The sequence below is a fragment of the Cryptomeria japonica genome, chromosome 9, assembly GCF_030272615.1.
Source record: "Cryptomeria japonica chromosome 9, Sugi_1.0, whole genome shotgun sequence".
Classification (NCBI taxonomy): Eukaryota; Viridiplantae; Streptophyta; class Pinopsida; order Cupressales; family Cupressaceae; genus Cryptomeria; species Cryptomeria japonica.
Window position 1 is genome coordinate 273,721,393 of NC_081413.1, and position 288,358 is coordinate 274,009,750.

A 288,358-nucleotide genomic window follows, 5' to 3' on the forward strand; every position below is an offset into this window, starting at 1 on the left:
TGGTGTTTTGGTTTTTACACTCTGCCCTTTCTATTTTCTCGAAAGTTACTAAAGTCTTTTCAACAAATTCATGTTGTGCATATCCTGCATTCATGGCAGCCATGGGACCACATTCATTCGAGACATTGTTTTCATTCACATGCCATGCCTATGCTTCCATGTTCTGCAAGCATATCTACCAGAGCAGCAACAATTATACTTCAATAAAAATCCATCTTTCATCTTGCCTTGATGGATGTCACTCTATTATTTTAGTGCAGACCTATTTTCCAAATTTATTTCATTTAGCGCATATCCTCTAGGCACCTCCATCGCTATTTCGCACACAAATTAGGGTTCAAGCCTTTGTTCTCTGCAAAATGGCAATATATCTAGCTCAACTAAGCCTTCTCAATATTTTTTGTTTTTCATCCTTGCAGATTGTGAAAAAAAAAAATAAATTCATAAAGTTTTAAAGACCATAAACTTTATGACATATTTCTTATTAATTTCATTTGCCTTAAAATAATTCCTTTAGAAATATTTAAAATATTTTTTAATAACCCCACAAACTATAGAGAAATAGGAAAATTTTAATTTCTCCTACCATTGTTTTGGAGTAATTCGACTATGGACAAACAGGGCGTCCTAGAGCCATGAAAATTGGCTATTAGTTATGATATTTAAAATAAAACATGGGTTTTATATTAGAATTTGAGCAACTCACAAGTTTTGAGTAGGAGCGAGCAACGAGAAAATGTAAATTTTAAAATAATACATCAAATGAGCTCAAATTTTGATGAAATCAAAACTAAAGACTCTTGTAACCATCCCAAGACCTATGATAATATTCAATTTTTGAGGTGAGAGATATTAATTACGAAATTAGTTTTCTTGATGTTTTCCAAAAATGCAGTGAGCAAACCTTGTCAAACTACTTGCAATCTCACACAGGGGTAAATGGACATATAGTGAATTGCTAGGATCAATCGGCTTGACTTAAAAGTCATTTGATTGTGAAAAAATAATTTTCAAAGTAGGTCTTCTGATTGATTTTAACACTATGCAAATAACAAATTTGCGTAAAATTGCATTTAGTTTAGGCTTGGAAAAAATATAAAATGGATTGCTGGGGCTTTGAGAATTTGCATAGGAGTTCATTGTAGAATAGACAATTGCAAGGATCAATTAGTTTGGTCTCAAGGTTATATGGGTGTGCAATATTAATTTTGATAAGAGGCCACTTTCATAAACTTTGCGATGTGTAGGCAACAATTTGAACAAATTGTAAATGGAATTGAATTGGAAAAAATAGTAAATGGTGTCCTAGGGTTCTGCAAATGGACATAGAGGTTCACTATTGTTAGGACAATTGCAGGGAATAGTTGGTTGGAGAGGAAACACATTAGGTACTAAGTTGTGAACCTTCATATTGAGCCACTTATGCATATCAACTAATTTCCAAAGTAATGATTCTCTTTAGGGCACACAAACTGACTGCATTAAAAACTGATTTTAGGAGTCTGCAACTTGACACATATGCTTATTTATGATACATAAAGGTTCCTGTCAAGCCACTTGTCATGAAGATCACCTGATTTTGCAATATAGTCCTCCAAAATTGGTCACTTGTCATGGATATTTTGCATGTTATAATCACTCTTCTCCATAAATGGTACTTCAAATTTTTCAAAAATTTGAAGTCCCAACAGGTCTGACCTATTATAGAACTAGAGGCCACCCTAATCCTTCATTTGCTTCTTTGATTTGATACTGGCTATCGGGGAGTAAGAGGCATTCTTTGACAATCCATAGATCAACTTTGCCTAGGCATCTAACTTCCTAAGCCCATCTGCACTATTCTCCATAGCAAATCGACTGACCACCATCACATTCAATCAGATGTTAATATTTAGATTTGATGATTGATTATTGATGATATTAATGCTTATGGATTTTATGTGTAGAATAGATGTTTATTGTATTGTTTGCTTGGGGATTAGGGTGAAAGGAATGATTTCGTATTACTCATTCATGAGCTCCAGACGACACCACAATTTCCTTTCCATTAGATGTGAGTATATATATGTGTGTGTGTGTGTGTGTGTTTGCATGCAAAACATTTTGTGCAGGTTGCATGTACTATCGACTCCACCTGGTCCCATAGGTTTGAGTATGCCTCTGAAACCCCAATGGATGGTAAGCACTACCACCTGACCATGTAGAACCCCGAGCTCGACCTTCCATGTTGGAGATAGACACAAGGCCCAAAACAACAAGCAAGAATTCTAGGGATAAAATAATTGAACATACACCACAACCAAGATACACAAGACACCACTACATAAGATAAGAAAGTAAAAATAACAAGAAAATGATTTCCAGTGGCTTCCACATAAAAGTTGGCACAATAAGATCCTAGGATAGATGAAGAAGAGTGCCATTGAATAGTCTCAAAATGGGTTATCCTAGCAGTCTCTCTAGACCCCAGCCCCAATTTGATGACTCATGTAGAACCATACAATCCTTTCATGAAGACAAGGTATTGCATGACCATGCCAGTTCCAAATATCTCTCCTGATAGACAAGCCTTCCCAATCTCATCCTCTATTTATACGAGATCACGAGGTTATGAGTGGGGTACAAAACATTATTTTATTAATGTGTAAACCCAACCCAATTTTTTATTAATTTTATCACTTATTAATCTACTCTCCTATGGGTTATCTTGTAATGCCCTGCCAAGAAACCCTAAAGGATTCAAGTACAAACACTCGAAAAAGTAAAATATATTTTTTAAACAATACTGAATGTATAGACACATTAATATAAACATTTCCTTAGAAATTGCATGAGCGAAAGAGTTAACCTTTAACCACCTAAAGGGTTTCCAATGAAGATTACTCAATTAAACTAATAAACAATAAGGTTGATTAAACCAACTCATTATAGAATGATTACGACATGAACATGGCAATTAAGTTTCATTAAGAGATTACAATAAGCAAGATTGAATTCATACAACTGTGTTCAGTTATATTACATTTCTAAAGCTACATACATCATAATCCATATCATTGCATTTAATTAATAATTCCTTTCATCTAAATAAAAGATCTACCATCTAAGTCACATCATAATAACATTGCATTTAGGTCACAAAGTCTCAAAGAATACATAATGAATACATCAAATTACAATTTTCCATGAAGGCATACATAAACAAATGATACATCCGACCACATAAGGTCCAAGAGATACAAAAAAGATCCAAGAAGAACAAAGAGGATCCAACTGGTACATGGAATGGAGTAAATCCAAGAGAGAACCTGAAGCACCTGCGAAGCTAATCCCTTGCAAGAAGGAACAAACAAAACACTCGATGGAGAGTGACACTACCACCCAACCATGTGGCCCAAGAAGGGACCACCCCTCCATGCTAGGAGATAGTAATAAGGCCCTCACGCAAACCACAATAAATCATCACATAATCTAACATGTACATCGGGTACTCACATAAGGCGTAAACATACAAATATGACTCCCACAAGAATTCTCCAAGTAAAACCAACACAAGACTACACACTAGTGAACATAAGGGAAGAGTGTCATTGCATAGCCGATATGGGTTATCCTGCCAGGCCTCCATAGGCCCCGACCCCCATCCTGGGTTATCCTGACAGCCTCCCCCGAACCCTCGACCCCCATCCATGACTCATGTGGACCCAACAAACCTTTTGTGAGGACAAGGTGGTTGGTTTTGCCATTCACGTGAAAATATGCTCTCCCCCACAACGTGGGAAGAGGGGCTCCCATGGCCGTGGGAAGCTCCCCCCCCACAATTGTGGGTAGGGGAAGCCTACAATGTGGGATGCCTCCCCCATGGCTATGGGAAGAGACTCCCCCACTGTTGTGCATCGAGCCTCCCCATAGTCGTGGGGTTGGCTTCCCCACGACCCCCCATTAAAAAAAAAATTAAATAAAAAAAATTAAACAACAAATTAAAAACCTCTGCCTAAATACATATAACAATAGCATGATAAAAACCCTTTCTCAGAATAGGGTAAATAATTTTGGTAAACAAATTGAATGTTAATACATTTAATATTCTAAAACAAAGATCTAGATTTAAGAAATTTTAAAGAAATCTTCAATTCATCTATTTTCAAAACCAATTTATTTGCCCTCAAAATTGGAAAATATGGAAACCCTCTTAACCCAATTTCTCAACTAGGAAAGGAATGAGCTGATCATAATTTCATTAAATTTAAATTGATACCCTCGAATACCCAGCAAATTAAAAAAAATCTCAAACAAATATTTATTTCAAACAGAAAGGGAATTGAAAGAAGAAACAATAACGGTCACATATGCTCAGAAAATAAAAAATGAACAAAACAAAGGTTTAAAAATCCAACCTTCAAATGCTTTCCTGGAAGAAAATTGAAAAATATTACACCAATCCTTCCAAATGCAGGAACTTCCCTCAACCGGAGAGAGAAAATTTTCAAAATGCTAACCCCCATATTTTGGAAAAGTCCCCCAATATAAAAGATTTTACCTAAAATATTGTTTTAGAGCAAAAAAAATTTTCTTGGAAAATATTACTTTTCCTAAAATAAAAATTGAAATACTTTCCTCGAAATTCAATACATTTATATTTAAATTTAAATTTCCTCACACACAAAAAGTCAACAAGAAATTTTTTTTTAAAAGTCTAAATAACTTTTTTACAAAAAAAACCATGACACGATATAAAATCCACTATATGATATATTAAACAAATAATTTAATTAGATTCCTTGGTAAAGATTGATTTATTTATTTTTATAATATAAGGGTCCTATTATAATAAAAAATGTAATTTTTTTTTCAAAAGTGTATAGAATCTAGTGTAGACCAAGATAATGTAATTTATTTTGAATTTGGTCAAGTACATCAAAATTTATTAAAAAAATGGTACACATATGTTTGTGAGGACTGTCAAGGCACTGGTAAAGAAAAAAAAAGTTTACTATACTAATGTTGTCCAAAAATAGAAAAATTTATATGGTCAAAAAACTGAGAAGATGTGTGAGATTATGGTGGTAATTTTAGAGATACCCACCTTGATCATTTGTAAACCTAACGACGTCTAAGTTGAGAAATCATGTTGGACGATGAAAAAACGTGTAAAGGGACAAAAATGGTGGAGAAATGGGCTTGCAAGCGTTAGGGTCATTTTCCAACCCTCTTACCAAGCCAAAACCCGCACGGGTTTTGAAAAACAAAAAGTACTATTCATAGTTCTAAATAACCCGTACGGGTTATGTAGAACTAAAACCATTATTTTGTGTTTCACAAAACCCGTACAGGTTATGAAGACACAATAATGTATGCTTGTAAACTTAGCATTTACTACACATATGTATAGACATACATATATAATATGTGTTTATGTATGTATATATGCATATCTATAGTTATATATACATATATTAATATAGATATATGTATATATGTTTGTATACATGCATGTCTCTCTTCTTTTCCTCTCTCTTGTCTTCCTTCCCCATCATTGTCTTTGTCTATTATGAGCCCTAATTATCCTCCTTGAGTTCTATCTCATCTCTCTCCCCCTCACACTTCTCTCTCTGTCGATTCTATCACCCTTTTCTCCTTCTCGTTCTCTATCTACCTCATGTCTCTCACCCTCACCTCCTTCTCCTAGTCTCTCTCCCTATCCCACTCTCTCTCTCTCTCTCTCTCTCTCTCTCACACACACACACACACACACACACACACACACACACACACACACACACACACATCCTATTCTCACCATCTCCCCCTTCTCTCTCTTTCTCTCCCCCTCTCGTTATCTTATCTTATTCTCTCTCTCCCCTTCCCCCTCTCTTGACCCTACTCTCTCTCTCTCTCTCTCTCTCTCTCTCTCTCTCTCTCTCTCTCCTTTTCCCAATCTCCTTCCCTCCCCCTCTCCTTATCCTATTATCTCTCTCGCCCCCCTCCCTCCTATTCTCTCTCTCTCCCCCCTCCCTCTCTTTATCATATTCTCCCCATCTCCACCCTCCCTCCCCCCTATACTTATCCTATTCTCTCTCTCTCTCTCTCTCTCTCTCTCTCTCTCTCTCTCTCTCTCTCTCTCTCTCTCTCTCTCTATAATATTCTCCCCATCTTTGCCCTCCCTCTCCCTCTCCCAATATCCTCTCCCTCTCACCCTCTCTCTCCCTCCCCCTCTCCTTATCCCATTCTCTCCCTCTCTTCCTATCTCCTATTCTCTCTCTTACCCCCTCTCCCCCTACTCTCTCTCTCTCTCTTCCTCTCTTTATCCTATTCTCCCCATCTTCGCCCTCCATCTCCCTCTCCCTCTCTCTCTCTCTCTCTCTCTCTCTCTCTCTCTCTCTCTCTCTCTCTCTCTCTCTCCCTCCCTCTCCTTTTTCCAATCTCCCTCTCTCTCCCTCTCCCCCTCTCCTTTTCCCAATCTCCCTCCCTAACCCTCTCCTTATCCCCTTCTCTCTCTATCTCTAACTCTCTCCATCCCACTCCTTATCCTATTATATTCCTCTCTCTCTCTCTCTCTCTCTCTCTCTCTCTCTCTCTCTCTCTCTCTCTCTCTCTCTCTCTCTCTCTCTCTCTCTCTCCTTTTCCCAATCTCCCTCTCCCTCCCTCTCCCTCTCTCCTTTTCCTAATCTCCCTCTCCATCCATCCATCTCTCTCTCTCTCTCTCTCTCTCTCTCTCTCTCTCTCTCTCTCTCTCTCTCTCTCTCTCTCTCTCTCTCTCTCTCTCTCTCCCCACTTCCTATTTGGTTCCTAGTTCTACATAACCCATACGGGTTATGTAGAACTAAGGCCAAAACTTCTAGTTCTACATAGCCCGTATGGGTTATGAGAAATTGTGAATGTTCACATTATGTTTCCATAACCCGTATGGGTTATGGGAAAATCTTAATATATTTTAGTCCCAACGGCCTTAAAAACTAGTAATGCAAGTTGTTTGAAGGCCCCACTACTTTTGCACATGATTTTCTGGGACAGTAACAATTAGGTTTTCATATTTTTTTGTCACTTTTGCTTTGAAATGATTGATTTATCTCGTATGTTGGATTTTTTTAAAAGTTATTTTATCATTGTAACTTTAGATTATAACAAAATGATGATCAATTGTTGTTTTTTTGCTTTGATCATGATTGATTTGTCTTGTATTTTGGCTTTTTTAAAAGTTTTTTTATTATTGTTACTTTAGATTGTAACAAAATGATGATCATTTTTTGTTTTTTTTTTCTATTTGATTGTGGATTGTCATCATGATGTTATGTGTAGGACAATGGGAAAGAACAAGAGAGGAACAAATGAACAAAGAGAGGCAGCAAAGGAAAGACAAAGGGCGCGTATGAGGAGATTACGTGAAGGTACATCATCTAATGTACCTAATGAAAGTGATTAACATTCAACAATTGAAATTGATATGATGAATGCACCAAATCAAAATGATCAACATACACCAATTCAAATACATATTATGAATGTACCTAATGAATGCAATGAACATACACCATTTGAAAATGATTCGGTGAATGCACATGTTAATGAAATTGAAGAAGATATACCATTTGAATTTGATGTGATCAATGCACATAATGCACCTAATGAAAACAAAGAGAATGCACAAATCTTAACACCTATTAGAATAATTCGTAGAAAACCAAAGTTCCTAATAGATATTGATGAAAATATTGTGAAGCCAATGAATGATAAAATTTCCGAAAGAACTTGTAGAAGAACGGTTAGAAGAATTTGGAATAACTATTTTGAAAACTTAAATCAAAGTGGAAGATGCCAATTAGTTGTTGAAATGATTAAAAATCTGAAATTTAGAGAGACAATGAAAATTTTGGGGTTAAGAACATCCGAAAATAATATTGAAAGAACCATTGTGAGAAATATTTTTGATGCATACCAAGCCATAGGTTTGAAATCATGCACTAAAGAGTCTAATGTTACTCATCGTGTCCTCACATCAACCATAATAGGAAAGGAAATGAAAAAATATCATTTAATAAGCAAAACACTAAAGAGTCTAATGTTACACTATACCTTAGAGAGGTGAGAGAAAATCGAGGATCCTAGCAATAATTCTCTTTGGGCATTCTCGGGTAGACTCCCATGCAAGGACAAGGTTGTTGTTGATGCACTAAGAATTTTAATTGAGAAATATTGGCATGACAACACAAGGGTTTTACCCAACTAAAGAGATGTTGTTAGAAGGCGAATTGGAATTAGTAATCGTGAGCCACATCCAAAACACTATTTAGATACAACTAAAACACAATTTTATGAAAGGTTTCTTCAAAGCTTTCCTCAGATTAAAATTAGTCAAAGATTTTTTGAGATGACAAAACTATTTTATGTTAAGATTAATCATGCACGTACTACATGTTGTTGTAGGGTCCATGTTGAATTTTCCATGCATTATGATATTTATCCCTATATATGTTGTACTTTGCACACTAACGATGTTTTGCAGGAATGTGGTCTACAAGCACCTCCTAAGTCACTGAGAGAATTTATTTCAAGTTTACTATGTAGACGAGATGACGGGTGCATTTACTATAAGATGATGTGTTTGAGAGGTTTTTGTCCTACATGTGGCGGTTTGCAAAATTTGCATAGATGCCCACATCTGGATAGCACACATGAAATTGGCAAGGAACTAGTTTCTATTGGAAAATACAAGTCAGTCACATATGGTGTTAAAGATGGAAAATAATTAAAGAGGTGTGAGTTAGTGAAAAGGGATATATGCGTAGCTAAGTTTATGAAGATGTTTCAAGAGAAACTAGTGTATGAGTACATAGGTCACACACATAGAGCTAGGTGGTTAGATGAACAATTCAAGTTGTGTAAGCACACTTTCCCCCTTGGCACTATTGTCTCTGTCATTGATTTTGCTGAGAATTATACACTAAAGCCGCAAAATGAAGTACAATCTATGTATTACCACTCTACACAACTTACATTCTTTGTACACATAGCATTTATGCATGCACATGATAACACCGAGGAGGATAGAAAGGTTATAAGAGAATATCACTTCTATATCAGCGATGATCATACTCATTCCTCAGAGTTTGTGCAAGGATTCTTTATAGTCTTCTATGATAGTTTAAGGGAAAGAGATATAAGATACAACCAACACTTAATATGGTCAGACAATTACACCACACAATTCAAGAATGCAAGGATGTTCTATTAGTTGACTAGGATGCATGTGACAAGTGGTGTGCAATATTTTTGGAATTTCATTGAGGTAGGGCATGGAAAGAGAGAGCATGATGGTGCAGGAGCATGTGTGAAAAGAGATCTTAACATAGAGGAATTGAAGTACGAAGGTGGTGCAATGTTAATAGATGCAAAAAAAATTGTGCAATGGTGTAACTCTATGATGGGACCAGAGTGCAAGTAAGTCTATGGTTTCTAGATATTTTTGGTTAATACATGAATCTAACATTGAAAACTATCTAGATTGTTGTACACTTATAGGATCAAGTGACATGCATTCATTTAGAAGTTCAAACGCATCATCACTAGTTATTTATACTAGACATATTGTATGCTTTTGCTCTTTGTGTATGCATTTTTTGTGGGATGAATGTGAATCAAAAGAGTGGGTTGACCAATGGTCTTGTAGACCTTTGCAAACCCTAGATACATATCAACTTCCTAGAGAACTACAAATGAACCAGATTGAAGCATCAGTGGATTTTGACCATGTATCAGACATAGTTGAACTAGGTAAAGGGTTGCAATTTGTTACTTGGGTAAAATCAATTTTAAGCTCAATTTATTAGTATTAACTTATGCAGATTTTGGTATTAACTTATATCCTTCTATTAAATGCAGGTCATGTGTATGCAGTTATTGTGGATGAGAACAACGAAGAAGGAACAAATTAATTTTATGTCATTGTATTGAGGCCAAAAAGAAATTGACTTCTACAATGGTTGATGGAGAGGGTATTGAGTACCCAATAGGATCCGTTGTTGTGATAGGGACATGGTTTAGAAGATATTGTTGTTGTGTCGAGTTGTATTGAGACCTCTTAAGCTCATTTCTTTATTAATCATTGTATTGATTTTTGCATTAACTTATCCTTCTATTAAATGCACGTACCCTATAAAAAATTCTAATGCCTGGTTGTTTGAGGACTTTGAGACACATAGACATGTTCTTCATTACTCAAACCTTCTTGTTGCAACAAATATTCATTTGATTAAATATCATGGTAGACCTCTTAACAAGGATTTGTGGAAATTTTGTGAATCTGACCATGAGGAGATACTTGAGACACTAAGGGTTAGAGATGATCCAGAAGGTTCACTTGATTGATTTTGAGTCATCTAGAAGAATAATTCTACAATATGGTAGAATAATTTTGACAATTTTGTATATATCTTTTGCGAAACGTTGTAACTTCGCTTTTTTGGATGTGCTCTACATGTATATGAGCTATAATGTGCATATGTAGATGCCAAATTTGATATATAAAAACATCAATGAGTTGTAATGTGCATATCTAGATGCTAAATCTTGTATAAAAAAACAACAATGAGTTGTAATGTGCATATCTAGATGCTAAATTTTGTATTAAAAAACGAGTTGTAATTTGCATATTTAGATGCAAAATTTTCTATATATAAATAGTAATGAGCTTGATCATTTATATTAGATGTCAAATTTCATATATAAAAGTGCCCATGGGGCTGATTTGCAAATTTTGAGAGCCCAAATTTGTACCATTTGATTATAAATACATTTGTAATAAATTTATACAATTTGATTATAAATTTATACTATTTGATTATAAATAAATGTCTCTGATTCTGACATATGTTAAATAAATTGCAAATGGGTATTTGAATATGCAATTTTTTTTCCAAGTGTTTTGAGAAAGTTTTGAGTTATTGTTGAATTACCCGATTTGAAGGGCTATTAGGAATAGGCCTCCTAAGTGCAGTTTTGTGTATTGGGAAGTGAACCAGTCAACTTGGGCATGTGGAACCTTGTTTTAGGGTATCATAGGTGTGTTAAACCCTTGAGTTATGTTTGGTTAAGTCGTTGAAGTTGAAAACCCCATTTGAGTGGTTGGGTAATGCCTTGAGAGTGCATTGAGACAAGGTGTGAAAGGGTGAGAAACCTAGTATTGGATGATCAGAGTTTGATTCTTTTCAGGTCAATTGAGTGTGATTAGAAGAAGGCATAAGGCTCTGCATCAATAAGTGCCATGGTCTCCAAATTACGTGATGTCAAAGTTTGACCATTTTTCTACTTTGAGCGCTCAAGGGAAAGCGTCGCTACGAGGTGGCTCAAAATGATCAGACATCTTGGGGAGTGAGAAAAGGGCACACCTAGTGTAAACCCAACCATCTAAACGTGCTCACGTAAATGGTTCGTTCCCATGATGAGTAGAACAAAAGATGCACTATTTTGCCACCTTTCACTGACGGTTTTTGATGCGACAAAAAAAATCTCACCACAAGAAAACTGAATCGAGTTGTCCGAAACCGAGAAATAATTTTTTAGGCAATGACAACATGACCCCGTAGGTTCAAATGGATCGTCCATAAGTGCCATGGTTTTCAAGTTACGCGACGTCAAAGTTTGACCATTTTTTCCACTTTGAGCACTCAAGGGAAATCGACGCTACAAGGTGGCTCGGAATGATAGGACATCTTGGGGAGAGAGACAAGGGCACATCTAGCGTAAACCCCCAAAAAATTTCACCATAATAAAATGGAATCAAGTTGTCCAAAATTGAGAGAGGATTTTTTAGGCAGTGACAACACGACCCCGTAGGTTTGAACATCTCGTCCATAAGTGCCACGGTCTCTGAGTTACACGACGTCAAAGTTTGACCATTTTTTCCACTTTGAACGCTCAAGGGAAAGCGTCGCTATGAGGTGGCTCAGAACAATCAGACATCTTGGGGAGAGATACAAGGGAATACCTAGCATAAACCCAACCACCCAGATGCGCTCATGCAGACGGTTCGTTCCCATGACAAGCAGAACAAAATATGTACTATTTTGCTACCTCTCACTGACAGTTTTTTATGCGACATAAAAAATATCACCACAAGAAAATAGAATCGAGTTTTTCAAAACTGAGAGAGGGTTTTTTAGGGAGAGACAACACAATCCCATAGGTTCAAAGGACTTGTCCACAAGTGTCATGGTCTCCGATTTATGCGACATCAAAGTTTGACCATTTTTTCCACTTTTAGCGCTCAAGGGAAAGCATCACTACAAGGTGGCTCAGAATGATTAGATGTCTTTAGAAGCAAGAGAAGGGCACACCTAGTGTAAAAATGGCTACTCAGACGTGCTCGTGCTAACAATTTGTTCCCACGATGAGCAGAACGAAAGATGCACTATTTTGCCACCTCTCACTAACAGTTTTTGATGGTTTTTGATGCGACAGAAAAATATCACCACAAGAAAATGGAATCGATATGTCTGAAACCGAGAGAGGATTTTTTAGGTAGAGACAACATGACCCCATAGGTTCAAATGGATCATACATAAGTGCCACGGTCTCTGAGTTACGCGACGTCAAAGTTTGACCATTTTTTCCACTTTGAGCACTCAAGGGAAAGCATCGCTACGAGGTGGCTCAGAACGATCAAATGTCTTGGGGAGCGAGACAAGGACACACCTAGCGTAAACCCAACCACCCAGACATGCTCACTAATGGTTCATTCCCATGACAAACAAAACAAAAGATGCACTATTTTGCCACCTCTCACTGATAGTTTTTGACGGTTTTTTACAAAAGAAGAGATAATTGGTTTGATTTGATGTTAAAATGATTGATTCAACTCTTCTTTTATAGGCGATTTGGATGAATAGGTGTGTCTCTTACCCTAAGGCCAACTTGTTATAAACTAAAATTTAAATGAAAACCTTGCCTAAGCCGAATCATGCTTAGATAAATTTTAAATCTACTTTGGGCGCTCAAATCTTGTCTTAATTGATTCTTGAAATGATGAACTTTGCTCCATAATATCAACTCCCGAAGTTACCTTGTTTACTCTCAACTCATGAAGTAATAAAAGTTCTCTCTCCTTGTTCAATACATGAAAACTTGACTCCAATCTCTTCATGCACGAAGTTCTCTCCTTATCTCAAACACATGAAGTAACAATTTCGCTCCTCTTAGGTTAAACATGAAGTAAATAATTTCATTTGAAGCTTGCAGCTCTTAAAGTTATCAACTTCACTCATAAACACCGATTCATGAAGCAAGAAACTGCGCTCAACTCTTTTGATACTTGAAATATGCATTTCGCTCCTAGTTGCTTGAAGCCGAAGTTCACTCCTAAACTCTCACACTTGAAGTTCGCTCCAAAGGTGAAGTCATGAGGTAAAACTTTGAAATCCAAGACATACTAAGAGGTGAGTTAAATTATGAAAGAGCTAAAGAATACTTCATTGCACATTCAAATGTTCAAACTCATGCAACTTACTTTCATCAATCCTCAAAAGGACTCAAAGAAAATTCACTCAATCAAAATACACAATATCAACATTACCCATGTCGGTACGTGGGTATACACAATATGAGCAACCTAGTTTAAAAGTATATGCCATATGAATTACATGTAATGAACAAATTGGATCACATTTCAGGACATATATCACAATGAACAAGTTTGATCACATTTCAATAGAAAATAACTAAGTTTCAAGAATATCAAGTTTCATATATATCAATGAACAAATTGGATCGAATATCAAGTTTCATATATATCAAAAATGAACAATAATCGTGTACATATCAAAAAATGGCATAGATGCCAAATCAATAATAGTTACAAAAATGTGGCATGTGCCATGTCTATCAAAGTCGATATATACATATACAAATGTCGAATATATAAAAAAATTGGTCCTTCAATGACCACAACTACGACTATATGTCTCTATCGATATCTATGACTGTGGTGGATCATCAAAATCGAGCCTCTTTGAAGCAGTATGTGGCTCTACAGGTGGCCGCACAAGGACAATTCAAATGTCGAATCAGATATATTTTCTCAATATAACATCAAAATAACTAAATACTGAGCTCTAAATTGTTTGAAGTTGAAATGTTGATTACCTCATCTCTGTCTTCTGCAATTAGGTGAGGCTGAGGATCCGTGGGATGTCCTGAAGGGGGTTGTAACTGGTAAAACAACATTAATACAAGTTAATAACATATATGTCAAATAACACATAATAACTAAAAATAAATAGACTAAAAAACTAAAGCATACTGGAGCCTCAAATGGATGTGTTGTGGTCGTAGGAGGCAAAGTCACTGATGAATCAGTTACGATCATTTCCTATATCCATGGTAAGTGATTCAAAAGGAGTTAACAAGAGGGTTTCAACTCTGTTGTGCACTTAGTGAAAAGGAGTTGATCTAAGATAGACATACCTTTTCCCTTTGTCGCGTTGGATCCCATATTATATGTGTAGGGCTTCTAGTGAAATGGAATGGTAGAACATCAGTAGGAAGTTTGGAAGGGGGCTGTAATAGGTTAAAGACAATTATACAAGTTAATGACCCAAAGTTGTTGAAAAACTAGATAGAACAAATATTTTTAACATATGTAGAACAAATGCACACCAAAGCCTCATATAGTTCTCTTATAACTTAGGAGGCCTAGTTGAATCTGATGTAGCTATTACTATTTCCTGTATGAAAAATGATAACATATGATATAGACATAAAAGGATTTGGTTATTTCAAACAAGCAAGAATACAATCCAAAGTGAATATGAAGATATCACCTCTTCCCTCTGTTGAACCTCATCGACATCAGGTGCATTCATTAATTCTGTAACCCCATATGTTTCTATCTAAAGAACAAATAAATTAAGTGCATTTATCAATATCTACATATACATGTTTAATGATAATACATTTCAACAAATGAATTTAAATTGTACTGGATTACTTTCTGTCATTTGGGTGTCTGGGAGGATATCTTTTTCTGCCTCAAAGTGCTAGAGGATGGCTTTCTCACATGAGATGTCCTCGAGGTAGGTGGGGTAAACTTACAGAAAAAAATTAACATAAGGGAAAAGAGCATGTATTTAATATATCACTTAAGTCAAAAATATATAAATCTAAATGGTACCGCATAGCTATCTTGGCCAAAGTCAATGGCCGAAAGAGTGATATCATCAAGTTGGGACATCTCAGCCCCTGATAAGCCCTATTAAACACCAAGTAATGATACATATAATTAACAAAAGATATTTTGAAACCAATGTATTATTATATTTTTAACAAATTTAAAAATCTTTACCTCTTGTGGCGAAACTACTCGTGACTATGGAGTTGACTGAAAAGTATGCGGTGTACTCCCACCACCTACTGCACCCTGCAATGCATTTTATTTATATGTCACTTTAAATTGTTCTAAAAATAAAAATACATTTCTTTTTATAAGATTTAGTCACTTAATTGATAACATGTCATAAAAAGAATTAAACGCACCTGTGTCTGATAGCGAGGGAGCAACATACTGATCAGGTCATCAATGAGGGCCACATCCTCTGCAGTGGAAGCATGACATCTAATCCCGCAACATGTACACAAATGAGATGTCAAACCACCCTCATCCACGTCAGTGTCTATACCAGAACATACACCCTCGTAGGTGGCACACATATGCTGAATGGGCTCGCCCGTACCAAATGATGCATGAGGTGACGTTGATGAAGGAGGTGTCACAGGTGCTGGTACATCCTCTTCTCCAACCAACTATGTGCCATGTTGAACAATGACATCAGTCAATGATGCACCTTCCTAAAGAGTATGTAATTCCATAGACTCCTTCAAGGATATAGGGACAATGACATGAATCATGGGTTTAGGAGTTGTACGCCTCCTATGCTGTGGTTATACCACCCTATGGGCCCCAAGTCTATCCTAAGAAGAGCCTCTCCCTCTACCCTGAAATTACCGGATGTCAAAGTAATTCGACTTCTCGCCGAGGATAAAATCACAATACAACTTTCTCAAAAAATATAGAGGCACCTTCCAATTATTACAAGGTGGTTGGTCAAAGAACATATACCACCTATCCCAAAAAGCTTCTTTTAGCCTAGCATGAACACACCAATGTATAGGAAATTGAGTTGTATTTAATTCTATGTTGTTACTAGTAACAGGATCAGTGAAAAGAGCACATATGTTAGCTTTAAGTATGCCTTTCTTTTTCACTTGATCATATGACAACCCATCTGCATAAAATGTTCGACATCTTTTTGCTCCATAAATCCCATTTCGTAACCTCCCTAGATACCTCATTTGTACTATTGGCCATTGTTTCTAGCGTTGTGGTGAGGGTTGAGCGATGCTCAAGCCTAGAGGACCTCAACCTATTCACCAATATAGAAATTTGGGCACTATTTTGTGTAAGGCGATTGATGAGATCCTCTTGTGTGGCATCTACACGATCTAATGGAGTACGTGGAGGGTTTCGGGGTGGTAGTGGTTGTTGAGGAGTAGCATTTTGAGGATTTTGTGGTTGTGGAGCAACGCCTTGAGGGTTTTCTTGTTGCTGATGTGCAATGTTTATAGGGTTTGCTTGTGTTGCTTGTGTAGGAGGAGGTCTTTGTTGTCTATTTCATTTTTGGGGATTGCTTGAAGAATCTGACATCAAATTAATAAAAAACAAAACTTAAATCAATTAAAAAACCCTACTTCAATTAAAATTCAAAAAAATAATCAAACCAATCCAATCTTACCTATTCGACGGGGTGCCATTGTTGAAAATTGCTCTTAATGCTGGAAAAGTCCAAAATGATTACAAACTCGTGCGGGTTCTGTGGTTTTTTTTCTTCCTTTTGCTACTTTTCCATGGGTTTTGGCATTGAAAATGGCCAAAACTCGTGGGCTACCAAAAAAATAATGTTCCTCAAAACCCGTACAGGTTTTGAGGAACATTAGGAACTTTTGATTTTTTATTAAAAAACATAATGTTCCTCGAAACCCGTACGGGTTTTGAGGAACTTTTTGTTTTTTAAATTATTTTTGGCTAGGCTTGGTGTGTTACCAAGCCTAGCACATTTTTGAATTTTCAGAACCCGCACGGGTTATGAAAAATTTGGTTTTTTTTGGCATGTGGCCACTTTTTTGTTCACCATCTTAGTGCACTTACCCACCTCGTACTTGCAATTCTTGCATCACCGAACCACACATACACATATATATACATTCAAACATGGTAGACACACTGATGAAGGAGAATTGTGACATTTTGTGTCTCTCCGAAGTGAGTGACGAAAAATCATCTCCTCGCACCCCATACAGACTCCACGCATACAAGAAGACAGATACATAGTGCAACTCATACATAAAGTAAATGTGTTAGTCCATGGTCAGTAACACATAAATGAAATTAACATTTCATCATCTATAAAATACAATGCATAAGAAAAATTAACATCTAATCATTCATAAGAAATAGTGCATAATCAACATCTACTCCTCAATAAGCAATAATGCATAATCACATCGACTAAATCACACTCCAAAGCATAGTACCTGAATAAAAATCACAACATAATGTATCAACCATCCATGTAAGCCACTAAAAAGTCAACCATGGTCAACTAGGTCAAATAGGTCTGATTAGGGAAGGGGTATTACATATCTTGACAACCACTTTGGGCCCTAGCCGCCATAGAGAGCCACTCCCCCTTAATGCACCTAGATAACTTATTTTTTATGGCTCATAATTGTAATGTCCCCTTTCTAGCACATATTATATGAGGTTTGTCGTTAGCCTATTTTCTCATGGTCTCGTAGGCTAACTAGGACATAGAAGGGATCTTAGAGGATTTTTGCCTATGCATTTTTAGTCGCAGGTCATTCCAAGATGTTTTGATGTAGTTTTGGTGCACTTACTATTTATAGTAAGTCACTTTGGGATGATTCTAATCTTCAACAACATCACTGACTTCATGATTGATGTTTAGATGAATGTCAATAATTCATAGGCATTTAACATTTATTTATTCAAGCGAGATATAAAGTTAAATTTAAAATATTTAACTTTGTTTAATAAATGACTATAGTGGGACTATAAAGTAATATGTTATAAATATTAAATGTCCCCTTTCAATTAAAAGTACACGGTACACTTAAAAGAGGGATTAAATATTAAAGTGTTTAATTATCCCACTGTGACAAGACAAGTGAGTAAGCTCTTATGAAGAAGTTATAAAATGGATTGGAGAGCTCACTTTCAACATGTTTGGATAACATGAAAATTATACTATTGAATTTCTCATAAATCTGATTATTGGGCTTGGAGGATGAAATCCCTCTTTGTCAACATTCTTCTCACTGTTGCAAGATATAGTGAGGAGAATTAATGGTGTTTTCATTAAGGAAACACATTGGGATTATTAGATTTTCTAATAGGGAAGGGCAAATTTAAAGAAGATGTTCAGAGCATATTTGAGGGTGATTGTGGCATAAAAAATAAGGGAAAGGAAGATTCACAATTTGCTACAATGTCGTGAATAATAGTGCCATGAACAGTACCATGAACAATATCATGAACAATGTTGCTACAGTGTTGCGCTATTGTATTTGGCAGCCATTTGGGGGTTACATTTGCATTCATATCAAGCCAAGGGCTCATTGTTCCATTCCTACCCTAGGTGGCTATACCTAGTGGAGATTTGGCACTTGTTTTTGGACTCATTATTGTTGTTACCACTTCAGTTGTACTCAAATTTGTATTAAGGGTGTTAACAGTCCATTTATAGCTCTATTATCTTTCATTGTATGCCATTCCATGTCTTTGGTAACAAGCAAGGTTAATGTGTATGTAAATAATTGATTTTAATCTTGTTCATTGGTATGAAGTTTTAGTCTGAGACAAGGTTGTAACAATCATAAATAAATTGTTTATCAGTTATGCTTTATGCTCTTATAGTTGTTATTCCTTGGATCTCTATTGTCAAAGGTTATATGCATATTGTTAGCCTTTCAATTCCTTGCAATATTATGTGATTTGGCATCAATTATAATCCCTTAATCTCACAATAACAAAGAAGAACTTTGAAATCAGTCTATGCATACAAAGTGTTTGACGAATTGTCAAGCATACACAACTGAAAAAAATAAAAGGCAGATTAGTAGAGGTTATTAAAATAATAAGCATCATGAAGCATATGATATACAAATAGGAACATCAAGAATCCATATACATGAATAGATTGCACAATCTACAAATAGGACTTTCAATGAAGACTAATCAGAAGGTTGAGTCCTGAAACTGAATCATAACCTCAAAATCAATGTTCCTTGTGAAAAGCCAATTCAATAAATGGAATATGAAGACAAATCCAACCAAATTAAGTCCAATTGAACATGGAAATCTAAAATTGACAGGGTATATAGTCACTTATGGCCTCTGGAATTGACCGAGAGTCCAAATTGAGCCAAATTTGCAAACTAGAACAAACCCAAAAGACTTGCACAATTGCTCTATTAACCTACATAGTTGGGCTCAAAATTTGTGCAATTGAATCCCAGAGCTACACAATCAAGCTTTGTAGTTGTGCAGTTGAGCTTTGCAGCTGCACAGTTGCTCAGAAATGTAGAAGAATAAAGAAAAAACATAAAATAAAGACTCCAAACTGAATTTTGATAAAAACCCATTTGAAAAAGGCTCGATTACATCCCAAAAACTTTTTAAAAATAAACATAGGGATTCATACGGGGGTTTCAATCAAACATAAAGAAAAACTAATCAACTGAAACAATCAGTTCCCACATCCAATTTAAAAATAATGCAATCTTTTCAAAACACAAAATAAGAACTGATTTTAGACAATAGATATAATCAAAACAACATTCCCAAACCCTCCTTATAATAAATTCTAAACAAAACTACAAATAAAATTGAAATCAAAACTGGGAGATAGAAACCTATCTGGAAACCTATGAAGAAAGATAAGAGCAAAAGAGAGAAAATTTGCAAACAAAATCTCTGAATGCAAATCCTCTTCATGTCAGCAAAAAAATCCCAACAAACAAGCCCAAAGAAATCCAATCCAAGCTCCAAGAAAACTTAGAAAACAATCATTCCATCAATATAAAAAAACCGCAAACCCTTCTCTAAAATTCACAATCCAGAATTCTTCTTAAAAATTCTCCACAATTTGCAATAATATTTCTTCTCAAAACTTCATAAAAACAATCGTGAAAATAAAAATCTTATAGATAATTATAAATAAAACTCAATTAAACCCTAAATAAAGCTTCACAAAATTATGCACAAAAGAAAAGGCAAAACTCTAACTAGAAAATCATAAAAATATCACTATAAAACATTAAATCAATAATATTAAATTAATTTCTACATAAAAATACTTATAAAATAATTAAACAATAATATTTAAATATTAAAACACCAATTAAAAATTCCCCTAAAAATAATTCTCACTCAAAAAGCATGCAAATAATAAATAATTATTTCCAACTAAAAATATAATTATCCAGCAAAATAAAATTAAAATAGAACAATTAGTTCCACAATAAAATATAATTTCCACTATAAAACAATTTCCACAATAAAAATATTAACATGCACAATAACAAATCACTTAATAAATAATATCCACTAATAGGAACATATTCATTAAATCAAAAACACAATTAAAGCAACAATAAATAATTATTAATTATTAATTATTAATTTAATTTATAACACTTGGACTATAATTAATATTAATAATTAAGATAACTTAAAATCCCACACACTCAAATAAATCATAAAATAATACCAATATTAAAACAAGACTTACTATTGATAACAAGGAGATCAAATTGTCGATGGAGAAAATTGAATTTGAGATCATATGGCACAAGATCCAGATGACTCAATGTCGGACAATGAAGTACCTGCAGGAAAACAATACGTGCACAATAAAACAAACAATATGCACGCACATGCATTTAACATGAATTTTCTTCCATTGCACTCCTATCTATCAAGATATTGTATTTAAAATGGGTGCTCTCAGAAGCACTACACAAGAGGCTATGAAGAATGGAGATTATGAGATGAATGCAAGTATGAACTAACTATGCTTGAAAATGAGAAAGGTTGAAAGATGCGAGATGCGATATGCAAGATGTGCAAGAGATCAAAAGATGCAAATGATGGATTAACTTGTCAGGCTTAGATATGAGGAGGAGCAAGGTATTTATAGATGTTCTTGGGGTGGAATCTAAGTTTCAAGACAAATGCGGGATAATAGATTAAGGCATAAATGAAGAGTGTTTATCCCACATTTATTAGATGAGTGTAATTGATAGGAGTGGAAGATGATAAATAGGAGATGAAATAGATATGAAAAAGATTTACGAGATGGATGGAAAAATGGATTTAATGAAGAATAATATTATTAAATGGATTTATTTAATATATGATATAATAGGACTATTATAATATAGTGAGGGATAATGGAATAATGAAAAATGAATATTATAAGATAATGGAGAATAATAATATTATATTATATGGATCCACTTGATAATGATTGGAAAATTGAAATTAAATAAGAGGATATTTTAATGAAAAAATTTACGTGTCTACATTTTGCCCCTCTTCGAACAATGCAACCTGTCATGTTGTTTCAAATAAAAATTGATCAGTTGATATATGCCTCAGAGATATCTTGGAAAGGATGATGATTGATATGATATGCCCCCTCTAGAGATTGATCGAATAGATTGTGATATGATTGATCTCTCAATAGATTACGAGAAAACGATTGGATGATTGATGTTGTGTGAGTGATTAAGTTGAGATGCACATTTGATGAAAATGCACAAATGAGAGGTGTAACTAAACAATTAATCAATGGAAATGATTAGTATAGCTAGGTTGATAAGATGATTAAGTTGATATGGATTGATGCTAGCGCAAGATAGGTAAAGTGATTGATTGATCTCCCTGAGATAAGAAATGAAAAACATGATGATGGAAGAAAGTGATGAAAATGATGAAAGCGATGAGAAAAGTGGATGATGAGAAAGAGGATATGAAGGCAATGAGAATTTTTGTTCTTTTTTAAGTGCTTGATTCATCATTGAGCTTATTATGGCAAAAGGATAAACTCATCTGGATATGGATTAGACCCAAATGAATTGACATACCAATTGCATGTAGGAAAACACATCAAACAGTTAAGGAATGCCCCAGTTCACATGAGACCCATACGTCCTTGATGATTTAAAAAAATCACATCTTAAGACAAGTCATTATATTAATAAAGAACAATCCACAAGCAAAAAACCAGTGAACATGCCCTATCCTCGCCTTTCTAGTCAAAGACATCCTAGAGACAAAATCTCTAGTCAGAGACATCCCAAAAAATTTAAAAGACACGTCACCAACAATAAAATCAGAAACAATCAAAAGACATAATCAAACAAATAAATATTATGCTTCATGCCAAAATGATTCTTGTCACAATTGGATTTGAAAAGATTAATAGAATAGTGTTATGTTTGCGTGATTGTAATCTAATCATGTCATAAATTTGTTGAAACCTAGAAACTGCACTATGTATCTATCTGAAATTATACTCCCCTCTGTAAACTAAATGCTTTATTATAGAAAAAAGATGGACTGATTTCATAGTTCCTCTAACCATGAGATGTCAAGTATCCCAATCCACTGCGAAATGAAGGATATGACCCAACAACATAGCTTAGTGTGCAATGAAAAGCATGTGTTTGTGGGAAATGAAAAACAACTCACAAGCCATAATGAGGATGGAAAGGTTATTATGAAATAGTGGGATAGGAAGGGTCTAAAGAGGAATGATTAAGTAAAGTTCTAAAGGAAGAAGGAGCAGAATCCCTATGCATGGTGTCAATTGCTTGGTTTTCACCATGGTACTTGCCAAAGGCACCACCGAAGTGGTTTTCACACATGGAAGAAAGATTTATTGCTTTTTTTTTTTTTTTTCATTTATTTGATTTTTTGTTTCATTTTTTAGGACCTTTTTTTTTTTTCTTTTCTTCTTTCATTTTAAAAAAAAATTTCAGGACTTTTTTCATTTTTTAAAAAACTTTCAAGACTTTTTTAAGAAAATCTCTGAAATGTTCAAGTATAAAATCTGTGAAGTTGAATTCTATTAATTGGATATTCAAGCAATTCATGCTTTGGATTTTCCAACTGATAAGCTCTTGATCCATACACAACAATAATAATGTATGGACCTAACCACTTAGGTTCAAACTTGCCATTTTTATCTTTGTCGTGCTACTTCTTTGGATTCTCTTTAAGGACAAGATCACCAATCTCAAAAGTACATGACCTAACTCTGTGGTTGTAATTTCTACACATACGCTACTGGTATGCTTTGAGGTGATTGTATGCAATTTGTCTTCTTTCATCCAATAGTTCTAGCTCATGCAAGTGGGAGACTTTGTAGTCTTAATCACTGATCAGGTTGTGCAAAGAAACTCTCAAGGAAGGTATATTGACCTCGATAGGCAATATTTCTTTAGCACCATAGACAAGGGAGTATGGAGTGGCCCCTGTGGGAGTGTAGACACTTGTGCAGTATGCCCACAAGGCGGGGTTCAACTGGATATGTTAATCTCTTTATCAATTGCTTTATCAAATCAATCAACTTACTTCTTGAAATCTCATCGCCCCTGGATCAATCAATCAATAAATAATTGGACCACCTTATCTTGTGCTAGCATTAATCTCAATTAGCTTATCAACCCGGCTATACTGATTATTTCCATCAATTGTTCAATTACACCTATCAGTTGTGCATTTTCATCAAATGTACATCTCAACTTAATCACTTGTGCAATATCAATCATCCAATATTCTTTCCCGTAATCTATCGAGAGATCAATCTACCAATCTATTCGATCAATCTCTCGAGGTGGTATATCATATCAATCTATTCATCCTTACCAGGATATCCCTAGGGCATATATTAGTTGATCATTATTTTTCTTTGAAACAACGCGATAGGCTGCATTGTCTCAAAGAGGGGCAAAATGTAGGCACATAAATATTTTCAATCAAAATGTCCTCATGATAATAATATTTTCTTTATTAATTAAATAGATTTTATTATCTATTTGATTAATTCATCACTATTTTATTTATTTAAATCATTTCATTTACCTAGCACATTAAACTCTGTACACAAATCATCTTCTAAATAAAACTCTAATCTCCACCATATCCTACTCATTCAATTTATCTCCTTCTCCCCCCATCAAGCACAACCATTTAGCGAATGTGGGATAAATTCTTATCTCCAACTCCCTTCTTTATCCCACATTTCTCCCACAATGAGTTTTCCTCATGAGGACACCTATTAAACCTATGCTCCTCTCACATTGAGCTCTCTCTCTCACTTCTAAAATTCTATCGTCGTAATTTTGTTTTGAGTTTTTTTTACATACTTGGTATTTTTGTTTTTATTATTTTTAATCATCCATTCCATTCTTCCTTAGCCTCTTGTCTGTTGTGCAAAAATATGAGAGAACTAAGATTCTAAATGCAAGATCTATAAAGATAGGAACACAATGGAGTCAATCATTTGTTCAAAGTATAGTTTAAACTATTTTTTTAATTTGTTGTTTTGCATTTGATAGGGAAGAGATCCATTGATTGATGTTGGATTTGAGTTCTTGAGTCTTTGGCTCCTAGTTGGGCTCTTGAGACCAAAGAATAATCTTGTGTATCCTTCATCGATAGAGATATTGTCTATATGACAAATCTGATGGGATAAAAATAAAGACTAGATATTTGTCCCTAGGTTAGGACAATGGCTAGAGCTAGATACATTTTGGGCCTTGTACTATCTCTTGTACCACCATTGGGATTTAAAGGCACACTCAGACTTGTGGGACTAGGTGGAGTTGATGCTTGGTACTTGCAACCTACACAAAACTTCCCATCTAGTGAAAAGGAAATTGTAGCATCATATGGAGCTCACGAATGAGTAATACGAAATCATTTGTTTCATCTTAAGCCCCCCAAAAAACAATACAATAAAGATCTATTCTACATATAAAATCCATAAGCATCAATATCATCAATAATCAATCATCAAATCTAAATAATAACATCTGATCATAGAGTAACATCTCATAAAGCATCATAATAAATCACCAATATATAATCCAAGTCACAAGTATACCATCACTAACATCAATATGTCCATCTCAAATAAAGTATATCAGTAATCATGTCCTAGAACATATAAGCATCATAAAATAGTCCAATAACTTGGATCATATCAATATATCCACCCACACACCAACGAAATAAACCACACATAATGAGTCAAACATAGTCTAACAAGTCAAAGTAATAAGTATCTAAATAAAAGCATGAAGGAGTACTACATAGAGTTTTGATATCTCTTATTTCAAGTTTTTCAACTTGTGATAATATCAAAGTGGCATAGAAAATGCCAACTACATCACAAGACAAATTGAGAGTTTATAATTGCAAGTTCCTTGAGATTGTTCTGGGATCTTGGTATGTGTACATTGATTCAATCAAGAGGAATTGATGGGTTTAATTGGCATTTTTTGAGGACAAACAATCCTTAGTAGGAGTGGATTATCATATCCCCTTTTTGAACTAAGAAAGTGATTTAATAATGTCGCTAGGATAAGGGTACAAATTAAAATATTAAATAAAAAACAAAAATAATTTCTTGAAACATTTTTAAGGGCTAAAAATTAAGAAACAAGTGAGTATAAAATAAGCTAGGATTGAATAAAAAAATTTATTGTTTCTTGTCAAAATCCCCTTTCTTGAAATTTGAATATTTGATTTTCATCTATTACCTAGACAACAAAAAATCTCCTAGTATCAAAATTTAAGGAATAAAAACTTTGTGAATTTTAGATTAGATTTGAAGATGAAATCCCTTATATCCATTAGAGGCAATTACATTCAAAAAATTTTACACATGTGAAAAGATCAATTCACAAGCATATTGAAAATCTCATTTTTTAGGTTGAAAATGAAAGGATTCATAAATTCAACCAATTTTTGATTTCTTTGTATTAGTCAATTAGAGAATACATATTAATTTGGTATCTACAACTATATTTATTTGTATTGCAATTAATGTGTCTCAACTTAGCAAATCCTAACATTGATTATTGCAATATTTGATATTTTTATTTATTATTTTATTTAATTGATTGCCAATAAATGTCTAGTCATCTAGTGGGACTGACAGGTTTGGTGGTATCCCACTCGACGGTGATTGTATGACACATATATTGCACATGTGGAGGTAGGTGTCCCACTTTGAGGATATTGCTATTGTAGGTGACAAGTGTCATGCTATGATAGATTTATGGCAATTATTATGACACTTAAATGTGACAGAACATGACAAATTTTATGACATAATGGACAAGTGACATCTTTGCATGGAGGTAGGTTCCCAAGTTGGGTAATGATAGGTTATAAGAAGATTTGTAATAAATAGTAATTTATTATTGATTCTCTTATAGTTGTGAGTATTGTCAGTCATTTTTATTTTTATGAAAATTGTAAGAGGTATAAGAGCATTTGTCGTACTTTAATATGAAAAATTTGGTCACACAACTTAGGAGTTTTGAATTAGGATTCATTTGGTGATGTATATGTGTCATTTGCATGCTTATGGGTTTCTGGAAAAGTGTGCCAAGTGTTTTTCATGACACCCTCTTTTGTCTTCATCTAGAAGCTTCCCCCTTTGTTGTATTTCTCTATATAAGGTGTTTTCAAGAGCATTATGTATGTTATGTTTTGCAGGTGAAGTGTTATGGTACCTAAATTAAACCAAATTTGTGATTATTTGTTGTTAAAGACTTCTATTGAAAAAGAAATGCACTACTATTGTATTGTAACTATTGTTTCAATAATACAAAGTACACATGCTTTTGGAGTGTGGAGTTTTCTCCCAAAAGGGTTTTCCCCACGTATATCTTATGTTTATTGTGTTTATCTATTTTCATGTTGTTTATCTCCTTCTATAACAATATAGGTTTTGTAAGAAAATTTACACTATCTCCCCCACTAGATTGGTGTTAGGAAACATTTTCCACACCTTTACTTCCTTTCATTTTGTATCAGAGCTTGGTCAATTTTAGTTATGTTATTGAATAGGAAGTTTTTTATACCGATTTCAATTTGAGTGGGAGCTTTTACAGAGTATTTTCAAAGTCTTGTTGTAGGAAGAAGATGACAAGCACATTTGACAAAATTGAGATGGAGAAGTTTAACAACACTCACTGTAAACAGTGGAAGTTAATAATGGAGGATATGGTCATAGATTGAGATCTGCAGGTTGGAATATCTAAAACAAAACCAGCCTCCAGGACCCTAGATGTTACTAATCAAAAAGCTAAGGGCCTTATAAGGCTATATTTGGTAGATTTTGTGTTATTAAATTTTCATGTAGAGAATATTGCCAGAGATCTTTAAAAGAAGCTTGGAGATGTGTATTAGGATAAATCCTTGGTAAATAAGATTTTCTCAGAAAGAAGATATATTTTCCAAACATGGAAGATGGAGGATAATTTGTCGATCACCTCAATTCATCCAACATGATAATTTCTCAACTGGTTTCTATTGGTGACAATCAAGGATGAGGATTGTTACATGTTTATGTTATGTTCTTCATCAAGCTCCTAGGACTAATTTGTCATGGCTATAAGGAGTACAACCACCAAATTCAACATGGATGAGGTGGTAGAATTGTTACTTTATAAAGAGATGTAAAGGAAGGCTTCTTAGTCAACTAAGGAGGTTCTTGTTGTGTGTACTAGATTGAAAGGAAAAGGTAAGAAGGACAAGAAAGATGAAAGAGGTAGATCCAAATCTTGTGGGATATCTAAGTCTTCTGGAAAGTCCAAGGCTGAGTGTTGGAAATATGGCAAAACCAGTCACTTATGAAAAGAATGTAAGGAGGAGAAAATGAAGAAGAAAAATTATGATTCGGATTAAAATAAACCGTCTTGGGATGACAGTGACACCTTTATCACATCCTTGGCTATACATGCATTAGAAGATGTGTGGTTGATAGATTCGAGTGCATCTTTTCACATGACCTCACATGGGGGTTGGTTTACAAAGTATGAAGAATATGACAATGATAAGGTGTATCTTTGCGATGACTCTCATTTGAAGGTTGTTGGTCGTGGAAGAGTCAAGATTAGATTCCTTGATGGTAGAATGGAGGGGATCGATTGTGTTATGCATATCCTAGGTTTGGAATGAAATATACTCTATGCAAGTAAATTGAGCGATGTAGGTGTGCAAGTTGTTTTATCACAAGGATAACGCAAGATGAATGGAGGTTATATGGTGCTTGCTAAGGATGTTTGGATCGGTACTTTGTATAAGTTGGATGCATGCACAATACAATGCAATAGTACTTATGTTGATTCCAAGATGAGGGCTCTAGATTCTTCATCATCCTTGTTAGATCGAGAAGTGAAGAGGACTATTTCTTCTACATTTGATGGTTATGTTGTCTGTGTACCTAAGGGTGCCAATGATTTGGAGTTTAAACTTCCAATGGAGAAGACAATATTATGACACCAAAGACTTGGTCACATTGGTGAGAAGTGTCTCAAAATCCTGAAAAATAAATGCCTCGTAGAGGGGCTTGATGATTGTAATCTTGAGTTCAATTTATGGTAAACAAAACCATGTTCAATTTTACTTTAGCTCTCAAAAATCATTTGGGTTGTTGACTCGACACATTTTTATATTTTTGGTACTCTTAATGTTCTCTTGATTTTAAAATCTATTTACTTCACATCATTCATCGATGACTATAATAGAAGGACATTTATTTATTTTCTCAAAACAAAATATAAAGTCTTTGGTTGGTTTAAGGAGATTAAGGCTTGTGTTGAGAATCAAACTAGTAGAAAGATTAAATATTTGAGCATTGACAATGGTAGTGAGTTTTGCTTGACAAATTTTGACAAGTTCTTATAAGGACTATGGGATTGAGAGGCATAAGACAACTCCATACACTCCTTAGTAGAATGTAGTTGTAGAGAGGGTGAACTGGAGATTGATGGTGAGGGCTAGGAGTATTCTTAGTGGTGTTGGCCTTGAACAAAATTTTTGGTTTGAAGTTGTAGCCATTGCCTAATATTTGGTAAATAGATCTCCTATATCAACACTTGTTGATAAGACACCTATGAAGGTGTGTTCAGGAAAAAGTATTCAATGAGGCATCTTATATTATTTGGTTGCAAAGCTTATGCTCATGTTTCAAATGAAAAAATATCTAAGTTGGGGAACAAGACAATGAAGTGTATCTTTATCATCTATGGTGTTGGTGTAAACAAGTACAAGATTTGGGATCCAATTGTACAAAAGGCTATCTATAGTAAAAGTGTTATCTTTAGAGAGATGAAACCTTCCATAGTTGAGTTGCAGTTAGAGAAACAAGAGTAACATAACAAGGAGGTAGTTCAGATTCCTTATACCCCTAAGCACGAAGAACTACAAGCTCCTAATGGATCTAATGATGAAGAGAGATATAGTAGCTCTAAAAGTTCAAAAGAAAATAGAGAACCTCAACCTTAGAATTTGAGGAGGTTTATGAGAATCAAGCGACAACCAAATAGCTTTGGTTATTCTTTGTTAAATTCCAATTGTATTTTTTCTTTGGTTTCTAATACTAATGAAGCTAGGATTGTTAGAGAGGCTATGGGTATGAGTGATGTATATTCCTAGATTGTAGTCATGGATGAAGAAATGACATCATTGAAGAAGAACAAATTTTGAAATTTGGTACATTTGCATGAAGGACATAAGCTCGTGGCATAAAAATGGATTCTGAAGTTTAAGTCTCGATGGCAATGTTGAGAATCATAAAGCATAGTTGGTTGTGAAGGGGTATTCTCAAGTTGAGGGAATAGATTTTGGTGAGATATTCTCTCTTGTTGCAAATCCTACATCCATCCAATTCTTGTTATTACTTGCTCCAACTCATGACTATGAAATTGACCAAATGGGTGTGAAGAAGACATTCCTTAATGGTGATTTGGAGGAAGAAATCTATCTATTAAGCCAGAGCATTTAAAGGTGAAAGGTATTGAAAATTTGGTTTACAAGTTGAAAAATTCTTTGTATGGCCTAAAACAATCTCCTAGGATGTGGTACCCAAAGTTTGATACCTATGTGTTGAGTTTGGGATTTCAAAGGTCAAAATCCAATAATTGTGTTTACTTCAAAACTAATAATGGTTGCATTATCATTATTGCATTATATGTGAATGATATTTGACTATTTGAGAATGGATATTTGATTTTTGGCTTGAAGTCCTAGTTGATAGCACAATTCAAGATGAAAGATTTAGGTGCAGTTAGGTACCTTTTGGGGATGGAGATCAAAAGAGACAAAAATAACATAAATATTTGGTTAATCCAAAGCAAGTATGTAAATTTTGTATTGGAGAGATTCAACATGTCCTCTTGTAGATCTATGATAGTTCTTGTTACACTAGGAACAAAGTTATCTATTGAGGATTGTCTAAAATATCCTATTGAGGTAGAGGACATGGCTGGTGTACCATATGTGAGTGTTTTTTGGTAGTCTTATGTATGCTTTGGTCTGCCCTAGATCAAACATTGTCCAAGTTGTGGGAGTCCTGAGTTAACCTATGAAAAATCTTGGATGGATGCATTGGGATGCAATTAAGAGAGTGTTTAGATATTTGAAGGGTAAATTTGAGTATCCCTTGTGTTTTCATGGTTATCCTACTAGAAATCAACATTATGTGAGTATTCATGGACATGTGAATTTAGATTGGGAAGGTGACAACAAAAGATCCAGTAATGGTTATTTTTTTACTATATACGGTGGTGCTATTAGTTGGATGAGTAAGCGACAATTTGTATCACTTTATCCATGATAGAAACATAGTTATGGAAGTTTCTCATTCATGTAAGGAAGTCATTTGGATTAGAAAGTTGTATTCAGATATTGGGTTTGATATAGGATTAATTATCTATTGTGACAATTAGAGTGCTATTTTCTTAGTGAAAATTTTGATTTTTCATGCCAAAACAAAGCACATTGATGTTCAATTTCATTTTGTTCGAGATACAATAGAGGATGGGAAGGTAAAATCGAAGAAAGTTGACACTTTGATGAATGTTGCAAATGCATTAACAAAACTTATGAGGATAGAGAAGTCTAGATGGTTTTCTAGTTCTATGGGCCTCATGGTCCCTTGCAATTGATATATGGGCTATTTGAAAGGTCTTCACCTAGTGGAAGAATGTTGGGATTAAGGTGTCTCAACATTTTGAAAATCCTAACATTGATTATTGCAATATTTGATATATATATTTATTAGTTTATTTAATTATTTGCCTAAAAATGTATAGTTATCTAGTGGGACCCATAGGCTTGGTGGCACCCGCTTGGTAGTGATTATATGACACACATGTCGCACATGTAGAGGTAGGCATTCCACTTTGAGGATCTTGCATTGAGTATATGTAGATGACAAGTGTCATGTTATGACATATTTATGATAATTATTATGATAGACTTGCATATGACAACCTATGATAAATTTTATGACAAAATGGACAAGTGGTAGGAGACATCTTGCATGGAGGTGGGCTCGCAGGTTGGGTAATGACAGGCTGTAAGAGGATCCATAATTAATAGTCATTTATTATTGATTCTTTTACATGTGTAAGTGTTCTTAGTCATTAATATTTTTATTACAGTTGTAAGAGGTGTAAGAGCTTTTGTCACACCTTATTATGACAAATTTTGGGCACCAATCTTAGGAGGTCTAAATGATGAGTTATTTGGTGATGTACATGTGTCATTTCATGCTTACAAGTTGACAAAAAAATGTGTGAAGTATTCTGCGTGAGCCTCTCTTTTGTCTTCATCTAAAAGCCCCCTCCTTTATATTTCTCTACATAAGGTGGTCTTGGAAACAAGGATGTCTCTTTGTCTCTCTTTTCACTTTTGCATTCTCTTTTCATGCACTCACAAACAATTTTCCTTTCTGATAAAAATGGATCAATAAATGGTTCCTAGTAACACCCTACAACTATTTTGATTGAAAAAGTAAAATGACAATCTACTTGAAAAAGTTAGGAATGTATAGGGTAATAATAGGGCTAGAAACTGAATCAACAATTGATGTAGAAAAGCCTAAATAGTTTAATAACTGTGATGAAGCTAATGTAACCTTATGTATGTCTCTAATTAGGAGCTTGATAGTTTCTCAACTGGTTTCTATTGGTGGCAATCAAGGAGGAGGATTGTTGCATGTTTATGTTATGTTCTTCATCAAGCTCATGGGACTAATTTGTCATGGCTATTAGGAGTACAACCACCAAATTCAACATGGATGAGGTGGTAGAATTGTTACTTTATAAAGAGATGTAAAGGAAGGCTTCTTACTCAACTAAGGAGATTCTTGTTGTGTGTGCTACATTGAAAGGAAAAGGTAAAAAGGACAAGAAAGATGAAAGAGGTAGATCCAAATCTTTTGGGATATCTAAGTCTTTTGGAAAGTCCAAGGCCGAGTGTTGGAAATATGGAAAAACCAGTCACTTATGAAAAGAATGTAAGGAGGAGAAAATGAAGAAGAAAAACTATGATTCAGATTCAAATAAATCGTCTTGGGATGATGGTGACACCTTTATCGCACCCTTGGCTATACATGGATTAGAAGATGTGTGGTTGATAGATTCGGGTGCATCTTTTTACATGACCTCACATGGGGGTTGGTTTACAAAGTATGAAGAATATGACAATGATAAGGTGTGTCTTTGTGATGACTCTCATTTGAAGGTTGTTGGTCGTGGAAGAGTCAAGATTAGATTCCTTTATGGTAGAATGGAGGGGATCGATTGTGTTATGCATATCCTAGGTTTGGAATGAAATCTACTCTATGCAAGTAAATTGAGTGATGTAGGTGTGCAAGTTGTTTTATCACAAGGAGAATGCAAGATGAATAGAGGTTATATGGTGCTTGTTAAGGATGTTTGGATTGGTACTTTGTATAAGTTTGATGCATGCACAGTACAATGCAATAGTACTTATGTTGATTCCAAGATGAGGGCTCTAGATTCTTCATCATCCTTGTTAGATCGAGAAGTGAAGAGGACTATTTCTTCTACATTTGATGGTCATGTTGTCTGTGTACCTAAGGGTTTCAATGATTTGGAGTTTAAAGTTCCAACGGAGAAGACAATATTATGACACCAAAGACTTGGTCACATTGGTGAGAAGTGTCTCAAAATCCTGAAAAATAAATGTCTCGTAGAGGGGCTTGATGATTGTAATCTTGAGTTCAATTTACGGTAAACAAAACCATGTTGAATTTTACTTTAGCTCTCACAAATCTTTTGGGTTGTTGCACTCGACACATTTTGATATTTTTGGTCCTGTTAATGTTCTTTTGATTTTAAAATCTATTTACTTCACATTATTCATCGATGACTATAATATAAGGACATTTATTTATTTTCTCAAAACTAAATATAAAGTCTTTAGTTGGTTTAAGGAGATTAAGGCTTGTGTTGAGAATCAAACTAGTAGAAAGATTAAATATTTGAGCATTGACAATGGTAGTGAGTTTTGCTTGACAAATTTTGACAAGTTCTTATAAGGACTATGGGATTGAGAGGCATAAGACAACTGTGAGATTTTGCCAAGATCAAGAGGCAATGGAAAGCACAAATAAGAGAGACAAAATAGATGATAGAAATAAACTGTATTCTATCAAGATGAAAAATATGATCAACTGGATCATCAATTGTTCAATTACATACAATGAATATGAGCCTGCTTATATAGGCAAGGCTATATGGATATATGAGCACACAAACATGACATGTGGCTCAATAAGAAACAAGGGTAGGTAGGAAATAGGTGTGGGTAGGTAGGAGAAACAATATAATAGTCCACATGAGGTGGATCACCCACTGAATGTGGAGTGTAACAATAAGATAAATCCACAAAAGGTGGAAATTATCCTACACACACTATCCCAATGTGGCACAAACACCCAAGTGTCTCATACCCAAACTACTATGAAATGCATTTCCTAAGTAAACTTAAGTAAGGTGTAATAATATCCATGATGAATAATTATTTACACCAACAACAACTCCATACACTCCTTAGCAGAACGTAGTTGTAGAGAGGGTGAACAGGAGATTGATGGTGAGGGTTAGGAGTATTCTTAGTGGTGTTGGCCTTGAACAAAAATTTTTGTTTGCATTTGTAGCCATTGCCTACTATTTGGTAAATAGATCTCCTATATCAACACTTGTTGATAAGACACCTATGAAGGTGTGTTCAGGAAAAAGTATTCAATGAGATATCTTATAGTATTTGGCTGCAAAGCTTATGCTAATGTTTCAAATGAAAAAATATCTAAGTTGGGGAACAAGATAGTGAAGTGTATCTTTATCATCTATGGTGTTGGTGTAAACAAGTACAAGCTTTGGGATCCAATTGTACAAAAGGTTATCTATAGTAAAAGTGTTATCTTTAGAGAGATGAGACCTTCCATAGTTGACTTGCAGTTAGAGAAACAAGAGAAACATAACAAGGAGGTAGTTCAAATTCCTTATACCCCTGAGCACGAAGAACTACAAGCTCCTAATGGATCTAGTGATGAAGAGAGATATAGTAGCTCTAAAAGTTCAAAAGAAAATAAAGAAGCTCAACCTTAGAATTTGAGGAGGTTTATGAGAATCAAGCGACAACCAAATAGCTTTGGTTATTCTTTGTTAAATTCCAATTGTATTTTTTCTTTGGTTTCTAATACTAATGAAGCTAGGATTGTTAGAGAGGCTATGGGTATGAGTGATGTAGATTCCTAGATTGTAGTCATGGATGAAGAAATGACGTCATTGAAGAAGAACAAATTTTAAAATTTGGTACATTTGCATGAAGGACATAAGCTCATGGCATAAAAATGGATTTTGAAGTTTAAGTCTCGATGGCAATGTTGAGAATCATAAAGCATAGTTGGTTGTGAAGGGGTATTCTCAAGTTGAGGGAATATATTAGGTGAGATTTTCTCTCTTGTTGCAAATTCTACATCCATCCAATTCTTGTTATCACTTGCTATAACTCATGACTATGAAATTGACCAAATGGGTGTGAAGAAGACATTCCTTCATGGTGATTTGGAGGAAGAAATCTATCTATTAAGCCAGAGCATGTCAAGGTGAAAGGTAAAGAAAATTTGGTTTGCAAGTTGAAATTTTTACCCAAAGTTTGATACCTATGTGTTGAGTTTGGGATTTCAAAGGTCAAAATCCAATAATTGTGTTTACTTCAAAACTAATAATGGTTGCATTATCATTATTGCATTATATGCAGATGATATGTGACTATTTGAGAATGGATATTTGATTTTTGGCCTGAAGTCCTAGTTGTCAACACAATTCAAGATGAAAGATTTAGGTGCAGTTAGGTACATTTCGGGGATGGAGATAAAAAGAGACAAAGATAACATAAATATTTGGTTAATCCAGAGCAAGTATGTAAATTTTGTATTGGAGAGATTCAACATGTCCTCTTGTAGATCTATGATAGTTCTTGTTACACTAGGAACAAAGTTATCTATCGAGGATTGTCTAAAATAACTTATTGAGGTAGAGGACATGGCTGGTGTACCATATGCGAGTGTTTTTTGGTAGTCTTATTTATGCTTTGGTCTGCCCTAGATCAAACATTGTCCAAGTTGTGGGAGTCCTGAGTTAACATATGAAAAATCTTGGATGGATGCATTGGGATGCAATTAAGAGAGTGTTTAGATATTTGAAGGGTAAATTTGAGTATCCCTTGTGTTTTCATGGTTATCCTACTAGAAATCAACATTATGTGAGTATTCGTGGACATGTGAATTTAGATTGGGAAGGTGACAACAAAAGATCCAGTAATGGTTACTTTTTTACTATATACGGTGGTGCTATTAGTTGGATGAGTAAGCGACAATTTGTAGTCACTTTATCCATGATAGAAACATAGTTATGGAAGTTACTCATTCTTGTAAGGAAGTCATTTGGATTAGAAAGTTGTATTCAGATATTGGGTTTGTTATAGGATTAATTATCTATTGTGACAGTTAGAGTGCTATTTGCTTAGTGAAAATTTTGATTTTTCATGCCAAAATAAAGCACATTGATGTTCAATTTCATCTTGTTCGAGATACAATAGAGGATGGGAAGGTAAAATCGGAGAGAGTTGACACTTTGATGAGTGTTGCAAATGCATTAACAAAACTTGTGAGGATAGAGAAGTCTAGATGGTTTTCCAGTTCTATGGGCCTCATCGTCCCCTGCAATTGATCTATGGGCTATTTGAAAGGTCTTCACCTAGTGGAAGAATGTTGGGATTAAGGTGTCTCAACCTTTTGAAAATCCTAACATTGATTATTGCAATATTTGATATATATATTTATTAGTTTATTTAATTATTTGCCTAAAAATGTATAGTTATCTAGTGGGACCCATAGGCTTGGTGGCACCCGCTTGGTAGTGATTATATGACACACATGTCGCACATGTGGAGGTAGGAATTCCACTTTGAGGATCTTGCATTAAGTATATGTAGATGACAAATGTCATGTTATGACATATATATGATGATTATTATGACACACTTGCATTTGACAACCTATGATAAATTTTATGACAAAATGGACAAGTGGTAGGAGACATCTTGCATGGAGGTGAGCTCTGAAGTTGGTTAATGATAGGCTATAAGAAGATCCATAATTAATAGTCATTTATTATTGATTCTTTTACATGTGTAAGTGTTCTTAGTCATTAATATTTTTATTACAGTTGTAATAGGTGTAAGAGCTTTTGTCACACCTTATTATGACAAATTTTGGGCACTTAACTTAGGAGGTCTAAATGATGAGTTATTTGGTGATGTACATGTGTCATTTCATGCTTACAGGTTGACAAAAAAATGTGTGAAGTATTCTGCGTGAGCCTCTCTTTTGTCTTCATCTAAAAGCCCCCTCCTTTATATTTCTCTACATAAGGTGGTCTTGGAAACAAGAATGTCTCTTTGTCTCTCTTTTCACTTTTGCATTTTTTTTTCATGCACTCACAAATTTTTTTCCTTTCTGATAAAAATGGATCAATAAATGGTTCCTAGTAACACCCTACAACTATTTTGATTGAAAAAGTAAAATGACAATCTACTTGAAAAAGTTAGGAATGTATAGGGTAATAATAGGGCTAGAAACTGAATCAACAATTGATGTAGAAAAGCCTAAATAGTTTAATAACTGTGATGAAGCTAATGTAACCTTATGTATGTCTCTAATTAGGAGCTTGATAGTTTCTCAACTGGTTTCTATTGGTGACAATCAAGGAGGAGGATTGTTGCATGTTTATGTTATGTTCTTCATCAAGCTCATGGGACTAATTTGTCATGGCTATTAGGAGTACAACCACCAAATTCAACATGGATGAGGTGGTAGAATTGTTACTTTATAAAGAGATGTAAAGGAAGGCTTCTTACTCAACTAAGGAGATTCTTGTTGTGTGTGCTACATTGAAAGGAAAAGGTAAAAAGGACAAGAAAGATGAAAGAGGTAGACACAAATCTTGTGGGATATCTAAGTCTTCTGGAAAGTCCAAGGCCGAGTGTTGGAAATATGAAAAAACCAGTCACTTAAGAAAAGAATGTAAGGAGGAGAAAATGAAGAAGAAAAACTATGATTCGGATTCAAATAAATTGTCTTGGGATGATAGTGACACCTTTATCGCACCCTTGGCTATACATGGATTAGAAGATGTGTGGTTGATAGATTCGGGTGCATCTTTTTACATGACCTCACATGGGGGTTGGTTTACAAAGTATGAAGAATATGACAATGATAAGGTGTATCTTTGTGATGACTCTCATTTGAAGGTTGTTGGTCATGGAAGAGTCAAGATTAGATTCCTTGATGGTAGAATGGATGGCATCGATTATGTTATGCATATCCTAGGTTTGGAATGAAATCTACTCTATGCAAGTAAATTGAGCGATGTAGGTGTGCAAGTTGTTTTATCACAAGGATAACGCAAGATGAATGGAGGTTATATGGTGCTTGCTAAGGATGTTTGGATTGGTACTTTGTATAAGTTGGATGCATGCACGGTACAATGCAATAGTACTTATGTTGATTCCAAGATGAGGGCTCTAGATTCTTCATCATCCTTGTTAGATCGAGAAGTGAAGAGGACTATTTCTTCTACATTTGATTTCCATGTTTTTTGTGTACCTAAGGGTGCCAATGATTTGGAGTTTAAACTTCCAACGGAGAAGACAATATTATGACACCAAAGACTTGGTCACATTGGTGAGAAGTGTCTCAAAATCCTGAAAAATAAATGCCTCGTAGAGGGGCTTGATGATTGTAATCTTGAGTTCAATTTATGGTAAACAAAACCATGTTCAATTTTACTTTAGCTCTCACAAATCTTTTGGGTTGTTGCACTTGACACATTTTTATATTTTTGGTCCTCTTAATGTTCTTTTCATTTTAAAATCTATTTACTTCACATCATTCATCGATGACTATAATAGAAGGACATTTATTTATTTTCTCAAAACTAAATATAAAGTCTTTAGTTGGTTTAAGGAGATTAAGGCTTGTGTTGAGAATCAAACTAGTAGAAAGATTAAATATTTGAGCATTGACAATGGTAGTGAGTTTTGCTTGACAAATTTTGACAAGTTCTTATAAGGACTATGGGATTGAGAGGCATAAGATAACTCCATACACTCCTTAGCAGAATGTAGTTGTAGAAAGTGTGAACAGGGGATTGATGGTGAGGGTTAGGAGTATTCTTAGTGGTGTTGGCCTTGAACAAAATTTTTGGTTTGAATTTGTAGCCATTGCCTACTATTTGGTAAATAGATCTCCTATATCAACACTTGTTGATAAGACACCTATGAAGGTGTGTTCAGGAAAAAGTATTCAATGAGACATCTTATAGTATTTGGTTGCAAATCTTATGCTCATGTTTCAAATGAAAAAATATCTAAGTTGGGGAACAAGATAGTGAAGTGTATCTTTATCATATATGGTGTTGGTGTAAACAAGTACAAGCTTTGGGATCCAATTGTACAAAAGGTTATCTATAGTTAAAGTGTTATCTTTAGAGAGATGAAACCTTCCATAGTTGAGTTGCAGTTAGAGAAACACGAGAAACATAACAAGGAGGTAGTTCAAATTCCTTATACCCCTGAGCACGAAGAACTACAAGCTCCTAATGGATCTAATGATGAAGAGAGATATAGCAGCTCTAAAAGTTCAAAAGAAAATAAAGAACCTCAACCTTAGAATTTGAGGAGGTTTATGAGAATCAAGCGACAACCAAATAGCTTTGGTTATTCTTTGTTAAATTCCAATTGTATTTTTTCTTTGGTTTCTAATACTAATGAAGCTAGGATTGTTATAGAGGCTATGGGTATGAGTGATGCAGATTCCTAGATTGTAGTCACGGATGAAGAAATGACATCATTGAAGAAGAATTTTTTTTGAAATTTGGTACATTTGCATGAAGTACATAAGCTCGTGGCATAAAAATGGATTCTGAAGTTTAAGTCTCGATGGCAATGTTGAGAATCATAAAGCATAGTTGGTTGTGAAGGGTTATTCTCAAGTTGAGGGAATAGATTATGGTGAGATTTTCTCTCTTGTTGCAAATTCTACATCCATCCAATTCTTGTTATCGTTTGCTACAAATCATGACTATGAAATTGACCAAATGGGTGTGAAGAAGACATTCCTTCATGGTGATTTGGAGGAAGAAATCTATCTATTAAGCCAGAGCATTTCAAGGTGAAAGGTAAATAAAATTTGGTTTGCAAGTTGAAAAATTCTTTGTATGGTCTAAAACAATATCCTAGGATGTGGTACCCAAAGTTTGATACCTATGTGTTGAGTTTGCGATTTCAAAGGTCTAAATCCAATAATTGTGTTTACTTCAAAACTAATAATGGTTGCATTATCATTATTGCATTATATGTGGATGATATGTGACTATTTGAGAATGGATATTTGATTTTTGGCTCGAAGTCCTAGTTGTCAACACAATTCAAGATGAAAGATTTAGGTGCAGTTAGGTACATTTTGGGGATGGAGATCAAAATATGACACACATGTCGCACATGTGGAGGTAGGCATTTCACTTTGAGGATCTTGCATTAAGTATATGTAGATGACAAGTGTCATGTTATGACATATTTATGATGATTATTATGACACACTTGCATATGACAACCTATGATAGTTTTTATGACAAAATGGACAAGTGGTAGGAGACATCTTGCATGGAGGTGGGCTCCCAAGTTGGGTAATGACAGGCTATAAGAGGATCCATAATTAATAGTCATTTATTATTGATTGTTTTACATGTGTAAGTGTTGTTAGTCATTAATATTTTTATTACAATTGTAAGAGGTGTAAGAGCTTTTGTCACACCTTATTATGACAAATATTGGGCACCTAACTTAGGAGGTCTAAATGATGAGTTATTTGGTGATGTACATGTGTCATTTCATGCTTACAGGTTGCCAAAAAAATGTGTGAAGTATTCTGCGTGAGCCTCTCTTTTGTCTTCATCTAAAAGCCCCCTCCTTTATATTTCTCTACATAAGGTGGTCTTGGAAACAGGAATGTCTCTTTGTCTCTCTTTTCACTTTTGCATTCTCTTTTCATGCACTCACAAACAATTTTCCTTTCTGGTTAAAATGGATCAATAAATGGTTCCTAGTAACACCCTACAACTGTTTTGATTGAAAAATTAAAATGACAATCTACTTGAAAAAGTTAGGAATGTATAGGGTAATAATGGGGCTAGAAATTGAATCAACAATTGATGTAGAAAAGCCTAAATAGTTTAATAAGTGTGATGAAGCCAATGTAACCTTATGTATGTCTCTATCATCTAATTTGTTCTTTCATGTTGAATTTACATCTACACCAAATGAAGTTTGGACAAATTTGGAAAATCTCTTTGTTAAGAAAGATGAATGAAGAGGTCATCAATTGGAAAATGAGCTAATAGGTTTAAGTCCTTCAAATTTTTTAATACTATAAATGACTTCTTCACCAAGCTTAAGGCCGTAAGATTGCAATTAAAACAATATGGAATTAAGAAGGATAATAAGCATTTGGTCTTAAGTATTCTTTTAAAGCTTGGTCCAAACTATTCAATGTTTGTTACTACATTATATGCTACTAAAAGTTCCTTGGGAGCTTATTCTAAAATCCTACTTTTTATGTGTTTGCAAATGAGCTTGTAAAAGAGCAAGATAAGTTGGTTCAAATGGGCACAAGTAAGCAAGTCTCATGCCTTAGCTTCAAATCAAGGGCACAAAGATAAGAATGGCAATGGAATACATAAGAAGTAAAGGAATCAAGGAGAGAAGAAACAAAATCATAATCAAACTATCTCAAATATTGATACATCTTCAAAGAAGTATAAGAAGGACAAGGTAAGTGTGCCTTTTGCCAAAAAACAAGTATTTGGAAAAGCAAGTAGCTCACCTCACACATCTTGAAGGAACAACATTAAAGTGCTAGATTTAGCAAAGAAAGATTTAGGTGAATCTCCAAAGACCATTAATACAATAAGGATACATGAAAAGGAAAGGGTCTTGTTGCAGTAGTTTCACAACTAGATTCATGGATGATTGGCTCAATTGCTTCTCACCATGGCCAACGCAAGGGAAAGTTTCACATCCTTAGAGCAATGTGTAATTTCAGATATTCTCATGGATAATAATTCACCAGAAGAATATCTTGGGAGAGGGTTTGTTAATGTTGGTGCTAGGACATTTCATGATGTTCTATGTGTGCCTACTTTGTCAACTAATCTTGTATCAATGTACCAGATGACCCATACATGATTAGGAAAGTGAGTTGAATTCACTCTAGATAAATTGGTAATTAATGAGCTACATGAGCATCTACAATTTCTATGGGGCAAGCAAATAATTAGTCTGGGCTCTATCACTTTTCTCACTCTGTTCCTGATTCTCCTTCAACATCTTTGCTTACTCATTCAAATCAAGAGAGAAACTTGTGGCATCGATGGTTTGGTCACTTGAACTATCACTACTTGAAGCAGCTCAATTAGCATGACATGGTTCTTGGATTGACTATAGTTATTTTTTTTAATTGTATTTGTCATGGTTGCATTCTTGGCAAAAATCTAGTAGATACATTTGACAAAAGTAAAGCTTATAGTACCTCACAACTCTTGGAGAGGGCGCATAGTAATTTGGTTGGTCCATTTCCACATCAATCCTTTAGTAGAGCATGTCATGCCTTGATTTCATTGATGATATTTCTATCTACACATTTGTGTATTCTCTCAAACAAAATTTTGAAGTCTTTGATCAATTCTTGGACTTCAAAGCATTTGCAGATAAACAAACTGAAAAGTCTATTAGACTTATGCATACAAATAATGGGGGGAATATGTTAATAACAAGTTTGAGAAGTATTGTGCTTTAGATGTTATTGACTTGTAGCATATAGTTTCCTACAATCCACAATAGAATAAAGTTGCATAATGAGAGAATTAGTCCTTGAAAGATATGACTAATTGCAAGATACACTCTAAATCCTTGGCACCACCATATTGGGCAGAAGCATCCAATTGCACATGTTATATTTAGAATTGGGTTCCCCACAAATATTTGAAGGGGGTCACTCCTTTCCAAGCTTGGACTAGTCAAAAACTCCTAGTACATCACTTTTGAGTGTTTGGCTCCCCTGCATGGGCCCACATTCCAACATGAAAATGTAAGGCTACAGATCAACAAAGAAAGCCTTGTATATTCGTTGGGTATGTAGATAGTGTCAACAGATACCTGCTTCTTCATCCTACCAAACATGAGATGTTCATTAGGAGGAGTGTTTGTTTTGAGGAGAGTCTTGAAAATTCTTCTTTTTCCTCTTCTCCACTAGTCATCACTTTTGATTCAATGTGACATAGTGATAGTTATTTTGAGGATTTTGATCATCATGATCTTGTTGAGGGGCCTTATTTAGAGAGTGACGATGATGAGGATGTGCATTCTTCACTTACTCATCATTTAGGTTCTCCACATTCTCTATCCAGAGAGCCTCTTTAGGCTTGACATACATTGGAGTCTACAAGGATTGGGTTGGAGATCCTTCAGCCACTAGAAGAACAAGATCACAACTTTAGGAGGCTCCACATGTCTTCATTGCTTTAGGTTTTGATCCATTATCTTTTCAAGAAGTTTTAGGTATCCCCAAGTGGGATTGAACTATGTAGGAGGAGTTTAGTTCCTTGGAGAGGAAATACACATGGGATCTTGTCCCCCTTCCTAATGGAAACAAAATTGTTCGATGCAAGTGGGTCTATTGAACGAAATATGGTGTAGATGGGTCAATTGATAAGTATACAACTCTCTTGGTTGTAAAAGGATTCTCCAAGATTCATGGGATTGACTACTATGAGAATTTTGCACATTGAATTCCATCCTACTTGTCCTCGCTATTGATGCATCTCATAAATGGGAAGTGCATCAAATGGATGTGAAGAGTGAATTTCTTCATGCTGACCTTTACGAGGAGATATATATTTAGGATCCTTCACTTGTTCGTTGTTTAAGGAAGTCTCTCTATGGCCTCAAAGAGACCCCTTGAGCTTAGTATGCCGAGATGAATAACTCCCTTCTAAAAGTTGGATTCACTAGATGTCATTTTGATCATACTGTCTATATCTTGCAGCAAGATAATAGTTACACTATCTTGGTTTTCTATGTTGATGACTGAGATTCATTCATCCATAATTTGAGTTGTGAAAATTGTCCTTCATGATAGGTTCTTGGTGTCTGACTTAGGCCTCTTGTATTACTTCTTGGGGATTGAAATCATTGAATCTTCCTCGGGTATATTTTTGGCACAACCCAAGTATGCACTTGACATGCTCTCCATATTTTTCATGGTTGGTTGTAAGTTGCACCAACTCCATTTTTGTTAGAATTCTAAACTTGAGACAAAGTGTTCTTCACCTTTGGTTGATGACACTTTGTATCAACAACTTGTTGGTAATCTCTTATACTTGACTCAAATGAGACCTGACATTTCATATGCAGTAGGCATGGTCTCTTGATTGATGCAACAACGACATGAGCTACATTGGAAAACAACTAAGTGGATTCTTCACTACATTGAGAGTACTCACAATTATGGGATTCACTTTGCAGTGGGTGTGGATGTTGATTTGGTGGAATATACAGATTCAGATTGGGCAAGTGATTCTCAAGTTCACAAGTTTTCTTCAGGATTTTGCTTCTCACTTGGTTCCAATCTTATTGGTCAAGCAAGAAACAGTCCACTATTGCTCTTTTATTGAAATAGGACATGTATAGAGGATTAGTTAATGTTGCTATTGTGGCTATTTGGCTTTAAAATATTCTCATTGAGTTTGGCATTCCCTTTCGAAAGCCTATAGTCATTCATTGTGATAATCAAAGTGCAATTTAGATCTCATGTAATCTAGTCCATCATCGAAGGACCAAGCACATTGAGATCCATATTCACTACATTAGGGAGTTGACTCATGAGCACATCACTGATCTTCAGTACTATTAAACAACCCTTCACTAAGAGAAAGTTCCTTCATTTGCGAGATTTACTTGGGGTGCAATTGATATCCTCTTTGTGGGCTGGGGGCTGGTGGGGCTACTTAGCCCTTCCACTTCCCTCTTTATTTCTTTGGGTGGGATTTGTCTATGTACATGGGTACCTAACATGGCCTCATTTGTTGGGACCCATTTTTATTTTCACCCGTCTAAGCTACACTTAAGGGGTGATGTTAATGTACGTTCTTATTTTCCTAGTGGGTTATTTATTTTCCCCTTAGTCCTAGAGTTTTCCTATACTTTCATTAATCTTGCTTGGGTTCATAAAATGAGTTTGACTAGGATATAATGTTGAGTTGTCCCCTTCCATAAAAGGTAGTGTCCCTTCCTTAATGGGTGGAACACTACTTAAAGGGTAGAACTTTGGCTTTTTTTAGACTACTTGGTGGTCACACTCTATTGGCTGGATTCATCACGTCCATCATATCCTTAGCTCTATACAAACTCTCTACCTAGCTTGTATTTTCATTCTTTTGCATACATTGTGATGCTCCTGCATAGGTTTTCGTTCATGCAATCATTCTTCTGTAGCATCTATTTGGGCTCCTAGTACAACATTGTCACCTTGATATTCACACATCTCTTGGAATTATTGGTCTATAATTGATTTGTTTCAATTACAATTTTATAGCTTATCTCTCTCTTCGAAAGATATTGGTTATACATCTGTTTCAGATTTATAACAATTGCAAGATATATTATTGATACCATTTACTAACATTTATTTGACAACTATTATTTGTTGAATTCATTTGCTACTACTGGGACACAAAGTAGCTATGTTTTGTGTAGAAAACCCAACACATGCTCTTACGTAAATTGGTCATAAATAAAATTAAAAGCAATTTTGTGTCAGATAAAACACACCATATATGATGTTGAGAAATAATAGGGTGAAACTCCATGAAGAAGTGTTGTAGCTTCATATTTTTTTTGTTAATGTGTCACCATGTATAATGCAAATACAAAGTATGACTCTCAAATTAAGAAGAGTGCGATATGAAAAATAAAAGAATACTTTCATTAAGCTTAGAATCAAAATTAAAATTATCCTAAAGAGTTGGACCCTCTCTAAAATGCCTCTACAGTTCTACTACACTATAGACTGTCATGTGAACCAATAGAGAAAATGTGTACCACCACCATTCATAATACTTTAAATTCGGACGCATGCCCCCTAATACTAACACAAGCCATCTATATAATACATTAGATGATCAAGCATTTGGAACAACTAGATTCATACTTTGCATTCTTGAGATAGCAAACCAAACTATTTCTGACTCTAAATCTCGACACTTCAAAAAATACTTAAATTTCTTTGAAAATTTTAAGTTTTATGTAAAATAAAATTCCAAACTGTATTAAATGAGTATAATGGGAGTTTGGGCCTAGTGCCCCTTGTAGGGATATAGAGAGAATGCCCTCAACAGGGTATGGGGAAAGCAATTTAAAATAAATCATCTTCAAAGGAAAACAAACAAATGAATATTTTTCAAGCCACCACTAGTCCTTGAAGTTACACTATAGGGGTGTACAAAGTTCTAGAAGAAATTCCATAGGAACCAATTATTTAACAAAAACCAAAAAACCCTTAAATTTGTTATTCAAACAAAATGAATTTTTGGAAATATACCAGTTGGTCCAGTCAAGAGCATTGAATTCCCAAATATCTTGAAAATGTCTTATCCCTTTCTTGAAAAAATAATAGGCCTATTCAGCAAAGATGGTAGCCAATGGTTGCCCTTGATATTGAATCAGCCAATTCCACCAAATAGAGGAGTTAGCAAAACTCAAACCATGCTACAATGAATCTTTCCTCCAATCTAAAAACTAACAAACTTTTTTCCAAGCTTTCCAAATGGATTGCAATGGAAAGGAACCTTTAACATGAAAAAAGGGGGCTAATAAAATTTTGTTCAACCATCCCACATTTTACCACCTATTATTAATATCAACAAGTTCTATTTGATGCCACACCAAAAAATTTCATTGTTCATCGCTAGACACGGCTCTTATTATCCACTTTGCAACTAAACAAATTCCTTGTGTCCTAGTGTCCAAGAGAAACCTCTATTTTTTGGTTTTATGCAATGTGTCCAAGATGAGGATTTGAAATCCATTTTCCCCTCCCAATTAGTCCATAGGAACTGATGAATGAGATTGCTAAGGTCTTCATAAGCCCATTTAGAGGGCATCCACCAAGAGGAATAGTAGACATGAGAGGCTAAAAAAATATGATTTATCACTTGAATCTTGCCAGGTAATGAAAGATATTTGTTGCCCCAATTGAAGATTTTGTTTTTCAATTTTGTGATAAACTAGTTTCACATATCATGGAAAGATACCCCTAGCCTAAATGGGATACCTAAGTACCGAGTAATCTGCTCATGCTTAATTTTCTTCCATTCTAGAACCAGATTCAGCTATATCATTAAAAAATCAGTTTTATGATGAACTAGTTTCGAATAAGAAATAGAGCAATACAAGTTCAAGACCTCTATAATATGCATAATTTCTACTTCCGAATTTTGAATAAAAAGAAGACTATCATTAGCGAAATGCGAATTCAAGACAACTCCATTGTTAGGAATAGTAATGCCTTTAATTAGGTTCATATGATTGTACTATTGTTGAGGTTACCCAAGAGCATCAGCTGCTAACACATAAGAGGAATGGGGATAAAGGGAAGCCTTGCCTAATTGAGCATTGTTTTGGAAATGATTCATACAATGAATTATTGATCCTCAGCTGGGCATTTGCATCATTAAATAGCATTTGGACGTGCCTACAAATTTAGGGACCAAAACCCAAACACTGTAGCATCTTGATGATGAAACTCCATCTCCTCCTAACATACGATTTATCAAAATCCAACTTGACTAGCATAGCATTCTGCCTCAATTGTTGAGCCCACTCATTAGTTTCTTAGGCCAATATTAAATTATCAAGAATAAACTTGCCACTAAGGAGTCCAGTTTGTTCCGGTCTAACTATCATTTAAGTCACTAGTTTGATCCTATTAGCCAAAGATTTAGCAATAATTTTATAGGAAAAGTTGAGTAATGTAATAGGCCTCCATCTAGAAATCTGATCTGAATATTTCCCTTTAGGTTGAAACTTAATTAAGCCTCTATTAGTATCTGGACCTAGTGACCCTTGCTTCACAACTTCCAAATAGACAAGATAGAAGTATTCCTTAATGTGTGGCTACATTGTTTGATAAAATTCGATAGTAAGCCCATCAACTCCAGGACTCTTATTTGCAGCCATAGAGAAAACTGCATGTTCCATATCTTCCATGGAAAGATCCCAAACAATAAAGCGACTATATTCCTGATCCACCTTCTTAGGAATTATTTATTTTGTCATGTCTTCTAGGATCAATTGAACATCTTTCCAACGTGGGTATTAATTAAACAGGTCATCATAAAAGATTTGAAACATGTTTTTTCTTTCTACTGAATTTGAGTGAACTTTTCCATCCTCATCATAAATAGGCCAATGAATTCCTTTTTATGCTTATAGTTTAAGTAATTGAAGAAGAATGTGGACCTTTTGTTACTTTCTTTAAACCAATGTAATCTGGCATGCATCTTTGCTTCTTGCCTCCTATAGTTATCAAATTGAGTTTCAATGGAAGCAATGGATGATTAACTAGAAATATTTCTTGGATTAGAGGTAAACATTTTTCTATTAATTTCCAACTTTCCCTGTAAATATTTTTCTTTATGTGCACACTATCAAGCTTATCTCTTATCAAAAGAGTGTAGAAAGTCAACAAATTGGAAAATGACAACCTGCCACCATTCCCTATATAATTCTCCTCCTTCTGGCTTTGGTATAGAATTCCAAATGCCAACTAAAGCATCAACACATGAAGGGATCTTCAAATGAGAAGTATTAAGCTTAAAGGGAAGCTAATAGTTAATGTCCTTTGAGTTTATCTCTTGCAATGATACAAAAGATATGGAAATGATCCAAAATAGTAGTAGAGTAGCCCACTTTAACATAATTCCCCATGGCATCTTGAATTACTTGCACATTGGGAGAAATATACAACTTGTCTAGTCTACTAAGTTTTCTATCAACTCCCAACCTACAATTAGTCCAAGAATACCAATTATGTTTATGATTAAAACTTCTTTTAATCAAAGGATCTATAACCCCAATGGAGTTATGGCAAAACAACCATTTATCAAACTCCTCATTGCCTAACTTTAAATGGTTAGATCAGCTACGATCAGTTGAGTGTTTCACCATATTGAAGTCACCTCCAGTGATCCAATCTACACGAGGAAGATGATTGGGCATTCATTCCCATAAGTCATATCTTTCTTTGGCAATGTTGGGGGCGTAAACAGAACAAAAATCAATAGGTTGACCATTGACAACAGTAAGGACCCACACATAGCTATGTGAAGGGTCATCCCCCTTGTCAACAATGAACCTATTGATCTATGATGCCACCCCAATAACAATCCCTCCCCTTCCTTCCCTATGCAACATATGAAAAAAATGTTGCATCTTTCCAAACATTTCATAGAGAAGAAACAAAACGGGCACCATTGAGCTTAACTTCTTGCAGGAAAACTACATTTGGTTTCCATTTAACTATAGATTTCTTGACTTCAAACTTGTGATGCAAGAGTGTCAACCCTGTAACATTCCATGAGAGAGTTTTGTGTTTCATGATTAACTAGAGCTAGGGAGATCTTCCTCTTGAGGCAAAGCATCAAAGTGATTGGCCAACAAAATCTCTTGATCAGAATGATTATTCTCCTTAGCAATGACATTAGGTGATCTAGATCTTTGTCTTGCAAGTGGAGTTGCAATCGTATGATCAAATTGATTATTTTCCTTAACAATAGCATTAGGTGATCTAGATTTGTATCTTGTAATTATAGTTGAAGAGTCTTGTCTCACCAAAGGTGACCAAAGGTGACGAAGATCTAATGTTTTTCAGAAAAGGTAAGAGGGGCAATTTCCCTGTTCCTTATATTGCTCCTTGTAGCAGATGGAATATGGTTTTGAGAAGATTCTTTGTTTTGAGAATCAACAAATTTAGGTGGATCCTTCATTTTCCTAATTGTCTTCTATCCATTTGTCATGATAGCATCTTTATAGGAAGGAGAAGCCACATTATTTTCCTTAGGGGTAACAATGGCTTGTTGAATTGATTGAGAAACCACATTAGGCATAACAAAAGGCTGAAGGGACTATTGCAGCTTGTAGTACCCCTACTCGTTTGAACTCATTAGACTCATACTTTATTATTGTTTGTTTTCAGTGGATACATTACCATGATGTGTTATTCAGATTTTTATGACATTATTTCATGCTTTATCTGGATATGAGATGCATAATTTATTTGCAGTATTTTAGTACTTGTGATTTATGGCATTTTATGGATTATTGCTATGTACTGACATTTTACTTTATCTATGCAATGTGTAATTATATGTTGTGTGTTTGAGAGTGTATTGGATGCAAGGGGACAATTTTCCTTCACTCATTTCGGTGAGACAGGGAACGTCGCGATTCTCCTTTATCAGTGTGTATGTCGTGTTTTCTATATTGTATATATATGCATGTGTGGTTCGGTGATGCAGGATATTGTAGGTACAAGTACCAGGTAGGTACGGGGTATCGTCTCCATCTGGCTTCACAGGTCTGAGCATGCATTATATTTTCCGATGGAAGTGGAGGAGATAGTAGTTGACCCTATTTTACTCAGTTACACTCTTGTGAGTGTTATCAGTTTGTCGTCTTGTCAGTTTGTTCGGCCTTCGTATTTTGTCGTTTGATCTTTTTATGAGTATTTGCTTGAGGTTTGTTCAGTTGTGTGTGTTTAGTAGATTTAATTAATTAATTAAATTTATGGATTTATCTCATAGTTGGTATTCTTGTGAATTATGTATTTTATGCATTGAGATTATAAATTTAGTTAATTAAAAAGAAATTATTAAATTAAGTTGCAAGCTGCATGATGTTAGAAATATATTTTATTTAAATTTTAGTGGAAAAATGAATTAGATTAATTGCATTTATTGTTTCCTAGAATTTTAAATAAATAAAAGAATAAATAGAATAAAAGAATAAATAAATGAATGAATAAAATAATTAATTAGAATTAAAGTAGTGCTTTAATTTCTTTATTTAGAAAATTAATTAATTTGCATGAGAAAAGAAAAGAAAGAATAATGATTTTTAATTATTGGATGTTAGTTTATCTTTTGTTATAAAATTAGAAAATAAAATAAAATTACTTTTATTCTAAATTTAGGTTTTTGGGAAAAAGATATTCAACCTAGAATTTTAGTTTAAAAAGAGGAATAGGTCATTATTTTAGGACACAGGAAACAGGTCAGGGATTTAGGTGAAGATAAATTTATTTGGAAGCTTGTTGAAAGATTGGTTCTCTTCTACAAATTTTCTTCCAGGAAAGTTATACCAGGTTGGGTGGCTTCTTTTGATTGTTTGTTTTAAAGAAAATATTTTATTTCTTTTATCTTTCTGAATGATGTGTGTGTTAAGATGTTTGACAAATTTAAAATCCCGTCTGATTATTTCTTGTTCTTGGCTAAAGTCCATTCTTGGAGTTAATTTCTAGTTTATGGAAAGAAGTTATTTCCTAGGCGTTTGTAGATTAAATTTTAAGAAAATTGGAAAAAGTTATTATGGCAAATTTTGCCAAGATTTTTATTGTGCATGGAAATTGCAAGATTTGGGAGGAATGAGATTTACTAGAGAAACCATTCCCTCTTGATTGATTTTTGTTTCGATATTTGGCTATGGCAGTCCTTTTTAATATTTGTGTATCTCTATGATATAATTAGTAATTATATAAATAAATGTAATCATTAATTAAATTTATTGTATTATTAGAAGTTGAGGGAAATTATTTTATTATATTATTTTGGAAAATTTTTGTAATAAATAATTTCCTTGGAAATAAATTGGTTTGGAAATTAATTATGTTTAAAAATAATAATTTAAATTTACTGTTTTTAAAGTTGTGAATTTTAAAAAATAAAATTAATTAAAAAAATAAAAAAAAATTAATAAAAAAATTAAATTAAAAAAAATTAAATTAAAAATAATTAATTAAAAAAAAATAAAAATAATTAATTAATAAAAAAATAATTAATTAAAAAATGTGTGTGTGTGTGTGTGTGTGTGGTATTTTATGTGGTTTTAATTATGTTATTCTGGAAATGAAAGATATTTCAAATTAAATCATCTTTTTATTATATAATTTAATGTGATATAATTATATAATATTATATTCATAGAATATATATATCTATGTAATTATATTATATTATTATATATAATTTTTTAATTTGGAATTTAATTTAGATTATTGATTCAATCTAATCGGGTTTATTTGTAAAGTAATCATGAACATATAATTAGGGGGTTAATTTTTATGTGATTGATTTATCCTTATTGGACAAATGACAAAATTGATTTCTTTGTATTAATATAGTTGTATTTTCTTATTGTCTGGAAAATCTTTAATTGCAAGTTATTTATGCTTTTGACTATTTTAAGAAAAGATTGCCTGTATTAGGATCTTGTGTAAATGGTGTTTTCAGTCAAGCTTAATTTCATTGCAATTCTGGTTGAGTTGTCATTGTGTCCTATGTTGTTATATCTCCTTGGTCAGGTGTTGTTGTATAACCTTATTGATGTGAGCGATTGTGTGTTTTGTCCAAATGGTCAATCTTGGGTTAGTGATTGTGTATCCTTCACCTGTGGTTTGTCAGAATTAGTTATGGCTGTCTGTTTCGCCATAGAGTTCTTGTAGAGAGACCTTTCCTGTTAGTGTCCTATGAGAGAAAGTGGCTTTCGAGCGGGGGCCGTGCCCGAAGTGAATGACAAGATAACCCGTCGAAAGTCAGTTAAAAAGTGATAACCTAATAATTGATTAAGGGGTGGATAGAATAAATATTAATTAAGATAATGTACCTCGTGCATAGGTGTAGTTCTTGTACAGAGCTCATAATGTTACGAGAAGGCTTGGAATGGCAAACTTACCACCTTGTCTTCACGAAAGGATTGGTAGGGTCTGCATGAGACTTAGTTGGAACCGGAGGCTCGGGAGAGGTTACCAGGAGAAACCCAGGATGGGGGTCGAGACCTATGGAGGCTATACCATGGTAACTATCAAGCTATGCGATGACACTCTCTCCTTAGAGTCACTTGTGTTTTGTGAGTTGAGTTACATGGATGTTTGCAGAGTCTTGTGGTCCTTTTGTACTTGTCTTACTTTGCTTGCTTGAGGGTTTTCTACTATCCCCTAGCACGGTGGGGTGGTTCCATTTCGGGATCACATGGTCGGGTGGTAGTCCCGCTTCCCATTGGATGTTCTGGATTGTATCTTCAGGCAAGGAAAGGCTTCGCTGGTGTTCTTGGTTCATGGTTCATGTACCAGCTCTTGTTCGAGATCATTGTTCAGTTGAGACCTTGTGGTCATTGTATCAGACTTTTATGTAACCTTGATATTGTAACTTTGTAATCTGTGGTATTATTGGAAGCCATGTAGTTATGGATATTGTAATATTATGTCAGTGGAATGTATGTTGATTCAGTTGCTTTGATCTTATGTATAAATGAAATATGGATAAATAAATGCATTGGAATACTTTGATTTCTTTCATTATGAAGATTTAGATGTATGTGTAGTTTTGAACTTAAGCATTTAATTTATCCAAGTAAATGGACAATTGGATTAACTGTGGTGTTAATGTAATCTACGAATTAATCTTCGTTGGTAACCCTTAGGAAATCATATGTTAGACTTCCAATGTGTTATTAAACGTGCAATGGCTATAGTTAGTGCACTTAGTCTTTAAAAAAAAAATTATTTCACCCTTTAGTTGCTTAGTTGCATTGCTTTCCTTTAGGGTTCCTGGCGGGGCATTACACAGCTATTGACTATTAGAAGATGTCACAAAAGTTTGACTATATCTATTTTTCCTAGTTGGGCAATCTCTTATTAAATGTCCATCTTGCCAACAAAAGAAGCATCCATTGGGCTTATTTAGATAAACATCAGGTTGAAGGAACTCAAACCCCAAACCAATTAATTTGATATTTTTCAAGTAATTGGTTGTTCAAACCTATTTCAACACAAGCCCTTGGATGCACCCTCACACTAGAAAATTTATCTGTATTATTTTTGCATGACAACACTCTCCCAAGTTGAGCCACAATATTATTTAAAAATGGTCTAAATGCTAGGTTTAAAGATGATAGTTCAATCTACATAGGATATCTGGATCTTGATGGACCTTCAGGATGAAAATCCAATGTCTGGGCCTGCAAATAACAAATTTGGCCACATATCACCCAGTATCTATATTGGAGGATCGCTTGAGCATGATCAGTAGATTTGAATTTGCAAGACACATAACCCTTGCCCAACCCTCTCAATGACTCAATTTCCCATCCCTTATTTTTCCAGTTCATTTTAGCCCATTTATAAAAATCTGATTCAAATGGGATTCCCTTCAAAAAGAACAGAATTATTGATCTATGCTAACATTCCTCTATGCATTCAATCACATCATCAGGGAGAAAATATTCTAAAGTCTTACCTTCATCTGCTTATTCTTCCAAATCTCCTCTTTAGCTGGTTCTTCTCTTTCCTTATCTTTTCTATTTTCAGCTTCATCTATGTTGGCTTCAACGGTATTATCCTCCATTTTACCCTCCAAGCTATTACCCATCAATGTGAGTGCAACTTTTTTCCCCATTGTTGGGAGGAGTTCTAAAACCTTGGGGATTTCTGAGCCCGTCAATTTGCTTGCCCCCTATTCTTCTAGCCTTCGCCTTCAGCCTCATGAAAAAAGAAACCCAGAGGCCCACTGTTGATGTCGTAAACCCCCCTTGCAAAATCTTGAGCCGCAACACAAAGACGCCCAAGACTTTGGCAGCTAGCATTTCAAAAAGTCATTTCTCCAGAACGTTCACCTCTTCGTAGCATTTCGTTTTCCCTCCTATATCCGCTAGATTTTCCAAACACATGGAAGCAATAAGTTGCTTGTTTTCTCAAAAAAAGCTTGGTAGAAAAAAATCTAGCGACAAGTCATAATACTATGATTTGACCAATAACATGCATAACTATAGCCTCAGTTGCTACCAAAATTTGCAACAGTCCCCTCTACGATAAAATTATGGTACCATACACAATAGAATTCCATTACATGGCATGGACATGGTAGAAAAAGTGTAAATGGAACTTAAAACTGAAATGCTTATAAAAATGGAGGGAAAACACTAATTTTGCTATTTCAGGTCAAATATAGTGCTTCTAGAAATAAAATTAGACATAGAAAATGTTAATCATTAGAAAATCATGTAGGATCAAATCAACTATTTTATTCACCTAAGAGGGCTCACATAAATATAAAAAAAAGTTCCTAAAGATAGGACATTCTGTCATGGAGTATGGCTTACCAATTAAGGGGGCAGCCTATGCTTTTTAAAATTTTAAAAAAACCCTCATTATGGTTTAAAACTTGACTAGTACATAAAATATGTTCAGAGTAGAACTTAAAGAAAATTTTAACAAATGCTTAAAACTGAATTGTTCAGTCTACCTATGCTATGTATTTTTAGGCTTCTTTGTAAAATTCCCTAACTAGGATTTGATACCAATCAGTTTTATAACCAGGACATTGCAGAAGATTGTTTGTGCAATATAACCAATGGTGGAAATAACCTCTTATACAACATCTCTTAGTTAGGTGTCTTCCTTATTTGTATTGATTCTAGTTCTATTTAAGTAATCACCAATAAATATACAACTAGAGCAGTCACTGTAAACATGGAATCAATTTATTCTTTCAAAGAACAGAGGTAAGTTTTGTGTCATAATGCACCTGGCTGGCTTTCTGTTGATTAAACTTCACATCGATTCATTAGAATATACAATGCCTATATAATAACTGGTCTGGTACTCTACATTCTGTTTGCACACCACGATGCCCCTCTCGCAATGACTAATTCCTCCCGCGTTACATCCCGATTTCGGATTGCTACAATACTGTTGTGACGTCTTGTGCAATGGTCAAGTCTTTGGTTTCTGAGGTGCGATTGGTAGGAAATGTGATGCTTTGTTTGTGATTCCTACTGATCAACACACACGTCGTGGCAACTTGGAGTCACCACCGTCTGCAATAGGATATAGTCGGGTTTCACTTCCCCCGCGTTTCCGCTGTAACACACACGTCGTGCAATTTTGGAATTCCCGTCGACTGCGATAAGATGTGTGACGTCGGGTTATACTTCTGGTAACTCTGTTATGCAATATACACACTCGTGGCAACCTGGAACCCCTGATGAAGTTCACTTCATTCTAGCAAATTGATTCTCTTCTAGAATTGTGAAACCAATAGGTCAGTTGGAGACTGACGAAAGGCAAGATGGGTATGAGTGTTACACACGCAGATTCAAATATTTCTTCCACACTTCTGATTTTATAAATCCCGATGCTCTTCCTATCGTGAGCCCATCCTTTATTGACAAGAGTTGGTTGAATTCCCTAATAGTTAAGACTAATTGCGGCTAAACAAAAATACATATAATTGCAACATATGTCTTATAAATATTAATATAATTGCAACATATGTCTTATAAATATTAATTATTTATATAAGTGAATGGGGACTTTATATAAGATATTTAATATTCTATACATTCGTGATCATTTATTAGGGGATATGACTGTCTCCCCTGCCTCATGTTGCTTGCCCTCAAGCAACTCCAAAACTCTTTCATTTTCCCAAGTGGCATCATCTTGGGGCAGATTTTTCCACTTGATGAGATATTCCCTGATAGTCTTGTTTCGTAGTTTCATGTCCCGTGTTTCCGAAATTACTTCTGGTATCATTTCCCTTCGTCAATCAAGGGATGTAAGTCTTCAGATACTGACACCTACTACCCCAGAGCTTTCTTGAGACAAGATATATGAAATACATTATGTATTTTGCTATCTACTGGTAAATCAAGTTCATACGCAACTGTACCAACCTTCCGTACTACTGGATAGGGACCATAAAACCGAGGCTTAAGTTTTTCGGATCCACTATGTTTGAGAGAAGATTGCCAATAAGGTTGCAACCTGAGAAAAACCAAATCTTCCACTTCGAAATGGCATTCAACTCGCTTTTTGTCTGCATAGATTTTTTGTTGATTCTGAGCACATTGCAAATTCTCCTTAAGAGCTGACAAAATGTCTCGACTTTCTTGAAGCCAATCACGAGTTCTAGGTACATTGCTCTGTTCAAAAGCAAGGTCAAGAAAGGAAAGTACATCATAGCCATATAATGCTTTGAAAGGAGACATACCAATTGACATATGAAAGGTAGTATTATAACAATATTCACCCAAATATAACCAACGAACCCAAGCCTTCTGATGACCGGCTACATAGTTACGAAAATAACCTTCAATCCACTTGTTCACTATTTCCGTTTGCCCATCGGTTTGCGGATGATAATTGGTGCTATGATTCAACTCTGTACCTGTCAATCTGAAAAGATCCCCCCAAAATATGCTCAAAAATCTGCTATCTCTATCACAGATTATAGTCTTTGGTAAACCATGTAATCGGAAAACCTCTTTGAAGAATAACTCTGCAATCTGAACTGCTGTAAATTCTGTAGTGATAGAAAATAAGTGTGCAAATTTAGTTAATCTATCAACCACAACACATATACAATCTTTACCTTGGGATTTCGGTAAACCTGTGATGAAATCCATGGATATACTTTCCCATTTCTAATCTGGTATAGGTAGTGGTTGTAGTAACTTGGTAGGATACTTTTGTTTTGCTTTATTTTCCTGGCAGGTGGTGCATTCCTTGACATAGCGTTGGACATCGTTTTTTAAGCCTTTCCAAGTGAACCTTTCTCTTACCTGACGATACGTTTTGAAATATCCAAGATGCCCTGCTAGAGGAATATAATGCATAGATTGGAGAATTTTTTTCTTTTAACTTCAATCTTGGAGTTAAATAAATCCTGTCCTTGTAATAAATAACATCATTAATAATTTATATTTATCATCCTGTATATTACCATCTAACAAAACACATGCAAAAGAATCCTTTGAATACTCGATTAGCAATAAAGATTTCCACTCAACTGTTACGACAGATAACGCATTGATTTCAGGCCTTCTAGATAAAGCATCAGCAACAACATTATTTTTAGCTTTTACATATTCAATCTCAAAGTCATAAGCTTGAATTTTACTAATCCACCTCTGTTGCCTATCATTTAAATCTTTTTGTCCCAAGAAATATCTCAAATTGTTATGGTCAGTTTTCACCACAAATCTGCTACCAACCAAATACTGTCTAAATTTTGTCAATGCATGCATGATTGCCAACATTTCTTTATCATAGATAGAATATAATTTCTCAAGTCTATTAAGTTTCCTGCTTTCATAAACTATAGGATGTTTGTTTTGCATTAAAACTGCCCCTATTCTATCACCAGAAGCATCACATTCCAACATAAAAGGCTGATTAAAATCTGGAAGAGCAAGTACTGGACAAGAACTCATTACCTCTTTAAGTTTCTCAAATACCTGTTGAGCTTCCTCAGTCCATTTGAATGCCCCCTTTTTGGTAAGATCTGTCAAGGGTGCCCCAAGATGTGAAAAACCTTTGACAAACCTCTTGTAATAACTGCATAAACCAAAGAATCCCCTTAATTCTGTAAGGTTCTGTAGTGGTGGCCAATCCAAAATGGCTCTTATCTTTTCTTGATGAACCTGTACCCCTGTTGCACTGATCATATGTCCTAAATACAAAATTTTAGTCATTCTGAAATCACATTTAGACGCCTTCGCATACAGTGATTGTTATTCCATAATACCAAGGACTATATCAATATGTTTCAAATGCTCTTCCCAAGTTTTGCTATAAATCAATATATCATCAAACAATACTAGCAAAAATTTCCTTAATTGTTTGTTAAAAATATGATTCATACAAGACTGAAATGTTGTCGGAGCAATTCGTCTAACAATTCATCAATTCGAGGAATTGGATACATGTTTTTTATTGTTTTCTTGTTAAGAGCTCTGTAATCAATACACATTCGAAGAGTTCCATCCTTCTTTTTGACCAACACTACAGATGATGCAAAAGGACTAGAACTAAATCTGATGTGTCCCATATCCAATAATTCTTTAATTGCTTTTTCTATTTCATCCCTGAATGTTTTAGGGTGTCTATAAGGAGTAGTGATAACTGGTTTAGCACCCTCTTCTAATTCAATAGTATGTTCAAATCCTCTATCAGGTGGGACTCCTGGAGGAATATCACTGAAAACCAAATGATGTGAATCTAATACTGTTAACAAATCATTCTGATAAGATTTGGATTCAAAGCCCGATACCTTGTTGGAGATTAAACATTGTGCTAACCACGCCACATCTCCATGTTTGAAAATAGCCTCCATTCTTTTAGCACTGATGATCCTGGGACCACTGTTAGACATACCACGAAGGACTACCTTCTTATCATCAATTTTAAAAGAGAATTCCATTCTCTTAAAACTTTGTGTATATTCATCTAATGTTTCCATCCACTGTATGCCCAAAACAACATTAGTGTCAGCCAAATCAATCACATAAAAATCATCAGTAACAGTGTAATTGTCAAGAGTAATATTCAATTTAGGAACTTTATGAGTGCTAGATAAATTAGTTCCTCTTGCTACTCTAACATCCAATCCCTCATGTTTTTCAGTTTGCAAGTCAAGCCTTTCCACAAGTGTTGCATCTATAAAATTATGTGTAGAACCACTATCAAGCATAACAATTACACGTTGTCCATTCAAAACTCCTCTAACTCTGAAAATATTATAATGTGGGGTTCCTGTCATGGATGCTATTACTCCTCCTTGTTTGGTACATGTTTCAGACTCAGTATTATGAGGTGTTCGTTCTATGTTAGGACCAACATTCTCTTCATCCTCACTGTCAGACATAACCTCAATATATTGAATTTTCCCCTTCCCTAAACATCTGTGTCCAAGCTGCCACGCTTCTCTACAACTGAAACATAGTTTTTTCCTTCTGAGCTCTTCTCTTTCCTCTTTATCTAGCCTGTTTTTAGGGAAATTATCTTTGTTGAAAGGTTGTTTGTCTTTTTCTGGTTTAAGAGGTGGTCCTTTGTCAAAAAAAATTCCTTTTGAAGATGGTTCTAATTCTCTTGCTCTTTTGACAGTTGTTTGTAAAGTAAGGGGGTTTAAGGATTTAACCCACCCTTTGAGGGAATCAGACAATCCATATATAAATATCACAATCTTGTGTCTTTCTGAAATTTCCGTAACTAAGACAGCCATTTTTTCAAATTCAGAAATATATTGTTCAACAGTTTCAGTTTGCTTAAGCTGAGTCAAATCCTTAAGATGTAATTTAGGATCTTTAGAATCAAACCTATCAATAAGTTTCTCAGTGAACTCAACATAAATGTCTATCAAATTATAACCCAAGGTTATTTGTCCATGATGCCACCATTCATGTGCTTCACCATCAAGATGTAACGCAACATATTTAATTACCTCTTCTTCCAACACAGGATTTAATTGGAAGTATGTGTCTAGTTTTTGCACCCAAGCCCGAGCAGTTGTTTTACCTGTTCCATCAAAATAAGGAATGGACATTTTTCCAATTTTCCTTTGCAATTCACTATTATTTCCTCGCTGTCCTCTTGGCCTATGTTTCATTCTGACATTTAAATATTCTCTAAATGTCATTGCTGATCTGAATTCTTCACCGGACCCTAACCAATCCTGATGCATTTCTCCTTGTATTTCCCTTATTGTTGGTTCATTTTCAGGTGGCTGGTTTCTAGTAGTAAATGTAGGCATAAATGGTCTAGATGTTCCTGTTCTTTCTGGCTGATTATTAACTGACTGTTCATTTCTACCCCCATTGTTTCCCCCATTATTTTGATGTTGATTATTTTGTCTACCATTATTTTGGTGTTGATTCATATTATTGGCCATAAATTGAGTCATCAAATGGGTCATTCTATTAACATTATCTTGCATATCTTGCTGACTTTTGATTAATGCAACCAATAAGTCCGTATTGTTATCCGGGTCTCTTATGTTGGTTTCAAAAATAATTTCCTCGTCAGTTTCGGTGTGACTTTCTTCAATTTCAAAAGGAATTGACGAACTACTCTGTGCTAAAGGAGAGTTTGGAAATCTAATTTGACGGGCCTTAGTACTTCGGAAATTATAGTTTCCTTGGTGCATACTCAACTGTGCATTAAGTTTCATGAAGTTTCAACACCCTACAGGCTGGCAGAATTCAAAAGCTCTGATACCATTGTAAAATTCCCTAACTAGGAATTGATACCAATTAGTTTTATAACCAGGACATTGCAAAAGATTGTTTGTGCAATATAACCAACGGTGGAAATAACCTCTTATACAACATCTCTTAGTTAGGTGTCTTCCTTATTTGTATTGATTATAGTTCTATTTAAGTAATCACCAATAAATATAGAACTAGAGCAGTCATTGTAAACATGGAATCAATTTATTCTTTCAAAGAACAGAGGTAAGTTTTGTGTCATAATGCACTTGGTTGGGCTTTCTGTTGATTAAACTTTGCATCGATTCATCAGAATATACAATGCCTATATAATAACGGGTCTGGTACTCTACATTCCATTTGCACACCACGATGCCCCTCCCGCAATGACTAATTCCTCCCACGTTACATCCCGATTTCGGATTGCTACGATACTGCTGTGACGTCTTGCGTAGTGGTCAAGTCTTCGGTTTCTGAGGTGCGATTGGTAGGAAATGTGATGCTTTGTTTGTGATTCCTACTGTTCAACACACACGTCGTGGCAACTTGGAGTCACCGCCGTCTGCAATAGGATATAGTCGGGTTTCACTTCCCCCGCGATTCCACTGTAACACACGCCGTGCAATTTTGGAATTCCCGTCGACTGCGATAAGATGTGTGACGTCGGGTTATACTTCCGGTGACTCTGCTATGCAATATACACATCCGTGGCAACCTGGAACCCCTGATGAAGTTCACTTCATTCTAGCAAATCGATTCTCTTCCAGAATCGTAAAACCAATAGGTCAGTTGGAAACTGACGAAAAGCAAGATGGATCTGAGTGTTACACACGCAGATTCAAATATTTCTTCCACACTTCTGATTTTATAAAATCCGATGCTCTTCCTATCGTGAGCCCATCCTTTATTGACAAGAGTTGGTTGAATTCCCGTAATAGTTAAGACTAATTACGGCTAAACAAAAATACATTGCAACATATGTCTTATAAATATTAATTATTTATAAAAGTGAATGGGGACTTTATATAAGATAATTAATATTCTATACATTCGTGATCACTTATTAGGGGACATGACATTCTTACCAAAAAAAGATAGGTACGTATAAAAGAAAATCAGAACCACTTTTTGAAAAACTAAGGAAACAAAACAGGAAATGCGGCAGGTTGTGATTGCTCAAAGTTAATTGGGATTGTTTTAGTGTTATCCTAAAATGATACTGCCGTCTATCACTAAAGTTATAACAACTCAGTTAATCATGAATGACTAAAACTCTTACAACTACATCCTGAATTTCAACAGCAATAAAAATATGTCAAACATTGAATTTGAAAGTTAAAATTTCATTAATCTGGCATTTAACAAGATCCTTGAGATGCATGGCTATGGTCCAAGTCACCACCTTAGCAAGATTTTGGCACCATGGGCCAACCATAACAAACTCATGGTTCCATGTTGCCAAACCCATGACAGCAACAAACTCAATCGATAATGAAGCCAAGTTGCCAAATCAGAGTTTGGAACAAGTATAGGTATGTGGGTGTTGTACACTGAGGGGTGGGGGGGTGGCCGGGGAGTGGATGCAGTGGGTATGTTAATGCAAAAAACATATTAAAATCATAAATATATACATATTTGCAGCCTAAAATAAGAATTCAGTTCAAAATACCACCTACCATGCATATGCTAAGCAAAACTACCATAAATATTATAAATTTAAAATACAATATACTAATTTGATATCAATTTGTTAAACTTGAATGCCATGATAGATATTCATTGCTTAATATTAGAATCGTATAATCAATAATCAATGTCATACGGGCCTTCACCAAGGTCAACATTATCATTGTCACTGACATTATGATTAGATGATTAGGTGGATTAGAAGAACCACAAGAAGCCCTACCACCATTCACAATAAAAGTATGTTGGCTAACTAACTCAAAAAGTGAAAATGAATATAAAATTAGATGAAATTCATGTTGTTTCTTTTTGTGGCACTGATTGCTCTAGTGACTGTGAAGCTTATTGTGGCACTGCTTGTTAAACAAAACGTAATGTTTTTCTTTCTCTATTAGTCATTGAACAAAAAGCAAGTAGAAATGAGCATCTATTTAGCGTTTAGGGCACAATTTTGATGGTCAAAAGTCAAACAAAATGCATTGAAATTGTTACCCACCGTTGGAATAACCCTAAAATTGCCTTGACATAGCTAGAAGCACCCAAGTAAACTCATGAATGATTCCAAATGAATTCATGTGAAACACGTGCCCGAAACAAATACACAAGAAAATTGAACCCAATTCTAATTCCAAAATGAATCACACGCAAATACACCTAGGTATTTGGCCAATTTGATAACATAGTAATGCAACCTAGAATTGCAGCTAATAGATCTCAAATCACAATAACGATAAAAATAAATACCTAAAATTAAATTGTACAGTTCTCTAATTTGAAAATTTATCAATTAAAAGCAGGGTGATTTCCCTCCTTGTCACATTATATAGAGAAACAAATGTATTATACAGGTGAGTATTCGGACTCAAACTATTAACGAATAGTAGTATAAAAACAATAGCATACAAAAGAACCAAAAAATAAAGATATTATATAAGAGCACGTGGCTCTAATTCAAATAATGGACAAGTTGATGGAACTACAAACATTTCACAGCAATAAAATATCATTTTTCACCTTCTTGTTTGCAGTATATATAAAGATTGTTTAGCTCTCCAATAAATCTACACCCTTATTTGCCCATGAAGAAATCAAATGATGAGCAATGGCAAAGGGACCCGGAACAAACATAGGAGCAAGCTCTCTAGTTTCAACGTTTAAGTCTTCAAAAAGGCTTTGACCTTTTTCTGCACCATCACAGATCTGGTGTACTCTAAAAGCCGATTTTCTTTGTGATTTATCGTACTCTGCAAATGTCAGGGCCTTCTGCACATCTTCTCTAGAATGCCATTTTGCCTCTACAATCATTTCAAATTTAAGTCAAAATCCTTTGAAGTGATATCAACAAGAAAACCTTCTCAAACACCAAACTTGTTAAAGACAAATGCACACCCTTATATATTTCAGATACTTGCATGATAAAAATATAAAAAGATAACAACAATAATCAAATCGAATCAACCCTAAATTCCTTGTTTCATTGTACTTATATACAAAACCAATGTACTTCATTGGAAGCCTCACTCCTCCCAAACTAGTCAAATGATGATGGGTTAATGGGATAAGGTGGCTTTTTAGTGTCCTTAATTATGCACGAATATAGAAGTGCTTTAGTGAGGTGATACCATGTTATTATACAAATAGACAGTTACAATACATGGAGGACTGTGTCATGTCCCTTCCTTGATCGTTATATATATCCTAAGGAAGTAATTATTATTATTAATTAATATAATAATAATAACGAATTTCTATTTGAAATTTATTTATTTATTAAATGTATTATTTAAGTAATATCTATTACTAATCTTGAAATATTCAAATAAAAATAAACAATAAAACTATAATAATATAAATAAATAAATAAGTTAATGTATTTAATATATAAAATAATAAAGAAAAAAATATTATTAAATGAACGATTAAAATGTTAATATATTTAATATATAAAATAATAAAGAAAAATATTATTAAATGAATGATTAAAAGGTTAAGGTATTTAATGTATTAAATAATAAAAGAAAAAAGTATTATTAAATTAAAATATTAATACACTATAGTTCGTGCGGAAGGGACCCGTGGAGGGATGTAACCCTTCACGGGGTATAAGGTAGAGGTCACCACGGGAGAATAAGAGGAGGAATACGGGGGGAAGACTATGGGGTCTGGAGACATACTGTCCGGGAAAACATTATGGTATGTATATACAGGCTGTTAACAATATCATACGATGGTATTGTTAATACAATCTAATTTGGTTATTACATTTAATATTAATAATACAATTTAATATGATCAATACAATATGACACGGTTAGTATAACACAATGTTGTTAATATATTATGGTGCTGCTAATATAATATAATAACTGTTAACACTGTTAATGTAATACAATACATTAATTCAGTCACATATTAACATAGTGATATTGTTAATGTAATATAATATAAAGATGGCAAAATAACATAATGATGTTAATAAAATCTAAAGCTCATACGGTTAATCAAATCTGATATAATATTGCTAATATGGTAAGATATTATCAATGTAATAGAATACTGGAATGTAATAAAATGCAAGTAACATAAAATAATGTTAATAACACAACACAATATAATGTTATTAGTGACATTGTTAATATCAATATGATAAATGGGTTCAGCCATAACCAACTAGTGTCATGATATGTACATTGATTCTTTATCACTTATACTATATAATAAATATATATATACAATGGAGAGGGTAGGGAGCAACATAAAATAATGTTAATAACACAACACAGAGTTCCCAAACTCGCCCCGAGTCAGGCGAGTTTGCCGAGTTGGCGAGTTGAGCCAAGCTCGGCGAGTCGAGCCAAGCTCGGCGAGTTTTGCTGACTCGGGACTCGGACTCGGCGAGTTTTGACCAAAACTTGCCTAACTCGCGAGTCAGGCGAGTTATGGCAAAACTCGCCGAGTCCAAGCTCCAAGACTCGGCCAGTCTCTCTGCCAGGATTCATATATGGAATATAACATTTAAGTATAAGAGTGGTTTCGGACCTCCATGAGTTATAATGCAAAATCTAGTTTTTGGAGGATCTTTCAAATTTCCAGACTTAGTCAAACTTCAGGCCATTTCAGGATCAGGATGACATTCCAGACTTTTAAGGCAAGTTCACTCTGACCTTGATGTAAGGGACGCGACCTAGGAGGACACTATACATTCAACCAAGGTTTGATTTAGCAACATGAAGCGTGACCAAATAGTACACAAAAACCCTAGGAATGATCTAAAAAACCCCTAATCACTCAATTGACCTAACCTCCTTCACTCCACCTTGAGGAGATCCACCCGATTTGATGACCTTTGAGAAACTCAATCCCTTCAATGCAAAGGCTAAGACACTAAAACAACCAACAACAAAACTAAAAGAGCTAACCCTAGAAAGCAAAAACTGGGGGTCTTCATTTGCAATGGGGCGATGTGTGAGTACCTCACAACAAGGATGTTTCTTAAAATTTTGAAAAAAGGGGGTGAGTTGGGGACATTTCCTACCTGTCTCCACATCCCAAAAATTCCCCCCATGGGGCACAAGGTTATTTTTGGCAAGGGACATGTCTCTGAGGAGCATATTTTCAAACCCTTCTGGCCTCACAATTCCTCCTTCCATCCAACATATATATAGCCTAAAAACTAAGAGGTGCAAGAAAGAGCAAGGTCAACTATAGTCCCAAGGTAAAACCTAAGTTCAACAAGCACACTATTTAATGCTACCATACACATGCAATCCTTACAATTTCCAAGTGAAGATGTTCTTGATGTCTCATGTTGGTGCTCCCAAAATTTCAATTTGGCCAAAGAAAATACTAAAGAGAAGCCCCAAACAAGTAGATACTCTACCAACATGCCTTTCATGGCATTACAAGCTAGCACACATTATAATTGAGCTTTATTCAATAATGGGTGCATGAAACAAGTTTTAAATTGTTAAAAATCTCTTCATTTCAAGGTTTTTTTTATTTTGCCGAGTCATTGCCGAGTCGTTGCCGAGTCATAGCCGAGTCACGAGTCGAGTCGGCCTTGCCAAGTCCGAGCCGAGTCCGAGTCTGGGAACTTTGACACAACACAATATAATGTTATTAGTGACATTCTTAATATCAATATGATAAATGGGTTCAGCCATAACCAACTAGTGTCATGATATGTACATTGATTCTTTATCACTTATACTATATAATAAATATATATATACAATGGAGAGGGTAGGGAGCGGACTGCAGGAAAAAGGAAGAAGGTAATCAGACTTCAAGGTAAGAATTCCTCTATTAAATACTGGGTATAGTATATGATAGGTTCTTATTACTAATATTAATAGGTGGTATTAAGGGTAAAGGCTCATTAATATTAGTTATTATTAGTTCATGAGCAATGGGTAATGGGTAAAGTCCATTGATAGGTAATGTTAATGGTGGTCTAGTGAATATTTATACACATCTTAATGTATAGTATTCACTAGTCATAAAAATAGGGATAAGATATAATCTTGTAAATGTTGTATACATAAGTTTGCATATTAAAGGATTATGAATACAAGGTATTTTAAGAAATACATTGCATATGTAAAGGATGGAAAATCATATTGATATATATATATATATATATATATATATTAAAGAATACATTAAGAATTCATGTTAACACAAAGGATAGTTTATGAACTGAAAATGTTATGCAAATATATGGCTTGGTTGATTAAAACTCAACCAAGAAGAGAAGGATTGGGTCAATCTCCTTTGAGGACTTGGATGATGGAGGCATCACCCAAGACAAGGAAAGGAAAGGGTCTTCCTTGGCTAGCTTGGGTGTAAGAGGTTATACCCAAGACAGGACTCAAAGGTCAAGCCGATCCCCTCTGAGGACTTGGATGATGAAGGCATCACCCAAGGCAAGGAATAGACAAGGGTCTTCCTTGAAGGGCTTGGGTGTAAGAGGTTACACCCAAGACAGGATTCGAACTCATCTTCGATTTCCTGAAGGGCTTGGAACCAAGGGGTTCCAAGAAGGCGAGCTTCACGGCCGCCTAAGGACATACTTTCGTATGGCATTCCTATCCTTTTTATTAGATGAAAATTATGATCATGTTAATTAAGTATTAAAGATAGATTGCAAATTAGAAAATGGCTTATATATATATATGTGTGTGTGTGTGTGTTGTATTCTAACAATTTGTTTTGCAGGACAGTAATCTCTAACTAGTAGGGACATTACAGACTAGTTGTATGACTATCGAATAGGAAATTAGTTTTAAACCTTTCTGCTTTCATAAATATGCAACCATGAACCTAAAAAAATATTTGTAGGGGAAAAAACAAAAAAGATAAAATCACAATCTATAAAGGACCGGTTGTATAATATCAAATAGGAAAATAGATATACAACTTGCACTTTGATAAACATGTAACCATGAAGTTAAATATGTCCTAGCTCGGGAAAAATGACCAAGTAAATATTCCTACGTTACCCCAAGTTTCCGGGACGGGGGGACAGGGGGACAAGTTTCCGGGACGACAATTTTTTTTGCCAAATTTGGGGACGGGGGGGACGGCAAAAGGGGACGGCTATATAAAATATAGGGAAAATTTAAAATATATAGGAAAATTCTAAATGTTCATATGAAAACATGGATAAAGAATGCATCTATACATTATATTCATATGAAAACGTGGATATAGCATGTGTATGATACTATGAAAACATTTTAGAATGCAAACATCGAACATACAACAGTATCAATAGACTCAATACTCAATATGCACTCATAATTCAGAATTTCAATTCATTCACATTGTCAATATGCATATCATAATAGATATTAAAGAAATAACATACAAAATGCCCAAAGGCTACACTGCTGCCATATTGTTTCATTGTCAATTGCAATATGGAAATCAAAATAGTACTAAGTAAATACTAAAAAACAAAGTATAATATTTATTATTTAATATTTTATTATTTAATTTATTTTCTATTTATAAATTTTAAAATTTATAATATGAATTAATTTAAAATTATAAATATTTGATATGAATTAATAAATTTAATGTTGCCTTTTAATTTTTGATAGAATTCAATAATAAAAAAATTAATAGTCGTTTTTTAAATTTTTTCAATATAGATGGCCCATGTTAGAAAAATATAGATAGTCGTATTTTCAATAATTTTTGATAACTATTTTGAAAAATTTGAATTGATAGAGGGCCCATGTTAGAAAAAAAATTTAAAAATTGAAAATATGACTTTTTTTTATTTTTTAAATATTTTTCCCTAGCCCTAGATGTGGGGGACGTCTAGCCATCCCCGGGACGTCCCCAATCCGTCCCCAGCCGTCCCTGGGATGTACGAACGTCCCCCACAGCTAGGGAAGCCGTCCCCCCATTTCAGGGACGTGCCCTCAAAATTCTGACAATTTGGGGACCGGGGGGGCGTCCCCTGGCCGTCCCCAAGTCCCCGAAACGTCCCCGAGACTGGGACGAGGGTTTTCAGGCAGGTAGGGGACGCGTCCCCGGGTTTCGTAGAAATATTCCACAAAAAAGTCCTTTGATAAGAATTATAAACTTACCAAGTTTAAACTATATTTACAATAATAGTGTTTGAAACAAAGAGCCATATCCCACTAGCTGAGGATTTTGTTCCATTGTAACGTCTATCTACACATGCAGAGTGAAGATTTTAACAAAAGATTCAAAGAGAGTCCTTAACTAAGAATTATTCAATCACAAAGTTTACATCATGCTTTGACGCACATGAAGACTATGTGTTTGATAAAATTTCCATTAAAGTGGGGGCTCAAACATGATACAACAAAGGCAACTCGAATCATTAATGGATGTTGAAACAATAATATGATGAGATCATGAGCAAAAAGCAAAACTTGTCAATGCTGCAATAAGAAACATACTTCAAAATGGCCAATCACCAGAAGTGGTGCCAAGTGGCAACATAATAACTAATGCTCCTTTCAACGCCTTTAGGGGTTTTAAACTTTTATGTCTATCTAAATAACAAACTCCAGCTTCTTTCAGAAGAACCTAGCTGGGGAATTGGAAAATGTGTCTACCATCTACAATTGTTTATATAAACATAATTATGAGGTTGCAGCACATAATTCACCTCTATAGAATAATAGAATATGATAGGCAAAAGAACATGTAATTCTTTACAACTCATAGGGCAAAAGATTAATAAGATCAAGTCCTTGATGTCATAATGAAACACAACCGTATTGTGTGTGCTGTTTGTTTTGACAAAACAATTGAGTTTTGTACTAAATGTAATATTTTACAATGAAAAGATTAATCTTCTGGTTCTGGGGGATGAAAGGAAAATCTGCATTTTGTGTTGAGTAGAGCTATTCAGAGGCATAAAATTCTATGGCTTGGAGGCTATGCCACTAATGGGATAAACTCAACAAACAATAGAGCTGGCCAGCAGCATACTCAATTGGTCAGCCATATTCTCAATTCACTATTTACTTGACAGCTTCTAGGTTTAACTAGCCCCTAGGTAACATGAATGGAGAGACTTACTTCATTTCCACTAAAATGATTGCAGCTTAAATTTCTCTATAAATAAGGAGTGCTTCATTTTCAATTTTGTTTAGGGTGGACTTTCCCCTTTAGAAAAACAAAATTGGAAATAGGAAGAGAGCAGTGCATTGTAATTATGTAGAAAATAAATAAAATGCTATTCAGGTGCAAGTATGGAAGTACAATTATAGGAATACAAGAACTGACCTTCCAATTCTTTCTTGTCCACACAAATGTTGAAGGTCTTGGCAAATGCAAAAAATCCCACCATCAATTGGCATGGCATACTGCTTGGTCCAACTGCAAGCTTTTCCATGTTAGCAACTACATATGAAATATCTACAGAAAACAACTAGTCTCCAACATCAAATAACAAGAACTGACCAAAGTATTAAAAGGAAAGCAAATTGATTTGCACTCGGTTTTACATAAATGCAACAGATGGCCTTTTGTCTATTGTCTCAGACAAATAACAAACTCCACCTATTGTAAGTGCAAGGTTAGTTCTGTAAATGTTCTAAAGTATTACAACTCAAGACTTTCTTATCATTTGATGATTATCCTGATAATTTTAGTTATGGAACGAAAGTCACATCAACTATTTGATCATTGTGATATTGATGAAATAGTATAAATTAATCTTAGGCTAAAAGAAAAAAGTAACAATTTCTTTATCAGACATACATTTTATTACTTTTACACATCAAAACCTGACCCACTCTATTTTGACGAATTTATACTCTATAATAAAAGCACAAAATATCATGATTTTATTAAAATGTAGTGTACAAAAAATAACATCAGTCTATCCTCAAAAACAAATGGACAGAACGGGATCATGTCCTAAAGCCACACACAAGAAAGTCAAGAGTCAATGCATTCCTAAACAGGAAACCATTGCATGAGACGACCTTGTCCCTAAAAAGGAAACAGTCAATCACAACCTCATAATGTCATCAAAACATGAGAAAAATACTCAGTAGCAAGAGCTATGAAGCCTGTAGCTGGAGAAGGGTTCTGATCATTATGGTTACCCCACCAGCTATTTGGCAAGTCCTTTCCATCACTATTTGCCATGGAGTCTTAAAATAAGGTGATGGGGGACCAAGGACCTTGATTTGGGGACAATGGCTGGTGGGATTCTAGGGGAGAAACCCACAAAGGGATTGAGGGGCAAAGTCCTTCACGAGGTCCAACAGCCACACCCCTCATTAGTTCTCATTTAAGGCCTCAAACACCCCACCAACCTTCATGGTTCACGCTGTTTTCATAATTTTATCACTGTGTTTTCTCCAACACCATGTCCTCATTATTTCAATATATCTAGCCAAATCTTCATTCTTAAGAAAACTAGTAGTGAAGTTGAAGAATTTGAGCAGCCTGAATGGTGAGGGATATGCACATTTTCTAGCTTTTTTGGAGTGTTTAGGGTATGGATGGGGTTCATTAGACTATTTGGATTAGGATTAGTGGCACAATGTTAAAAAAAATGACTTTTTTGACTATTTTTTTAAATGCCAAATGTGTAGTACAATTGCAAGTTTTTGAGACATTAAAGGGAAATGGTTGAGTTTCCTAATAGCCCTAGGGGTGTCCTAGCATCTCTTCGACATACCCATCAAGGGGATGCCCCAAAAATATCCTATTTGAGGGAGACATTCCTATTAGACTATTAGGATTAGGGTTTGTGGCACAAATCTCAAAAAAAATCTCTATTTTTTAATAGTATTTTTAAATGCCAAATGTGCATAGCAATTGCAAGTTTTTGAGACGTTCAAGAAGGTGGTTGAGTTTCTTGACGGTCTTGGGGATGTCCCAACGTTCCCTCAACATCCCCGTCAAAGGGGATACCCAAAAACATCCCCTCTTTGAGGGAGACATCCTAAGGACAACTCTTAGCTGGGAGTGGCAATGATGGCATTGCAAAGGGACATTTCCCTGTCATCTTGATGTCTCAGAAATGTCCCCATATTTGGAGACAATAATTTTTGGGGGCAATGCATCCTCATGTAACACTATTGCATCATTTATCAGCTCCAAACCAATAAGCAAATTTTTTATGGTAAGCAAGAATTCCAACATCTTGATTACTGTCATTCTAAATATTCTAAGGCGAAGGCTAGATAACCAAATCCAATCGGGGAAATTCGTCTTGTCCCAAAAGCGAAGCCCAACCACATCACCAAGAGGATGCCAAGGAGGGCTAACCAACATGGGGAGGAGACCAGCCTATGTTTCTCCAGCTAGTAGAAAGAGGGCCACATTCAGTCCCAAGCAACCATGCCTTTGACCCTATCAAGGTGACCAATTGCATTAACACATTCAAGATCACTAAAGACTTGGTGTGGGTAGTGGAGACCAGAGTTCCCAAACTCGCCGCGAGTCAGGCGAGTTTGCCGAGTTGGCGAGTCGAGCCAAGCTCGGCGAGTTTTGCTGACTCGGGACTCGGACTCGGCGAGTTTTGACCAAAACTCGCCTGACTCGCGAGTCAGGCGAGTTATGGCAAAACTCGCCAAGTCCAAGCTCCAAGACTCGGCCAGTCTCTCTGCCAGGATTCATATATGGAATATAACATTTAAGTATAAGAAAGTTATATTCCATATATATTGTCAGGATGTTTGAGAGTGGTTTCGGACCTCCATGAGTTATAATGCAAAATCTAGTTTTTGGAGGATCCTTCAAATTTCCAGACTTAGTCAAATTTCAGGCCATTTCAGGATCAGGATGACATTCCAGACTTTTAAGGCAAGTTCACTCTGACCTTGATGTAAGGGACGCGACCTAGGAGGACACTATACATTCAACCAAGGTTTGATTTAGCAACATGAAGCGTGACCAAATAGTACACAAAAACCCTAGGAATGATCTAAAAAACCCCTAATCACTCAATTGACCTAACCTCCTTCACTCCACCTTGAGGAGATCCACCCGATTTGATGACCTTTGAGAAACTCAATCCCTTCAATGCAAAGGCTAAGACATTAAAACAACCAACAACAAAACTAAAAGAGCTAACCCTAGAAAGCAAAAACTGGGGGTCTTCATTTGCAATGGGGCGATGTGTGAGTACCTCACAACAAGGATGTTTCTTAAAATTTTGAAAAAAGGGGGTGAGTTGGGGACATTTCCTACCTGTCTCCACATCCCAAAAAATCCCCCCATGGGGCACAAGGTTATTTTTGGCAAGGGACATGTCTCTGAGGAGCATATTTTCAAACCCTTTTGGCCTCACAATTCCTCCTTCCATCCAACATATATATAGCCTAAAAACTAAGAGGTCCAAGAAAGACCAAGGTCAACTATAGTCCCAAGGTAAAACCTAAGTTCAACAAGCACACTATTTAATGCTACCATACACATGCAATCCTTACAATTTCCAAGTGAAGATGTTCTTGATGTCTCATGTTGGTGCTCCCAAAATTTCAATTTGGCCAAAGAAAATACTAAAGAGAAGCCCCAAACAAGTAGATACTCTACCAACATGCCTTTCATGGCATTACAAGCTAGCACACATTATAATTGAGCTTTATTCAATAATGGGTGCATGAAACAAGTTTTAAATTGTTAAAAATCTCTTCATTTCAAGGTTTTTTTTATTTTGCCGAGTCATTGCCGAGTCGTTGCCGAGTCATTGCCGAGTCGTTGCCGAGTCATAGCCGAGTCACGAGTCGAGTCGGCCTTGCCGAGTCCGAGCCGAGTCCGAGTCTGGGAACTTTGGTGTAGACACTAAAAAATGGTCAACACCTATGTCTCCTATTTTTAACATATCATGTGCATAGTGCCTCTTAGGTTTAATTAATTAATTAAAGCTCCTTTTTACTAACAATTCTTTTAAGTCTTATAAAAAAAAAATTAATAATTTATTTATTTGTCCCTTTTGTCCATTAATTAAATAAATTCATTTTATTTGATTAACTAATTCATAAATATGAAGCAATAAATTAATAAATCATTTTTATTAATTTTCATATTTATCTTCCTCCAAAATAAAGATAATTAAAAAAAAAATTATTTATTAGTTCATCTTTATTTCTTGCTTTTCTTAATTTTTTATTCTTCCGTTTTATCCTCTATGTGGAGATATTTAATAATTTTTAATTATTAAATCTTCTTATAAATCCTCCTAATTTTCAAATTTGGAAACTAATATCTTTCCTTGATTTTCAAAAATCAATCTTTTTGACAATATATCGTTAATCTTAATTTTTAAATTCAAAGATGAGGTATGCATCTTCAAAAATCTGCTTTTTGTGAGGGGATAATTTATTTATTTTTAATTTTTCTATTTATCTTTTCAAATAAAGATATTTAATAATTTTTAATTATTAAAATCTTCCTGATATTTTCAACTTGCTAATTTGGTATTTATGAGAAGATAATTAAAGATTTTATTATTTATTCTCATAATATCTTCCCATTTGCTTTCTTCTATCATTATCCTTCCCTGAACGGCAACTTTGTTGCACACTCAATCAAGTCCGTCCATCTAACCAAAAATATTTTCAATCTTAGCCATCCAATCAATCCCCAATTTTTCTATAAATTGGACTCTTTTCCCATTCAATTTTAATCACGCTTCTAGTATCCTTATGCAGTCAATTTCAATTCATCTTGCTAGCAACACAATTGCTTTGTAGGTGAGATCCACATACAACAATTTGAAGGAGAAAGAAGAACAATGGAGGAGCAATGAAGGAGATATCTGCATCGTTGGTTTGCATTTTATTTTGATATTTCGTCTTCATTCCTTTATTGAATGTGTTAGGAGTATTTTCATAGCATATTAGTTTTTGGGGTTGACTAATTTAATTGCTTTGATGCTTGTGCTCAAATTCCTAGCTACAGGTAGAAAAGTTGATATCAAAAGAATTTTGTAATTAAATTCCATAGTTCCACAAAGTTTCCTAATAGGGGGATGTGGGGACATGGGTATGGGTTTCAAGACGAGGGGACCAAGGGCCTATGTTGGGGGATGGCAGGGGGACAACGACAAGGCAGCGGTGGGGGCCGACATTGAAATACATGTAGTACTTTAAAAAACAGTTATAAAAGGATGTACAAGTATAAGAATTACAAATGAAACTTTGGCAAATTAGTAAAACTTAAAAACTACTAAACTTTGAAGCAGACATTAACAATTAAACATTGAACAATGAAAATGACAAATTAAAAATTTATATTATATTCAAGATTTCATAATGATGATTACAAATGTTTAAAGTAAAAAAAATGGAGTGAAGTGAGGCCTCTAATCATCCCCAAATTCCCCATCACTAGAATTGTTGGACTCCGCATGATCACTCTTCTTACTCCTCAACCCTCTTGCATTTCACTCTCCTTTCACCTTGCACTAGCAACTCTTACTCTCACACTCACACTACAACTTAATTTTTTTTGTTGAAAAGAGGATTTCAGGGTCTTTTATAGGGCTTATGAGGTTTACGTGGGGTTCATAGGCCATTAGAGTTTGGCCTTAGACATAGGAATCGAAAAATTGAGTATTTTTTTTATAATTTCCTTTTTGCTCATTCTACTGCAGGAAGCTCTTGGGTGTCCCCGAGACTTTTAGGAGATTCTCAAGAGTTCCCTAGACATCTCGAAGTCCTCGAAGTCTCAAAAACGTCTTTGAGGTAGCAAAGGTGATGGTGATGCGGTGGGGGGACATTTCTCCCAAGTTCCTACATCTCGAAAATGTAGGGTTTTTTGGGGGACGTGTCTCTGTGGAACACTACTGAATTCCTATGAATCCAAATGAAAAATATTATCTCCAATATAAAAGTATGCCAAAGCTGACCAAATTTAGCAAGAAAACAAGCCCCATTCCTAGCAAAATACTATGCCAAGTGAAATGCTTTGGCGCAAAGGGTTTGAAAAAATCATGAATCAAAGACCGAGTAGTTTGTGCATGGGAGCAGAACCAAAACAAATTCTTGATCACTTTCAAAGTGACCACAAAAAGAGCATCTACAATTTAAAACATCTAAGTGTATCAAACATTTTCTTCTATGCAAGCCCTAGCATAGCCAACACTGGCGAAGTGAGCCAACATGGATTCCACAACCACTTTCCAAATAATTTATACTTAATCCCAATGTAGAAGGGAGTTTGAGGATTCCATCTCATGTTCAGATTTTGAAACACAAATAAAAAAGCCTTATGATACTATTATTGAGGTTGTACCTATTTAACATCATCATTATATATGTATGACATTGACTAAACCAAGGAAAGATTAGAAGTGATATTTTGAGAGCCCTTTCAATGGATATTCTCCATGAAAAGGATATAGTTGGCTCTCCTCACATCTAGTGTACAATATTAGACTATAGAATAGTAGATCTAGTTGAACATAAGCCTATAATAATTTGCCACTTAACATAATTTAAAACAATATTCACACATATGAGGAAACATCAAGATTGGAAAGGCTTAAAATCAGCTCTATTTATTAAATTTGATGAAAAAAAGGGATTATAGATAGTTGAAACATTGTGGTGCAATGACCAGAGTTACATGACTCGTAGAGTCTGGCCCAGACTTGGCAAGTCTTGAGGTGGGTCACCTCTGTCGAGGCCAGAGGACCCTGGACTTGGACTCGGCCAAGTCTAGCTAGGTTTGCACAGACTCGCAAGTCTATCAAACTCGACAAACTCGCCAAGTCCTGAGCCCTAAACTCTGCCGCCCAGCAAGTAAAAAAGAGGCAAAAAAAAATTAAAAAGTCAGTGTAGTCTCCATTAGAGACAAATTTCAAGGACATGAGGAGTGATAAAGCCAACAGAAACCTTGGAATTTGATGGATATTCTACAAATATTATTTTCTAAGCATTAGATATCAGCCAATAGAAAAAATAACTCCTGACACCTTTATAAAATAATAAAAGTTGTTTCAGCGCCCCCGAAAACCCCCGTACTGCCCCTGGACCCCGCAAGGGGCGCTACCCCTTGACCCCATCTTGGGGGCATTGCCCCCAAACCCCCATTGAATAATTTGGGGGGAAATTGCACCGATAAAAGTGGGGAAAATTTAACCTTCGAGTCTGCTTAGGCTTCGTATAACAACATTGGTCAATATTTATATCAAACTCAGATTTATGAAATTCACTATTAAAGTTATTTCTAAAAATCTGTCTAGTAATAGCTGTTCATTTATTAGGATTTAGTTGGTATTTAGTGTGCAAATATCTTTGTTTAGTTGAATAAGATTGAATGCAAATATGTTAGAAGACACAACTGATAAGGTGCACCATGTTGTAATACTCTGAGTTCTTATAGAATGTCAAGCTGGTTACAAACCAAATCTTCTTTGCAAATATCATTTTCTAAGCATTGGACATTTTGCAAATGTTTGTTATAATTGTTTGAAATATATTACAAGGACTTGGGGTGAAATCAATAAGGGTATCTCACAGTGGTATACGAGATTTGACCCTGCTAGCCTGTCGGGTTAAGAGTTGCAGTTGTCAGACAAAGATGAAGTCCAATCAAAATCACATTGAGGAATTCAATACAAAGTTTATAAAGTGTTTGTAGTTGTTTCACAAATATCGGGAGATTTTATGAATCAGATTCATCAAATTTCCACAGTCCATGTTGTTGATTTGCATTTATACTTATGTGATCAATGTAAACTTGTGTATGTGCTTCTATTTGATGAGATTAGTGTGTTTTTAATGTTTATTTATTAAAGGATGCATGAAATAGGTTTTAAACCCTCAAAAAACATTGAATTTCTTAGGTTTTTCAATTTGCCGAGTCTTGGCCGAGTCTTTGCTGAGTTTGGGCGCCGAATTCAAGTCCGAGTCAAAAATCAGCTTGTCGAGTCCGAGTCCTGTAACTATGGCAATGACTAATGGATCATTTCAATAATAAAAAAGGAGACAACTTGCAATATTTGAGATGCTGAATTACCGTAGCCTCCAAATCATAAGAACATATCAATCTAGAAACATTTCTAAAACAACTCAAAAAAACACATTGCATATATCCAAAAAAAATTGTTGTTTTCAAGCTAGGAAGTCATGGTTGGAGATTAAAAAAGGTATAACTACCTTTGCAAATTCCTCTATTAATCAATGAAATATTGCACATGGACTAACATGTATGGCCTCGGATGGTCATGCTGCCAAGAGCTTTGCTTTCTATGCATTTGCATTGTAAATTGGACAATTGTACCACGAGTAGTTGATTTTAATTATGGTTGATACTTACCCCACTGAATAAGTGGTTTTGTAATTGGAGCTTGTTATTTACTTTCAATTTAAATAAGCTTTCCCATGAAAGTGGATGCGCCTTGTAATTACCACTAAATAAGATGTTTAATCTAGGTTACCGGGTTCGCCTCTGGGCCCCCCTGGTACGGGTCCAGGTTCGACCGGGTCCGTGGTACAGGTCCGGTTCGACTTGGGTTCGACCAGGGTTCGAAAAACCCAAAGTGGGTTCGACCCTGGTCGAACCCAGTCGAACCCGGGCGGACCCAGTCGAATCTAGGCGGCTAGGCGGCCCGTAAAGTCAAAAAACAATGCAAATTTAATTTTTTTTTCAATTCCGCCTTGTAAAAAGTGAAAGTTATAACCTAAAATTGACTTCTAAAACATTTTATTGACTCATTTGATGATTAAACTTTAAGTTTATATTGAAAGTTGAAACAATGATACTTGAATATTTTGTCATTTTGATATTAAACTTGATGTATATGATGCTATTATGGTATGATCATGATGCTATGATTACAAGTTTATGTTTTTTTTGTTGTTTATATGATGCTATGTGACATGCAAATTTTAATTCATGCTTATAGGCTTCACAAATATCAAAATATATATATATATATAAAAAATTTACATGTTTTTGTACTAACGAACCCAAACGAACCCAAACCCCTTTTCAAAATTTTGCCGTACCGGCGTACCGGGTTCTTCGAACCCGAACCCGTGCCCGAACCCGAACCGGTAACTTAGTGTTTAATTTTCTATATTGTATGCATCCCACTAAGTGGTCTGGCCAGCTTGCCGCCTAATGTCTTTCCTTCAACAATTTTCTATCAAAAATTTGTGATTTGGAACACTATATGCTCTCATCTTGCCATTTCCGGGATCTAGGTGATCAAAAAGTGGGGAGGAAGTTGATATGCATTTCATTTCTATTGAAAGTTAACCCATATTTTCGAAAAAGAAATTGAGGGTAGTTATTATAGTCTTGGGCTCCAATTGTAGTTATTATAGTGTAAGTCTACAACAGAGTCGTTGAGGTCAAGAGGGGGTTTGAGATAGTGATTCCTAACTTGCCATTTGTATCGAATCAAGTAAGAAGGGAAGAGTGCGTGGATTCCCTAGCATAATGGCATGAACTTTTGCTGAACTTGGGCATTTCATTTCTTGAATCGATTAGACTAGCTTATAGTTTGGCATGAGAACTATATTTCTCCAAAGTTGGACGTGTAAAGTTGGGCTGCCTGATTTAGGGGACAAAGATGGGTATGGAGTCGTGAGACACCGAACAAGGTGTAGACATTGCTGGGTGTGGGAAATAAAAGTGGACAGCACTGTATTCCTTAGCTGGGCACAATTTGGGATTCCAGTTGACAATGCATCCATCCTAGATAAAAGCATGGGAATAAACTGCTATATACCTGTGCACATTGCCATTGAATACAAGCTTATATTTGCTTATGGTAAGCTACAAACTTGCTTCAGCAGGCTAGGAAGGATAAGGACAGATCCATGTGTATTATTGATGATCCATATTTCTGCGAGTGTAAGAGGTCCACACTGAATATACTCTATGAAGTTCTTTGAATATTTGCATGCACAGTGATTTATATCTGCATTTTACTCTAGTGAGTTTAAACATATCTGCCTACATTTTTGCAACATACATCAGAAAATAGTCAAACATCTATCAAAGCATTTCCCCCATGATACCAAAACAATGAATGGGCATTAAAGTAAGAAAATATGCAATCTATTTGGCCAAAGGGGTGAAGTTAAAATGGCAAAAAATTGATAATTACCAATAAAAGATTTTACAAAGTCATGAGAGTTTTAGCACCTAGAGCTCCTTACAATGATAACAAAATGAAAGAGACACTTCAGCTGTTGGTGGATAGTTTCCAGTATTTGGATGATATCACAAGTTCTCATTTTTCTAGAAAGGTTACCATACTTCAAACATTTGCACAAGTCAGATTTGGTCACATTAGGTTAGATTTGGAATTGGATGATTTGATTCACCAAATGTTTCACCATTTCTTTGCTACATTCAGAAAATATCATGCTGATAATGTTATTGCAGCCATGCAAACCATTATGTCTTTGGTTATTAATGAAAGTGAATTTGTGCCACAATCACTTTTCTCTATCCTATCAACTAACTCGAGGCAGGGTGATCAATGAATCTTATCACTTGAACAAGTTTTAGCTGAAATGGTGATTGCTTAGTGTGAGAAGAAACTGAAACCTTTCTTGGCCAATGAGGAGCATGAGAAAAAAGAGGAATTCAAATCAAAAAATTTGGTGAAGCAAATGCCTTACCCTATGAGATATGTATGATAGAGTCCCGAGATGATTCCATTAAAGTGCATGCATCTACACATATTGAGAATGTGTTTAATAAAGATGACAAAATAGAAGCCTTGGGTATAAATTTAGATCTATCCAATGAAATTTCTGTGACTATTGGTTTCTTTGAAGACACTATTGGATTAAATGCAAATGATGAAATTGTTGGTATCACTAATGCATTTTCAGAATAAGTGCATGTTGAAGGTGAGTATGTTGAAGTTTCCAAATCAGCTTGCATGATGATATCTTATCTCATTCCTGTAATGATAGTTCAGATGGGTATTGGTTTGATTTCCAAACAGAGCCTAAAGGGAGGAGTGTTCATGATAGTTTCAGTCTTTTCAATTTGGAGAGTGAATTGTTTGGGGAAACAACCACTCATGAGGAACAGTATGAACATATTTTTTCTGATCAAAGCTACCAGCTCTTATAATTCCACGTAATCCAGGTGTTTTGGCACCAAAATATGATGAAGGACCAGTTTGGGATGAATTTCCTTTTGACCAAAGTAGTGGCCTATCCTTGGAGCATAAATTAAGCAAGGATGATGCCATAGATGTAGCTGTTTTCAAGAGGCTTGATCTTGAAGACAAATCAGAATTATAATTGCATGGAGCTGATTTTGATCAAAGGACTAGTGATGAAGACTGGACAAAATTTAAAGGAGAGGCAGCCATGGAGACATTGCTGAAAGGTATGAAGAAAAATCTGATTTTTGCATGTCTAATAGCATCATTTTATTAACTGTAAATGATTTGACATTCATGAGGATGGTTGGAAGAAACAATTATTGATGACAGCTGAAAATGAAGTGCAAATTTTCTCCCAATTGGATGACATGAAGCATCTTGTTGAAAATTTCATCCAAAAGACACAAAGAGATCAGCATGAACAAAACATTACCCTTGCTAATTTGCAATTAATATAGAGCACAATGGAGAAAGTGAAATTAGCATACTTGCACATGATCAGTGATAGAGATGTGGCTATCAAATTTGCAGATGAGGCCTTATCTTATCCGAGAAAACTAAGGCAAAGGTTGATGAGCTCACCTTTGAACTTAAATCAACTAAAAACTCATTGAACAACACCCAAAGTCCATAACTTGAAGTAGAAGATCAACTTTATGTGGCCAAACAATTTAGGGAACAAGAGAATGAAGAAAGGACCAAGGAGATTAGACAAGTGATTGAAGAGCTTGATAGCATACAACATGTTTTTGATCTAGTTCATTGTCCCAAGAAATCAGAAAATGGAAGTTTGAATCAGCAAGAGGATTGGGTCGAGCATGAGGATAATCATAGTATTCAGTTTGTTGATAATCCATTGTTTGAGATGGATATTGAGTCTTCTTTCAATAATCCACTTTTTGAAATGGATGAAGGAGCATTTCTTGATTTCAATGTGATGGTTGGTTGATAATAACAAGATTTTGGATCCAGATGAAATTTTTAGTTGAGGTAATGACTCAAGATCGGGGTTGTGGACAAGATTACAACATTGGAGTTGCCCACCTTCCAATCAACCTACATAAGACTTTGGTTCCTTGCATGCAGATGGTTTGGCAAGCATTTCTAGACCAAAAGTGGAGTATTTTTCAGTTGGAGTTGGTTGGTAGAGGTGATTTGGCCATTGGAGAAGTCCTTCCAGCCATTACCACACTCATATCTCCTATGTATTCAAGAGTAATTCATTATGACAGTTGTTGCCCTTATATTACCATGCTGATTTTGGCAACATTAGTAAATGAGCAAATTGATTTTGAGTACTTGCAGGCCTTCTGGCAACAGGTTGTGGAAGATTTTCCAGACATGGTTTAGTTATTTACACATTGGTGAGTGTTGATTAACGCAGTCATTTCATGTTGTTAGACTACATATCTATAGATGTTCCATTGATGATTGCAGTTGGTTGTGCAAGTTGGTGTGCTTGGGACCGCCTTTTGACACTTGGGGATTAAGTGCTAATGAGGTGCTACTAATTTATGACAACGGAAGCTTTCCAAGGATAGCTATTTTTAGATTTGGCATTGTTGTCATCTTCTTCGTCAACATCTTTTCAGGGACTAACTTGCATCACTTTTGGGATATCATCATGAGATATGCTAAGAATCATGCTTTCTTGTTGAGCAGATTATTTTTCTTGTTGCCTAGGACCATGTTGGACAATGGGATTGCAAATGTAGACCATACTAAGATGCTTTGGCAAGATACCTTTCATGGAATAGAATTCAGCCCTTACAAGAATTTCAGTTTGGTTTTTGAGGATGATTACATTCTTGGGCTATAGGAGATGAGAGTGCAGACTTGGGACAATGGATTTTCAGTTTTAACTAGAGTGGTGCAGTGACAACATGGTGCGATTTTCAAGAGATTGACTTGGGACCCTAGGATCACATTTGGTTTCATTTTGGATTAGCCAGATGATTTTGAGTTTGAGTTTGCATTGCTTGAGAACAAGCAATATTTGGGGAGGGAGGACCGTAATGTCCCCTTTTTTGGTCTTGCTAGCATTGTAATTAGCTCTAGCTTTCTTGTTGTACACCATTCTTGTCAAGGGATTGCTTGATGTTGGCAATGAGCTTAGCTGGTCTTGAGGACTCCTAAGACACTTTCTGAAAGGAAATCTGGGTTCTAGTGTGTTCTCCAAGATTCTTGGAGAGAGTGTCTATTTATAGTAATTCACCTGTTTGACTCCAATTTTCATTATCCATCATCGGTATCATTCCAGTATGGTCAGTTTTCTATTCTAATGCTTTCTGGCAGTTTCTGCAACTTGAGTGTAATATTGGCTTTAATTTAATTAATTTACTAAGGTTAATTTTATTAAAATAATTTAATAAGCACCTTAGTATTATAGCTTGTTAGAAAAAAGAATTTAAATTTTTAAACCATAGATGCATAAAATGGGGATCTTTTGTACCAAATATTATCATTATTTTTATAGTAGTGTCTTTTGCAGTGTGAAATTTAAAAATTGAATCTTCTGGATTTATATTTCTAAAATGTCGTTATCATGTTTCGTATGTATTGGAAAAGAATAAAATCAGTTGCTTGCATTTTTATTCATTTGTCATTTCATCCATAGCAGCAAAAATTGTTTGGGGAAAAAATCGTCAAACCAATAGTATAAGATTTTTTTTTTAATATATTATATTATTATAAAATATATAATAGTAATAATATATTATAAATATATATTAATAGTAATATATCGTTATCTACACTATATTAATATAGAACATATAATATCCATATCGAATAGATAAGCGAGTGGGCCCCCTCTATCTATTGGGGCTGAATTCACTTGTGCATTAATTCTTTATTGGCAGCGTATGTTAAGAAGCATAGGCACCTGTGGCAGCCCTTTCATTCTCTGTATCTTCCAAGCCAGCCTACATATGTGAAAAAGACACGATTCCATCATACCTAAAGGGGGTGACCCAGCGTCTATTAACGGTTTGTGTTGTTATGGGCTTAATGTTTGCCCTCTCGGGTGAATAACTTAAGACACAAAGAACACAACGCAGAATAATGCCGTAAATATCAGACAAAGTATATCAGATGTTCTATTCATAATCAGTGTATGTTACAAGTTACATTCCGAAGTATAAAAGGGTACCGAGGGGGTGCGAGCGCCAACCATCGCACCGCAACTTCCACCCCTCGGTTGCCAACTAACCAAAACAATTACACATAATTAACTAATGTTATTCCCGTGTACAATAATGCCGCCAACATCATCCCCCCCAAAAAGAAAAGTCGTCTCCAGGCGACTTACAAAAATGGAGATAATGCAACCTATACAATATATCTAAAAGACTAGGGAGGGGGCTGAGAAAGCGTCCCTGAAGCAGAAGTGTGAGATGTCGGTGTTTGGGTCGCCAAGCGGGCATGGAGCTCATACACCTGCTGAGTACGTGCAGCCACATCCCGTTCCGCCACCAGTACCTTCTCTAAAGCTGTCTTCACCATGTGTGCAGCTTCCAGCAACTCCTCTTTTGTATCCACTGCCTTCGTCGCACAGACCAACCGTGTCTGCTCGGCTGCCAGACGAGTCTCTACCTCCGCCTTCGCTGCCCGGGTCTCAGCCGTCTCTGTGCGGGCCATCTCTAGCTGTGCCAACAACTGCGCCCTCTTGGCTGCCCATGAGGCCTGCTGACTGGCCACCTCTCTCTCCAACGCTACTCGGGCAGCCTCCCTGACTGCAGACTCCTGCTGTGTACTCCTCAATGTATAATAGGCATCCCGGTAGACCTGCTCGATCTCGCGGACAACTGTCGTCACCCGACTCTCCACAACGGGCTGACGCAGCCTCCAAGCCTGGAGCATCTCCTCTGTCTCCGTAGTCGGCCACCCCTGAGACTCAAAACAGGTAGCAAAGGCTGTCGGGCAGCCCACCCGCATAAACTGTAGGACCTGCTCTAGCTCCACCACCACCTCCTGCAATGCTTGCATCTGGGCGGCGGCCACCACCCGCCTACCCCTCGTTACCATATCAGCCATGTCAGCGAGATAGGTCTCCACATCCTCCCCCGTCTGTGCCGAAGACTAGGAAATCCCTGGTGGAACGGTCACTGCTGTATCCTGCTGTGAAGGTACCGCCTCCGCCACCGAAGGTGCACCATCTCCTGGTGCCTGCCCAGCAGAGGCGACCTCCCCTGCCTCGTTCCCAACTGTGAGTCCATGTGCCTCTCCTGACGAGTCATCCAAGTCGACTACCTCCGCTCGAGTCTCTCGACACGGTGAGAATACAATAGCTCCCTCCGGCTGTGCCAGTGTCATCTGAAACCGCTGTGTGAGCCAACTCTGCATAGCCTCGAGGTCAGCCCGCATCTCCGTGACCGGGGGATGGTTCGCTATCGTCGGCTCCTCCAACAACGAAGCAGAAACAGTCACCACAGCGTCACTACCCACGACGTCCAACCGCACGTGAGGCTCGGTATCCTCCACCTCCGTCGGCCCCTGCTCCTCAACGCCCACTACCCGATGTGGTGACTCCTCCGTCCCTGACTCTGCCATGTCCTCGGTAAGTGCCGCTGTGGTTGGGCCCAATGGTGCTCCCTGGTGCTCGTGCTGGAGGGGACCAAGTGTAACAGGCGTATGGCTCTGCCCGAAGGCCGGAATACAGGTGCCGCCTACTCCTGATGCTAGCACAGTCGTGCCCATCGGTAACAGAGGTGGAGCAAACCGGACTCGTATAGGCTCCTCCGTTGCCTGACTGCTATCGTCCTCCTCATCTTCCTCCTCCGACTCCTTCGTGCTGCTGGACTCCCTCCCGCTGTCAGGCTCCCTTGAGGCCGAGGCCCTATCCACCGCCCGTTTCCGCTTCGCGGAAGAGTGCCTCCAATACATTATTGGAGGCTCTCCCGCTGTCAACGGTCCCTGTGGCCGTACCTCCAACTCGTCCTCCGGCACTACTTCCCGCGTGGCCTCCAAGAATAACCCTATAGCGTAATGAGGCATATAGAATGTGCGATGCTGGAGCGTCAAAAACTCATACATATGCTCTGCCAGTAACGCTGCCCAGTCATATACGATGCCATTCATCAGCCCATTCATCAGCATAATCTGAGGGAGGGCAATGTCCGACGCCCTACCCGACCCTATCAATCTACTCTTGATGACATCCATAATGCATCTCCAGTGGCCCTCCGCAACAAAAGTCTTACGGATTCCGCGACTCTTCGTGGCTCTAGCCACGCTGTCCAACTCCGCTGCGATTAAATTCTGGGAGACTAATTTAATCCATCGCTCCTTCTCCTCCTGTGTCATCTTTTTGGCCTTCAAGTCTATTTTCTTGCCCTGGCTGCCCGGAATGTCGAATACCCTCGTGAAATCCCCTGCTTTGAAGGATATAGTGACATCCCTCCGGAGGTATTCAAACGTGCTGGTGCATGTATGCCTGTCGAAGGTGTCCACCATGAAGCGTAGGGCACCCTCGTACTCCCGGATAGGGAACACGGGCATCCAAATAGCCCACTCTACTTGTGCCTTCCGGAGGTTTTGCTTTACCAAGTCATTATCGGGGGTGTCCTGCCACCATTTTCGGCATTCGAATCCATTCAGGCCCTCGAAAGTAATATTCTGTGGCGTCACTGTGTTTTTTGCACTTGCGGCAGCCTGTGGTGCTTTCTGTTTTTGTTTTTGCCAGGCGCTGGCATCAATGGTGCCGCCTGCAACACGCACTCCTGAAGCTAAAACCCTGATATTGCTACCCCTATCCCTCTGGCTGGTACTGGAAGAAGCGTGCAGCTGTTTCTTCCAACTCCTCTTCCCTGCTGAATCCATCGATCTCCCTGTAACTGATTTGTTTAGAAAAAATCTACCCTTCCTAACGGCCCTCTTTTTTTGGCTGCCGCCGTGCGGCTGCTTCTTCTTTTTCTCCCCTGTGCGTGGCCTGTGTGGTGTCTTTCGGCGTGGCTGCGAGCGGATTGTGCTGCTTGGTCTCCCCCTATTTTCCTATTGCGACTACTGCGCGTGTTGATTGGTCCGTGCGGTGCATGGTGCCTCTCCCTTTACCCTTCGCGTCGCGTGGTGTGCCTTCAGCGGTGTTCGGTGTCTTCTTCCTCCGCAGGGTTTTATTGCCAAGGTCGGGCTGTGCGGTGTGCGGCGTGGTGGCTTCTTCCTTTCCTCGGCGGTGTGCGGTGTTGTCTTGTTCTTCGGTGGTGTTGTGCGGCGTTTTATATTCTTGCGCGGCCTTCGGTGGCTCCCACCGCACGGTGTGACCACCGCACGATGGTGTCACCGTTGGTGATTCCACCATCGGTGGTCCCACCGCACGATGGTTCCACCGTCGGTGGTCCCACCGCACGATGGTTCCACCGCACAGTGGTTCCATCGTACGGTGATACCACCTTCGGTGGTCCCACCGTACGGTGGCCCCCTTTTTTTTTAACTTTTCTTTTATATATATATATTTTTTTTTCAAATTTTCTCTTTTTTTTTTTTTTCTTTTTTTTTTTCTTTTTCAATTTCTAGCGAGCTGACTGACTGGGGGTCCCGGTTCCCTCCGTTCGTGATAGATCTTTAATTTCGACCTGTTGACTGCGTCTGGTATCTCCTTCTCGTCCAGCGTCCACAACTTTATCGCCCCGTTCGTATTGACCTCACGTATCCGGAAGGGCCCTAACCAGCAGACTTTGAATTTCCCCGGTTTAATTTCGTTCTTCCCGTTGAATTTTAACACCAGCTGTCCGAGAGTAAAATTCATTCGCCGGAGATGCTTGTCGTGCCACGTCTTCCATCTTTGCTGGGCTGTTTCTGTCGCCCACTAAGCCATCATCCTACGTTCGTCCAATTTGTTCAACGCGTACAGCCTCTCCCTCAGGCTTTCCATGTCGCCAAGGCGATTATCGATGGCAATCCGTAGACTCGGCACCATGAATTCAACTGGCACTACGGCTTCTTGTCCATACATTAGCTGGAAGGGAGTTTGTCCAGTAGTTACCTTGTAAGTTGTTCGGTATGCCCAAAGTACTGACGGTAGGCGCTCCTCCCAATCATCCCTCTCCACTCCGCAAGACTTATATATCACCGAAATTATTATTTTATTTGTGGCCTCCGCCTGGCCATTGGCACGTGGGTAGTACGGACTTGAGAATGAGTGAAAAATCTTGAAGTCTGATGTCAACCGGCGTATGACACGGTTCACGAAGTGGCCTCCCCGGTCACTGGTCAACTGAATAGGTATACCATATCGCGTAATGATTTGTTCATAAATAAATTTCGCTGTGCTTACTGCCGAATTGTCCTGGAGAGCCCTTGCCTCCACCCACTTGGTCAAGTATTCTATCGCAACTATAATGTACCGGCACCGTCGTGTGCGGCTGGCCTTAAGAGGACCCACAAAGTCGAGTCCCCATCGCTCAAAGAGTTCTTGTGCATGCGACGGGTTGAGGGGCATGAAGTCCCGCTTCAGAGGTTTGCCCGCCCGTTGGCAAGTGTCGCATCTCACGACCCACTCCCTAGCGTCGTGATATACCGTTGGCCACCATAGTCCTGCAAGAAGCACCTTTCGAGCTGTGGTGTCTGGACCCATGTGTCCACCTGCAGGCCCTTCGTGTGCCTCCCTTAGTACACTCGAGACTTCTTCTTCCATGACACAACGCCTTAATATCTGGTCCAGCCCCATTTTGTAGAGTAACCCGTTAATGAGCGAAAAAGTCCTGCTCCTTAACGCGAGCTTTCTTCGTTCCCCTGGAGGCATACCCTCCGGGAATCAGGACGTCGATAGGTATTCCCCAATCTTTCTGTACCATGACGGGAGTACGGCTATTTGGAACAAGTGTGCATCTGGAAAATCGTCATTTACTCCCTCTGGAGGTTCCCCCGACTTGATCCGCAACAGTTGGTCGGCGATGACATGGCTTCGCCCTGGTCTTACCACAATTAAAAATGTGAACTCCTGTAGTAGCAATAGCCAATGACTTATCCTCCCCTGGATAATGGGCTTGTTTACTAAATACATGAGTGCCTGGTGGTCTACGTAAAATGTGAATGGTGTGGCCAGGAGGTAATGACGGAATTTCTGTACAGCATAGACCATACCAAGTGCTTCACGTTCTGTGGTACTGTAGTTCTTTTCCGCCTTCGAGAGCAACCTGCTGGCAAAATAAACGGGGTGGTCCAGCCCGTGTCCTCCTACTTGGGCTAATGTAGCCCCGATGGCATAGTTTGAGGCATCCACATGAACGTGGAATTCCTTATCCCAGTTCGGGTATGCCAGTATGGGCGCTCCCATCAACCTTGTCTTCAGCTCTTCGAAGGCCTTGCTCTGTGGCTCTGCCCAAATGTATGGTTCCCCTTTCCTTGTCAACTTATCCAACGGGTGGGACACCTCAGCGAAGTTCTTGATGAACCTCCTGTAGTACCCCACATGACCAAGGAAGGACTTTACCCCCGTGACGTCCGTAGGAGGTTCCATTTCTACTATTACCCGAATCTTGTCCGGGTCTGTTTTCAATCCTTCTTTACACACAATGTGTCCCAGCAATCTTCCCTGTGGTACCATGAATCTACATTTCTTCGGGTTGAGGGCCAATCGTGCCCTCCGACACCTCTCCAGGCACTCTCCGAGAGTTTTTAAGTGGATGTCCTGTTCGCTGTAAATAGACCAATCATCCAGGAATGCTTTGAAGTTCCCCACCGACATCTTGTCGAAGATGTGCAAGATGATGCGCTGAAAGGTGGCAGGCGCATTGCATAGACCGAAGGGCATTCGGTTGTATGCGTACACACTGTCCTCCACCACGAAGGTTGTTTTCAGCTTATCTTCCTCCGCGATGGATATCTGGTTGTAACCAGAGAACCCATCCATGAAGGAATAGATTTCATGTCCAGCTACTTCCTCCAAGATGCTGTCTGTGAAGGGTATGGGAAACGGGTCTTTAACAGTGACAGCGTTTAGGCACCGGAAGTCTACATAGATCCGGATCTGATTGGCCTCTTTCTTGAGGGAAATCACAATGGGGGACACCCATTCGCTTGTCTGCACTCTGAAGATTATGCCCGCTTCCAACATCCGCTCAATTTCGTCGTTCACTCGTACAACATAATTTTTGTTCATTCGGTACAGCCGCTTCCTCACTGGCTGGGCTCCCGGTACCAATGTTATTCGGTGCACACATAGCTCTGGGGGCACGCCCTTCAAGTCCTTGTATGTCCATGCAAAGACATCCTTGTATTCAAGGAAAATTTTGAAGGCTGCGGCCTTCAACACTGGATTCCAGTAATCTCCGACAAGGATGATCTTGGGGTCACTTGTCTCCCTGAGATTCATTTCCTTTAACTTGGCTTCCTGATACTTAATAGGCTCCCCCTTCGGAAATTGGTGTGCCGGCGTCTCATTCACTGCTGCCTCCCCTTCCTTGTACTCGCCATATTCTGGGGGAAATATATCTGGTTCTTCTTCGATGCTTAATACATTGCACGAGGGTGTAAATAGTTCATAATCTCCCATTTGCCAATGGAAGAGGCCATTCAAGGAGTCCCCATCGTCCCCTGAGCATGCCTCCAGTTCTAACACCCCTTCATCACTGGGCTCCATGTGGCATCTATTTCCACCCTCCGCTAACTGGTGTCCCTCAAACTCCGAGTCGGAGGAAGAGGCTAACTCCTCGCTCACCATCTGCGTACAGAGATCGATTACGTACTTCCTCCCAACGTTTTCCAAAGAAAGGGTATTCCGCTTCCAGTTATGGTTCGCTTTTGCTGCAATGAGCCACCCCCGCCCCAGGATGGCGTCATATCCTTTTTGCTTTAAGGGGATTACCACAAAATCCAGCACGAATGGCTGCGTGCCGACCATCACCTACTGGCCCATGAGCGTCCCAAGGGGTTTAATCCCATGTTGGTCTGCCCCTAGCAGGTTGAACGTAGGGGGCCACAACGTAGGCTTTCCCAATTTTTTCCATGTCACTTCTGGGAGTACATTTACTCCTGACCCACCGTCCACAATAGTGTCTGTTAAGGTGGTCCCTAGTATACCCATTTCTACCACCACCGGGTGGCGGCCGCTGTTGACTACCAACAACATGGGGTCGACCGCGGGGCTCACGACCTCCCTAAACACGGGGTTGGTTGTGGGGCTCACGACCTCCCTCGTTTTTACTTGTGGGGGTACAGAGTTTAAAATAGCCGTTTTTAGCTGTGGCATAGTCTCCAGGAGGTCTTGAATTCTCACGGGTACCTCTACCTGCAATATTTGCCGTAAGATTTCCTCTTCTCCCTTCGTCCGTGGTGGACTTGCTGTCTGGTGACTGTGCTGTCCTTGTGCGGCCATTTCCTTTGTGATGTCGTCTCTAGCCTCCCGCACTCTCTCGGTCTCCGTGTGGGGATTTGGGTAGGCAATCTTTTTAGCCTGTGCCCTTGTGATTGCCAATACTTCTGCCTTTGTAGGTTCTATGTTTAGAAGGTGTACACCAGGCTTCGGGCAATTTGCGTCCTCGTGGTCGCCTGGCCTGCACCATCGGCAGAGGTGCTGAGGGTTGGCTTCCTTCGTGCAATCGCAGGCGAAGTGTCCCCACTGATTGCAGGCTCTACATTGAATCATCGGCCGACCCTTGGCATCGTACTGGATCCGGTTTTTGTTGTTGCTATTGTTATTATTTCTTCCGCCGCCGCCGCGTCTATTATCCCGGTATCCTCCAGATGATGCCGTTGTGTTAGTCTGCTGGCCCGTACCCGCTGGTGCGGATGTTGTGGCCTGCTCCGTGAACAACACCTAGTTCGTGCTTCGGGTTTTCATATTGTATGGGCACTCCTTGGTGGAGTGTCCCATCATTTGGCAAATCTCACAGAATGCCTTCTTCGGGCAAGTACCCTTTGTGTGTCCGTCACTCCTGCAGTCTGTACACCACACTTCAGTTTCTTCCGTCTTACTTGTACTCCCTTTCATGGCCTTGAATTCTCTCAGCATTCGTTCCATGTCCTTCTGGAGTGCGTGTACCTTTTTACCCGATTCGCTACTGCTACTGCTCTCTCCGTCAGAATCTTCATCATCGTCAGATGAATATCTATTACTTTTCTTCTTCCTTGATGTTTTGTATTCGCTTTCTAGATCCATTGCCCTGTTATAGGCGTCGTCATATGACGTCGGGGGTACAATCTTCATTTTTTTCCGTAGGGAGGATTTCAATCCTTCCACAAACCATCGTTTTTTTAAGCCCTCAGCAGGCTGGCTCTCCATTTTACCCGAGTTCTTTCAGCCTCCGACTGTATGCCCGTACTGTCTCCTTAGTACCTTGCTTGGTACTGTATATCTCTGTTACAATTTCGTTGTCATCATGGAGCAACCGAAACTCCTCCGTGAATTCCTTCTGTAGGGTAGCCCATGTGGCCACTTTTTGCTTATCTACATCGGAGTACCAATCTATGGCGACTCCACGTAACGTGGCTGGAAACTGCTGTACCCAGTCATCCTGGTCTGTTACTTCGTTGGCAGACCAAATGGTTTCACATGTACGGCAGTGCCGTAAGGGGTCTTCCTTGCCGTCCCCTGTGAACTTTGGTAATTTTTGTTTGCTCGCCATCCCTGGTCGTCTTCCTGGAGGTGGTTGTGTCTGTGTCTGCGGCCCTGCGCTGCTACCTCCGGTAGTGTTGGTGGTGTGTCCTGGAGGTACGATGTTTTGCCTATCGCGTGTGGCACCTACACCCATACTGTTGCCCTCCCCTTCGTTCTGACACGCTCCTACTCCTGCTTCCCGTTGGTGATCTTCACTCCGTGGCGTAAGGGATAAGTTCCTAAACTGATCCCGAGTCTCCTCGACTAGATTTCACCGTAACCTTGTTTCTTCTAGAAATTCTTCGTGGCTCCGCGTCCTACGATGATCTGGCGACGCGTAGAAATTTCCGTCGACCTCTGCACCTTCCGTGACACCTCCTTGGTTCCCCTCGGGCCCCCCTTCGGCAGGTCGTCCTTCGGCAAGTTGCCTCAGCCTCCGTCTATGTTCTACTTGCTGCTCCAGAATCAAAGCCCTCTGCGCGGCCTCCCACTCGTTCGTTTCCGGTTTTCTATTCCTATCTTTATTCAATAGGTTTGGCATTAATTGTCGCACATTTCCATAACTCTCAATTCTTAAATCAAAACATGTCTTTATTAATTCATCTGCTCAAGTACAACTCATGTCAATGACACTTTTATTTGAAAATAAGTTCACAGTTCAATTCCCTCCTGGCCTGGCGCCATCTCTTTCCATGTCCCGTCGGCTGTTCTCTTCGTAGCGTTGCAGGATTTGTTGTCGTCGCTCTTCCTGGGCAATCTCCTCCAGGTGGGCCTGCTGTGCCAACGATGCCTGTGCAAGCAGCCGGGGGAGGTGGTTCATTAACCGGTTTACTGCTGGGCTAACCTCCAGCGCTGTCCACACGGTACTTGGTGGGATTTCTGCCTCCGCCGCTTCTCGTCGAACGTATGTCTGAATGGCTATCTGGAGCAAAATCGAAAATTCTCGCGTTGCCGTGTCTTCTCCTATGTAAAGTTTTGTCCGTGTGTCGTCGGCTTCCGGGTTTACTTCACCAACGGGTAGGCCCATTGTGTCTGTGTGCCATCCGTGTCTTCCGTTCCCGAGTTCGTCTAGGCAGCGGCGCCAGATGTTTGCCCTCTCGGGTGAATAACTTAAGACACAAAGAACATAACGCAGAATAATGCCGTAAATATCAGACAAAGTATATCAGATGTTCTATTCATAATCAGTGTATGTTACAAGTTACATTCTGAAGTATAAAAGGGTACCGAGGGGGTGCGAGCGCCAACTGTCGCACCGCAACTTCCACCCCTCGGTTGCCAACTAACCAAAACAATTACACATAACTAACTAATGTTATTCCCGTGTACAATAATGCCGCCAACACTTATCAAGCCACTCCATCCAGGGGTGGTGCTTCTCTCGTAATGTATAATATAATTTTAATATATTAATATATAATATATAATATAATTATGATCAAGGTTGTAGGGAGACCCGTACCTAGCCCCATGGGATGTATCCTAGAGACTACGACGCAACTCCTACACCCGGGACGTGGTCGAGAACGTCCATGCTCATAGGAGACACCCCAACGGTATCTTTGGGCATCTCCAAGCATTTCCATTTTCAACCAAAAAAAACCCTAAGTCAACACACTAAAAGTCAAAAAAGAGGGCATAAAAACCAAAAAAACACAACAAAAATGGAAAAAATGTGATGGAAATAGAAAATCGTTGTCATGTCCCCATTCAAGACCTAGAAACGATAAGAGTCGATATACAATTGAATAAGTTTTAATTAAAGATTTAAACTTATTAACGGCTAGTCATATATAATAGTCATGCTGACAGCAATCAATGATTATCTTGTGGCAGTCCTTGGAGATAATTAAAGAAGGTTATTAGAGAGGGATTTATCAGCAGAAGTATCCATCTATTATTATCACTGTTAGAAAGATTAATTAATTAGCTTGATCAGCGACATATCATTGTCATCACAATGCCAAAAGATAGCAACAGGAGAAATAGGCTATATAGCACCCGTTATATATATGTCAAAGAAGACGATACAAATCGCATGGACCAGTGTGGAGTCTCCAAAATACTCACATGATAGGGAAATAATCTAGAAAAATTATCCTCTACCTTATCGCTGTTCATGAAGAAGAAGCAAGATTTGCATTAGTTAATTAAATAATGACAAACTATATCCTAATGAAGAGACATGAATCAGTTAAGTATTGCAAGGATGTCGAAGGAAACACAACTTCTCAAATCATATCCCATCCTGGAGTATTTAATGGTAATCATAAGTCCTTCAAAAGGCATGAAAAAATTAGTTTTATACACTCCTATATATCTGCAGTGCCCATTCGAGCCTACTGTCAACCTAGTATAGGAAGGGTGATAGTCCATTCCATTGCAGGGTTAAAGGTGCATGCATAAAGAAGGTTATAACAGGAACAACGTCAAGGGTGCATGATTACAAGATTATATCAGGAAAGGCAACATAAACTCCAAGTCAGATCAGACTCAAGACCAAGCAATTTGCTTGATTATTAGGCTAAAGCAGGGACAGCAATCTTATTTGCTCAAGATCCAAAGCTATACTTTGTAAATCACAGAGAATTTAGATTCATTACAAGGTAAAAGATGTATGGAAAAGAGGGGATTAGATAGAGACAATATCAATGAGATTGCATGATTTATGAAGAATAGCGTACAGAGTCGGGCTTCAATTTTTTCATACCTAATCACTAAATAGTAAATCGCATGGTTGTAAATCATCATTCAGAGGCAACAATCAATAAGGGATCAGATCGTATATTCTTATGCCAGTTATATACCAAGTGAATCATAAGACTCCATAGCGCATCTTGCAAATACAATCTCCTAATCTGTAAACATAGACCTTCTGAGGGACTGGAATTTACAATAGGATCTAGATCTAGAAGTTAGAACAATACATAGAAATTGGTATCAGAAATTACTACATAAGGAATTAGATATTACAATCTGATAGAACACTTCAGGCTCACTAATTAGGCACATATTGGAGTATTCTTGATATTAGTCTTACATAGCAATATTTCCATGATATATTTCCAATCAAGACCATAAGAACCAGAAGCATAAAAGACTCAATTAACTGCGAATCAAAGGAGATCTTAGAAGGGGCATTACAGTGGTATCAGGGCATGATCCTGCCATCCTGTACGGTAAAAAGATAAATCAGGAGCAGCACTTTCAGATTTACAGACATCATTGAGTTTATTAGACATAGCAACAGTGGCAATGAGTTCATTGCATAATTCATCATCACACTTGGAAGAGCAATTGGAGCCAGTCGCAGATTGGAAGATTATCATCAACATATTTACCAAAAACTACATCAGAGACAACTATGTTTAAGAATTTATAGATTGTTAATTGAAGAGTTAGTAATACATATAGATATGAGTAACAGCTAGAATGATCGGGATGAATGACTCATGAAAAGGTCCATCCAAGAACACTTAGAACCTTAAGGGCCTTACCTTAAGGAGTTAAGGAGTGTTGGTTACAACAACAAAGAAAGAGGGAAGTAAGAATGTGGACAGCAAACATGAGCCGCCAAGTGGAGTAAGAGGGTTGTAGAGAACAACCACTCTTAGGCTTGGTGTAGAAATGGCTCAAAATAGGCTTCCCATATTTTTCCAAAGAAGGGAATGAGAATGGCATAAAGGCTAACCTGAGCAAGCAAGCAAAGCAAGTCTCTTAGGCTTGGTGTAGAAATGGCTCAAGGGAAGTCCCCATTCCTTTCAAGCATAAAGAAATGTAGGGGGATTATGGCCCAAAGAAGGCAGTTCCTCTCAAGATTGGGTAAAATGGCTCAAGGAAGCCAGTCTCCCTCAAGTGGATGGAATGGCTCAAGGAAGCCAATCCCTTTCAAGTTGGGCAATGGCCAAAGAAGCCAGTCCCTCCCAAGTTGGACAGAGATGGCTCAAAGAAGCCAATCTCTCTCAAATTGGACAATGGCTCAAAGAAGATAATCCCTCCCAAGTTGGACGGAGATGGCTCAAGGAAGCCAGTCTCTCTCAAGTTGGGCAAACTGGCTCAAGGAAGCCAGTCCCTCGAAGTAGCAATATATGCAACAGAAATTGAGTAGTAATTTTTCTAACATTTATCATTGCTTTGATTTATATGATTACATGCCGGTACTACTAATCTATGTGCAAGTTCATCCAAGAAAGAAGACGAGGAATTGCTTGAGGACAAGAAAATTCAAGAGGGGGAGACTGTCATGTCCCCATTCAAGACCTAAAGACGATAAGAGTCGATATACGATTGAATAAGTTTTAATTAAAGATTTAAACTTATTAACAGTGTTACATCCCACTTGTGCCCTAGTGATTTTGTGCAATATTTTCGTCCTGATACATGTTACCCCTATTGCATTTTGATATACTCGTATGATGTATGATGTGCCTAGTTTTATGCTTTAAATGATGGATTTGTTAAGATGATTATACATATGTGAATAATGATAATTATGTTTTCTATGCAAAATTGATGTACTTTGATTTAGTAAATTGAGGAATTTCAGTTAGCAATATGATATCATGTTTCACTTTTATCACGGTTTATTAATTGTCAGAACTAGACAAGATTTGATCTAACCGATTTTCGTGGGCCAAGTGTATGTAGGAGACCGTCGTCCTCTACAAAAGGAGGGAAAGTATCATCAGGTCGGGAGGTGAAAGAATGGAAGAACCCAATGTCGTTTGAGAACCCTAGCCTAAGCCAGGTAAACCTATGTGGATCTTGTCGGACCTTGATTAGCCAATGTGTTAGTTAACCTGGTAAGTCGGTGCATAGAATCTGAGGTTTGTCGCTTCCTGAAATAATTATTAATTATTAATATTAATAAATTATTTCGTTATTTATTAATTAAGTTGATTGGACTAATATTACTTTTTAATATATATGTTTATGTATATGTATATATACATAACTGATATATCCTATACGAGTACATGGGTACGGTAGCACGTATACCTGATCGTATATGTACTATCACAGTCAGATATTCGTAGGGAGTATAGGTCGCGTATATATAAATATAAATAAATATGTATTATTAAATTTAATTATAATTGCCTGGCAAGTTTTATTTTAATTAAATAAATTATTTTATTGGCCAACTTTAATTGGCAACTCAATAATTAGGTAGATGTAATTATTTTCTTCATAGTGTTGAAGGAAATAAGACTTAAATAAAACTTTTTAAATCTTATTAATGTTAACCATTACATAATTCCTATTTAATGAGCAAGCCTTAATATTTTATCGGGCTAGTTGGAAAGTTAATAAGAGCAAAAAGAATAATGTAAGGTAAACCTTGTATATCGCCATCCTTCATTATGGAGTTATCGGGCATTGAAGGAAACGAAGGAAATAGGTTAAAGACTTTACGCATCATTATATATCAATGTGGAAAGATATTTTTGCATTTTTTTGGGAAGGGCTTTCGATGAAAGCGAAATGCAGTCACAGGAAATGCAAGCATGCCCTGCGTGACTCCTTGGGGGTTTTGGATAATCCGCCTGGTATTAGGGCGTGGGTTTGGGACTGCGTGGTATATAAAAACCAAAAGGATAAGAGAGGAATACATATTTTATGGCTGGCTTCTGGAAAAACGGCAGGAATAGGGGTTTGTTTGGTGCTTGCTTTCATTCACAGCGCTTCTATTTGATATTCTAGAGGGAGTTCTCAAACAAATACTTCACATCTCAGGTCATGTTATCTTCAGACCTGCGTTTTCCTCTTCTTCTTACTGTTATTTTCTCTAATGAAAAATGAAAAGAAGAAATTGCATAAATGCTTTTGTGGCTATTAAATGCTGAAAGTCTAAAAAAAAATTCTCATGGCAATCACATGGGTTTGAAAACCCTTCTGCACTTTTATGTTTTATTTTAGCTGTAATTTCAGTTTAATCATGTGATACCAGCATGTCTGTAATTGAAAGTGCATACATGTTTTTCTCCTGTTAATACTCTGTTAATATTTCAGTAATAAATATGTTTCTGGAAATTAAGGAGAAGGTTAACCCCATGCAATTAAATAAGACACATAATGAATCTCCAGTTTTAGTGAGGAAACATAATGGGTACTGTTTACATCTATTAGGAAGTAATTATCCTTCCATGCTGCTTTTTATTTTCATATATAGAGTAAGGGGACTTACGTAGCTGTGACTGCATCTGTTTATTTTGTTCCCATTATGGTGAGGAGTGGTAATAGTTTCTTATGCAAATATATTTGTCTATACAGAAAGAATATATATAAATATGTGTGTATAAGAACCTATTATATGGTTTCTTAAGTCTGATGTAAAATGTGAAGGTTTAAAAGAATCTAAACTACCGATGTTAGACAAGGGTTTGAACAGTTGGCAGACTTTAAGGAAATATAGTCATTATCTTCTGCTGGAACTATGTTATAGCTTCTTGAACAGCAAAACCCTGCTTTCCCCATAACATATTTTGGCAAACTATAAATATCGGGGTTGCTTATACGGAACTATTGGATCTTCTTTTTATATTAATTCTGAGTTAATGTATCAGTCTCTTGTAGGAACAGTCCATTATATTTCCATTATGGAAAGAAAGGGATTTATTCATTGGTACTTTTGCTCTTTTCCCATCTAACGAATAAGGTGTATGTAGTGTATATAATTACTTGCATACATATATAACCTGTATAAGTACTTACATATACTAGGTTGTGTGTGTACAAAAGCATGAAGGTGTAAGACTACGTACCAATATATGTATGATATATAGACTAAATTCTTAAACTACAAAATTAATTGAAAGAAATTATAACCACAAAGCCCCTCAGTATAGAGTCGGAAACTTGCATAATCTCATGTACTAGAAAACTGTTGAAACCTTAATCGAGCTTACTCGGTTTTGCTTAAACCCGAACCACTGATCAGCAATGTTAATTACACTATTCAATTGAGATCATCGGGCCTTAGTTTCCCTTTTTGAGTTCAGTTGAACTCCCTAAACCTAGACTTATTGCCGAGAAGGGTGAGATCATTGACAGCACGAAGACTCATGCTTACAGTGTAAAACTTTGGCCAAGGTGGTGCTGCGTAATGCATGCACTAGTCTGATCTTTAGCACCAGATACAACCTTAGTCAGAGCGTCATACTAGTAGGGAGTTACCCTTAGTGTATGACGGACTAAGTGTGTAGGTCCTAACACCAAGTCTCAGATGGCATTGAGTTCTCGTATTCCTTTACCTTCCTGCAAAGGGTTGGGCCAGTCTAGCAAGACATGGCACGGGGGACTAGATAGTCCGTGGTTGGGCGGAAAAGAGCCCTAATGATACTTTCCCTCCCCACCAGTATCATGACAGAGTTTGAAGTTCAGAATTTATCATCAGTTGAAAAGTACTCTCTAAACCCTATCTCTCTTTCATTTCATGCAAGTTAATTAGTTCTTAAATATTACATGCATGCTTAATTTTTAGTTTTAATGCACTTAATCTTTCAGTTATCGTTATTCATTTTCCTGTTTGAATTAAAAAAAATATATATATCCATCTTGCTATGCTCATGTTAACGGCTATTTTTACAACGGTTAGATTATTTGCATGGTTATCTCTTTTAAAATTTCCAGCATGTTACAAACGGCTAGTCATATACAATAGTCATGCTGACAGCAATCAATGATTATCTTGTGGCAGTCCTTGGAGATAATAAAAGAAGGTTATTAGATAGGGATTTATCAACAGCAGCATCCATCTATTATCACTATTAGAAAGATTAATTAATTAGCTTGAACAGTGACATATCATTGTCATCACAATGCCAAAAGATAGAAACAGGACAAGCGGGCTATATAGCGCCCATTATATCCATATCAAAGAAGACGACACAGATCGCATGGACCAGTGTGGAGTCTCCAACATACTCATATGATAGGGAAATACTCTAGATAGATTATCCTCTACCTTATCGCTGTTCATGAAGAAGAAGCCTGATTTGCATTAGTTAATTAAATAATGACAAACTAGATCCTAATGAAGAGACATGAATTAGTTAAGTATTGCAAGGATGTGGAAGGAGACACAACTTCTCACATCATGTCCCAACGTGGAGTATTTAATGGTAATCATAAGTCCTTCAAAAGACACAAAAAAAATAGTTTTATACACTCCTGTATATCTGCAGTGCCCATTCGAGCCTATTGTCAACCTAGTATAGGAAGGGTGATAGTCCATTCCATTGCAAGGTTAAAGGTGCATGCATAAAGAAGGTTATAACAGGAACAACGTCAAGGGTGCATGATTACAAGATTATATCAGGAAAGGCAACATAAACAACAAGTCAGATCAGACTCAAGACCATGCAATTTGCATCATTATTAAGCTAAAGCAGGGACAGCGATCTTATTTGCTCAAGATCCAAAACTATACTTTGTAAATCACAGAGAATTTAGATTCATTACAAGGTAAAAGGCATACGGAAAAGAGGGGATTAGATAGAAACAATATCAATGAGATTGCATGATTTATCAAGAATGGCGTACAGCGTCAGGCTTCAATTCTTTCATACCTAATCACTAAATAGTAAATCGCATGGTTGTAAATCATCATTCAGAGGCAGCAATCAATAAGGGACCAGATCGTATATTCTTATGCCGGATATATACAAGTGAATCATAAGACTCCATAGCGCATCTTGCAGATACATTCTCCTAATCTGTAATTACAGACCTTCTGGTGGACTGGAATTTACAATAGGATCTAGATCTAACTTCTCTTAGAACAATACATAGAAATTGGTATCAGAAATTGCTACATAAGGAATTAGCTATTACAATCTGATAGAACACTTCAGGCTCACTAATTAGGTACTTGTTGGAGTATTCTTGATATTAGTCTTACATAGCAATATTTCCATCATATATTTCCAATCAAGACCATAAGAATCAGAAGCATAAAAGACTCAATTAACTGCAAATCAAAGGAGATCTTAGAAGGGACATTACAATCGTGCACGATAAGGGACAAAATTGTGACGGAAAACTTCAACTTGCACCATTTCAAATTGATTTGTAGGGATTTTCAAGCATCTGGGAGTGTAGGATTCAAATCCATTTGCACTTTCCAGGGATTATAGCAGGTATCTGGAGTGCAGGTTGGTCTACTGTTTGAAATGACCTTTTTTTTCTCCTTTATGATTAGTTTTTCAGATTTGTCATTTGAGATTTCAAACTAAGCTATTTAATAATTTATTTTTCTTTATTTTTGCTTTCTAAGAATCTAGACTATTTTCCAGATTCTTGAGACTGCTACTATCAAGCACAAGATGTATGATTTTTACTTCCAGCCTATAGCTATTTGTTTATTTTCTTTATTTTTTCTTGCATATTTTCTTTGTGCTCAATTTATCAACGATTTTGTGATTTGTTTTAATCAAATATCTACATTATTAATTCATTTGCATAGCACTGCAAGTTTGCAACCTTTTTACAAGAACAAAATATTTTAATTTAATTGACAGTAACAGATTCGGTGAAAATGCAAATCCAAGTGTATATGAATCTATGACAGTCAACATAGTATTGTGTCGACTGTCATAGAGACATAGACTGATATATATTTTAAATTTTATATTTTATATTTTTATTTGCAATGTGCATTACAAATTGTCCAACTATTGGTAGAAATCAGAAATTTTATTTGCATTACAAACCTGAAACCTGCAATCCAATTGTTTTGAAAAAAATGGCATAATTTCACCTCAAATCTAATAATGTTTTATTTTTCCATGTAGAATGTGAGGTGGAGGAAAGCAAGGTTTGTACCCACTATGGAAGTATGTCGACCGTGTTTCGGGGCCAAAAGGTTCAGGTGGAATAGCCACAATCAAATGCAAACATTGTCCAATGGCATGGCAAGGTACCTACACGAGAGTGAAAACTCATTTCCTTCACCAACTTGGAAAAGGTGTTGATCCTTGTCTAAATGAGTCAAAATGATATGATGTTGTGATGGATCAAGAAAGGGCTGATGGGAAAGTTGCTAATCAAAGCTCTCATGCTTCAACGACGAGGACAACTATTACAACTCAAATTCATCATACAAAACCAGAGGTGGATATGACTTCTAGAGATGTAACAATTGAACATGTTTGCAAAAGACCACACATTAGCATCTAAAACCCCATTGGAAGATCATTTGATGTGCAAGGTCAAGAAGTAGTTGATGCAGCAATTGCACAATTCTTTTATGCAAATAGAATACCATTTAATGTCGCTCGCTCACCTTTCTATGGAGAAATGGTCCAAGCTATCAATAATGCACCAACAGGCTATAAAACACCTAGGTATGAAAAGCTTCGCACTAATCTAATCGATAAATAAAAAACTTAATTAGAGGAACAAACTGCACCATTGAAAAGAGTGTGGGCTACAGAAGGATGTAGTAATGTGATGGATGGGTGTACATATGCTAGGAATCACCCACTACTTAATATCATGGTAACATGCAGCAAAGGGCCTTATTTTTTGAAGGCAATAGACTATTCAAGGCAAGAAAAAATGCATAATTTCTTCATAACCAGCAATGTGATGACATTGAAGAGGTGGGGGCATCACATTGTAGTCCAAGTTGTTACTATTGTTGCCCTTGTTTGTAAAATAGCAGGCATGCTGGTGCAAAAAAGGTACAAGCATATATTTTGGACACTATCTTGTGTGCATTAAATGAATAATGAACTCAAAGATATTGGCAAGCTCTAATGGAATTTAGATCTCATGGAGGGGGGCAGAAAAATACAAATGTTCATATGTAACCATCATCACACACATGCCATGTATTATAAATTTGCCAAGGTGGAACTTCTCAAACCTATTGATACACGTTTTTCTTCTTAATTAAATTCTTCTCAACCGCCTTTTTGAAGTCAAAGGAGCTTTGTGTTCCATGGTTGTTAGTGATGCATGTGTAGCTTGGAAACAATTTACATCAGATATTGCAGTTGAGGTGAAAAGTATGGTCCTTGATGACCATTTTTGGGTTGATGTTAAGTTTGTTGTGGACTTTATTAAGCCCATATGTGAGGTGCTCAGATTTGTAGATCCAGAGAAGGCATGTTTGGGAGAGGTTTAGGAAGGAATAGATTCCATGTGTGAAAAGTCAAGAAGATAACAAATACAAAAGGTATTTCTCTATATCCTTTGATAGAAGAAAAGTTACATGGAAGATGAACAAACTTAACACACCTCTTCATTGTGCTACCTATGCCCTTAATCCTAAATAGTATGATATAGAAGTGACCAATAAGAGGGCTCCCCATCAAATGTAATATCCCCTATGGTGATACAAGGAATATTTACGCACACTTGTCTAATCAACCTGCTGTTACCAAGTTTAGGTCTCGCTGATATGTAGTTTCAGAATTTCAGTTTGATAGGAAATCCTTCCAACACATGTTTTGACTGATTTTGACTTCTAACAAGGACTAGAATTGATTGAATAGTTACCAAGAATGCATAAACAGCTTCCTAGTGATGCGTCATGTGAAAATAAACTCTCAATCATGAACAATCAACTAACTGAGATTATGTCAAACAGTTGACCAACATCCTCAGAAAAGATTATGTTTTAAATGCAACCAATACTCCTTCAACCTTTATTCATTTGATAACACAATGTGACATTATAATGACAATGATAAAATCAGACACACTGACTGATATTAGTTGACTATTTTCAGACTTCTCAAGACAAATGGCAGTCCTATTTTCATGCACATAAACTGATAATTTCAATGAAGCTTAATTAGTAGTTGAACCGGGGTTAAGGCGTCTTGAAGGAGTAAACAAAATGATGAGTGTTGAGGGCTCCAATCTTCCAAATCAGCTTGTACTCAGAAATCGCCCCTGCTGCAATGGTGAAGGACTGATAATAAATAATGTGACTGCTGGTAGCCCACAATTGTCACCAAAAACTGATCGCCTAATTCCCTTGAGTGTAGCGCTGTCCTTGCTGATGTATTTGAAAGCCAATTTTGAAGAGTTATTATCAAAATCGAAGGTATACAGCTGACTGGTGCAAATCTGATTTAAGACTGATGGAAGTCTGATCCCTTCACATTAGCTCCTTGAAATGTTATAAAATGAATCGCCTAGGTCCTCCAACAATATCGCTAGATTCAGATTGGATATTTGATGCTTCAAAAATTAATAATTAAAAAAATCGTGTGAGTTCGATTTTGTTGCAGACCAGGTATAGGAACAGCGAACCCACTAATAATTTCCAACTGCTTCTCCAAGAGATCGATTGGTCCTTCCCTTCCAAAATCGATATGCAAAGAACACTAATTTTTGCCAAACTGAAGATTCAATAGTTTATCCACCACAAACCTGAAGTCTTCCACAAAAATCGTACTTCATGAAAATCTGATATCAACTCAATATGCTCAATATGAAGGACTGAGTGTCCCTCACTCTCAAGGCAACCCTTCGGAGGATCTCTCATCCCCTCAGTTATGCAGATCGAAGGGAGGTTTCGTTGCCTAAGACCAAATCTGCGGAGAGCCCTTGGCTCCACAACCACAATACAAGAGAAGATAACCAACAACTGATGCCCCAACCATAAATTACCCTCTTCTATTTATTCTTTTCATAACCCATCATAAGATTCCTTCTAGAAGGTTTGGGTAGGTACACTTTATTATTTAAGTGACTTTTAATTATTTTTATTTTATACTTAAGTCACTTTATTAATTTAATAAAATATATAGTCATCTCACACATGTTTTTTAAATGAATATAATGAGACAACTTATATAATATTAAATTAAATAATTTCCCCTTATTTCTCTAAAAATCTAACACAAACAATTTCAGGCCAAAATCAGGGACATTACATCAGGATAGAGAGATAATTGAAAGATCCCAAATGGATCCTTTTGCTGTTGCTGCTGTAAATTCTTAATTAAACATACTATATTTTTGTAATTTTCCGGTGATCTTATAGAATAGACAGAAGTTGCAGAAAGGGATTGTTTCTTTTTGGGTTTTGATGTTAAAAGTAAAATAATCGATAAATAGCAACAACTATGAAATAAAACAGTAAACAATGTTCATATGTAAGAACACTTAAGCAATCTGAAAATACTACAAATCATACCAGGCAAATAACCTAGTTTTATATTCAGCAAGAATCCATACATTTATTTGGAGTTGTTCTCAATCTGGATTGATGCCAGATGGAGGAATGTTACTGGCAACGAACAAGGAAGAACAAATAAGCTGAATACAACCCTTCAAGCCAACATACAAACAAGGCGTGGTTGCAAAGGAGGCGTGGAAGCTGCTGCAAATCACGTGCTAGCTGAAATAGACCAGCCGCCCTGTTGAAACCCCCAATATGCACGCTGAATCTTCAAGCCAAGAAGATGTGTCTTCTACCTCTGACAATCTTTGTGCAATCCTGGATAAATCCACTGTCAACTCCTGCTAAGGGCTACGTCCCAACAAGTTCAGACTTGGGGTTTACGTCCCAGACCAAAATCACTCTTCCAGAGCAATTCCCAAATTCGCAAGTTTCAAAATGATCAAAGATGCTATCAATTAGGTTTTCATCTCCTTATAACTCCTTTCCCTTTGCAAGTCGAACCCTAAAGAATAATAAAGCTTGCGCTTTATAATTAAAGTGACACTTTCCCAATTATGGCGTCAAATTATAGAAAAATATCACTTTATTGCGAATAAATAGCTTCAAGCATCCAAAAAGACTCCGGGAGGTGAGAATCATGTAGCAAAGTTCAAGACCTTTCCAACGAGCTATAACACATAGTCAAATCAAACCAAATGAAGCCAAAAACCCCTTATTACTCCGAAATGGCTATATACATAGCCTTATTTTAATTTATTTAATCGCTAACTTAGGAAATATTTAAATATATTAAAATATTTCCATAGATCCAATAATAGCCCAAAATAACCAACCAAACATGAATCTGACTTCGTCACCTGTCTGTGACTGATGCCGGACAAGATGGGCCAACTGGCAGTCCCATCCCTAAAATCTAGGGATACTCCTAGAAACTAGGAAACACACCCAATCTTCCTAAAACTGAAACCATGGTATGGTCCCGTGGAACCTCAAATATGGAAACTGCCACAACCTCCTAAAAAGTAGGGAATCACCCTAAAAAGTAGGAACCTCTCTCCAAACACCTGTAACTGCTCAAAAGGATCCTGCTCTACTCCTTGGTCCCCCAAGTGGTCATTCAGTCAACTGCCAGTTCTCCCTAAAAAATAGGAACTGTCATCTGAAGGTCCAAAATGGCTCACAGAGCCCCTGCAAAGCTCCATGACCTTCAGAATGAGTCCCCTAACCGTGTCATTGACCTACGGGAACTCGAATGGTAGGTCAACCCCTGCTCATCTCATGTCACCTAGAAAAGGGGACATTACAATAATGAAGGGAATTTGGGCTACAATTAAAAAGATTTATGGCCGAGGTGAGGATGCTTCAATTTTGAGGAGTCAAGGGAATAAGTTTTCACGTGGGCAAAGTGATTTTGCTTCCATGGAAGCTTTATATGATATGAACTTAAAGAAAGACCCTATAGAGTGGTGTTGTAATCATGGAGGCGGAAACCCTGAATTGCAATCATTTGCAATACAATTGCTCTCACAAGTAGCCAGCTCTTCATCTTGTGGGGTCATTCATTCACTAAAGAAGAACCAATTAGTATCAAAGAAAGCAAAGAACTTGGTGTACATTCATAGCTCACTTCGTCTTCTCTTTCGTGTAGATCTTGGATACAATGAGGGTCCTTCAACAAAATGGAATCAAATTTCACCCAATGGAGAATTTGCAGCTATTGTGGATGAAGTGGTTGAAGCATATGGACTAAATGTTTTACCCATTGTTATTCTACTATCAGAGGAACCTAAGTTTCAAGGTGAAGACTATTTGGAGAGCATAATAGCTGAGGACTAGACCTTGATATAGATGATCATGGTGTAGAAGTGTAGATGATAGATATAAGATTTCTAATTTTTGTTTTTAGTTTCTTGTTTGTGTATCAGCGTGCTACTTATCAAGCTAATTTAAATATGTAATCAGTTTGAAACTTTGACACAATGATTGTATGACATTTTGATTTGACTCATTTCACATTTGTGTACTTAAACCAAACAAATGGGAATCAAACTCGACTCGGACTCGGGACTCGGAGTCAGACTCGGCTGGACTCGAGAAAGTGAAAAACTCAAGAAATTTAGAGATTTTTAAAGATTTAAAACTTGTTTCATGCACCCTTTATTGAATACACCTTAAAGACACAATAACATCATCAAACTCGGCTCATTTGATTACATACAAGTATACATCAATCACCTCCTCTATCTGCTCACATAGGTAGGTGGCATTCTTGCAATGGGCGGAGGCATCAATGGACTTGATGAAAATGGTGCCCCTTGAAATATAAAAATAAAGCAAGATCAATGATCATTCAATAAATCATTAAATGAAAAATAAAAAAATAATGACTAAATGAAACTAAAATTAATCAATCACCTACGGAAGAAACAAGAAAATTAAGGAGAGTTCTATTTCTCCTATCTGTCCAACCATCAGTCATGATGATGCAACCTTTAGTGCTCTATATCTGGTGTTGTTCACCTAATTCCTTCTTCACATCATTCAACAATTGAGTCAAAGTGGGTCCCCTCAAATCAGACTCAGAAGGGGCTTTGAACCCCGCCCCGCATATGGTAAGGGCATCAACCATTTCTTGCCAATAAGGAGACCTGTCACAAATAAATTAAATGAGATAAGTTAAGTATGTACTATGTAGTATGTAAGGGAAAAAATAAAACGAAGAATCAAAGTATAAAAATTAAAACAATCAAACATAAAACATTCACCTGGCTGTAAAGAATGGAACACTGTCGTAGACCCAAAACCTTCCAACTGCCATATTAGCGACATCATGGACATCCTTGTTCCAACCCATGCTCTCAAGCGACTGTTGGGACCCAGAAAGTATGCGAGGCGCAAAGAAGGTATCCAACCTAGATTTATGAATTCTAGGTCCAATGCTAACACTCCCACTACCACTGGCAGTGCTAGGAACATGAGTAGTGGCACCTGCAGAAGTAGAAGCACTAGCACCAGCACTAGCATGGTGAGTGGGACGATATGGAGGCATGGAAGAAGGCCCTCCAACACAACCTAAAGTTGTCCCACTTCCAATGGCTGCGAGATCATCATTTTGCTTCTTTTTGTTTTCAATTGCTTCAACCATTACATCGCACTCGCGTATTTCCTTAGTCGTTCCTTCAATGCATCGGTCGACATCATGCCCATGCACACCAACAATATGGTATTTCAATCTATATATGCCTCCATGGAATATTGTTTTTGCAAAAAAAAACACTTTGTTTGCCCCTTTTTTTGCCCTGGAAAATCCTCATGAAATTTCCAAGTAGGGTCCTTTCTAATGGGGGGTCTAGAAGAACTAGAAGACAATGTATGATAGTTTTGTGAAACTTGAGGCAAATAAGAAAGTGAAGGTTGCTGCAATAAAACATTACAAATACAAAAATACATTCATTCTTTGTTGTGCATTCATTCTCATTGAACATTTTTATCAAAAAAACTAAGGTAGGGTTTGTAATTTTTTATTTTTTTTAAATTGTAGGGTTTGTCAAACCCTACTTTTAAAAAAAAAAAAATTACAAACCCTACATAGTAACATACAAAAAATTTTGGAAGAAAATGTAAAACTTTCAAAATAAATGAATAGAAAATGGAATTTTTGCATACAAGAAACAAAAAAACCACAAAAAAAACAATCTTACCTCTTACAACAAGCTTGAAATGAGCTACAAACTCTTCCTATCGAACTCTTGATGCACCAAATCCAAACACAATGCAGCCCCAATGTGATAAATGGAAGAAATTTTGAGCTTCCTCCTTGCTAGTTTTTCTTCAATGCACCCTTGTTTTTCTTTACAACTCACTTTACTCCTATTTTTGCAAGTGAATGAAATGAAGTTCACTTTTAGGGGCTAAGGATAAATAACAAAAAAAAAAAGAAATTAAAACTTTTTAAAATGTTTTTTTTTTGTCATTTTGTTTAACCCAGCCGGTGGCCAAGTTTCAGGCACAAGACTCGCCAAGTTTGGCGATTTTAGGCCAAACTCGCCAACTCGGCGAGTCTGGCGAGTTTGCCTTCTGGACTCGACCGAGTCCGAGTTCGAGCTTTGCAGACTCAGGAGGCATGGCTCGGACCCGGACTCGCCGAGTTTGGGCGAGTCTGGGCGATTCTCGTTTCTCTGACTTAAACTTCAAAGTTAATGTTAATCCTTGTTTTGAAAGTTCAATGTCATTATATTTTCAGATTTTCTATAAATTATTAGATTATATTTTACAAAAATTGGCATCTCAAAGTACCCCCATCTCAGTGCAACCTTTTTTGTTTTGGTCGGTAAATAAGTTTTTGAATTTATTAAAATTTCAAAACAGAAAAGTACATCATACTGTAGATCACCATCCCAAAAATCTACCAAAATATCCCTTCCAAAACATGCACAGAAAAAACCCCCAAATCGCCTATTCACTATTGTATACTATATCCATGCATCACAAAGACAGTTTCATGGGCAATCTGCCAGTCCGACAAAGATCAAAATTTACATACAATTTTAAAAAAAAATGAAAATGAAAGACTATAAACAGTGGCTAATGCAAACTAAGTTCATTAACTAGCATTGCCATGTTTTTCATTGAACCTAGCAAGAATTCACACAGCCTCCTCCGTGCGTGCCCTCAGTCACAATTCTCATCCCACTTCCACCCTGGCAATTTCATGCACCGTGCAAAGGGCTTCTTCCACCTGCATTATCCCTGCAAAAGTTTTAAAAGCTTCCCAACCTCTCCACGTTGAAGCTCTACATCTTGCCTTCCAATCATCCTCTGGCCTACGGACGAACGGAATGGGGTTCAAATGTTCAATCGATCCTTCCGATATGTCTATGCCCACTCCTGGGACAATCCACTCAAAAATGGAGTCCAAATCCCCCAAGTAATCATCTGCAATTAAATCATTCAACATGTTTTTCACTGTGGCCACCGTATCTTCAAATTCTAGTCCCTAGGCAGCAATAACTGAGTAAATGTCCATATTAGTCCTATATCTATGACTAATATGGACAATATCTTCACCCAACATAAGCTTCACCACCTCTGTTCGTATTTCATCCTTGTGAAGGAAGAGGCCTTGAATACGCCTGTTCATCACCTTCCCCACAAATGGCACAAGTTTCTTTCCTATTTTGAAAGTGAAGCACGCCTCCATAATTATCAGCTACAGGGCCGTCACCTTAAGACCTCAATCCCCGCTCTTTGCAAATTCATACAGTGGTTTCAAGGAGTAAAAAAGAGGAAATAAGGCACATCACTCAATGTTGCTATTAATGCATAAGGCACTTCTCCCAAGCTCCACATCCAACACCGCCGCCAATGCCAGACTCATAAATGCACATCCATCACAACTTTGTTCGAGTATAATTCCTATTGTGTCTGCACGATTCGGCAATAATTTCTCCTCTGAATCGTGCCAACTACCTTGTCCCTCATCCAATGCATCCTCCATCCGCCATTTTCGAAATTGCCATTTCCATAATGTCTCTGCCCACGTCATCCTCCAACAGAATGCTAAGATCTTCTAATTGGAAATCATGTACTACGTCAAACGTGCAAGCCCATTTTGATAATGTATTTGCTTCTCTTTTTCCCTCCCTCTGCACATGAGTGACTTTAAAGTCATTAAAATAATTCTAATCATTTTTTATCTTCTGAATATACTTATTTAGCATCCAAGCCGGAGTATCTCCTTTGATTATAGCATTGATAATGATCAATGAGTCACCCTCCAAATGTAGTTTTTTAAAGCCATATTTTAAACCCCACTCAACCGCCAAGAGTGTTCCTTGCACCTCAGCTGTATTGTTAGTTCCTCTCTCCAATCGTTTAGCACCCCAAGCTACAACATTGCCTTGCCAGTCTCGGAACACCACCCTTGCACCAGAGTTTCCTGGATTTCCTTTTGATGCCCCATCAAAATTAGCCTTTATCCACCCTTCTTCTGGTGGAATCCACTTACAATTTAAATGAGCATTTGGTTGCCCAATTGACAAATCATCCCGCCTAGGCCCATGAACGGGCCTGAACTTGATTCTTGGCCAGCAACCTTGAATACGTGAATCTTCTTTAGATAGTACAGCATCTTTCACATATACCCTTAACGCTGCTACCCCAACAACCTCTTCAATAGAGGTATCAATTCTGGCCATAATCCTATCAAGCAACTCACTCTTGTCTTGAAATATCCTTCTATTTCTCTCCTTCCATATTTCCCACACAATCGCTGTAGGGCTGATTTTCCACACACAAGAAAAATTGGATTTTTTACACCTATACGGCCAGCACAAAAATGCATCCTTTAATGTCCCGGGGAGAGGGCCTTGCCAACCTAGCTTTCCTTGCACCATCCTCCAGTAGGCTGACGCAAATTCACAATTCAATAGCAGATGATCAGCATTTTCTTCATCCTTATCGCACATTATGCATTTTGTTGGCCCAACCATCCCTAGGCGCTTCCTCCTTTCCCCCATTAGAATTTTGCCTCTCACCGCAAGCCATGCAAAAGCACCAACTTTTGGGAGACAATCTTTTCCCCAACACAAACTCATTGGCCACTCCTCCCTTACTTCCCTAGAGTCCAACAATTGATAACCAATCTTGATCGAGTAGTTGTCGTGTTTCGCACCACACCGCCTAACAACATCCTTACCACCAAGAACAAAGACTCTTCTGCTGTTAAAAATATCCTCCATTATTCTAATGTGATATGGATTATTTAGAACACCTCTAACAGATTTCCACCCCCATTCAATCCTTCCATCAATTCTCCGAGGTTCCAAATAATCCTTGACTTTAACTCCCCAGGCTTCCTCCAACAATCTTCTGACCTCCCTAACCTCCTCAACGCTTCCTATGACCGCCTTGCCATCCCATGAGTCTACAAAAAAATTGGCACTCCTACTATCACCAATCTGCCATGTTAAATGGTTTATAATAACTTTTCTGCAGGAAACAAAGAAGTTCCAAATTGCTGATCCGCGTGGAGGGTTTGCAATGGTGAAGATCCTCCAATCATTCGAATGATCCAAGTACTTTGCACGCAAGATTTGAACCCAAAGTTGATGTGGATTTTTATAGATAGCCCAAACTAACTTTGCCCCCATCGCTTCATTCATTCGCTGCCAATTTCTTAAACCTACCCCTCCCTGCTGCTTGGGCTTGCAAATTTTATCCCATGCAAGCAGCGGGATCCTATCTTCCTCTTGAGCACCGTTCCAAAAGAACTTTCTCATTTTTTGTTCGATTACCTTAAACACCTTTTGGGGAATTTGTAGTTACATTATTGAGAAAAGTGGTATAGCAGAGATGATCGACTTTAACATCAAGATGCGCCCCGCCGAAGTAAGCCATTTGCTTTTCCAACCATCCATCCTTTGAATACAACAATCTACAATATTTTTCCACAGAGTAGATCGGCTTGCCCCTCCAAATAAGGGAATACCTAAGTATTTTCCTAGAAGACTCCCAACTTGCATTCCCAAAATATGCAAAATCTCTTTCTATCGACCTAGATGGGTGTTAAAAAAGAAAATTTCAGATTTTCTCCAATTAATCTTTTGACCAAACCAAAGAGTATAATTATCCAAAGTACTTTTCAGAACCCGAGCTTCTCGCAAAGTTGCCTCCCCAAATAAAAGAGTATCATCAACAAATTGAAGGTGAGATACAACCCTTACATCCTGCACGATTTTAACTCCCTTCCAAACACCAACTTCCCTTTTCCTAGCAATCAATTGACCTAGCACCTCTGCCATAATAATAAAGAGGAAGCGTGAGAGAGGATCACCCTGTCTTAATCCTCTAGATGCTTCAAAAAAACCTTGAGGGCTGCCATTTACCAGAACAGAAAAACGTGGAGTGCACACACAACTTTTCACCCAAGCAATCCATTCCCCACAAAATCCAAACTGTTGTAAAGTAGCAAATAGGAAATTCCACTATACCTTATCATAAGCCTTTTGTATGTCTAGCTTTACTAACATCTTAGCCATTCGTGCAACCCGAATCGAATGGATTGCCTCATGCGCAACAATGATACCTTCAACTATGGACCTGTTTGGAGCAAACCCACTCTGCTCCTCCGAAATGATGAACTTCAGCATTTTTTTCAGCCTATTTGCAATCACCTTGGAGATTATTTTATAAATGGTGTTACATAAGGAGATAGGTCGCATATCATCAAAAGATTCTACCGTCTTCTTTTTTGGAATAAGGGTGATGAAAGTATTATTGAAGTCCTTCAAAATGAAACCTCTAGCTCTTGATTCTTCCACAACTTGCCATATATCCATGGCAAACAAATCCCTGAATTTTTGAAAAAAGGTTGTAGGGAAACCATCTGACCCTAGGGCCTTGTCACCTCCTAACTCAAACAGGGTTGTTTTCAATTTCTCCATGGAAACTTTATCTGTCAAACACTATTCCGGGAATCCGTGATGCACTTAGGGATAACATCTAGAAAATTCCCATCAACCATTCATTGTGGATCCTCCTCCATTAACAATTGTTGGAAGTGGCTCACTGCCACCTCCTCAATCTCCTTTTGGTTGGATATCACATCACCTTCATTATTCTTTATAATGAAAATTTTATTATTCGACCTTCTGACTTATACTGAACTGTGGAAAAACTTGGTATTTTTGTCCCCCACTTTGAGCCAAGTTTCCCAAGACTTCTGCCTCCAAAAAATCTCTTCCCTCGCAAGCACCTCCATACTCCTAGTTGAGAATTTTTTCTTCCATAAGTTCCGATTCTATCATGCCATTTTGAATAACTCTATTATGTAGGCTTTCTAGATTTTTTTTAATGGCAAGCTTCTCAGCAAACACATTTTTTAACTTTTCTCTATTCCATTTCTTCAGAGACTCCTTTAAGAATTGTAATTTCTTGTAAAAGATAAAAGCATGATTTCCTTCCTAAACTGGAGCATTTCACCATAGGTCCCCAATCAGGTCTCTAAACCCTTCAGCCCTGAACCACATCATTTCAAATTTAAACGAACATCTTCCTAGGGCAAAATCATCCTGAATGAGAAGACTTATCAAATAGTGGTTTGAACCATGGATAGTCAGTATGGCAGCTTCAGTGATCCATGCTTTGGATACCCAATCACCTGCAAGAAAAAACAATCCAACTTTTCTACAATATTTGAAAATCCAGCTCTTCTGTTAGTCCATGTAAAATCCCCTATCTTGAATTTTAATTCCACCAGACCACTATTAATGGTAAAGTCCTGTTGCAGTTGGCTATATCTCAAATTCCTACCTACCTTTTCCAAAGGAGACAAAGGAGCATTAAAGTCACCCCCCATCACACAAATATGATCATCCAAATTCGCTAAAATATTTCCCAATTGTTCTCACGTCCTCCTTTTGTCCAAAGTGTTGATTGGATCATACACATTAAACAAATCAAAATTGCATTGTAAAACTTTTGAATACACTCGCAATCATTGCTAGTGCTTCTCCATTCTTACTAGATCAATATTTAAAGTGTCATCGTTCCACAAAATCCCCAATCCTCCTGAAGCTCTTGTTGCCTCAGAAAAAACACCTCTCCATCTTTAAAATCACAGTTGAAAAGCTTGAATATCTTCACCTTTTAGCTTAGTTTCTTGTAACATCACAATATCTAGCCATACCTGATCAAGACATCTCTTGATCAGTCGCCTCTTGTCAAGGGCATTGCAGCCCTTGACATTCCACGAAAGGCACCTCATTGCCTCCGGGAAGAGTCATACAATCTTCCCGATCTAAGTTTGGTTTGTCCTTTAGCTAGGCCTGTCATGTCAAGCCTTTGCCTATTGGACCTTGCCCCTATGGACCTCTTCTCACCTATTTTTGGTTTGTTGATTTTTGAATTAGTCGGATTCAAATATCTTTTTTCCAAAAAGCACTCCTCCTCCTGTAGACCCAGATTGTCAATATAAATAGCTTCATCCTTCGATTCTTGCATATCCATACCATCCTTCTCTGGAGATTCCAAGTCTCGATTATCCTCATCCATGAAATTTAGAGTTCTAATAGGTGAGATCAAGATATCTTTAAAGATTTTCCTCGTCAGATTCCTCCACTACCTTATCGACCTGCCCATCTCCTCCAAGATGGACTTGAGATTCTGAACAATCACCTCATCAAATGAAGGTTCATTAGGGTTTAAGCCTCTATTATGTTGGATTTTGTTAGAGATTGCACTTTTAGGAAACACTCCAATGTTGTCCTCAAAATTAATATCTCCAATATGTGGTGACAAATGCCTATCCTACTCTGTATGTGTTTCAACATTCTCCTTTGTCTTTTCCCCTGGCTCTTTAGATATATCCTTTGCACCTTCTAAATCTGTCCTAGACTCAACATTCTCAGAGTTACTTTTAACTATATCATTTTGACCCTTGTTTTCTTTGTTTATAGAGTCATTTGGATTTTTGGAGGTCTCCTCATCTGTAAGGGGTTCATTTCCTTCCATATTCAGACCTATAGCCGTTATATTAGCATCATGTGCTATAACAGCTTCTAAAATATCCCCCTTAATTTTTTCCAAATTTTTTCCCACAATTACATTCAACACAACACTTGTTATGGTTAGGAAATGAAAACCAAATGCTGCTGAAAGTAACCCTCCACTTTCTGATCACCGAGCCCAATCTAGGAGGGTGGGAGCATACAGTGTTGAGGGGATCGTTAGGTGCTTGAAAACTGAAATTGATTACAAATTTAGGCGGCAAGCCAGCCCCTTCCACTTTTTAGCGGAATAGAAAACCAGAAGACTTGGCAGTAAACCAACCAAGGAGAAACACCAACACACAAACAAATCAACTCTACCGCAGTATTTCAGCGAGAGGACTTATTACAAACAAAATCAACTCGACCGCAGTATTTCAGCGGGAAGACTTATTACAACAAATCAACTCTACCACAATATTTCAGCGGGAGGACTGAACTCACTTCCAAATTACAAACATAGAAGGCGGCCAAGCCATCCTCTTCCACTTGTGCAGTGGAAATCACAAATAAGATGCAAACAGTGATAGCTAATGGTACTACCATTTAGCTTTACAATGAATCATTCTGAAAATGGTAGCTAATATGAAATATAAGCTATTACAAACATAGAACTGAAGGAAAAGCACGAGAACAAGGAAAAGCTTTGCAAGAGAGTAAAACCACAATACCGAACTGTTGTTACAAAGAACAGCCTGCTGCAACTCCACCAATCTGCCACCACAAACCACAACAAACTATGGAAAGCCACACCAATGAAGCACAAACAACATTGGAGATTTGCACACACCCAAAAACCATAATTGTTGAACACAGAATCACCGTAATCTCCCACACAAAGCACACCAAACACATCCAGCAACAAACACCAAAAGGTACGGCCATCAAAGGAAGGTACGGCCTGCAAGGAAAGTATGGCCAGCAATGAAAGCCACGCTCTTCACCAAAAATCGCGCCCTCCAGAGAAAGAAGACGCCACACACTTAGCTCTCCAACAAATGCTACCCACAGGAATCAAACCAAGCAATCCAAAATCGAACCACAACTAGGAGTGATGTCTCACACTCGAAATTGCAAAAAACCCTAGGAGGTTTTCACCCTCGAAGAAGTCTGGAGTCAATCCGACAACATAGCAGTATAATTTTTCAAAAGATATCCAAATGAGAGCCCAAGCTCTTATTTATAACATTTGCTCACCGAAATTCAAATTCAACACCTCCAAATTCGCCCACATTACATGACATTTCATTTCACCCAAATGAGCATTGCATTTCATTTCATTACACCAACATATGGCCGCCCAAGATGTATTTTTTCCTCTCCTAGACAAGTTCGAACTTGTCCAAGGTCCACAAGTAATATTTCAATATACTTTTCCCTTTTTCGACCCCTGACTTAGGAGAAATAATAAAATCTTATGAATAGAATATTTTTCCCTCTTTCCTAAGTCATCCAATTTAATAATTGAATATTAAACTTGGGACAAAGTATTAATATTTAATAAACCATTTTGCATACCAAATGTCATAAAATATTAACTTAAGTCATTTTAATGATAAATGACCAAGTCCATTAAACTGCATTCTGAACTCAACTATGCCTGCCAGAAATAGAACTGAGTCACTGAGCCATCACATATGTGCCAAAAAAAGTCGGTGCTGCCAGACTAGACTGAAACCCTAAAAATTTCTACACTTACTAAAAATAGTGACTCCCAACTCCGTTAGGGCACAAGCCGGGATCAACTGTTACTTACTAAAAATAGTAATTCCACTGAAGAGTAGTCAAATGAAGTTGCATGTCATATTGTCGGAAAACTCTTGAAAAACCCAGAAAAATGTGCTACTCAGACCCTACTTACTAAAAATAGTAAGTATGCAAACTTCAACTAAACGCAATGCATGTACCATCACTATGAAGCTCTCTGAAAACCCAGAAAAACTCCACAATCAAAAATCCCAGACTGCAACTACTTCCCACTCAAAATCCTCCCGGAAGATGGAAACCCTAATTCTGCCAAAAATAGCCTACGAGCCTCCTGAATAGGCTATTCTCCACCAAGAGTGATCACTAGCTAGAAGGGGACATTACAGCTTCCAAACCACTAACTTCCTTGTTTTGATTGTTTATGCCTTCTGGCGAGACACTCTTTCTATCATTTACTATTATGACATTAGCTTCTGTCAATTTGACTAACGGATCTTGAAGTCTATTCTGACATTGATTCTTCCCCTTTTCCGTGCTCTGACATTCTGCATCTGAGTGTCCTTTTTTCTTGCAAATGGCACAGACGTCAATCAAATCTTCAACTTCAATAGGCTATCTCCATACTCCCTCACCCAACTTTAGTTCGATATATTGCGGGAGTGGATGAATTGCTTGCCATTGAATACAAACCCTAGCATACATACTATACTCTTTTACCTCCAAAGCTTCATCAGCCTTTAAAAACCCTCCAAGCTTATCACCAATCAACTTTAGGGTTTCAGTATCCCAATACTCGTGAGGGAGATTATAGAGTCGTATCCACAACAGGATTATATCAATCTCCTTCTTCTTAGGGTCAAAATTCGGCCTCCGGTCCTTAATAAAAAACCCTTTTCCCCCCCCATGAGGAATGGACCACTAATTAGTATCCATTCCTTGTCTTTCTCACTCGGACTGATGACAAGATAAAAACCATTTGGAAGGGTTTTCAGCACGCAAGCCTCTCCCCACTTAGCGTCAACCCACAACCTAACTCTTCAAAACGCAGGCCAATCTCCATTCCATTTCATGTAAAAAGCTCTACTCTTTAAAGTTTGAACTGAAATCTTCCATTCATAGTTATCTACAAGTATGGAAACTACAGTCGCGTGCTCTGGACTTTTGCATACCTTTTTAGTCTGCGGCTCCGGGTTAGCCTTCTTTGGTCTCCAGAATTTCTATTCGATTGTTCTAAAATCCACCCGAGGTCCAGAATGAATGGATGCAAAACCCCATTTATTTTTGTCCCATTCTCTTTCTTTGCGAATGAATCTTTTCCAATTCTTCACAGCATGAAAGCTCCAGTTTTCCTGTCCCAACCATGCCCGAAACGGCGGCTGCCACTCCCTATTTTGATAGCCTTCAACTCTGTGTCCTCTGTAGTTCCAAACTTGCCTCTGGCGTTCGTCTCTGCGAAACCCTAGCTCCGCCATTAGTAGTGATTTTCCATCATTATCTCGATGCAACCTTGATTATGATTAATATTATATAGTTATATACTATTTTATATTATATATATTAATACATAGAATATAATTATAATATATTGACATAATATAATTATTATACTATAAAGTTTACCTCATTAAAACGACAAATACATAGCTAGGTGTGGATATCATGACGTGAGTGCAAGTTCCTCCATCCATGGCAATTGTGATTGATGGCAATCCATTCAATTCAATTCAATGTTGTATCAATTCCCCACCATTCCTATCTTGATGACTGATAGCATGTTAGGATGAAACACCTAAAATTAAATAAATAAAACCCTAACTAACATTTTTTTAAAAACCCTAACAAAAATTGCTTAAAATCCCCACCACAAATCATAGAAAATTCTACTAAAAATTATGTAAAAAATTCTACAAGAAATATCAAGTAGAAACCCTCATAGATCGCAATTAAATTAGAAAAAAAGGATGAAAATTGGAGGGTACCAGTCAAAATTGATACATAGCAAAATTATAGGGAAAAAATCAGCAATTTCAGCGATTTGCAATTGTCCCAATTTATGCTTCTATGATTTCATCAAATATTTGCAAAAGTTCAAAAAAAAAAATAGTGTGGGGATATTTCACCAATACAACTCAAAGAAATAAAAGATCTAAAAGTCATATCCATCAAAGCTCTTCCTTAGCATTTTCATACTAGATCTATCAATACATCTTCACAATTAAAGTTCCACATTTAAGGAATTTTATATTTTAATTACATTGCTCAAACACACGTTAACTCGTTTGGAAATTCTTACAAGTTCTCACCTATACCACATCCTCCTCTACTATCACTACTAAAATATACAAGTATTTTAATTGACAAAACAACTATTTATGTAGCTCAAAGGTCATAGTTGCTATACAAAAAAATAATATTAACCTTGAATATTTTTTCAAGGACTAACTCTGTTATGTGTGTCATTCTATAGTTCCTTCTTTAAACTAGACTCCAATGTGTTTGCATTTACTTGTATATCATTGTATGGGTGAAACCTAAACATTGTGGAATCTAGATAAATGAAAAACAAAGTGTTCACGTGTGGAGATCTCAAGGATTTATCATTATATACTGAAAATGGAATTGTTACTTGGAATTATCTAAAAATCTTTGAAATAGGATTCAACTTTTTCTTAGTTGTTAATTTGGAGCTCAAATTATAATTTTGCAATGAATCATCTCAAATTAGAAAGGAAACATTCGTGCATTGACATCAACAATCAAACTATAGTTGACCTAGTGGAATGTCATAGGTCACCTATAATTTCAGTATATTTCAGTGTTTCTCTGAGTTTCTAGGATAGAGGATGCAAGGTGAAAGATCCCAAATGGATCCTTTTGCTGTTGCTGCTGTAAATTCTTAATTAAACATACTATATTTTTGTAATTTTCCGGTGATCTTATAGAATAGACAGAAGTTGCAGAAAGGGATTGTTTCTTTTTGGGTTTTGATGTTATAAGTAAAGTAATTGATAAATAGCAACAACTGTGAAATAAAACAGTAAACAATGTTCATATGTAAGAACACTTAAGCAATCAGAAAATACTGCAAATCATACCATGCAAATAACCTAGTTTTGTATTCAGCAAGAATCCATACATTTATTTGGAGCTGTTCTCAATCTGGACTGATGCTAGATGGAGGAATATTACTGGCAACGAACAAGGAAGACCAAATAACCTGAATACAACTGTTCAAGACAACATACAAACAAGGCGTGGTTGCAAAGGAGGCGTGGAAGCTGCTGCAAATCACGTACCAGCTGAAATAGACCAGCCGCCCTGTTGAAACCCCCAATATGCATGCTGCATCTTCAGGCCAAGAAGATGTGTCTTCTACCTCTGACAATCTCTGTGCAATCCTGGATAAATCCACTGTCAACTCTTGCTGAGGGCTACGTCCCAGCAAGTTCAGACCTGGGGTTTACGTCCCAGACCAAAATCACTCTTCCAGAGCAATTCCCAAATTCGCAAGTTTCAAAATGATCAAAGATGCTATCAATTAGGTTTTCATCTCCTTATAACTCCTTTCCCTTTGCAAGTCGAACCCTAAAGAATAATAAAGCTTGCGCTTAATAATTAAAGTGACACTTTCCCAATTATGGCGTCAAACTATAGAAAAATATCACTTTATTGTGAATAAATAGCTTCAAGCATCCAAAAAGACTCTGGGAGGTGAGAATCATGTAGCAAAGTTCAAGACCTTTCCAACGAGCTATAACACATAGGCATATCAAACCAAATGAAGCCAAAAACCCCTTATTACTCCGAAATGGCTATATACATAGCCTTATTTTAATTTATTTAATCGCTAACTTAGGAAATATTTAAATATATTAAAATATTTCCATAGATCCAATAATAGCCCAAAATAACCAACCAAACATGAATCTGACTTCGTCACCTGTCTGTGACTGATGCCGGACAAGATGGGCCAACTGGCAGTCCCATCCCTAAAATCTAGGGATACTCCTAGAAACTAGGAAACACACCCAATCTTCTTGAAACTGAAACCATGGTATGGTCCCGTAAAACCTCAACTATGGAAACTGCCACAACCTCCTAAAAAGTAGGGAATCGCCCTAAAAAGTAGGAACCTCTTTCCAAACACCTGTAACTACTCAAAAGGATCCTGCTCTACTCCTTGGTCCCCTAGGTGGTCATTCAGTCAACTGCCAGTTCTCCCTAAAAAATAGGAAGTGTCGTCTGAAGGTCCAAAATGGCTCACAGAGCCCCTGCAAAGCTCCATGACCTCAGAATGAGTCCCCTAACCATGTCATTGACCTACGGGAACTTGAATGGTAGGTCAACCCCTGCTCATCTCATGTCACCTAGAAAAGGGGACATTACACAAGGACAGTGTGAGGACTTTCTGTCCCCGTTCCCCCATCCCCAAAATCTTTGAAATAATTGAAACAGCAGAAAAACCCCACAGACACATCCCTGGAGAACACTGGTATATTTCATATTGTATAATCATGTTCATAAACAAAAACTTACTCAAGAAATTGCAAGACATAAAATTATAGTTCACTTACTGGATTTTTAAATTTTTTTCATATACCTATGTAAATCGATATATGTAGTAATCTATGTTTGTTCTCTAACCTTCCTATACAATGTAACTTATATTGGCTTTACAATAGATAAAAGGGAACATCTATTCCATAATCTTAATCCAGCACAGTTTTAATAAAATACTATTCTTTATTCATTTGGAAACCTCTATTCTTTTTTAGGTAGATATTTTATCAATCAAGAAAGTGTAATCAAAGATGAAAACAAATTTGAGAAGGCAATACAAACACATCACTACCTGGCCATGGCTGAGAACTATGATATACGATTTCCCCCACTTCAATACCAACCTCCTCCCAGGTTTCTCTCCTCACTGCTTCTTCCAAGCTTTCCCCTGGCTGGAAGGAGATCAATGTTTTACTGTTAATTTCAACTGCAACAATCATCCGGATAAAATGCTCTAAAGTACAAAATGGAGCAGGGAAATTACTCTCAATGATATTGAATATGAATAGCCATCTAAATGCAGATAAAATGAAACATGACTCGCATCTTACCTGCAACATGAACAAAATCAAATGATACTGAAAATTTTGAGGGAATAGGTAAAGTAATTAACAACTAATGGTGAATATTCAGATTAGATTTCATCAAAAATGTCATGAAATCTTAGAACTCTTCTCAAAATGAAATTTGATAAATAATTTGGAATTTTAAAATGTCTTTTATTCTTGAATCCTAGTATCTGAATATCCAGGAGTTAGATAAAATTGTGCATTCATAGAATGTCATTCTAAATTTAACGGTCCCAGAAATCATATGAACAAATGACTTGAGTGTTTCAATATTCTAATCTATGAATTCAGAATACCATGTGACATGTTATGCACATATAGTGTGCTTTGAAAAACCCCATATATCCAAAAACTTGCATAAAAGAAGAATAATAATAACAAAATTCAATAGAATTTATTGCCTAGAGATCAGAATTAGAATGGATGTTCAAGAATTTTTGAAAATGGATTAATGTTTTTTGAAACACCAGAAACTTGTGTAAAGCCTTGGAAAACAAACAATGACTGTATTAAGAAGAATTCATAAATATAATTTAATTTGAGTATTGGGGACCCCAGCTTACATCAAATGTCTTCATATATCTTAGTAACTCAAAAATTCAAAAGTTCAAAGAAACAAAAGGAAGGAAAATTCAAAGATATGGAATTTTCTACCCAAAGATATGGGAAATAATGAGGCAATGTGACACCAAGCATGTGCCACATTTCACCTCAAAAACCTAGTTCAATAGAAAACACCAAGTGGTGGTGTCCATTGTGACAATATCAAAAGTTCCAAATAAGAAAGAATTAAAATAGAAACCATGGAATGTCACAGTCCCGTAACAGAACCCAAATAACTTTTGTAATACCACTAAAGCCTTGGCCAGCCACACTAAAAAACTAAAAATTTATAAAATTAATTCTCACACCAATCCTCCTACAATCCATAGGGAATAAGTTATAGTAAACTAATGATCTGTATTGAATTTTCAGATGAGATTTCATCAAAAAATTATCATGAAAACCTTAAAGAACTTTCATAACATGAAATCTAATATAATAATTCATAATTTTCAAATGTCATTAACTTATTTATTTTTAAATATTGGTATCCAAGCATCCAGAAGTTTGGGAAGATACTGTGCATATATAGAATGCTGTATCTTAAGCAATCCAAGAAATCAGATATAAACAAATGAATAAGCATTTCATCCTTTTAATTCAGGAATTTTGAATCTCACATGCAGATATGAAGCACATAAAGTATGCTCGAAGTAACCCCATAAATCCATGAACTTACATAAAAGAATAATAGCATGACTCAATGGGTAATGAATATATGATTTATTTGAGGCACTTGATCACTAGAGATTGGGCTCACAAACCAGGGAATAAAGCTCAACTCTTAGGGACAACTTTGAAGGCATGGGTGGTAGGCACCTTAGGGTTTTTTGTTGCATTTTCTGGCTGCTACCTGTGATTTTTGTTATGCATAGGTGCATTTTCGTTTCCCATTCAGATATTGTAATGTCCCCATTTTTACGCCACCCTAATCTACAAGCGTGGCCATTTTTTAGGATTTTCCACTAGTTTCCAGATGCATTGGAAGAGTTCCGATGTTCTTGGGGAGTTTAGTGGGTTTTGCCAGCATTTTCTATTTATAGTAAAGTGCTTGCCTGGCACGGAACTTTCTGGATTTTATTGGGTTTGTTCTCCTCAGTCCTCGGAGACTACTGCTATAAACAATAAATGCTTGCATGACACCGATCTTTTTGGATTTTTCTAAGTTTGTTCTCTATAGTCCTCAAAGAACACTACTATTTATAGTAAGTGCTTGCATGGCACCGATCTTTCCAAGTTTTTCTGCATTTGTTCAATTTAGTTCTCAAAAAACACTGGTATTTATAGTATGTGCTCTTGTCAGCATCAATTATCATCTTTCAGCTTCAATTATGTTCTAGCATGATCGAATTTCTATCTCCAGTGTCTTGGCGAGTTTCGTAAGGTGATAGATGTTATTTCAATATTTGCACTAAAGTTATAAGGTGACTTTAAATTATTCACTTTAGTGGTAAATAATAAAGTGCTTAGTGTTGACCCCAAAGTTGGACACCTACGTTGTGGGGAATATAAAATTTAAGTTGTTTTTAAAGCTTATTGAGAGCTTGTTTGAGGGAGATCAAATATTTGAATTTTTGAAAGTGCCCTAATTCCCTCCAAACTCTATAAATTGAAGTTTAGGCTCTCATTTCTATATATAGAGTTTGCACACATAACAAAATGTTGTTGGAATGAACAGAGGAACTTTTTCTAGGTGTTGTTGAGCATGAAAACCTCTTCAATCTGCTGGCTTTGGTGGTGAAAGATCCACCCTAGCTAGATTTGGTGTTTTCATTTGGGAAATACATCGAGTTTCATAGAATTTTGGTGATTCGGGTTTTCAAAAAGATGCAATCTTCTTTTTTTGGCTGTTCGGACCCATATTTATGGTAAATTTTATTTTCTACAATTTTTATGGCATTGTTTTTTGGTGTGTTTGATTTTAAGTTTGCAGGGTTATGTTGCTGGTCAACCCCTTGTTTTCAAGCTGGTCGTACACCTGCAATCTTGATGTCCTCGTTGGTGGGTTGATCTCATGTTTATGGGTATTGCTTCAAACGATTCTGCTATGTTGGGCAATCACTTTTCATGAGATTTTGTGAGGGTTTCAGTTAAGTTTGGATTTCTAGATAAAAACGCCCCTCAAGGGAGTCTGCCCAAGGTATGGGTGCTCTCTTTGGAGTATAGACTCTGTTTTTGGTTGTATTTGGGGTCTTTGGATGCAATTTCAGTTATCAATGGAGAACGTTAAGGTGCTGGTTACAGTTGTCGAAGATTTGACTGACTTTTGGAAGGATTCTATGCTTATCGCCCCTATACTTTAGCACTCAGTTTGTTGTTGCAGGGATACTTGAATATTTTCAGTCATGTGGAGGGCATTTAAATGTATTTGGGAAAGTTTAAAACTGATCTGGGTACTTATAGGGTAATGGGTATGATGTCAGGAAGCATACATGTCCAAGACACAGCCTTAAACCTTGCCAAAAGTGATTCAAAGGTTGAGTTCAGAGTTAATGCTGACTGTTCCCTTCAACAATCTGCTACTACAGGCTGATAAGGCAACGAGATTGCTCCATATCTGAGGTATTTTAGTCCTATGGATTGCTGGTTTAATTGTATTTAAGTTTCATAAACTTATAGTTGCTTGCAGATATAAAAAATCATTGACATTGAGAAGTGTGCGTTAAATTATTCACAGAATTAACTCCGAGTTTTCCAATGGGCAAACCTTCTATTCTCAGTTGTTATGCAATCATTTTATTTGGCCAAAAATTCAAAAAAAAATTAGGGGTGTATGTTACAAAGATGTTGTTCAAGCCGATGTGCCCTCATCCTTTGGACATGAAAATTCTTCTATTTTCAATTGTATGCAATAAATGAGTTCAAATCAGAACAAAAATTGGAAAAATCTCCCAAGATCTAATGGTTGCTTGCAGAAAAGCATGTAACAGCCCATTTTGGTCATCAATACCAACCTGATTGCAAATGAAGTGTGCTACCTTTTTAAACATGCTCTAGTCTGCAAGTTTATGGGAATTAAAGTCCTGCTACCTTTCTTTCAGTGTTGGACTCATTAAAGTTGGCAACTCAAGGTAGATATGGAGATTATCCTTGCTGCAAATGGATATTTTTTTGAAGTTTTATCATGAATGGCTGATAGAAATATGGCCTTGGAATGAGGCCCTTGTTGGTTGAAAATTTTGTACACCTGGGAAGATGTGCAAAATTGTGATTTCAGCCACAATGTGTGAGTTTAAAACTCTCCTGATTTAAGGGAAAGCTCCCCCTTTTCTACTAATACTAACTATATACTTAATCTAATTTGGGTGGAACAACAACCTTTTCTCTTTTTTCAGAAAAGATTATATTCTTTTCTCTTCCTAGAAAAGAAACAACAATTTTTAAAAGATAAATACAGCAACTTAAAACAATGACAAGAGAGGAAATGAAGTTTCCTAAAAGCACAAAGACTTCCGTCACTTCCTCCGAGACGGGAAAACAAAAACTAAGCACAAAGTATTGAGTTCCCACTATCCTATCTACCTTTTTTTACAATGATAAAACAAGAACGATGGACAGCATATAATAGCACAAAGTCTACAAGTATGATGCACCTTCGAATGGGAACAACCACAAGCACAAACTTGCAACTCTTCTCAGATTTTAACTAATAACTAAACAAATTCAACCCTCACTATTTGCAGCACAAAGTCTACAAGAAATCAGATTGAAGCTCCTCTCAACAACTTTATTATAATAATCTCAAGTAAATATAAAGCACCTAAGTCACCACATTCGAGTTCGAATTCGAATTCACCAGCAATAAATTTGGATGAAATTCGATAGGAGAAAAAAATTCAAAAAAAAATCGTTATTAAATTCACTTTATATAAATTTGATTTTATTAGAAAATATAAATGATATGTCTACAAAATTATTAAAATAAATAATATTAGATTTATCTAATTTAATTTAATTTAAATGTTAAATTTTATATATTAATAATAAAAATCTAAATTTAATATTTAAAAAATTAAATTTTTAATATATATTAAATATTAATATTAAAAAAGTAAAGCAAAATATTTGTTAATATAATACATTAAACAATTAATACAAGGTATATATTAAGGATAATGTATTTTTGGGAAAGCAGCAGTAAAATTAATATGATTGATGATTGTATATTTTTTAGAAAATCTTCGTAAGAATTAATAGGAGGGCAGTGCAGTTAAAAATTAAAACAAAGTGGCATCGGCCTTCCTTGACATGGCCATCAAAAACCCTGTCGACGGCATTGCGTCAGCCTGTAGCTCAAAAAAGACTTCGTCGACAACCCTCATACCCACAGATTGAAATAATCGACTAGTCAACTATTGGCAGGAAAAACCTTTGCAAATTTAACGTGAATTTCAACAAATTTCATACGGTTTTTATAAATTTGCCGATTTTCAAATCTGAAGCCAAAAATTCGGCAAATACGGTGACTTAGTAAAGCACTATGCCACTATGACACAAGAACACAATGGACACAAAGTATGGTTTCAACACAAAGTCTGAAACTTATAGCCTTCTAGATATTACTTGAGAAAAACAATTTTACAAGTAGAAAGCTCAAAGTCTCTATGATTGCATTTCTGCAGAGTTTTCTTGCTTGCTAAAAAGAAAAAAATTACATAGAGCACCCTCCTATATATATAGGTGAGGGGCTAAGAGCAAAAAGTGGGAGAAGTCTAACTAACTAAGACTTTTTCCACAACTAACTAACTAACCATGACTTATTCAAATTACAGTTCTATTGCTAACCAACTTGTAATTTGTTTACATGTAATTACAATTTACAAGATTACAAGTGAGAATCCACTTGTAATCATGAGCCCTGACACTGCATGTAGTTTGTCAAAAACAAAATGCAAGTGTCAGGAGACACTTCTTATTCTTTTCTATCTCTAGCTATGAAGGACTTGAATATGTCGATAGATTTAAGCAATTCATGAAGATCAGGAACTAATGTATTCCTGGCAACAACAACAGTCTTGATGATAACGTCAAAATACCTTACAAATGCCTCCGTGTGCTCCTCAAGAACAGTTTGCATTTTATCAAGGAAAACTTGGTATCTCACAAACTTGTGGATTGAAGCCACAGTAAACTGTTCTGATTCTAGTTCCTGACTAAGTCTTGACACTAATTCAATAAGTATCAAATCTTCAATGAGCAACTCTCCATCATGACTTAAAATCTTGCAAGACATCTTGTCAAAATTAGAGAGGACATCTTGCTCCACCTCATCACTCATTTCAAGAGTAGCCTGTACATCTTTGATGATGTCTTTGATAACCAATGATTTGTTGGTCATAAGTTCATCAAATTCTATATACCTTTCTCTGCCTGGTATCACCATATTGTCGCACAGGATTTTCAACTTGATCTGATCCATCTCATGCCAGATCTTCAAATCCTTCTCTGTGGATTCTAGACTTTGGAAAAAGACCTCCAAAGTCTGGTTGACCTTTATTTTTGCTGCTTTCACATTATTCTATACATGCAATGCCTTTTTCACCACTTGAGTGGTCTGATCAACTAACTGATATACCCAGGAATCAACTGCCTTGGCTTTCTGAGCAGCTTTCTCCAATTTCTTGATGGATTCTTAAAAAGTGGAGGAGTTCAAAGGATCAACATGTTCTGAAGAGTTAGTGATCTTCTGGATCATTGTGATGAGCTGTGAATTCTTTTCTTTGAGCTCATTTTTCTTTGCCAGGAGCTCATCGTAACTCTGGACCAGTGAAGCCACCGAATCCCGAGTGTCATGTATAATACCTGCATGCGTCTGCTTACCAAGTTCCACCCTTGTGAACCTGTAATGTAACAATTGCATTTCTTCTGGTGGTTTCTCAACTAAAGGCTCCACCACTTCTGCATACTTTATTTTATTGCTATCAACTACCACCCGTGAGACTGTCTTTTCCTTCTTAGCAGCCCTTGGTTTAGGTTTCCTGAGATGCTGGAAATCAAATATATCAAGAGAGATTTCCTGCTTCTTCCTTTTAGGAGTGATTGAACTCAACCATGGAGGCAGTTCTAAAGAGTGCACATCTGAGATAGCAACTGTGGTTTGTGAAGAGACAGGCTATGTCTGTACCACAGTTGTCACTCTAGGAGAAGTTTATGTCTGGAACAACAACAAGTGTTTGCTCAGATGGTATATCATGGCAAGCCTCTGTCATGAATTTGTCAAAACTTATGGCAGAAGTATCAACCTTAGGAAGAGATATGTTGGACAAGATGGCATAGGAGGGATTCACATCAAAGACATTCTCCAAACTACCATGAGAAGTCTCAACAGGTACTTCTAGATTAGTACAAACAGATGTACTTAGTTCAAAAGGATCTACATGGACTGTGGAGAAAGAGTCCACATCCGTGTCAATTGGAGACATGGGTACATCCAATGACAATTGGGGAACCGAGTGAGGAGAACCTAAGTCCATAGTAGGAAGGGATCCTGCTATATTTTCTTCATGCTCTTCACCCTTCGGGTCAATAACATGGATCTACACCTGTGGTTTCTCTTTCCCTTTCAATGTCACTTCTTGTGGACGAATAACCAAGGCCCTACTCACCCTTAACTTGATTTTGGTGCCTGAAGAAGAAGCACCTTCTTTGGACTTGACTCTAACCTCAGATCTACGCCCAACTAGTCTAGCCGAATCACTTTTTGCTCCACCTTTAATCTTGATGATTTTGACATTATTATTATTCAGCCAAGCATTGGTATTAGCAAAAATGGGCTGAAACCTGTCGAAAATAGAAGTACACTCCTTTTGTGACCAATGAGGAGATGGAAGAGGACCTTCAGCAACTCTTTGGTCTGTATACTCTGGATCAAGAATTTTTTCGTCATCCATCATTCCCTCTAAAATCTTGGTTAGATCCAAATCCACAATTTGCTCCAATGTGAGCCTGTTGTAATCCATTCTCCTGATATCTTCTTCTGTGCGAAGATCAACCCATATATCCTCGAGGTGATGAACATGAGTGAAGGCTCTCTTGATTTTGTCCTTCATCCCCCGATAATCAAAATCTTTCCTCTCTTTGAACTTCCTCAACTTAATTTCTTGAAGTTTAGTTTCCATCGCCTTTGCTCTTGCTGAGATGGTCAAAGAATACCAACCAATCTACAATGGATTGTGAGAGGAAATATTGATAGCTTGTTTATTTTGCTAATTGGACTGCATGAACAGCCATCAGTTGTCTAGCTAACTCCATCAGAATGATCTTATCGGTGGGATATCTGGGTAGTATGTATGGCTGACCTTCAAAACATCCAACTCTCATGTAGGTGAAAGTTGGGAATTGTAAGAACAACCATCCGTACTCATTCACCTTCCTCCATGCTACCTTAGACACTCTCCTGTTCTTGAGTGTTTTGTCAAATAAGCACATGAAATGACCAAAGAAAACATCCTGCACCCTTCTGTAATGAATTCTACTAGGCCTCAAAGTGAGTTGCTCATAATACCTCCATATCGGTACCAGCGATCTATCACCTTTGTTAGAAAGACTAGGAAACTGTCTAAGTGACATTGCTATGTACACCAAGTACGAATTCATGTAGAAGGTGAGAGTGGTTGGGACATGTCATAGCTGCTCGCACAAGTTGTCATTGATTATTTCTCCCCACAAAATATGAGATTGCCCTTTCCTCGTGACTACGATATACTTGTACATCCAGATCTCAAACACATTAGAGTGTCTTAAACCCATTATCTTGCTGAGAAGCATGATCATATCGCTAACTTCTTCAATAAAGTTAGAACGATATAACTTGGTCCATCTTAAGAAACCGGGCCTGGGAGTCTTGAGCCATTTTGAGTTGATGTGTCTAATGCAGTCTGACCTTCTCTGGTTGTAATAATCTAGAGCACTCTTCATAGAGATGTCTGCATACACAAGGGTAGCGGGAACTTTGAAGATCTTGTCAATAGTCTCTGCATCTAACCTGACTATCACATTGCCATCATCATCTTTGATCGTTCTAGATTCACTGTCAAAATGAGAAGCACATGCAAGCACAAACTCAGGCTCCAAGGTAACCATTGGGAAAGTGGAAACCACATGGATGTGACTATTCAGAAGCAACTGCATGCCATGTGTCGGTGACCCCTCTACCCTTTCCAAAAACTCAGGCATGTTAACATGTCCGATCTCTATGTCCCTGATCTCATCAATAAGGGAAACCACTTGAGTAGGAGCGATTTCATTCTGATATTTATCATATTTGTATTTCATCTTCTTATTTGGAGATGTTGGCTCTTCTTTCATTGAACTAGAATCTGCAACACTATGATGAAAACTCAAAAGAGTGAGAACATCTTCAGCAGCTATTGGGAATTCCATGATGCCAAAAACTTGGAAAACCAATGCTCACACCTAGACTTGCTTGAATATTTAGCATGAAAAATGAATGGGTCAACTCAAAAGATGCTTTGGGGATAAGACATGGACAGCGACAAGGGTGGAATAAGGATCTTAGAGGATCGACTGCAAGTGTATATTCCTTGGAAAAGAATTGTAAAGAAGACATGAAGACTTGCAATCAGGTCTACAAGTGTCATGTCCCCAATTTTTGCCCTTCCTTAGTAACAGGCTAACAGCATTTCTAGCAAAGTTGGTCTATTATCTGGTTCCTGTAGGCCAGCAGAGTGTGGAGGGAACCAACTTAGGGGCTTAGAGAGTCATGCATGAGCCTTTCAGGCAGTTTGGAGCAATTGACAACAGTTTTCTAAAATTTAGGAGGGATCCCTATTTTTTAGGGATTGACTGGGAGTGGTCTAGGGGACATCTGGAGACCTCTAGGAACGTTTTGGAGACTTTGAGTGCATCTCCTATTTTTTAGGAGGCACTCTTATTTTTTGGGAGGAACTCCCAGTTCACTGACAGACCTTCCAAAGGTGCACACAATAGAGGAGGACCATTGGGGTTCAGTTTCAGGTTGACAGGGTTAGTCTCCTACTTTTAAGGAGCATCCCTAGATTTTAGGGGAGAACTACCAGTTGGCCTATAAGGTTCAAGCATCCTTCACAGTTAGGTGGCTACAAGCAGTTTTCAGTTTTGAGCTCATTTGAGCATTTTATGAATAAATTAGGTCAATATTAATAAATAATAATAAAGTGAGATTGGAGCATACAGCAGATCTGGTCACATTTTGTGTTATTTCAGACGGTACTGAGGGCAGATTTCACTTATCATATCACTGGACAGTGGCCTACAGATGTGCAGTTACATCCAAGGAGCATAAATCAGACATTTTGTGCAGAAAGAAGCCATTTCTTTGACTGTTTGGAGGGATCAGCAGTGTTCAGAAAACCACATTCAAACTATATATATCCCTTTTCTACAAATTAAATTTTTCAAAATTATTTGTAGTTTTTTTAATTGTAAAAAGTTGTTTAAAAATAAATAATGTGCTTGTGCAAGGTATAGAAGGTACCCTGCATCAGAGTGTAAATAAGGCAGCAACCCTTATATATATACCAAAAAAAGAATTATTCCTTTTACTAAGGGTGTGCAGTGTGGCCCCACATGCCCCTAGAATGTCCCCTCTCTAAGCATAGTCAATTTGGTGACCAATAACCTATTCCTTGGGTTCCCATAAGCTAATGTGAGTGGTTAGGGAACTCCACTATTCTTGGAGCCATTGCAGTATTGTTCTTTCAGCATTTCTATTTATGGCGTTGAGCTCTATTGTCAATGAGATTGATGGTGATGCATTCGGAATCATTTTCAACCATTCCATTTGTGATCCACACTTCTGGGAGCCCATGGCTATTTTTAGTAAGTCACTATTTTGCACTATCATAATCCCTTGGCACCAATGTCACTTTGGCACTCTCATTTTTTGCATTTGGTGTCTTGAATATAATGAGGGGGTTCTCGACCTACAACATTGTTCCAAGGATGAAACAAGTTTCTTAAATGGACTCTTTCACTGGCAACTAGAAGGCTACCAAATATTCCAACTTGATTGTAATATGCTACAGATTGGGAAAATTGAAGTAGAGATGATCAAGTGACAAACAAGTCGAAAATTCCCTTTGAAATATGAAGAGTACAAAGAGGGAGTAGCCAAAGTAGACGATACACTAGCCCATAGCTTTGAATGGGATAAAATGATCAAGTAGAGGAACCAAGAATGAAGAAAGTGAATCTGAGAACAGAAGGTAATTTACAAACAATAATGGCAGGAGACAACTAGTGCCCAATATTGAAAGTATTGGCATTCAAAAAATTTGTGGAATACAAGGACACCTTTGCATGGACGTAAAAGGACTTGGAAGGGATACCTCCAAAGATATGTGTACATAGAGTTCCTCTGATACTGAGAGCACAACTCGAACAAAAGAAGCCCTACAATATGAACAAGAACTATGTTGCAAAAGTCCAGAAAGAGATAGAAAAGATGTCGGAGGCTGGTATAATTTTCAAAGCCGAGACTAGTAATTGGGTCTCCCCGGTAGTTATATCTCTAAAAAAGGAATCCGAACAAATTCGAATATGTGTGGAGTTTAAAAGTATTGATGCAATTACAATTAAAGATCTATTTTCAATAGCCTTCACTAACTTGATCCTTGAAGAGGTCGTAGGTCACGAGATCTATTCATTTATGGACAGGTTCTCCAAATACAATCAAATAAGCATAACAGAGGAGGATAAGCTAAAGACTACATTTATGGTCGAAAACAAGGTGTATGTATACAATCAGATGTCTTTTGAACTATGTAATGCTCTGACCACCTTTCAAAGAATCATCCTTCACATTTTTTACCAAATGTTGGTCAAGAATTTTAAAGCACTCCTAGATGATTGGTTGATTTACAATGACCAAGAAACACACCTAAAGGATCTCAAGGAATGCATGGAACAATGTAGATCAACACAATTGGCTCTAAATCTAAAGAAATGTCGATTCATGGTACCGCAAGGTAAACTACTTAGGTGTATAGTTTGTAAAGCTGGACTAAAAACCGACTCGGACAAGATAAGGGTGATTGTACAAATGGAAGCACCATAAGATGTCACAGAAGTAAAATCAGTCCTAGGTCATGTCTACTACAACAAAAGGTTTATAAAGAATTTTACTCAAATATCCTACCCGTTCGACATACTTACGAGGAAGGGCCAAGCATTCACATGGATCGAGGATTAGGAGAACGCCTTCAATCAACTAAAGGTATGCTTAATTAGTTGATGCATAGCCAGACTAGACTAAAGAGTTCCACATACACGATGCATCCAACTTTGCAATCAGAGCACCATTAGCACAAGTGGGACCCCAAGGATTGGATCATACAGTTTTATTTGCTAGTCGACTATTGTTAAGGGCAGAAAGGAACTATAGCATGATGCAAAGGGAAGCATTGGGAATGGTCTATTCTGTACAGAAGTTCAAGCATTACCACCTAGCAACACCCTTTACCTTCTACATTTGTCACCAAGCCCTCATGTATTTGGTTAATAAACCAATCATTCAAGGTCAAGTAAGGTGGCTATTATTATTATAAGAGTTTACATTTACCATCATTGTCAAACCAAGAAAAAGTCACATTAGAGTCGATCAACTATCAAGAATTGAATCCGGTGAACCACCTAAGGGTGTAAATGAGGATTTTCCAAATTCTCATTTGTTCCAAATTACAACATTACCTCCCTAGTAGGAGAATATTGAAGAATATCTATCTACTTCAACCTTTCCGAAGGAAATGCCACCAAGAGATAGAATGAAATTAGCTCTCAAGAGCAAAACCTTTTAGCTCATCAATATTGTATAAAACGGGATCTGACCATGTTCTAAGGCAATGTGTTATGCAGGAAGAAATACCACGCATACTCTAAAAAGAAAATGAAGTGCTCATAGGAGGACACATGGGATCAGATGTCATAGCCTGAAAAGTCCTTTTGGCTGGCCTGTGGCGGCCAACATTGCACACGGATGCCAAGTAATGGGTTGTTGGATGCAACACTTGTTAGAGGGTAGGAAAACCATTGAAAAGATACCATATGCCACTTTTTCCATCAACAACCATACGAACTTTTCAAGAGGTGGGGACTCAGCTTTACTATCCCACTCAAAGTCAATCAGCTTTACGAGTGTAGATATATTATTGTGGCTACAGAGTACTTAACCAAATGGGTAGAAGATCTAACACTTCTAAACAATACGACACTCAGTACAACGAGATTCATTTATGAACAAATTATCACTAGGTCAACATTCCTATACAAATCACCAGTGATTAAGAACATCATTTTGTGAACCATGTCATTCATCTAATAAAGACTAAGTTACGCATATTTCATAACCTCTCTAGCCCATACCATCCAAGAGGTAATAGACAAGCAAAATCTACAAACAATGTACTTATATTTGTCATTCACAAGTCCTACGACATTCATGAAAAAGACTGGGAAGAAAAGTTGCCAGTTATACTTTGGCAATATAGAACTATGTACAAGCTAACAACCGAGCACACCCCCTTCTAATTGATGTACAATCAAGAAGTGGTAGTCCCTGCCAAATATATGGTACCAAGCTTAAGGATTGCAATGGAGAATTGGCTAGGGGATACAAAGAGTTTAAAAGAAAGACTTTTGCATCTGAATTAGCTTGAGGAGCGAAGGGTGCTCACCCAGTGGGCAACCGAAGCAGTGCAAAAATGAAGTACTAACATGACAAGCACTTATGACAAATTAACTTCCAACTTGGCCAATTAGTTTTGAAATATAACAGCTGCAAGTTCAAAGGCAACATGATAGAGACCCTTTAGAATACGAGAAGTATCTGACAATGGAGCCATCAAATTAAAAAACTGGACAACACCCTGCTAAAAGACAACATTAACGGCTCTAAGTGAAAGCCGTATAACAAAAGAAGAGAGGCTACAATTGCAGTCAATATGATAGATTGGACAACTAGTGAAGATGAAACAGTTAATCAGCCCAAAATAATATTGGAAGAACAACCTATCTTCAAGAAGACTGAAGGAGTAGCCATAGCCAAGATACAACCACACTTAGCTACCTATCTATTCATCCCAGCAACCATAGGGATAAGGCTTTGCGAAGGCCCTTGGATATCGCATGCTCCATATTCTAGAGAAAGGATGAGTTATGTAAGCTATGAAATTGAAACAAATATACCAGATGGATAAAATGACAAGAAAGAGGTAGAGTGGCCCAAATTTACCAATGAAGATGGGCAAGTTTACGACCCTTATTAATGGCTGAATGTTATATGGTAGTAGAAAGATCAGGGTACAACAAGGCTATAATTGAATATACAAAGAAACACCAAACAATACCACCGCCATTACCCTACATAAATGGACTACAGTGAGTTGTGCACAATCCCTATAATGTCCCCATTTTCAGTCACTTCAACATGGTTGTTAGCTTTGGCTTTCTCAATGACCATCAAACTTATCAGAGGAGATGGTTGATATTGGCAATGAGCTCAATTGGTCTTGAGGACTCCTATGACATCCAAAGTGAATTATGACTTCTGATGTGTTCAACATTTTTCAAGATTGTCTATTTATAGTAAGTCGCCCAATCAGCCCCAATTTTCATTATTCATCATTGATATCATTCTAGTATGATCAGATTTCGATTTTGATGCTTTTCGACAGTTTTAGCAATTCAGGTATGTTATTGGCTATAATTTAATTATTTTACTAAGAAGGATTAATTTGATTAAAATAATTTAAAAAGCACCTTAGTTTAATATCTCATTGGAATGGGTATAAAAAAATTTGAATCATGGAAAGTAAGGACCTTGCATATCAAATATTAGTATTATTTTTATAAAAGGGTCTTTTGGACCTAAAAAGGGGTTATTTGATTAAAATTGAATTTTAAATTGTCTTCAAAAAGTTCAACAAAAATTATAAAAGGAGATTCAGGGAGCTCATTTGTATTATTTAGTTCATTCTATTTCTTCTAATGAAACCCTTGTGGTTCTTGTGGGATTGAACTTGGTTCATCTCAACCTTCTTGAGGACAAAAGCCCTCTCGGAGAAGACTATTCACAGTTGTAAAAGATCCTCCCAGGTTAATATGGTGTAGCTCATTCACAGTTGCAGGTGGATTTGATTAATTAAAGTTTTAAATTTTTTATGTCAGAAGATTGGTGGATTTAGTCAATTGGCACCATTTTCTTGCCGGGTGATTTAACTTTACCTGTGCTGGGAAATATTTTGGGTTTATGAGTAAGTTGTGTCAGTATTGTTGGGCGATGAGTTTTGCAAATTACTGAGGTATCGTTATCTTCTCTATAGGTTGATTTAATATTCATAGTGCTGGGTTTTGAAGTCTAATCTGCTAGACACAGTTTTCTAAATTGATGTCATATTTGGAATGATCTGGATGCCATTGCTGGTGTTTATTGTTGGCTAGTGCTGGATTTATTCCTAGCTGGGCGACTGAATAGAAGATCATTATTGTCACATGTAAAATATTCTTGCTGGAAGGCATCAATATCTTTATCTTGGGCTGATTCAACCCAAGATTTCTAATCGACTTAGCCTTGCCTCTGTTGGGCAATGATTTTTTGTAAGACTGAATGACTAGAAGTGGTTTGTTGGAGCTGAGTTGCAAGGCATGGGAAGCAGTCAAAAGGGAAGTCGATCTCTATGGATGGAATTTATGAACCTAGTATAGCCTTCCAAAGTATTTCTATTGCTAGTCCAAAGCATGTAGAGAGTTGAAGCCAATTTAGACAGTTTGAAGTCCTACATGGCCTTCTCATCTGATACAGCACCTTAGAAAGGTCAAAGACCCCACGTCAGCTACAAACAAGGAGTATTTTGCCACTTTTCCTTTGTGAGCAGCCGTACCAAGAAAACGAGGCCTGCTGAACATTTCTCTAGAGTGTCACACAGCCTTGGAGTGAATTTGGGGGTCACTGTTGGTCTGCTTAAGGTTAGAAAAAAATAACATTTATTTGTATAATTTATCTGATCTTAAAATCCGATGTGTCAGTGTATTCAAAACAGCAAGTTGTTGTTTATAAAATATGTTATTTTCAGTTATACTGAGTGAATGACAATTATTTGACTTAATGTCTCATGCCAATCCATGAATGTGGATTGAGTTTGTAGTAAAATATGTTCTTAAATTTTTTAGAAAAACTATTCAAAGGATTTCAATTAGAAAAATGATCATAATCAATTGCAAGCAAACTGTTTATTGAAATGCCTATACAACAAACTTGATGAAATTATAAAAAAAATGGTTAGCATACAGGGGTGTACACTACAATCTCATAGGTAGCCTGACAGTACAAGGGGATGAAGTTAAATGGTACCAACAACACAGAGATTTATTGATGGTCCCCGAAACATGAAAAAAGGTATGATAACACCCTCTATAATTGAGAGGATCTTTGATTTAGAATATATATGCACATTTTGTAAATAGGAGTGCTATAAAAGGCCATATGATTCATGTATGCTAAGAATGATAAGGAAATTAATGTGAAAAATATGGAGTTGAAAGGCTAGCAAAGGAAATTAGAAAGTGATGAAGAAATTAAATGGAAAAAGCAATTAATACTCCTTATATCCCCTCAATATAAAGTCATTAATTTAATTAATATTATTAAAGTTGAAACTTTAATAATTTAATATTAATCATTAACTCCAATAAATGTCAATATCGAAACATTTAATTAATTCTACCAACTACCCAGTAATAGTCGTGGTACCCTTTAACCGTCCAGATGACTTGCTACAAATAGTAAGTATGTGACCAAAACATCCAAGTGACTTTCTAAAAATAGTGTCTATCAAATAGCTCTGAATGATCCCTAGAAAGCAATCCAAGAACCCAATGATGAAATGAGATGGGGAACACTGGAAAAGACACCAAAGTGTCTACTGAAGAACCTTAAAGTACAATCACCACATTAGCCTACGGGACCACTGATAATAGGCTAACCTCCGAAAGTAACTGATGCTTAGAAAGGCACAAAAATGGGGACATTACACTGCCACACTTGCAATGAAATGATTTGTTAACTATTACTTGACTAATATGTTAAAGATCAGTTTCATTTCCAAATTTCATAGCATCATGTAACTCTACGTTATAAGACATGTTGAAAATGAAAGCAAGAGACAATGGCAAAGAAATGGAGGTTTTAGGCACTTTGTACAAGATCACCAATTTCTAACAAGCAGCAACTTCGTAACTATCAGGGTGATTTCACCACAAGACAGTGGTTTCGTACAAGGATAGAGTAGTGATTTTGTCAATGGTGGTTTCACATTTGTCAAGACGATTTCATCTAAAATAGTGGTGGTACAATATTGTAACCTAATGACAAGCAATGATTCCATCACAACTTCCCATTTGCAATTCTTCATTCTTTCTACTTCCAGTTACTTTTGATGTTCCTTATGGGTTTGAATAGACATGTTAGTCTATAAATTAAGTACAATAATGTGGGATGACATTAGTTGTTGGAGATCTAACTTCCTAAATTGGATTCAAGAGATCACATAGTCACATAGTGAGCAAATTGGTCGTGTAGACTAACCAGAATTGTAAGAGAGAGCTGCTTTTAGTGATCTTAGTGACCAAATTCATGGGATCCAAGCTGGTTGTGTGCCCAAGTGGCCTAAGATTGTAATTGCCTTGAACTTTGTGGATTTGAGAGGGTAATTAGCTCATTTTGTTGGAGTTTTCTCCCACATGTGAGTTTCTCCATGGTAAATCCTTTATCTTCATTTGTGGTGAATTTTTTTGCTCTCGTTTACATTTCCAAATTCAGTTTAACTAATTGGCAAAGTATGTAATGTTGATTTCCATCAAATAATATGTATGTTGGAGACTATTGTATGGTATATGTTAAGTGTTAACCATCTTAATTCCACCATTTTATAACTATTATAATGTAATCATCATTATCGTAAAGTAATAAATACACAATTGTAACACGCCTAGAATAGGACAAAATATACAAAGCACACATCCAGAGATCTGCAACTTTTACATCTAGACACAAATCGATATCATAAGCATAGTTCAACTATAAGCCATCATACATCTTCCCCAAGAGTATGCCATGTATAGAGCAGGGCCATCAGTCTTGTAATGTAAAATATACACATTTGTAACAAACATAGAGTAGGACAAGCATCCAAAGACTTGCAACTTCAACAGCTAGACACAAGTTGATATCATGGGCATATCTAGAATGTAAGCTGTCATACATCTTCCTCACGACCATTATTAAAAACAAGTACACAAAGCTCAAAAAAATTAATCAATTAGTCATCTTATATATTGAGTACAATAACATGAATTACATTTATGTAGGATTTCTCCAATAGCCACTCTCCTAACCAATAACTAACAACTTACTGATCCAACATGATTATAATTAATCAGTTACATTATTATCTCCACAAATTATTACCTAAAAGACTAAAAACACAAATAATAATGTGTACACATTAACACTCACCCATGTGACGACTAATTCCAAACATTCCCCACTTAGTGCTAACATGGGGTGAAGAACTTTATATTGGCACTGCATTTATTATTAGCTTGATTGGTCAACTGACCCTATCTTCTGTTGTTGAGGTTCACCTATTTCATATTTTCCTCCTTTGAATGGAAACTTTCCTTGGGTATTGATTTCCACCAATAATGTTTCCAAACCATTGTACAAATATTTAAAAAATTATTAATTTCCCTCTTCTGAAAAAAAATCTCATCTTGATATTTAATCACGCTCTTATTATTCAAAATATCATTATTTCTCTAACTACAAAGAAATAAATGTGAAACTTGATTGTAATGCCTTTACATTACAAAATAAGCACCACTTTATGATATTCAATCTCCATTTTCCAGTTACAAAACCAATTTAAAAAAGAATTCTTGATTTGGGGGAGAATCTAGAACTACATTGTAGTCAACCTCCCTTCTTTTTGTTTTGGCAAATTATTCAATCAATTAATGAAATGATCAAGCGATCATTTAAAGAATTACAAAGATGATGTTTCTATAAAGAAACAATCATAAACAGAAGAAAAATAGAAACTAACTACCATGTACATTATGTTACATTATTGACCATTAATAATAAATAATAAAGATATATTCTAATACCCTCCCTTAATGATCAATCTATCAACTACACGAAGTTGCCCCCCAATCTTACAAACTCGTTCGGGCTCAAAGACTTGGTGAGAATATCTGTTGTCTGGTCTGTCGTCAAAACATACAGCAACTGAACTAATCCGTCTTCAACCAACTTTCGAATGAAGTGACAATGAAGTTCAACATGCTTGGTTCTCTCGTGGAAGACCGGATTCTTGGCCAGTTTGAGCACCCCTTGATTGTCACAGTAAAGGGGAGTAGGATCTACTTGAGACATCTACATGTCTAAAAGAATCCTCTAAAGCCAAACTGCCTCACAAGCTGCCTTAACTGTTCCTCAATACTCTGCTTCTGTCGAGGAAAGAGCCACTGCCTGTTGCTTCTTGCTAGTCCATGTGACTACACTAGATCCCAAACTGAAAACATACCCAAATGTTGATTTTTTGTCATCAACGGAACCTGCCCAATCTGAGTCTGTGTAACCAATAAGTCTAGGATCGTGACTTCTGTTGTACAAAAGACCAAAATCAGAAGTGCTCTTCACATAACGCAACACACACCTCATTGCTACACAATGATCATCCTTGGGGGCTGTCATGAAGCGTGAAATGTAGCTCACTGCAAAACTGAGATCAAGCCTAGTAGCAGTAAGGTAGATGAGACTGCCCACTAGTTGCCTGAATGCTAATTCATTCACCACAAGTGAATCAGATTTGGTTGTCAGCTTCAGACCTTTCTCCATAGGCGTGAATGCAAGTTTGCAATTTTGCATATGAAACTTGTCCAACAAACCATGGGCATACTTAGACTAAGATATGAAGATACTACCTTCAGTCTACCAAACTTCAGTCTGCCAAACTTCAACACCTAAGCAATAGTGCAGAAGTCCCAAGTCTGTCATGTCAAAGGATTGACACAAATTGAGTTTGATTTGATCGATCAAAAGTGTTGAACTACCAGTGATAATGAGGTCATCAACATGGACAACAAGAATAAGAATATCACCACCAATGTTTTTGACATATAGATTAGAATTAGATGGACTCCTCTGAAAGCCATGATCTGTGAGGTACTTGTCAGTTTTGATGTAACAAGCCCGAGGAGCCTCTTTCAAGCCATATAGTGCTTTCACCAGTTTACACACCTGATGTTCTTTTCCAGCAACCATGAACCCTAGAAATTGCGTAATGTAGACTTCTTCCTGCAACTCACCGTTGAAGAATGCACTCTTAACGTCCATCTAATGGACTTTCCAACCAAACTGAGCTGCTAAAGCAAGGACGAGCCATATGGTACTCATCTTGGTTGTAGGAGAAAAATTCTCCTCATAGTCAACGCCTTCCTTCTGTGAGAACCCCCTAGCAACGAGACAAGTTTGTACTTGTCAAGGGTTTCGTCAGCTTTGTACTTAACTTTATACACCCATTTGCAGCTAATGGGTTTCTTCCTAGAGGAAGATTAGAAAGGACCCAAGTGTTATTCTTCAGAAGACTATGGTGTTTAGCTTCCATAGCCTTTTCCCACTCAGGAATTCCTTTAGCCTCAGAATATGTTTGGGGTTCAAAAATACTATGAATGTTGGCCATGAGAGCAAAGTTGACTGTATTGTGTTGCTTGATCTTGTTTCTAGAAGACCTACCCTAAATGAGCTCATCAGGACAAAGATCACTTATGGTCTTAGCCCACCATTTAGGACGGAGAGTAGAAGAACCAACATCAGATGTAGGAGGAATACCTGGAACAGGATCTGAAACAGGTTGAACAAGTGAAAGATTAACATCATCCGGAGGAATTCAAGTAGTGCATCATCAAATTCAGTTTCTGCATCATCCCTCCCATGAGGGGAAACAAATGGAAGACAGACACCCAAATCAGTAGCCTTTCAAAAGTTGATCCTCAAAATTTTGCACAGACAAGGATAACTGAAAAGGTCCTCATTCTTCATCAAAGACAACATCGTGACTGAAGATGAGACAATTAGTGTCTACATCAATTAGCCGGTAAGCCTTGTGGTTGTCACTGTACCCTATGAACATAAGTTTCTAGCTTTTGGAATCCAACTTGGAGCGCTTGGCATCTGGAATCCAAACATATGCTAAAGAGCCAAAGACTTTAAGATGACCGATGCGAGGTATGCAAGCAATCCAGGCTTCCTCAGGAGTCTTCCCCTTAACAGCCCGTGTGGGAGACCAATTAAGGAGTTAGACTACGGTGTATACTGCTTATGCCCAATATTTCTTGGTCATGTGTTCCAACGTTGACCTAGCCATTTCAATTATAGTGCGGTTGTGACGTTCTACAATGTCGTTCTGTTGAGGAGTGTAAGGTGTGATTAAATGGCGTTTGATGCCATGAGTATCACAGAAGTTGGAGAAAGCGGTAGAACAAAACTCCCCCCCATTATCTGACCTAAAAGTGACTATGGGACAGCCAAACTCTTTCTCTACTAAGGCCTTGAACTTTTGAAATACAGTAAACACATCTGATTTTTGTCTAAGAAAGTACACCCACATTTTACGACTAAAATCATCTACAAAAAGAAAGAAATACATAGAACCTATAACAGAAGGTGTATTCATTGGACCACATACATCAGTGTGAACCAATTGTAGTACCTTTGAGGCTCACAATGAGTCACCATCCTTGAATGGTGTCCTATGTTGCTTCCCAACCTGACAAGCTCCACAAACTCGGTGATTCTAAGTCTGAATCTCAGGTAAGCCAAGAACTAGATCCTCTTGAACAAGCTAAGCAAGGTAATGAATGTTTAGGTGGCCATACCGCCGATGCCAAAGACTACTGATAGAAGATGATTTAGCTGCAAAGGCATGCTTGCAAATATCGGGATTAAATGGAGCAAATCGCGATTTATTGCGATCCATTTGCCCAATCGATTTAATCACCAAATAAATCACAGCCAACTTTTTCTGAAAAATTGCGCGTCGTGGGGGGAAAAAATCGCATAGAAAATGCCAAAAAATCGCACATAAAAAAACGTCCGGAACCCTAAAAATTTGTGTGAAGTTAAAAATGAAAAAGAAGTTCACCATTTCGTGTTTTCTGGGTTTGACGCGAGTCACACGACGCGAAATAGCAGAGACGTTCTCCCTAACATCCGATGTTTTTGCAGACTTTGGACGTGGCACGGGCATACATCTTCTGTGTTTGGAGTCTTCTGAGTTTGAACGTTGCAGCCACAGGTATTTTTTCCGCTATTTTGTTCAAAGTTGAAAGTTTTTTCGACTATTTTGTAAATTTGTTCAGAGTTTTTTCAGCTATTTTGTTCAAACTTCAAAGTTTTTTCGGCTATTCTTAAATAATTTTTAATTATATAATTTTTTGCTATAATTTAACGTTTTTTTGCTCATTTTATTTTACCTACTGTAAATATTTAGTTGAAAATTGGTAAAAAATTTACAGTTTACTGTTACTATAAAAAAATTTAACAATTTTCAACTAAAAATAATTCTCTTGTAACAGTAAGTTATAAAATTATTTAATAATTTACAACTAAAAATTAATTTTCTATTATTAGTAATCACTGTAAGTTGTCACAGTAAATTCTAAAACTATTTTTAATTTTACTCTATTATTAATTTACTACAAAGACATTTCACATTATTATTAATTCATTACTATTATTAAACAATACAGTAATACACTGCATTGTGTAATAATAGTAATAAATTAATAATAGTTTTGTGCAATAATAGACGATAATCACAATATGCAAACTGCAATAGTGGTTTAAAAATAACAGACTTTAGTACTTTGGTTGTGACCATGTTAAGTTGACGTATTGTCCAATTTTAGTTTGTGTTCATCTTCAATTTATATTTCTTGATCAATGTTTTGTCTCTTTTGCTAGGTGTCTTTCGAATTTCTATAAAAGATAATGGCTTCTGCAACTAGAGGTGGTACAAGTAGAGGTGGTGATAGAAACAGGATCCTATGTGGAAACATGGCATACCAAGTGCGGTGGAAGGAGAGGTTATTTGTAACCATTGCACGAAAACTATGACCGGTGGCATATACCGACTCAAAATTCACATTGCAAAGATCAGTGGATAGAATATTACGGTATGTGACAAATGTCCTGAAGAGGTTGAAAGGGAGGCAAAAGCAAGCCTTTCAGAATTTGAGCAAAAGAAGGTTGAAAAAAAGAGGACATCAGAGGCAATGGAAGCCCCAATGAAGGATATCAATTCTACAGGGTCAGAAAATATTGGGGTGGGCAGCAATACATCTAGTTTTTTCATTCCTCGTAACACTTCTAGTGCACAATCTGGATTGTTAGGTACTTCATGGAATAAGGAAGTGCATCAGCAGACAAAAGCGGCAGTGGCTAGATATTGGTTTTACAACAATATTCCATTTAATAATGTTGAGAGTCCATATTGGGAGCAAATGGTCAATGGATTGACCATTTCAGGTAAGGGGTTCAAGTCCCCAAGTCGTTATGAGTTGAGTGGGCCATTACTGTAGCATGAGGTCCAAAGGAGGAATTGGGAAAGGAATGGCTGCACCATTTTATCTAATGGGTGGACGGATAGTAGGAATAGGACACTCATAAACTTTCTAATTGCTTTAGGGGGACAGGTGGTATTTTTAAAATCGATTGATGCCTCAAATGAAATGAAGAATGCAGAAACCTTGTGCAACATGTTGGATGAGGTGGTGACCAAAGTAGGAGTGCAAAATGTTGTTCAGGTTGTGACCGATAATGCAGCTGCATATGTGGTAGCCGGTAAACTTCTACAGGCTAGGCATCCGACATTATTTTGGAGCCCTTGTGCTGCTCATTGCCTTGATTTACTCCTCGAGGACATAGGGAAACTTAGTTGGGTGAAGAATGTGGTTGAAGATGGAAGGGAAATCACAAAGTACATCTACAACCACACATGGGTCTTGGAGCTTATGAGACAACACACTGATGGTAAGGATCTTGTGAGTTTAGGAGTCACACGTTTTGCCACTAATTTCCTCAACTTACAGAGTATATTACATGCATTGCCCAGCCTAAAGAGGATGTTTGTGAGTGAAAGATGGTTGGAGAGCCCTTATTGTAGGAAGCCTGAAGCAGAGAAGGTCGTGAAGGCCGTTTTTGATGATACATTTGCCAAACTCATGGAGGAGATCATCAATGTAAGTGTTCAAAGTTCAAATTTCAATTGATGATTTATTTTTTAATTTTCTAATATTACACATTGCTGATTTTTGTTAAATTTGTCATGTCTAGTTGTCAGAACCGTTGGTGAGGGTTCTACGGATGGTGGATGGGGGTAAAAACCCCATAGGGTATCTATATGAGGCCATAGATAAGGCCAAAGAGGCAATTCAGCACTTGTATGGATCAAACAGGACCACATATGAACCCATATGGCGCATACTTGATCGAAGGTGGAACCAACATATCCATGCTGCTGCCTACTACTTGAACCCCAAGTTCTTTTACTCCCACACTTTCAAAATAGATGAGGAGGTTCAACTTGGCCTTGACACATGTATTCAGAGGTTGGTTCCTGATGAAAATATTCAAGACCTCATTGTTGATGAGTTGCAGAGGTACAAGAAGGAAGGTGGGCCATTGTTTTCTTCACCTATTGGTATTCGTAAGAGAGACACCCTACTGCCAGGTAAAAAAAAATGTGCTCTTAAATCTATTTTACCATTTATTTCAATCTTTAAGTTTATAAAAATCTTTACCAAGTTATAAATGCCAATTTGTATGCTTGCAGATCTGTGGTGGGAAGATTATAGTGCCACAACGCCTAATCTTCAAAAGCTTCCAATCCGCATATTATCTCAGCCTTGTAGTGCTTTTGGTTGTGAGCGCAACTGGAGTGTCTTTGATGCCATTCACACTAAAAAGCGCAATAGGTTGACTCAAAAGTGCTTGAATGACCTTGTATATGTGCAGTACAACCTTCGATTGCATGAAAAGAGGGTACAAGGGAACAATTCATATGACACACTTGACATAGATGAGATTGATCCATACACAGCGGATTGGATTGCTGAACCTGATGTTGCTACTAGTGATGTTGATGTGGATGTATTTCTCACTAACGATCAGTTAAATGAGATGGAGAGGGAGGCAGCTAAATGGGCGGTAGAGGTGGCAGAACGTGAGGAGGCAGGAGATGAGTTTGTTGATCCAAAAGAGGCAGATCCCTCACTTGTTAAGGATATTGCAGCAGCAGCAGCAACAGTTGCTGCAACACCATCTACTTCAGCGGCAACAGAGTTTTTTGAGCTTTAGTCATAGACGCAATCTATGATTTCCAGTTTTCAATGATATGAAACCATGAACTTAATATGTATTCAGACTTCAAAGATTGATTTGTTTTGTGGTCTAGACTCTACAATATGTATTTGACTCAAACGTATTTAGAACTTGAACTTTTTTTTTGGCAAAGAGTTTTTTAGTGGCGAATCTTCGCCAATTGGCGAATTCCGCATGAATAGTCTTGGACACCATCGTGGTCAAATCGCCCGGAATTTCGGGGTTAACGACACACTGTTGAAACTGGCTTCGCCAATGACCACACCCCATCGACGTGCATGCCCGTAATATTCGCCTGGAATCACTCGGACGTGGGTATTAGATCACCTCCGCTATTCGCCAGCAATAGTTAAACGACCACGTACCCGGGACCTAATTCGCCAATGGTAAATTACATGTTCATTGCATGCGTCAGCCAAATTCGCCAATATCAAATAAAACATTATAAGCATTCGAGGACCCATTTCGCCCCGCTTAAATTAAATGTTCATTGCACGCCTGCGCAATTCGCCAAAAATGCAATTAAATTAAATGTTTATTGGCAATTGCGACGCCCGGGCCCCGCGCAATTCGCCAAAAATGCAATCATCGATTGCTATAAATACACTATTTCTTACAATTTGTTCGTGTCTGATTAGTAAATTGGGAGCTCTTGGAGTCTCGAGTCTCGATTCGCATTCCACAAATTGAGTTGGAAAGTCGAAGTTCATTGTAGGGCGGAGGGCTAGAGTTACAATCCTGCAACAGAGGCCCAAGCATTCATTCCTGATTCCTAATTCAGAGAATTGAGAAGGCATAAAGGTGAGTAATCATTTTTTCATACTTGATAGTTGATAGTATTAGTTTTAACTTTTAATTCGTAGTGAGAGGTCAAGACTCAAGATGTCACAGTCAGACATGGGTGAGACTCCTCAGGGTGGTGAAGGGATTGGGATGTCAGACAAGGGTAAGACTCCTCAGGGCAGTGAAACTGAAGGGATTGGGAGGCCATCAAAACACCCAAAACTTAAACTTAAAGATAGTACCATAAAGTCTTTTTTTGGAATTGGTAAAGTTTCTGGTCCATCAACCTCTACAGTTGCAGAACCCATTCACAGTAGCTCACCACCACCAGTACCACAAGGTGGGATTGTCATTGAGTTAAATGCATCAAATGAGGATGACAATACCGACACGGCAGAAGATGTTCTAAGGGATACACACAATGAGATACCATTGGCGAATGAAAATGCTAGTACTGAAGATGATGTTGGTAGGAAGAAAAGAAAAAGGAAAGTAAAACTGGGGCGAGAGTGGGAGATGACAAGGAGTTTTAAGATTGATTGGGTAGCAAAGTACCCATTCATTGAACCGGTCCCAAACAATGATGAACAACCAACAGAATGCAAGTGTAAGATTTGTAGCTGGAAAACTAAAAGAGAGAAGAAGATGCAGCTAAAGCTTGACACCATAGAAAAGCATATTGGTAAGGTTTATGAAAAACAGATCATAGACGGAAAGGAAACACGAGTAGTAAGATGGAAATCAAAGGAAGAATGTCTTCATGTTAAGTATGCCGCGAAATATGAAGAGCATAACCACAAAACGACACTGATTCGTAATAGTGGATTTGGAAATACAATCAAGGTTGGGCTTGAACATGCAGCGAAAGATGCAAACCTAGCAAAGACTGTTCAGATGAGTGTTGTTTTTCATATTATGTCGAGAGGGCGTCCTATGAAAGATTTCCCAGAATTTAGTAATTTATTATCTTTTTTGAATGTTCCTCACTATCCTATGTCACATTGGTCAATAAACGCTGGATGGGAAATGGCAAACTGTCTCGCTAAGGTGGAAAAGGAAAATTTACAAGAGAGTGTAAAAGAGTCAAATTTCATTTCATTATCCATAGATGAAGTTGTTGTGGTAGATAACACTGCTTGGGTTTGTATGCATGTGTATACCGTAAAAGAACACGTCCGCCGAGCTCATCTACTCTGTGTTTGTAAAATGAGGGGCAATTCAACAGCAAAAAATTTATATTTGGAAGTTAAGAAAGCTTTGAATGAAATTGCTGGTATGGATGACTTGACAATTGCCAAGAAGTTGGTGTGTGTTGGAGCTGATGGAGCTACAGTAATGCAAGGTCAAAGGACCAGTCTTTGGGCAAGATTACAAACTAGTATTGCACCATACATGGTTGGCATTCACTGCATGGCCCATCGAATGAATTTAGCATATAGAATTGTAAGCAATTTCCCTACAATGTCAAAAGTTGAAGATCTGGTCCACGAGCTCCACTCATACTTATGCCGAAGTCCTAAACGTTTTGCAGAATTTCAGATTTTTGTTGAGGGAGTAACAGGAGGAAACAAGCTTCTTAGGGATGTTGACACCAGATGGATCTCCTTGCATGGACCAGTGGAACGAGGTCTAACAGAATATCAATCCTTGATCGGACTAATGTATGAGCAACGCCTCACAGTAGACAAAGCTCCTGATCTCTTACATAAGTTAAGTGATATAGAGACTCTGTTAACTTTAGCTAGTCTTCTCCTCATGCTGGATTCAATGAACAAACTTGTTAAGAAAGCCCAAGACAGAACTATGTATATCAATGAGTATAGCACTCTACGTAAAATGACATGCTTGAGCCTGGATGGTCTATATTCAAATCTAACAGGGCGAAGCCCAAATTTTTTTAGGTGGCAGATAATTACAGATTTGAATCATGCTGAAAATTTTTTACATTTCAATACAAAAAATGAGTTATGTGTCTTTGTAAAAGGATTTCAAATACCAATGCACCAATCTAAGACGAGCAAGCGAGGCAAAGCACTACCAGTTAAAAAGGAAGATTTTGACAGGATTGTTAAATCTGTTAGTAATAATTTGAAGTCTATTGCATATGAACTTTCAACTGAGATTCGAGAAAGATTCCCTCGAGAAGAAATACTTGAAGCCATGGGTTGTGTGTATCCTCAATTTTGGCATTCAATTGGAGATAATCCAAATGACGCAAAGATGTATCATAAAAAACTAGAGGAATTGATATTGACATTTTCAAAAGATGCATATTGCAATGGACAGCCAATAGAAGGAATTTTAAATTCAGATCATCTTAGAAAACAATGTAAACAGTTTGCATTGGTTATGAAACAGCAGTTGGTTAACTTGGAGAATCCATTTGAACCTGGATCAATCACAAGGCTTTGGAAAAGAATAGATCAAAGTGAAGCATTGCGTATTGCAATACCAGAATATTTGAAACTTGCTGATTTATGTCAAAAAATGATATTGGGGTCGGTGGAAGATGAGAGAGTTTTCAGTGCATTAGGGCTTTTGAAATCAAAGATCAGAAACAAATTAGACAAGAATTTGGAAACTTGCTTGAGGTTGTTTGTAACTCAGTATAATGTTAAGAGATTTTCCATATGATAGGGCATTGGCAATCTGGAATTCCATGTGTGATAGATGAGGGGTGTGCAACACTTTAAAAGCTGGTGGTGCTACTGCTAGTGCTAGTGCTGAGACAAATGAATATGATGGATCGCAGACTCAGAGTCAGCATGAAGACGAAGACATTTTTGAATACCCGACTCAGAATGAAGATGAACCTATTAGTACTAGTCAGTTTCCGGATCTTGAGTCCATTTGGGATATAGAAGCCTCAGATAGTCGGACTGAATCACTGAAGTGAATTAGCAGTCAGTTTATAGGTATTTATAATTATACTACAATTCTTGAGTCATATTACAATTTCAATTTGCAAAATTGCAATACTATAGTTGTCATTGATGATTTTTGATATTGTATTCCTTGAATTTGTCAATCAGAAGTAGAACGGATACTTATTTCATATTTTTAATTGTGAATTTGAATTATTACTAAACAATTGAATTATTAGTAAATTGGTATTTGGTTCCACATTATGTAACATGTTGAACATGAAATGCAACAAATTTGTGTCACAAGATCCATAAAATTATTCATATTGCATAATTGTTACTGCTAGAACCTTTGTTACCTTTCTACTGTTCTACATTAAATGCTTAAAATGATGTTCATGGCGATACGGTTTTGTGTTTGTTTTTTTGTCTTAGTTGGTTAGTAAACCGAAGTTGTTGTGCATTGAAAATCTAAGTTGTCCTCTATTTATTTGTCCATGTCAACGTCAAGAGTGGTCAAACGGTTGGTCAGACATGTTTAATGGTTATCGCTAGCTCGTAGGTCCTTTATCATCAAGTCAGTTTAAGTCGCGAGCTTGCGACTACTGAGAGATTTTAGTTGTCGCTAGCTCGCAAGATGTTTTGCACTTGACCATTTAATGTTGCGAGGTTGCGACTGGGTGTGATTTTATGTTGTCGCACGGTCGCGAGGTGTTCATGGTTAAGTCATTTTAATTTGCGATCATGCGATGTAGTTGGTATGAGGTATCGCAGCTTAGTTGGTTTCGTCGCTTGCTCGCAGGTTTTGAAGTTGTTTAGCATTTTAAGTTGCGATCTGGCGACAGGTAAGTTTTGGTCTAATTTTGTGGTCATCGCATGCTCGCGGGTTTGTAAGTCTTAAGTCAAAAAGTGTTGCGAGCATGCGATGGCAGTTAACTGCCTTGTTATCGCGAGATCGCAAGGGTTTAAATCAAGTTAAGTTTCGAGTTGCGAGCTTGCGATGAAATAAGTTATTTTGTTAGATCAACGGTTGTCGCTCACTCGCGAGATTCTATGAGGATTCGTAAAAGGGGTTGCGAGCTTGTGATTAAGCGGATTTGGTAGCATTGTCACTAACTCGCCGGTTCCTTTCCTAATTGTTATAACCGGTTGAGAGTGTGCAATTAAAGATGGGGATTGACATGTGGACTTGTTTGTCGGGTTCTGTAAAAGTTTTGACACGATCGAGCCGAGATTTTGACATTTGTACAATTGCATTAATGCATTCTATCAGTTTAATTGAATTAATGCCACACTAGCTAGTTCATGCAAGTGTGGCAGTTAATGAGACTTGGTCACTTGAGAGAAGTGACGGCGCCCAAATACCATTTTATGTTGCGAGGTTGCGACTAGGTGTGATTTTATGTTATCGCAAGGTCGCGAGGTGTTCGCGGTTAAGTCATTTTAATTTGCGATCATGCGATGCGGTTAAGTCGCTTGCTCGCAGGTTTTGAAGTTGTTTAGCATTTTAAGTTGCGATCTGGCGACAGGTAAGTTTTGGTCTGATTTTGTGGTCATCGCATGCTCGCGGGTTTGTAAGTCTTAAGTCAAAAACTGTTGCGAGCATGCGAAGGCGGTTAAGTGTCTTGTTGTTGCGGGATCGCAAGGGTTTAAGTCAAATTAAGTTTCTAGTTGCGAGCTTGCGATGAAATAAGTTGTTTTGTTAGATCAACGGTTGTCGCTCACTCTCGAGATTATTTGAGGATTCGTAAAAGGGGTTGCGAGCTTGCGATTAAGAGGATTTGGTAGCATTGTCGCTAACTCGCTAACACGTGGACTTGTTTGCCGGGTTCTGTAAAAGTTTTGAATGCCAATCGCCAATCAAATAGAAGGGCATGAATTCAAATTTCGCTCAAGTACTTCAGTTTGAAGTTTGAATTAATGTCATTATGCCACAGTAGCTACTAGCTAGTTCATGCAAGTGTGGCAATTAATGAGACTTGAGACTTGAGAGAAGTGACGATGCCCAAAATTCAAATAGTAAATACCATAAATTGCATGATCGAGCCAAGGTTTTGTATAATTGCATTAATGCATTTTATCTTCGAGGTAATCCAGTGAATTGAGCTTTGCAACAATGTTGGAGAATTTAGAGTGTTGGGTGTGAGAAAATTTCAGAAAATTGGTTAAGTTTTTCTCCTGCAGCTAAAATGAGCCAGGCGATGAGTGGTGCTAGAGGTTCCAAGCCCAAGCCCAAGCCCAAGGCCACGACAAGTGGAGCAGGTGGACCTAGAGGTTCCAAGGCCAATGCCACCGAGGAAACGATGGTTAAGAAATACAAAGATGAATTTGTAGATTTGATGCCAAGGACTTCCGTTGCTTTGAATACAAATCATTTGGCATGGAAAGATTTATGGAGCCAATGCAGAAACCCTACCACGCTTAATATGACTAATTCTGCTCTGTTTCATTATTTCTGGAAAAATAGGGTTAAGGGTGTCCCGATGTCAAACCCTTGGGATTTAAATATGGCAAAGTTAATTGTGCCAGATGTGTATGTTGATGTGGATTTGATCAAAGAGTTGGGCAAACGCTATTGCCCAGTATCTAGGGTAATCAGAAGAAAGAACCAGTCTGCCCTAGTTTCAATTAACAGAGCTAGCTTTGTTGAAGCTTTCCAGATTATTGGTGCTGCATGTACAGATATAGATTTGGAGCGGATTGCAGAGGATTATGACAAATACAAAGGTGTTATCAAGAAGCATGCAATGCCCAGATACATGCCTAGGGTGAATAAGAAGCCGGTTATAATTCCAGAGAGTATCGAACCACCATTTGACATCACACCTTTCCACCATTATATGCATTGTACAATCTATGGATTATGCAGAGTGTTGGGTTTTGATGGAGATTCAACAGTGTCAGCTGAATTACTGATGATGGCTATGGACATTCAACACCCAGATGTTAACAAAGATTATGATTATGTGGGCTATGTGGTTGAACACATTCATAATGCTCTAGTTGAAATTCAGAGTGGTGCACCCAGCCCTACATTCAAGCATTATTCATTGCTAATGCATTTAATCTTGTTCTATAATGTTGAGTTCGTGGATAAAGAATTGGAGCTTTTCAAAGAAGAATTCGGTGTCTTAGTGCCAATACAAAGATGGACCCAGGTTTGGGACAGTAGTTCTCCCCATTCTTCTTTCCTTTTCTTTGAAAATTGGATTGTTTCGCCAATTATGGAAATGCTAGGAATAAATAGGGAATGATTGTCAATTAATGTTAGGAGAGTTTTGAGACCTTACCAGTATGTTCCAAACTGGCCTATTTCACATAACTGGGGGGACTTTTATTTTTTTGATAACTTTACTGTGATGAGAGTCTATGGGTGTCCTCAGCCCCCCCATATTTTACCAAAATTTGTTCCAATTAGGATTGCTTTTATGGAGTTTATCTGGCAATTGACCCTAGTTGAAAAAGAATACCTTGATAAACACAGGAAGGGTACTTTTCTTCCTAGGCTTTGGGTTGCGTCTAATTTTACCATTGGTAGGAGTTCCTTTGATGAAGTAAACAATTTCCTTAAACAGTATAGGTTGGTTAATGTTGTGTCTAGATTCTGTGATCCGGAACAATTTATTAAAGTTGCAATGCCAAAAATGACACCTTGGGCCACAATAAAGGACCATGAACCATTAGATGATGAAGACGTGGTTAGAAATTTGCTGAGAAAAGATGAAGTACAAGAAAGGAGAAGAAAATGGAAAAATTTGATGAGAGTTGAAGCAGAATTGTTGGCTGCTGACCCTAGTTTCTCAGGTTTTTGCCCTGATAGCCCGTACCTGGAGAGGATTAACAAAATGCTGAGTTTATATGAAACTCTGATGGAACAAATGCCTCAAATTCCAAAAGTGACTGCTCAGCAGCAAGACCCTCAAGATGGACATTCTTCACATGGCAAGAGGCCACTTAGTGTGTCTGCTGATGATGTAGAGAGTGGGGATGAAGTTCAATCTACCCGAGTGCCAGCTGCAAAGAAACAAAAAACCACTGAGGTCGGTACAATTGTGAGGAGAGACCCTGCTAGAGCAATTGTTACAGAACAAGGACACTACTTCCATAAAATAAGGACACATCTTAGAGAAGCAGGGCAGAATGAAGAACAGGGAGAAACAAACAAAGCCCTTGCTCAAGGCTTTGATGAGCGTGTGATGTTGTCAAAAGAGTTCATGAAAGATGATGACTTTATTAAGTCAAATGAATTTAAAAGTTTTTTGACAAAGTTGAAACAAAATCAATTAAAACAAAATCTGATCATAGAGGAAGCAAATGAAGAAAAGAAAGAGGAGATCATCAAGGCACTGCAGGAATATGATCCTGATAGGGAGGAAATATCTGTGGAACAGGCAAGACAATTGATAAAGAGTACTGGTATGATTATGATGCCTGACTGGGATATCCAATCTATTTTTATTATTGATCAGATTAGGAAGCAAGAGGACCCAATGTTTAGAACTGAATTTGAAATTGGAGATGTAATAAGAGAATCAGGATTTAATCCTAAGTCAAAGACACTTGCTGCTTAGTCTTTGGCCCCTTCCACTCAAAAGCCCCACCTTCTAAATATCCAAGTAGAAAAGAAAGCTGATAGAATGATTTGGAACTTGCAGAACACAACTGACACGGAGATTGCCTCATTTTTTACTCAAGTTTCTTTCATGAATTTATCAAAAACAGAGGATTTGTCAAGAAGATACACAGAAACATATACCCAATTGATTGCATTGTCTAAAAAATATGAAGAGACACTAATGAAGAAGGGCGCTCTGGAGGAAGAGTTAGTGGAGTTGAAAGAAAAAATTGCAAATGAGCCCCCTCCAATACAGATTACAGAACAAGTACAAGAAATACCAGTTGATGTGACAGCAAAAATGGAGGAATACGCAGGGAAAATTGAAAAGCTTGAAAAGGAAAAAAATGTCAAGGCTATCTCTGTTGTGTCAGGAATTCTGAAACACAGGATTAGTGTATTGAAAGACAAATTGATGGTTGTGCATGATATGCACATTTCTTTGAAAGAGGCAAGCAAAACATCCTCTGAGGCTGTCGCTTTTCTTGGACCTTTGTTCAATGTTTGGTCAGGAAGAAGCAGATTAATGGATAAGCTAGATACTGCAATGATGTATAGTGACGAGTTCCCTCCCAAGATTAGTGACACTAAAGACATGGTAGAGGTAATGAATGCAGCTTATGCATTTTTCACAGGGAAGGATGTGCTTATAAATGAAAAATTGCAGACATTCGGGGAAGGTTATAATAAATTGGTGCCTTCAATTTATGGTAGTAATGGAGATTTGAAATCAGTTTCTGATTGGACCAGCGAATTTGATTTGATTCTGGAGCAAGAAGAAATAATCAAGCATGTAAATGAACAGGTTGATGCTGATTTCCTTAACGGTCTGCTTGATTCACTGTTCAAGGTTGAGGTTGACCATGCAAAGTTTATTGTTGAGTCCGGGGCAGTTACAGATGCCAGATGGGCAGATTCTGTTGCAAAGTTGGAAGAGGTAAAGGCATTCAGTTGGCCAACAAACAAAGAGGTGGACAGGTGGCAAGCCATGCTAAAGCCAAAGAAGAAATCTCAAGTTGAGGTTGCTACCCAAGATTCCTCACAGTAATCCTGAGCTTGTTGAATCCTCAGGTTGAGGTTGCCACTTTTATTGATCAATGATGTTGAACTTGAAAACTCTTATATTAATATAGTTATAATAGCTCAATTGTTCAAGAATTTGATAAGTGCATAGTTGAATCGCATTATGAATTTACTTTCTGATATCATTATGAATATAATATCAATATCATTTGCAGTTTGAGCAATGCAATCTTCATATAATTGTCTTTGTGTTGAATTTATGTTTTCACTGTGAATTGAATGGTCAAGGGTTTTTCAGTTTACATATGAATCTGGGTTGTGTAACTGTATGTAATGGCATTATTCATAATTTCATTCCTATTTATCTGCAAATGAATCTTATTGAAGTTTATTATCAGGTTGTCTTGAATTGTAAGTGACTCTATGCCCTAGGATAAGGCACTAGTTTGTTGTCTTGATGTTTTACTAATTATGTTGTATAATTGTATTCCTATCTAATAATCTATTGTGGTGTTTAATACTTTCATTCTTAATACTCTTATGATTTTATATGCTATTGATGTTTATGTAATATATATGGAGGTGTTCTATGACTGTCTATGACTCTATAATCCACCCACCAATTACAATGAGGTGAATCCTTAATTATTTAATATGATTCCAGACTAACAGAAATTTTGCATTCCTGGGCATAATAGGATTAGGAAGCATTAAATGAAAAATTACATACACCATGACAATGCAACAAATGAAAAAATTAAATCTCATGATTCTGATCATTTGAAAGAGATAGAATTATACACAAAATAAATTTATATATAGACAAAGCTTGACACTAAATGCTTTTCATTTGCTCTGTAAATGACTATACAGTATACAACTTGCTCCCTTCACCTAGAGTCTAGAATCACTACTGGAACCAGAAAAGGAACCCCAATGACTATACAACTTGCAAAACTGCTTGAGCCATGCCATTATCACCCTAATGCCTTCATTTCGGATGGAATGTGAGATGTTACGTTCTGTCCAAGTCCAACAGATCGTTTCCAAATTGAGGAGGAAGCCTTCATGCCTAGGAACAGAAAAAATGGAAAGAGGAACTTGAGCCTTCATGCCCACGATCAGGGAAAGTGGAAACAGGAGCTTTAGGGTAAATGTAATCTGTTGGGGGGGGGTTGCAGCTTCCATGTCATCACAAAGATGACTGGCTGCCACTCCCCACCCAAACAAATCCTTCTTTCATTCCTCTGCGGGCTCCTTCTTCAAACCCCTTGCCATCCTATGGCAGAGTAGAAGCGGAGGATGTGCCATGCTTGGTCCTTCTTGACAAAAAAGGCTTTCACACCCCCTCTGGCAATCCTTCTCACTTTCACAACCCCTCTGACAATAAACAAACTCACACAGAAGAAAACAAAAAAACACCCATCCGATATCACAGAGCACACAACAAGTACAACTCCATGCACGATCCTGCTCAAACATCATCTTCCTTTCTGAGGAAAAAAACCACTCTTAGAAAATGAAAAAGGTATATTTTCTCTTCTACCAATTAAGTCACCACTCCATTGTATTTATAACATTTTCACACTTGATTTGGTGATGCTCATTCTGCATTCACATGAAAAATTATCATTTTGGTGGTTTTCAACATGACTGTAGACTCTAGATTCCTAGAAGTCATCATCATGCCTATCAAATCCACTGCATCTTGCTAAGGCTCATCTATTGTGAACGATTTTGTTCTGATTTTATTCCTCCTTGATTGGACAAATTCTGCTTCAAAATCCCTGACAACAAGCAACCTGAGCTCTTATTTCTCACAGAAATCCGTGATCTCCCATCTCTAACTCAGAAGCTATCAAATCCTTTTATGCCTCTGAAACTGTCGTCCTCGCTTGTCTAATCAACCTCGACTCAAGAGAACCCTTCAAACTAGTCCCTCAGGAACGAGTCAGCATCCAAGCCTTAAAAATTTTAGGTTGCGAGCTAGCGACCAGATAGTTTGTGGTTAAGTTTTATGGTTATCGCCAGCTTGCGAGGTAAAATGTCTAAAGACGTGATCAAGCCGTGAGTTGGCGACAAGTTGGTTTGGGTTTACATCGCGAGGTCTCTAGCTTTTTGGGTGTTAGCATTTTATGTTACCGAGCTGGAGATTGTTAGTGAAATTGCTTTGGTCGCGAGGTCTCGAGTTGGTCTGAGATAAACAGTTTTATGTTGGCGAGTACGCGACAAGGGTTAAAGTTTTTAAGTTACCACTATCTCCAAGTCGCTGCGGTGACGAGGACTTAACATTTGTGGTCGAGAATTGGCGAGTGCCAGTTCAATTTCCCTCAGTCGCTAAATCTCGAGGTTAAGAAGGCTTAGCATTTTCAGCTTGCGAGTCGGAGATGGAGAGAGTTGACGACTGTGTGCCACGTGTTTTAATTACTTAAAGTTAATATCTTAAAATCGCCAAAATTTTCTTTTTATGGTTTGAAAATAGCTTGAAATCGCAAATATTTTATTTTTATGGTTTGAAAATAGCATGAAATCGCCAATATTTTATTTTTATGGTTTGAAAATAGGTTGAAATCGCCAATGCAAATATTTTTCTAGTTTTAAAAACATTACCATTCGCCCATGCAATTATTTTTTGGGTTTTAAAAACAGTACAATTCGCCAGGATTTTTCACAAACTTTGAGCGATCACAGCTAATTCGCCAATGGAGATTATTATTTTTCTCCGTAAACCGCAAAAATTCGCCAGTAAAATTAAATTTTTCCTCAGAATTATATAACTTTCGCCAGGCTTTTACACCTTGTCCAAGGGGGGGGTTTCTTAAAGTTTTCCCTGTTTTTTGGTATATCACTATATGGTATGTATTTGACTCAAACTATGATTTATATATGATGGAAACTAATAATATGCTATTGTGTTTTATAAATTTAGTGTATACATGTGTTTTTTTAGAATATTTTAAGAAATTATATATTTTCAAATGTTCGATAATTTTGCCTATTTATTGCTGATTTTTCCCCGATTTTTTGCCGATTCCCAATTTTTTAAAAATTTTCGGCCAAAAGATTTATTGTCGATTAAGATATTTATATCTTTGCTTTAGAGAATCACTTGTATCCACAAGTCTGTATAGACCATGATCCTCGATGCCAACAGCCACAGTAGTGCGAGTCACACGATCAACAATTGAACACTTGTGTGAACTGAATATCACATCAAGTTGAGGAGAGTGCCACAAAATCTAGCTCACGGAGAGAAGGTTTAGTTCTATGCCAAGAACATAGTATACATTGAGAAAAATGAGATTCCTCCCACCAGACTGTATCTGAACATTGCCCTTGCCGACAATAGTATACTCTTCACCTCCTCCAAAAATGACTGAATCAATGAAAGGTGAGAAGTCTGTGAACCAATCACGCTGATGAGTGAAGTGTCAAGATGCATCAGAGTCTATATACCAAGAAGAAGAGTTCACATGATCTACAAGTCGTTTCGCCATGAATACGTAAAATGCAGATTATTTCTGCTCTACAACATTGGCCTTAGGCTAAGACCCTCCCTACTTTTGTTGTTCGAAAGCCAATTGATTCCGACTGTCCATTATCAAGTGACCATATTTGTGGCAGTAGTTACACTCAACTTTCTTCTTCTTCGAGCTATCCTGAGACTAATTGGGGCCTTCCTGCTGAGATGACTGAGATTTTCCTTTATCCTTGTGAAAGGGTTTGGCTGCGAAGGCTTGTTCTATGGAGGATGAAGTGGCACTGCTACCAAACTGTTGTTTCCAACGATCTTGCTAGAGAAGTTTGGTGCACAAGTCTAGAAACTTTAAGTCAACATTCGTTGAAGTAATGTTGAGCGTTTCTATGAAGTGCTCATAGGATTTAGGTAGACTCTTCAGGGTGATTACTACCACATCCTCTTCCTCCTTTTTCCGACCAATTGCTTCCAGCTGATCTCGAGTGTCCTTAATCTTTGTTAGATGCTCCTATAAGGACATACACTCATCCATCGTGATAGAGAATAACTGGTTCTTTAGGAAGAATGCACGGCTCTTGTCTGATGTCTCATGGAGATCCTTCAAAATAGTTCAGATCTCTGCAGCTATCTTGCCAGATGGCACATGAGGCAGTTGATCATCAGTAACTGAAAGTTTGATAAGCATGACTGCTTCCCAATTGCATTCGTCAAACTTATCCTAATCTTGTCCAGCTATGCTAGGACGAGTCTCTTTACCCAGAACAAGATCATCGAGGCAACAATATTCAAAGATCGTTATCATCCTCTGCTTCCATGTGTTGTAATCTTTGTCATTAATTCGTTGACTGCCTTCTAGCATTATGTTGGTCAACGACGCCATCTTGCATGCTTTCCAAGGCATGAAAAATGAGAATCACTAAAGAAGCGAAAAATTGATTTTTGAAGGGCATGGAACCCTAAGGCACAGATCCCAATGCAAAATATGAGGCAGAGTCAAGTGAAACTTCGAGACTAAATGAAGTACAAATGGCACAAATCCCAACTTATGGATTATTGACAAACTCATAAAATTCTGACGAAGACCCAGAAAAGTATGAGAAAAACCCACAAGGAATCTGTTGTTGAAAATTAATTCTGGTAAAAAATCAAAGGATTTTCTGTAAAACCCTAGCCGATAGAAAGCAGATCACGTTTTCAAAAAAATCTTCGCAGATCTAAGCTGGAAACCCTAGGCCGGATCTATAAAGGCACAAACATTTGTGCCATAGCCACAAAAAACAAACACTTGTCGCAGGTTTAAATCACCCTTCACGCAGAAGAAGGAAAAGAAGAAAGGTTGAGCGGAAAATAAAACCATCGAAGAAAACCTGATAGCGCAGAAAATCACGATGAAAAATCGCAGTGCAATGTCGTAATCTTACTTCGCATGCTCAAAATGAGAGTCGCAAGTGTTCGCGCCGCGAAATACAGACAACAAAAAAGGCTATGTTACCCCGAGTTTCTGGGATGGGGACAACAGGGGACAGGGGTACACGTTTCTAGGACAGTGATTTTTTTTGCCAATTTTGTGGACGGCTAGGGGATGGCAATATAAAAATAGGGAAAATTAAAATATTCATATGGAAAACATGGATAAAACATGCACATATACATTATAGAACCTTTACATATAAGAACTAGCAGAGTTCTTATGGGAAATTTGTGTTAAATTGAGAGTCAAAGTCAATTTGCTTATAGAATGCATTGTCAAAATTCACTGTCTATATGTAGAATTTATGGGGACGTCCCCTAGGAGTCCCCTGTCCCCGGGACGAGGGACTACCCCTAGGAGTCTCCTATCCCTAGAACGGGGACGCCTGATAAAAACCTGGGGACGCATCCCCAGGTAACTTAGAAAAAAGGCACAAACACAAGTTTTAAAAAAAAAATGACGTCGCACGAGCGCAGGCACAAAATCACATCAAACAAAAAAAACTCCTGTAGGACAAACAGAGAAACACAAGGTCGTGCGGGCAGAGTCACACAGACAGGAGACAAGGTCGCAGGGGTTTTGACAAGGTCACGCGAAAAAAAAAATGCGAGAAGACCCATGCTAGTAACCCTTGACCCAAAAAAAATCGTCTTAAAAAAAATTCCTTTCGAAATTTTTTTAGAAAAACAAATTTCACTTTGTTGGCTCTAATACCATGTTTTGGTAAATTATTCAATCAATTAATGAAATGATCAAACAATCATTTAAAGAATTACAAAGACAATGTTTCTATAAAGAAACAATCGTAAATAGAAGAAAAATAGAAACTAACTAATATGCACATTATGTTACATTATTGACCATAATAATAAATAATAAAGATATTATTCTAATACTTTTTACAACCACTGGTTAAATCTGAGTTTGTTTGTGACTAACTACTCAACCTACTTGTTTTTTCAGCCCAGTTTTTATCCTTGGAAGTCCATTTTATGTGCAATAACTACCGGGTCCTACATCCTTACAGCCAAATACAAAAACCCAACAAATAAATTGTCCTTGACTACAACCGTCTTCAATTCCCTCAACACAACTGAAAAATCATTCCCCACAATAGAGAAATGATACTTGTGAGCCTCTTCATGCACATCTATTTTGGCATGTTGTAAACTAGCAACTTGAAAGACACAATTTATGCTTCAAACATTTACTTGTAAAGGTCACAACTACAAATGTTGGCATCACTAGCATCATTCGCAACTAGAAATATGTGAGATTCTATCACATGACTTGTTTCCTCCTTCGCACAGCCTATCTTCCATTATAGAGTAATATTCATCGAGTAGAAACATAATGAATTTCCTTTGGCATTTCCTCTACTTAAATCATGTCATAATCTTCTTGGACAGTCTACAATGTAATGTTTGGTCTAAATTGCCTCTTCATGCATTTCCTTCACACAGTTTTTTAATCACGAGATCCCACAATCTTGTCAAATATTGCAAACATGAATTACACGTGAGTCAAATAATAGAAATTGCACAATAAATCCACCACAATTGTATTCACATCATCTGGGAAAATATATTGGTACTCAAATCACATTTACAATAGACAATGGATAATTGCAAGATCAAGCAAAAATTATGAGATTAGTCTGCCAACCATATATTCATCATAGGAACTTCTACCAATATAGAATATCATACCAAAGTGTAACATTTAATAGCATTTACATCATCAAAACAGTGAAAAAATCATAGATTATTAATGCCTACAGAAACTCAAGCCCTTTTTTTCCCCTGATTTTGGGTATAGAAGACAATGAACAAATGGAGTGAATAACGACAAAAGAACAAACAAGATGGAAAGAGAAGAGAAGTGCAAAAGGATGATGAATGTCACAAATTTAGACATAGTTTGCATTGCACACTTGTTGACAAAAATGCAAAAAACAATGGCTATTGCACATGGTTTGCATTGCATAGCCATTATGTCACACACTTTGGAGAATGGAGGGTGAACAAAGAGTTTTGAAAAGAAACCTACTCCAATATCATATTAAAAACAAGAGCAATAAGATCAAAAAATTAATCAATCAGTCATCTTCTACATTGATTCCAATCACACGAATTACATAAATATAGGATTTCTCTTATAACCATTCTCCTAACTAATAACTAACAACTTACTAATCTAATGTAATTATTAATCACTAACATTATTCTCTCCATAGTTGAAAAACTCAATTCAGTAAAAACTCAACAAGGCCCGAAAATGCGACTCAGCGAAAACTCGGCAACTTATAAAATTGCTTAAATTTCATTAGAAAATCATTTTTTTGCAAAATTCAATGAGCAAATGCATCAAATGAGTCAATAAATAAGTACATAAAAGAAGCAAGTTGAGTCTAGTTATATTTGATTGATTTACATGCAAATTGGGTACAAAATGGCATCTTCATGTGGAATGTTGATGGCTGATAGTCTAAAACAAAATGAAAATAGCAAATTGTTTTTGTAAAACTAAAAGTAAATACTACTCAAAACATTTTACATCTTCCTCTTTTCAGCTCTAGTGAAAACTAGGGGAGAGGTAGAACTAGAGGGTCTAGTCCTAGGAGTCCGCAGTGGCTCCTCCACCTTGCTCAGCATGACAGACTATGGTTTGACCTTTATCTTAGATGTAGATGCTAGTGGCACTGGCAATGATGGCAAGCTGCACAAGGTGTTAGATGTGAGATAAACCCAATGATAGAGAGGGTGCAAGGCAATGAACTTTCGTTCCCTTGAGGGCCGGAAGTGGTGGCTCAGGGGCATGCTCCCCTATGCCCCTAAAAAAAAAAAATAGATAATTTTTTGATGGATCTGGGCCTCTCTTTTTTATGCAGCAAAGTTTTTGCTAGAGACTCGATGAGTTTTCTCTGCAAGTTTTTAGCTGAAAAACTCTTGAGTTTTTAAAAAATTGTCAAGTACTCTACAAGTATTTCAACTATGATTCTCTCCACATATTATTTACCTATACACACAAATAATAATATGGAGTACACACTAACATTCATCCGTGTGAGGAATAATTCCCAAAAACCATGCCATGTACAAAACCACAAACTAATATAGTTTGTTGTTTATGTTCTACATCTTTCTTGGATGTCTCCCTTGATCATTCTCCACTCACCCTTAGTAATGTTTCTACCTATAACACATCTAATAGAACTCCACAATTTAGTGTGTTGTCCCCAAAGTCTCCTTCGGATTGAGATGATACAAAGTGCAATCGCAAGGGGTGTTCATATAATTTTTCAAATGCTTGATTGTTTCCTGAAAACCTAGAAACTTGGATAAAGCCTCAGAAAACAAAAAATAAATGAGCATGCTTTATGAAGAATCAATAAATCTAATTTAAATGGGTATTGGGAACCCCAAATTAGATCAATGCTCTTCAGATATCTTAGTGCCTCAAAAAAGTTCAGAGGTCCAAACAAAGAAAAGAGGAAGAAGATTCAATGAAGTAAAGTTTTATCCCTGTGCATTTAGGTAATCACAAGGCAATGCCACAACCAAGTATGTATTGCATTGTACCTTGAGACTCAAAATGGGGATAAAACCCAAGGTGGCAGGACCCATTGCTACAATCTAAGAGGTTCCAAGAAGGGAAAAGAAAAATGGCAACAATAGAAAAGTACAATACCGTTACAAACCCCAGTAACTTTTGTGATGCCACCAAAGCCCAAGCTAGAACCATCAAAAAATTATAAGCAAAATTCTCACCTCCCTGCCACCCCAACCCCACCCAATAGCCAGATTTAAAGGCTTTGTTGATCAGGTTTACCAAAGATCTGGATATTCTCTGAAATACACCATTTTTCTATGTGCAATGCACAATGAGGTACCCGATCCTAGAATAAATTAGGGCAGCATATAAGGTGTCACTGAGTGTGGCAGTGTGATGTCCCCATCCAAATTTGAAATACGAGATAAGAATTCATTAAGCTTGAGGTTGCTAACCTAAGAAAGCTCCTTGTATTATTTTTATAAATGATAGCTTCCAAGCCAAGACCGCATCGGAACCCAATCTAACTGAATTAGAAGCTGTGGATAAATTGTCATTGATGATTTGCTACAGAAAAGACTATGGTGCCCAAGACAAAAAGTCATGAAGCCCTATCCTGTTTGGAATCATCGATATATAATATTTGCCATGTTAAGGGAGGCAGTGTCTAATGAGGATAACCGCAATTTGAGTGTCAGAGACATCATTCATAATGGACAGCTTGTTGATGAATAAGCAAAGACGGCGATCATCTCCAAAGAAGAAAATCAGCGATAAAAACATATAAACAATGTATGCAGCGATAGATGGATTAGATAGCAATATGAGAAAGAAATGACTATCACTATCACCCAAGGAAAGGTCAAGTTATCTAAATTACAAGTGAATAAAGTAATGCAGTGATTATGATTAGTAATGCAAGACGGCGATTAGGAATAAAGGCACAATTTGTGTTATTAACCAACGTCCTTAAATCGTGAACAAGTGTGATTAAGAAGGGATGATGATGTGTCCATTCCCAAGCAAAGGGATGCAACTATTCAATGACCAAGATATTTAATATGGATGGGTATTTATTGCCAAGGGGATGATGGGGTAGAAAAAAAGGAAAAATAAGTTTAGTTTATACTATCGATGATCATCCAGGAAGGAGTTTATAATCTGTTCTTATTCAAGTCTGGTTGCTGAAGTTGAGCAGCAGAGACATCAAGCATGGGAGCATGAGGAACTAACAATACCAATCAAGGACAGCCCCACCCATTGTAAAAGCAAGTATCAAAATCTGAAACAGAATTCAATCGATCCACTAAGGACCACAATTATACCAGGATTCATCACATAAGCAAAAGAATTTAAATATTAGAAATAGCGATATCAAACCATTGTTAAAAACCTACATTAGATTGAAAGTATCAAGAAACAGAGATCATATCAAATTGTGAGGTCGTATCAGACCAAACAGCAGTAACATCTTTGCATATTTATACAGCAATATCAGAAAGTATCGATCATCAAGTGGAGAAATAAAGGAGAAGAAATTGCAGATCACAGCCATTACAAAAGAACAAGGAATTCACCAACCATTCTCAATACAGGTGTGCTGTATCAGTCAATACATCTTTGCTGTCATATTGGTAATACATGTTAAAAATGCATTACGTTATTTACAGCATTCTATTATACTCCTAACATAGCTACCTAAAGGGGATAATGTGCTTAGGAAAGACTATACTTATCACATTAAAATTAATCATATGTTATTGGAAATCAATCATGATTAAGTATGAGAAACATATCAAATTGTGCATGTCATTATAAATATAAAATATGTTTCTTTAGATAATATTCAAATAATGTTTGCATCATAAGAATACACCCTCATGGAGGAGGGGTAGGTAATGTGATGGAGGGGTAGCGAGGGGCTCATAAGTAAGCCATCCTAGGATGACCAAAGTGGCATCAAGAGCTTGGATGGCCCTTGCACAGAGGAGTCAAGGAACCCGATTACATTCTCTAACCATTCCCCCACAAGACATGATAAATAAGAGAAGCAGACTTGACAGGTGAGCAAGAAGCAGACTTGACAGGTGAGCAAGTGCGAGCTGCCAAGTGAAGCAAGAAGGTTGTAGAAGGCAACCTTTCTTGGGCTTGGTGTAGAAATGGCTCCAAGCAAACCTTCATGTCTTTGTCTCTCCAACTGTTATGCATTATAATTTTAGTATTTGATCTAACACTAACGATAAGATGAATATGTATTTGTATTTGTTCTTATGCGTTATATGCAGGTTCTACATACAAGAGTGCATTTTGTTTAACGAGTTGATTGATTGGTAAGTCCAAACCCTAACCATAAATTGTGTAATTTATGTTTATAGGTAAAAGTTAGTGCAATTTGGGAAGGGTACATTACAGGCAGTTGATCAAAGCACAACATAAAATCAACCTCAAAAGATGTTTTATGTTTCGATTTTCAGCCAGTGCAACTCAAGGTACAAACACTAGCTACATCTGAGTCACCAAATCAAAATTATTAAATTGAAACAAAATCCAGGTCATTACAAGGCAAGAGAATGTGAAGCCATTTGAGTTGTTTATATGCAAACTGATCGACAAAATTTGCCTGTCCATGTTCCTACCTTAAGAGGAACGGAGCTTTGAGATAAGACATATTTGCCTATAGTTACATAATGGCGTAGAACTACATGAAAGTAGTTTACCTTTACGGATGGGATGCTAATTATCATGTAGCATTGACAATTAGAAGACAAATTTGTGGAAGGTTTAGCTAACCATATAGATTTCCCTTTACATGCATAAGCTATCCTTGCACAAACAATGTCAGACATCATCACAAATCCATAGATAGATGTTCATGAATAGTGACATTATAACGAGATCCATCTTCTTGCATTTGTCTTTCGGGTTTGAAGAATTGATCATTAATAGCCTTGATTAGTGTTTTGAGCATTGGCATTTCGTCCCCTTTCATACCAAACCAATCCCCAACCCCCAGCAAATGATTTGCACTTCCCATAAGCCTGGCCCCAATAAAAACTCAAAAATTCCATGCCACTTATGGCTTGAGCAATATATTGGCTTAGAACAAAGGGTTGTAATCCCTCAGAGTCTCTAAGGATTAGGGAATGTGCTCCATCTGTTAAACTTAAGCTACATGCCATTTTCTGAAAAGGAAAAAATAATGATCTGCCTATTATTTGTCTATAATATTCTAATAAGATCAAGTTGCTTGAACCAAAAGTGTTCCCTGTTTCTCTCCTACAGTCTCAATTGAATTACAACATATTTGAAGAACACTCTCAGATATCTATTCCAATAAACTTGACGCACATAATTGAGGCTTTAAGAGAGTGTTTGACCTCTATGAATCCTGCAAGACAGCTCCACATCCGAGGTACAAAACGTGCCTGGCGACTCAACAATGCACGATCATTTGCTTTATCGATGACTAGCATGATCACTACCTGTACGAAAATTCAAGTTATAAACAAATACTAACCAAGGACAAAAGTTCTATCGGTACTGTTTGTTGTGCAAGCATAGCATAGTTAAATAGAAACATAAATATGATATGCAAATATTTGAGAAAATAAGAGAACTTTACTGGCAACAATTTTTTGGTAAATGTAATCAATTAGGTGCATTTTCTGTATACAAATGGGTAATTATTTTCAGAAAGTTTAACAAGTGTCTTGAATAAGCTGTTTCAAAAAAATTCAAAAATAATCATCAGTTAGGTATTATTTTATATATACAACTGTGCAACTATTTTCATGCAGTTGTATCAGATGTTTTGAATAAGCTGTAAAAAGATAGAAACATCAAAGTTTAAGTCTTCCTTGCTGCAACTCATAACTTGGTCCTGTGGACATGGGTTCTTAAACAAAAGACTAAACCGAGATCTTTGGGTGGGTGCCCCCTTGTTATTATTCACGCAATTGTCCACATCCACGGACTTGCAATAGAAAAGATGAGATGAAATTTGATGTCCAAATTCATTTTTAGAAGCTATCAAATATGTTTGCTTGTTTATGAGTATTTACCATTTAGTTTTAGAACAAATTTACTTTGTTTGATTGTCTTGATCTATGATTGTAGGGCAATTTACAGTACCAAATGACAATCCCAGAAGCACATCATCAAAATATGAATCATGTTTTATCTTTTTCCAGCTACATGCCTTAGAGATGATTTGTTCTTGAGGTGTCTTCAGGAGGGCCCATCTACCACTACTTTGGGTGAGTCGGTCCAGTCGGTCCTTAATTTTGCAATTCTTATTTTCCTTTTGGGACAATTAATATTATATATGTTGGCGGGATGCTCTGGTCTGCTGACAATGCTCTAGTAATACCAGTTTTTTTCTTTCTAGAGATTTAGACCCTGAGAATTGATGGAAATTGGCCTAAAAGCACATCCAAAAAGACTTACAGGGTCCACACGTGGGTAAAATCTCTTCTTGCAGTTACTATTCTGGCATTGCCTTCGTCTTCCTGCTTCGATGGCCAATGTCGTTGTCCCGCACTTCCCACAGAATTGGGAAAGGCTGTGCCATTCTAGCAGTGCTCTGGCCTGTCAGGCAACAAAGGAGGCTAAAAAACCATTATTAACGCTGAAATGCAATGCAAGAGACAAATTGAAAGCAATTTCATCAACACTCACATGGCCTGCAATTGAGAGCTCTGCCATGGAATTCTCATCAGATAAATCAGTGGCTGTCATCAAAGTCCTCAGCTCCACGTAAGCACCCTGCCCATTCAATGGGGACTGCTGCCCTGTCTCTGTAAAATCAAGAGCCCAATACACCACCCCATCTTTCTGACCCAAATAGACCAATAGATCTTCGCCCAATTGCACGTCTGAGCTCTGGAACGATTCCTTGCATTTATAAATGCTTTGCCACGCAAGATGCCACGTGAGCACCTGGCTTGCATCAACAGACGAAATTGTAGATACCACCAAGGGCTTACCTTGCTTAAAGGGTAATATTTTATGACCCAATTGATCTTCTGCTGTGTTTAGCCAGAGCATGTGGATTGAGGCTACCGCTGAGTCAATGTCAGAGGAAGCTGTAGGTGTTGAAGCAGTACCTATCAGAGGATTGCCTGCAAAAGCATGCTCTCTACTGCTTGTCGCCATTGAATTTCAAAGCTTAATTCGTGTATTTTTTTTTATGCCAAACTTTGTTTCATTTCAATTCAACCGCCTTCAAAAAAAATTGTGGGCAATTGTGATTCAAACAATTTGTTGAACCCCCTAATAAATGAGTACCACCCTGAGTGGCCTAAAATGTCACCTACTAATAGTCATTTAGGCCCGCTGTGGTCAGCCTCACAAATTTCGTTAACTCGTTTGGCTGTGGTTGTGCTGGCTTGATTGAAAGTAGGTAAGCGAAGAACGGAGCATATTTGACTCCGGAACGAACAAAGCAAGATCATCTAAGGTTATACTAAAAAGGCTGCTCGTTATTGCGATTTTCATTCACGTGTAACCGTCGTTTCATTGTTTTTTATCATTTAAAATTGGGGGAGTTACCATTATTCTCCAGGCTTGGTTAGGTAGTCAAAGAAATTTGTTAGCATTTTACGTACCTAGGGAAGAGCAACAGTAGTCTCTTAGTTTCAATAACAAACAGTTCACTTCTTGTGCATCTTAGCCTTCTAATTATTGATTTTTAATAAATTTAAAAGATGATAATTAAAAGTTCATTAATAAATTTCATATGTATTATTAGCTGTCCATTTTAGTCTTAATAGTCAACATTTTTGGACCATAATTGGTTCATTTGTGCACCTTTATTGGTATCCATAATGCACGACTATGTGGCATTTGTGCATAAGTATTGACAATTTTAAGTGCACAGGTATTGGGACATCTTTAAGTAGGTATCGAGCAACACTTTCAAATGTGTATCTTTTGACCTTTGTGTGCATAACGCATCCCACAACATGTGTCGTTACTACCTAGAAGCTAGAACAATAGTTATCAACAGTTATGTCACATACGGAGATAAGCAAAAAAAATCGTTGAAATCTGATGTACCGTTTAGGATTTGTGGGTGCACAAAGTTAGCTATAAGCTTCCCCTAAATAAGGTCAAACTTGTCAATACACTTCTTGTAAAGTGAGTTTTTATTAACTATAAAAAAAAGACAACAATTAGATGGTAAAATAATTAAAATGAGTTTATATAAACAATTTTGATGAATAATAAATAGAAATACGCTGGTAAAAGGATCTTTGGTTTTTTTAAAGTAATTTGTCGATTTTATTTTTTTATTGTTTATATGTTTAGATTAATGCAATAAGGTTTAGATACTAAAATGATATGTACATAATAGGGTCAAATTAATTTTGTTGTTTCTAATATCTAGGACAAAAGTGCATCCATGATCTCGTCTTATCAGTGCAATCACATCTTATGCATATGGTTGTCTGCATAAATATTGATCTTTAAATTTTGTTTGCCTTTAAGTGTACATTTATCTAAGGCAAATTGGATGTTGAAAAACACCTTGTGGTTTTGTTGTTTGTGGATGGGAATATAAAACTCTCTTGATATTGAGGCAAACCCTTTTGCATGTGCAAGGATCAAATGTAAGATAAAATATAGAGTGTGTGGGATGATGGAGTATATGTTATTGATTATGCAAGCATGATGCAGTTACTTGATCTAATGTGTTTAAGCTAGTATTTATGATGACAATTTGTTCAACGACTAGGATAATAATTACTTAGGGCTTGTCCTTAAATGCAAGGTTCTAGACACTCAATTAAGATTGCTTTTGCAAGCAAAATGATATGCAACAACCAATTTTTTAAATTATTGGCTTTGGGAGTGATAAAATTAAAATTTGAAAAGTTGGGAGTGTGGCATGCGCAAATCTATTAGGGGACAAAACTATGCTAGTTGTATAGTCTATTAAGGGAAAACCCTAAGGACTTACACTACTCTAGTTCTATGGTTGGAAAAATGGTGTTTAGAGTGTTAAACTTAAGGCTATGGCCAACTTACACATAAATAAGGCAAGTTTTAGAAACATGACTACAAGGTAAAAAAATCATTGTAAAAGAGAGGATGAAATTGCCAAGTATGCATTTTTATCCTATGCATTTCCTCCCACTCCGGCATGCATGTGAAATTCATGAATCATGTGTGCTAATGTAATGAAGATATTAATTTAAAAAGAAAGCATATTCAAGGATATGTGGTAGGATGTTATTTTATGATTTCTTCATGCTTCTAGTAATGTCACATTTACATTCCTGCATAGACCATTATTAATAAAAATCATTGTTAGAGATATGATTGTCATTGCACCAAAAGATCGACTTGTTAATGCTTAATACAATTGTGACACTTAATGAATCCATGGGAGGCAATTAAGCCATGTCACAAACCTGAGCACTGCACTGGACAAAACAAGGAGACCAAGGGTGCACACCTTGCAACAATCCCCCCCCCCCCACCCAAGTGAGGGGTTTGAACCCTTGACCCAAACTCTAATACCACTTGTTAGAGACACGGTTGCCATTGCACCAAAAGATCAACATGTTAATACTTGATACAACTGTGAGACTTAATGAATCCACGAGAGGCGATTAAGCCATGTCGCAAACCTAAGCACTACATTGCACAAAGAAAGGAGACCAAGGGCGCACACCTTGCAACAATCATACGATATAGTATTGAATGTTAGGGGCCTAAGATAAACTTATATTTATTATTTTATTTATTTTATTTATTTTATTTTTCATCTTATGTAAAAAAGGATAATATCAAGTAGTTATTATGAGGTTCATATAACTTAGATTATAGTTCCAAGTTCTTTAAAAAAATTGCATTGAGGATTTTCTTAATCTTGTAAATTCATCATGTTTATGTCTATGTGTAAGTTTTTCATAGGCTAGGTTTATGAATCTTCAATGGGAGGCTACATAGCACCAAAAATTTGAGTTTATGTACATAGCACCAAAATATAGTGAACAATCAAGATAAAAGGATAGAGTTTACAGTGTAGGTTGGATAGACCTATGAGTACTAGATAGTATCAAATTCCAAGTGGACAATGAAAAAAAAATCCAAATTTAAAGCATCAAGTGACTATGATGACAATATGGTTAGAAAATAAAAATGAAACAAGAGGGTTTCGTAGTATGAAAGTGCTAGAGAGAAAATAAAAAATGATAATCTTATGAAGAATTTCTAAGCATAGTCAACATGGGACAAAAGGCATAGAGGAAAAGAAAGTGAAAACCAAGTTGTGGGTTGTGTGTGACCATGAAAAGCCTGAGCCAACCAAAGACACCAAAGGGTACGAAGAAAGAGGTGTACAGGACATGGAGGATGGTCAAGATATAGACATGTTGTTTTACCAAACAAGTGTCAGATAGTCTACATATGGCAATGACGTATTTTGTCTATGCACTTGTAAGAGGCATAGTACAAAGACAATGCTAAAAGCATGAAGAATATCACATGGTGACAGTCTCCATGTTGACAAATGATAAAAGAAAAAAAAACAATTTTTTTCTCGAAGTTAAAAGTCTATTTGATAAACACCAAAGAACACTAGCAGGGCCATGAAATAGCTAAGGATAGTTTTAGGTTGACAAGCATGAAGTGACATAGGATAAGGTAGTTTGCACTATGATATGCATTAAAGAGAGTAGAGATTATAGAAAGAAGCGTGATAGTGTTGTGTTGGGCCAAAGCATAATTAAAGTGTTTGGAGATATCAATTCCTATGTGACAAACATGAGAATATAAGACAAACACAACAGGTGGAGAATTATGACTATCAAGAAATCAAAGTGGTTTGTTTTAGAAAATGATAAAGGACAATTCAGAAGGGATACAACACCTACATACAAAAGATGTTTTTCATATGATAAAGGTTTGATGAACAAGCATCTTATCACTTGTGGAGATAGTGGTTTAGAGAGCAAAGACATAATAGATTAAGTTGAATGGCAAAGGTTTAATGTACAAATGATGAAGATGTGATGATGAAGGAGTTGTAGATGTATGACACATGTGTCAATAAGGTCCTAGAAGATTTCCTGCATCCCTAGGAGGTTCTAGCCATTTCAATGCCTTTTTCACATGCTTTATAAACATGTTTGAGGAAAGTTGCAACAATTAGGGAAATGTAATGGTAAGTTATGAATAGTTGCAAGCATATAGGGGGTAGTTTGGTGACTTGGATAGTAATTGATGGAAGATAGGAGGTATTTTCCATCATTTCGGTTCATTTCCAAGCATTTAGGAGTTATTAAGGATCTTTTCAAATGGATAAGGTCAAAATAATCAAGGAGTCCTCAATCAATCAACAATAAAGAGAAAAATCTAGAAGAGTGTCTCCTAGGTGCCCAAGGAGAACATTGACCCAACAAATAAGGCAAGACACGTGTCTTTCATTCTTCATAGCATGTTCCTAGGTAATAAGAAGTTGTTGATAAAAAATTTAGACTATAGGAAGCGAGTAGCCCCCTATAAACTGCATTGGGTAAACTCTTTAATAAGCGAGGAAGCGAGTGTCTCCTCTTTGTAGTGTTGTAAATTGTAACCCCTTACAATTTCACACTCCTTTTTTGTGCCCTTGCCTTAATGTGTGTCCTCCTAGCTCTTTTCCAAGCCTATTTTTGGCTTTGCACTAGAATATTGATGTCATATGATAATATGGTGATCTAAATCTCTAAATATGAGTACACTAGTGCTACTTGTATTTCATCCCTTTCTAGGTGAACTAGGGCACTAGGCGCCATAGTTCCCCCGTTTGAGCCTATTTTTTAATATGTTGGTGTGTCGGTTCTCGTCAATTGATTGTCAATCCTGGTATTTTAATATGACCATTGGAGGTCAACCTAATTTATGAAATAACTTTGGAACCATATATAAGAGAATCTTTCCTAATTCCTTTTAATCCACCATTATTCAACCACTTCTTAGAGAAAGTATTAAGAGCGAATTTCTTCAAAATTGAGCATTATGGAGAAACGAGTTGCGACAATCTTCATGCAAGTGTGTTTTCATGATTTATTCTTTTGTGCCTTGTCATGTCATGTTATTGCATCAACATTTGTGGCTCTTATTCAAAGAGCATTGCATCATCATCTTCATCAGCAAGATCAAGCTTGAGGTATAATATTGTGCGTCCAATATTTTACTTCACAACTTTCCTCTTTATCTATTTTCATTAAAGGGTTAATTCCAACCCAGGGTTTGATTGAGACAAACCCCTATCTACCCAACACCATTTTTCCTCTCTTGTGTCTACAGGTTTTAGGTTCAAAAGAGAAGGAATACAAATCTAGAAAGTATAAAATAAGACAAAGAGAATTAGATTTTGAAGAACCGGAAACCTTAGACACTGGCAATCGATGAACATTGTTTGATGCTTTTTCGATTAAATTTTAGGAGATTCTAAGCGACATTCGGATCCCAAAAATATTTTTGATATCTACATTTGACGATGTAGACACCTATTTCTATCTATTTAATTAAATAGATATTTGATATTTATTTGATTATTTAACCATCGTTCAACTATTAATTAAATTAATATTCAATTAATTAATCCTAACTATATTCTCCTATTAATTAAATAAATTATTCAATTTATTTAATTTAATTCACTTAACCAAATTCAGACAATTAGTTAGATAAAAAAATCATATTTGTTTAATTAACCCCCCTCTCACATTTAAATAAATAAATATTTATTTAAATTCCTAAATCCCTCACCCACTTGCATTTTCCAGAAAATTCAAGTTGCACACTAGCCCTTCTCCTAATCATGTCCAAACCCCTATTATTAGCCTAATCACCCTTTAATGGTTTGCACATTCCTAAACCAAAGGTTAACCCAAAACCCATCACCTCAAACCTTTAAATGGCTTCCTTTAAAGTATCCAAGTCTTTAATGGTTTCCTTCTATAGTCTTCAAACCTTTAATGCTTCCTTCAAAGTCTTCAAGCCTTCAATGGTTTCCTTCTAGAGTCTTCAAGCCTTTAATGGATTCCTTTAAAGTCTTTAAGACTTAAATGGTTTCCTTCTAATGTCTTCTTAAGTCTTTAATGGCTTCCTTCAAAGTCTTCAAGCCTTTAATGGATTCCTTCTAGAGTCCTCTTAAGCCTTTAATGGTTTCCTTCAAGTCTTCAAGCATTTAATGCTTTGTCCCCCTCTCCTCTCAATCCTTCCCTTGTTGACACCTGTCAACATGTGATTGGCTTAAAAGAGAGCACATGGATTGAAGATCAACACTTCCTCAAGCAATCCTAACCCTTCCTCAAACAGTTCAATCTCAACTCTTCATTTGCCATTTTTTCCTATAAATAGAGTTCATTCCTTCATTGTTGAAGAGTCACACACAAGAGTTATCCATGCATTGTTACTTTGCTTAGAAGTTGAATGTTTTGTAGGAAGTCTTTGTATTATGTTTTAGCTCTTCCACTAGTTGAAATTGCCAATTAACATTAATACTCCTTTGACATCTTCAAGCATTCAACACTTCACATAATCAACCATCTCCCATCCTCCATTTGACATCCATTTGTGCTAGTGCTCAAGCTGAGAGCAAACTTCACATAACAGCAAGATCTTGGAGAGGAGGAGGACAAGGAAGAGCCATGGCATAGGGAGCATCATGGGGAAGTAATTTCGTTTTATTTATTTCCTAACTAACCCCTTGTGTTAATCTTCTTTGATAATGCTTTGGATGGATATGACTTCATGTTTTTCTTATGGTTGAAAGCTCTTACTAACATGATTTCCTATTGGTTTATGCTAACCTTCATTTTCATAGCGTCTCATTTGGTGAACCCGACATGAAACTTATCTTTCCACCTGCGAAATTGCATTTACTTGAAAGGTTCTAAATCTTTTTCACAAATCCATTTTCAGTGTTCAGTTTTGTGTTTATTTTTTAGGATTTGTGTGTTTTTTATTTTTTATTTTTTTCATTTTGTTCATTTTTTTAATTATTATTATTTATTGGTTAGTTTAGTTTTTTTTTTGTTTTATTATTTATTTATTTATTTATTTATTTTATATTTTATATTTATTTTTATTTATTTATTTATTTTATATTTTATATTTATTTTTATTTTTATTTAGTTTTTAATTTTTAATTTTAATTTATTTATTTATTTTAATTATTTTTATTTATTTATTTATTTTGTTGTTACCTTTGCTTTTAGTTTTCTTTGTTTTTTTTTGTTGGTTTAGTTTTTAAATTTGTTTTGTTTTTGGTTGTTTTAAAATTTGTCTTGTTTGATTTTATTTGCTAACGAATTGTCTAACCAAGGTGTAGCTGCAAGATCTAAAAGAGGAGCGTTAACAAATTGTTTTTGTGGGATAACTCACATTTTGCAATGATGGCTTAAAAAGAACCTTTATTCATATTGCATAAAATCTTGCAAATTCACATTTTTCTATCTTGGTTAAAAAGAACCACCATTTTTCTATCTTGGTTACAAAGAAAAATCACTTTGTTATCTTGGTTAAAATGAACAAACAAATTTTGCAATGTTGGCATAAAATGAACATTCACGAGTGATTGACAAAGAACAAATTCACATTTTGCTATCTTGGTTTAAAAAGAACACTCAATTTGTCATTTTTAGGGTTTAAAAAGAACAATCAATTTGTCATTTTCAGGTTTAAAAAGAATAATCAATTTGTCATTCTGGGATTGAGAATTCTCCCCTTCTCTCTTCCTCCGTACCCATTCTTCTCTCCTTCCTTCGCTCCCTCCCTCCCCCCCTCCCCCCCCCCCTCTCTCTCTCCCCCTTTTCCTTCACATTTTCTTTACTACAAATAGCACGTACGGGGTACTGAGCCTATTAGTTCACTACCCTACCATAACATTTTTAAGGCGTAGGAGCATGTACGCACTACTTATTACTTGTAAGCACGTACGAGGTACTAAGCCTATTAGTTCACTACCCTGCCATAACATTTTTAAGGCGTAGGAGCGCGTACGCACTACTTATTACTTGTAAGTGCATACGGGGTACTGAGCCTATTACTTTGTTGCCTTGCCATAACAGTTTTTAGGCGTAGGAGCGCGTACGCACTACTTATTAGTACATGGTGGAAAAAAATATCGTTGGGCTTGCCAACATTTTATGGACTAACAACGTGCACGCGGTTATTAATATAGTGTGTATGGAGTACTTAGACATAGTTTTATTTGCCCAAGAGCCTCAATGACCTCAAAAGAAGTTTTTAAGGTCATTGAAGGCCCCACTGCAACTGTGTCTGCACTTAGGGTATGACTCTCGACGTTCCGAAGCTTTGGGATGCACGAGAGAAGCATGCCTAGCGTAAACCTGCCCACCTAGACGTGCTCTTGATGTCGGTTTGTGCACACGACAAACCGAATCAATTCTAGCCTATCCTGCAACTTTGCATTGCATGCAACTGACAATTTTTGCAGCAGGCAAAAAAATGCTACCAATTGAAAATGGCTCCGAGTCATAAAAAACCAAGATAGTCCATTGTAGAGGAGCCTCACGTGACCCCACAGGTTCAAACGAATTGATTATATGTATCCCAGATTGGAAGAAACAGTCCGTCAAAGTTTGACAATTTTTTGGACTCAGGGCACTTGAGAGATCACATTGGTAGGGTATGACTCTCGACATTCCGGTGCTTTGGGATGCACAACAGGAGCATGCCTAGCATAAACCTGCCCACACGGACACACTCGTGATGTCATTTTGTGCACATGACGAACCAAATCAATTCTAGCCTATCCTAAAACTTTGCATTGCATGCAACTGACGATTTTTGTAGCAGGTGAAAAAATACTACCAATTGAAAATGGCTCTGAGCCATCAAAAACTAAGATAGCCCATTGTAGAGGAGCCTCACGCAACCCCATAGGTTCAAACAGATCGATCATATGTGTCATGGATTGGAAGAAACAGTCCGTCAAAGTTTGACATTTTTTTGGACTCAGAGCACTTGAGAGATCGCGCTGGTAGGGTATGACTCTCAACGTTTTGACGCTTTGGAATGCATGAGAGGAGAATGCCTAGCGTAAACCTGCCCACCCGGACGTGCTTGTGATGTCAGTTTGTGCGCACAATGAACCAAATCAATTCTAGCCTATCCTGCAACTTTGCATTGCATGCAACTGACGGTTTTTACAGTAGGCGAAAAAATGGTACCAATTGAAAATGGCTTGAGTCATCAAAAACCGTGATAGGACATTGTAGAGGAGCCTAACATGACCCCACAAATTCAAACAGATCGATCATATGTGTCCTAGATTGGAAGAAATAGTCCGTCAAAGTTTGATAATTTTTTGGACTTAGGGCACATGAGAGATCGCGTCGGTAGGGTATGACTCTCGACGTTCCGACGCTTTGGGATGCACGAGAGGAGCATGACTAGCATAAACCTGCCCACCCGGACGCGCTCGTGACGTTGGTTTGTGCATACGACAACCAAAATTTGACCATTACAAGCGTGAGGGTGCTCTCGCACCACACACATATTGTTGTTTATATTCATATTGTCGATTTTTGTTGTTTATATTCATATTGTTGATTACATAGGCAAATATTCATTTAAATTTATAAAAGGGCAGCCACCAAATACAACGAATACACAATAATGAACTGAATACAAGGAGTTTTGTAGGCTTAATTCAACATTTTAGAAATTTTATCAAATCATATTCCACGATTGCAATGTTCTATATCATAGATTTTTGTTGTTTATATTCATATTGTGTATTGCATAGGCAAATGATCAATTAACTTTATAAAAGGACAACCACAAAATACAACAAATACAAAATAATGAACTTAGTACACATTTATTGGATCGAATATCAACATTTATATATATATATATATAAAAAGGCATGTTTGCCAAGTCAATACAAGTATTACAAAAATGTATGCCATGTCCAAATCGATATACAATAAAAATGTAGAATATATCTACATGTATTGGTCATTATATGACCAAAACTAACACTATGTGATCCTAAACTTGTGGTGGATCATCAAAATCGAGCCTCTTCGATGCAGTATGCGGCTATGTAGATGCCTGCAAAACCGCAATTCAAAAGCCAAGTTAGAATTCTTTTGTAGAAAATAGTTCATAATTAACAATATAACTATGCATTTAACTATAATTCCTTTGCAATTGAAATGTAGATTACCTCATCGGCTGATCTACGAGCTAATGTCTTCGCTCTCCTCTCCTTGTCACTCTTAGGAGTTTTCTTGAAGACATACTTAAAAGGATCCACTTTATGGTCGTACCGTGAAGGGGTCTATTGTAGATTAAATGTACGATTAATACAATGTGCTAACATAAATACATCAAAAACACTTAAAAGATATAATATAGAGAACAATGACGTACCGGTGCCTGAGATGCTTCTCCAATGGATTGAGGATGGCTCACCATCGATGGAGAAACTGACGCTGTTACCTATACAAAAAATGATCAAAGATTAAATACAATATATATAATGATAAGTATTGTAGGTTAAAAACAATTACTGTAATATATCAAACAAAAGTGTACCAGATCCTGAGATGCTTCTCCAGTGCACGGAGGAGGGCTCGCCATTGATGAAGCAGCTATGGATATTTCCTGTATGAAAAAATTATAAGATTATAATATATCACAAGTTCACATGTACACATGCATATAATCATGATATCAAGAAAATAAAGTACAGATACATACCTTCACCCTCTCTTGATCCACAGGCGAATCAAGTGCATTCAACAAATCCACATAGCTCAATGGTCGTTGTACATGTAAATTAGACAAAAAACACTAATCAATCTACAAACCCCAACTAATATCTCATTTCAATATTTTCAAACAATTGTACAACTAAAAATGTGTTCAATTACCTTCTTCCCACGTTTTGGTGTCTTCGAGGAATTCTTTTTCTTAGGATGAGGCCTAGACGCGGAGGGGGTACCCTAAAAAATAAAATTAACATAAGATATTAGTACAGATAATATATTAAACATAATTTAAAAAATCTAAAATGAAATGACTTGCGTATTCCATCAAAACAATACATAAAAAGGTTTGTACAAAATATGATACCGTATAGCCTTGTAGGCGAAAATCGATCACTGAGAGCGTGATGTCATTAATCTGGGACATTTGGTCCCCTGTTAACATCTACAAAACAAAATTTGGACCAAGCATTAAAGATAGTTAGTACATCTTGTAATATTTTTGAATTCAAAGTGTACTATTCTATTTTACCATGTTACAAAATTTATACCTCAAGCATTGAAGTTGCAACTGTAGTAATTGCGGGAGGAGTATGGGATACCGTTGCTGCATCCTGAAATGCATATTATTTGTCTCAATTTAAATCGATGTATAAATAAAAATTCATTTATGTAATCACAAATTTAAAGTGACTGATAAATAAAATGCTATGAATTCAAATCAACACACCTGTGTTTGTCGCTAATGGGCAAACACCATGTCCATCAACTCATCTGTTAGCGCAAAATCCTCAGCCATGCGGGCCTGACATCTACTTCCGCAAATCGTGCACGGATGAGATGTGGATCCATCTACACTGGCTGCATCATCTATCCCTAAGCATATCCCCAAGCAACTGACACACGTATGCTGAATGGGCTCTCTGTGGCCACCTGGAGCAACTAATGGCTCATTATCCAGTACAATAGGGTGTGCTAACGACGTCCCATGCTGGATGATGGCACCAGTCAATGTTGTGACCGCTTGAAGAGTTTGTAGCTCCATCGAATCTTTCAGCTCTACTGGGACAACCCGATGCACCTTGGGTTTGGGTGCTAGGGGGCGATGACTCTTCGGGGCTACTCGCCTACAGGCTCCAGGTCTATCTTGGACAGAGCCGCCACCTTTACCATGGAACTCTCTCATGTCAAAATAGTTTGGCTGCACATTGAGCACAAACTCATAGTATAATTTTCTCAAAAAATACAATGGTACCTCATAATTATTACAAGGTGGATCATCAAAGACTATCCACCACCTCTGCCAAAAAAGATTCTTCATCTGCACATTGGTACACCAATGTATGGGAAACCTCTTTGCATTAAGAGGTAACAACTGACCAGTTTAAGGATCAACAAAAAGGGCACATATTTGTTGCTTACTAATATTTTTGTATTTCACTCCCTCGTCTGATAACTCATCAGCATAGTATTGACGACACCTATCCCTAAAGTTTCCCCATTTTGTAATTTGTGTGGAAACAACTATGGCACCACTAGCTAATGTTTCTAGGCTAGTGGTGAGGGATTTATGATGCTCAAGTTCAGATGTTTTCAATTTATCAATCAGTCTATTGATTTTAGACGTATTTTTCCCTAACTGATTAATTAATTGCTCCTGTGTTTCAGGTGTGCGGTCAAAAGGAGGAATTGGGGGTGTATCTTGTGGGTTTTTAGGAGGTGCATTTTGTTGTTCTTGTTGTGGATTATTAGAATCTGGTTTTTGAAACAAAAAATGAAAAAACCTAATCAAAATTAACAAAATTAAATTCAAAATGTAAAACAAATTAAACAAACGGGAAAGAAAGACAAAAATTAATAAAAACTAACCTTGATCCATAGTGTCTGGAGGAGAAATGAGGCACCTCGTTCGTGGTTTGGTGGAGGAATGGGGAAAAAAACATGGATGTCACGAGAAAATAAGACGTAGTTTTTTTTTGAAAAACTTTTTTTGATAGGTATCGTGTACGCTGTCCTTTAGGGCTTATTAGCGCGTACACGCTCATTTTCCTAAAAGTAGCGCGTACACGCTCACTTACTAAAATAAGCGCGTACGCACTCACTTTCCTAAAAGCAACGTGTACGCGCTACTTTTTTTAGTCTCAGAAACAATGGACCTAAGCGTGTACGCGGTGATTTCAAATTTTATAACTGCATACGCGCTGCTTGTTTTTTCATATTTTTTTTGTGTGGCGTCCACTTTTCTGACCACCATCTTTGTGCACATACCCTTATTGTAATATAGTTGACCATCTACTCTTTCACATAAGATGCTAGATATGAATTCCCTTGCAGATGTTAGTGGACCATTTATGTTGCATTCCTGCAAAACATTGTTAGCATGCAAATCTATACATATGTGTTGATAAAAATCATAATGGTTAGAAAAATTGATATGTACTCTACAACAACAAGTTGTGCATGTGTGATTTATTTTGACATAAAATGGCTTTACCATTTCAAAGAATCTTTGACTAATTTTAATTTGAGGATACATACGTTGAAACTTGGCAACAAATTGTGTTTGAGTCATATCCAGAAAATGTTTCGGATGTGGATCATGGATTTTACTACCAATCCTCCATCCTACAAAATCTCTTTGATTTGGAGAGACCCTTGTGTTATTCTTCAAAAAATATTCAATTAGGGATCTCAAGGTTTCAACAATTTCTTTATCTTTCCATTGTAATCTACCAAAAAATGCCCATAACTCATTGTTATATGGATCCTCCGCTCTTTGTCACCTTCCCATAGCTCTCATTAGAGTTTGTCTACTTATCTTCAATTCTTTACTTGTCTTTCTAATGAGGCGAGCTTTCTTAGTTTGAGTGCTTACAATTTTTGATGTAATGATACATTGTGTGGCATTAATATCTTTTGTGCGTGAGTTAGAACCAACAGTATCATATGCATTCTAGATTTGTCGCTTGATTCAATCAATGTTCTTAGCCCAAGACTCTTCATTATGGGCCTAAATTTGAGATTTCTCATCATTTCAACAAATAGTTGACATCTTCCCATCTCATTTAAAGGCTTAAAAAATATTTTCCATATCCGGTTAGCATGTCTTTGACAAGTACGCTTCAGAATCTTGTCAACCATTGGTTTCAAAATATTAGCATCAATATCAATCAAATACTTAGGCTTTCTATAAAAAATTCTAGGAGGTGTTCTCAAACTTTGAGTTACCTCAAGATTAGGAATGGCAATAACATTAGGGATATGTAGCTCCAATACTTGATGTCAATGACATACCTTTAAATTGAGGTGTACAAGATGGTGTAGCTCCAATACTTGATGTCAATCATGAAGTACTTGCAATGTCAAATGTCATAGAGGGAGTGCATTAAATATGAGATGTTGTAGACGCCAACGGTGTGCCAATAAGAGATGATGTGCCTTCAACTTGAGATGTAAGAGATGGGGTGCCTTCAACTTGAATTGTGGTAGATAACATGCTCTCAACCTCGGGATTCAATTGTCTCATTGCATGAAGGTTTTGCATCCGTTGCCTTTGTGTGGCCAATTTTGTCTCTCTCTCTTAGATTGGATGGATATTTCATGTTCCTCTTCAATTGGCACCTCTTCTTCTATGGTATTCAATTTCCTTGCTTCATTCCTTCTCTTTTTTTTGCATTCTTAGCTTCATGCTCTTCTGATGTTACATTTTTTGGTCGTTTCCTCGGCATGATGATGATTTTTACATGTACATGCACATAAAAGAGAATAAAGTTAGTTCATAAAGAGATTTCAAGAGGTGTAAGGGGCAGTCCTAATGCATCCATGACTGTCCTAATTATGTTAGGACAATCCTAATGCATCTATGACTGTCCTAATTATGCATATGTTAAAATGGATGTATGAAATTGAAATTATTTTATGTATACCACTAAACAAATAATTTTCTTATGCAACTTCCTTCAAATGCATTGTTAAATCTAATGTAAATCTAATAGGATTATAATCAATTTTGACAAAACACTTTTATTCTAACATTTAAACAAAATAATACTTAATAAGTATTTGAATTCTAAAAAAAAGAAAATATTACCTCAATTATTCAAATTTGATTAAAAAACTATGTTCTTCCTCTTCGACGTTGCCAAATAAAAAAAATGTGGTGGAGAGCTGATGGAATGTATAAAATAACCTTGCATAAAATGTCAAGACCATGCAAAAAGCAAACAAAATGAGAGAATGTGGGCGTGGATCACGAGTCAAGGGTCCCATATAACCATTTTTTAGTGCAACTCATTTGGCGCTAGCCAAATGACTTCCATTGAAACTTTTTTACCTTTGATAAATTTGGAAAAAAAATTGGAGAGTGATAAGGGTTAGTGTAGGATCATGGGGGGCCAAAACGTGGCGATGTGAAAAAAATAGCCTTCTCCACTAGCCTAAAAACGCAAAAATCCATGTTGACTTCTTGCTTGGCTTGGGTGTCAGTACACCTTGGCATGGTAATTACCTAAGCAAATCGGATATCCGATTTTTATTTGTAATTTTAAATTAAAAAATATATTATATCATATATAATGTAATATTACATAATATATTATTATATTATATAATATATAATATAATACTATATTATATTATATAATTATATAATATATTATATTATATTATATTATATTATATTATATTATAATATAATAATACATTATATAATATATTTTATTATATAATATAATGTTATTTTAAAATAATTTAAGTATAAAAATCGGATATCCGATTTTCAGAGACAATATATTTCGACTGTGACAGCCCGTGAGTCATTTTTAACCAATGGGCTGTGTGATTTTATAAAATTCTGATATCCAATGTTTTGCCCCAAAATTGCTAAAAAATATATTGAAAGGTAAGATTTTTATTGTTTTCAATCATTTTCATTCAATTTTTTTTTAATGTTTATTTGATTTTTCATTGAAAATATGGTTTTTTTTCATGAAAACTAGGTTTTTTAAAATCAAATACAAAATTGTTTAAATTTGTGAACTAAATTCAATTGTTTACATTTAATTAGGTTAAAAATGGGGGATAATAATGAAAACATTGATCAACCACAACCACAACAACCAAACCCTCCTTTGCCAAACCCCCCCTCATCTAAACCCAATGTTTGATCCTCTCACGTCGATCATAAAGAGTATGGAAACCATGACTGAGGAGCACAATTCCGCCCTTTTGTGGCGAGATTCTATGAGGGAACAATATGCAGATGGCTTGTCGTATAAGGAGATCAAGGATCTCAAGATATCGAAAGCCGATGTCGCCTCATTGTTTGTGAATCTCCGCACTGGTCAACCCGTAGACCCCAAAAAAACAAAACTTTCTATTAAATGGTGCACACATGATGGTATTGTGAAAATTTTTTGGGATCGTTGGTGGATGGTTTTAGACAAACCACCCAACAACATCTTGATGTCCCCTTCTACTTCATAAAAAAATTGTATGCTGAGTTTGTTTTACGCAAATATGTGAACTACTTTGACATCCAACCTTTCCAAGGTGTGAGTTTAGGTATGCCGCAAAATAGACCTGGGGCAGTCAGAGTAGTCCAGGGCCCATATGTCCCCCCTCCTCCTGTTGATCCCCCACCTCCAGTGCAGCATCCAGATATCATTTGTGAGGTGGCTTCACGGACCATATCGGCTATTCACTCTTTGAGTAGCCTTTTAGTTTCTCATGTTGGGTCAGTAGCTCAGCCTACTTTTGATGGTAGCATTGCATCCGGTGGCTCTGACACGTCATCCTTGGCTCCACACATATGTGTGCCCCATAGTTGTGTCATGTGCGGGCACGTATGCTTGGGTCCAGTTGGATAACCTATTGATCCTCCCGCGGACAATGCAGATTATGAGGTGCATGAGATGCATGATTCACCAGACGTTATGATACAGACTGGAGGATACCCTAGGGAGTCCTCACATGCTAGACGCGAGGAGGCACCATCAACATACATTGATGATGTGGTAAGATTTGTATTTTCACAGTTCATGTTATATTTTAAATGAATATTTATAATCTAGATAATATTAAGTACTAATTTTTATTTACATTGTCTATTTAACAATTGATGACCGAGGAGGAGTTGAGACAGATTCAGGAGGGCACCTTGTCGGCCATTTCATTTGACCTTGGTAGCTTGACGGTACATATATTATTGCACCTAGTCGTTTGTATTTTATTGTACATACATGCTCATCATTTATATTGCTATTAATTAGATTATGTAGTAACTTGCATGTATATCTTATTTTACTCTTGTAGGGCACAAGCAACACGAGTGCGAGGCAGTGTGATTTAAGATCTGGTAGTGCAGTTGGAGACAAGGGAAAGGTAATTGAATGCAAATATGATTGAATGAATAGTTTAAATAACTTATAGTGATTATACACGTCTAGACATAGATTGATAGTTTCATATACTTGTTGTGTATATGTACAAAGAATTCTTAGCTTCACATCCTTGATGACTACACCCAGTATACCTAAAGATGATGAAGAAGAAGAGATGCCTCGAGTAGATGTGTGTTTATTTTATTTTGTGTTAGTAGATATAATTTGTTATTATCAGTGACAATTATATGCTAACTTGTATCAATGTCATGTTTTTGAACATATGTAGGTTGTGAATGAAAATATTGAAAACATACCTCCTCTACCGAAGACATACATCAAGAGTTCTGCAAAGCCGAAGAGAAAACATGGAGATGAGGTAAACATGAATAGTTCAATTATAGTTCATTTTTATGTTAACTTTTTGAATGTGAATTATATAAAATAACTAATATTAATCGTGGTTTATTTTTCTTGTGCAGGATCCTTCAGAGCCGAGCAGTGCGGCGAAGAGGATCTATTTTGATGATCCATCAGTAGCTTACGATGTACATACATTTTGTTTCAGTTGGCGTTTATGCCATATTTGTGTATGGACATACATTTGTAATCATTTGACATTTTCATATATACAGAAGTTGATATTCGATCATATAAATTGTTGCTCATCTGTACATGGTGTTATCATGGAAATATTTAATCTTCATTCCAATAATTAACAATGGTTAATAATGATTATTTAATGAACAATACAATTCATTTCATTTCATCGTAAGTGTTGTTTGTATAATGAACAATATAATTCATTTAATGAACAATACAATACAATTCATTTAATGAACAATACTTGATACAATTCATTATTACCCTATGCATGGTCCTATTTTCCCCCCCACCTCGGTCGAACGCTCGGGGTTTTATTAGGGTAGCAATTTTTCGGTTGGTGAAAAAAACGTCAGTCTCATTCAATCAAATGTTGTTGTGTGGTCAATTTCTCGTTCAGCTCATCATGATGATGAACCGTCAGCTCTGACATGTCCAGTTAGGCATTATTACCCTATGCTTGGTCCTATTTTTCCCCCCCACTCGGTCGAACGCTCGGGGTCATAACCTACCGACATCGTCCCTTGAGTGCCCTAAGTGCTAAAAATTGTCAAACTTTGACGAGCCCTAACTCGGAATCCATGGTACCTGTGAACAATCTGTTTGAACCTACGGGGCCATGAGAGGGGTCCCTACAAAACCCTATCTCAGTTTTTCAAGTTTCCCTATGGTTTTATTAGGGAAGCAATTTTTCAGTGGGCGAAAAAATCGTCAGTCTCATTCAATCGAATGTTGTCGCATGGCCAATTTCTCGTTCAGCTCATCGCGATGACGAACCATCATCTCTGACATGTCCAGTTAGGCATTATTACCCTATTCATGGTCCTATTTCCCCCCCCACTCGGTCGAACGCTTAGGGTCATACCCTACCAGCGTCGTCCCTTAAGCGCCCTAAGTGCTAAAAATTGTCAAACTTTGACGGGCTCTAACTTGGAATCTGTGGCACCTGCGATTGACCAGTTTGAACCTACAGGGCCACGAGAGGGGTCCCTACAAAAGCCTATCTCGGTTTTTCAAGTTTCCCTACGGTTTCATTAGGGCAGCAATTTTTCGGTGGGCGAAAAAATCGTCAGTCTCATTCATTCGAATGTTATCTCGTGGTCGTTTTCTCGTTCTGCTTGTCATGATGACGAACCGTCGACTCTGACATGTCTAGTTAGGCATTATTACCCTATGAATGGTCCTATTTTTCCCCCCCACTCAGTCGAACGCTCGGGGTTATACCCTACCGGCGTCGTCCCTTAAGCACCCTAAGTTGTAAAAATTGTCAAACTTTGACGGGCCCTAACTCAGAATCTGTGGTACCTACAAACAATCTGTTTGAATCTACGGGGCCACAAGAGGGGTCCCTACAAAATCCTATCTCAGTTTTTCAAGTTTCCCTACGGTTTTATTAGGGCAGCAATTTTTTGGTGGGCGAAAAAATCGTCAGTCTCATTCATTCAAATGTTGTCTCGTGGTCGTTTTCTCGTTCTGCTTGTTGTGATGACGAACGCTGACTCCGACATTTCTAGTTAGGCATTATTACCCTATGCATCCTCTTATTTTGCCCCCCCCACTCTGTTGAACGCTCAGGGTCATACCCTACCGACATCGTCCCTTGAGCGCCCTAAGTGCTAAAAATTGTCAAACTTTGATGGGCCCTAATTTGAAATTCGTGGCACCTGCAAATGATCTATTTGAACCTACGAGGCCACGAGAGGGGTTCCTACAAATCCTATCTTGGGTTTTCAAGTTTCCCTACGGTTTTATTAGGGCAGCAATTTTTCGGTGGGCGAAAAAATCGTCAGTCTCATTCATTCGAATGTTGTCTCGTGGTCGTTTTCTCGTTCTGCTCGTCGCGATGACAAACCATCAACTCTGACATGTCTAGTTAGGCATTATTACCCTATGAATGGTCCTATTTTTCCCCCACACTCGGTCTAACGCTCGGATTCATACCCTACCGACGTCGTCCCTTGACCGCCCTAGGTTGTAAAAAATTGTCAAACTTTGACAGGCCCTAACTCAAAATCCGTTGCACCTGCAAACGATCTGTTTGAACCTATAGGGCCACAAGAGGGGTCCCTACAAAATCCTATCTCGGTTTTCAAGTTTCCCTACGGTTTTATTAGGGCAGCAATTTTTTGGTGGGCAAAAAAATCGTTAGTCTCATTCATTCGAATGTTGTCTCATGGCCGTTTTCTCGTTTTGCTTGTCACGATGACGAACCATTGACTCTGACATGTCTAGTTAGGCATTATTACCCTATGCATGCTTCTATTTTTCCCCCCCCCACTCGATCAAACGCTCGGGGTCATACCCTACCGGTGTCGTCCCTTGAGCGCCCTAAGTGCTAAAAATTGTCAAACTTTGACGGGCCCTAACTCAGAATCTGTGGCACCTCTGAATGATCCGTTTGAACCTATAGGGACATGAGAGGGGTCCCTACAAAATCCTATCTTGGTTTTTCAATTTTCCCTACGATTTTATTAGGGTAGCAATTTTTCGATGGGCAAAAAAATCGCTAGTCTCATTCATTTGAATCTTGTCTCGTGGCCGTTTTCTCGTTCTGCTCATCACGATGATGAACCGTCAACTTTGACATGTCCAGTTAGGCATTATTATCCTATGCATGCTCCTATTTTCCCCCCCACTCCATCGAACGCTCGGGGTCATACCCTACCGATGTTGTCCCTTGAGCGCCCTAAGTGCTAAATATTGTCAAACTTTGACTGGCCCTAACTCAAAATCCATGGCACTTGCGAACAATCCGTTTGACCCTACGAGGCCATGAGAGGGGTCCCTACAAAAGCCTATCTCATTTTTTCAATTTTCCCTACGGTTTTATTAGGGCAGCAAATTTTCGGTGGGTGAAAAAATCATCAGTCTCATTCATTCAAATGTTGTCTCGTGGTCGTTTTCTCGTTCTTCTCGTCGGTATGATGAACCATCGACTCTGACATGTCCAATTAGCCATTATTACCCTATGCATGCTCCTATTTTTCCCCCCCACTCGGTTGAACGCTCGGGGTCATACCCTACTGACATCGTCCCCTGACCACCCTAAGTGCTAAAAATATAGATAAACAAGCATTACACTGTAGACACATAATGATCATCAATATTTCCATGTATTGTATACACATAATTACCATTACACTTGCATGTGACATCCATGAAGGGATATGCAAACATGATTTTTTTTCAATATCAATACAACTACACCAATGTACTCATGTACAAATACATTGTATATCATCAATATAACTAAACCAATTTGCTCATGGACATTGTATATAATCATAAAAATATTACATCAATTCACATCCATATACAAATACAACATCCCACTTCATCTACATTAGACATCCTCATGTCCTAAGAGAAAAGCTTACGTACAACAATGCCTGCATATAAATGAAGACCAAAATAAGTAACCTTTTTATGTGGAATGAATGTGCTACAAGAAACAAATTACAACACTTAATACAAATTAGTTTGGCAAATTATAAATAGATCATTTGAAACATTTTTAAGACGTACAAGATTGTATAATTATGAAACTTACCAGTTTCTCTGCAAAGTATACAAGCATAACTTTGAAGAAAGACGCATGTTGATTAAAGCCCTTCTCACTGCATTTCTCTGCATGGTTGAAGACGATGGTAGATATGGTAATTTCTAAATAGAAACACATTCACTTGATTTAATGTTTATGCACAAAATTTTATCTCATTAATGCACAAAGAAATATGTACCATCACCAAGAGAGGGTCTTGTCAACAGCGAATGATCTAGCATGAACCTGTATTTTTAAGAATTGTTAGTCTACACATAAAATGCATGGATGAACATAAAGGCTTTATGATAATCACTTCAAATGAAATGCATGATAATAAATGAAAAGGTGGGATTATATACCATAAAAATACGTCCCTTCGAATTATATCAACAAAACCCACTATGTTGACGCAAAAATCATAATGTGATACTATTGTATATCATCAAAAAAGACCTGCATGAGCATAAAGGTTTTGCGATAATTATATCATCAAAAATTGTCAAATAGTGTTCTCTAATAACAAAAATTGTAAAGCTCATCAAATGCATGATAATAAGTCGTGTTGCAAAAATATGTCCCGTCCGATTATATTGAGTGTACCTGCTATGCGCATGCAAAAACCGTATTGCCAAAAAGAAATGTTCATCAATAGACCTGCATTTTGAACACATCCTTAATATAGACCTAACAAACTTGAACATTAAGGTTTAATGATCATTGTTTGAAATGAAATGCATGATAAAAAAAATAAGGCACCGTTAAAGACCTACTACTCAAGTGTGCCTGAAGGGTCATCTTTTTGCTTAAGAGTATCCAGTATTGCTTCATGATCAGCAGTAGTCACTGTCCATAGCTCTTTGGTCTTCAGTTTTGCTTGATGCTTCAACAACTTGACATTTGTAGCTATAATAAGGTGTGAATACATTATAATGGTTTTGTGTCTCTCATAGTCTTCAAATGCAGGTATGTTATTCTTTCTAATCATGTATGTTCGCAACCAAGTTCCCACAACAACAACTGAACTTGTAGGATATGTGAACCCATCATCATCTGTCACTTGTTGTGTTAGCTTTTGTTTTCCCTGTACACATCATACCAACCAATATTCTGATCTCTCTTCATTCCCTTGCTGTACAACAACTCCAAAAACATGTCCTGGTTGTACAAGATCTGATAGACGATCATACTCAAGTGAACTTTCCATGTCATTGTTTGACAAGGATATTTTTTGAGATAAAGGAGTTAGATAGTGGGGGAACCCATGTATCAACCGACTCACTTGACTTGCACTGATCCCAATCACACTAAACACAACTCTGACAAAAACAAGCCAATGCTCATGTCCAAATGGTCCATGTACTTGCATCTGAGCTGAGAAATGAATGCAGCTTTGAAGAATCTTTAATTGTTTGACAATCCAATCTATCTCCCACTGTTCCCTCCTCAACCAACCAAAAGAATATGGTCACTGCTGAATCAAGAGTACCTCCATGTGACAATGTTGAACTACACCAATCAACAATAGAACGTGCATTAGAGAAATTTGCACCTAAAATCCTTAATTGCTCCTTAACTAGAGCTCTCTTCAAACATGCACCTGCTCCATCATGCTCTCTCTTCCCATGCTCTGCCTCAAAAAACACCAAATATGAGGTATACGCCTCTCTACATGCATTCTACTCAACCAATAAAACATACGAGCATTCTTGAATTGAACCACATAGTTATCTGACCATAGGATATGTCAGTCAATTGCAATATCTTTCTCATGCAAGAACTCAAAAAAATTCTTGAAAGAATGTTGCACATACTCGGAGGAGTGTGATCTATCATCACACATATAAAAAAGATACTCCCTAATTATCTTCCTATCCTCTTCTATACTATCAAGAGCATGTCTATATGTAATGTGAACAAAAATAGCAATCTGGACTGAATTGTAGTACTGAGACTGTACCTCATTTTGTGGTTGCAATGTATAGTTCTCTGCAAAATCAACCACTGATACAATAGTGCCAATCGGGAAAGAGTTCTTACACATCCTGAACTGTGGATCCAACCACTGAGACCTATGGGTGTGCCTTGCATACTTCTAGAAAATATTTTCCTTAAAATCCAAAATAAAATCAGCAATACTCACTTCTCTTGAGACTAATTCACATCTAGAACCTTCACCTCCACTCTTCAAAGTATATTTCACTGTCTCATATCTTTTTTTATCAACATAATTCTTTCCAAACTCGTGTTTGTTTCCCTCATGAAAAATTGAAACAAACTTTGACAACCCACCACATTCTGAGCACTTCTCATTCAAACAATCATTTCTATAGAAATAGCAGCCATCATCTCTAGGGCATAAAAAAAGATCTTGCAAGTCTCTTGATGATCTCAAAAATAGCATTGCACCACACTCCTGCAACATCTCATTAGTATGCATCATAGAACGAATATGATATAAAAGTTCATGGTACATTAGAAACTCCACATGGTACTTGCAACAACAAGTATTGTGAATCTTAAGAGGAACACAATAAAATGGTTTCAAAGATTCAAAGGCCCTTTGTGATATTTGCAAAGTTGGATATACTTCACAATTTTTTTTGTACAACATTGTTTGGCTTGATTCCAAGAAATGTTTGGGATGCGGTGTGCGGTCTCAGCTGCCGATTCTTAATTTCAAAACATCCTTTACATTGGGTGGCACTCTAGAATTAGAGTGCCAAAATTGTTGAATCTCCTCCTTCACATTGTCAGTCAACTTTCTATCAACACATGGAAGCCTCCCACCAAAAGCCCATGTATCTTATTGAAGTGGATCATCAAGTCTTTGTCTTCGTGCAACTGCTCTATCCAAAGTTTTACAGTTTATGTTAAAATCAACACAAGTTTGTCTCATTTGACAAGCTTTCCTCAATTGATGGCTTACTAAGGAGGTTGTAATCACTCTTCGAGCAGCTCTCTTATCTCTTTCTTGGGTATTCTTTCCAATATAATTAAGAGCGTCAAATAGATTTTTTGCAATAATAGAATTTCTCTCCATCTTCTTGTTCATACAAATCTTCAATTTGTTTAGCAATAGTCTCATCTTTATCATCTTTAGCAATTGAATAAAGAGTTGGCATTGCTCGGTCAATGTCTTATTGCTAAAATTTTGATTGAAAAGTTGTGTAGCCCACAACCGAATGGTTCTTGTTGACCTCTTGCCTTCAAGATTCGCAATAATGTTCTCATCGATTTCAAATAACCATTTTGGGGTTCTTGAAGGTCTTGGATTTGGAATTTGTCTTTCATCCATGAGAGGGTCTTCATTTCTAAAGTAATTAGATGTTACATATGGTTCACTTGGTTGAGAAATTCCACCTTCAATGTCAAATTTTTCCACATTTTCACCTCCTATGTCAAAATTTTCCACATGTTGAGCATTTTCATTATCACTTTCAAAATTTTCAACATTTTCAAAATTTTCACTTTCAAAATCTACATTTTCATTTTCAATAACTTGTGACACATTTTCAAATTCAATTTCCTCTTCACTTGAAGTAACATTAGCAATATTTAACATACCTTGTCTTCTCCTCCTATGACATTCTTTATCTCTTTCTCTATACACTTCAATTTGGTCATTTGAAAGTTTTCTTTTGCATTTAGACTTTCGATGACTACTACTCCCCATTTTCCTCCACACAGATGCTCCTAAATGATTGACAATGTAAGATTTGACTTTAAGAATCTCCCAAAAGCACAAATTTGTCTCAACCTGTCTGAAAACCCGTGATCGTCGACAAAAAATAGAATATGTAGACTGTGGGCCATTGGAATCCACAAAATGGCCCACAAGGCTCTTTTTTATTTACAAAAATCAGATATCCGATTTTAATGTATAAATTTGTGGTCCCAAATTTTTTTCCCGTTATCGCCTTTTTTTTTATAGTTGCCACATTAATGGCAACGACAGAAATCAGATATCCGATATCCAATTTTATTAATCATATTTTAGAGAGAGAGAGAGAGGAGGAGGAGAGGTAGAGAGATAGAGATTGGGGGAGAGAGAGAGAGAGAGAGAGAGAGAGAGAGAGAGAGAGAGAGAGAGGAGAGGGAGGGAGAGAGAGAGAGAGAGAGAGAGAGAGAGAGAGAGAGAGAGACCATATGGTGTCATAAGGGGTCCTATGGGCTCTATGGTGTCCTAGGACCCCTTAGGACACCATATGACCCCTTAAAACACCATATTTGGTCGTTATGGGTCATATTGTGTCATATGACCCCTTTAAGACATCATATGACCCCTTAGGACATAATATGACCCCTTATGACACCATATTAGGTCGCTTTGGGTCCTATGGTGTCCTAAGGGGTCATATTATGTCCTACAACCCCTTAGGACACCATATGACCCCTAATGACACCATATTTGGTCGTTATGGGTCATATTGTGTCCTAATGGATCATATTGTGTCATATGACCCCTTTAAGACATCATATGATCCCTTAGGACATAATATGACCCCTTATGACACCATATTGGTTCGCTTTGGGTTCTATGGTGTCCTAAGGGGTCATATTGTGTCCTATGACCCCTTAGGACACCATATAACCCATAATGACACAATTTGGTGTCTTAAGGGGTCATATGGTGTCCTACGACCCCTTAGGACACCATATGACCCCTTAAGACACCATATTGGGTCGTTACGAGTCATATTGTGTCCTAATGGATCATATTGTGTCATATGACCTCTTTAAGACATCATATGACCCCTTAGGACACAATATGGCCCCTTATGACACCATATTGGGTCGCTTTGGGTCCTATGGTGTCCTAAGGGGTCACATTGTGTCCTATGACCCCTTAGGACACCATATGACCCATAACGACACAATTTGGTGTCTTAAGGGGTCATATGGTGTCCTAGGACACCGTATGACCCCTATGGACACCATATGAACCCTAACGACACCATATAGTGTCATAAGGGGTCATATGTTGTCCTTGGGGGTCATATGGTGTCTCATGAACCCTTATGACCCCTTAGGACACCATACGACCTGTTATGACACCATATTAGGCTATTATGGGTCCTATGGTGTCCTAAGGGCTCATATTATGTCCTACGACCTCTTAGGACACCATATGACCCCTGACGACACCATATGACCCCTGACGACACCATATGGTGTCATAAGGGGTCCTATGGTTTCCATAGGGGTCATATGGTGTCCTACGATCCCTTAGGACACCATATGACCCCTTAAGACACCATATTTGTTTGTTATGGGTCATATTGTATCCTAATGGGTCATATTGTGTCATATGACCCCTTTAAGACATCATATGACCCCTTAGGACACAATATGACCCCTTATGACACCATATTAGGTTACTTTGGGTCCTATGGTGTCATAAGGGGTCATATTTTGTCCCATGACCCCTTAGGACACCATATGACCCATAATGACACAATTTGGTGTCTTAAGGGGTCATATGGTGTTCTAGGACACCATATGACCCCTAACGACACCATATGGTGTCATAAGGGGTCGTATGTTGTCCTTAGGGGTCATATGGTGTCCCATGAACCCTTATGACCCATTAGTACATAATATGACCGCTTATGATACCATATTGGTTCGCTTTGGGTCTTATGGTGTCCTAAGGGGTCATATTATGTCCTAGGACACCATATAACCCCTAATGACACCATATGACCCCTAATGACACCATATGGTGTCATAAGGGGTCCTATGGTGTCCATAACGGTCATAGGGTAAGCTATGACCCCTTAGGACACCATATGACCCCTTAAGACACCATATTGGGTCGTTATGGGTCATATTATGTCCTAATGGATCATATTATGTCATATGACCCCTTTAATACATCATATGACCCCTTGGGACACAACATGAACCCTTATGACACCATATTGGGTCACTTTGGGTTCTATGGTGTCCTAAGGGGTCATATTGTGTCCTACAACCCCTTAGGACACCATATGACCCATAAAAACACAATTTGGTGTCTTAAGGGGTCATATGGTGTCCTAGGACACCATATGACCCCTAAGGACAACATACAACCCCTTATGACACCATAACGACACCATATGGTGTCATAAGGGGTCGTATATTGTCCTTAGGGGTCATATGGTGTCCCATGAATCCTTATGACCCCTTAGGACACCATATGACCCGTTATGACACCATATTGGGTCGTTATGGGTCCTATGGTGTCCTAAGGGGTCATATTATGTCCTACGACCCCTTAGGACACCATATGACCCCTTAAGACACCATATTTGTTCATTATGGGTCATATCGTGTCATATAACCCCTTTAAGACATCACATGACCCCTTAGGACACAATATGACACCATATTGGGTCGTTATGCATCCTATAGTGTCCTAAGGGGTCATATTGTGTCCTACGACCCCTTAGGAAACCATATGACCCATAACGACACAATTTGGTGTCTTAAGGGGTCATATGGTGTCCTAGGACACCATATGACCCCTAACAACACCATATGGTGTCATAAGGGGTCGTATGTTGTTCTTAGGGTCATATTGTGTCCCATGAACCCTTATGACCCCTTAGAACACCATATGACCCGTTATGACACCATATTGGGTCGTTATAGGTCCTATGGTGTCCTAAGGGGTCATATTATGTCCTACAACCCCTTATGACACCATATGAACTCTAACGACACCATATGGTGTCATAAGGGGTCCTATGGTGTCCATAGGGGTCATATGGTGTCCTACGACCCCTTAGGACACCATATGACCCCTTAAGACACCATATTTGGTCGTTATGGGTCATATTATGTCATATGACCCCTTTAAGACATCATATGACCCCTTAGGACACAATATGACCCCTTATGACATCATATTGGGTCGCTTTGGGTCCTATGGTATCCTAAGGGGTCATATTGTATCCTATGATGCCTTAGGACACCATATGACCCATAAAGACACAATTCGGTGTCTTAAGGGCTCATATAGTGTCCTAGGACATCATATGACCCTTATGGACACCATATGACCCCTAACGACACCATATGGTGTCATAAGGGGTCATATGTTGTCCTTAGGGGTCATATGGTGTCCCATGAACCTTTATGACCCCTTAGGACACAATATGACCCCTTATGACACCATATTGGGTCGCTTTGGGTCCTATGGTATCCTAAGGGGTCATATTATGTCCTACGACCCCTTAGGAAACCATATGACCCCTAACGACACCATATGGTGTCGTAAGGGGTCCTATGGTGTCCATAGCGTTCATATGGTGTCCTACGACCCCTTAGGACACCATATGACCCCTTAGGACACCATATGACCCCTTAAGACACCATATTTGGTCATTATGGGTCATATTGTGTCCTAATGGGTCATATTATGTTAGATGACCCCTTTAAGACATCATATGACCCCTTATGACACCATATTGGGTCACTTTGGGTCCTATCATGTCCTAAGGGGTCATACTATATCCTACGACCCCTTAGGACACCATATGACCCATAACAACACAATCTGGTGTCTTAAGGGATTATATGGTGTCCTAGGACACCATATGACCCCTAACGACACCATATGGTGTCATAAGGGGTCATATGTTGTCCTTAGGGGTCATATGGTGTCCCATGAACCCTTATGACCCCTTGGGACACCATACGACCCGTTATGACATCATATTGGGTCATTATGGGTCCTATGGTGTCCTAAGGGGTCATATTATATCCTACGACCCCTTAGGATACCATATGACCCCTAACGACACCATATGGTGTCATAAGGGGTCCTATGGTTTCCATAGGGGTCATATGGTGTCATACAACCCCTTAAGACACCATATTACCCCTTAAGACACCATATTTGGTCGTTATGGGTCATATTGTATCCTAATGGGTCATAGGACACCATATGACCCATAACGACACAATTTGGTGTCTTAATCTCTCTCTCCCCCTCTCCCATAATCTCTCTCTCCCCCCTAATCTCTCTCTCTCCCCTAATCTCTCTCTCCTCTCTCTCTCTCTCTCTCTCTCTCTCTCTCTCCCTAATATCATATACTAATTTATTTATAAATTAATATATTAATATATTAATAAACATTAGATTAATTATGTGCAAATTTAGTTAGTGAATTTACTTATTAAAATCAAATATCTGATTTGTGTCGTAAAATTTTCAAATTTTAAATTTCGGCTCGGGAATGCTTTGTGATTTGGCTTGGAAGTGACAAGCTTGGAAAGTCAACTGAAAAAACGTGTTTTTCAGTATTCCTTGATTTTCTAGACTTTACACTGGTGGCTGACGACTTTTTTTGTAGCCAAAATTGATAAAACGAAAAGGGTTTTTTAAGGACGTTCTCATCTTTCCAATAATATAAGGCTTGTCTTATTTCGACTTTAATAAATAATTATTATTTATTTTCTAATTGAATTTTGACAATAGTCCTGATTGATGGACTGATTGAAAAACACTCATAACTTTCAAACGTTATACCATTTTTTGAATCCGAAACATGCATCACATCCTATGCTTTGTCTACTATAGGGAAATTTAAAAAAATAAAAATTCATAAGGTTTTGACCAAGTTAAGGTGGCCAGATGTATGAGTTTCTGAATTTCTGAAAAGCTGTAGTAAAAAATTTATAAATAATTATTCTTTATAAAAAAAAAATATGTGTGTGACATCCGGACATGAGTCTAATACTTATATTATAAATATTATAAAAAAATGTTATGATTTGATTGTGAATAGGGTGGTTAGACATACGTCTACTTCTTATCTTTTTCCTGAAATTTTAGTGCCACTACATTGAAATTTGAAATTTTCATCAAATAGGATTTTTTTTTTCCAAAAAACAACTAGTAGCTTAGTAACTACATTCAATTTTCTATATATTCTCTTCTTACATATTTTAAAAATAATGTTCACAACTTATTCAAATTTTCATGTCAAGTTGCATAACTCTGATTTTTTGAAATTTCATTGCCACTTAAGGGCCTATTTTGGCACACTATGATCCTGCACATACATATAAGAGGAAAACAAAAAGAGAGAAGGGAGGTGAAAGTGAGAGACACACACAAACACATAACCCTCACCCATAAACCTTTTGGCCTCAATCAAAACTTCAAAATCTATACAAATACTCCAAAAAGTCAAGTATACGTCAAATACTATAAACCATGTAATCAATACCCTTAACCCTATAATATATACTCTATAACCTATAGTTTGATAGCCATAGCCATAAAAATTAAACCATTTAAACCCTATAACAAATACCCTAGATCATATGACCCAATATACTAAATCCTCAACCCTATACAATAACCATAGACCCTATAACCCGATATGCTAAACCATATGAGGTAAGGATGGAGGGTGAGATATGGAGGGAGGGGGGGAATAAAGGGGCTGCGATAGTTATAGAAGGAGGGATACAAGAACAAAGAGAGAGAGAATGGGGAATTGTGAGAGAGTTAGAGATAGGGATAAGGAGGGAATGGAGATACCTAGAGAGGGGAAGGAATGAGGAAGAAAGCGAGGGAGATACCTAGAAAGAGGAGAGAATGAGGAATAAAGTGAGGGACAAACCTAGAGAGGGAAGGGTGTGAATAAGAACAATGAGGTCGATAGATGAGGGGGATACAAAGGTAAACATGAAGGGAATGAGATACTTGGGGATAAAGGACATAGAGGGAAAGGGAGACTTGAGAGGCTTAGAGGAAAGAGAGAGAGAGAGGTGGGATAAAGGACATGTAGAGGGGAAGGGAGGTGAGAGGCACAAAGGGGAGAGAGATGTGAGATGGGGGTTTAAGGAAGGTTGGGGGGATAGAGAGGTAAGCATGAAGAAAGTGTGGGAGAGACCTAGGGAGAGGAGTGAGTGAGGAAGAAATTGAGGAAAAGAGGTGAGAGAGACAATTAGATGGGTGTAAGGATGGAGAGGGAGATAGAGAGGGATAGGGGAATAAGGTAATTGTGAGAGCTAGAGAGGGGAGGGACAAAAAAGAGTACAGATCTATAAGAATGAAGAGAGAGAAGAGGTAAGGGGAGAGAGAGAATATGGGATCTAGTTCATAAAGAGAGATGGAACTACGAGGGAAGGGAGATAAAGATGGGCCAATCTAGGGAGATTTAACTAGTGAGAGATTTTAAGAGGTGAGAAATCTAGAGGGGAGAGAGGGGTGATATGGGGGTTTAAGGATGGTGGGGGGATATAGAGGTAAACATTCAAAGGGACTAAGAGACTTGGTGATAAAGGGCATAGAAGGGAAGAGAGTTGAGAGGTCTAGAGGGGAGAGATAGGTAATGAGGTTTAAGGAGGGCGGAGGGGATACAAAGGTAAACATGAAGGGAATGAGATACTTGGGCATAAAGGACATAGAGGGGAAGGGAGACCTGAGAGGCTTAGAGGAGAGAGAGAGAGAGAGAGGTGTGATAAAGGACATGTAGAGGGGAAGGGAGGTGAGAGGCACAAAGGGGAGAGAGATGTGAGATGGGGGTTTAAGGAAGGTTGGGGGTGATAGAGAGGTAAGCATGAAGAAAGTGTGGGAGAGACCTAGAGAGAGGAGAGAGTGAGGAAGAAATTGAGGGAAAGAGGTGAGAGGGGGAATTAGATGGGTGTAAGGATGGAGAGGGAGATAGAGAGGGATAGGGGAATAAGGGAATTGTGAGAGATAGAGAGGGGAGGGACAAAGAAGAGTGTGGATCTATAAGAATGAAGAGAGAAGAGGTAAGGGGAGAGAGAGAATATGGGATATAGTTCATAGAGAGAGATGCAACTACGAGGGAAGGGAGATAAAGATGGGCCAATATAGGGAGATTTATCTAGTGAGATAGATTTTGAGAGGTAAGAAACCTAGAGGGTAGAGAGGGGTGATATGGGGGTTTAAGAACGGTGGGGGGGATATAGAGGTAAACATTCAAAGGGAATAAGAGACTTGGTGATAAAGGGCATAGAAGGGAAGGGAGTTGAGAGGTCTAGAGGGTAGAAATAGGTACTGAGGTTTAAGGAGGGTGGAGGGGATAGAGAGTTAAAAATGAAGGGAACGAGATACTTGGGTATAAAGAACATAGAGGGGAAGGGAGGTAAAAGGCCATAAGGAGGATGAGGGGGATACAAAGGTAAACATGAAGGGAACGAGATACTTGGGCATAAAGGACATAGAGGGGAAGGGAGACCTAAGAGGATTAGAGAGAGAGAGAGAGAGAGAGAGAGAGAGAGAGAGAGAGAGAGAGAGAGAGAGAGAGAGAGAGAGAGAGAGAGAGAGAGAGAGAGAGAGAGAGAGAGAGAGAGAGAGGTGGGATAAAGGACATGTAGAGGGGAATGGAGGTGAGAGGCACAAAGGGGAGAGAGATGTGAGATGGGGGTTTAAGGAAGGTTGGGGGTGATAGAGAGGTAAGCATGAAGAAATTGTGGGAGAGACCTAGAGAGAGGAGGGAGTGAGGAAGAAACTGGGGGAAAGAGGTGAGAGAGGGAATTAGATGGGTGTAAGGATGAAGAGGGAGATAGATCGAGGGATAGGGGAATAAGGGAATTGTGAGAGCTAGAGAGGGGAGGGACAAAGAAGAGTACGTATCTATAAGAATGAAGAGAGAGAAGAGGCAAGGGGAGAGAGAGAATATGAGATCTAGTTCATAGAGAGAGATGGAACTGCGAGGGAAGGCAGATAAAGATGGGCCAATCTAGGGAGATTTAACTACTGAGATAGATTTTGAGAGGTGAGAAACCTAGAGGGGAGAGAGGGGTGATATGGGGGTTTAAGGATGGTGGGGGGGAATATAGAGGTAAAAATTCAAAGGGACTAAGAGACTTGGTGATAAAGGGCATAAATGGGAAGGGAGTTGAGAGGTCTAGAGGGGAGAGATAGGTATTGAGGTTTAAGGTGGGTGGAGGGTATAGAGAGGTAAACATGAGCGGAATGATAGACTTGGGGATAAAGGACATAGAGGGGAAGGGAGGTCAAAGGCCTAGAGGGGAGAGAGATGTGAGATGGGGGTTTGAGGAGGGTGGGGGATAGAGATTTAAACATGAAGGAAAAGACATATTTATGGATGAAGAACATAGACAAGAAGAGAGTTGAGAGGCATAGATGAGAGATTAAGGAGGATGAGGGGGATACAGAGGTAAACATGAAGGGAATAAGATACTTGGGGATAAAGGACATAAAGGGGAAGGGAGGTGAGAGGCTAGAAGGGAGAGAGAGGTGGGAGACTTGGGGATAAAGGACATAGAGGGGAAGGGAGGTGGGAGGCATAGAGGGGAGGGAGAGGAGAGATGTGGGTTTAAGGAGCATGGGGGTGATAGAGAGGTAAACATGAATGGAATGAGATACTTAGGGATAAAGGACATAGAGGGGAAGGGAGGTGAGAAGCTCAAAGGGGAGAGAGAGGTGAGATGGGGGTTTAAGGAGGGTGGGGGGGATAGAGAGGTAAACATGAAGAAATTGGAGGAGAGACTGAGGGAAAGAGGTGAGAGAGGGAATAAGATGGGTGTAAGGATGGAGAGGGAGATACAGAGGGATAGGAGAATAAGGGAATTATGAGAGCTAGAGAGGGGAGGGACAAAGAATAGTAGGGATATAAGAATGAAGGGAGATAAGAGGTAAGGGGAGAGAGAATAAGAGATCTGGTTCATAAAGAGATATCGAACTATGAGTAAAGGGAGATAAAGGTGGGTAATGGGATATCTAGTTCATCGAGGAGGGTAATGGGACATGGATGAATATGGATACCTCGAGAGCTCAATGTGAGATGGATAGAGGTAGATACCTCGACAGATGGAGAGAGAGGAGAGATAGGCCATAATTGAGAGAGGGGAGTGAGATATAAAATGAGAGACAAAGGAACAAAGAGAAAGAAGGAAGGAGGGCTAGATGGTGATTTTTTGAGATACTTAGAGATGGTAAAGGTAGATATAGGTGAGGGGGAGAGTTCACAAAGAAAGAAAGAGGGGCAAGTACCTATAGGGTGAGAATTGGAGAGGGAGAGAGAAATATACAGAAGGGAAATAGAGGTGATTTACTTAGAGCCTAAGGAGGGATTGATAAGAGACACAATAGATACATATAGATATAAAAGGAGAGAGATAGCTAATGGGACAAGAAGGGATAGGTATTGAGGTGAAGAGGCAAGGAAATACGAGTACAGATGGGGAGAGAGGGTGGGAGGAATACGTAATGATTGAGAGAATCAATGTAAGAGGGAGGCGAGGGTAGAGATGGGGCTAAGAAGAGAATGTGAAGTAGACAAGACGAGAAGGAGAGTTTGAGTGTAGATCAAGTTCCAAAAATTCAACTAAACATTGTTTCTATGTACACATTTGGCGCTCTCCCTATTTGGCGTGTGCCAAATGTAGAATATGGACCACATTTGGCGCACACCAGATGGGAAAACCCATTGATCACATTTGGCACAAGCCGAATAGGGAGAGCACCATATTTGGCAATGGACCGCTTTGGGAAACACCAAACCTATGGGTTAGATTTTCCTTGGGAATCCAACCCAAAGGTTTGGATGACCATTTCAGGCTAGAGACGTGTTTTTATCAGAACATTGAAAATTTTGACCTATTTAGGGTCGTGCTCTCCGTCAGGTTTGTACGTGTTTCAATGAAGTTAAAAAAATATAGTGGTAAAATTGAGCTCCCTCTTAGCTATACAACAATATAATTTATTTCAAATTTTGATTTCGTTAAGCCTTTCATCTATAATTTCTTTTGTCAGTGTGTCTGTTTTTTGTCAAAAACAAACATGCACTATTTTGGGTATAGATTTTTACACGTTTATCAGATTTTGAAAAAAAAAACATTTTTAGAAACTAGACTCCATTCTACACAATTTAATTTTTTTTTTTTGATTTTTGATTAGTTTTCAATGATTTTAGGGGGGAGCATGCTCAAATTTCTGTTTTTCAGGATGTGTCCACTTCGAAAATTAGTAAAAAATCATATACTCGTTAAAAAATTAGCTGAAAATTTTGGCATAAACTACAAGGTGTTAGCTAATTTCTCACCAAAGTGATTTTAAAAATTCAAAAAAAAAGTTAACATTTTAGGGGGGCCACAATAGATGCTATGTTATGTTTTTTGCATAAAAATAAGACCACTTTTTGTGGCCCCCCTTTTTGAAGCCCTTAATTTTCCACCATTTTCAAAATAAATTAGTAGTTTAGAAAGTAGACTCAAAGCACTCTGACTCTTGTTCTTGTTGCATCTTCAAATTTGGAGTGTAACTATGTTCAATTTATCGTTGAAGTTCAGACTTTGTTGATTTCAAAAAAAAAATTAATAAAAAAAATGTGGCATCTTAAGACCCCCTTTTGGTACCACAACTCGGTGCATATACCCATACAAAGACAGATCATTGAAATGAAACCCTCAATGCCATTGAGATAAATGATGAAAAACAAATCAATTTCTGTAGGTACCAATGAGTACAAATCCATCATTGAACATCTTTGAACAAAATAAAATGGTACTGTGTCTCTATTTCTGTATGCCTGATAATATAAACAATAACCATATAGCCACAAAAATCAAAACAACCATGCAGGAGTTAAGTATGTAACTGTGATGTGATTGAAAATTGGATATTGTTGATATTCTATTAGATAGTGAACAATTACATCATTGAACATCTTTCAACAAAATAAAATGGTGCTATGTGTGTATGTGTGTGTGTAGACACACACACACACACAGGTACATAAATTGAAACATTATATAACAAGGAGAGAAATTAGAAGCACGAGATGCAGGAGTGAAATAAAGGAGTTGAGGAAATACAACACCACAGGAGCCCAAATAATCTCTGCAAGCTGAAAAACCTGTTACAAGAAGAAGCAAGGAAGCAAATATAGAAAAACAAATACACAGAGAATATGCTCAAAAAGAGAGAGCTCAATATTCACAAAAATATGTAATGTGATTCTTCTTACAATGAAAAGAAAGAACTCAACCTTTAATAGGGCAAGAAACCCAAAAAGGGAAAAAGGGAACTTAAATAATTAAACAAATATTATGCACCTAAAGTTAGCTTAAGTGTAAAAGAGATAAAGGGAACTTAAATAATTAAACAAATATTGTTTAATTAATCAAGTAAATACCCGAATACTCTAACACCCCCCCTTAAGCTAGACTTAGGGAGAAGCTAAAACCTAGAACAGCTACTGAAAGCATGAAAGATGGGTCCCGACAACAAGGCCTGATCAGGTACCCAAATACAATGAAATCTCTATGAACTGGAGAAATAGAGAAAACCACATGAGAACAAAACTCTACTCCAAAAAGAGATGGAAAAGAACACCACTGAAGCATGAAGAAATTGCAAACTCTGTCGAAGAATAACTGCTGATCTGAAGAACCTCCACTGAACTAGAACATGACTAGGTAGAGAAGACTATAATCTGCATGAGTGCCCTCAAATGACACTACTCGGAGCAGATGGCAAACAAGGCAAACATTGAAATCGAAGATATAAATGGCATGAGAAACCAAAGCTTGAAGAGCTGATCAATCGAACCATGGAAGCAATAGAACCAACAGGATAAACCTCCCCATAATGCGGAAGTGGGAGAGGGACAGGAACACTGAAAAGGACAGCTAAAAAAAATTGGATGACGAAGAACCAAGAACATCAAAGGTGCTGAGACAAGTACATGGTGTCGTGGAAGGAACACTCACTTGACACACATCATGAGGCGAATGTCATGGAAGGAACACTCACTGGACAAAGGAAGATGGCAAACAACAGACAAACATCAACCCCCTCATGACACTTGATCAATAGTGCATGTACAACAAGACACAAGATATGGAAGATTCCAAGTAAACAATGCATGATGACACTTTATCTCAGTGCGTTTGCATAAATACAAGCTACAATGATAAGAAGACTCGAAATAGAAATGTGAACCAAAATAGAGACATCCTACTCAGAGAAGAGATCTCAGGACCTGAAACAACCACGATATCCATCAGAGTGCTGAAAAACAAAAAACTGAATAAAATATGCATGGAGAAAAATCTGGAAATAAAACTCAGATGGCTGGAAAGTACGCAGCACACGCTTTCCAAAAATATAAAATTTTTGAAAAATGGAGTTCGAATGCTCATTCTATGGCTCCCGAAGTGCAAAAACTAGACCTCACTTTGATTGGAAAAAAAAAAAACACAGTCAAACAACAAAATTGGAAAAAATTACCAACACCATGAGGTCGGGCTCGGAACCAGCTTTCTGATGCTTATTCGTTTTCGAAAAAACAACTCCGTATGCCCAAGATAGAGCCAAAAAACCAAACCTCCCCTGAAAAAGGCCAAAAAAGGAGGTCTGGTGGCTCTTTGGTGGTTCGGTGGCCAGTGGGTGGCGGTCGGGTGGCGCCCCGGTGGTGGTCGGTCGGAAAAAGAGGTCGGGCGATGGTGCAGCGGAGGTCGCCAGTGGTGGCGGGGCCAGAACTGGCGGCGGGGGCCAGGGAGGAGCTTCGGTGGCAGAGGCGTCCGGCAGGGGCGATGGGCCGGTGGGGCAGCGGGGCCAGCAGCTGTGGCGGGGGCTGGGGCCTGTAGGTGGCGGTGACAGGCGGTGCAGCGGAGGCCGCTAGGGCGGCGGGCCGGGCCGGTGGTGCCAAAAGGGCTGCTAGGTGGCCGCCGGGGAACGAAAAGGAGGGCACCGACAGGGACGGTCTGAAGGGGCCCGCTCTGACAGGTGTTGTGGGCCATACAGACAATGACAGGGGTCCCCACAGTACCCTGAGTACCGTGGGGTTGCCCCCCAAAAATTATTTTTGCACAAAAACAATTTTTTTTTTTTTAAACCCTAGTTTCGCCTTTTGTTTTTTTTTTGAAGATTTTTTAATAAAAAATCAAAATCCGGTCTGCATGTCGTAAAAAGGCAAAATATTTTTTTTTGAAATTTTTTCTCGAAATGCATGCCAGGTCCGTACGCCCTGGATCTGAAAAAAAATACTCCTAAAGGCTCAAGAACCAAAATAGGTCGAATTTTATATGACCATAGGGGTTTTTGGGACATCTGAGCACGATGGTCAGGTCCGTTTAGGTCCAAAGTGCTCAGAAAAAATGTCAAACCCTAGGTACATAAAAAATTCCTAAAACCCCAGATCTGCTTCCAAAGCAAAATTCTCAAAACAAGAACAGGTAGCTACATATTTGAAGCTCTGATACCATAAAGGAGTTGAGGAAATACAACACCACAGGAGCCCAAATAATCTCTGCAAGCTGAAAAACCTGTTACAGGGAGAAGCAAGGAAGCAAATACAGAAAAACAAATACACAGAGAATATGCTCAAAAAGAGAGAGCTCAATATTCACAAAAATATGTAATGTGATTCTTCTTACAATGAAAAGAAAAAACTCAACCTTTAATAGGTCAAGAAACCCTAAAAGAGAAAACCTAGGTTTGCACATAATAATTAATAAAAGAATTAATTATTATGCACCTAAAGTTAGCTTAAGTGTAAAAGAGATAAAAGGAACTTAAATAATTAAACAAATATTGTTTAATTAATCAAGTAAATACCCGAATACTCTAACATGAAAGATGTAACTGCGGTGTGATTAAAAACTGGATATTACTGATATAGTATTAAGATACAGATTCATTTGTCAAATGACTAATAATTGAATGATGTTGTTGTATTTCTCATATGAAATTAATTGGAAGTAATATAGTGTATGCTTGATAATATTATTTACAATGAGTATATTAATTCATTGAAGGCAGAGCAAACAATGAAAATGCCTCAAAAAATCTTTATTTCCCAAAGTGGGCAATGTAGTTGGGGGTAATCCGTGCCAAGTGGCCCATAACATGTATGTGAGAAGGTTGTTATATGTCGACAATAACACACACACACACACAGATATTTGTGTGTGTGTGTGTGGACAACAACCTTATAATCAGTATATAGTCACTGTAAGTAATAGTATCAGGTGTACACATTATTGTAATGATAAATAATGAAGGGGTTTCGAATAATTATGAACAATAATCATTTTTTTTTGTATTCTCTATAATTATTTTGGCATTATAAACAGAGAGACACCATTTAACAACACACCCATAAAATGAAATGATAAATAATGAAGGGGTTTCAAATAAAACAAATAGATAATCATTTTTTTTTGCCATTCTCTGCAAAGAAAGTGGAGTCAAATTCACACTATAATGAAGTAAAGAAATTGGAGTAAAGTTCACACTATTAATGGACAATAACCATATAGACACATTAAATTGTAAGAGAGCATTGAAATGAAATTGTAAACCGCATACAAAGAAATCATCAATAGACAAAGCATAATGCAACTACGAAGGAGCTAAACCATCATTGAACATCCAATATGGCTGTTAATATTCTTTACAGTGACTATATTGAAAGAAATGTTGGTTTATTGAAAGCAGTATAATTTCAATTGAAAGATTTATAGCATTTAACGTTGACTGCAGAGGGAATTTAGTTATTCTATGTGTACCAACCTAAACGTGCGCCTTTGAATAAGGAATATGCAGAGGGTATTTGCAGAGCTCGGGAATATGCAATGAATTGGATTGTAATGAAAGTGACATGAATTTTTTTGTTTTATAATATAATTTGAATGTGCAATGCATTCGATTGTGGTAGCTAACTATTTTCAAATCTGAATTTTTGTGGGAAACAGTTGGTCATGTCATATTAAATATGCAGTCCTCCATTGCTTCAAATTGTTCATTTTTCTTCTATGCTTTGAATGAAATTTGTTTTTTTTTATTTGATTTTATGCAAATTCTTGGTTACTGGGAGCTTTACACCAGTTGTTGCAAATGTAGGTACCAAATGCTGATCCATTTAATGCATGAAGTTGTGAGTGATATTTGGAAGAATGTACACTTAGTGTCTAAAAAGTCTACAATTGATTGTTTTTATGTCATGTAATGCACCAATAGCTATGCATATATAATTGTAATTGGAGTACATTTGTACTTTTTAGCCACTTGCATAAAGTGACAAATGTAAACATTAAGTTTTTTAAAAAAATAAAAAATATTTATTATTTGTGTAAGTTGTTTTGTATTAAAATAAGAAATGTACCTGTAGTTGTTTATTTTTTTTACTTTTTTGTTGTCAAATACTAATTCATTTGTGAACATGTATTGGTGTTAAAATAAATATTTAATGGTATTTTTATATTTATGTACTAACAATTTTTTTTTTATATTTTGAGGGGTTCAACATGACAATAAGATGATGGTTATGTTATCTATTGGTACTCTTCCCTTGCTAGAACATTATCTAGTTACTTCATGAAATTTTTTTTACACTATGAATAATAATTGAATTGTGTCAATTGTCAAGTAGTACGATAGCTATCAGATGTTGTCCAACTATTGGGTTTGGCCAAATTCACAAGAGCCAAGATCTGGAGCAGTATCCCAGTACCAAGGACTTGTGTGACAGTTGACAACCAATCCTTCAGAGAATGAACTTGTCCAGCACGTGAAACAGACAAAAGATAAGGAGGGACCCAGAGGAGGACACTGCCCATACTACTGATCCCTTGTCTTTCGCTGTCAAATCCTGCACATCGATCCTATTTATTGTCCAGTCTCTATCTTCACGTGAATTTTCAATGCAGAAGGCAGCCAATGAATCTATTAGATCACATAATGGATACCTAAATTCTGTGGTATGAGATTCTCCGTTTTCTCATTATATATTGTTTTTATTAGAATATGAATGATATCTCACAGGCAGCAATGAGAATTCTTGTTTGATTCCCTATTTATTCAGATGAATCTAACCAGAATCTATGTGGTGGGACTAACTATTCTTGGTCTGGTTTGCTAGAGGATAGTCATTGTTGTAGGATCAGGGACTTTATATCCTGAGTGGAGGGGAGGTCATTAGTAAGTTTGATAGACAGAGAGGAATATGGCATCTGGCTCAAAGCTCCAAGAGCGTCACAAAGGGCCTTGGACTCCCCATGAAGATCATCTATTGAAAAATTACATAGTACATCATGGAGAAGGGAGATGGTGCGCAATACCCCAAAGAACAGGTAATTAAGAAAGAACTTAATGGTAGTGATGTCAGATTTTTTAAATTTATATGGCTTACCTGACCTTTGTTGTTGTTAGATTAGATTGTATGAGAGATTTGTTTTTAGATTAGACTGTGTGAATTTTTTATCAGTATTTTGGTTCACACTACATGATTTATCATCATAATAATACAGATGTTCATTGTTTTTTTGATTCATATAGTCTTTTATTGTTCTGATAATGGATCATGTTGGACGATTTAAAAGTTGATATAGAAAACTGTCATACAATCTAATTCAGAAATAAAAATGATCAACTTATTGATAGTTTAATGGAAAAATTTGTTTCTAAGTTTTTTTTTTTGATAAAAGTGGATAGAACCACTGAACTATATTAAATTTTAAAAGTTTTTTATAGTGTCTGGTTCAAAAAGCATTGAAGGGAAAGAACCAGTAAGAAAACCCTTCAGTATTTCTTAAGTAACACAAGCCTATTCTACCCAATACCCAATGCCCATTGGCATAGTACATCAAAAAACCTATCCCAATTACATAAGCCGCATTAGATATAAAGGAAGCCGCTAACATAAGCATATAGAAGGAAGATTAAAGTATGATCACCGAAGGATGCATATCCATTGCTGCCAAAAAACATCAGTCTGAACCACCCCTGTCCATGAAACACAATTCTCCAAACCACTGGTTAGAATGATACCACATAGCAGAAATGAAACCATAATCAGAGACCCTGTCAAAATAAACATTGTGATCAAGCATAGCAGAACCCACACCAAAGAAAAGCCACACCAAGTAAGGAGGTTGATGAAGACTACAATTATGCCCTTCTTTACTTCAAATATTCCAAAACTAAGGAAGGGATGTCATCCACACTTACCTCCTGCATATTAGCTTCACTATCAATGGCTAAGTTAGCCAAGAAATCTGCAATCTTATTCACTTCCCTATAACAGTGGGAAATCAAAAAGGAATCAAAAAAATCTAATTTTTGCAAAATATGATCAAGTATATATTGTAATTGCCAACAATTCGACTTCTTTTTCATGACACTTTGAATAATAACCATAGAATCACCCTCAATTATCAAGTCCTTAATTTCCAAAGATATAGCCATATCCAAACCAAAGGACAAAGCAAATAATTCTGCACAATTGTTAGACTTGAAACCAATCGCATGACAACAAGCCTGAACGAATCTTACCTTATGATCATAAATTACCATATCTGCCCCTGCCAGGCCAGGGTTCCCATGAGAAGCACCATCAAAATTCAATTTAAAGTGCCCTTGCGGAGGAGGTTTCCAGCAAGCAAAATTTCTTTTACTTATAGCATTAGTCTTATTTAAAATAGATCCATGAGAAGGTAAGACTGATAACATTCTCCAAACTCGAGTTACCCTACCATCCTAATGAGAAAAAGAGGTAAGGGTTTCCAAATTCTTATAGATAAAAGACAAAGCAACTTCAGAGATGGAAGATTCAATCCTCAATAAAACCTCAGCCAAGGAAGAACTTGTTTGTTTAAAAATCCTATTATTACGCTCTAACCAAATATTCCAAATCACAATAGATGGAGAAATAATCCAAAGACATGCATAGAAAGATGAGGCAAACAGGAGAGGCTAGGATCTAAAGTGGGAAAGGGGATCCTTACCAATAACAAAGGATAGATTAAGCTTTTCAAACAACCACTGCCAACAAGCATAGGCAAAATCACAGTGAAGAAACAAGTGCGCAGAGGATTCTAAATTTTTATTACAAAAGACACAAGAAAATACTGCAGAAATACCCAACCTGTCCAACCTCATTCCTATAAGGACCCTGTCCTGCACTGCTAACCAAGCAAAAGCACCAGCCTTTGGGAGGCAAGCCATATGCCAAAACAGCTTGTATGGCCAAGTAGATAAATCTTTAGCAACCAAGAGAGAATTATAGCCATCCTTAACTGTGTACTTACCAGAGATATTCCTTGTCTAGATAAGCTCATCGTCGGCATCAGAAAGAATTATTACTCTCTCCCCCAACATCTTTTCATATTCCAATTTCACATTTTGATCAATATCTAAAAACTCAATTGATTTCCATTTTGCCACCTTAAGATTCCCACTATACTCAATTTCAAAATAATCAGCCACAAAGACACCCCAAAGGGAAGAAAGAGTGGAAATTAAAGGAGACCAATCCTTTGAGTTCACCAAAGGGGGATGCCCATTCCAAACTTCCTCCCAAAGCCTGACCTTTCTACCATTATGAACAATCCATGAGAGATGAGGCAAAATCATTGATCTGCATTTACATAGAAAATTCCAAATAGCTGAACTAGACGGTAAATTAGAAACTTGAAAAACATACTCTCTTGGTCCGTTATTTAAATATTTAGCAAACATAATTTGTGCCCAAAAGGAGAATGGTCTCTCATACAATTTCCAAACCAACTTAGCACCTAAGGCTAAATTCTGACTTTCCAGACTCTTAATGCCTGTGCCCCCAAGATTTTTAGGCAAACAAACTTTATCCCATGCTACCAGAGGGAGTTTCTTCTTACATTCTTTATTATTACTCCAAAGGAAGGACCTAAGAGTATCTTGCAAACTAACAAGAATCGCTTTCGGAGACTGCAAAACAGACATGAGATAAATAGGAACAACATTTAGGACAGACTTAATAAGAATAATCTTACCAGCCAAAGATGACCATCTATGATTCCAGGATAGGATCCTTCTAGAGATAACTGAAATGATCTTATCCCAAAACTCAACTCTATCCTTCTTAATGAAGAAAGGTATACCAAGATAAGAACAAGGAAGATATCCAGATGCAAATCCCCAAAAAATCTTCAATCTATCCTGAACCAATTGTGAAGCATGAAGGAAAAAAATCTTTGACTTATCAACATTGACTCTCTAACCAAAAAAGGATGCATAATTCTGTATTATCCCCTTTATCACTCTTGCCTCACCCAAAGAGGCTTGACCAAATAACAAGGTATCATCTGCAAACAAGCAATGCGAAATGCTTTGTGGAACATTATGAATCCTAATTCCCTTCCAAAGCCCTCCCAACTTAGCGGCTCTTATAGCCCAACTGAATGTTTCAGCTAGAAGAATGAACAAGAAAGGAGACAGGGGATCCCCCTGCCTCAAACCCCTAGAAGAAGAGAAAAAACCACAAGGGGAGCCATTAATTAGAACTGAGAACCTTGCAGAAGAAATACAAGCACGAATCCATTTGACCCAAGCCTTGGAAAAACCCAATTTAAGTAGAACAACACACAACGCCCCCCATTCTACTCTATCATATGCTTTCATCATATCTAAGTTGAGGATCATGGCCAGGATTCTCTAAGTAGAAATAGAATGTAGAACCTCATGCGCCACTATAGCTCCCTCAGTCGTCTCCCTTCCTGGAACAAAACCACCTTGTTCTAAAGAAATGATCCTAGGCAGAATTTTAGCCAACCTTAAAGAAATAGCCTTGGTAAAAATCTTGCACAAAGTATTACATAAAGCAATAGGGCGAAAATCAACAAATGTCTTGGTAACCTCTTTTTTAGGAATAATTGCAATCATTATAGTATTAAGCTCTTTCAAAATAGACCTATTCCTTCTAGCTCCTTCAAGGGCCAATAAAACATCATTCCCCACAAAATCCCAACATTTCTGAAAAAATAAAGGAGTAAATCCATTCGATCCCGGAGCCTTATCAGGGTTCATTGCAAAAACAACATTCTTAACTTCATCCAAAGAAAAATGAGACATCAACATTTTATTATCTTCCGAAGATACCAAAGAAGGAATATTAGAAGAAATGTTATTATGAAGATCTCCATGCTCTGAAGACAATAGTGACTTAAAAAACCTAACTGCCTCTGAAGCAATATCCTCCTGTTCTATTAAAAGTCTGCCATTTGGACACTCAATACAAGATATCCTATTTCTACTTCTCTTAATTTTTGTTGAAGAGTGAAATTTTTTTGTATTTCTATCACCATCTGAAAGCCAGATCTCCCTCGATTTTTGTCTCTAATAGATTTCTTCTCTGGACAAAACTTCTTCAAGCTTTGCTTTTAGCAATTTTAGTTCATCAAAAACAAGAGGCACCATACCATGTTGAATCACATGTAAATTAAGACATTCAATCATATCTTGAATCCTCTGTTTTTCCTGAAAGATGTTCTTAAAATGCAATATATTCCATTCTCTAATATTAAATTTCAAAAATCTCAATTTCTTAGCAATCTGAAACATTCGAGATCAAGAGCAATAAGGAGCAGAAATCCACCATTTTTTGAGCAAAGGCAAAAAGGAAGAATCTCTAAACCACATAGGTTCAAATTTAAAAGGTGACTTAAAAGGAGCTTTATCTTCCAGAATTGATAGAGAAATTGGAAAATGATCTGACCTCGAAACTGGAAGAATAGAGGCAAAAAATTCAAACTCTGAATCAATCCAAACATCTGATAACAAAAACCGGTCTAACCTTTCCGCAATCTGAGAAAAACCTCTTCGCATATTTATCCATGTGAAAATCCTATTCTGAAACTGATAATCAAAAAGACGCATGTCCTTAATGAACATCCCAAAGTCTTCCATAATTTTTTTATCAGGAAGAATACCTCCTTTCTTTTCTCCCAAGTCAGTGATAGCATTAAAATCCCCCCCAAATATTATAAAGGGACCATGCCTTAAAGGGGAGGAAATCCTCTTAAGTTCTCCCCATAATTTAGTCTTCCTTTGAATACCAGAAGGAGCATAAATATTAAAAAGCCAAAACTTAACCTTCGAAAGCTTGCTTTCAACTAAGGCCAACATCCAGTTTACAGTAGAAGCAACTAGCTCAACCTCAATGTTATAGTTATTCCAAAGCAATGCCAAACCCCCTGACGCACCACAAGCTGGAGAGGAGAGGAATTCCCACTTTCTCCAAGAAGAAAAAACCAAATCAACAGACTCCTTTGACAATTTTGTCTCTTGCAACATGAAAATATCACACTTAACTAAGTCCATCTGGGACTTAATTAAGCGCCTCTTGTTAGGGGCATTTAAGCCCCTAACATTCCAATCAATAATATGTTGTGTCATCCACTGCCTATGTTTTTTATATTCACATTTCAGATTACATCCAAGAATCTTTTGTATCAATATTTTAAATCAAATTTAATCAGAGAATAGAGAGTTATACCAACTATAACTGATAATAAACAAAATTTGAAATAACAAAAGTTAACTCATACAATCTGAATGGCATTAACTGATTTTTGCAGGTTTGCTACGATGTCCCAAGAGTTGTAGATTGCAGTGGATATATAATTGACATTTCTATAATATTATAATTATTTTATTGGTTGACAATTTCAAGTAAAGTATGACATCTTGTTATTATATTTCTTGTTTCAATTAGCTCACCACATCAATCTAATTTTCATATTTAAATCTAAAATTTGAATGTTATTGGCTTGCATTTTTTTAAACAAAAATATAAACTTTAATTGCCACTAGGTTGTAAAACAAGGAAGGGAACCAAAGAGCATTGTATATTATGTGAAGGAGGGTTGGGGAAGGATTTCTTCAATTGCTTCTTTGACTATTGGTAAATACTTGCATCTCATCTTTTATTTAAGTAGCAACATCTGTTGTACTCAAAATGCATTTGATTTAGTTGCTAGACCTTAATTATTCTCTACACTATTTAAGAAAGAGTTGTTTATATTGATAATGACTTCAACTATATATGTGCAAACAGTTGCTCCCAAATCACCAATTACAATGGAGAGCAAGGTAAATCCAATGTAGATGACCATCTTCCAAGCCATGTAATATCTTGTAATGCCTCACCAAAGAACCCTAGAGGATAAAAGAAAACTATTATAGGAATGCATGGAAATAATTTTTTTACATATACAAGTATAATCCTCAACCTCGAGATAAGGTCAACTATATGTTAACCAACTATGCACATGCGGAAGTCTAAAGTCATGGAGCTCCATCCGAGATAACTCAAGTCACCTCTAAGGGTTCCTTAAATCGCTACATAAGCAACGTATCCAAGACTATATCAATATCTCAATACCCACTAGGAGATGATTAAATCAACGTCCAACACTAAACCAAACATATCTATGTTCATTTTAAAATACCTATTGAAATGCTCATATGATAACATCATGATACATCAAGAATAGGGAAGCATAAGAGATCATACATCATGCTCGATTCTAACACCAGTGCACGTACAATAATACCAATACGTATCCAATAGATTATTACATCCATCTCCAATTGGAGTGTTTCAATACCTACATGATCAATGATACAACACTTGTTCTAATATACAAATGATTACATCATACATCAAAGAGAATTGAATGAAAAGAATCCAATGTTGAGGAAGGAGGTAGAATCTACTGATTCAGTCACAAACCAAGTCCTATACATTCCCCAATGATGGTTGGCAGCACCACCTAACTATGTGGAGCCCTTAGGTCCACCCCACCATGCTTGTGGAGATAATCACATGGCCTAAATAGTCGTACAAGTATACAAAGGAAGCAATGGGTTTACACAAGAGCCAAACATGGAGTAAATGCTCATCATAACAACAACTAGATGGAAATGCCAACAATTCATCACTCACATCATAGAGCAACAATCAAATAAGAGAAGGTGCCCAAGCAACAATAAGTAAAATACCAAATAGCAAGGAAGCATCCTCAAATTGGAAACAATAAGGATAAGGATAAGGAAACACCCACAAGAGCAACACCAATTTTCCATACGACATATATCGCAATGAGATAACCAAAAGATCAAGAAATAGTAAATCCATAGGGTGATCTACACAACAATCAGGACTTAGATACTATAGTGTTAGTGAAGGGAGTGTCATCATGTGCACTCATGAGGACACACCACACAAAATCAAGCATTCTCTCATATGAATGAGAATGACGATCATGCAAGTTCTAGCACTACATGAGCAAGCGTTTATCTTCGGACAAGTCACAATGCTCCATGTGGGGGCATGCCTTTCCAAGTCATCCTTAGCATCGTACTAGATGCTTGGGGAACCAATTAATTTATGTTTAAATCCCATCCCAAGTTTATTATTAAGTTATCAGTTGATTAAGAAACTCCTCAACGTGATTGTCTGAATACCACTTTGGCCCAAGTGCATGTTGGGAGCCACTCCCTAAACCTACTTTAATACCTAGACCTAGGCTCATCCCATTCAATTGAATCAGGTATCAAATAAAATACTTTAATACCTAGACTTAGGCTCAACCTTATACAAGGTATACTCAATTGATCATGTTACCAAGAGAATGGATCCACTTGATCCCACAATGAAACTCAATCACATAAGAAGGTACAAATCATCTATTCGAAGATTACCAAAAGTACTCAAGCATTCATAACACTTTCTCATATCAAGATCTATCAATTCATTATACCCTGGGAAGGCACGGGTCAACCAACAATATCAACTTCAACGCAAATCAACATGCCAACCATGCATCATGCATAGATACATATACTATCATCCTAATAATTATCTCAAAATATCATATTCACCATGCCCAATAATGCATTTTAGTAGCTAAAATCAAGGAGTGACCATAGGGTTTCAAAAGCAAGGAAATAAATCCAAATTGATCTTGAATCAAGTATACAAGCATGATTCTTTGTGCCACAACATAAAATCATACAAAACCATCACAATACAGTCTCATCAAGGTCAACTAGGTCTCAAAAGTCAATCTAGAGGCAAAACAAGACCAAACAAAGACTATAGACCAAAATTGATTAAAAGCGCCACACTATCATCCTCCTCCCAATTCTCAAAGTCTAAATAGGACCTCCAGATGACACTTCCAATGTCATCTATCATTCTTCACCAATACTCCATCTTCCCTGACCATGGTTGGGAAGTGATCATGTTGTACATGTGGACATATGCCTATCCTGCTCCATGAAACCTCTTGCATATTGGTCATAAGATTGCAACATGCTTGTAAACCCATACATATAGAAGGGTAACCCCTGTTGACATACTACATCCACCCATGTACACAAATTTATGTAGATCATAGATGTGCCAATAGACATTGAGCCCACACAAGTCGAATGCCCTGATCAAGGTCATCATCTCCACCACTCAACCCCAACCATGAGACAACCTATGTGTCATTTTGTCTTGAAAAATATATCCTCCTTTGACCCCACCAAAAACTGCTGAAATGCCTCCCTTGATTGTATCATCTCATCCCAATTGACATATCCACCTCATATCTCTAGGTCATCATCCCTGAATGCGTAGTACAGAGCATCAACATCTCCATCCTTGTCATAAACCACAAGCTCTCCTACTATTAGTATTTGTAACATCCAATAGACATCATCCAACGTCATGAACATCTCTCCAGTTAGAAAGTGGAATGAGCTATGCTCGCTATACCATCTCTTAACCAATGTCGAAAACAATCTTAGGTTTTCCCTAATCTCAAGCATAAACATTGTGTGCCATAGTCCAACTAAACTCGGGATCAACTAATTTGTCTTTGACAACTTTGGTCTCAACCATTGCATTCATAGAAATCTCTCTCATGAGTCTAATGGTGGTAAGCCAACCTATAATCATAATAATCAATGCATCAATAACAACTTAATCAGCTAATCATATTAGGACAATTGTTTGATTTTATCAATCTGACAGTCATCCTTATCAACAACATCTGTATATCACATTTGTATCTTTAACCCTTATTTTTCTTATCATCTTTGCCAAAAATGCATTTTTGTCTACCCTATACACATCTTAACACCACAGATGCACTGTTATAATGCACACATGTAGAATTAGCCACACACAGAGTTTTAGCCACCATGTGTGTGTTTTCTGATCTAGAAATGCACCCAAGTATCATAGACACAATTTTGTCAACTAGCCTCATGGAAAGAACCAGACACACACACATTGCTACCATGCACATGGTTGTGTGCCACACATGTGTCAAAAATAACCAAACACGTGTTTTTAACCTATCCTAATGTTGACACATTTCTAGCAACCATCACACATGCTTGAATATGTGAAAACACTCTGCTACGCCAACCATCTCCATAATTACTATTATCTCCTTCCTAAGCTCTACTATGTGCCAAGATCTCTAAATGTGATGGGTGTGAATGAGGTGAATCTTTCCCCTAGCTCCTATATATAGGCATTGTAAACCTAATTGGTCATGGTGATCTTTCGCGATCCTCATGATCCCCCATAACCTCCCTTTACCCCTATTTTTTGCCAAATTAACTTGAACCTTTTGTTTCTTTTCTTACCCTATCCTCGCTTTCCATCAAGAGATTGTCCAAACTTTTTTTGATTTTTCACCCAATCTCTTGAGGGGACATATACCACCTTCTAAAATTGGGGCATGTATCAATTAAATTTTTTATTCTTTTAAACAACACAATAAACTACATTGTCTCAAAGAGGGACAAAACGTAGACACCTAAAATTCTCCTTAAATTCATTAGCCTCTTCCACTATTAATTAAATAAATATCTTTGTTTTTTTAATTAATTCACTAAGCCTCTTCTTTCTAATTTAAATAAATATTTTTTATTTATTTAATCCCTCCTCTCCTAAATTAAATAAATATTTAATTTATTTAATTTATTTGGCCTTTCTTCTATTAATTAAATAAATAGTTTTATCTATTTAATTAGTTCATTTACCCTTTTCTTCTTATCCACATGACAACATGTTTTCCTAAATTACCTACTTTTTAATCTTAGCCCTTCATTTCAACTTAACCTCTTAATCCTATTTATTCTTATCCTTCACTCTTCCACCTCTTAATTTCCTTCCTTCATCTTTACCTACCTTTCATTCCTATTGATTCTCTTTCATCTATGTGATCATGACCATTCATAATCCCAACTCTTAATCTAAACCCTTGATTCTCTTGGAAATTTTCTCACATGCCTACAATAATAATAAGTGCTTTCAAATAGACCTATTCTCCACATGCTTGACCGCCACCCCTCCCACTATATCTCAATGATAGCAGAATCATGGCCAAGAATTTTAAAAGCTCAATGCTAAACTTTCTATATAATAATTTTTATCTAGGGATGGGAAGGACTTGTTCAGCTGGTGGGGATTGGTAGAAAGTTTTCTAAAAACCTCATTCAATGCAGTGATGGAACAAGAGGCACTGACATTGGTGTATGCCTAGACACTATTTAAAAAACAAAACCATTTGTATGATACATGGATCATGAGGCGCTGAAGTACCTGATCAATAAGCCAGCGATATGGGGGGGGGGGGAATCCGCAGATGGTTGATGTTGTTTCAAGAATCCGTCGAGTAATGGTCTCATACCTACAACACATCGAACATCCATCAGTCAGTGAACAATCCAATCCCATTTATCATATTTTGAATAAATCATTGAACGAGCTATGATCGACTTGTGCTTGAAATAATAGTAGGGGAAGCCAGAGGCAATCTTCGTTCTCGTTGCTCCGATCCCAGGTATTTCAGATTAAGTTGCTGCACCTTGCCGAATCGATGAATTAGAGCAGGAGGGGTATAGGGTAATGGGAATGGTTTCCCCCGTTATGTATAATGTCAAAGGAAATATTGGGAGCGGGATTTTGGTGGATGAACCCAACAATATCATTCACAATAAAGCAATCATATTCACATTTTGTCAAAATCATTCCAGCATACTTCATCACAAGCATACATCATCACAACCGCATCCATTCTTCCATAAGATCTTGTGTAAGTGTAATACAAATCTAAGAGCAACCATATCAAATAAAAGATCATGGAGGATATGAGAACAATGGAGACAAGCGTCTTATGCATGTGAAGTTTTATTGGTTTATTTCATTGTTATTTGAATGCATTTGTAGTTTGTCTATTGATGTTGTGCTGAATTAGTTTGTAGATCTAGGGTTAGTGGTTGGATCTTTAGGGTTTACAAATAGATTCAAAATTTAGCATAAACACCTCCTTTTTGCAAGTTTTGACGTGGATCAAATGGTCTTTTCTATCTTGGAGAAACATAGTTTTTTATTACTAACGCACTAAAACGGATGTTTCTATCTTGCATAGTTTGATGGAAGTCTCTCTTTATGTGTTTGTAGCAAAAAATGGCATGTATAACCAACATGGAAATGGGAGATACCATCAATCATATTTTCATGGATTTTGTGATATAATTATACTCTTTCTACTTATTGCTTCCTTGGTTACTATATTCTTATAACATTTTGAAAACTTATATCAATTTTTTCTTTACTTCTCATTTTTCTTTTAGTTTTTTTAATTCGTTTATCTTATTTTTGATATCCAACACATCTATTATTTCAATTCTTAAAAAAAAAAACTTGTCAAAGATTACTAACTAGAGAATCAGATTCACTATTATTCTTAATTACCCATAATATAATTGGAGGAGACCAATTTCTATCTTTAATAGAAATTTTTCACCTTATAACTTATAACTAGGCAGCCTTGCTCTACTCAAAGATAAAATATGACCCTTTAGCTAAGTTCATTATTCAACTTGTTCCCTTTAGTTGATAGTTACTCACAAATAAATTTAAATCAATCACTTCTTTAATGAGTTACAACTTGACTTTTTATGGTTTTATTGTTAGGAAAATGGTGTCTTAACCTTGCATATACATAAGGTTATTATTTTTAGTAATTCTTCATTTGAACACGGATCCGTCTAATTTTTTTCCCAAAGTGTTGAATTGTCTAGATAAGCATGGCAATAGATTTTTCGTTGCAAGATCATGTTTAGGTTTGAAGATATTAAAGTTTTCATTTTTGAAAGTTGTGAATGAAAGTTTCAGAGTCAAGTTTGAGGGCCTTAGAGGCTTCGAAAAAGCCCGAAAGTGTTTGTAACTAGCATGGCGGGTTATAGCTTGATAGGGAGTCTTGCAAGATTTCCTACGCTTTAAATGATTAATCAATCAAACACCTACTTCAAAAGTTATGGCCTCCGAATTTTTGGGTTTCCTAAAATAGGAAATATGAAAACATGTTGGACACATAAATGAGTTATAAAAAGGAGTTACACATGTTGGTGTGTGTATTGATATATCATAGGTCATCTTGTATTGGAGATAAGATGCACACTACTCGACTGGTTTTAGCCCATGGTTTTGTAATACTGCTTGACAGTTTCATGTATTGTATCTCTTATATATTAGGTGTGTGGGATGCAGGTTGTGTGCAAGAGTTTGATAGTTATTGAGTTGCCTCTATATCTTTGTGGATGATACTTCTATGAGAATCTTTCTCTGCAAGTATATTGTAATCTTTTGATTTTTGAAAAATATATTAGGTGCCTTTTGGAGTGTGAGGTTTTTCTCTCAAAAGGGTTTTCCCAACGTAAATCACTAAGTTGTGGTATGCATGCTATTCATGAATATTTTTGTTAAGTTCATGGGTAAGTGCACAAAGATGGTGGTCAAAAAGGGGGGTATAAGTGGACACTTTTTTTCTTCTTCTGAAATTAGGTGAACCTGAACTTCGAGGAAAAATTTGAAAGTCATCCACTCAAAATATAAAGATAATCAAAGAACAAATATTTAAGTACTCTGAATCTAGTTTCCAAACTACTAATTTTTTTCAAAATTGGATAATATTAAGAGGGTCAAATCCTTCGCGCATGAAAAACAGACCCCGATTTTTTTTTCTGAAAAACATAACATAGTGTCTGACATGCGCATCAAAAAATTTATAGTTAGATTTAGTATTTTGACAAATCCTTTGGCAGAAAGATAGTTAAGAGTGAGCACTAGAAGATGTGTATTTTTTTGTAAATTTTTGTTGATTGTTTTTTTTTTATGATTTTTCCAATTGAGCACATCCTAAAAATTAGGTACCTGTTCATGCGCGAAGCATAAGTTGCACTAAAAAAATCAAAAAATACAATTTTTTTTTTTAAAATTGTAAAGAATAAAGTGCACTACAATAATATATATAAAAAAATTAAATTTGGATAAGTATATCAAAAGTTATTAAACAAATGGTGCACGTATGTCTGTGAGAAATATGGAGACACTGGTAAAAGAAATTCAATAATAATATGTTATTGTTGTTCAAATTTAAAAAACATTATATGGTTAGAAAGCTCAGAAGATGGGTGAAAATATGGTGGCAATTTTAGAAATATCTACTTGATGAAGTGTAAACCTGATGATGACAAAGTTGAGAAACCAAGTTGATAAAATAAAACACGTCAAAAAGGAGTGAAATCAAACTTCCAAACTGTAGCTTTGTCATTCAGACCTATTTCCAAGCCGAAATAATCAAAAGCACATACGGGGTACCTATGGTATAAAAAGTGCGTACGGGGTACGTATGGTGTAAGAAGCATGTACACTCTATCTTAATTATAAACAACACGTACGCGCTACATTTGTTTAAATTTTGGGAGTGTGTACAATGTGATATTATATATATAATATGTGTATATACATATAATATATAGTATTTATATATGTGTATATAATAATATATAATATATTAAGTATATATATACACATGTGTGTATGTATGTGTATTGGCTCCCTCTCTCCCCCTCTCGAGCGCGTACAAGGTGCATATCTCTCTCTCTCTCTCTCTCTCTCTCTCCTCTCTTTGTTCTTCTCTCCCTCCCTCCCTTTTCCTTCACATTTTCATTACTATAAATAGTGCGTACGGGGTACTGAGCCTATTAGCTCGCTATCCTGCCATAACATTTTTAAGGTATAGGAGCGCGTACGCGCTAATTATGAGTTCTAAGCGCACACAAGGTGAAAAAAAAAATACCGTTGGGCTTGCCAACATTTTAGGGACTAACAGCGCGCACGCGGTTATTAATATACCGCGTGCATGGTACTTAGACATAGTTTTATTTGCCCAAGAGCCTCAACAGCCTCAAAAGAAGTTTTTGAGGTCGTTGAAGGCCCCACTGCAACTGTGTGTGCACTTTTATCACTATTTTATACATAGAAGTAAGTGAATTTTTTTTCTTTTTGCATGATTTCAAATGATTGAATTGTTGTTCTTATTAGTTTTGTCAATATTATTGTTATTGTTTAATAGTTTTGATTCAAAAAAATAATGATAAGATGCATATTTATGGTTATTTGTTTGTTTATGAACTTTTGTTTACATATATATGTAATATGATTCTATTTAGGACAACCAATATCAACCATGGAAAACAACAAGCGAGGAACGATGGAACAACGAGAGGCTGAAAAGGAAAGACAAAGGCAATGTATGAATAAATTACGTGACATAAGAACAATGGGAGAAGAAGGTATGTCATCCTCAACATCTCAATTCGATTTACCAAACGAACATAATGCACCTAATGAAATTGAAGAAAAGACATTTGATTTACCGTATGAACCTAATGAAATTGAAGAAGATACCACATTGAATAATCAATTAAATGATGAACATACACCTTCTCTATTTGATGAATTGAATGTACACAATGCACCGATGTTAACACCTCCTAAAATCATTCGTAGGAAACCAAAGTATCTAATTGACATTGATGAGAATATATTGAAGTCAATGCCTGATAAAATGAATGAACGAACTTGTAGGAGAATGGTTAAAAGAATATGTGACAACTATTTTGAAAACTTAAATCAAACCGCAAGATGTCAATTAATTGTTCAAATGATTAAAAAATTGAATTTTAGAGAGACAATGAAAATTCTAGGCCTAAGATCATCTGAAAGTAACAGTGAAAGAACTATTGTGAGAAATCTATTCTATGCATATCAAGCTATTGGTTAAATCACGTACTAAAGATTCTAATGCTACTCGACGTGTCATTACATCAACCATAATGAGAAAGAAAATAAAAAAAGATCGTTTGATAAGAAAAATAAGCAAGTCATTAAACATTAGTAGAACAACATTAAGTAAAGCATTACAAAGGCGAGAAAAAGTAGAGGAACTTAACAATAATTCTCTTTGGGCATTCTCAGGTAGACTACCACGCAAAGAAAAGGTTGTTGTTGATGCACTAAGAACATTAATTGAAAATTTTTGGCATGACAACACAAGAGTTTCGCCCAATCAAAGAGATGTTGTTAGAAGGCGAATCGGGTCTACAAATCATGAGCCACATGTCAAACACTATTTGGATATGACTCAAACAAAATTTTATGAAAGATTCCTTCAAAAGTTTCCTCAAATAAGAATTTCTCAAAGATTTTTTGAAATGGAAAAACCTTTTTATATTAAGATTAATTGTGTACACACCACATGTTGTTGTAGGAGCATGTGTAAAAGAGCTCTAGCTAGAGAAGAATTGAAATACGAAGGTGGTGTTGAGCTGATAGATGCAGAAACAATTGTGCTATGGTGTAAGTCTACGATGGGTCCAGGTAATCCAGGTACGTCAATGGTTTGTAGATATTTTTAGTTGATCACTGAATCTAACATTGAAAACTATCTAGATTGTTGTACAGTAGCAGGATCGAGTGACATGCACTCATTTATGAGTTCAAATGTAAGTTGATAGTAATTTATACAAGACAGATGGTATGTTTTTTCTCTTCATGCATGTATTGTTTGTGGGAATAATGTGAATCACAAGAGTGGGTTGACAAATGGTCTTGTAGACTATTGGTTCCCATTGATACATATCAAATTCCCAAAGCACTACAATTGAGCCAGATGGAGACATCAGTGGATTTTGACCATGTATCTGACCTAGTGGATTCAAGTGATTTTTTGAGTTAATTTTTTTGCAAGTATTCTTTTTGGTTCATTTTGTTGTACATCGCACTTTACTTTTGGTATTAATTATCACTTTATAAAATGCAGGTCATGTGTATGCAGTTGTTGCAGAAGAGAAAAATGAAGAAAAAATGGATTACTATTTGTGTTGTTGTGTTGAACCTAAAAGAAAATTGACAACCACAATCATTGACGAAGAGAGTATTGAGTACCCAATAGGGTCTGTTGTCATGACAGGAACATGTCTTAGGAGATACCTTGATGTTTGGTTGTTTGAGGACTTTGAAACACACAGACATATTTTTCAATTCTCTAACCTTGTTGTTGCAACAAATATTCATTTGATGAAGTATCGTGGTAGACCTCATAACAAGATTTTATGAAAAGTTTGTGAATCTAACCACGAGGCAATACTTGACACAATACGGGTTAGAGTCGATCCCGAAGGCTCACTTGATTGATTCTAAGGTTCATTTTTGAGAATTTTGTATATATCATCGACGAATTGTTCTATATTCATTTTTTGTATATATAAATGCCCATGAGCTGATTTTTACATGTTTAGGGGCATAATTTTGTATATTTAAATGGCAATGAGTTGATTTGTACATATTTAGATGCCAAATTTTGTATATTAAAATGGCAATGAGCTGAATCACACATATTGTAATGCCAAATTTTGTATAAAAGCCCATGAGATGATTTGAAAGATATTTTGGCAACATTTTGAATAATATGTGAAAATGTTTTGTGACTATTTTTTGTGTCTATGTTTTGAGTTTATGTGATGTGATAAGGTCAATCATGAGCATTCTTGATTCTTGTATAATCATGGAGAATTATTTGAGTCATTATTGGGTCACAGGAGTCATAGATTGAGTCTAGATATAATTTGAGAAAAAATTGTCATTTTTGTCAAAAAAATTATCAAAAAAGTTGTCAAGCAACTTGTACATCGTGTCGGTAGGGTATGACTCTCGACGTTCCGATGCTTTGGGATGCACGAGAGGAGTATGCCTAGCATAAACCTGCCCACCCGGACGTGCTTGTGACGTCGGTTTGTGCACACGACGAACCAAATCAATTCTAGCCTATCTTGCAACTTTGTATTGCATGCAACTGACAGTTTTTGCAGCAGACAAAAAAATGCTACCAATTGAAAATGGCTCTAAGTCATCAAATATCAAGATAGGCCATTATAGAGGAGCCTCACACGACCCCACAGGTTCAAACAAAATGGTCATATGTGTCTTGGATTGGAAGAAACAGTCTGTCAAAGTTTGACATTTTTTGGACTCAGGACACTTGAGAGATCACGTTAGTAGGGCATGACTCTCGACATTCCAGCGCTTTGGGATGCATGAAAAGAACATGCCTAGCATAAAACTACGCACCCAAATGTGCTCGTGACGTCGGTTTGTGCACACGATGAATTGAATCAATTCTAGCCTATCTTGCAACTTTGCATTACATGCAATTGACAGTTTTTGCAGCAGGCAAAAAAATGCTACCAATTGAAAATGGCTCTGAGTCGTCAAAAACTGAGATAAATTGTAGAGGAGCCTCATGCGACCCCATAGGTTCAAACGAATCGGTCACATATGTTCTGGATTGGAAGAAACAGTCTGTCAAAGTTTGATAATTTTTTGGACACAGGGCACTTGAGAGATCACGTTGGTAGGGTATGAGTCTCGACGTTCTGGCGCTTTGGGATGCACAAGAGGAGCATGCCTAGCGTAAACCTTCCCACCCAAACATGCTCGTGATGTCCGTTTGTGCACACGATGAACCGAATCAATTCTAGCCTATCTTGCAACTTTGCATTGCATGCAACTAATTGTTTTTGTAGTAGGCAAAAAAATGCTACCAATTGAAAATGGCTTCGAGTCGTCAAAAAACAAGATAGTCCATTTTAGAGGAGCCTTATGCAACCACATGGGTTCAAATGGATCGGTCATATGTGCCCTAGATTGGAAGAAACAATCCATCAAAGTTTGACAATTTTTTGGACTCGGAGCACTTGAGAGATCGCATCGGTAGGGTATGAGTCGCGACATTTTGGCGCTTTGGGATGCACAAGAGGAGCATGCCTAGCATAAACCTGCCCACCCGGATGCACTCGTGATGTCAGTTTGTTCACACGAGAACCAAAATTTGACCATTGCGAGCGTGAGGTGCTCTTGCACCACACAAATATTGTTGTTTATATTTATATTGTCGATTTTTGTTGTTTATATTCATATTGTTGATCACATAGGCAAATATTAATTTAAATTTATAAAAGGGAAGCCACCAAATACAACGAATACATAATAATGAGCTGAATACAAGGATTTTTGTAGGGTTAATTCGATATTTAAAAAAAATTATCAAATCATATTCCACGATTGCAATGTTTTATATCATAGAATTTTGTTGTTTATATTCATATTGTTGGTTACATAGGCAAATGATTAATTAAATTTATAAAAGGACATCCAGGAAATACAATGAATACACGATAATGAACTCGGTACATATTTATTGGATTGAATATCAACATTTATATATATATCAAAAAGAGGCATGTCGGCCAAGTCAATACAAGTATTACAAAAATGTGGCATATGCCATGTCCAAAATGATATACAATAAAAATGTAGAATATATCTACATGTATTGGTCATTCTAGGACCACAACTAACACTATATGATCCTAAACTTGTGGTGGATCATCAAAACCGAGCCTCTTTGATGCAGTACGCGGCTCTATAGATGGCTGCAAAATCACAATTCAAAAGCTAAGTTAGAATTCTTTTGTAGAAAATAGTTCACAATTAACAACATAACTATGCATTAACTATAATTCCTTTGCAATTGAAATGTAGATTACCTCATCAGCTGATCTCGGAGCCAATGTCTTCGCTCTCCTCTCCTTGTCACTCTTAGGAGTTTTCTTGAAGACAAACTTAAAAGGATCCACGTTATGGTCGAACCGCGAAGGGGTCTATTGTAGATTAAATATACAATTAATACAATGTACTAACATAAATACATAAAAAATACATAAAAGTTATACTATAGAGAACAATGATGTATCAGTGCCTGAGATGCTTCTCCAATGGACTGAGGATGGCTCATCATCGATGGAGAAACTGTCACTATTACCTATACAAAAAATGATCAAATATTAAATACAATTAATATAATGATAAGTATTGTAGGTTAGAAACAATTAATGTAATATATCAAACAAAAGTGTACCGGATCCTGAGATGCTTCTCTAGTGCACGGAGGAGGGCTCACCATTGATGAAGCAACTATGAATATTTCTTGTATGAAAAAATTATAAGATTATAATTTATCACAATTTCACATGTACACGTGCATATAATCATGAAATCAAGAAAATAAAGTAGAGATACATACCTCCGCCCTCTCTTGATCAATGGGCGAATTAGGTGCATTCATCAAATCCACATAGCTCAATGGTCGTTGTACATGTAAAATAGACAAAAAACACTAATCAGCCTACAAACCCCAACTAAGACTTGATTTCAACATTTTCAAACAATTGTACAACTAAAAATGTGTCCAATTACCTTCTTTCCACGTTTTGGCATCTTCGAGGAATTCTTTTTCTTAGGACGAGACCTAGATGCGGAGGGGGTACCCTAAAAAAATAAAATTAACATGAGATATTAGTACATATAATATATTAAACATAATTTAAAAAATCTAAAATGAAACGACTTGCATATTCCATCAAAACAATACATAAAAAAGGTTGTCCAAAATATGATACCGTATAGCCTTGTATGCCAAAATCGATCGCTAAGAGCGTGATGTCATCAATCTGGGACTTTTGATCCCCTGTCAACACCTACAACCCAAAAATTGGACCAAGCAGGGAAAAATTTAGGAACCCCCCCCCTCGGACAAGGTGTAAAAACCTAGCGAAAGGTGTATAATTGTCGAGGAAAATATTAATTTTATTAGCGAACTTTTGCGGTTTACGGAGAAAAAATAATAATCTCCATTGGCGAATCATTCGTGATTGCTCAAAGTTTGTGAAAAATCCTAGCGAATTGTAACGTTTTTAAAACCAAAAAAAATATTTGCATGGGCAAATTGTAATGTTTTTAAAACCAAAAAAAATATTTGCATTGGCGATTTCAACCTATTTTGAAACCATAAAAAAAAAATATTGGTGATTTCAACCTATTTTCAAACCATTAAAAAAAATATTGATGATTTCAACCTATTTTCAAACCATAAAAAAAAATATTGGCGATTTAAACCTTTTTCCAAAACATAAACAAAATATATTGGCGAATAAAAATAATTTTCAAAACATTAAATTAATTATGTGGGCGAATTAAATCATTCATTGATCGAGAATTTTTAAGGCTTTTCGAAATAGAAATAGGTAGTGTGGATGATACCCTAATGATTCCATACCCGGAAGATTATGGGGATAAGGGAGAAAATGTACGAAAGAGGCCCATTCTAGAGGTTAAGATGAAGTTAAATTTGCAGAAAGGCTTCCTATTATGCGCAAGAATGTGGAATTTTGGTTAGTCTGGAATCATATTAAGGATGTACCTCATTGTAATTGGTGGGTGGATTACTTAAGGGAAGAGGGTTTTGAGGTCCCAGAAAACTTTCCGAACATACCGATGGATAAGATACAGGAAATCTTGAATGTTCACAGAGGAATATATATATATATATATAATTTATATTCATATATACACATATAATGGTAGCGATACAAAGGCTGAGATGCATGCTGATTATAGGTACGAGGAAATGCCAACTTTATGGAGGAGGGAAAACATGTACATGATAGAACACCTCCATATATATTACATAAACATCCATAGCATATAAAATCATAAGAGTATTAATAATGAAAAGATCAAACACCATAATAGATAGGAATACAACATAATTAGTAAAACATGCATGCAACTCAATTAAAGGGAATATCTTTTGAGGATCCAATTCCATGATAGATGTTATACACAAAGAAGTAAGAACACAGTCTAAGGTTGGGTGCATGAGATCAAATATATACAACACAATGAAAGCCCAAACCCTAACAAGATGTAATAATGAAACACAAATGAGGGTAGATCCAAACTCTAATAAAATCTAATATAAAAAGAATTCAATCATAAAATCAGATCTCAAAAAAATCACACTTTCATAATCAAAGACAAACAAGAAAACATATTCACCCACAATGAATCAACTATTATAATTGGAAGGTCACTTCTTTTGTGACATCTCCATATTGATGCAAGTGTCATGGTATAATAGACTATATATGTGATCTCTTATTGAGACAATGATCATATAAAAAAGAAAACATTCTCATCCATAATGAATCAACTTTTATATCAATTGAAGGATCACTTCTATTGTGACATCTCCCTATTTTTATTACTTATAGAGGTTGTACTTATTCACAACTCACTGATTTGACACAAAGGAGATAAATAAGCTACAAATCATACTTGTGTTGATATTATATAATCACTTCCATCATACAATGTTCAAAGATTCAAAATTTTCAACTCAAAGACTCAAAGAACACTATTCAAACTTCTACATTGCTTTATAAAATTTTAAATAGTTACAAAATACTCATGTTACCATGTATCTTTCTGATGGGAATGGGTATGGGATAGACTAGCCTAGTCTATGCTCTTTGATCCTCTCCTTGGATCATCAGGTGTTCCAACCACACCCTAGGGTCTCTAGGACTTCCCTTGCTTATGGAATCCCCTGACCTTGCCCAATCCACCCACCAACAACATGTGATGCTTCTCCTAAGGTCTCACCTACTCACAAGCTTCAAAAACCCTCACATAGGCTAATAAGGGTTTAACTCTTCCTACACCTTCTCAGGTCCTAGAAAGGATAGGATAGGTCTTTGACATAGTTCTCCATCCATTCATGTGCCCTCAAGAGGTTTTGACCTTCCTATTTATTACTGATCTCACTATTTTGCTTCTTTCCTACAAAATAGGGCTACAAGGAATGTGCCCAATTAGGCCTCCATTCTTGACTTTTAGGGCCCCCTCTTGCAAATGATGCCCAAACTTGTGAAACTTCCCAAAGGGACTACTATTCATTTGGAAAAGGCTCAAATATTTTCTAGGTTTTGGGCCTTGAAGTGTCCGTACACTGCCCTAGGTGAATTTAGGGGTTTTTGAGGGTTTTTTATGAGGGTTTTTAGGCCTGCCAGGGTCACAATGATGGTTTGCTATCTTCACCACCTTGTCTAGATTGGTGGAAGCTCCTCCTTCTCACCAATGGTGCTCCACACATCCCTCTACAACTCCTCCAAAGGGTACCTCCCTTCTTGTCCTTCCTTTCTCTCACGGACCTCTGCAACCTTAACCCTTCCTAGCTGGGCACAGTCTAGTCTCGCCTAAGAGTGGGTCTTTGAAAGGCTTTCCTGCATCTTCAAGGGCCCTGCTTCCTCTGAGATATTGTATAGGGTCTTCACTCCTATTCCCCATGGTTTCATTGTGTTTCAACAATGGGGATAGGAGTTGTCAACCCATTTACACAAAACAGTCCAAAACTGGACAGTGAAAAAGTAATTCACAAAATACTTACAAAGCACACAAAACCTGCACAATAAACCTAACCTAAATGCTCAAAATGAAAGTATAAACACAATACAAGACTCTCAAAATAGTTTAAGTTCCAGAACAATCCATTAACAATCCTTCATTGCTCCATTTGTGCCGACTGGCAACCAAAACATAGTCACAGTCAAGGTTTTTTTCTTTTGGTCATACAATCTGACATCCAACCCATCATTTTAGGGCTTGCAACCATATATAATGTCTTTGCCTCGGTTTGTGTGCCAAGGTTAGGTTTCTCCATGCCAATCTAAGGTTATGACCTATTAGGTGGAAAAGTTGCATGACAACTTTGAAAAGTTGTCATGCAACTTTTTGCAACTTTTGAGCAACTTTTGCAATGTTGCTTTTCTTGACTTTTAGGCCTACATTGGGCTATCCTATGGAGACAACCATGCTAAAAGGACCCCAAAATCATCAATGGGCACACATACCCTCTACTCCAAAAGAAAACGCAACCTAGACTTGTGAACCTAGGACCTAAACAAGACCAATGAGCTCTTGGCTCTTATTACATTTACATGGCTTCTTAAAGAAGCAAAATCCCAACAAAATCCAAATGGAGGAAGACCTTAGAAGGGTGCTCCTGCACCACTTTCCTATCAATGACTGAGACCTATGACTCAATAAACCTGGACTTTACAAAATTTCTCAGCCCCTTCCTAAGTGGTCATGGTATTCCTGTTATAACCAAGGAATGCAAAAAAGCTACCGATCACTTAGGAAACTGGAAACTGGAGCAGCAACTGAAACTCTGACTTGGCACCTTTGTCTATGGGTATTAAGGATAACGTCTTTAACTTAATGAAGGTCATCTGTAGCTGTCACAGTGAAATCAAGATGCCTTTTCAAACACTTATCCTCCCCATTAGCATCGCTTAGGTGCCAGGTCATTCTACTCCTCAAAACAGACAAAAACAAAATAATCATTCAAATTTTAGTTTGGGCCCTTTTGCCCTTGTTCATAATTATTTCCCATCTGGCTACTTCCTTATCTGTAGGCCAATCAAACTTCTTAACCTCCTCAAACTGTCCAATGACCTCATTCCATCGAGCATTAGTTATAGCCTGTGCATCAACAACAAACTTAAAAAAATCCACCTCAGCCTTGTATAGTGCATCCAACACTTCATTAAAACCAGGAATATCTATGTCATTTCCTAGGTGGAGTAAAGTCTCTTTATTTTCTACTATCATCTCCAATTCATATTTCCGAACATCCAATTGCTTCATATTTCCCTCTTTGTCATATATGGCAGGAACAAAAACACTATAGCCATCAACAAATTTATGCAGTTTTCCCTTTATTAGCTGGTCCTTGCCCTTGAAAAATGAAAACAAAGAGTTCACAGTGTCTACAATCTCCTTGGTGTCAGTTATTTTCTCTAGTAGGTCATCCCTGTAAACTATAGTAGCTTCCAATTTATCCATTAATCTGTTCCTTCCTAACCATACATTGAATAATGGTTCCAAAAATGAAATGGTAGAAAAACACACACCACTAGCTTCCTTCAAAGAAATGTGAAAGTTATGAACATCTTTAATTTGACCTTTTAACATATCAATTCTATGTTGGAGAACCTCCAACAGAGAAAACACCCCTTTCTCATTTCTGGTATCCTCCAACATCTTTATCCTCCCAGCATACTCCTCAAGTTGAATCTTGATCTGGTCAAGAAATGCAACCTCAGTAGAAACAGGAACAAACTCCTCAGGTACATTGGTGGCAACATCCACCATCTCTGTAGTATGGTCATGGGATGTACTCTACATATTGGCCAATTTTTTTAGTTATCTCCTTGATTTTTTCTTCCATCGCTACACTCTTCATTATCTCTTCTTCATACTTATTTGCAATTACAACTAGCTCCTTATATGTTTCAGCATATATTTTTTGCAAGTCCATTATTTTAGCTTTATTCATATTGGAGACATGTGTCATTAAATCTGCAATTTCATCATCCCTATTGGTGTAAATAATTATTCATCTTGGATATTATTACAATTTACTTAAGTTTACTTAGGAAATGCATCTCATAGTAGTTTGGGTATGAGACACTTGGGTGTTTGTGCCACATTGGGATAGTGTGTGTAGGAGAATTTCCACCTTTTATGGTGTGATCTTGTTGTTACACTCCACATTCAGTGGGTGATCCACCTCATGTGGACTATTATATTATTTCTCCTACCTACCCACACCTATTTCCTACCTACCCTTGTTTCTTATTGAGCCACATGTCATGTTTGTGTGCTCACATATCCATATAGCCTTGCCTATATAAGCAGGCTTATATTCATTGTATGTAATTCTTAATGATCCAGTTGATCATATTTTTCATCTTGATAGAATACAATTTATTTCTATCATATATTTTATTCTCTCTTATTTGTTCTTTCCATTGCCTCTTGATCTTGGCAAAATCTCACATGGTATCAGAGCCATTAGAGTGTCATTGGTTTGCTAATTGAGAGAAATTGATGCTATTTGGTATTGTGTATTTTGGAGTTTTCTATTGCAGGTTATTATTGAAGCTTGATGGGTCAAATCTGAGGTTACCATTAGATTGAGGAGGTCCAAGAAAGTCATTTTTTCCTTTTGTTTCATCCAAATTGGACTTCGGAGGCCAAATCTAGAGGCATTTGAAGTTTGATGCTGCGGCGGAAATTTTCCAGAAATTATAATTTTGCAGACAATTTTCAAATAGCGATATCTCACTCATCCGGACTCGTTTTTACGAGAATTTTTTTTTATTTTGGGGTAGAATTTCATGATCTATACAGTGGTGTAGAATGTTTCTGATTTTCGAATACAAGTTTTTTGGAAATCGTGAAATCCCAATTTTTACAACTTTGAAGGCTTCGTTTGGGCTCATATGGACTCCTTTTCATGTGCCGTTTTTTTTAAAGTGCATACTTTTTCATCTACTTTCATAATCTGCCATCTGTTTGTAGTGGTTTTAAGTAGAAATAGTACTTTCAGTATTTGGCCATTTTTGGCATATTTGGTACTTGCATTTTGCTTGGATCTCAGTTTAGATCACTAGCAGTATTTGTTGAAGTCTCTTAGATCTCATTTTGAGAAGTTGTAAATTGAAATCAGAAGTCCACTTTGCCTTGTTTTTCAAGTGGCCCATTATATACACATCAAGTATAAAGTACCAAAATCATCATTTTTTGGGGGGGTACTTTGATTGAGTGAATTTAGGAGGGTGTCTCTTGTGCTTTTGTGCTCTTGTGTTCCTTCCTTTCTACTGCTATGGGTTCTTCTAAGTTTCCTCTCTTAACTCCTCATAATTATGCTACTTGGAAAATTGATGCATGGAGTAAACTTATGGAAAAAGGACTAACTCATTACATTGATGGAACTATTGTTGCTCTCGTTGATCCTAAGGTTGATCCAGTTGGTCACTTGGATTGGCTCACTAAAAATATCATGGCAATTGGTACCTTAAGAAAGTATGTATCAAAGGATCTCATTTTTCATATTGAGAAATGTACTCTAATCAAAGATGCTTGGAAAAAGTTTCAAGACTTGTATGGTCAAGTTGATGAGATTAGGGAATATCAAATTGATAGTGATCTCACCATGTTAGATCCGAAGAAATTTGATACTATACAAGATTATGTCACTAAGGCAAATGAGTTGAGGGCACAACTCAAAGATTGTGGCATTGATAAGAAGGATACTCAATTGATCTTCAACTTGATAGGCAAGCTTCCACAAAAATATGCAGCATTTGTTTCTAGTTTCAAACCCATAGGATGACAATGGGTTCAAGCTACACAATGCCTACATTTGATGCTTTCAATGAAATGTTGATGATGGAACAAACTAAGTTGATAAGCATGGGCATTCTTAAGGCTTCTAAGTCTCAAGCATTAGTGGCAAATCAAGGGAACATAAGAAATCAAGGAAAGGACAACTGAAACATGAAGAAATGGCAATCAAAGCCTAAGGACAAAGCACCATATTCTCCACAACAAGGAAATCCATCCTCTTCCAAGAGAGATAACTCACCAAAGAGGGAGAGACCTACTTGTGCCTATTGTAAAAAGGTTGGTCATGAGGAGCGTCGTTGCCATTCTAAGAAGATTGATGAGCTCACACATATCATCAAAAAGCATAACATTGATTTGCCTAATGTCTACAAGAAGGATGATTCATCAACTTCCACTCCCTCACATTCAAAAGGAAAAGGGCAAGAATTCATGGCTTCTATAAGTGGGAAGACTCACTCTTTTGGGATAAGAAAAGGAAAAGCTCTATGTGCTACTATCAGTCATAATTCAGAGAGATGGCTTCTAGATTCAGGGGCTTCTCATCATATGGCATCTTCGCAGTCTATGTTCTCTACATTTGAGCCTTGCACCATGCCACATATTTTGATGGGCAATCATACATACATGGATGTGATTGGGAAAGGATCTATTGATATTGGGGATAACTCCTTCAATGATGTTTTGTGTGTACCCCACTTGACAAACAATCTCCTTTCTATCTATCAAATCACACATGGCGCAACTAAGAGAGTTGTGGAGTTCACACCTGAGTCAGTTTTCATTAGAGACTTGGAGACTAGAGATATCATTGCGACTGGGGTGGTTGATCATGCATCTCGGTTATACTCTTTTTCAGATTTTGTTGATGATGATGATTTCACATTTGATGATTCTACACATGATGATCACACTTCTTGTGATGGTTCAGATTTTGAGGAGAACTTTGGGCACTTGAACATGGGGATTCTCACATGTGACCCCGTTCTTGAGTCTTGTATTTCATCTCCTCATATTGATATCACATTACCTATTGCACTTGATGATGCAGATAGTGTGACAGTTTTGCCTTCATGTGATTCAGTGTAGCAGGATATTCATTGTCTTCCAGCTTTAGATTCATGGGATGATTACTTGACATACATTGCAGGTTTGTTTGTGGAATCCTAAATTACAGATTTAGGAGACATCATTGATGACATTCATCTTCTCTTTGATGAAGGTGATCCTTCTTCGATTGTTGTGAGGGAACACTTTGACCCTCTTGTTCATTCTCTACATGATCATTCTTTCGAGGTTGACATGATTGTGGATACTTATGTACAACAGTTGGAGGAGGTCTCTTTATTTTTTGAGGAGACATGTGAGTCTTTGGGACATGTTCTACATCCATCTCCACTAGATCTTGGAGTGCCTTTTTCAGTAGTGTGGCACAGTTTACCACCTTTGGAGGGGGTATCTTTCAGCATCAACATGGGGACACTTGATCAGTTTTCAGAGATTCCTTTCATCATGAGTTTTCTTCATACATCTTCCCTTCATGATTGGGGAAACTTCATGGATACACCTTTGGTTTTGTTTCTTCCTAAGGGGAGGAATGTTGTTCGACGTTCATGGAGCAGTTTCTTCATACATCGAGCTTCTATCATTGGTGCAGATTCCACATTAAGGGGGGGATTCCTAGCTTCTCTTCTTCTCTCATATGGGGGGGACTTTTTCCTCACATGGGGTTTTGTCCTTCACATACTTCTATGAGAGTTCTTTGTATCTAGTTTTCATCTCTCTTTTGGGGGAGGGTTTTTTCCCATTGGGTTTTTCACTCTTTCCCCACTTTGTGAGAGATTTCATTGCATTGGTTTTCATGCATTTGCATTTGTACATGGGTACCTAACATGGCTTAGTAGCCGGGACCCATCTTGCATTACTTAGTTGCATTGTAGACTTTAGTGCATTCCCCTAAGTTGCACTTAAGGGGGGGTGTTGGTGTAAATAATTATTCATCTTGGATATTGTTACACTTTACTTAAGTTTACTTAGGGAATGCATCTCATAGTAGTTTGGGTATGAGACACTTGGGTGTTTGTGCCAAATTGGGATAGTGTGTGTAGGAGAATTTCCAACTTTTATGGTGTGATCTTGTTGTTACACTCCACATTCAGTGGGTGATCCACCTCATGTGGACTATTATATTATTTCTCCTACCTACCCACACCTATTTCCTACCTACCCTTGTTTCTTATTGAGCCACATGTCATGTTTGTGTGCTCACATATCAATATAGCCTTGCCTATATAAGCAGGCTTATATTCATTGTATGTAATGCTTACGATCCAGTTGATCATATTTTTCATCTTGGTAGAATACAGTTTATTTCTATCATCTATTTTGTTCTCTCTTATTTGTGCTTTCCATTGCCTCTTGATCTTGGCAAAATCTCACAATCCCCAGTGTCTTGCAAATTCCAAATTAATCTGTCTCCCCTTCTCTCCCCTTGAATTCATGAGATGGGGCTTCTATGTGGCAAGGGAAAGTGATCAGATTACAAGTCTCTTGGATTTGGGATCAAATCCTGATCCTCTTATAAAATCTCCTACATCAACCTCTGATCTAAAAAGAGGATCCGATTTCCTTCTGATTTGATCAATAATGAAGGTGGAGCGAATGTCCCACCCAGGAAATAGCAACATTCCAATATTTTCTACAAGGAATCTTGTTTGTTCCACTGTTAAATCCTCACTGTCAGGATCATACTACTGGAGGGCTTGAACAATTTGTTCATTTTTCTCTTTACCTCCCTCTCCCAAATCCAATTCTTTTCTCAATTCATTCTGCTTAAGTTTGACTAGGAAACTTTTGAACTCATTTTTTTTTATGAAAGAACCATCTTCCATAAAAGACTTTGATAGAATAATCCTTTCATTCATGTGAGTAGCCAGAGGTAAATCCACTTCTCCCACTTCTTCTTCAACTAGCTTCTCCCTAAGCCTTTGTCTGATAGCTTGAAAGTATTTACCTTTCTCAACAACCACTACCTTAGCAAGGTCCTTCCTTACAAATTCTCCTCGTTGCTCAACCTTCTATCTTTTCACAGGTGGTTCCCTCACAGATACCACCTCATCACCACTCTCAACATCCATTACTAGTTGATCAATATGCGTATTTCCTTGAGAGGACAATTCATCCTCTAGTTCATGTGGCTCCTTGTGTCCTGGTATTTGAGCCATTAAGTCCTCATAAGCATTGAGCATCTTCTCCATTCTTTCAAAACAACCCTCTTGATGATAAAAACCAATGAAAGTGGGGTCACTCTCTTTGAATTCTTGTTCTAACCTCATCAAATCACCCCATTTCCTTCTTCTCTCTTGTACAACAGTCCTTTCCATCGAATTCTTGAGTACATCCTTTTCATCAAGAGGATCATGATGTTTCACTTGTACCCAAGGTGTCATTCTCTTTAGTGCAAGTTTTATAAACTGCTCAGGGTCACAAAACCTAGAATAAGCAGTTACCATTCTATATTGTTTTAACCAATTATTAATTTCATCTAAGGATTTTTCGCCAATGGTAAAGTCAGGAACTACCCACAACCTAGGCAGAAAAGTGCCCTTTCTGTGAGGTAATAAATATTCTTTATCAACTGAAGTGAGCTGCCAAATGAATTCAATTATGGCTAATCTCATTGGAACAAATTTTGGTAAAATGTGTAGGGGTTGAGGACACCCATATACCCTCATGATAGTAAAATTATCAAAGAAATAAAAATCCCCCTAGTTATGAGTAATGGGCCAATTAAGGACAAACTGTTGTGGCCTCAAAAGCCTCCTCACACCTAGGATAAGTCTTTCTTTCTTTGTTCCTAACATATCTGTGATAGGTAAAATAATCCAATTTTGAAAATAAATAAAAGAGGAATCAAAAGTTCTACTATTCCACACATGTGTCCACTTTTGTACTGGCATAGGCATGTCGAACTCCACTCTTTCCAGTACCAATTTTTTGTCCATATTGTCCACATTGTAGTACATAATCAAGTGCATCAATATGGAATAATGTTTAAAATTAATGACAGGAGCATTCTTCTGGATGTCCACCAAGGCGTCATGGATGTGTTGCACCAAATATCCCACATAATCATAATCTGTATTGACTTCTGGGTGTTGGATGTTCATTGCCATCATCAGAACCTCAGCTAGCACCATACTGCTCCCATCCATCCCCAACACCTTACATAATACATAAACCACTATAGAAATGGAAAGTACTCAAATCAAACGACTCCTCCACAATGTCAGGAATTGGAATCAGAGACCGGCTGCCAAACCTAGGCATGTATTGGGGAATTGCGTGCTTCTTCAGAACATTCTTATGATTCTCGTAATCCTGTTTTTCTCTATCTAGGTCTATATCCGTGCAAGTTGCGCCAGATATCTGGAAAGCTTCAACAAAATTAGCCCTATTGATGGTAAATAGGGCAGATTTATCCTTCTTTCGAATTATCCTAGTTATAAGGCAATATGCCTTCGTCAACTCTCTAACTAGGTCCACATCCATGTATACATTAGGCACAACTAGTTTAGCCATGTTCAAGTCCCAAGGATTAGACATGGGCACTCCCTTTACCCTGTTGTTCCAGAAGTATGAAAAATAGATAAGTACCAGAAATATCAAGGGTCTCTGGGTTTCTACACTAGTTGCATGTGTCTTTCCAGGCATACTCATTCATGGACAACCCATTAGATGTCCCTGACAGTAATTCAATAAATTCTTCTCAATACTTCATCTCTCTGGTTGATTTCCTCCTCGATGCCTGAGAACTGCTACTACTCGTCTCTCTACTCATATTCTTAAAGAACACAACTTCAAATTCTGCACAATTACAACTATACCAAAGAACTTGATACCTTCACAACCCTAGGGCCTACAACTTGCAGTTGCAGAGAGAAAGCTACCACTCACGCCGTCAAAAATCAGACCAAGGCTCATAAATCATTGCGAGTGTGCAAACTTCTTAACACAATCCTCCCTTTATAATTTTTTGGCCTTGAAAGAACTGGTCGTCATATTGGCCATTAATGCTCATGCATTCGACCATTAAAAAATTAAAACTGCAAACTAGTCGTAAAAACAACAACATCATAATGAGTTGTATGCAAAATTTAGAAACTATCTTAGAATGAAATTTCACTTTGGTATTTACTCAGTATAAGGCACCAAAACAATCCACATGTCAATTCATCATTTGTCTCGACCCTTTGTTTACATACACCTCAGCAATCCCCGTCAAGTCATTAAAACAGGCGGTACACAGTCATCAACCCTCTGCCTGAAAGACTGCACGTTAGAAAATATCACGACCTAGCGACAAGCCCTTACGACTCTATCTCTAGTTCGCAAGCTGAAAATGCTAAGCCTTCATAACCTCGAGAGCTAGCGACTGAGGGAAACTGAACTACTACTCGCTAATTCTCGACCTCAAAATGTTAAGTCCTTGTCACCGTAGTGACTTGGAGATAGTGGTAACTTTAACCCTTGTCACGTACTTGCCAATAAAATTGTTTATCTCTTAACCGCTAGCACTTCACTTGCAAGCTTGTAGCTTGATCACCTCTTCAGACTTTTAACCTTCTGAGCTGGCGATAACCATAAAACTTAACCACAAACTATCTAGTCACTAGCTCATGACCTAAAAATGCTAACATTAAACAAACATGAGAGCTAGGGACAACTATATGAAATGACTTACTTGCTAACTCTCACGGCTATAATGCATGACATCAGACAAACTCGAGACCTCGCGACCAAAGAAATTTTATTAACAATCTCCAGCTCGCAAACATAAAACACTAACAACCAAAAAGCTAGAGACCTCGCAATGTAAACCCAAACCAACTTGTCGCTAGCTCACGACTTGATCACCTCTTCAGACATTTAACCTCTCGAGCTGGCGATAACCGTAAAACTTAACCACAAACTGTCTATTCGCTAGCTCGTGACCTAAAAATGCTAACATTAAACAAACATGAGAGCTAGCGACAACTATATGAAATGACTTACTTGCTAACTCTCATGGCTATAATGCATGACATTAGACCAACTCAAGACCTCGTGACCAAAGCAATTTTATTGGCAATATCCATCTTGCTAACATAAATTGCTAACACCCAAAAAGATAGAGACCTCAAGATTTAAACCCAAACGAACTTGTCACCTACTCGTGGCTTGATCACGTCTTCAGACATTTAACCTCGCGAGTTGGCGATAACCATAAAAATTAACTACAAACTGTCTAATTGCTAGCTCGCGACCTAAAAATGCCAACATTAAACAAACATGAGAGCTAGTGACAATTGTATGAAATGACTTACTCACTAACTCTCATGGCAATAATGCATGACATCAGACCAGCTTGAGACCTCGCAACCAAAGCAATTTCATTAACAATCTCCAGCTCGCTAACATAAAATGCTAACACCCAAAAATCTAGAGACCTCGCAATTCGAACCCAAACCAAAACTCACTAACTCACCACTTAAAATGTTAAATATGAAATTGATCCATGAGTTAGAGATGAAACATAAAACATGTCTGACCGACCATTTGACCACACTTGATGCTGACATGGACAAATAAAGAGAGGACAACTCATATTTTCAATGCATGACAACTAGCCAACGAATGCAAAAAACAAACACAAAAACCTAATCGCCATGAACATGACCAAAACTCAGGAAAAAACAGTTCCATAAAACCAGAGGATGAACCCACGACATGAATCAAAGATCAACATGACTTAGCCAAAAAAATTGCAGTCCTAACAGGTGTGATCCTTGAAGTCAGACAAACTTTGTCTGGTCTTCCCGATATGAATGGTATTGGGGATTTTTGAATTTGGACAATTTGAAGAAAGAAATATATCATATTTCAAGATGAAGATTATGATCATAGAGGAAATTTTGAGCCTTGGAGTTGGCATTTTGGAAAAATGGAAAAAATATTGCTCTAACATCATGTTAAGCATTTAATGTAGAAAGGTTCTAACAATTATGCAATATAAATAGTTTTATAGATCTTGTGACACAAATTGTTGCATTTCATGTTAAGCATAATATGGAACTAATTTACCAAAGATAATATATATTAAAACTTCATGCAAAACTAAATACATTCTCTTAGCTCTAAGAGTCAAGACTCTAAATTTCTAAAACTAGAACTAAACTATATAGTAACAGTCAACATGCAGTTACAAATAGCTATCAGAAAATAAATTCTAATTGTTTACTAATAATTCAGATTCACAATTAAAAATATGAAATAAGTATCCATTATGATTGACAATTTCAAGGAATACAATATAAAAAATCATCAACAACAACTATAGTTTTGTTACTTTAAATTGTAATAACTAATATGACTCAAGAAGTGCAGTATAAATACCTAAAAACTGACTGCTAATTCACTTTAGTGACTGAGTCTGGACTCTAAGGCTTCTACATCCCAAATGGACTCAAGATCCTGAACCTGACTAGTACTAACAAGTCCATCTTCATTCCGAGTCGGGTATTCAAAATTTTCCTCGTCTTTAATTTCATGCTGACTTTGAGATCCATCATTTGTCTTAGCACTAGCAGTAGCACCACCAACTATTGAAGTGTTGTACAACCCTCGTCTTTTGTGCATGGAATTCCAGATTGCTAGTGCCCTATCATAAGGAAAATATCTGACATTATACAAAGTTACAAACAACCTCAAGCAAGTTTCTAAATTTTTGTCTAGTTTGTTTCTGATCTTTGATTTCAAAAGCCCTAATGCACTGAAAACTCTCTGATCTTCCACCGACCCCAATATCATTGTTTGACATAAATCAACAAGTTTGAAATAGTCTGGTATTGAAGTATGCAATACTTCACTCTAATATATCCTTTTCCAAAGCCTTGTTATTGATCCAGGTTCAAATGGATTCTCAAAGTTTTCCAACTGTTGTTTCATACACAATGCAAAGCGTTTACATTGTTTTTTAAGATGATCTGAATTTAAAATTCCTTCTATTGGTTGTCCATTGCAATCTGCATCTTTTGAAAATGTCAATATCAATTCCTCTAGTTTTTTATGAAACACCTTTGTGTCATTTGGATTATCTCCAAATGAATGCCAAAATTGAGGATACAAACAACCCATGGCTTCAAGTATTTCTTCTTGAGGGAATCTTTCACGAATCTCAGTTGAAAGTTCGTATGCAATAGACTTCAAATTATCACTAACAAATTTAACAATCCCGTCAAAATCTTCCTTTTTAACTAGTAGTGCTCTACCTTGCTTGCCCGTCTTAGATTGGTGCATTGGTATCTGAAATCCTTTTACAAAGACACATAACTCGTTTTTTGCATTGAAATGTACAAAAATTTCAGTATGATTCAAATATGTAATTATCTGCCACCTAAAAAAATTTGGGCTTCGCCCTGTTAGATCTATACTCATTGATATACATAGTTCTATCTTGGGCTTTCTTAACAAGTTTGTTCATTGAATCCAACATGGGGAGAAGACTAGCTAAAGTTAATAGAGTCTCTATATCACTTAACTTATGTAAGAGATCAAAAGCTTTGTCTATTGTGAGGCGTTTCTCATACATTAGTTCGATCAAGGATTGATATTCTGTTAGAAACCATTTCGTTGGTCCATGCAAGGAGATCCATCTAGTCTCAACATCCCTGAGAAGCTTGTTTCCTGCTGTTACTCCCTCAGCAAAAATCTAAAATTTTGCAAAACGTTTAGGACTTCGGTAGAAGTATCAGTGGAGCTCGTGGACCAGATCTTCAACTTTTGACACTGTAGATAAATTGCTTACAATTCTATATGCTAAATTCATGCGATGGGCCATGCAGTGAATGCCAAGCATGTATGGTACAATACTAGTTTGTAATCTTGCACAAAGACCAATCCTTTGACCTTGCATTACTGCAACTCCAACACACACCAACTTCTTAGTAATTGTCAAGTCATCCATACCAACAATTTCATTCAAATCTTTCTTAACTTCCAAATATAAATTTTATGTAGTTGAATTGCCCCTCATTTTACGAAGATAGAGTAGGTGAGCTCGGTGAACATGTTTTTTACGGTATACACATGCATACAGATCCAAGCAGTGTTATCTACCGCAGTAACTTCATCTATGGATAATGAAATGAATTTTGACTCTTTTACACTCTCCTATAAATTTTTCTTTTCCACCTCAGTGAGACAGTTTATCATTTCCCATCCAACGTTTATTGACCAATGTGACATAGGATAGTGAGGAACATTCAAAAAAGATAATACATTACTATATTTTGGGAAATCTTTTATAGGATTCCCTATGGATATAATATGAAAAAATAACACTCATCTGAATAGTCTTTGTCAGGTTTGCATATTTTGTTGCATGTTCAAGCCTAGCCTTGATTGTATTTCCACTATTACCAATCAATGTCATTTTGTGGTTATGCTCTTCATATTCTGTGGCATACTTAACATGAAGACATTCTTCCTTTGATTTCCATCTTACTATTGGTGTTTCCTTTCCGTCTATGATCTATTTTTCATAAACCTTACCAATATGCTTTTCTATGGTGTCAAGCTTTAGTTGCAACTTCTTCTCTCTTTTAGTTTTCCAGCATTGTTTGGGACTGGTTCAATGAATGGGTACTTTTCTACCCAATCAAGCTTAAAGCTCCTTGTCATTTCCCACTCCCGCCCCATTTTTACTTTTGTTTTTCCTTTCTTCCTACCAACATCATCTTCAGTGCTAGCATTTTCATCCAAGTGAACTATCTCATTATGGGTATCCCTTACAACATCTTCTCCCATGCCGTTATTGTCATCCTCATTTGATGCATTTAAGTGAATGACAATCCCACCTTGTGGTGGTGGTGAGCTATTGTGAATGGCTTCTACAACTGCATAAGTTGGACCAAAAACTTTGCATATTCCAAAGTAAGACTTTACACTTGCATTCTGTTGGTTGTTCATCATTGTTTGGGACTGGTTCAATGAATGGGTACTTTTCTACCCAATCAAGCTTAAAGCTCCTTGTCATTTCCCACTCCCGCCCCATTTTTACTTTTGTTTTTCCTTTCTTCCTACCAACATCATCTTCAATGCTAGCATTTTCATCCAAGTGAACTATCTCATTATGGGTATCCCTTACAACATCTTCTCCCATGCCGTTATTGTCATCCTCATTTGATGCATTTAAGTGAATGACAATCCCACCTTGTGGTGGTGGTGAGCTATTGTGAATGGCTTCTGCAACTGCATAAGTTGGACCAAAAACTTTGCATATTCCAAAGTAAGACTTTATGGTAGTATCTCTATGTTTTGGGCATTTTGATGGCCTCCCAATCCCTTCACCGCCCTGAGGAGTATTACCCTTGTCTGACCTCCCAATCCCTTCACCACCCTAAGGAGTCTCACCCTTGTCTGACATCCCAATCCCTTCACCACCCTGAGGAGTCTCAGTCTCACCGTTGTCTGACATGGCAATCCCTTCACTAGAATGAGGAGTATGAGTCTCACCCTTGTTTGACATCTCAATCCCTTCACCACCCTAAGGGAGTCTCACTGTTGTCTGACATGTTGACTTCTCACTACGAATTAAAACTAATACTATGAAGTATGAAGAAATGATTACTCACCTTTACACTTTCTCAATTCTCTGAATCAAGAATCAGGAATGCCTGGGCCTGTGTTGCAAGATTGCAACTCTGGCCCTCCACCCTACAATCAACTTCAAGGTTCCAACTCAAATTGCGCAATGCGAATCGAGAGATCCCAAATTTACTAATAAGACATGAACAAATTGTAAGGAAGATTGTTTCAAACTTTCAATTGTATTTATATCAATCCATGATTCCATTTTTGGTGAATTTCGCGGGCTTTTCAAAATTCATCTTATTGGCCCTCTGATTTGTATGTAGGTGTCATACTCTATATACATTGGAATTTGGCGAAATGGGCCCTCGAATGCTTATAATGTTTTATTGGCCCTTTGATTTGTATGTAGGTGTCATACTTTATATATGCATTGGAATTTGGCGAAATGGGTCCTCGAATGCTTATAATGTTTTAATTGTTATTTGCGAATTGGGTCTCATCATGCTTAACGTAAAATTTAACAATTGGCGAAATGGACCGGCGCGTGCAATGAAGATTTAATTAACTGTTGGCGAAATAGGTCTTGGGTACAGTGTCGTGTTACTATTTCTGGCAAATAAGGGAAGTGATCTAATACCCACGTTCGAGTGATTCTAGGCAAATATAACGGGCATCCATGTGAAACGGTATGTGGTCAATGGCGAATCTGAAATAAATTGGACCATTAATGCCAAAATTCTAGGCGATTTGGCCACCGTGTTGTCTAATACTATTCGCCGATTTCAGGAAAATGGAATCGCAGAATTTGCCAAAAGGCGAAGATTCGGGCCACCACTAAAAAATACTCCATTGAGAACTCACACTTTTGTCTTGCAAGTGGTTAAAAAGAACACGACAATTTTCATTCTTTATTTCAAGCAAATGACGTTATCAATTTTATGCTTTCATACAAATGGTAAAAAGAACAAACACATTTTGTGATGTTGGCATAAAAAGAATCTTCATGTGTGATTGACAACTACAAATTCACATTTTGCTATGAAGGACTAAAAAGAACAAGTGTACATTGTGATTGGTGCATTTACACATTTTGTTAGCATAAAAGCTATTTTCCTTCGAGTTGCTATAGAAATCAAGTGAGAGCTAAAGTTGTAACCTTAGGTGTATTTGTTCCTATAGTGTAACTTGTCGAAAGGATGTATGGGCCCCACTATGAGTTACTACTGTGAGTTACTAGGCTCTTAAGTGAGTTGTTGCAGATGAACTTACATCTAAAGCCATCGAACATTACTAAAACCTTTTTAGTGTAGAGACCCACTCGTTCTATTGATTGAATTTTGTGGTAATTTCAGTACAAGGGCATAGCTAGTTTTGCCCCCAAGATACTCACCATACATGTTTCCTTGAGATGAGATAGAAACTTTTGGGTTGTACAAGTTGTTTTCAACTTTCGAAAAGAGGGTGATCGGGTCATCCTTCTAGTCCTAGAGGTCCCTATCTATCCACTCTCGCAAAGATGAAAATACAACACACTGCTTAAGGTGTTGTGTATTGGATTCGAAGAAGCATCAAGTGTGGGATGAAGTTACTACAATTGGCCATCCTTAGGGATAAAAAGTGATTGATTTGTCTTCATTTGTTTTTGACCAGTGGAAATCTGGGCTGAATTTGGCCTAAGAACATACAAATTTCATCGAATTCATTTCAAAGTTACTCTACCAAGAACAATCAATTATCAACAAGTACATATCATCAATTGATCAAAACAAAATCATCAACCAAGAACAATCTTGCACAAAAATCAATGCTTAGGGTTTGGAAACCTCTCGAGTATATCAAGAAATCCATCTATTGCCATTTTAAGAAGAAGACTAGTGAAAAGAAAGTCCAGGAAAGAAGAATTTTTGTGTACAAATATCGTAAGCTCTTGTTGAAATATCAAACATTCATACACTGTTATCAAGACTTTGAAAATGATTTTATAATAGATTTTGAGATAGAACCTTTGAGATCACAAGCTTTTTTCCAAAGAAGAGCCTTATCACAATCACATAATAGAAGTCAATACATTCCACCATCCTACATTCCACAACCATAAATCTCCTACTAAAAACTTCGAAGTTTGTGCTTATCGTAAGAATCCATCACCAAATCACAATTCATTCAACTTTCAACATTAACAAGTTTTGTCCGTAGTCTCTTTCACATCTTATCAATAGATCAAATTAATAGTATCTCTCTAACATCTAGGATCCATCATCCTAATAGGTCATACTAGTCATCTATGGTAGGTAAAACTAACTCATGAGTGCATCCTCTCATATTTAGATAGCTTGTGGATGTCAATCACAACACTCGCTATACCTTACCTCAAAATTATTGTACACCAAACTAAAGATCTTAAGAGTACTTTATTGATGAACTTGTGGTCTTTAGAATCATTCAACCATGACAACCAATTCATCCCATTTTAGTCAAACATTGGACCTATAGAAAGAGTTAGACCATCACAATCTTCACAATCCTACTTTCATAAATATATTTTCACATGTCTGAGAATAGATTCATGAGGCGTAAGCAAGTATAATCATGACATGACTCAGAGGATGATGAAACTATCAGTCCTTTTCACCATAAATAATTCATAGGAGAAGAAAATTCACAAGCTCCTACACAAGAAGATATAGAAGAAGCAACTAGTAATCCTAGGTTTAACAAGATCTTTGACATGATCCTCAAAGGGAATGTAAATGCTTACTTTCTCTAACTCACACAATAAGGTGCAAAACTCCCTCCTTACTATGATGTTTCCCAAGTAGTAGAAACAAATGATCAAGTGAAAACTAGTAAATGTCAGAATGGGGATCAAAATGATCGAAGGCAAAAAAATACCCATAACTATGACAACAATCAATACCAACCTAACGACCATGGTTATATCCCACCCCCAACACAGAGATAGATATCTTATGACAATAGATAAATGATCTCTCTCAACATATAAAATATTCAGGGAGATCATAGAAAAGGTATTCTCTAGAGGACATTTGTCCTTATCCATTTGATACGAACAAAATCATGCCACCTTTTCTTAGGAACTTTGAGGCTCCCAAGTTTGACAAACACAAAGGAAAGGGTGATCTTAGGGATCATGTTTTTGAATTTTACACAACCTTCTTAGAGGTTGCTCATGATGAAATATACTTAGTGGACCTCTTTCCTCAAAGTCTAGTAGGATTAGCTATGCAGTGGTTTTCACGGTTGCCAGGTGGAATCCAAACATTTGCTGACTTAGTTCAAAAGTTTGTTACTCATCATGCACATAACATAGAACGCAATGTCTCCATGATTCCTAAGGAACAATTAGTCAAAATATTCATTTCAAACTTAAATGAAGAAATGGAATTCCACTTGCAAGTCAAATGTTCAAACTCTTTTGAAGAGGTGATAGCCTAAGGAATCAAAATTGAGAAAGCTCTTATCAAAAAGAGTTTGGTGAAAATCTTCAAAGACAACAAAGACAGTCCTCACTCGACTTACAAAAATGATAAGCCAATTTTTTTGTCTAAAAACAAGAACATTGTCAATGATGGCATTGTTGATGCTAGAACCATGAAAATCACACAACCTATTTTGAAATTGTCAGGACCAAACATGAACACCAACAATAACCCCACAAAAAACCAAGTGAGCAATGCTCAACAGGATGTACCTAAAAGTAGGAACACTACATACAAACCAAAATAGACTTAGATACCCTTTTAAGGAACCCATCAAAATGGTGTTAAGGAATCTTGTATCATCCAATCTTATCACGCTTCTGCAGATGTCCAATTATGAGCCTCAACTATAACCTCCTTGGTGGAAGGATAACAAATATTGTGAATTTCATAATGCAAAAGTTCATAGAATGAACAACTATCACCATTTGAAGAACATCATCCAAGATCTTATTGATCGAGGAGAAGTAGAAATTGATGGCATCAACCATAAAAGCTGAAACATTGGTCATAAAATGTTCAAAAATCCACTCCCTTCATATGGAAAGGGAAGTACCTCCCATCAAGGGAAGAACAATGACAGTAATGCCAATTATACATGAACATCCTACGATTATACTATCAACAATATAACTGATGATACTAAACACATTGCAATGATAACTATCAAAGCTAATAATCCTAAATGCAATGATGTTACCCTTCGTAGAAAGGTCACACTACAAGGTGTGCCATAAAAATTCACGTATGGTCCAAAGCAATATAACCTTGTTGACCAGCTAGAAAAGATGCATGTGCTAATTTCCATCCTTGATCTTTTATGATTGTCACCATCGCTTAAAACAATCTTAGACAAAGATCTCCAAGAAGTGTCAATCCCATCCAATATTAATATCGATCAATTTCAAGCCATGGTGGGAAATCTCAAATCATCTCATTGCCTCACTTTCACTAAAAATGACAATTCATCCATACAACAACCTCATAATGCTCCACTTCACATTGAAGGTTTCATTAACAAACACCGAGTCAAGAAAGTATTGATGGATAGTGGAGTTGGTCTAAAGATATGCACATTGTAACTGGTACTAGCACTAGGATACATAGAAAATGTAGTGGATGTTGGAAATAATATCACCATCAAGGCCTATGATGATGCAGAACGATCCTCCAAAGGATGTGTCACTCTACCAGTCAGCATAGGACCTATGGTGAAGGATATGGTTTTCCAAGTCCTAGATCTACCCCTCCCATATAACCTTCTTCTAGGGAGACCTTGGATACATGTCATGCAAGAGACACCCTCCACCTACCATCAATGCATTAAGTTTCCCCATAATGGAGTGGAAATAACAATTTTAGGTGATCCTAACCCATTTTCCTTTTGCAACAACATAAGGCATCAACCTAATACTACTATGCCTAGCAATAGAGAAGCTACTTTGTCATCATTCTATATTAACCCTGCTTCTCTCACCAATAATCCAATCCCTACACCAGATAACACCAAATTGAAGATGAAGGTAAAGGATGAAGGCCCAGGAGAATATAACATTAGCCAACTTTTCTGTATTGGCTAGTTCTACCTATCTCACCCCTGACATATGACAAACCTCAACCTTCACAACAGAAGTCCACTATAGCTAGAACATGTACACTTGCAAGGTTCACCTCGAGAAGAAGCCAAGACGAAGAAAATGTTGAAGAAGACTTGACAAAGTGGATCTACAAAGAAGAGTCAACCAAGGGTAACAACCTATAAAGATATCAACAAAAAACTATGGTAAAGGCTTTAAAATGATGCAAAAGATGGGTTATGACAGACATAGTGCTTTAGGCTTACAAAAGAAGGGCGTGCAAGAACCTTTGAAACCTTCATTACAGTCTAAAAATCAACTCAATGGACTAGGATACAATCAAAGTGAAGAAAACATTTCTCGCTCAAAATCCACACATACAACAAACAAGAAAAAGGGTTATGTTGCACTAAAGTGAACCACTCCAAGGATAAAGCTCTTATACATTTTAGACACACAAGAAACATCAGTAACCCCATCAAATATGACACCTTCAGCAGCTATAAACAAAAATTTCACACCTGAAGACATGCTTGTAAGATGCAGTAACAAAGATCTACAAAGTGATTTTGAGACCAATTCACAAGAATATGAATGGGATTCTTCAACTTCACATGAATTTGAATGAGATTCTTTTGATACTTTTGAAGATAAAAAATTTGAAGGAGAGGCATGGATCGAAACTTTTTGGGATCCTATTGAAACAACAAAATCTCAAAGACAACGAGATATGGCACAAAATTCACAACATCCTTTTGATAGAGATGTATCTCCTCCTAAGCCTGAATATGAAGATGAGAGTACCAACGATGACCTCGATACCTTTGTTCTAACCTTAAACACCACATCCTATGACCTTAACTTGGTCGATGACATAATGCGAGTTATACATCCCCAACTAATTGACTGGGACCAACATGGTCCCCCACACCTAAATGTGGTCCAAAATGATGACACAATCATTAACTTCCTTGAACTTCAAGATAACATATTGTGATGTTGGAAAAAGGTGAATGATGGAGATATTGAGAGGAAAGCTTTTCTTCCCTCTGAGGAGAGATAAAAGTTTCACTTCAGATTTTTCTTCAAACACATTTTCCACATTACATTAGAAGAGGGAGGAAAATACACTAGATTCAACCTCTACAGAAAGAGATTGAATCCTGAATGATGGTAAGTGAATGCCCTCTTCTGAGATTGAGATTTGAATTGATCGAATTGTGTACTTATGATCAAGTGTAAAAGTGACAAAGATCTGATTATAACTCAAGATAGAAGCATAGGATGAAGCTGTGCACTTGGATTTGACAATAATATGTCGAAACGAAGTCACCCTGCGAATTTGGGAAAAATTTGCCCAGACCATGGCGGGAATGTACACGGTCCTCCGAAAAATCCGCGAAACGAAAAGGGGTTTTCCGCCTCTGCAAATGGAGCTTGATTATGAAAGTACAACCATGCACCTGTAACCTACACACAAAAAAGAGAGAGAAAGGTGTTGGGATTGGGGGTTTGCCTTTAGGTCAAACCCCAGTTTTGGAATTAACTAAATGATGAAAGAGAGTACTTGCAAGTAAATGTAAATGAAAGATTGAAATGTAAGTCACCTCAAGGGAGGTTGCAGATAGTGTTGGGGCTTCAAATTTCCAAATAATTTGAAGCACCCTACTATTAAAAATGGTGGTCACTTCATGGAAATGACACATAATGGATGATTAATGATTTGAACAACTAGAGTAAAGGAGGATATGGATAAATTAATTCCAATGGACCCCATGAAAGACTAGTGTTTTTGATCTGTAGAAAAGATGATATGAACAGAGAATGAAAATGAATGAAACATGAAAATATAAGAAATACCCATTTCATAAAATAAAGTTTACAAGATCCCATAAAAATATTAGATCTGTACAATGTGTTTTTGGCTGTAGCCCATACAGAAGACCGTAAGAAGGTTGAAAAAGCCTGTTATTTCGACCTGCATGAAAGAAGATGTCGACTTGGAATGAAAATGTATGTAAATATCAAATCTGATGAAGACCCATTTTAGAAGTGGATGTTTCCTATGACCCAAAAAAAAATTAGATTCTTATCTGAATTTTAAGGTAGCCGACCAAACAAAAACCCGAAAAATAGCTTAAAGCAAGGTTATTGACTAACTAGTTTGCATATTAATTTCAAAGGGTTTTGTTAATTTTAATGTAAAATGGTGACTTTTCACCCCAAAAGGGGTATGATGCCCATTCAACCACATATATAAGTGGTTAAAAAATGTAGATATGAGGGGAGAGATTCATAAGAACAACATAATGATGTAAGGATTGAATATCATTTTGTATTAGAGAAGTCTATAGGAAGAACAAGTATCATTTTCTGGAAGCAATCTATAATGAAGTATTTACAAGTGTAGCTTATGTATGCAATTATTTCCTAAAGATTAATATACAAGGTTCATTGTCTCTTTTTCCAAATATTGTGTACACTTTTGTGTTGATGAGTTATCTTTGTCCTCTTGATAAATATGTTTATAGATTTGCTATGATGTGAATCACATGTCGTTGCATTAAGTGAAAGATTGAGTTCTTATTGTTTGTATAACGCATACTGAACCTTCATAGTTGATGAGAAATTGTCTCTTGAGTTGATAAGATATTTTGTCTATAAAGTGTCATATATATATATATATATATATATCCCTGGATAGAGGCACTAGTCTGTTATTGGTCTTTTAAGGTTTTGATTTGTATGCATTCAAGGTCCTTGATAGAAACGTTCTTCCCAAATCCTATATGAACTGATCTATGCAAATTTCATTTAAGTCCTGAAAGCAATCTCATTTTCAATATACATTCACAATCATTTCTTTTCAAAGCATTCAGTTAGGCACATAATAAAGCATAATTGCAGAACAATAATTTGCCAGTTGTGTAAACTTGCTAAAAAGTTTAAATCCATTATAAATAACCTCTTTTGTGCTTGAGAGGAAGATGCACATCCACCTAGGTTTAGTGGAGCCTAAAGTGTAGGGGGATCTAGTCCTTGACTGTCCCTATTTGTTGGCCAAGGCTGATTGGACTACTTGAGGATTTGGCAAGTCTTTTGGTTTTCCAATTTGTGGTTTTGGGCACCAACAGATTGATGACTCTGCTGGGGAGTTGTGATAAGAAGCACTTAAAATTTCTAGGGGGTTTCAGTTTAGACTCTGTTGGAGGAAAGAGCCCGGAAGATTAGTAAAGGATATTATTCTTCTTAGGAGGTGGCGATTCTATATGTAATACATAAGTAATGATTAGTATGTTGAGAAAATAAGAGAAACTCCTAGAAATTTGTCATTAAGATTTATGCAGGGGAGGAGGTCTCTACACAAAGGACAATAAGATCTTGTTCAGTTGAGTCCCAAGAAAAGGAACAAAGGAAAAAAATCAAACATGGTATTTGAAGGATAAAAGACATTTCCTAGTAGGGAGGAAGATTCTTCGTTTGTTGGCAAATCTGAAAGTAGAGAGGAAAATCCTTTTCATAAAATAAACTCAAAGGATAATAGACATAGCCATGATAAGATCATAAATGCTGAGGAACAAGATGAAAAACAGTGGGATGATCTTATTCTTAAAATGGCAGATATGAGTGCTAATGATGCCAAGATGGCGAGGGCACTTAAAAGGCAACCAAATTGGGTGCTACAAAAATTAGGAATAGAGAGAAATAATATTTGAAGCCCCAAGATAGACAAGGTAGGAGAAGAGAGAGGTGAAACAAGTAGACAAGTAGTTCCAAGATATAGTCCTCCTCATATGAGAAGAAATGACCAGCCTTTTGTAACCTATGACAGGGATGTGCATAGGGATCAAAATGAAGAAAGGTTAGAGGATGGAAGAAGGAATGGAGATGGGGAAAATTATGGGAACCCGATTAACACAAATAGGGCAAACCATGTAGTAAATAATGGGTGTGGCATCAACCAGAATAATGGACGAAATAGAGGTAACAATGACAATTATGGAAGTGGTAATGGTGGAGGTAGGAACAATGGTAACAATAATGGAAATAATAATGGGGGTGGAAATAATGGTAATAATGGAACTATGGCAACAATAATGGGATTATGAAAAATCAAAGCAACCATCATGTTGGTAGACAACCCTTAATCATTGAGAGGTACAACCAATTGGATTTCACTGGCATTGTTGGTTATCCAAATCAGATCACTAATGATTTGAGATTATCAATCCCAAAATTTTCAGGAAATGGAGTTGATTCAGCAGAGCAACATGTTATTAATGTAAAGAATATCATCGAAGAATTTGAGATTCCTCATGAAGATGTGTTCATGAAGTTGTTGGTTCAGTCTTTGACAGTGGATGCAGGGGAATGGTATAGAAGCCTTCCTGACAAATGTATTTGCAGCTGGCAGGAATTTGTGACGCTATTGTTGGAAGAATTTGGAGATCACAATGATCCTTCATTTGCATCCCATGAACTAACAAGCATAAAAAAGAATCAAAATGAATCAGTAAACGAATTTAATAAAAGATTTAATAAAGTATTAAATAGAATACCCAAATATGTCAGACCAGTTGATTCATTTTTTATTAACTATTATTTAAGTTCTTTTGACAACAAAACTCATTATGAGATTTTGTCTCATAGACCTAACACTTTACAACAGGCATTCAAAATAGCTGTCACTATTGAAAATAATAGGAAGGTGGCTAGGAAAATTGCTAAGAGAGATGATCCAAAGTTGTACAACTCCAGGGTCCCTAGGAAGGATGATCTTACTCAAATCATGGACATGCTCAAGGACTTAAAGGGTAAGCAAAGTCATAATGAAAGGCCATCATACAGGAACACTAAGCAAATAAGTTACAATAGGCCGAGGTTGCATGACATGCCATATAATACAAATTGGAAAGATGGAAAACCAGTAAAACCAAATATCAACAAAGAGACTCCTAACCCATTAAAGAAAACTACAAACTTTGTAGATGAATATCCATGGTGTGATGTATGTAATCTGCCTCATGCTGCAGAACAGTGCATGATTGCCCAGGGCTTGATAGAAGAGGAAGATAAAAATGAAGATAATGAACCAACTATTAATGCCTTCTCATCTGATCCATATTGGGGAAGAAATGAGGAATTATCTGAAGAAGAAGAATATTCTGATGTACATCAAAGAAGAGAAATTTTGCAATATGGTATACAACAGGTTTTTTCCGATGACGACGAAGATATCCCTGCTTTGAGAAAACTGTTTCAAGAAGAAGCAGTGCCTTCTTTGAGAAACCTGATTGAAGAAGAAAATAAAGTTGTCACTGTCACAACTGTAGAACAAGTGAAAAGTAATTATCAGCTGAGGAATAGGAATGTTAACAATGAGTAGGGAAAGCTAGCGGGTATATTTGCCAAAGTCACAAAATCTGATGGGAAAAAAAAAAAAGTAGCCAAGGGTGAGGATGCTGGTGCCAAAAAAGGGACAGAGCCAGAAAAGAATAAGCCAATTGAAATGCAAAGCTTGTCAAGCCAGTGGAGAAAAAACAAATTAGTAAGCCTTCTTCAAACTATGCAACTTTTATGTCTCAAGTGTTGTCTTAGGTAAAAATTTCTATGTCCTTGCTTGAAGTAATGAAATTTCCAGAATATAAAGATGAGACCTTGAAGATTATATCAAACGTTGGGGATCTAAATAAAAATGCTGCTAAGTTAAAAGAGGATCCTCTAGTAATTTACTTAGGCACATCTATCACAAAAAATCTCACACAAGTTGATCCATTCTATTTGTTATTGTTAATTAACAATAAAATTGTCAAGAATTGTATGATAGATTCAGGGGTAGCGGTGAACATCATGCTTGAAGATGTCACGAGGGAGCTTGGGATGCATGTCGACACACCTTATGGTAAGTGTTATGTCATGGACAATAGGTCTATACCAGTGGTGGGTATTATGAAAGACGTAGAGTTCAAGTTTCCATCTTGCCCGGATACCACATATAAGACAAACATCACAGTGGTACAAGTTCCTGCAAACTATGAAATGTTGTTATCCGAGCAATGGTCAAATCTGGTGGGTGGTCACGTTCAACTTGATCTATCTTATGCTACTATTCCAGTCAAAGGGACAATAGTGAGGATAAACAGAGAGCCAAAATCCTCGTATCTCATAGAAGAAGTTGATCCCGATGAAGCAACCTACTTTTTCCATTCAGATATGGACAACTTCCAGGTAAGTATTTCTAAACCTTTAGAGATCAGTAAAGTTACACAAACAGTTAAACAAAATGAAAACTTAATTTTGAAATTATACTTTGATGGTGCCTGCAATAAGGAAGGGAATGGAGCAGGAGTTGTACTTATTGCACTAATGAATTTTTTTTTAAATACTCTTTCTTGTTGGATTTTGAATGTACTAATAATATTGCCAAATATGAGGCCCTCTTGTTAGGTCTTAAACTAGCAAATAAGCATGGTATCAAATTACTAATGGTTTATGGTGATTCAAAATTAGCAATTTCACAAGTTAGGGGCAAATTTGCTGCAAAAAATGAAAAATTAAGAAGCTACAGGAATGAAGTTTGGGATCATATTGAATTATTCGATGCCTTCTCCATCAATTGGACTGAGAGATCCAACAATATTTGGGTAGACTTCATGGCGAACTTGGCTATCAAGCACAACGACATCCCTTTGGATGACATTACCCAAGTGGAGATTAAAACTAAACCGTCAGTGCCTGATAATGTAAAAAGCTGGCAAGTTTTTGATGATGACAGGGATTTACTAAATTTTTTATTTTGTGAGGATCAATATGAGCACCAGTGGATTGATTGGAATGGAATTGTGGAGGACAAAGATGACAAAGCAATTGTACTTGGGCAAGAAGTATTGCAGCTAAAAACTAATAAAATCCCAAAAGGATTAATAGAGCTTGAAAGAATATTTGATGATAAAGATGTAATGAATTTTAGGCCTAATTCAGGAGGATGTGAAGAGGTCGAAAAGATAAACTTGGGAAGTGAAAGCAACCCAAGATAAGTATGTCTTGGAAAGAAGTTCACACCCAAAATTAGAACTGAATTGATTAATCTGTTGAGGAGGTATAGGCATGTTTTTGCTTGGTCATATGATGACCTTAAAGCTTACAGGGAAGATTTGTTCCAACATGAGGTACCTTTGAAGCCTAATGCAAAACCTTTCAGACAAAAGCAAAGACCTATAAATCCTACCTTGGCTCCAAAGATGAAGGAGGAGTTAATGAAAATTGGAAATGCAGGTATTATTGAGCCTATAAGGCACTCAACATGGGTATCAAATTTAGTACCAGTAAGAAAGAAAAATGGTGATATTAGGTTATGTGTAGATTTCAGAAATCTAAATGTTTTATCTTTGAAAGATAATTATGCCTTGCCTAATATGGAAGCTTTGTTGCAGAAGGTCACAGGGAATGAGTTGTTATCCATGATGGATGGCTTCTCGGGTTATAATCAAGTCAAATTTAGGGAAGTAGAGAAGTTCAAAATTGCTTTCACTACACCTTGGGGTACTTATGTTTATGCTAGGATGCCTTTTGGGCTAACAAATGCAGGAGCTACATTCTAGAGAGCTATGGATGTGGCTTTTGAGGGCATGATTGATTATATCTTGGCAGTGTATCAGGATGATATGACTGCTTATTCTAAAAAGGCAGAAAATCATTGTAATGATCTGGAAATTTTTTTTATTAGAGTACTAGAATATGGCATATCTTTGAATACTAAAAAATGTCACTTTGGGGATACTGAAGGAAAATTATTAGGTCATATTGTCTCAAAAGATGGAGTTAGAATTGATCCAGAAAGGATTGATGCTATTGATAAAATCCAAATTCCAAAAACTGTTAAAGCGATCCAATCTTTCTTCGGTCAAATTAACTTTGTGAGAAGGTTTGTTTCAAATTTCTTTGAAATCATAAAGCCTATTGCTAAAATTTTAAAAAAGGGTGCTGAAATAAAATGGACTAATGAAGCTCTTGAAGCTTTTGTAAATATCAAAAGAGCCATCAAGGAAGCCCCTATTTTAAAATCACCTGACTTCTCAAAACCTTTTCAAGTATTTTCATTTGCCTCATTCCATACTATTGTTGTTGTCATGTTACAAAAGAATGATGAGGGTCATGAACAACCAGTGGCATTTTTTAGTAAAACATTACAAGCATCAGAATTGAATTATGATTTGAATGAAAAACAGGCTTATGCTCTTGTGAAAGCTATGAAATCCTTTAGACCTTACTTAATTGGTGCCACAGTTATTGCCTATGTACCAAATGTTGTTGTTAAAGACATTTTCAGACAAACAGAGACTACTAGGAGAAGATGCAAATGGATAAACCAGATGCAAGAGTTCAATATTGATTTACAAATCACAAGATTGGTAAGAGGTCAAGGTTTAGCAAAGTTGATGACAAAATCCAATCTTGAAGTAGCACAAGTAAACCAGGTAGAGCTGAAAGATGTACAAATTAGCATTGGAAGATGCCCTTGGTATACAAATATTGTTCACTTCTTGAAATACATGAAATGTTCGGATAATTTAAATGATAGTCAAAAAAGAACTTTAAAGCTTCAAACATCTAGGTATGTGGGGATCTATACTGGAAAAATAGAGATGGTATTCTTCTATTGTGTCTAGATGAGTGTCAAGCATCTGTTGTTTTAAAAGATTTATATGAAGGTGTATGTGGAGGTCACTTCTCAGCTAAAATCAGTGCTCACAAAATTCTTAATATTGGTTATTACTGGCCTCAAGTTTTCAAGGATTGTCATACTTATGTCAGAAAATGTGAGGTTTGTCAAAAGTTTTTAGGGAAACTCAAATATAATAGAGTCATCCCTCTCAGGCCCATGCATACAAAAGAACCATTCCAGATGTGGGGCATTGATTTCATAGGAGAGATAGGAAACAAATCTAGTGGTGGGCATAAATGGATTTTGGTTGCTACTGACTATTTTACTAAATGGGTTGAGGCTATTCCTACAAGATAGGCTACAAGCAAAGTGGTGACAAAGTTTCTCTTAGAAAATATTCTGACCAGATTTGGAGTACCTTAGAAGATTGTAGTAGACAATGGGATGTGTTTCAGAGCCAAGGAGTTCTCTGATTTCTGTGAAAACTATGGTATCACTCTGTCTTACTCATCACCTTACCATCCCCAAGGAAATGGACAAGCATAATCAAGCAACAAGAACTTGTTGAAGATTATCAGAAGGATGTTGGATGATAATAAAAAGGCTTGGGACTCAAAACTATTCTTAGCAGTATGGGCTGATAGAGTGACAATCAAGAAGTCCACAAGATTTTCCCCATATGAGATTGTATATGGCAAAGAAGTGATATTTCCCTTAAATAATTTGCTTCCAGTTTATAAATTTGTTACAGAAGAATCTTTGGAAGAAGTAAACTTCATGGGGGACAGATTGATGGCTTTAGCTGAGCTGGATGAATGTAGAAGAGAAGCTTAGGAAAGAAACTTACAGAGGCAACAAATGGTAAAAGCTTTACATGATAGAAAAGCATGTGACAGATCATTTAAAGATGGGGAATGGGTGTTAAAATGGAATGCCAAAGATTAGGATAAAGGGAAGCATGGAAAGTTTGATGCACTTTGGCTAGGACCTTTTATCATTTTAGAAAAGGGTGGAGAAAACTCCTATTACGTGCAGGATACTGATGGTCAAATGCAGGGAATTCTCAGTTCATGCTCAGTACCTTATGCATTTTTTCTCTTGATGAGCAGGGAGTATTTTTGTATAATAATTTCTTTTGTTTTCTGTTTTCATGTTGGTCTGCTTTCCAGAGATAAGTAGGATCTTGCTATGTCTTTAAAAAGAACATACATCCCCAGAAAGAGCCACTGATAGCACATATTTTTACAAAATATTTTATGCTACATAGAGGCCTTTTTCTTTTATCATATGAGCATTTATTACTAGTTTGCATATGGAGGAACCTTATTAGCACAAGTAAAGTTCTCTAAGGATCAGTTGTTTCAGGAATGTCAAGGTATCACTTGGGCACACTGAGGGCATGCACTGAGTATAGACCGCACAAGGAATCCATTATGAAGCATTTGTCAATAGAGGAGTCATCATGGTGTGATCAAGGATTGTCTTCTAGTATGTTTCAAACCTTGTGGGAAAGGTGGAGATCATCAATTTACAAGATGGATGGCTCATTTGTGCTAAATTGCAGAATTTCACTTATCGGCATAAGTAGTTCCGATGAAACCGCATTGGCAATTTAAAGGAGGATTATCGACATCACTTATACCGATGAAACAGAGCGCAGACTCATTGGAGTGCTTAAAAAAATACTCAACACGGTGCACACTCTTGGAAAGGTCATTCCATCGAGATAGCTTGTTTCGACGAAGTAGTAGGCAGTTGTTTTCTATCGGCCTGTATTGGCTTATCGACCAAGCATAGAAATTGCTATACCAATAACCTATGAAACCATCGGTATAACATAACAGTATGGTAAAGCTTATCATATAGTATCGGGAGATCGGAAGTAAGGAGAAAGTTTTATCCTGATACCCGATGACTAGAGGAAACCGAAGGCGAGCCTATCAGAAAAAAGAAGCATATTGGAGTAGTGCAAAAATAGCTAGACCGATCCTCGATGACATGGAGAATCAGAAGGCGGAGCTATCTGTATTACCTATACCAATAAAACAAACTCGGAAGCATAAAACACAAAAGGGCATCGGGAGCTCATCGGGACTTCGAGAGGAATAGAAAAAGGCTATTCCGACCCTCGATGAAGATAGAAGCACTTGCGGGGGCATCGGTGTGAGTTATACCGATAAAGAAAGCATCTAATGAGGATTCATCGGGACATCGGAAGAAGAACTTTTATGTTATGCTGAAACCTGATAGGACCGTTTAGGCAAATGGTAAGTGCGAGGAGTTCCTCAGGATAAGTTATGCTGATAACATGGTGGTCTTAGTCAGAATGTAGATTGGAATATTGAGATCATCGAGGCATCAGAGGGACATGAAATAAACTATGCTGACACCCGATGAGTTAAATAAAAGGAAACCAAAGGCGAATGCATCAGGGAGAGTTGTGTCGATGGAGCATTGAAACAAAAGGCAAAGCCGAGACCGAAGTGATGCCCATCGGGATGAAATGAACCATCGAGATAAAGAAAATATTGATATCCTGAGACATGATAAGTGGGTTGGGATAGCTTGTGCCGATCAAAAAGCAAAAAGCAGTAAAGTCATAACAACCAGTGCCAAACATTTGAATCGTCGGGAGAAGTCTCATCGATTAGCCGTTGGACGTCTTGATGAAGAAGAACTGACAAAATGGTTTCCATTAAATGCATTAATTGAGTAGATTTGTTACTGCACAAAGAAAATCCATCAAGATTTGCAATAATCAATTGCAAGATTGGACTCCTTGGGACATATAACCAGTATTGCAGAGCAAATTTTCTCACGAAGTTATTGCAGAAAGATATCAAGTGCCTATTGAGAAAAGTTATGAGTTACTGAGCATAGAGTGAAGGAATTTGCAGAGATGGAGGGGTCAAGCTCAAAAGAGAAGTGAAAGGTTGTCGAAATATCTAGTACCACGACAAAGAAATCAAAGGGTGAGGTCAGTGAGGTCTGAAGAAAGTTAAATCAGGACATGATAGACCAAATGGGATCTCCAGGAGCTAGGTCACGCAGAGCTAAGGTAAATTTGCCTATCCATGACCAGTTGGAGGATAGATACAGAGAGATTGGAGATGTATTTACCACATTGCGAGGGCACAAAATGGTCCTTTTCCATTACTTCTGCAGGGATGAGCCCATGCCAATTTCAAACCCATGTAAAACTGGTCTAGGAAAACTTGTAGTACCCAATGTGTTTGTGAATATTGATCTGTTGAAGCTTTTAGTAAGATATTATGATGCAAACAAGCGATGCATTATGTTGCCTGATGGGACTGCTCTAGTGTACTTTGCAAAGGCTACAATTCAGGAAGTTTTTGCAGTAGATTTGGAGGCGGATGTGCCTTTGTCTTTTGTAGATTTGAAAGAGGAGTATAGGAAGATGGACACTACATACCAGGGTTGGAACCTCACTGTCCACAAAGCAGAGAAGGGGAGACTAACAGAGGAAGATGGTCCTTCTTATGACATGACTATTTTTAAGAAGTATTTGCAATATACATATATGGCGTGTGGTCAGGTGGGAGGAGTTGAAGCTCCTGATGTGGCAAACATAGGACCGCTGGTTCTAGCAACAAAAGTTCAGAGGCATGAGCCTAGGGTTTTTGACTTCGCTTCATACTTGGTAGACAAATTGCATGAAGGTTTCTTGAACCTGAAGGATAATCCGACAAATATTGCAAGCAATATTCATTATTGATGCATATTGTTTTATTTTATGCGAAACTTAGAGGGTTGTGGCCAGAAGAATTGAATGTAAATACAGTTGGGAAGGATGGAAAGGAGCAACTAGTGCAATTATGGATTTCCCTTTGGGATTACAGATTTGTGAATTCCCATTACCTCAAATTTGAGGAATTCTTTGTCAAACCAGTTTTCTTGCTTTTTGGTGAGCCTCGGCAAGGATCATTTTCTGAGGAGGTCAAGAAGTTTCTTAGGCATCACGAGCACCAAAATCCAAAGGTCAAACACAACTGGGGTGATTGGTACTCGTGCCAAAATTTCACTTTTTTTCGATGCTATGGATTTAAGGGTTATCCATATGTGCTACCAAAGCCCGCACTAGACAGGATTGCCTTCTTGGAAATTGTAAGGCAGTTAAGTGTGTCTAATGCCAAACATTTCGGAGGAGCACACAAGCAAGTTTTCCTCCCTGGCACACTTCACTTTTAGGATTTTAAAATTGTATCAACCAGGGCATATGAGGCCACTGACAAGAAGTTGGTGGATGAATACAACTTGTTTCAGCTTGCATCTAGAACACACTATGATCCTGAAGGTTACATCCATTCAAGTAGGAAAAGATAGGATTTGGGAGACTACTTCCATTAGGAAGATGAATTTGAAAATATGTGAAAAAATAAGGAGGAGGAAGAGCTTGCAGAAGTTATGGGGACCTTGGAAAAGAAGCTAGATGAAAGAAAGCAAAGACTAGAAAGGATGGAGGGAGAACCAACCCAAAGTGATTCAGGGGAAAATGAAGTAGTCTCCAAGCTCCGTGCACATGAGAAGGAGGAGGACTCAGAAGTAGAGAATAGAATTATTGTTGTCCTGAATGCAGAAACAAATGAAAGAATGGCAGAGCACGTTTCTTTTGTATCTGATGATCAATTCATTAAGTCTAAGGAATTCAAATCATTCTTGTACCACTTCAAGGGTAAGAAATTAAGGGAAGCAGTGCCAAACGTTACCCCTGAGAATGAAGCAGAAATAATGAAGAGGTTGAAGAAAGACATTGACACAAAAGCTGAGGCTATGACCTCGCAAAAGGGCAGGCAATTGCTAGTAGAGGCAGGAATAATTGTGTTTCCAGGATGGGACCTGAGTGCTTCGTTCATTTTTTATTCTTTGTTACATTCAGATAATAAGGATATGAAATTGAATATCCAAGGAGTGCAAGATATTTTAATTGGATCAAGATATGATCCAAAGGAGGAAGAAATGTTATTGTGGGCCTTATATCCTCCTAACAAAAGGCCAAAAATCATTGATGTAGATAAAGCTTTTGTTCATATGATGACTTTGAAAGTTGGAGAAGTAGATCCTATGGTCATAGCTGGCATGGGTATTAATATTTCAAAATTCAATAAAGCCCAAATGAAACATGAGATAGCAGAGAAGAATAAGTATAAGGCTTTATATGAAGAGACCCTTAAGAAGAGTGGGCACCCGGTTCCCCAAATTACAGATCCAGGGGGCCAATGGAAGAAAAAATTTGAAAAGCTATCTTATGAACACAATAAGTTGAAAAAGGAGGTGAGAAGCATTAGGGCCGATACCGCTTGTGTGTTGCTAAGTAAGAGATATGACAATATGGAGAAAGCATTGGATGAATTATGGGGTGCATATTAGAGGAACATGAACAATATGGTTTCTCACACCAGAATTCGAGATAGACTTGATATGTTGTTATAGGATGCATCGACCAGAGAGAAAGTGAAGAAGAAGGTGCAGGGTCTGCTTGTTACACATGAGGAAATTACAAAGGAATTGAAGTCTGAGTTTGATGAATGCTAACAAATTATTCAGCATGGGGTTCCCAGTCTGGTAGATGATGCAGGTGTGATCAAAGACAAAACCGTATGGATCTTTGAGTACAAGTCTATGCTTAGTGCAGCCCAAGCCATCGCTAGAGTAGATGTCCTTGACATGAACGACACAGATGATCAGTTGGAGAATTTTTATGTGATCGATAATGTAGCCAAGGATGTGATCTTCAATGCTACAACATACAAGGATCCGAGCTACTTGCGACATATTCAAAGATGTGGATGACGGCTGGATGGAAAGTCTTAGTGTTGTGTTTTAGTTTGTGTAATGTAATTGATATCTTAGTTAGGTTTTTTATTACTGTTCAGTTAGTTGTTAAGATAATGAAAGGGTGTGTCCTTTCATTCGTGTCTTTCAACATATGTATTTGTATTAAGTCATTTTGTATCAAAGAGGGTCAGTGTTTTTAGGGGGGGAATCATCATACTGCTGTAGGGACTGAAAGTCATATGTATTAGGAAATTTTATGGGAAGAAGAAAATGTCATTTTGGTGCAAGCAAATTGTAACAAAGTATCTTCAAGTGTAGCTTTTGTGTACTGTCATTTTTCAGAGATTAATATACAGGATTCATTGTTTCTACTTCAAATGCATTGTCTACTTTCTATGTTGATGAAACATTCTTTGTCCTCTTGATAAATCTGTTTAAAGATTTGTTGTAATGTGAATCACATTCTGTTACATTAAATGTGAGATTGGGTTCTTATTGTTTATGTGACACATATTGAACCATTATAATGATTATTAATATTGTCTTCTGAGTTGATAAAGTTGTTTTTCCACAAAGTATCATATATATTCTGAGATAGAGGCACTGGTTTGTTATTCATTCTCTGAGATTCTGATTTGATATGCATAAGGTCCTTGAGAGAAAAGCATTCTTCTGAAACCTTTTGAACTATTCTATTGCATATTTCTTGAATGTCCTGAAAACATTTTATTTCCAAAATACAACAATATTTATACACAATTATCTTTACATTCAGTTTTTAATTTCAAAAGCATTCAAATAAAAGCACTCAGCAATAGTAGGAAATTATTGCCATTCTTGCAAAGAGCTATCTTTCTAAAGTTTAAATCCACTTTAAATAACTCTTTTTGTGCTTGAGAGGGATAGGTATACCCACCTAGGTTCAGTGGAGCCTTAAGTGTAGAGGGATTTAGTCTTTGACAATCCCTGTTCGTTGGGCAAGGCTAGTTGGATCAGTTAAGGGCTTGGCAAATCCTTAAGTTTTCCAATCTGTGGTTTTGGGCACCAACAGATAGAATGTAGGTAGATTTGCTTGTGTGGAATTGAATGTTGGAATGAATCTCCTCTTCAATGGTTGAATCCTTGACTTGAATGCAACACCTAGCCTTGAAGGGAGACTTGAGAATGCTCAATGCTGGAAAAGAATGCTTGAATGCTCTCAAATGCTTGAATGTGTGATCTCATGTATCTGTGTTATGCCTATTGAACTTATGCCAAATGGGAGGGGAAATACAACTTAAATACTTGTCAATTAGTGTGAGACATGGACCAGCTCTGATACCATGTGAGACATAGACCAGCTCTGATACCATGTGAGATTTTGCCAAGATCAAGAGGCAATGGAAAGCACAAATAAGAGAGAACAAAATAGATGACAGAAATAAACTGTATTCTATCAAGATGAAAATACTGATCAACTAGATCATTAAGCATTCGTTGTTACATACAATGAATATGAGCCTCCTTATATAGGCAAGGCTATATGGATATGTGAACACACAAACATGACATGTGGCTCAATAAGAAACAAGGGTAGGTAGGAAATAGGTGTGGGTAGGTAGGAGAAACAATATAATATTCCACATGAGGTGGATCACCCACTGAATGTGGACTGTAACAACAAGATCAACACCATAAAAGGTGGAAATTCTCCTACACACACTATCCCAATGTGGCACAAACACCCAAGTGTCTCATACCCAAACTATTATAAAATGCATTTACTAAGTAAACTTAAGTAAAGTGTAATAATATCCATGATGAATAATTATTTACACCAACAATTAGGGCTAATTGACTGATTTTTTCATCGTAGGCCAACACTGGGGGAGTCTTCCCGCTCAATTTTCAACCTCCAAAGCACATTTGAAAAGGGTCTTGCGCCAAAATGGGGCAGAGGACAGGGGTGCCACGCCCCTATCCTACCCTTTTTTGCATGACAAGATGTAGTTCAGGCAGTGCGGAGGGCAAGAAAGATGTGGTTCTCAGGCGTCGAGCAAGTCTCTGATCTCCGATCAGGCTTAGGGATTTAGTTTGCATGTGTAAGGACCCTATTATGGTAAAAAATTATGAGGGTGGCGATTCTATGACACTACATTTAGCCCCCACTTTAGCAGGAGTATAAGAGTACGCCAATACTGTCGGTAAAGTACAAGGAAACAAGATTGAAATACTTCTACCACGTCAAGGAGGCAATATTCACCAAGTCCCCAGTGGACTAAGGACCTTACGACATCAATTGACAAAGTAAAAGGGAAGATTAAGAAGGGAAAACCATGACTGTAAGTAGCAAGTTTCCCCTCACTATGAGTCACGAAAAAGATACCAAGATTATGAAGCAAAGCCAAGTTCACTAAATAATTATAAGTATCAAAAAGGAAAGTTTGAGCAGAGTGTATGCCCCCATGTTAAAGCGATCGTGCGTGCCTTATCGGGAGTGATTTATTTAAGGTAGGATACACCCAAGAGGGAGAGAAGAGAGGGATCATGTTATCACAAGGATTTAGCCCCCAAGTGAGGAATAAACCCCATGATAATGAACACAAAACACCAAGCATGAGGTAGTTTATCTTTCCTCGGGGTCATTATACTATATGATAACTCATGTATATCAAATATGTATATGTGCATATAATAATTGTCATTCCCCAAAGAAAGGACACTACCTTGGAAGAAAGGGAAGAGAGGATGTCTTTCGAGTCAACATGAAAGAGACCAAATGAGATCTCAATGTTTTTCATCATCCCCAAATATACACTAAGGGAGCAACAAAAGAACAGTGATACACATAGAAGAATAGTCACAAAAGAGAAAGAGAGAGAGAAGAAGATCTATAGTGCTAATATTGCTAATCTAGCATGACATCCACCTCCCGATCTTGCTGATCATTATTTTCAGAAGGCGGGCAACATGCTAGAGGAGCGACATCGAGCATAGCAGATGGAGCTATCACAAGATCCAAACAAGGACTATGCTCATGTGGTAAGTCACTTTGTTCGATTCTAGGATCTAGGATTAGGGTTTGTGAAAATTCAGTTGATAAATGCTTGTCCACATCAACATATTCATACTCACTATCAAAAGCATTAGGAGTTGTATTGCCATCATGAATAACATTTTCACCCATTTCTTCGTCAAATTTTAGAGAAAGAGGAGCAAGAACACGAATAGGAGTAAAACCATCACATGTTTTATGTAACTTATGATTTGGAGATGTAGGTTGAACATCTTTCTTAGGAGAAAAGGGAATCATGTCAACTATTGGAGTCTTAGAAGATTGAGTATTTTGAGGGACAACTTCACGAGCTCAAACACGACGTCTTTGTTGGTGTTCTCTCGCACAACGATTCTGTCAAGTCTTAGTGGAAGGATGAGAAGGAGGAGGAACACTTGAAAAAGTAGGAACGTTTCTCTCCTTGATAGTTGAAGGTTTAGGTTGAGGTCTTTTAGGTTGAACAAGAGGAGAAGCATGCCTCTTCTCTCTATAAGAGGAAGGAGGTGACACTTTGCCATATAAAGGAGGAATGTTAGGTGTAGGAAGAAGACTAGGTCCATCACGAGGAGGAGGTATAGGTCTAACCTTAGGAGGAATATTGTTCTTCTTCTTAGGAGAAGGTATAGTCACATCCATAGGAATAGGTTGAATACCTTCCTTAGGAGGGAGATAAGTTTTATCCGTGAGGGGAAGAACTTCATCTTCAAGTATGATAGGAATGTCAATTGTTGGGGATCTAGGTTGACTTAAGGATAAGATCACATCTTTCTGCCATTTTGATAAGATTTAAAAAGAGCATTTCTCCTTGATGGAAGAGATTGAAATTGTTTAGGCCAAAAGAAATCAATAGGAAAGCTAGGACTTCTTTCAGATGGACGAAATAACCTATAGTTCATGGTTATGATTTGTCCATTGTGAGGAAATTTCAAACACTTATGGATAGGAGAAGCAATAGCCTTCATGAAAGATAGCCAAGGATAGCCCAACTTCACATGAAATTGCTCAGAAGAGGGTATGCTAACACAGTCAACATCCATGGATTTAGTATGAACTTCAACAGGAAGGATGATAGAGCTAATGGCAGGACAAGATAATCCATCAAATAAATTTACCACTACATTAGAGGTATCATATATTGGTTTATGCAATCGTAAAGTGAAAATATACTCCTCAGTGATGATGTTAACCATGCAAGAAGGATCAACAAGAGCGCTGCGACAAGGGATATCCTTAACCTTCACAACTATGTATATAGGGCCATCGAGTGCTCTAATGGTCTCACTAGGGTCAAATGTAAGACAAGAATCATTAGGCGTATCTTGTTTTTCTACCAATTTACCAAGTTCAGAGCCATATAAGTGAATTCCTCAGAGGAAAAAGAGGTATACTCAGTGTCAATCACGTTAGAGGTATGAGAAGGAAAAGGATCAGTAAAAAAATTAAGATTTTGATTAGGAGGAGCTACTGATTTATTGCCCTTATCATGCACACCCGCCACAAATATAGTATTGTTATCAATCAAATCTTGAATCTTATTTTGCAATGCAAAACATTTCTCAGTATCATGACCAGGTTGATGATGAAATTGACAAAAGGAATTGTTATCAAACTAAGGGGAAGCAAGTTTAGAAGGATCAACTTGTTTTATAGGAGGAAGTTTGATAACATTTCTTTGCAACAACTGAGACATAATACTATGTAAAGATTCATTCAAAGGAGTAAACAATCTTTCTCTTTTGAAAAATTTAGAAATAGAAGGCACACCTGTTGTAGCATTCACATTGTTGTTGTTGATTGCATCATTGAACTTGATGAAGCTTTTTGTTGGTTTGAACTTTGCAAATGGTTGTTGAACACTCTCCCCTTTATCACTCGGAGCCATAGGAGTAGATTGCTCTATTTGACTCACAACCAGTTGATAATTGTGGAGTGTTGCGTACAACTGCCAAAAGGAAGTAAACTCGGACAAAAGAAGCTTTTCCCTAATATCTTTTTACAAATTAGAAATGAAAATTCATTGAATATCATTATCATGTACATGAAAAGAAATTCGAGCACACAAATGCTTATATCTACCAATGAAATCAGTCACTTTTTATTTAACACCTTGTTTACAATGCATTAAATCAGTCAAAGTGATTTTAGGACCAATATTATTTTGAAATTGTTGGATGAAAGCATTTGCTAGTTGTTGAAAAGAAGTGATAGAATAACAAGGCAAAGATAAATACCATTGTAAAGCCTTGTCTCTTAATGTTCTTGTAAACAGTTTTGCAAGCAATCTTTGATCATAAGCAAAATTAGTACACAAGGTTTGAAATGTTTTAACATGTGTAAGAGGATCACCCTTTTCATTATAGAGTTCCAATTGAGGGACCTCCACATGCTTAGGTGGCATGAATTTAATGATATAAAGATAAAGTGGGCTCACAACATCAAAGGTGGGCACACTAAAATTGGATTAACTCATAGAAGCAATTTGTTGTTGTAAGGAAGCCACAGTTTGAGCAAGATTGTTAATGGTTGCTTCGGTAGAAGAATTGATGTTAGACATAGTTGAATGAGAAGGTGGTGTGAAGGAAGGCATGGATTGAGAACAAGGTGGTGGGACATTATGATAAGTAGGCATAGGTGATGACTGTGTAGGAAACATGACACTCAAAGGAGGAATAAAATTGTTGAATGAATTGCCCCCTTGTGTCACATTGATTGGTTGAGGAATAATAGAAATACTTATGGAAGACATAGGTAAAGATGGAGGATTAAATGAACAAGAGGGATTACCCCCATGACCAATGGTTGTAGGAATGACATTTTGAGTTGATGTAGCCATGATGTTTGAAGTGAAAGTAGGAACACTAGCCATTGAAGTGGTCAAAGGAATAGAAGAATTGATTTGATTTGAAGGTTGTGAATAACCTAAGTTCTCAACACAACTCGTGATAGGCATCACATTAGAATCATTAATATGAGAAATTCCACGCAATATATCAATTCCATTCTTATCACTTTGAATCATACATTTAAGGCCTTCAATTAATGGAAGAGCTTCACTATTAGGGTACTCTTGGGACATCCATTGTTGAAAGTTATCAAATTGATTGTCCAATTTAGAAAGTTGATCTATGGAAACTCTAGTCAAAGCTTCTTCTTCATCATGAGATTCATGAATTGGATAGACAAGGACATGATTAGGATGGGAAGCATTAGCATTATCCTTATTAAAGAAGTCACCCAAATTATGCTCCATCTCCTCGGTAATTAAACCTTGGGAGGCCTTAATTCTAATGCTTCATCTAATGGGGACAATGTGGGTAGGACTAATAGTGGTGAAACTCATGCACTAGAGGAAAAATTGAAATTTTGAATTCAGAACAAAGCTTACAAAATTGAGTAATGCAAAATTTAAGAAAATATTGATTATACAATTTGAACTCTATTGGAAGAAGAGAATGACACAATTTCCAAAAATGAAAGGAAATTGAAATTTTAAAATTAGGGCCAAGGGAATACCACTTAATTTTAAAATCAGGGCAGATTATAATTAACCTCTTAATTTTAAAAAAATTCTTGAAATTGTAAATGTTGAATTTTGGAGATATTTGTGATGTTAGAGGGATAAAAAATCGACAAAATCAGCCAATCTTATGGATTTAGGCTATTAATTACAGTCATAACAATCTCTTGAAATTTCGGGAAAAAAGTCGAGGACCGTGGCAGGAACACACACGGTCCGACCAACTTTTTAAAAAAAATTTCAGGAATGAATATTATGATGATTTTAAAGATAACCCCCAAAAAATGGCAAATTTTACAATTTCGAGATAGGCGAAATTAAGGTTCAAATGTGGAAATAGGACCCTATTAGGGTTTTGAAGAAAAAGATGGATTGGACTGCAATTTCGAAAAGGGTCACACCTAATGGATAGGGACACCTTGAAAAATGTTTAGGAATCTGAATTTGAATGAAACTGATTGAAAATTGCACAAAATTGAATAAAATTTGAAAAATAGGGTTTTATGGCCTAACCGCTTAATTTTTGAAATTTGAATAATGAAAAAGGAGGGAAATTGAAAATTTGAATTGTAGGACAAAAGATAATTCTAAAAACAGTCACAAATCTGAAAATTATATGGAAATTCAATTTTTGCACAATTTCAAGATTTTTAAAAATTAGGGTTTTGACAATTAACCTCTTAAGTTTGTGAATTTGATTTGCAAATTGAACAAGGCAATGAAGAAATTGAATTTGACAAACAAAGCAATTTTCAGATCTAAGACAATAACAAGCAATTTTTATAAAACACAAGTTCAATTTCAATTTTAAATACTAGGGGTTTGAATGAATTAACCACTAAGTTTGCATAAAAATTAAACTTGTAAATGAAAAATATGCAATGATTTTCAGAGTAAAGCATGTAAGACGTTGGGTTCACCAAAATGTGACGTTGGAAAAAGGTGAAAGATGGAGATATCAAGAGGAAAGCTTTTCTTTCCTCCGAGGAGAGATAAAAGTTTCACTTCATATTTCTCTTCAAACACATTTTCCATATTACATTAGAAGAGGGAGGAAAATACACTAGATTCAACCTCTAGAGAAAGAGATTGAATTCTAAGTGATGGTAAGTGAATCCCCTCTTCTGAGATTGAGATTTGAATTGATCGAATTGTGTACTTATGATCAAGTGTAAAAGTGAGAAAGATCTGATTATAACTCGAGATAGAAGCATAGTATGAAGCTGTTCACTTGGATCTGGCAACAATCTATCGAAACAAAGTCGCCCTACGAATTTGGGAAAAATTTGCCTAGACCGTGGTGGGAATGTACACGGTCCTCTGAAAAATCTGTGAAACGAAAAGGGTTTTTTCACCTCTGCAAATGGAGCTCGAATCCAAAATTACAGTTGTGCACCTGCAACATACACACCGAAAAGAGAGAGAAAGGTGTTGGGATTGGGGGTTTACCTTCATATCAAACCCCAGTTTTGGAATTAACCAAATGATGAAAGAGAGTACTTGAAAGTAAATGTAAATGAAAGATTGAAATGTAAGTCACATTAAGGGAGGTTGCCGATAGAATGTGGGTAGATTTGCTTGTGTGGAATTGAATGTTGGAATGAATCTCCTCTTCAATGGTTGAATACTTGACTTGAATGCAACACCTAGCCTTGAAGGGAGACTTGAGAATGCTCAATGCTGGAAAAGAATTCTTGAATGCTCTTGAATGCTTGAATGCAAGATCTCATGTATCTATGTTATTCCTATTGAACTTATGCCAAATGGGAGGGGAAATGCGACTTAAATACTTGTCAATTAGGGCTAATTGATTGATTTTTCGTCGCAAGCCGACACTGGGGGAGTCTTTTTGCTCAATGTGTAACCTCCAAAGCACATTTGAAAAGGGTCCTGCCCCGAAATAGGGCAGGGTACAAGGGTGCCACACCCCTATCCTTCTCTTTTTTGCAGGACATGATGCAGTTCAGGTAGTGTGAAGGGCAAGCAAGATGTGGTTCTCAGGCATTGAGCAAGTCTCTGGTCTCCAATTAGGCTTAGGGATTCAGTTCGCATGCGTGAGGAACCTAATATTGTCAAAAATTGTGAGGGTCGCGATATTATGACACTACACATACTAAGTGGGGATCACAAGGGTGGGTTTGCTATTGAACTCAACAACGCAACTTACTTTGGAGAGAATACTAAACCTTTCAGTCGCAAAAATATAACAATCCCAAATGGATCTTCTAGTGAAAACCACACTATGGTACTTCTAGATCCTAAAAAAGTAAAAATAAAGGATGAATCCAATGGTGAAAACCTTTCCAAGGCACCTGCGGATGGAAGGTTTGACATTCTCCCATTCAACACAAATCAAGAATGATCATCTATCCTCATGGAAGAAACAAAAGAAATAAATATAGGAACAACATAAAATCTCCACATAATACACTTAGCAGCATCATTGACTCCAGAAGAAGATCCTAGATTTGTAGAATTCTTTCAACAAAGACAGATCAATTTTTCATGGTCCTATGTAGACATTGCAGGACTAGATCCAAATCTTGTGATGCATCACTTGACAATAGCAGAAGGAGCAAAACCCATGAAACAAAAACTAAGGAAAATGCATCCTTAGATAGAACTCTTAGAAAATGTTGAACTCAAAAATTTGTTAGATGTTGGTTTCATCAGACCAATTGACTATGTAGAATGGATCTCTAATATTGTACCAGTGGAAAAACCAATTGGGGGCATCTGCATTTGTACAAATTTTAGAGATTTAAACAAATCTTGTTCAAAAGTTGACTTCCCCCTTCCTAAAATTGACATGATTGTGGATATGACTGTTGGACATGCAATGCTCTCACTCATGGATGTATTTTTTGGGTATAACTAGATCAAGATAGCACCCAAGGATCAACACACAACAACCTTCACTTGTCCATGGGGCACTTACTATTAGAACGTGATGCCATTCAGCCTAAAGAATGTTGGAGCTACATATCAACACGCTATGACCACTATCTTTCATGACATGATGCATACTTTAATGGAAGACTATGTGGATGATCTCCTAGCAAAGTCCTTAACAAGACAAAATCACCTAGAAGTCCTAGACAAGATCTTCTCAGAGCTAGAACAATACAAGGTTCATTCAAACACAAAGAAATGAGTCTTTGGAGTAACATCCATGAAGCTCCTAGGATACATTCTCTCAGATAAAGGAATTGAGCTTGCTACTGCAAAGGTGAAGGCAAACCTTGAAATTCCACCTCCAAAGAAAATTAGTCAACTAAGAACATTGCAAGGGAGGCTACAATCTATTCATCAGTTCATTGCTCAAATTGGCTAATAAATGTCATCCATTCACAAATCTTCTACACAAAAACATTCAATTCAAATGGGATGAAAGATGCCAACAAGCATTTCAACAGTTGAAGGACTACATAATGACACCACCTCTATTAATACCACCAACTTTGGGCAAACCCTTATTATTATATATACCAACTATGACTACTGCCTTAAGGGTACTACTGGCGCAACATGTTTAAGAAGGAAAGGAATGCACAGTCTACTATATCTCCAAAACATTGGTAGGGTATGAACTCAATTATACCCCTATCGAGTGAGCATGCCTTGTGGTGGTATTAGCCTCACTCAAGCTAAGACACTATATGTTGAGACATAAAACAAAGCTCATTGCAAAGATCGATCCTTTGAAATATTTTTTAAGTAAAGTAGATCTAACTGGTCAATTGGAAAAGTGGGTCATGATCCTCAGCAAATTTGATATTGAGCATGTGGACCGCAAGGCACAAAAAGGGTATGTAATAGTAGAGCAACTGGTAGAGGCTCCCATGGAAGGTAATCACACACTCATATCAACCTTTCCTAATGAATCAATATTCATGATAACACCTGCATAGTAGTGGAAGCTCTACTTTGATGGATCATACACTCGACATTATTTGGGAGCAGGTATTCTCTTCATCACTCCTCAAGGTGACAACATCCCAAACTCATACCAACTAACATTTTTGTGCACAAACAACATAGAAGAGTATGAATCCTTGATCACGTGACTTCAAATGGCTATATAGTGGAACCTGAAAGACCTACAAGTCTATGGTGACTCTCAACTAATAATATGATAAGTCAATGATGACTACCAAACCAAGGATGAAAATCCCATGCCTTATAAGCGTATGGTCAGTAGTTTCAAGTCAATCTTCACAGCTATTAATTTAGAGAAAATACCATAAGAACAAAATAGAGCCACAAATGCAATGGCTATGATAGCCTCTCTCCTAGATCTACCACAAAATTCTACACACTACAAGTTATTAGTAGAACAATTATGGATTCATGCTATTGATATCCCGAAGTCTGAAATCGTATGTCAAATCATTGGTCCCAATTCCCCTTGGTATGTTGATTTCTACGCTTACCTTCACAATCGAATCCTTCCACAAAACCTATCCATTAACCAACATAAGACCTTCATACACCAATCATGCTAATACATAATCAATATTGATACCCTATACCGACGATTTCTTGATGGTACTCTCCTATGATGTTTAGAGCAAGGAGAGGTGATGACAACTTTACAAGAGGTACATTAAGGTGTCTATAGAGCTCACTCTAGTGGCCTTTCCTTGGCTAAAAGAATCATGAAAATAAGATACTACTGGCCTACAATGGAGAAGGATTCATACTATTCTGTCAGAAAGTACAAGGAGAGGTGATGACAACTTTACAAGAGGTACATTAAGGTGTCTGTGGAGCTCACTCTAGTGGCCTTTCCTTGGCTAAAATAATCATGAAAATAAGATACTACTAGCCTACAATGGAGAAAGATTCATACTATTCTGTCAGAAAGTGCAAGAAATGGCAAGTTTACAGAGACTTGATACATGCACCAACATAGGAACTACAACCTATTGAAACACCATGGCCCTTCTTTCAATGGGGACTCAACCTTATGGGCAAGATACATCCATCATCATCGGGTAGCCATAAATTCATTATCATTGCCATTGAGTACTTCACCAAATGGATCAAAGTTGTTCCATTAACACAAGTCACTGACAAGAAAATTGCGTCCTTTATCCTCAATTATATCATATGTCCTACGATGTTCCCATGTCTATTGTTAGATAATGGTCTTTCATTCAAAAATCAGGATGTCCATTAATTCTGTGACAAATTCCCTATCCAACATCGATTATCCAACCCATAATATCCACAAGGCAATGATCAAGCATTAGCTTCAAACAAGAATATCCTAAGAATCCTAAAGAAAACAATTAATGATGTCAGTTGTGATTGGCACATCCATTTGAATCCTGCACTATGGGTGTATCGAACTAGCATTCAAACCCCTATAGGTGCAACAACACATTCACTTGTTTATGGAGTAGAAGTTATCTTACCTATTGAGGTTGAGTTACTATCCTTGCGGGTATCACTGCACAATCTAATCAATGATGAGGAATACAGAGTCTCACATCTTCAAGACTTGGAATTGTTAGATGAGAAGCGATAAGATGCCTTCAACCACCTTATAGCATATCAGTAGTGCATGAGTAGAAGCTAAAATCACAGAGTCAAGCATATAATATTTAAAGTTGGTGATATTGTTCTTAAAGAAAATCCTTGCAACCAACTAAACAAGGACATAGAGGAAAATTTGAATCAAACTGGCTAGGTCCCTATGTAATTACTATAGTCTTTGGGTTAGGGGCATATCAATTGGCTACTTCAGAAGGGGAACCACTCTCAGATCCAATAAACAACATGCAGCTCAATAAATTCCATACATGGTTGTTCAGAGAATCAAGCTCCCACATATTTAAAAAATATCAAAAACATTCAAAAAAAGTTCTGAAAAAAGTACAAAAAAAAATAAAAAACAAGAAAATAGTAAAGAGAAATCATTCGTCCAAAAGGTGAAAACCACTTAGGTGGTTCCTTGGACAAGTACAATGGTAAAAACTTGGCAAACAAGCACCATACGCAAAGGCTTTGCTCCACTATCTTTCAGACTCATTGACCAAATCCTTTCATCCACCCATAGCATTTCATACTTGCCATGGCTCGATATTGATCTATCATTAATATTTGTCATACAAATCTTGCCACTGCACTTAGCACTCAAGACCTAACTCGGGGCAAGTTTCCTTGACATGACGATGGGAGTGGATCTTGAATATCACTAGTTCACATAACTAATTTACTGTAAATAAACCAAAAACATTCAAAAAATATCCTGAAATAATCTAAAAACATTTGAAAATCATCCTGACATAAACCAAAACATTCAAAAAATGCCTTGAAGAAAAATAAAAAACATTGGGAACACTGTATAAAACTAGAAATCCAAAAAACATCATAAAAACCAATAAAAAACATTGCAATAAACTGATTCTTGTTCACACAAACATTCGATTAGACGTGAAAATGAATCGAACCTACAAATCAAATACTCAAACAAGACAAAATATCAATTAGTCCATGAATGGAAAAATGCCTAGGCTAAACATCAAACAAACGTCTTAACAAGGATGCATCCTTCCTTCAAAACAAGACATGATGACACATCTTTTGGTAAGAAGATTCATTGGTTGTTCAACTGTTGATCGTACTTTTGTCTTTTACTGATTTATATCATATTCTTATGTTACTCAAGGATATCCACAAGTGATTCGAGTGGCCAGGATGGTTCATGACATATTTTCTTTGTTTTTGTCTGTGGATTGTTCCATTGAAGTTATGGGGAAAATACTAATGGTGTCTACGTGATAAGTTCACTAATCTACGAGATCCTATGCAAAAATATAAAGTCATGGATCACTATGGTTTATTGACTACAACATATACCTCGATTATTAGTATGTGAACCAGAATGGAGGAGAATATTCCTTCTCTATAATTTGTTTGTTTAAAGGTGTAACGCTCAACCTTGGTAACTGATACCTCGATCAAGATCAATACCAAATAAGCCCAATAATGAAAGAAAGCACTATGAAAAGCACAAGATCCATCCATTTCATTTCATATAAACATATCCTACCCCTGCATTCCATTGTGTTTCATCCATCCATAAATCCATATCGCTGCATATCATACATCATAGTTATGACAATGAATACTCTATTTTGATCCTCTTCCACAAGAATGGTTACTAGGTCCTCCATACCTTATATATTACATTGACTTTGTCACTCACCCTCCCTATCCAAACCATCATCACATCATCCCCTACATTGTGTCCCATCAAACCGATCAAGCCAAATTCATCATAGTCCATCTAACAGGAAAGGTTGCATAGATGGTGTCATCTAGGTCTTCTTGTATACAATATTGTGTCTGCCTTTTTAACTCACATGTCAATTGGTCAACCAATCAAACACAATCCAAACAAACAATTAAATCAATTGTCTAAGTCTCAATGAGTAATTTGACTCAGATACCTTGACTTCATCGGGCAATTACATCAATTGTCTAAGTCTCAACATGTCAATTTGACTCAATTACTCAGACTTTATCCTATCCAAGCAAAAAATGACATCAATTGTCACACTTTGACTACACCCGAGGCAATTCAACCAATTGCACCTGGTTGTCCAAACAATATTGATCAATTGTACAACATCAATCAAATGCACCACAACACTACATTTGCACCATATCTCTTGCATGACCTAGGTTAAGGGTACTTATTGACTCACCCTTCTCCTCCCCTATTCACCCCAAAATCCTCCATTCTACCATGCCTAATTTTCTCTAATTTTTTGAGAGATTGCCCACATTTTTTAAATTTCGTCCAATCTCTCGAGGGGGCATGTACCATGTTTACTTTTTTTTTCTTTGAAACAATGCAATAAACCACACTTTCTCAAAGAGGTGCAAATTTAGACACCCATTTTTGTCCATTTAATTAAATAGATATTTTATATTTATTTGATTATTTAACCATCGTTCAACTATTAATTAAATTAATATTTAATTAATTCATCCTAGCTATGTTCTCCTATTAATTAAATAAATTATTTAGTTTATTTGATTTAATTCACTTAACCAAATTCAGAAAATTAATTAAATAAATAGAGCATATTTGTTTAATTAATCCCCCTCTCGCATTTATATAAATTAACTTGTTTAAATCCCATCTCTCACATTTAAATTCCTAAATCCCTCACCCACTTGCACTTTCTAGAAAATGCAAGTTGGGTAAGTGCACCAAGATGGTGAATAGAAAAGTGGCCACATGCAAAAAAAATGAATTTTTTCATAACTCGTGCTTGTTCTGGAAATTCAAAAACGTGTTAGGCTTGGTAACACAAATCCTATCCAAAAACAATTAAAAAAACAAAAATTTCCTCAAAACCCATTTTTTAGAAACCCGCGGTTATGCAGAACTAGAAGTCTTGGCCTTAGTTCTGCATAACCAACCCGCGGTTATGCAGAACTAGAAGTCTTGGCCTTAGTTCTGCATAACCCGTATGGTTTATGTTGAACTAGGAACCAAGAAGAGGGGGAGAGAGAGAGAGAGAGAGAGAGAGAGAGAGAGAGAGAGAGAGAGAGAGAGAGAGAGAGAGAGGAGAGGGTGAGAGACATGAGGTAGACAGAGAATGAGAAGGAGAAAAGGGTGAGAGACTCGACAGAGAGAGAAGTATGAGGGGGAGAGAGTTGAGATAGAACTCAAAGAGGATAATTAGGGCTCAGAATAGATAGAGACGGTGATGGAGGAAGGAAGATGAGAGAGAGAGAGAGGAAAGGAAGAGAGACATGCATGTATACAAATATATATACATGACCTAATTTGAGAAAGGTTGAACGCCCTCCTATATAAATATATGTATATATAACTATAGATATTCATATATACATACATAAACATATATTATATATGTTTGTCTATACATATGTGTAGTAAATGTTAAGTTTACAAGAATACATTATTATGTCTTCATAACCTATATGGGTTTTGTGAAACACAAAATAATGGTTTTAGTTCTACATAACCTGTATAGGTTATGTAGAACTGTGAATAGTACTTTTTGTTTTTCAAAACCTATGCGGGTTATGTAGAACTGTGAATTTTTATTTTTATTTTTTAAAACCCGGGTGGGTTTTGGCTTGGTTAGAGGGTTGGTAAATGACCCTAAGGCTTGCAAGCCCATTTTCCCCCCATTTTTGTCCCTTTACATGTTTTTTCATCTTCCAACATGATTTCTCAACTTTGTCGTCATCAAGTTTACAAATGATCAAGTGGGTATCTCTAAAATTACCACCATAATCTCACACATCTTCTCAATTTTCTGACCACATAATTTTTTCTATTTTTGGACAACATTAGCATAGTAAACTTTAATTTTCTTTACTAGTGCCTTGACAGTCCTCACAGACATATGTCTACCATTTTTCTAATAGCTTTTGATATACTTGACCAAATTCAAAATAAATTACATATTATTGTTCTACAATATATTCTATACACTTTTAAAAAAAGAAGTTTGCATTTTTTATTATTTTGATGCAAGTTATGCCCAGCCCACGAACAGGTACCAAATTTTCAAGATGCAGTCACTTCAAAAAAATCATAAAAAAAATACTAAACGGAAAATTACAAAAAAATACACAACTTCTAGATCTCACTCTTACCTATCGGGTTTTGCAAAATACTAAATCTAACTATATATTTTGTGCAGTGCACGAAAACAACTATGTTATATTTTTTTGAAAAAATCAGGAACAATTTTTTGTGCGTGAGAGGTTTGACCCTCTTAATCTTATCCAATTTAAAAAAACTTTAGTAGTTTAGAAACTAGATTTAGAGCACTACAATTATTATTCTTTTCTCAACTCCTATTTTTTAGTGCATGACCTTGAAATATCTCTTTGAAGTTCAGGTTTACCTATTTTCAGAAAAAAAAAAAAAAAAAGTAAAAAAAGTGGCCACTTATACCCCCCTTTTTGTTCACCATTTTGGTGCACTTACCCAGTTTCACACTAACCCTTATCCTAATTTTGTCTAAACACCTATTATTAGCCTAATCACCCTTTAATTGTTTACACATTCATAAACCAAAGGTTAACCTAAAACCCATCAACTCAAACCTTTAAATGGCTTCCTTTAAAGTCTTCAAGCCTTTAATGGCTTCCTTCAAAGTCTTCAAGCCTTTAGTGGTTTCCTTCTAGAGTCTTCAAGCCTTTAATGACTTCCTTTAAAGTCTTTAAGCCTTTAATGGTTTCCTTCTAAAGTCTTTTTAAGCCTTTAATGGCTTCCTTCCATTTCCTTCTAGAGTCCTCTTAAGCCTTCAATGGCTTCCTTCAAGTCTTCAAGCAATTAATGCTTTGTCCCCCTCTCCTCTCAATCCTTCCCTTGTTGACACTTGTCAACACGTGATTGGCTTAAAAAAGAGCACATGGATTAAATATCAACACTTCCTCAAGCAATCCTAATCCTTCCTCAAACAATTCAATCTCAACTCTTCATTTGCCCATTTTCCCTATAAATAGAGCTCATTACTTCATTATTGAAGAGTCACACACAAGAGTTATCCATGCATTGTTACTTTGCTTAAAATTTGAATGTTTTGTAGGAATTCTTTGTATTATGTTTTAGCTCTTCCACTAGTTAGAATTTCTACTTAACATTAATACTCTTATCACATCTTCAAGCATTCAACACTTCACATAATCAACCATATCCCATCCTCCATTTGACATCCATTTGTGCTAGTACTCAAGTTGAGAGCATACTTCACATAGCGACATGATCTTGGAGAGGAGGAGGACAAGGAAGAGCCATGCCATAGGGAGCATCGTGGGGATGTACTTTTGTTTTATTTATTTCCCAACTAACCCCTTGTGTTAATATTCTTTGATAATGCTTTGGATGGATATGACTTCATGTTTTTCTTATGGTTGAAAGCTCTTACTAACAAGATTTCCTATTGGTTTATGCTAACCTCCATTTTCACAACATTTTAGACACCCTCAAGACTGGGTCACCTAGCCCCATAGTCTGACACTTTTGAGCTCAAATTTTAGAAATAGGTTCCTCTCTAATTCAAATTTCCATATTTGTACTCAGAGTCTGCATATCTATTATGAGACTTTCTATTTATGTTGTTCACTCTCAATTTTATATCATTAGCCCTAGTTATTGCATTTAATCATTCTATCTTATCCAATTACAATAATTCAACAAAAAGGAAATAGTTAATCATCGTTCTCACATCTATCATAGGTTTGTAGTTGGGCCTATTGGTTATTTCCCCAATGTAAGGTTGTTGTGAATGGGTTGATTCCTAGTTTGCATGTTTAGACTATTGAACCCCATTTCACCACTTTACACTCTTAACATATTCCAACATTCAAATAATTTATTGTTAAACTCCCTTGTCAAAAAGTAAATTACTTAGTTATAAGAGAGGCTTATTCAAGACTTCTATTTTAGGATCTCTCATCCAAGTCACTTGAGGATTGATTTTGGTTGAACTTTGTTGAATTTTCAATAGTCTTTGCAAATTGCACAAGCATGTCATTGAAAAGCTACATTTTCTCATTTTAGAGCATATAGAACTTGGAACGCACAACATGAGACAAGTGTGGTTCAATTTTATAAATACTAAGAGATTCAAAACATATAAATTATATGATGCACTATTGAGAAATGATTATCTTGAATGTCAGTAACACGTTACAAAATTCAAAATAGAAAGTAATTTACAATTTAACTATCTATCATTTTCCATTTCCAACTTGACAACTATAGTTTCCAAAGATAATAAAATTAGGTATGCATTCAATTTTACTATGTCAAAATTTAAACATTCTATTATGTATGCCAAATATTTTATTGAATGTTTTGCATATGTATATTTAATATGTCCATTCTAAATTGATTTAATCTGCATTTTAATATGTCCAACTTTAAACTATCTATTTTCAAATTTATCTATTGCTCTATTCTAGTTTGTATGATTTTTTATTTGTCCAGTTTCAACTAATTTGGCTCTCTAATTGGTTGAATATAGGTATGTATTGCAATACTTATCTATACAAGTATATATAGAAGTAATAGTTGATATAGTAGTTGGTTTCCTTCTTGTTAGACATACTCATGGAGACATTAATATTACATTAAATTTTTTATCAAAATGTATTAGGAGGAAAGATGCATTGAATATAGTACAAATGATAGACACTATAGACCATACAAATATAACAAAGTTAAATAGCGGAGCAACTTCCTAAACTAACCTTAAGAGGAGGGTAATGCAAATTTTTTATAAATCCTTACAAAAGTTACATAAGGGTATGTGCACAAAGATGGAGGTTAGAAAAGTGGACACCACCCAAAAAAAATGAAAAAACAAGCAGCACGTATGCAGTTATAAAATTTGAAATCACCTCGTACGCGCTTAGGTCTGTTGTTCCCGAGCCTAAAAAAGGTAGCGTGCACGTGCTACTTTTAGGAAAGTGAGTGTGTATGTGCTGCTTTTAGGAAAGTGAGCGCGTACGCACTCATAAGCCCTAAAGATTCGCGTATGCGGTACCTGTCAAAAAACGTTTTTTTAAAAAAAAATCTGGGTCTTATTTTCCCGTGACCATGACGTTTTTTCCTCCATTTCCTCCACAAGACCATGAACGGGCTGCCTCATTTCTCCTCCACACGCTATGGATCGAGGTTAGTTTTTCTTAATTTTTGTCTTTCTTTCCCGTTTATTCAATTTGTTTTACATTTTGAATTTAATTTCGTTAATTTTGATTAGGTTTTTTTATTTTTTGTTTCAAAAACCAGATTTTGAT

At 36.9% G+C, this 288,358-nt stretch overlaps 1 protein-coding gene across 2 annotated transcripts; it reads right to left on the minus strand.

Moving 5' to 3' along the window:
* Positions 1 to 63,716: 63,716 nt before the first annotated feature.
* On the minus strand, positions 63,717 to 171,780 carry LOC131033000 (nudix hydrolase 19, chloroplastic). Of its 2 annotated transcripts, XM_057964103.2 has the most exons (6): positions 170,970 to 171,769; positions 170,739 to 170,879; positions 169,670 to 169,774; positions 123,188 to 123,287; positions 70,583 to 70,675; positions 63,717 to 64,104 (listed from the first exon to the last, which is right to left on the minus strand). In XM_057964103.2, exons 1-6 carry the CDS (start codon positions 171,444 to 171,446, stop codon positions 63,854 to 63,856), a joined length of 1,167 nt encoding a protein of 388 aa, XP_057820086.2. In that variant the 5' UTR covers positions 171,447 to 171,769; the 3' UTR covers positions 63,717 to 63,853. The 2 variants fall into 2 exon arrangements, with proteins under 2 accessions (XP_057820086.2, XP_057820087.2); XM_057964104.2 differs by lacking the exon at positions 70,583 to 70,675 and having other exon boundaries at positions 170,970 to 171,780.
* Between the last annotated feature and the right edge of the window lie 116,578 nt (positions 171,781 to 288,358).

Coding starts and splice junctions, on each gene's coding strand:
- LOC131033000 (XM_057964103.2), bottom strand. CDS start 171,446: ATGGCGACAAGCAGTAGAGAGCATGCTTTTGCAGGCAATCCTCTGATA. Junction 123,288..169,669: donor GTCTTGCAGGATTCATAGAG/GTCAAACACTCT, acceptor ATCTCCTTCCAG/CCAGGGGAAAGCTTGGAAGA. Junction 70,676..123,187: donor TAGTTCTCAGCCATGGCCAG/GTAGTGATGTGT, acceptor AAAAGCTTGCAG/TTGGACCAAGCAGTATGCCA.